Here is a 201,975-nt window from a genome sequence, read left to right as displayed (position 1 = left end):
CCCACGGGCGGGCAGCTGGACCCCGGACTATTTTCTGCAGCGGAAGTTGCCGGGGTGGGTGCGTGAGGGAGCGGTGGTTGCCAGTGCCGGGTCGCCCCTCCGGAGGGGCGGGCGGCGGGCGCGGGGCTCGCCCGGCTCGGTCTCGGCCCATCCGGCCCCGCTCAGGTGCGACGCCTCGGCGGGGACTGCGCGAACTTCCTGCCTGGGCACGCTGCGAGCGCCTGCCGGGGCTGCGCCGCTTCGGGAAGCGAGCAGCGAGCGGGCAGCGCCGGCCGCTCCAGCCCGGCCGCTGCCCGGCGCTCCGTCGTGCCGGGAAGGAGCCCGCGAAGCGGTCGCGCCGTGCCCTGCCCGCCCCGAGTGGCGGCGGGCCCTCCTCTTCCTCCGGCCGTGCCGGTGCCCGCGGGCTGCCCGGGCCATGGGGCGCACAGGGTGAGTGCCGGGCGCGGCCGCCGCCTCCCCGCGCTCGCCCGGCCCGCCGTGACTCTGTCCCTTTGCCTCCCGCAGGGCGCTGCTGCTGCTGCTCCTCTGGCTGGGCGCGGAGCTGGCGAGTGCGGTAAGTGCGTGCAGGTCCCGGCCGCAGCAGTGCTCGCTGGAGGTGAACGTGCCTGGTCGAACCTGTCGGGGTTTGGGCATCCTTCGGCCAGAAAAAGGACTCATCCCCGCCCCCTTCTAAAAGATGCCCTTCTAAAAGATTTTTTTTTTTTTTTAATTGCCACACACCTTTACTCCGGAGTTCCTTTGCGCCTTTCATCTGCTCTACTTTGACTAAAATACACTGGGTGGAAGAACTTCTGTATTCGGTGTAACAGCTTTCAGTGTCTGATGCCGTGATCAGTGTCTCTCTTTGCAGCTGACTGCCTTTAGTTCTTTTTTAGCATCTTCTCAAACCTTGCTGTAAAAGCGGACTCTCTGAGTCCTTGTTCACAAGGGATCTAATACAGAACACGTCATAATTTAGTAAAAGAGATGGGAGAAATTAAAGGATTAAGCTTTTAAGTGTTGTATCAAGAGTCATGAGTATGGATTAGTTGATGTGTTTTAAATTCTAAGTTGGTACACAGAAATAATGACTTTATGATCTGACAACTTTATGATGTGAACATGGATTTTCTCTTACTGTTTCTAATTAATGTTTAAACAGAGTAGTAAGGGACTACAGATTTTTGAAATGTTCACAATTTTCTTTTTTGGTGTTGCAATAGATTTTCGGCAACTGGAATCTGCAATTGTTAACCCCCTTAACTAGTGAATAAATCTGTAGCCTAAATTAAGTGTCCAACTGATGTACAGTCAGCAGTTCAAAAACACCTCTTTGTTATATTGTAATGTAAATTAAGATTGGACAATAATGTTTGTGGCAAATACAATGCTTAATTAATGTTTGTATAATATGTTTTAAGCATGTGTATTTTGATTTAACTTCAGATTTCTAAAACCAGTTGAAACATGGATTCTTGACTTGTTAGCCAATGCTTTTCTACTGCTTTTGCTACTCTTGATTAAAATTTTAAGGATCTATAACCTTTCTGTGCAACTGAGAAGAAATCTTTTGAAAAGGCTTTAATAGCAGAGGGGTTTATACTTTTTATAAATAGGAAAGGCTTGATTATATTTTGCATTTTTCATAATCAATTGCACTAGTAGAATTTCATCATCCTGATCAGGTGGTCGTTACAAGCTCTAATCTTCTCAAAGATTAAAAGATTAGAAAGTTTTATTCAACAAAACCAAGAACTGTTCTACTAAAAGTTCTTACTGCAGTGGAATCTAGGTAGAAATGACTAATAAAACAAGTAGTACTTTAAAGGCAAATGTTGAAATTATTTTGAGACAAATGTGCTACATTTTGCAAACATTTATATAAATTTATGCGCTATGGCAGTGAAATTATTGCTGATTGATGCAGATGTAGCTAATGGCAGATTTTCAGTTCTTTGCTCCATTTTTGCTCCATACCTGTTGGAAAACATCTCTTAAGTAGTCAGATTCCTGTTAGTTCTTTAACATCTTTCACTGCCCATAAAAGGACTCTTGTCAATTAAGTCAATCACAATAATTAAAATTAATAGCTACATGATATTTCTAAGTCTTCCTGAGAGTTTTCTTCAGGGTTAGAAAACAATTAAAATCTTAGTTGCTGTGTAATCAGTCTAAATATATGAAGAACAATCAGAAATAGGTTCATAAAATAGTTAGCACTTTATATGCCTAAGCAGATAATGGATTTAATGATTTCTATTAAAATGCTGTCAAACATGGCCAGCAGGAAAGAGTAAAACTATTTTTGTCAACTTCAGATACAGCAGTAGGTTAACTGACTTTCTGGTATCACTGATTTAAAAACATGTCCAAACACCTTCCAGCATGAAGTAAGCTGTCAAGAAAAAGTACTGGTGATTGAACTTGCACTAAACAGAGCTTTTTTTAGGAAGACTAGGATCTCTGAATCTCTTCTTAATAAATCTGTGGTGTATACTTTGAAGTGCTGGAGCATAGTGAAGTATAATGTCAATAAAATGAGGTTAAAGCTTTAGGTTAAGGAGTAACAACTTCTAGAAAACAATTCACAGAGAGTGCCAACTTGTTGCTGAAGATGGTGTAATTTATAACTTTGTTGATATTTTTTTCTTTTAAATAATCTCATTTCAATAACGTACCTGTTGTAAAAGAAATGTCACTAAAATGTTGTTCCAAGTTCTTGAGCACTCTTCAGGAATGGTGCTGTGGACATGACCATGCAGTGGCTGGCCCATCAGGCCAGCATCCTCTATCAAAGCTGGCTTTGATTCGCAGGTCTCTGTAAGAACAAGATTTTAATGTCTATCTGAATTAATATCTCAGTTAATAATTATTTTTCTTGGGTATAAATTATGATCTATTTTGAATGGCAGTACAAAATTAGTCTTGTAAGATAATCTCTGATTTCTTGAAGCAAATGTTGAAAACATGGATGACTTGATGTTACACATGGGGTTACTTGTCAGACAGATTGTTACCCTGCAGACCAGTTGCTAGGAGTGACCTAAGTTTCCCCCTAACAGCTTTCACCCTGGAGTCCATCAAAAAACTATGCTTCATTCATGGTTTCAGTCTTTTATTATCAATAATTTTCATTAATAATGAACCAGGAGCATCAGTGCAAGATGCTGTGCAAACACAAAGCAACAACATAGTGCTATCTTTGAGACATTTATTGCACTAAGACAAGTGACAAAAGCTTGTGCAAAGGTAGGGGAAATAACACAAAGTATTGGAACAGTGCAAGAGGCAGGGATTTGCCTTGGCTAATCCCTGTCCTCCCCTGAGGCTTTTACAGGCTACAGTGCAAAGCAGAGTTTTTAGGAGAGGGACTTTTAAAAGCATAATCAGAGTTTTGCTGATGTTTCTGGGCTGTCACAAATGTGAGGTGGAGCACGTGCTGAAAATGTCACTAAACCAAAAGACAGCCTCTTGTAATGAGATTTGAGATTCATGTTCCTTCACAAAGCTCTCAGCTGAGCTGCAGTCCTCTGCAGTCATTCTGTGCCCCCTTGACAGCATACCTGGCATACAGGTGAGATGGTAACTCCTCATTTATCCACTTTCTGATGTTGAGGTAGTTGAGCATACCTGGAATACATTCTAGTTTTGATGAGCTAGCCCAAATAACTACTTTTAGGACTTACTGTGGGGACTTATTGTCCGACAAGTTCTGTTGGGACAACTGATCTTTCAGGTGGAGTTTAGTAAGGTTTCTTCTGTGAGTGGACTTCATGTTGCAATTCTTTCAAACCTGAGTGGGCTTTTTTGTTGTTTTGTGGTCTTTTTGTTTGGGTTTGTTTCTTTCTTTCTGTTTTTTTAGCTAATAAATGTGCAGATTAACTACACTCACTTCCTTTTCCTAGCACTTGGTATCTTGTTCAGCAGAACATCTTCAGTATCCAAGTAAGGCAAACAAAAACTGTGTGCTAAAACCAGTTCTGGGAAGTCTGCTCTATTTTGAGTAAATGAAGCTCTGCTAGTTTATGACAAGCTAGCCCAAGTGATCTTATTTATCTATGTCTTAATATATCCCAGGTTTTCTGTGTGTTTTCTATTGTTTTTATATCTATGATACCAATGCTTCATAGTGTCTTTTCCTTTAATATGTGCTGGACCAGCTTAATTGAGCTCAACTCCTTGTTTTTAATGGCCAAAAATAAATTTTGTTCCAGAGCCTCTGACAGAGGAGAAAAATTAGCTGTTTAATTATGGATATTTCAAACCCCAGTTACAGCTTTTACTGTAACTTTCCAATTCAGTTTCTGCAAATATGATGTTATCCATTAAGAGGTTTTTATAAGGTTTTGACCTTTCCTTTGCCATTTTAATCAGTACTTATAAGTATGCAACCCTTCTGTAACTTGACTTTTACAGCTGTATTTTTATGTAGCCATAAATTTTATTGGGAAAAAACTAGTATCTGCAGTAAAGTTACTTTTATAAGGAAGGAGTCTACAGAAATACAAAATAATATAAATCTCAGGATTTATTTACCAGACAAAGCAGCCTCTAATCTGTAAGAATGCATGGCTGTGGAGACACTTGTTGTTGAAGATTCATGTACTGCATTGAGAATGGTCCTTCTACAAAGGGCAAGTTTGAATAACAATAGGTCTATGGTAAAATAATAAGAATTACATTCTGGTTCTGTAGCAAAATAAGGAGAATTACTAAAAAAAGAAACTGATTTTTGGTGAAAGGGCCGATTTTCTAGCTCTTGCTAAGACATTGCATTTTAGGGGAAATTTTATTTAAAGCTGAATATACTTTCCCACTTGAAAAAATAATTGCTTATTTGCTGAATATTTTCTATGTGCTGAAGACACTTGAGCAAGTGGCATTTTATTTGACACTCAGATGCTGTGTCAGGTTACAGCAGCTATTAAATGAGTAATGCATGGAACTGCATTCTGAAGAGCTTTTGTGATATCATTATCCTTTTAAGGCTGTGCCTGCTTTTTGTATAGGTGTGAGAGGCACTGTGACCTGAAGAAGCATTTTATTTCCTCTTGTGGACAATCATTGGCACCAGCCACTGTCTTCCCTTGACTTAAGAACTGCTATTGTTATGCTGGTGTCCCTAAAGGAGGCAGAGCATTTCATGCTGGGGCTTTTCCCCTCTTTGTCCATCTTTGCTGTAGAGAATCTCTGTATGAGTAGGGTTTGGTAATGCCTGTATCTCAGCTTAAATGTTATAATGATGACTAAGTACTAAAAAGAAGAGTTTTTTAAAGCTTTCATTGATAGATTATTTTCAAGCTCTCTAAAAATCAAATCTCAAAATAAGGACTATTATTGTGGAATAAAAATAAAACGAAAGCTTCTCAGTTGTTAACTGTGAAAGGGATTGCTCTAGCAAGGTCAGTCTGTGTTTCAAAAGGGATTAGAAGGAGGCTGAATTGCTTGTTAGAGGATACCTGAAAATGCAGTCTTGATACTGACTGCAGTGTTGACTATTGCTGGAGGAAGAACAGTGGGAAGGGAGATCAGGCACTGGCATTATGAACTTAATTTCTTTAGGTGGCTGGGGCTTTATTTTGATTTTTTTGTTCTTTTTTTCCCTAGATATCCACATAACCGAAAAAGGCTCTCACTCTCCTGGAAAAGCTGTAAACCCTGACTGAGCTTTAAATGCTTATTTCCATTTACATGTCTGAACAGAAAGAGCATTTAGAGTGGAATCATGCAGTTCTTGTTACCTGTACCCTGCAAAGAAGAAAATTTAGAGGTGTAGGCAATAAATCTGAAAATACATGGGAAAAGCAAATTTGTTCCTATGCTTTTTGCACAAGCTTCCTGCAGTTCATCTGCCTTGAGTTTTTCATATGACTTCCCCTTCCCTCATTGTACAATTTATATGGAAGTTGTGTTGCTGCAGTTTCCAGGAGTTGTGTTTTAACTACTTAAAAAAGTTGTTGACAATTATCTACTACTTATAATCAAATTCATATTTTCAGAATGGTTTCCTCTTCTCTCAAGTCTGAAGAAACACAAAGACGAAACATAAATACTGAGTCAAAATAATGGTTCCGTTGATCTGCTGGCTTCTTTGCCACATTTTTTAACAGTTCTTGCTGGTCAGAGGTGATTTTGTTGGCCTTCTGACACTGCTCATATCCAAATGGATGCAAAGCTCTAGACATCCCTCTGCTCTGTGCTTCCCTGCTTGTGGTTTCTGCAGAATTTTGATTAGCTTTGGTTGTGTCAACCTCTTGTCCCCACTAAACCAGCACCATTCAGTTTGCATGGTCTCTGCTCACTTGGTTACCTTAATACTGAGAGAACCACCTCTGTGAACCAAATTGGTCTGATTTGCTTCAGCCCACCGAGATGTCAATAGCTACTGTATTCTGAGTTTGCCTTATTCACTCACTGCTCTATTTTCTCCTATTTGGCTGGAATCTACTGTACTTTATACAGCCTCCAGCCCTTGCCTCAACGTGCTCATAAGCTCCTCTGCCTTTCTGTCTCTCCTTTGTGCTTTAATAGCCAGGGAGGCTGCCAGTATCACTGCTGTTAATCCTTTCTCTGATGCCTCACTCCCAGCAGCAGTGAGGACGTGTCAGTGCCTGTTACCCAGGAATCTGTTACCCAGGAATCTCTCTTGCACAAATCTCTTTGAGAGGTTTGCACCTAATGTTCGTTGCTTTCCCCACTGGTGTAGGGACAAACGATTCCATGCTTGACACAAGCATTTGGCAAGACCCCCCGTGTGATAACACAGGTCAGCTGGGTGCTGTAGCTGGACTTGTTGGGAGCTAGCTAGAAAAGGCAATTCATTTTTCTATTTCCATTGAAGGGGAAAGTGTTGCTGTTGCTACCTTGTTCCCAACCTGTTTCCTTAGCATGTTTTTTTTGGCTGGTAGATAGATCAAAACCTGCAGCTTTCTAGAGATTAGGATGAAGTGTTTGTACAGAGTAAGCTGAAAGCCAACTGCAGAAATTAATTCAGAGGGGTTGGTTTTGACCTAAAAATCAGAGGAGAGGAAAATGAAAGTGAAATTTAGCAAGAAATGGACTTATGAATGCTCCTGTGCTTCTTCAAATCTCTGCAAATTAAATGTCACCAACTCTTTTTTGCTGGCAGCATCACTTTAAAGCTCTGAATAAGTGACAAGTCAGTGCTTTGTCTTTTCCCAACTTTTAAAAGTTACTGCACGTGCTTTACCTGCTCACATTGTATTAGTGTTTTCAAATCAATTTCTTACATTCCTTATCCATTTGTTTGAATCATTGAAGTTATTTTTTTTATTAAGGTCATGCCCTCACAAGTAGTAAGGTATCTCTCTGTGGACATGAAATAATGCTTAGTTCTTAAAATAATTTTTAAACCAAAAAGGCTTCCTCAGAAAACTATAAAATTGTAAAAGAAATGAGGAAATTATTACTCTTAATACTTTAACTTAAAGTCTGTTTAGAATTTGTAAGATGGCAAGTGCTTTTTTCTAGAAATGAACATATAAATGCATATCATTACTGTAACAAAGTTAAATAGATTAACTGATACACTGAATAATGGCTTGATTTTCCCAAAGAGAAGCCAGGACCAAATTTTAAAGTTGTAATAGTTGTCCTTATATAAAACTTTTGCTGTGAGGTATTGTGCAGATACCACTTGTCCTGTAAAATAGATATTTTGAAAAAAAATTTTTTTAAGCAATTTGGAATTACTGCTACTACTGTAGTAGAAACACATCAAAACAATAGGAAGGTGAATCATTGTATTGTACTTGGATGATTAAAGCTATCCACAAAGCAGGGTGTAACTCAACTGGAAGAACATAGCCTGCAGGAGCAAAAAGCAAGCTTGGAAAATTAAGAATTTATAGTACTCTTCAGACATTTCCATAAAAGGAGCCTTTGGGCTTTCAGCTTCAGCTTTCTGAAGCTTTAGACTATTATCAAAGTGTGTGTGAGGGATTGAAGAATTGGAACAGTATTTGTAAAAATCAGTGTATCTCTGTAAATGCCTCTCCATGAAGTGCAGCATATAGGAAGTGTGCATTTGGCTGGAAGGTGAGGTTGGCAGGTCCTTATTGCACTGCACAGTTTATACAGCATTTTGCATAGAAAATGCTGAGCCTTTATTACCAGAAATTATATAAGTGTTCTCATGGGGTGACAGGTGATTTCTAGTAAGCCTGGGTGGCAGAAGTAAGGTGCTTTGTTCCTGGGGTGCTTTGGAAATGTGTATGTTTTTTGCTTTGCTAGGGAAATATGTGTGACACAAACACATTGTTTGATATTTAGCAGAAGTTTTCTGTCTGTTTTCATCAGAAATACAGTTTTTTAACAGCTGTCTCTTGTAAACTTTGTGATCATTTTTTACAAAGGAAGAGTAGTGAATTTTTAATATAATAAAATAGTTTTGGTTTAAACTGGAAACAGCCTATGAAATCTCTTTCTACATATGGTGCTTGGCTTTTTGTTGTGACTTGAAAAGGTGTATGATGTAAGAAAAATGTAGAGAAAATATGTTAATATGATGATGAAAAGAAGAAGCTTTCAAACCACTCCTATAACGAATGTGTTCATGTCACCAAAGTAAATGTCAGATCCTTAGCCTACTTTTACCACAAATAGTACAGAAAATTTCCTTGAATACCACAGAGGTTTTAAAGTTAAATGAGTTTGTGACCATAAACAGAATAGTTAATGGTCTCTTCAGTGTAGTGATTATATGGTTTGCTCTGTGGTACTTTTAACAGCCTTAATCTCTGTGAATGTATAATCTTGTTAGGATTAAACCAGAATCTGCCTAGATAATTAGAGTGAGTTTCAAACTGTGGTTTGACCTGTATCTCTCAGTGGAGCAATTTCCATGTGAATGTACTGGCCCTGGGGCGTGTGCAGTGTTGGGAGCCTTCAGCAGAGTCTCCGGGAGATGTGGAGCTCCCATTCCTCAAGTGTTCTGTGGAAAATCACACGGGAGGTTTTGCAGACACCTGGGATGGGACCAGCCGGGGCTGGGTCAGAACATCTTCTCATGTGGCACAGCACGTTTGCCATTGAAGGTAAAATGTGTTTGCAGACCCTCCGCTGTGCAGAGCTGCAGAGTAGGCTGAATCCTGAAACCAGCATTCCTGTTGAAGTTACAGCAACATTTAATGTGTTTTGACCCTCTCTAGGGTTCATTTATTAAATTCATTTCACACTGTTTCCTTATGCAATACAAAGAAACAAGTCGCAGCTTTTGCTTTAATCACTGATTGTTGCTGTTGCTGTGTTGTGTTTCACCCCTGAGTGATTTTCAGGTGTCCTTGCCCTGGGCCAGGCTGAGTACTGGTATTGCTGCCCTGGATCTGTGAAGAAGGCTTTGTCTCAAGTCATGCATCGAGTTTTGCTTCTTTGAAATGTTGCACCGTGTGCTTTGTATGCCCTAAGGCTCCTCTCTAAATGGGGACTTGTACAATCTGCCTTTGGAGATCTTGAAAGCTTGAACCTCTAACCAATAGGGCGCAAAACAGTAAAAAGTTAATTATGGCTACTTAAAGACTCACCAGTCAATTGCACTTTCTTCTGTGGGCAAGCATGAGACTGGGAAGTTTCCAAAGAATCTGATTGATTTTTATCTTCCAGGCTTGTGCTATCCAGCCAAGTTCTGCACATCTTTCAGAGAGGAGGGGCAAGGATTAAATCCAGCTACTGAGTCTTAACTACAGTCTGTCAGTAGTAGAGTAGAATTAATTAATATTTATATGAGATCTCTAGTGCTACTATAACTTTTCAACTCCATTTACTCCATTTTCAACTCCATTTACCAGGTATTTGGATAGAAGTAAAGAAAGACTATGAAAAAGCAACTTGAAGGTTTGTTTTTTTTTTTTTTTTTTTTTGGTTGTTCAGTTGAAATTTTTATTTTTTACTAAGTCACTGTCCACATTTGTAATTACTGTTTTTCAGTTTTCTCTGCACAGAAGACTGTCAGCCCGGGCATCTTTGTGCAGTAATATTGGCTACAGATGTTATTTGGATTATTTGACATTTTAAACTTACCAGAGATAAATTTCTCTCAAGTAGTTATATGTTCTCTATATATAATAATAAGTACTCTTTGTAAATAACCAGGCAAAATACTTCCAGTGTCTCTTTCATCAAGATGTGTTCTTATAATTTCCATTAAAGAAATTCCAGTGAGAAAGTTACTTGCCTCCCCTTCATTCTGGTGTAATGAACTCACTCAGAGGAGGGCAGAGGGGTACCAGGTTTCAGGCCTAAATTCCTTTGCCAGAGGAATGTGCAGTGAGACACAGGTACAGACTAGCTCCACGACATACTTGTTTAGAGGGGCCTTTCTGCAACCCAGCAGCTCACAGACCTCACATTTACAGCACTTCCTTATCTGCTTTTGTTTCAAAAAGTGAAAAGCAGGATTAGTCTTTGTGAAGAATGCAGTGAGTTTAATTTTCAAAGGGTGGATACTTTTCTAGATAGGCAGTGGAAGTGTTTTGTAAGACCCTTCAAGGCTGTGGGTGTGATTGTGAGAGAGGTGGAGGTGATTGACGAGCACTTACACTGCTCTCAGGTGTGCTCTGGCTCCTGTGTTCCACTGAGGTCACTGAGAATTTAGTCTGTGTCATTGGCAGCCTCTCTTTCTTTTGGAATTTTATTTAATGTCTGGCATGAGTAATCCTGATTTTCCTTATATATCGAATGTCAGTGGCATCTTCAACCTGCTGATTTAGATGTTACCTCACGCTGTGTCAAAGTAGCACCAGTGTCGACTTGTATCTCCAAAAAGTTGCACAGAAGCGCTGAACTGCTTCCATTTAGTTCATCATAAAACTACTATGGGAAAGGAATTCAAATTCTGTTTGGAACCAGATTATCTCTGTAAGATGAAACCACCACAATTCATTCAATTGCTTGACAGAGTTGTGAAATTTACTGTGCTTGCTCAGTTTATAACCAGTGCAGCCTCTGCTCTTGAGAAGCCTGAAATCTCTAATTCCTGTGTGATGATATCAAGAAACTGTAGCAGGATATTGACTTCTATCAGCTATTTTATTGCTAGTGCAGGAAGCTAGTACTTTTGTAGATAAAACATGAGGACTTGTTTGTGGCATAAAGAATCCTAGATTCTATTATCAAAATAGCTTAATGAATGCCTTTGTGTAACTTTCTTAAATGCTCCATACCATGTTTGTAGCTATCTGTAAAATAATCATACTGCTCCAGTGGTTTGTATGCCTGTTTGTCAAAAATTGAATGTGTTTTTCCTTTCTTTCAAGGCATTGTGCTGTGGAGAGCTGCTCTCAGAGGGGAAGGTATGCCTCAAGGCAGATAACTCTTGGTAACACTCAAATTTAGTGGGGAGTTGGATGAGCACTTACTTGTGTTTTCCTCAAGTTCCTAAGGTGGTTAAAGTATTTTTCTTTCTTGAGTTTCATAACTAATCTACTAGCTCTTCTAATATGTATGAATAGAGAATTATGATAATAATATACAAAATATATGGTTTGTAGAAACTGATCTGAATGCAGGTTTGAATTTTGGTTTTAATTTCACAAAACTGAAGACTACCTAAATCTTGTTCTTTTCTTTATGTGTATTCCACTCAGGTGCCATGAAGTTGGCTAGAAACTAGTATTACTTAAAAAATTAGACTGTACCAAACAAATAGCATCTGTATAAAGAAAAAGAATAAAGGTAGTATTACTTTATTTTGTTCAAATTATAAAGGCATAATGTAAATAAAAACATAAAGTATCATAGTATTTTGCACAGGGATACAGCTGATGCCACATTTTTTTCTTGAAGTATTATAACAGGGTTGGGTTTAAAAGCACCAAAGATTTACTGTCTTAACTCTACTAGCTTTAGAAAGCTCTTGTTTTAACAGCACATAGCTATTTTTTAAATATATAAATAATATATATATAATCTATATTTTTAATATATAAATAGCACATGCCACTTTTTAATATATAAAATAAAATATCATTTTCTATCCCTAAAGCTTATTTAAGGAAATGAGGAGAAAACAAAATTCTCTTTAAAGTATCAGGGTTTCTTCCACGGCTTTTAGGTCAGGTGCTTGCCTGTAGGGACCTGTCATGTAACATCTGGATGTTTGACTTAAGAACTGTTGAGGAAATCTGAAGAGGAAATCAGGAGATGGTTTTCCTGAGACTGGATTATCTCAGACCTGTCAACTGTGTGGTTTGCTGCATCTTTGTAGGAAGTAATTGGCACCTGGACCTGTTTGATTAGGATGTCTGACAAGCTGGAAGGAGATCTGTTTAGAAAGGTCAGAGTTGGACAGCAGGAAAGAAAAATATAAATCATACTTTATGGCCTGCAGGATCTGCTATTTTGATCATATTTGATGCACACTGGACACAGTTAAGTGTTCAGAACAAAGTTCAGTTTTTAAAAGACAGTAATTGCTTGAACATTTTCTAAATAATGTTTTTAATTGCTGTGTCTTTTGATGAGCTGGAGTGGGAGGAGAAAAGTTGTTAAATGGAGTGAGAAACTCCAGCAAAGAAGCCTGCCAGGTGTCAGGAATCCTGTTTGCTGTTGCCATTTGCTGGCAGAGGCTGTGCCTGGCCTGGAGTGGGTGCCGGTGTGAGCAGGGAGGATGGAGGGCAGCAGGTGCTGAGGGCTGCTCAGGAGGCCTCTGCTGTGTCCCTGCTGGCAGCTCAGTGTGGGATTTGGTGCAAACAGGGAATACTTCTGCAGCTGGGTGAAATACCAATAAGCTGGACAACTAATATCTTAAGACAAGATAATTTATCTAACTAATTAAATTGGGTAACATATTAATTCATTCTTTATTTCCCATTTGCACCACTCTGCAAGCCTGTGTGCTTTAAAAGAAATCAAATAAAGTATGTTCTTTCAGTTATTCTTTCCATGTTGTTTTTATCAAAGGTCTTAGCTGAAATTAATTCCGTGAAAAAAACTAATTTGAAACCTTTCCCAGGTCATGCATTTGGCAGAAATTTGATATAAATTAATTTAGTCTTGTTTGCAAAGTACCTGTGGCATATAAGCTGCCATTGTTAGGACACCTTGGCAAAATCTGAAATGAAATATTTTCTTTTGAACTCACTGCTCGTAGATAAATGAACACTCATGTAACCTTTTGTTTGGTTTTCTATAGAATTTAATTTACAAACTTTGCTGGATAATAACCTTTTGCCCTTATTAATGTATTCCGGACCACAAAGGAGTCTGCGGGGTGTCGGGGTGTACAATGTACAGCCCCTGCTCTGCAGTGTGAACTTGCTGTTTGTGTCTCATGGGGGGAGGTTAGGAACTTAATGTTTGGATCAGTTCACAGCTGAATTTTTAGCTCTGATACTATTTCTCCCACGGCAAGTGTAGGCCTTGTGCCTGTCACAGCAGGTTTGTCTGTGAGATGAATGTGGAAGTACAGATAGCTGTGAATTGTTTTTCTTGTGGTTAGAGGAAGGAAATCTAGTACTTATCAGAAGTCCAGAGCATGCAATCTTATTAAGGTTTTACTTTTCAAAAATACCCTTCAGATAATACTTATATCATCTTTGTTAAAAGTTTGAGAGATTTAAGTATCTCCATGTGCACATGGAATACTTTTTTCTCTGAAACTCACAACTTTGTGAAGCTATGAACTTTCTTGCACGTTTGTGTGGGTTTGTAATGCTCCCACCTGTGAACTCAGGTCACCACATCTGACCCTAGTGTGCTCTCATACATGAAAAATCAGAGTTGAAATACAATCCCTACTTCAAAAGATTTGCAACCTGCTAGATACGTGTGAACCCTAAAGAAATCCTGGGAAAATATTGCTCAGCAAGGGGCAGTCTCATCACACCAACTGTAGAATTGTGCTGCTGCTGTTTAAGAAACTGTGTACACACAGCTTCCTCTGGTATTCTGGTTAAGGATGGCAGCTTCTCTGTCTCTAAAAACCAGGAGAATACCTGAGCTAAATGCTTTTCATGGGTATAGTAGTGGAGTTTCAAGACTGATTTTAATTTAAAATCACTTAATGCAATGGGAAGGTGTTGGTAATCATCTGGCTGTGAAACGTCTTGGAAACAATTGTTGTTGCTCCCAAAGCTGTTCTTTCTCAGTCTTGTGGCAGGATGGTGAGCTCAGAGCACAGCTGTGCTTTATGCTGCTGCTGCTGTGTAAATAGGGACCATAAAAAAGGAACCTTTCTGCAACAGGATTTTATTGTTAAGCTGATTGTTGATGAGATAGCTCAGATCATAAATCTTTTGAGTCAATGATCAGCAATCCAGAAGAATCATTCTCTTCTTTTCAACAACAGAAACATCAGTCTTCTTGAAAAACATCAAATTATTTCATTTACTGAGGGAAAATCTGCCCCAGCCAGAAAAGACATCTCGGTTTTCACTCTGAGAACATTGCACACTCCTCTTACAAAGAGAGAAATTAATCAGGGTTGTAATCCTTGGGTCAGACTAACATTAGAGTATCCAAAGTTATTATACTTGATTCAAGTAAAAATCCATGTGGGTGTATGTTTATATACAGCTATTGCTTAGTTTTGACCTCCTGGGAATCTCAAAGAACAGTAACAGCAGGTGGAGAGAGTTTTTGGGGTAAATTTGACATCATATCCAGATTAGTTATTCAGTACCTCTCACTGACACTTTTGATCTCTAGAAGAAGGTTAAAGGAGAAGAGGATATTTAGCCAATCTAGTTTTGGAGCTAATTTATCCATTTAACCGAGGCATGACTTGGAGAATAACCATTAATAACCTGAGTCCTTTTATGACCAAAGGAGGATGGTAAGAGGGGTAATTTGGTGAGCACCAAGGTCAGATGACTGACTGACATAAGGAATGTCAGTGCTCACCTCTGACACAAAGATTGTTTCTTATAGTGTGCACACTTGTAAACTGGCATGTGAGTGTACATGAGAGATCTACATGAGGATGGGACATAGCACAGCTGGGCACCTATTCTTTCCTTCCAATGATACTCCAGCAGCTCTAAAGGACTTTATCCATGTAAACTATTTCTGTAGGTCCCACTGCAGGGTGGGCATCCTGTTCACATTCCATCACTTTGGAGAATGGGGGTTCAGGGTGGTTATGCTGGTAACAAAACCTAATATAGCCATTATCAGACGACAGATAAAACAGATGAAATAGGTGTTTTGTCATTGTGGAGTGCAGTGTATTCCTGCAGTATTAGTGGTTTGTTTTGCAGCCTATCAATAAACACTGCACAGCACCTTTGGGTGGCTAGAAGAATATATAATTTTCTCTGAAACAGTGAGGAATTTTCTAGGAAGGCTGAATAAACCTTTTTGTCTTGGAATACAACCAGGATTCAATGTCTAATAACTCCAGTATCTCTAGCTTCCTAATGGCCACCAGATGCTAGGACCTCTGGCTTTTATCACATCTGAAAGAAAGTCTAAGTCATCAGAGTCCCTGATAGCTCAGGATGGTCTGAGATATAAATGCTTCCTGCTAATTCCCAGCCCTGTCTGTTCTATCACTTATGTTTCTGGTGAAGCTTCTTATGACAACACAGTTGTGCTGAGATTGGGATTTTTGAGATGGGGTTAGGTGCAAAAGGTTGCAACTTTCCTATGAGATACACACATTCCTTCATGTCAAGGCAAAGGTTATGGTCACTATTGTCATAACAAAGTCAAAATACATCTAAACACATTTCTCTAAGATATTTTAACAATACTGGATCTCTCCCTCAAGAGCAACTTAGTGGTCAGTCTTTAAAATAAGGATTTGTGATCAGTCATGAATTCAGGACTAGTTTTTGAGCCAGAATTAATTAAAAATCAGCTTGCTGCTTATAATTTCAAGGAGGGATTTCATAACTAGTGAAGTTTTTTCTTTTGCCCTTCCCCCCCTCTTTTTTTTTATTTTCTAACCATTAAGGAAGCAATCAAATATTAGTTCATGTGCAAGAAATTAAGTATTTAATGAGACTTTCTTCAGAAGGCTTCCTTCTGGGATGTTTTACAAATCTCTGTATTTGTGGGCCTTGTAAGGAAAATATATAAACAAAAATGTTCCTTCTTCAGTCCAAGTGAAGGTGTCATGCTCTTGTGTCACAATATTCACCAACAGTTTGTGAAATTCTTCTCCTGGTTTGTAGTCAGTGAAGTATAACAAGGCTTTAATTATTACTAAATGCACGAATTTCCCTCACCTCTTAGGTTCAGTAGAGATTGTATTACATTACATGCTAACAAGAGGATAAAACCAATGCTGTTTGTGAATGGGAAAATATATAGTATTTCTTTAATGCAGTAATTTGACAGAATGAGAATCATATAGTATTGTTTTTGCTTTCTGTATTTCTTTAGCTATCTAGATACATGTAAAATACATAACCAGGCATGTTTCAGATAGATGAAATTATTTTATTGTATTATATTTATTAATGTGCCATCAACTACCATTGTTTTTAAACAAAACAGATATTTTCTTCTGAACTTTCTTTCTAGTATGTTGTGCAGCCAGAAGTTTAAGCCTTGCAGCCCCTGAAACTTTGGACACAAACTAGTGTTCAAAATGAAAATGAAGAGAAACCAGAGTTCCCTCACTGAACTTCCAAACAGCTGGTTCATGTTTTAAGCCACCACAATTACCTATAAATACAGAAACTTAGCATGTATCTTCCCAGTGAATAAGAAGGAACTTCCTTTTTTGACTACTATTTTGAAGGACCAGCTTAAGTTCCATAGGCTGTGCTGTGCATCTTTGTTAATGGAGCTTGGAGGGTTGCCAAAAGCAGTTTGTTGTCTCTCTACTTTTTAGTGGTGAATGGGACTAGAAAAAAAAGCTACTGATAGTGTGAGACAGTAATGAGTCTGTGAAGAGTCATCCTACCACCTGCTGCATGACAGGATATTGAACTCCAGCTCTTGCACAACATGAGTGCAGTGAATGGTTCATGTAAACTCACACCAAAGTGGAAAGAAGAACCTTTCAATCCTTTCCTCCTCTTTTGACAAACCCTAGGAAGTGTTTTCTGATCCTGCATCTCTAACTACTGGGCATCTTGATTCCTTTTTTAAAGAGCTATCGAAGTTCAGCGAGTTGCAAACTAGAGCAGCAAGGTTGGTAGCAGTCCTACTCAGAGGGGAAAATGGGGAGCAGCAGAGTCATATCTCTTAGGGAGATGCATCTGCTTATCCTAGAGGAAGAATGATAGAAGATAAACTTGACTGCAGATCTGAAGGTCAAAAGAAATCTGTGTCCTGAGGAATGCAGTGAAAACTGTGCAGCACATTTGGCAGCTGAGAGTAAGGTGGATGAACTTGGGAGTTAGGCTAACTAAAGAGATGCAATAGCTGTTTATGGGAATAGAAAGCTATTTTATTTATTTTTACTACAAGTGCCAATACAGTATTTCAGCAAGAACTTTAATCCTTAAAACCTTGCAAATGAGTTTCATATAACTCAGCATTTGTAGAAGAGTTGTGAGCAGATTGAATTTTTTTTTCTTTCCCAGCTCTTTTCCCTCCCTCCAGGAATCCAGCCTACATCTGCCCTTCCACTGAAAGCTTAAAACCTTTTTCCTTCTGTGTGACCTTTGCCCTCCCTTTTAAGCAAGTGCAGAAGCAGAGGTCAGAAGTCTTGTCCATCTCCTCCCAGCAGCAAGAGCTCTTCCTGAACACGGGAAAAATCCAATGAGAAAATCAGGATTCACATTCAGGCCAGTCCAGTATATGTTAAAACCTTGACACTTGGATTTTATCAAAATATTATTGCCAATATTGAGTTCTTTTTAGCCCTGTACAAATTTTTTTCTTAAAATTTAGGTGGGTACTTCTGCTCTTATTTTTGGAATCAAAGTACTAAAAACAGAGGGTGATTTAACACTTCCATTTTTAATAGGTCCATTAGGAAGACAGTACTCTTGCTGTCAAAATACAATTATTCACACAGCTCTTATATGTCTAATCTGACATGACAATGCCTTAGTGTAAGCTACCTTTGCACTCCAAGGAATCTGACAAGATCAAGACCTACACATTTCTTTTCCCAAACTATGTGCAATTCATTTTTCCTTTTTCGTATGAATTATTTATTTCCTTTTCATTCTAACCTTTAAAGAGGATTGTGAAAAATGGGAACTGCAGCTTTTGAAAATACCTCTGAATACAAAATGATTGACTCTGATACTTTAATATTCAGTTAGATTTTATGAATGCAGTTCAACAAATATAAGCCATAGGTTGGTGGTCAGGATTGTACAGAATAACCAAAGAAATGTACTTCCTCTAGGCAAAATTCTGTTTTAAGCCACATGAGAAATGAGTACATGTTTTAACATTCTAGCTATTAGGTACATGAAAAATTGAACATTCTTTGTGTTCTGGCTCTTGTTTTTTCTGTATGTACCATCCTAACAGTTTTTACTGAGCATGGAAGCAGGGAGGGGTGGTTTGCAGTGTCCAAGCTGTGAGGTGGCTCCCTCATGGTCTATTTTGGCATTTTGCTGACCTGTACTAATGCCAGACTCATACGTTCGCTATGTTATTTAGATCTGTTAAGAGATAAATTTGTCTCTGCTTGTAGTTACTAAATTTAAAGGGCCTTATGTATAGCAGCTCTGGGGAGTTACTCAGATAAATAATACTGAGAGATTGTTCGGCCTTGTGTAGATTTAAATGACCCATTACATCATGGTGGCATGTTTTGTAATGAGTAGATCTGTGGTCTTGTACGAAAAAAGTGACCATTCTTATTTGCTCTGTGCTGGCCAATGTCAGTACTGTAATGTAACAAGATATGTGAGGATACATGAAATACTTTTCTATATTCTGTTCTGAACATGTGAGTGTCAAACAACTCAAAACAAACATGAGGCTGATTAGGTAAATGAGCCACATGTGTTCTTGGTTGTGTTGACTTCAGAGTCCCTCCTTGGTGTCAATTGTGAACTTGGATCCAAGACTTCATGCAAATATATATATCTGTGTCAGAGACAGAAATAAGGAGGCCAGCTGAGCTGTGTCACCCTTGTCTTCCCTGACTCTCTTGACAACCTGAGTATTGGGAGGAACATATAATATTCAGACAATATTGTATCTTAGCCAGTAAGATTATAGAGCAAGTGTTTGGCCAGTAAGATTCTAGAGCTCTTCTAGTGCAATCAAAGTTAAATATGTATGTGGTGAGTAGCTCTAAATACAATGATTTATTACTGGCATTGATACTTGGTGTTGTTATTGACAAAATTTGCTCCCTTATATTTTATTTCATGTGTAAAGAAGAATGTTCAAGAAGAATGTTCAAAGGACCATGAATTCTTCTAGAATATCAGGGAAATGGGACCCTGTCTATACTACCTAGGCTAGCAATGTTTATGAGTGATTACAAGAGATACTATTTTCAGTTCAAAGGAACTGTATTTTAAAAGTTTCAAGGTTTCTTTTTTTTGTTGTTGTTTTTTGGGTTTTTTTTGGAGGGGGGGGGTTGTTGTTTTTTCATGTTAGAAAGGGCTAAAATCAGCACATTTCAACTGCTGGTATGCAACCTTTCTGTAATGGTCAAGGATACCTGAGCATTTCCATATTTTCTTGTGCTTCTACCTTCAACTACTTGATTTCTTCTGCTGCATTCAAGGTGGGTAGAAGTCACAGAACATCCAGTTATTCCCACTGTCCATTGAACTGAGTGGGGAGATGCTATGATTTAAGAGGCCCTGGAGTCTTCAGGTAAACAGTCTTCACTGTTTAAAATGTCAGTGTTTGTAAAGCTCTCCTGGAGCTGTCTTCTTTAAATATGCTGTTCAAATTCTAAACTGAAGAAACAAAGAGCAATTCTGACAGAATTCTGTTTACTTTGCTCTAACAATGACACCATATATTTGTGTAAAGACAGAAAATATATATGTACAAATGAAGGCAGAATTGGCCCAATCAAAATATGGGTGGGAGGAAAGTGAATAACCTTGTTCTGTGAATGAATATAAATTTTTGTAGTGTGGTCTCTTTAGATATGTTCTCAGATGTGTTCTCATTGTTTACATCTCATCAGTTCCTGTTTTCAAAAAGCACTATTTTGCTTCACATTGCTGATCTAAAAGAAGTCTTTGAAGATGGTCTACTGTAAGAGAAACAACCTTGAGTTGCAGTGCAAGTGCCAAGCTGGAATTAAAAAACATCAGAGTTTTGGTTGTGGGAGCTAGTAATTTTGCTAATGTCCCTCTGTATTTCACTCTGCAGCTGTCAATGGGAATAGTGATAAAGGTGATGAAAAGCTGTTGGCTAACACTGATGAAGTATATAGTATTTCCAGCATACTTTATGCTCTAAGTATTAGCAGATGCTGTGTATGAAAAAACATTTTGCCAGAAAAGTAAGTTTTAAACATTTAACTGTGCTTGACACTGTTGTTGTCCTTAATGATGTTGTCCTTATGCTGCATTTGCATGTTAATGTCATACTGGCAGCCTCTGATTTCTGCAATATCATTTCTGTAGCCATTCTGAAATAAACTATTATAAACAGCATTTGCAGAGGAGAGGAAAGGAATCCAGCTAAGATATTTGTGCAGTAGGTAGAGATTTTAATGCAGTCTAAGGATTTGGATAGTGCTAAAACTTATCTTCTACAAGATAAAACAGTACAGGATAATTGCAAAACCATGGAGAGATGTATTTCTGGTGATGCTTCAGCAAATCATATGACAGTGATGACAGTGCACTGAAATGTCAGACTAAGTCACAAAGAAAGACACCTGAGTTGGCTGTCACATGTTCTGTGTACCTTTATCCCAGCTGGAGCTGGACTGGGTCAGGTAGATCCTCTTAAAGTTGTAACCATTGAAATAAAGAGCTCCATCCTTTATGATACTGAGCTTCAATCATGGTGACTTCATTCACATGTTCTCATACAAACAAGGAGTAAAACTTCATTCAGTTTATTTTTAAAGTGCCAGCTGAACCTGGCAATTGAGCTGCTTTTCAATGCATCTCACTGTCCACTTGTCTAACCTGTGTTTTGTTAGTTTCTCTATGAGGATCTTGAGGCACTGTTGAGCACCTCACTAAGGTCAGGGTAAACAACAGCAACAGCTCCTCTCCTCTCTTCCATCAAGCCTGACATCTCATCCTAAAAGGCCACGAGGATAATCAGGCATAATTTTCTCTTTACAGATTGACTGTTTCTGATTACGTTCTTGTTCTCCATGTGTTTGGAATAGCTTTTCAGAAGAATTTATTCTATTGACTTTGCAGGGACTGAGAGGAGGCTGAGTGTCTTGTAGTTCCCCAGATCCTCCTACATACCTTTCTGGAAAGACAGGAGTGAGATTTGTATTCTTCCAGACCTTGGGAACATTTGGTCACTGTGACTTTTCAGATATAATCAAGAGTAGCCATGCAATGTCAGTTGGCTCCCTCAGTACCTATGGGCACACTTTTAAGGTTTTATGAACTTGTGTATGTCCAGTTTGTTTAAATGTCCTATATCCAGCAAGCTTGAGTCTTACAGACTGCAACCAGAATCTAAAAGACCCCAGATCCACAAGCAGGTTAAGATTCAGTAGAGTGCTAAAACATTGGCTTTGCAAATGTAGTTGCGAAATGAAGGAACTTTACTATTGTGATTTAGTTTATAAAAGGATATAATGTGACCTTCAAACATCTGCTTATAAAGAGAGGGTGTTAGGCAGGACTATAGGCCAGATCACTTTGTTCTTAAAATGACTTTTTTGGAACTTTCATTACAGGGACTGGCTGTTCCTTGCTTTGTGAGAGGCCCCTACAAAAGCGTACTGACATGTGAAATTCCTCTCTCATACTGCTGCCTCTCTGGGCTGCTGTCCTTCTGCCATATGGTCAGTCAGAAGGATTATTTGCTTATAGGTTTGACAATAACAGGAAAACTATTCAAATGGTGAAAGTTTACTAGTGCTGTACAAATGTGTTTAGTCTTGGCTTAGCTTCCAACAGCTGAGGCAAGGAAGTTTATCAATCTCAATGTAATTATTTACTGCCTTATAATGATGACTCTGATGGCCTAGTAAGCTAATGCATTAGTGGGAAATATGCTCCTCTAGCATATGTAGTCCTTATATTAAAATTCTGTGCAGGAAAGAGCAGCATAAGCAGTCCTGTTGTTCCAGTCTTGTAACAGCATCAGCAGTCCCTCCAGAGCACGGTTCAGTTTTGTGGGACTGGAGTGCATGGATGCAGTGGTTGCTGCCCTGGAGCTCCTTCCTTGGGATGTTTGTCCAATCATCTCATGTGTCACGTACACCCACTGCCCTCTTCCCTGCATGGCTTTTGGTATGGATTGAAATGAGGGAAGTCTCGCACAGTACTATTAGTACTACTACACAGTACTACTAGGAAAACAGGAACCCTGAATAGGGTCTAAACCTCCTGAAATTGAGAGCTGAGTAGCTGTGGCTCTTTCCTGTGCTTTGGCAGGAGATGACTGAGGAAATTCCAAATGTTGGGAAGCAGCAATGTCCTTGGTCATTAATAGGTAAAAAGAAAACATGGAACTGAGTATGTAAACTACTTCTTTCCAATAATAGACTGTATTTGTGGAGTTCACTCTTTAAAATCCATAGGTCCTCTCTTGGTCCTGGTAAACATGAAGTTACCCTCAAAATGACATTTAAATCTTGTTCATGGCTGGTTCACATAGTTTGTTCACATAGCTTTAAAATATGGGCTGTATGCAAAATGTTTTGGTAGTTTTATATCTATAATTTTGTATATATAGAGATATACAAACTCCAATTTCTGGTGCATGTATGAGGTGCTTTGTCTAAATACCAACTTAGATTTGGGCATACAGTACAAAATTCTCCCTTGAGACACAGGCATACTCAGTCACCAGATAAAATGGCATTTGAATTTGCTTGAGAAGGACATTTTGGTAACAAGCTCAATCTCACCTCTGCTGGAGTCTGTCAGAAGTTTCCATTGACCTCTCTGAATGCAGGATTTACAAGTACTTGCAAATCTTTAGTGAGGTCAGATTCTTTGCCTCTCATGCCAGTGCACCCAGCAAAGAAAAAGACTAATCCCATGAGGATCTGAGCCCATCAAAGTGAGAGAAGTAAATACATTTGAATACTTAAATTCAAACCTTGTATCCCCTATTTTCTATGAAGTGCAGTCTTACATTGCACTTAATCCTATCTAAGTGTGGGCTACCCCGTGTCCTGATTGTGGTTTCCTGCCTCCCTTTGGCTGGATCAGTTGGTTGTATGGTGAGGGAGGGATCAGTTTATTGTTCTGACAAAGAAGCACCCTCTGCTGTTCTGACCCTTCACAGACTCACAGTTTGCTGGCTCTGAAGAGGTGGGAATGGGGAACAACAAGACAGGGAGAGGAATCTCTGAGAGTGGAAATGAGACTCTGTAGTCTGGAGGAATTAATGTGAAACAAGGATGATTGTATGAGTAAGCCTTGCCAAATCAAACTCTAACTGGCCTATTCAGGTACCAAAAACATACTCCAACTATTATTGACTGAGCAGAGTGAAGGAACTAAGTCAGCTAGCATTGTGTCAGTGAAAACACTTGAATGTTGTCGCAGCAGATGTGTTTTGTCCCTTGTCCCTGTGTGTTTTAGGAGTAATGTAGCACCCATTTCTAGTTGTATCAGGTTGAGACTAGCCTGAGTGTATGTGCTGTTTTCTTGAAGAAAAGTTTAATAGCTGTTTAAACACTGTTCTAACTAATCTTCTAAAAACTGTTGCATCCTTTCAAATTTTTTTCACTGACCTTTGTTGCTTAAATTTCAGTTAGAGGAAGGAAGAATTATAGCAGTTCATATCGATGTAACTTGGTTGGAAAAGGTGGAAAAGATAGTTCAAGGTACATTTAGGATTTTTTTTTTTTAGATGATAATGACTTTCTAGTCACTTCGTGTCATGACAAATACATGATGATTTCAACAGTCATCAAGAGACTGTATCAATAATGGTCTCAAAGCACATGAGTAAGTTGCAGAAACTTTTAACTTCAAAGTGATGTACGAATGAAAGGGGCCTCTCAAACAACCATGCTTTTTCTGTTTAGTGCTATTGCAACCAGATTATGCTCTGTGTGTGTGTCGTAGGTGATAATGTGGCAAAAATACCCGGGGTTGTCTGGTGGAGGCTTTCAGGGACTGCAGGACTATGCAGCTCTTTCTCACTGTTGCTTTATATCCACTTCTGGAGTGGTGACTTTATATCCACCTCTGCAGTGACGGCATTGTGGTGTAGATGTTCTCAGAACTCGGGCCTGGAGAATTGCATTTTTTCTTGTGTGAGGCTTTTAAGCAGAAGGAAATAGTGCAAATCTATTTCAATAACTTTCTTACTCAGTTGTTTGTTACGAAAGTTTCTCTGTTCGTTGTGGTGAGTTCAGATGTCAGTCCTTTTGAGGAAGATAATCTACTTTGTTTTACCTGTTCAGGTTCCTAACATTAACTTGGGTAGAGGCCAATAGTACTGATACTTACCTGGAATTGTCCTGTGCATGTATTTGCCCTGCTGATATAGTCTGACTGCTGTATTGAATGGCTCTGCTCTGTACTCTGTTTCTGCATGTGTTAATAATGCTAGATACAAAGTGCTGTAATGATGCCTGCAGTACAAAGCATTCTCTCAGAAAACACTGATTTTCTTCACCAAAATGGCTTTTGTTTTGTTTGTAGGCCTATAACTATAACACTATTGAAATTTTCCTCACTAGATTTTAGACATTCATTTTTTCCCTGCTGTTCTATACAAAGAACAATCTCAGTAAGAGTGAAAACAAGGCTTTCAAGACATAGCTTTTTGAAAATTGGTTTGAAATGGTTTTGACATCTTCAAGAATTTGAACCAGAATTTGTGGCTACTTGTTTTGGGGATTTTTATCATTACCACTATAGTAAATAATATTTTCTAGAGCTTTTGTAGGTTTCTAGGATATTCGTGTCCTGCAAGCCCAGGAAGGTGATGTCTCTGCCTCTGCATTTACTGTCTCCTGAGCCTTCTATAGCTGAAGAAAAAAAACAGCTAGGGAAGAAAGGAGGGTGGGGAGTTTAACTAGAGTGTGTTCATTGGCAGAGCACACCTGGTCTGCTCAACATGTAGGAGAGGTAGAGCTGGTCTGTGATTATAACCCACAAGGTAATGGCCAGGTCCATCTGTAGGTGCATGGCTGTTGTAATCTTGCAGCCCTGGGAGTCACATCTGTTGAGAGCTGATGAGTAAATCATCTTGTAAAAAGCAAATTATTTAATCTGATGTTATCTAAATAATGCAGTCTTACTGGACAGTTCAAATTATAAATTCTTTCCACTCCTGCATTTTCAGAAATTCTGGGGAACATGAAACACTAAAGTTTAAGTTATCCCTGGAGCATATCTAAATTCTGTGTTGCTCCCTATTTTAACACTGCAAAGGGCCATGCAATGGGAGTCTTGAAATATTCTCCTAAATTGCAACACATGTAACTATAACTAAGCCTGTTCTGATGCTATGGCAGGGGTGGCTTTGGGAAATTCAGTGCAGGTCTGTAAGTTGTCTGTCTGTTCAGTTTATTTTTTCATGCTAAATTTGCTGTTTGTTTCCAAAATTCTCTCCAAATTTTCTTATTTAGGATATAATATTATCCTCTAGGACATTAGTTTTTTTTTTTCTGATGTAGGATCATAATTCTTCAGTGTGTCATGTTGTAGCTGTGTATCCCTGAGCAAAGCAACAGGGCTGCAAGGAGGTTGGCTTTCATTGTGATCTGCTCTACTGCTTTTTGGGGCAGGGTTGGTCAAGGGCAATTCAACAGAGTTTTGGTAATAGGCTCCAAAATCAAATGAACTTGTGCAAGGCAAATTTACAGCGTGCCTTTTCTCCTTAAGAAAAATCTCACTGGCAAACAATCTGAAAGGACCCAACATCTCAATAAGACATGGTCCCTCCCCTCTGCTCCCTGTCCTGAAAAGGCCCTTTGTTTCCAGATTTCAAGGTGGGCTCATTGACTTTCATGTTACCATGGAACCAGCGTGTCTTTCTTCCTGAATTATATTTGCTGGTAATCTCTACAGCTTTTTCAGCAAATTAACACAGGTGATTTGTGAGTGGACTTGGTTGGACTAAAGGCCAATGAAGAACCTATTTGAGTAACCAGATGAAGAAATACAAGGTGTAAAAATAAAGTTTTGGGGTAGGCCTTGGTTGAAAGAGGGAGGGCAGCTAAGCAGAAATGCTGTTAATTTCTAGTTTCTATTATGTGTAACACAAGAAGGCTGGTGTTGGTTTTGCACACTGGAAAACTTAAATACAAAGTAAAGGTCTGTTAAAATTTAGAATTTAAAATTGACAGCAGTACTTAGTATGGAGTTAGATGAAAAAGGAAGAGGTACTTTCATGGCAATTGATGGTCCACACAGTTAAAAGCTAGATAATTCTAATTTGTTCAGTAAAACCTATACATACATTTACTATTTTCTCTCAATACATATAAATCAGCTGTCTAATAATACAACTGTATTTGACAATTTAGATGGAATAGTTTTTCTCCCAAAAATTCTGATTCAGTGAATTTGAGGAATTTGATGAAATGGACAAATTCTGTTGACCTTCTGTACAGGAATTATAAACATTTTCATAAAATTAAGCCACTTTGATTCTAGTCCTGTTGTGGAAGTTTCATGCTTTGATATTCCATGGAAGATAGGATGATTTCCTAGAAGATACATTGTAGTTCAAACAGGAGTTAAATTGTGAGGTGGTACAAGATGATTACACAAAATCACAGAATGTTTGGTACTGGAAGGGACCTCAGGAGTTCCCCAGATCCAAGCCCCTGCTGCAGCAGGTTCACCCAGAGCTGGCTGCACAGAATCACCTTGTCCAGGTGGCTTTTGGACATCTCCAGAGAAGGAGACTCCACAACCTCTCTGTTCCAGTGCTCACCCTCACAACTGAAGAAGTTTTTCCTCCTATTCAGGGGGTGAAACTTTGTGTTTTGGTTTGTGCCCAGTGTCCCTTGTCCTGTGCTGGGCACCACTGAAGAGCGTCTGGTCCCACCTTAACACATTTGTTGTGTTGTCTCCAGCCTGACCCAGCTCCGTCAGCATTTCCTTCTATTGGACATGCTGCAGTTCCTCATCATCCTCTTCACAGCCTTCCACTGGACCTCCTCCAATAGCTCCTTGTGTTTCTTCATCTGTGGAGCCCAGAACTGGAGGTAGCACTCTAGATGTGGCCTCAGCAGTACAGAGTAGATCACAAATATGAACCTGACTTGAGCTGGGAGGTTCATTCTGGCTGAGGACAGGCTGAGCTGGTATAGCCAGCTTTGAGTCAGGGCTCACAGGTGCTTTCCTTGAGTTCAGACTGACCCACCCCACAGATTACACTCACAAGTCATTGTTCCACATTCCCAATTGATTGGGAAGAGAGAGATGGGCTGGCAGGGTTTGAAGTCAAGGTACCAGCACAAACCTATTGAACCAACCCGCTGGACAGAGTGGTAGCATCATTGCAAATGAGTCTGCTCAAGTCTGGCAGTCATTTCAGTGCTGGGAATGACAGGCTTGGCTTGTGAGGAGGGATGATGCAGGTGCATTTGGCATGGTAGAATAGTGATTTTTCATCAGTTAGACACATATTTTCTGTTGGTTCTGAGAGAGTCCTTGCTTTACGGAAGGTGCTGTAAACTCACTGAATCTCGGGGTGCTCAGCACTTGGTGGGGCAGGTCCCTGCTGGGCCCAGTGCCAATAAGAACAGTTCCTTTCTCTGCCTTGCATTTCCTTGTGAGTGATAGCACTTGGAAATATCTGACTCTGTTATTTTAAGAACATCTGTTGTTTCGTGTCACAAACCATGGTATTTTTCATCAGGAACCAGTGTAAAAGTTAGAATCCAGTTTACCAATTAAGGAAAAAATGGAGTAGTCTTTTCTTGATACAGTATAATTTGAAGTAAATACCATGCAAATGAAAGTACAATAGGACAGGCTGTTAAAAAAACACATAGGAGAAATTAATACCCAGTATAGAGAAGAATTGTTTGTTCTTACATTAGACTTTTTACTTATATTTGTCATGTTATTATTATGCATGTGGCCAAAAAAATAAAAAGAAACTGCTTAAGTTGGCAAAGTCCTTGAAAAAAGTTGTTTGAAATAGCGTGGGTGTTTTTTTCTCAGGAGGGACAGCTGTGCTTAGCTAGCATGTTGCTCAGTGAGACCGTAAATTTTAGCACTAATCTTCATTTCGGGAATTGTTGGGTTTGCTGTTCTGAGTGATAATGTTCAAGGTTGGATATTAAGTTACTAAGAATTTTTTAGTAGTGTGTTTTTACATTGCATGTACAGCAACTTTTAATCTCCTGGGTAGGCGCTGTATGTGTAGTGTAGGTCATCCCTTATCACACTATGCCTGACAGCTAAGAAATAAATGAACTCAAAACAAAATTTAGGACACTTTGAAAGCTTCAGATGAATTATTTGGTGGTATGGTTTCAACTGGGACAGTGTCCATTCTGAGCAGTAATTCCTTTTTTGTTTCCTGTTTTTTTTTTTTCTTGTTGTTTTTTGTTTGTTTGTTTGTTTTTTTTTAACTTATTTTCAATATGGTGGCTGCTGGTTCTTAAATGAAAAACCTGACCCTCTGAGTCCTCCATGTCTGAGCAATTCTAACTGCACAACAGTGGAGTCAATCCTGATGGACTGCTTGAGAGGATTTTTACAAACAGGTCATAAGATGTTGATTCTAGTGAAATTTTGTGAATTTTATCTCCACTCTATTGGTTTCTCTGTTTAGGAGACATTTGTCCATTATCTCTAGTGGGTTTCAGGGAAGACAGAGCAAGGTAATGCCTTAAGCAGAATGACTTTATTATTTTATAAACTAACTTCTGTAAACATAGTTGCTTGGACTTCCAGAATTAAATAACTGTTTATTTAATATTTTGTCCATTTTTTAATGTTAATTGGTTAAGACTTTATTTTGGCTGCTTTTACTTCCTGAGTTGCTTTCTGTCATCTCCCAGATGAGAAGTCCAGGCAGTATGGCTTATGACAGGGGTAAAAGGGGAGTAGAGGGTTAAAAATTTTAACAAGTCACCATTTCAAACAGTTGCTTGCGAAGGCACACACACCTATTGATAAAGATCTATGCCTTTGGCATGAAAGAGTTCTGAAGATTATATATATATATTGAGTAGGCATTTCAGTTCTAAATTGCATCAGACTCCACAATCTAATGTTGTAGATAGTTTTAGTCTTTCTGATGACAGATTTCCCTTTGCATGGTTTAATAAGGACTGAAAAAAAATATTTCTTCAAATTTCATGTCAGGTTCTGTGACAAACTGGACATCTGAATGTTGATGTTGAATATGCTCACTGTATGCCTTTTCTTATCTGTAAAACAATCTGAAAACAAAAGCCTTGTTTTCTGTCCCCCAACATATAAAATAATACATGAAACAAAAAATCTAAAAAAAAGTTTTACTTACATAGAGGAAAAAATTGAATTAAAATATTAAATTAATGTTTGCATTATTTTCCACTTGAGGAGTTGTGATAATGATGTTTCCAAATACATATTTTCAGTTTTTTTAGCTGTTGCTAAGAATAGTTTCATTTTGTCTCAGTTTTTCCTTCCCTTATCCAGTACTAGCAAACCGAGACATTTGGTTCTATGTTTTCTAATATATCATTCTAAAGCTCATACTCTGCTTAGTAGCCTAGAAACACACCTAATAAAATTAGGATATTTGTAAATAAAATTACACATTTTTTCTGCCAGTTCTATGTTTTGTCCTTTTTTGGTTTCCTGGGAGAAACGTTTGCAGCACACTTTGTCTCAGATTTAATCAGTACCTATTCCTCAGCAAACATGCTCTTAACCCTGTCAAAATACTGCATCAAACTATGCCTCCTCTGATCTGTTTAATCTAGATAAATGTTATAAAGGCTTTTTGTCTTTTCCCACTCCAGACAGGTAAGATTATCCATCATGGAGATTGTACATTTTGTCTTGGCAAAAGTTTGCAAGATCCACAGTTGATGAATAGACATCCGCTCGGCTCAGAAGTGTTACTTGAAATTTAATAGACATAACAATAAATTAAGTACATGGCTACACAATGGAACTACTTGAATTTCCTGTGACATTTTATATAGTTGTTTACCTCAATTTCTATTTTCTCACTTGTCCTTTATCATTGTCACTGGAAAGAGAAGTTATCACGATATGGCAGGGTCTTCTCCAACATTTAGAACACAGCCTTTTTTGGTTTCTCAAGTTGCTGTCTAACTTACATGTGGCTCAACCGTGTAGTGAGTGTGCAATGTGAGTGTGCAGTGTGCTTGCAAGGCTGACTGCAGGGGAATCCTTAAGCAAAACACTTGTGCCCTGCAGGGGAGGGCTTGACTGGCTGAATCACTACAAGGGGTTGTTTTACCATGAAAGGACAGCTTGCTTGAAAGCCTCAGTGAAATGAGAAGGGCAGCCCAGAAAACAAATCTGAACCAGCAGCTGTAAAAGTAAATACAACATCCTGTTGTGCATGTTATATGTTGTATCTATAGATAGAAGTGTGATTATTCTGTGGCAGTAAAGTCACAGGTTGATTTTACATCTTGGATTCATCATACAAACCAGAACCCTCAGAGTCCTGAGTGATCATTTAAAACTGTGGACTGTGGTGCTATGTTTGTTCTGCACATATGTCCAACCAGGTTCAGAAGAGATGCAGGAACCTCTTCCAGGGGCTATACCATTGCTGCTCTACAGAGCAGATGCAGAAAAGCACAGTTTGATTGTTTCTTTGTGAATGTTCCTCTGTCCACTTTTCGAATTTCCAGGGCCTAGGATGAGCTCCCCCCAGAACTGTTGTGTGAATGTGAAGTAAGAATGGGATTCCTGAGAATGTGCAGGACCTGCATCTCTCAAAGCAACCCAGACATACTCAGCTGGGGAATGGAGAGCAAACAGACTTGGCTGTAGCTGTTTATACAGGTTGGGCAGAATTTGGAAAGAGTGTTATTTCTGTTATCTAAAAGTCCTGAATTCCCAGCCTTATGTCCTCCAACCCCTTGTTATTCTTCTCTGCCTGATCTGAAACTGTTCTGTCTTCCTTGCACCCCTTCACCCCTACCATTTTTATCTGCATTTGGGATTGCTTGCCTTTGTTCACTTCCAACTGAGGGACAGGTGTTTTATTTGCTCCCATGGGTTTAAAAAAGAGACTTTCATTAGGAATACTGCTGGGGGTAAAACTTGAAAGGCCCGAAAGAATCTGTTGGTGTAAATGAATGTTGGGAAATAAGTGTTTTCTGTAGAAAACCTGCCTAGTCTCTGCCTGGCTTTTTTTTATTTTTCCTGTCAGCAGGCAGAGCCTGCAGGCTTTTGGGTTCATGTGCTGCTGTAACCCAAGCTCCTGGACCATGCCACAGAACTTGAAAGGTGTGCCCAGATCTGTTTCTCCAATGTCAAAAATATCCATTTTATTTAATCCTGTAAGGACTAATTTTTTCAGGTTTTCTTTTTTCCTAACCTTTGTTCTGTATGGAATGAAAAAAATGCATGAAATGTAGTATTTCCAGTAGATAAAATTTTTGCCCTCCCTGTCTCTTCCCAGAGATAGTTTGTTTGAAAAATACTTTGCAGGACCACCACTGTGTTTGTATAGAACAATAAGATAAATGTGTTTATAGATAAGCTGTGTTCAGAAACTTATGGTTATTTTCATCACTATGATAGGAGGGCTCATCTAAGTCACTTCACTCTCTACAACTATAGCTAGAAAAGGGAATTACTTTAGTAAATCCATGGTTTATTATGTAAGCCTGCTTGCATGATGATGTAGTATCTCAAATGCATACCCTTGGTTTTTTAACATAATTTACTTTTATGATACCTATTGCTTTGTAATTCTGATATTTTTATAGTGTTGGAAAATTCTTAATTGCCAATTGATTTATCTTCTGTTAGGGACTAAATGGGAAGTCTTTGGACTTCAAAGGGCATTTAGACTGCATTTGCTGCTTGGATGGGCCTTTTATGCAACTTTTCTTTTGCAGAGTTGTAGGGCTACAGACAAACAACATGTCTGAATTTTACTCTTATCACTTTTAATTTGTTTGCGTAATTGGAGTTGCACACAGATGTACATACAATTTTAAGGATATTCTAATAGTTTATTATTTTTCATTTTAATATAGAACTGATGTTCTGATTTATTACTGACATTTGTGCTAGCACAAGATGTTTGTAAATGGTACTGTTATCCTGGTGGTATTCTACATTTCTCATAGAGGATAAATGACCAATCCAGAGTGCAAAGTTGTTAACAGCCAAGAGTAGACAGTTGTATGCTCCTGGGACATGTTGAGACTTGATAAATCTCACTCCCTGAAGATAGAAATAGTACACTAGAAATAACCTAGAGGATAGAGGAATGGATCCAAAGATCCTTACTTTTTAAAAAAACAACATTTTTTTCTTAATTATGTTTACTACTATGGTGCCCAAACATTAGTTAACAACAAGGACCCATTGTGCAAGGACACAAACATAGTTGCAGACATCTTTTTCTCCTAAAGGAGAGCAATTTCTCTGTGATCCTACTCTTTGAAGTATTTTGTGGGTGGAGCACACAGTGCCTCCCTGGTTTCTTTTGTGATTTAATTAACCAAGAACACGCTATGTGCATGGTACTTTCCAAAGCTGGTGTAGTAAATCTTTCCTAGAGAACTTAAAACACAGTGGGATGTCTCACTGTGCTATTTGCAGTGGCTTTATTCTGTTCTTGCTTCAGTCAGTGACAAAACTTCCAGGGAAATTTGTGAGGATGTATCCACATACAAGCCAGCTCTTATTTTCAGGATCACAAAGTGCAAGGGAATAGAATCTCTACAGAGATAGAGGTTGAAGAGTTAATCATGTTGGTGCTATAACAGGTAGTCCTCTGACAGTTCCAGGAGATGACTGCATACGTTTTTATTTAGATACTCTATAATTATATAGACTTTCAGCTGTTTGGGCCTTTTGGCCCTTCTGTAACATGTAATGAAGATTGTCTATTTAAAAAATAGGATGAAAGCTTAGGTGAAAGCAAATGGGTTGCTGAATTGTTTCTGAGTTGTTTATCTGTGCCACCCCAAAAGGAAGGAGTGACCTTGGAGTAGATATTGTAAGTGAACTGGAAAAGATGAGTAAACTTTATACCTGTGGGCCATAATACTTTGCTAACTTTTGCTGCTCATGAGAGTGGTTCTTGGCAGATTCCACCATCTGCAGCTGACGTGTTCCATTGATTTTGGAAATTTAATTTGGGGTAAGTATATTAATAATCTGAACAGGCAAACACTGAGTGTGTAACCATCAGTTTGGGATACAGGCATAGCTAATTGTTTTTGTGTAAAGTAGACATGCCCAGCCCATCTGGGTATAAATTCCATTATTAATGACAAGCTCCGGCAGCAACAATCTCTTGCTACTGAAACATTTTTTAAAGTAAATTCAGTTCTTAGTCACTCATTTTCATTTTCAAAACTGGAGTCCTCTGGTAATTAAACATGGGACACCATAGTTTCTTAATGAGTGGCTTGATAATGTCACCAGCAATTTGAATACGAGGCACTCTGTGAGATTATTTAGTGCAGATTTGGAGTCCCAGCTGCAGTTAGAGGAGGGCTTGCTTTCCCTCCCCAAAATATGGACTTTGTAGAGTAAGAATTATTTGTCAGAATAATGTGCTGATTGAAGTTGTCCCAGCCATTTTTATCATTTACCATGTCATGGGATGGGGATGCAGGAGCTTTTCTATGTATGCATTCTGGAAATCCTAGAGGTGTAAAAGTGGCTATGGCTAATCAGGATTATTTCTGTCACTTTGCTGTGGAGAAAAGTTGCTGTCTAGGTTTTTTCAATGGTTGTGCAAATGTGCATACCTGGGCATTCAGTACTGAGGGCAACCTTTTCCTAATCGGACAAGGAAGGAATCCGGAATATTCTAAACATTTTATTTTGTCCTATGGGCTAATCAAGAGAAGCGTGTGCCACATTCGAGCTAAAAGCTATATAACATATTTATTTAAAATAAAAGTGTCAGATAAAAGAGGGATTTTCACACACTTCTCTCATGTGTTTGGAATAACACTACTTCTCTTATACTTACAGATCTATTTTCATCTTTCTTAAGGTGATTATTCCTTCTAAAGAAGGAATTGTGCTATTTGGATTTTCTTTCCCTGTCATGTTTAGAGTTATTTGTGGCAGGCTACTGTACTGCTTTGGCCTTTGTGGAAGGTGAGGCAAACCCAGGAGGAGCAAATGCATATCCTTATTTCTTTGCAGGATTTTTCTGTGCTCAGGGAGGTATCCTGAGGGTGTTTCTGAAGCCTTCTCTGAGCAAAGCCAGCATGTGCCCAAGTTCATCTCTGTTTAGCAGGGCATTCAGCAGTGTTCTTAGGTCTCAATGATATCAGAATTAAGCATGGAATTGTAGAATTGATTATTTTGGTGTTTTTTTCACTAAAGATACATTTAACAGGGTACAGCAGTGTACAGCCTTGTTTCTTTGAAGGTTATGTTTTCATTAGGGAAACAAAATAGTTGTTAATAAAGAAATTAATAGTAATGTGGATATGTATGCCATATGTGCACAAACAGAGCAGACCTGGGGAGATTTTGGTTATATATATATATATATATATATGGGGTTTTTTTTGTTTTTGTTTTTTTTTTTGCCACAAGTTGATTTACTTTGCTTAAGAGAGAATTTAATGGAAAAAAAAACTGGCATGAAAATAATTGAAACCAATGGTATTCCTTTGAGCAGAATTGGTGATGGCTTCAGTGACCTTGGTGGTTACACCAGTCCTTTGACAATACCTTGAAGGACGCAGTCAGAAGAGCAAAGGACTAGACTCAAGTGCAGCGAGGGTTGACTGGCTGGAACTCCCAGCTTGCAGCTTCCATCTGTGTTTTAGACAGTGTTTAATGCTCAGTCAGCTGAGCCTGCAGACCAAATTGTCCATGTGAAGAAATGCCTCTAAAGCCCCTTGGCTAAGAGGCTGTGCTCATGTGCAGTTCCTTGTGCTCATCCTGCTGTCACTGTCTCCCCAGCAGAAAGATCAAGCATCCTCTCCCAGCTGTCTCCCACACATAAGGCTGCATTGACCCCTAGTGTGTCTTCCCTGGAGAAAGCTGTTACAGAAGAAATATTTTTTCAGCTGACTCAAATCCAAAAGTTACAGAGAAGGAGTTTAGAAGGTAGCTTTGGTGTGGGAGGTCAGATGCAGCTCCTACCTTCACTTCTTAATCCACCAGCATTTTGCTGCAAGTATCACTAAAGGTATGGTACCAATATTTTCCTTGGGTTTTGCTATTTAACAGTCAGCTCTGAAGCTTTCATTTTGAAACGGTTTTTAACAGATGGCTTTGGTGGCATTTTACTTTTCAAAAATAAAATGCAAACAAAAAATTGCTATCGTATTTTCAAAGTATCTGGTCTGTGTTATGTACAAATTTGTAGGATGGATCACAGTGGACACATGCCAGCTTACCTTCTGATATGTACTTTTATGATAAAAAATACTGTGAGCATCCCTTTAACTTGAGGTGAAGGTCTTTCTTTAGTAATTTTGTTAGAACTCTTTGCACAGTGGAGGAGCCTGAGCCATTTTTGGGGCTGATGCCCTGAAGATGGAGCTGTTCAGAGCCAGATTCAAATCTGTTAACATGGAATAACCAGTATGTGATATTTCTGCTCCTGTTAGGAGACCAGTGATTTCCATGGGACTATAAGAAGAATTTGGTGCTAGTCAGGCTGAGAGAGGGGCTTAAAGCCTGACTTTATGTGTGGTATGTGAGTTAGTATTTAAATAGTCTCTTCCTTTTGTAGGTGTTTTTTACTCTCTAATTCTGTCGAGACTCAATGAAAAATGCTTTTTCAGGCTTTTCACAATTTCACATCAGATTTTAATGTAGCAGGTCATAGGAGAAATGTGCAGGTGTTGAAAGCAGAGACCTTGAGGACTGCTTCTAAAAATTTTTATTTCATGAGGTCAGTTGCTTTGGATTTTTTCCCATTTGTTTGACTTCCAGACATTTTTGGTGCCAAGGGCTGAAACTGGACTGGATGGGAAGGTGATGCTTTGACATGAACCACTTTAGGAGCAAAGGAAAAGTGGCAGTCACTGAATACTGTCTCATACTGTGACTGGCCACTCTGTCGTATAAATCTCTTGTCAAAATGGATTTCCATTTCAACAGAATTGTTAAATTCCTTGCCTTTGTAACTGGAAGGATGTTGCTTTCTGCTTAAAAACTTCAGTTCTGCAAATATTTATGGAAACTTACACACACTTGCTTTTTGTGCCAGATTGTCCTTCCTTTCCTTGGACTAGTTAGTACAGGACAAGCCAATGTTCTGTCCCTGACAGCCACCCCCTTTGCTGATTTATATATTCTTGCCAGAGATCTGTTTCCATCCCTTCTCAGTTACTGATGGCCATGTGAAGTACTGCTGAGCAGCAGTGGGGTATTGAGAACACTATTTCAATAAAATTTGTTGACCTTTCTGGCCTTTTCCTTTCTGATGAATGTATAGGGCCATTATGTCACTATCCAAGTCTTCATTCATTAATTTAGCTAAAAGCCACGAACACTCAAATGAGTGAGGTTATCACAACAGCTCATGAAGTGAACTGAGATCCTAGGTTTCACTAATTTTTTTGTAGTGAAATTTTGCAAGGGTGTCTGAATTTCTGGTACTGTGAACAAAATTTCCTTATTAGTCATCCATTATATGAAAATTATTTATTTGAAGATTCCAGAAGTTTTCATTATACTTCCTTTCTAGCTTTTGATTATGAAGTTTCTTGTTATGATTTTGTATTACTGTAATGGAGCAGTCCTTAACTTGATTTGGAAAGCTACTGCAGACAAGTGTTGGGGAAATAAAGTCATATCTCTTAAGTTATATCTCTTTATGCAAGTTAGAGATTCTTTTACTTTCTGTTTTATCATAATTTTTTTTTTCATCATCCTTTTTTCCTCTTTTATCATGAGTATGCTCTTTTTTCAGTGGACTTTACACACTCCAGTTTTGTGCACTACCATTCCTTAGAATCCATTCTTTACTAAAATTTTCCAATTAATTTGCCCATTTCCACCATTGCTACTTTAGATTTCTGATGATAAAGATGATGTTTTTAACCTTTCTGCAGTCCTTTCCCAAAACATGCTCTCAGCCCATTCCTCTGGCTTCATTTTCCTATCTGATTGAAGTTGCTGTCTTCAGATGAGATCTTTAAGCCTTCTGCAGATGATCCTTTGAAACAGAACAGGAGTTTTGATGCCAAATTGAGCCCCAGCTCTTGCATCTGAGCTGTGCCTCCTGGAGTTCTCCCACTAAAGTCTTTTTTTAGATGGTTTACTCCTACCTGATCCTACCTACAATTTTTGGATTTGCAGGCAGGTCCTTCCAGGTCATGTACTTTTATTCAGTTGCCTTGTATGTTGCTCTAGGGAAGCTGGAATGAACATTCTGGGACACCTCCTGTGGCATCACAGCTGTGAGGTCTCTTTACTCTTTGGCTCCAGTCCAGAACAAACTGAAGTCAATGGAAATATTGGAATGCCACTGCTTCTTCATGAATTAACTGTGCATAAATGCTTGGTACACCAGAAGCATGAGAGGAAAATTGTCCTTACAATGATTCTTGGTTTTGAATGCTTTTTAATAATAGTTTCTCACTTGTATCAAAACTTCTCAAATAGAGTGGGTTTTTTCTACATTGAAATCCTGGTAGTGATTCTTATGTAAGCCTGAAATAACTCATTTAAAATCAGGATGTCTGTTACTCAGTTGATATTACAGCTGTTTAAATCTCAGAGTATAGGTTTTAGTAACAGTGCTGCTATTTTGTTTTTTGTTTTCAAGATCTTGGTCTGCTTCCATGCGATGAAATGAAAGTGGTTTCATTAATTTCTCTTATATTGCTGGAGCTTACCAGGATAACTAATAACCTTTTTTTTTTTTTTCATTCTTAGTTCTTTTCAAGAGCATATTCATCAATGTGAAATTTAGAGCAGTAGGAAAAAAATAATCCCTTCCCTGAATACATGCACAGAACAAGTATGACAGGCTCATGTTTTCATGGTCAGGTTACCATCTGTAAATGTTTGAATGACCTTACATTCATATGTATGAATGGGAAAATGTACTAACCTTTTCAGAAGAGAATACTATTGTCTAGAATCTTATATGCAACCTTTAGAGTTGTGTTCACAAACATTATGCATGTGGCTGTTTACGATTTAAATAGTCACGGAGTGTCTGATGTCAGCTACTTCCCCTAAATAAAATACTCAGGACATGTACACCTGGTTTGGAGCCAACTGGCTTTGCTTTGCTTCCTTTCCAAATGCCTTCATTCATAAGTAAGCAACGTGACTCCTTGTGCTGTGAAAAAGAAACCTAGAAGTACGTGGTGAACACAATTTTACACAAAATAGGGACATACTTTCATTTTTTCACAAAGCTCAGTAAGAGTTTTATCCAGCTTCCTATAAATTAAAGAGAAATATTTCTTTTGACTTCAGTGGGATTTTGACTAGAACCATATTTACTACACTGCGTCAATGATGGGAGCAGCAGGAGCCTGAGGGACAGAAGGAATGATAAATTTTTGTCCAGTCCTCTGCCACTGGGAATGACCTGAGTGCCACCAGAGGCAGGGGATTAGTGCTTTGAGACAGTGGCTATTGCAAGGCAGTGACCTCTGGGGGTTACAGGGCTATGGTGAAAGGAAGCTTTGCCACTGCTCACTCCTGGGAGGCATCAATGGACAGAACCATGGGCCCCGAGGGCTTGTGAAAGTGACTCCTGGAACCAGGAATAAGCTGGAGAAAAAGTTGATTGGAAGTTTAAAACTCTGAAGAATTTAAGGTTGATAAGTTCTGGGAAAGCATAATCTGTCTACCTGGAGGCATAAAGCTGTGTGTGAAGAGTTTAAACATAAGGTTAAGTGTCAGGAATAGACATATGCATTGCTTAGCAGTGGGTCCAGATCTCCACTGTGAAATGTGCACATTAACATAGGAAAAGATGTATCTCGGTGGACTTCAATCTAAAAACAGGTTCAAAAGAAATTACCTGTCAGCAGGGTGTCCATTAAGATAGAGACCAGTTTTTGTGTACTGAGCCCTTGCTGTTGCACGTTGCAGACTCAAGTGACCATTCCTTGTCTGAGCAGAAAGCTTGGAGATGCTCTTACAGGCTATTCTAGAACCTCTAGATACAGTTTGTCTCCTCTTGGCTTTTGGGTAGTTTATAGGCTGGCTGGTAATTTTTGTTTTGTTAGCTATTTGGTGGTTTTTTACCTTTACTTCATTCTTTATTTTTCTGCTGCTGCCAGTTAGAATTGTCCGTGGTGCATTTCCCATGATGGTGCCTCTCTTGTGGTGCCTTTCTTCAGTTCCAGTTTTGTGTTAGATCCTACCATAGGATTTTAATGAGTAGTCCAAAAGCCCCATATCTAATGGTGCCTTATCTGAACAAAGCTGCCAAAATGTCTGCAAAGTAATTTCATAGGATTTTTAAAATATTTTTTAATACCTCTTAGAATTGCTTGAAGGTTGTTATGACTATTTACAGCAAGAGATAACACTCCTTTCTAGATAGGGAAGTATGGGAGATTGGATTTAAGCCTTTTTGTTAATATCTTTTCATTCTAAATCCAAGAATGTTTAATTTAGCAAAGCATTATAAACATCAGCATGCATAGAAGTTTTTATTTACCTTGAGCAGAACACTGATCAAGTGATGTCAAATTAGTTACTTCCTTTGAGAAAGCTGATTCAAAGAAGCTCAAAAATTGAAAAGCTTGTATGAATTGTCTTTCATTTTTCACGTTCCTCACTGTCAGGAAATTTTAAAGGCTTTAAAAATATTTCCTGTGAATGCTTTTAGTAAGGAAATTTTTGGCTCCAGTCTGAACTTGTTTTGGCATTTAGTTTGGTCACCTTCATATGAGAAGCTTAAATGCTTATTGCTTTCAGAATTTCAAAGCCTATGGACTGTACCTGAGCATGCTGGACAGTGAAAGCTTCCTTAGAGAGAGTGTTCATAGTGTGTGACAAAACTACATCACTGAAGGGGACCTTTTTTCCAGGACTGACAGTATTGTCAGTAGCACTGCAGGGCTTTGGGAAGCCCAATCCTTCAGACCTGTTCAGTGTGGAAGCAGGTCAAACTCTCTAAACTAAATTCATGTTGTTAACTTTCATGTGCTCTATTAGCTGGGAATTAAGTTTGTGATATAGAGACTTCTGATTGACATAAATATTATAATTATTCTTGAAACTAATGCCAGTGCAACAAATTTGGAATTTATTTTTAGTTTAAATCCAAATCCATGGTGGTTTCCTACACGCTTCCTTGCACATGTGTTCGTAGTTTAAAAAGCCATTTTCTCTCACCCAGTAGCTTTTGTTCTTGTGGTTTAGGGATGCAGCTTCTTGTTCTTAGAAACACGGAAGGGTCCCAAAATCAAATTTGTCTCGATAGTTTCCTATTGATGTGAAGACACTTGTTTATGCAGGATGGCTGAGGCACAAGTTGCAGTTACCAATCACGATCCTAGTCCAAGAGTGTACCGAGTGTCTCAAAAACATCATCTCGTTTTATGGGTTGAGAGCCCTAGGAAGCACTCTGCACCTTGCAGAAGAGCACCAACTTGTGTAAATTCACTTGTCCTCAAAGAATTTCTGGCCCAACTTTTTTTCTGTTTATTTGGTGATTCTGGAAAGGACCCAATTGTGGAAAAGTTAAAATGTAAGTACACTTTGCCAAATTACTTCTCAGCAAATTCACACAATAAAAGTAATGTAGGTGAAAAGTGTTGACAGACCAAATGTTTTAATTAAAGAAAATCTTCAGCTAACAAATAGTTATGAAATTCAATTTTTAATTTTTTTTCTTTTTTAGGGTGGAAAGAAGTCCTACAGTGGGCCATGTGGGGGCCGCAATTGCAGTGCTGGATGCAAATGTTTTCCAGAGAAGGGTGCACGAGTAAGTTTGTTTACACTAATATAACTTGTCCTTGCCTCTTATTAATCTTTTTAGAAATAAATTAATAAATAAACACCACGTTAATATGTGTAATTCTCAATCTAATGACCTCATGAAATGACAAATGATGAAGACCAGCTGCATTTCAAATGTCCCTGGCCATGATTTCAAAAGCTATTCTGAAGATTTACAAATGGCTGGCTTTGTAATGAGTCTTCAATAGAATCCTATTTCTTTATGGGATCTGAGCCCTAGTTTAAAAGAAGTCAGATGGTTTTTAAGTAGATTACAACAGTTAAAATTAGGAAAGTCAAAGTAGTGTGGGCTTTTAATACAGATTTTGCCCAGGCCTTACTTTAATAACTTCTGTTTATTTGTGGAAATGTTTTTGATTTGTGTATTTGGTTGTGGAGGAATAATAACTCAGAATGGATCTAAGCAATTCCCTTTGAGAAAGTTGTTTGTGTAGCTGAAGTCTCTCTCTCTCTAAAGTCTTTATTTGAAGAAGCCAAATGTTTAAGCAAGATTTCTGTAAAAATCTTTAATTTTGTTTGCTTTTATGAACAGAATATAACTTAATACAGCTGCTTATCTCCTGTCTTAGGGGAACGCAGTAATTGACTTCACTCTGCCTTCAATTGCAATGTTAATTTTTGTCCAGACACCATCTACTTAATGTTTTATCTTAAGCTCTAGAGCATTTTAACATGTATGAAAATGAATCTTGCAGATTTTGATTTTGGAGATGAAATGAGGAAAGAGCACACAGTAGGTACTTGAGGAATTTGAAAGGCTTAAAGAGAAGGGAAATTACAAGTTGTCCTGTTTAATTAATCAGCTGTACTTCCCAAAATCATATTGAAAACTCATCCTCTGAGCAAAACCAAAAGAAATCAAGTATTATTTAAACACTAGCAATCCTGATTTTGCCTGTCTATTTCAGCGATACTGTATGTGTACATGCAAGGCATTACTTTTTGGACTGAATTTAGAAAAATGTTGCTATTTAAAAACTATTGTTTTAAAAATTATGTTTTTTTCTAATTGCAGATAGAGTTGAGTGTGAATGCTTAATTGATAACTGGTGATGTGCTTGCTCTGAGAATATAAAAATTCTTTCAGTTCATCATGTGGCAGAGGAAAAGCATGTCTAAACAGATAAGTAGAAGAACTTTGCAAGGAAGTTCTCAATATATCTTAGAATATGAGCTAAAGTGAATTGCTCAATACCTTTTTTGATTAGATACAGTAAGGGACAGACCTAGTTTGGTTCTGGAACACAATATCCTGTAAATGCTTTGACCTTTAGACAGCAATGAGCATCATTCTTCTGTCTCTTTACATTCCTGGGGTCCAACTTGATTGTTTGAAGTGGCCACAATGCTGTTGACCTTGCAGTTTGAGCTCTTGGCATCTCTTTTGTTAAGATGTCACAAAGATTTTAGGCTGTTTTCATTGCTGACCTGAGAACTCATTTGGCTTTTAGCTTATTTCTTATGTGACCTGTGTGGGTAGGGCATTTTCAGTCCTTCAGACACATGTTCCATCCTGCTGAGACCTGTCCATGGAGTGAAGTGTCTGCTGCAAATGGTAATCTTTCCCTTTTACAACACTGCTTCCATCAAGTGTGCTGAGCCCTCCTGACACCTTCTTGGACATCAGCAGGCAGCTACTGGAGGCCTGCCATGCCTGGGGATGTGGAGGTGACTGGCTGAACTGGGGACGGTGTGATTATGTATCCTCCACACAGCTTGTTTCTTGCAGGACACTGTACAGCCTGAGGCTAATTCCTTGGCTTCCTGCCTAGCTGCTTCCCCACTGCTGCAAAGCCTGTAAGTTCAGAAACTGAGACAGGACTTCGTCAATGCCCTAAATCCATATTTTGTTTAAAAAACTCTTTCAGCTGTCAATTTTGCACAATTAACCAGATCAGAATAAAGCTAAGCTTTCTTTCTAAAAGGAAATAGCTTAAAAGCACAAGAAAAATGACAATAAGCTGACAGCTTAATGAAAATAATATAGACAATGTTCTTAAATGTCCTCCCTGAATGCCCTTTGGATCAGATCAATCTTTAAAAATTTTATTTAGGCAATAAAAGTGTCAAAACTGCTTCAGACTACTTGATCAGTGAAAGATATTTCTAGAAACAGGATGCAGTTGTGTGTAATCCACAGGTGCTCACGTTCTTGTTTTTGCTGTAGACTGCTGCTGTATGTGTAGGATATATTAAAATAACACCAAAAACCACAAAGAAAAGCCGACCAACCAAAAAAACCCACCCCAAAACTCAACAAACCAGTATAATCTCACTGACTGTAAGACTGACCTTGTTAGATTAATCTCTATGCAGTGAGTCAGCAATTTGTGGAATAATTGAGATTCTTTTCTGAAGGAAGGAGCTGCTTGTCTAGCAGCCCCTTAGGGAGCTCTCCTAGCAGTGTGGTAAGGCACATCTCCTAAAAGAGCAAAATTTCCCTTCTGTTGTCCAAATGCTTGGCTTACATTTGAAAAGCTGTAATGTTACCTTGTGCCAGTTTTAGGCTGTGCATTGAATCTTGATATGATCCAATTTATTGTGAAGCCTGCACAAGAAGAAATCTGTTACGGAAGCATTCTTCATCTTAGCCAGTGATTCAGAACTGGTTCCTTTATCTAATGATGAGTTAATGAAAAGCCTGTCTCTGCATAATTCAGTGGTCAAACTCCCGTCCATTGCAGCCATTTTCCCCTACTTATCAGTATTTATCTTGTAAAGATGTGTGAATAGCAATCCAGTGATTTGTGCAGAAGTCCAGTTCTTCATGAAGAAGTGTTGTCTTCACTGAAGGGTCCCAGCTAGGACCTTGTCTGGAGATTTTCTCTGAGGTCAAGTTAAGAGTTAAACTGAGTGCATGGCTCTTACTGCTGAAGTGCACAAGAAGATAGCTACACATGGTATGATAGTGTAACAGTAAATGTAATAGCAAGTGAAGCCCAGGAAATTGATTTTAAACCTAGGAGTTTTGGATCTGGTTGTTCCATTCCCCTAAACTGCATTGTTGGAACTTGTACTGATTTTGATATGAAAGCTAATGTAATGCTCTGCAAAGAAAATGCCAGGGAGCATCCCAGAGGTTACACAAGCCCCTGTCCAGCTGGAATCTCTAGGTGAATGTGTGGATCTTCTAAATCTCTGTGTCCCTCTGTTATCCAACTAAGGCAATTTGAAAGGGATTCTGCTGTGATAGTATTTGAATGAACCTTGCTACATAAAATTTTTTGGGATAGGAGAAAGTCTGAACACAAACTTACACTGAACCCCTTTTTGCATACAAGACTTACAGTCATCTTTAGGAACAACAACTGATGGGTAAAAAAAATGCTTTATATTAAATTATGGAGCACAAGAGGAAAGGTGAAAGAAAAGCAACCATATGAAATAAAAAGTTAAATGAGGAGGTGAATGTAAATTAAATTACTAGCCCCTATCCTAGTGCAAGGATGTGTTCATTTTCACTGCAGGTGAGTGATCTACAACTAGAAGATTCTTGGGACTGTCAGAAGAAATTGCTGTGTTGAAAAAAGTGTTTTTCATTTCATTGTCATTGCTCACTGTTTGTCCACAGTTTGTGGGCAGGGATAATGTTGATGAAAGTTTCATGCTGTATTGGTGGCTGTCTTGCTAAGAAATGCTCTGCAGATAAGTCAGCAGGGAACAGGAGGCGTTTTTCATACTTTCAGAGTATCAAGAAGCACTAAATAGTTGGCAGCCTGCACCATTTCATTTTGCAGCTCATTTTGCATTTGTTTATAATAATGTTGGCTTTTTTTGTTTTTATATAATGTCATCAACTTTCAAACACTCATGAAGATAAAGTAGCAGAGCCAGTCTTTGTTGCATGTATACCTTCCCCTGAAGCCTGTTCACTTATCTTGGAATTTATAACAATATTAGAGTTTGTTTTAAACTTCACTCAACATGTGTTGGAACTAATCTTTTGGATTTTTTCATTCTCCCCCACCAAAAAAGAAATTAAGGAAAAAAATTTTAAAAATTGTTTCCAAGACTTCACAAACTACTCAGGAGAGCCTGTGTCCCAGGCAGCTTTTACAGCTTACAGGGGTTGTAAATTGGGAAAACTTGATGTTGCTAATTATATATTTTTCCCTGTAATATGTAATCATGTCTATATATATAATGTGCTATTTAAAGTCCATTAAAATATTATTATATGATTGATTAGAAAACTATTAATGGCATGATAGAACCACTTTCCTGTCTTAAAAAATGTCTCCACAGAGACTGTTTCTAGCAACTGGTGTGGTTGGAAGGGGAAGTATCTGTGAAATGAGGCAGTTGGTTCTGGGGACATGGTGAACACTTTACACTGGATAAAGTCTGGTCCAATAAAGTAAAGGACTGCTGGAGTGCATCAGGTATGCCAGGGAACCCATCCCCTGACCTGGTCCCACTCAAACAAAATCCTCTTTGTCTACTTCCAAGACTACACCACAGGGTGAAACAAAACACTGTGAGTAGCTGGAATTGACTAAAATTGAGAGATTTGCTTAAAAATGTGGTTGCTATCTGAATTAAAGGTTGGTGTGCCCAGAGATACATGCAATTCCCCATGGTTTTTCTGAAGTTAAAATGATGACAGTAAATGTAGTGTAAATTATGTCTGGGCAATCAGTTTTTGATAGAATTACTGCAGATCAAGCAAGCAAGAAAAGATAGACAGATCCTCAACATCCATGCAGTGAACAGCATAACCTGAGGTCAGAACTTTGGGTGATTAATCTAATTGTTATCTAGCATAAACTAAAGTCGCATTGGCAAGAGATCTTAGATTAACTTTTGTCTGGAACTAATCCCCTCAACTTAATACTGGGTGTACAAAGTGTCTCTCTTGTGATAATTAGTTGAAGATTGGTTGATCTTTCTTTGCCATGAGATTGTAATAGTTATAAATTGTATTGTTAATAATGCTTGCTGATTTCTGCTTTGGCTGGTTAATCACTCTATTTGGAACAGTCAGAGATTTCCTGATGAAACACTATTTCTTTGAAAGTGTCGACTCAACAAAATGCAGAAGTGCTTTACACAAACATATTTGCTGGTGAAAAAATTCTTTAATGCTGTTGGTTCAAACTTCTCTGTGTTTCAATGTGGCTTCCTACACCCTGGCTTGACAAGCAGTGTGGGACATAGTGATGCCATTTGGATAACCATAGCCTGCAGGCTGACCAGTTAAAATCAAAACAGATTGTGGGATGCTGCCATTTATTTCAAACTGACAATGCCAAGATGTGAGCAGTGCTAAATGCACTAACCACGGATACAGGTAACAAGTAAAACTGGGATTGTTATCTAGTTATTTTTTGTAAAGATGGACTATATGTAAATAATGTCTAATTCTTGTTTCAATTCCCTTCTGGTTAAACATATAAAATGCCATCATTTGGTTTGGGAGGAGGATTATCTATAACATTGAGAAATGATGACCATCTGTTTGCTGTCATTAAGAAGTTCTGGAAATATTTTGGAAGAAAATGAGGTAATAGTTAAGTCAAACAAGTTACATGCCAGCTGCTTTTTTTAACAACTGCCAAGGTTTGTTTTTTTTTAAAGTAATTAAACAAACTTTGCCAAATGTAGCATTAAACAATTATTGTACATGTCGTCCTGACCGAACCTAAATACACTGAGCTTAGCTCTCTAATGAGAACCACGCCAAATACTAAAGCAGCATAAATAAAACCAAAGTCATTGCATTTGAAAGGGTTCCTTATGCAATGGCTGTCAAGACCAAACCTGCTCCTCTGTGCAGTCTTACATCACCTCTTTGGGAAGACTTCTCGAGGGGACAGGCCCCCATCTTATCCTGGAATTCAGCAACAGCTGTGTTGAAGGATGGTGACCAAAGAGGCTCTGGAAGCAAACCCTGTCTCTGTGATTTGGTTTGCAGCTTTGTCTGAGAGAATGTGTGTACTAAGGGAGGCTAAATATATTCTAGGAAATGTATCTTTCCACAGCTTTCAAAACTAGCCAGGATCCATGGCATTTCTGTGTCACCAGGGTGGGTGAGGTAACTGTGACCTGAAAGTGTTTTTCAGTCTGCCTGCAAGGGCAGCAGATTTTGTAATTGCAGTGGGGACCTTTGAAATCAACCAGAACATGGGTCTTCAAGCTGTGCTCCACAGAGCACTTCCAGATGGCTTAGAAAAACCCAGTGAAGATGTGTCACTGTTAAAGTAATTGTGCTTCATGTGAGCTTTAACCCAGGATTTCAAAGTCTTTACACTGTTTTGGAAGCAAATAGAGCATTTAAAAAGCTCCTTGTTTCATCCTACAATGCTGTGAGTTGTCTTAGTTTAAGGAGAAGTTGTGTAGTCTCACTATACCAAGTGAATGTCCTTTTTGTTTCTGTTTTTGAGCCTGAAAGTTTCTAGTTTTCCCAAACCGAGCTTTTCAGAGGTGAGGTGTTACTGACATGGGTGGGAGCTGAGATGACTCCTGAAAGTCGTGCTCAGCTGGTACAGTTGTGTGCCTCTGCCCTGTGCTGTGATAAATCCTCCTCATCTGAAGATCCTTGGTGGTTCTCTGCTCTGCTGCTGGTGTGAGCTGAGGGTGCAGGCACGTTGCCCTGGGAATGGGAGCTGTATCATTTCTTGTTTGTATGACTGCCATGGCTACCCTGGTACCCTGCAGGAGGAACGTGCTGTTCCCTTGAAGGCAGCACCATCACTCCCACTGATTTCATTGTAGGTGTGTAGACAGATGGGAAGACAGAGCCAGACTAGCCTTGTCTCTCCCTCTTTGGAGCCTTGCCACGACCGACCTTCTGTTCTAACTTTCTATCTGTGGCACTTTCTCCAAGACCAAAAGTGATGAGTTGTGCTGAGGATTTGCTCCATATGGACAAAACAGAGAGTTCAGAAATGGTTTCCTAGTACCGACCCCCTCGGCTTCCTAAGTACTGGAGAGTAAAAACATGTATCCAAATTCTTTCTTTGTAAAAATTGTTGTCTTTCTTGGCCGTAGAATGGAGACTTTGATGAGTCTGTGATGTTTTACTTGCCACGTAACTTCTTAGAATAGGACTAACACCAACCTTTCAATTTCTCTTGTGTATTCATTTATTCACTGTAGGAGAGGAATTATAATAAATATAAAATATATTAATAAAAGTAAATAGTAAATTAGTAAATATTCTTAAAATTGTATTTTTTCAGCCACTCCACATTGAAGTCAAAGAAAACTAAGAATTTCTGCAGGAAGATAAACTCTCTAGTGTCCTGTCCAGGACAAGAAAAACAAATGTTTTTGTGAGTCTTTGATCATATAATTGGCTGGTTGGGCTTTTGCCTAACAAAAGCTGCAGAATTTTGTGCAATTACTCCTGCAATGCTATTTCAGTTGAAGAGAGATTTTTAGTGCCCTCTTACATTTGAGAAATGGCACAAGAGGTTCCTCTCCAAGCATTTGATAAACAAGAAGGGGTAACTTATATTCTGCCTTGAAACCACCCAATGGGCATTTTCTTCCAGCACATTCTATATTACTCATGTACGGTACTCACCACCTAGAGTATGTCTTTTTGTCCAGGTTAAATTTTCTTAAATACCTAATTTTTTTCATGCCTCTTTCCTCTCACCCCACTCCAAAACTTGCTCATCTTCTAAGTGTGATTGGCTCAGAATATTCCTGGTACTGATTATTTTTTAAGCTTCTTAAAATGAGAAGAGGTGCCCTTTGCAGAAACAAAAGTCTTTTTTAAAGCATTTCCGCTGGCATCAAGTGAAAGGTGTGACAGCAATTTCCAGTGTGATTCCTTGAGTAAGTCAGCCTTGGAAACAGAAGGATCACAGAACCAATCTGTGAGCAAGGCCCAGTTTGAAGAGATTTGGCTGACAGTCAGGTTAGCCGGTTCATGAGCCAGGAAAAGAGCCAACAGCAGGGATTACTACAAAGCAAACTTAATTAGGCAACAGATAGGCAGGAAGTACGCCAGTCATGGAGCCTGCAGCCAGGGAGCACACAATGAAGATGGCTAAGCAGGCAAAACTCTGTTTGTAGTGCTAGGAGAGGCTAGAGTGCCAATTAGTTGGAAGTAAAACTCAATGCAGAGGTGTTTCAGGCTACCTGTTTTCTGGGAAATATGTGCAGTATTTTTGGTGCGAAGCGTAGCTTTTCCTGGTAGGAGATGGGAGAGTTTAGGGGACAGGAGAACAGATAGTTCATTGTCCATCAGTGATAGGCAAGGAAAATGGGGAGATGCTGTCTCCTTGTGAGTGAGGAATGTGTGTGTTTGCTGGTGTCCAGCAAAATGTTAGGGCTGACTTTCTGAACACTTGATGGTGAAGAAAATGAAAGACAAGTATAAAAGGGAATGATGCCACCTTTTTTAAAAACAAACAAAGCAACATCCAAATAACAGAACATAGTGGGAATAAGAGAAGAATTAATAACATGTAGGATACAGAGTGGTCTGGCTGAGAATCTAGGTAGAAGTATAAATTGTATAACTTTTCCCTTGACTTTGAGCAAAAATAGGAGGAATGCTCAGGTGTTTGCCAGTCTCCTCCTTTTAAGCTGTTGATTAGAGATATTTTAGCTGTTGCTGTCTAGGCAGTCATAAATCCATTGCTAGAACAAGCATTTTTTTTTGTGACTGTCCTGATTTGATGGTTGACATATTAGGGTTTCTCTTTGACATTCTGTCATTCTGTGGAACTGCCAAAATAGAAGACAAATTTGGAGGAAAGGTGCAAACGTAGTAGGAATGGGATATTGTGAATTGTACCAGGTATCTCACCCAACTACTACATCCAGGAAATAGAAACATTTTAGTAGTCTGAAAAGTAGCATAGATGCAAATGTCCTTGGTTGTAATGGGTGATTTTTGGAAGGGTTTTTTTGTGGGTCTTTTTAAAAAAACAGCAGAGTGTTGCCAAAGCTAATAAATAGAAAGTTAAAATAATTTCAGAATTTCTGGGTTTGAGCCATAATAAATACAGTAAAAATAATATGCATAATAAATACAAGTACAAAGAGTAGAAATTTTGAAGGATTATTAAGAAACATCTGGTTGTCCTTTTTTAAAGGTTGATGATAGTTCTTTTAAATGATCAAAGAAAGCTGTCTGTATAAAATGACTCAGCATGTGCTGAATTCTCAGTGTATGGTAAAGCAAGAATCTTTTACTACCTAGTGTTTAGCTCTAAGGGTGGTGCAATTCTGCACTAAATTTTGTTTTTCAAAGTTCTATAAAGCTGCTATCTCTTTAGACAGATCTCTCAGATTTGTGTTCTCATCCATGATTTTCTGCTGGAACAGTGTAGGAGAGCTTGTTCTGCTTTCTACCTGAGCTGTGTTCTGTTCACCTGCTCCTAAAGCTGGGATACATTTTAACACAGCGGCAAATTCCCCTGAACACCAAATTTCTTTTGCTTCTATCTCTGTTGCCAGATTTGACACCATCTGCCTACTCGTGTGTCTGGGTCCTATTTCCCATCAGGTTCTAAAAACAGAATAAAAATTTCTAAATGAAGGGAGGAAAAAAAGAGAAATGCAGGGTATTCTTGCCATAATTATTGCACTTAGGGAATAGATTCTGGTAGAAAGAGCTGTAAGCTCCTGGAGTGAGCACATGCAGAGCCTGTGCTCTGGAAGGCAAAATCACTACATACAGCAATTTCAGACTTTACCTCTGTGCTAGTGAATGTAGGTCATAGAATTAAAGGATTGTTTTGAGTCTCAACAACCTGTCCCCTGGTAGTTGCAAGATACATGAATAATCCTGTTCAGTAAAGTGGGATGGGTTTTCTTTTTTGTATAATATTTTATTCTTTATGACTTGAACTGCTAACTGCACTGGTGGTGGTTTGGATTGATGAACACTGCTATCCCTCTCAAAAGGGCAGAAACTGTAGCCTGAGCTCCTGGACAGATACCTGTGGGACCTGCCCAGCACCCTGGCTCCCACTGGTTTGGAGTGGTGAGGAATGCTTCACCTCAGCCCGTCCTGGGGGTCACCAGCAACCTCACTGGGAGCACTGGTTGATGTGCTCCCAGATGGACTGAGGACTGCTTACCCGGGCATCATTAATTATCTAGGAACAGCTGGAACGTAAATCAGGATGTTTTTATATGAGAAATATCGGTGATAAGTATTTTCTAGCAAAAATTTTAAACAAGTTTTGTTTCATCTTTGTGTGGCTTCATTTCCCTTGTAACTCAATGTTGGATGTTGTGAATACCCACATGATGTTGTCTCATTTCCTTTATTGTGATAACTAATGGCTGAGGATCCAGCTGAGATGAGGGAAATCCTGCAGTGCAGGGCAGTTACAAATATAAGTAGAAAAAAGCTGATGATCCAATGTGCTTTCACTGTGTAAATTACATTAGTTCTATATTTCTTCAAGTTTTAGTTAAGAAATTGCTGCTTACTCAACTATATTTTCAGGAAAGTAAGTGACTTCACACAAAATATTTTGATATTAAACTCTAAAAAGTTAGCTTTCTGTACTCCTTAATAAGAGACCCCTGAAAACAGTTAATCACTTCTTCTGGAATACATTTTCTCTCCACACTTAGGGACATAGCAGAAGAGGTTGTCTTGTTCTATTTTAATTAGGGCATATCTTCCTAAAAGGACAAAATGTTTTTGGAATATCCTTAGCTATGGAAATATAATCCAGCTTGTCTCACAGCAAATTTAAAATGAAGAAGGGAAGTCTGCATGCAAAATCAAGGCAGCAGGTGGTCATTCCCTGTGTAACTCCAGCTGTACTTCAGTTGTAAATCCAAAAGCATTACAAAACTAGCAATGGGACACCCAGTGATTCCTTGCAGGCTTGGATCTGTGTTTCTGGGACCTTAAAGGGAATTTTCCTGAGATGTAATGTTTTCTCTTGAAACAATAAATGACATAAATGTTATCTCCAGATTTTTTTCCAGAGCTGTGAAGTAATTAAACTTCACTTGTTTTTCTAACATCAGGACTAAAACCTGAACTAATCTAGTTTAATCATTCCTTTGTCTTTTATCAGCTGGAATGTGCATTAACTCCTGAGAACATTTGGGTGAAAAGAAGTTCTGCTTGCAGTGGCTGGATTTTGTACACTGGGTAACAAAAAGTAGTCAGAGTTTTCTTCAGATGCTGTATTCTGCATTATTTTTTCTTGCAGAATCACATGCCAGATGTTCCACATTTAGTTGTCTTTAGGTTTATTTCATCAGTATCTGCTGTAAGCAGGACATGAGCTCTGTCAAACTTTTGTTGTATTGTGTATCAGTATTATCAATTCTCCAGACTGAAGAGGAAAGCTGGGTTCCCTTGGTGTTATTGAGGGGTTTCCCCACATCTATGAGAAAACCAGGATTTTAATTTTCAAACCACTAAAGCAAATTGCTTTCAGTCTTCCCAGAATGACTGCTCAAACAACCATTTATGTGAATTTTTTGTGAAATTTTTGTTAAGGGTAGCAATTTCAAGGGAGGTACCTCCTGATGTATTTTTCTTCACATTTGTCTAGCAAAGTTGTGTGAATGCTCCCTATAGTGCTGCAGGATGCTATAGCTGGAGGAAGTGCATTACTTTAAACTGGAACTCCTCTGCAAAACTGAGACTTTATTCTGCAAATGATACTCAGCTGGGACCATGCTGAGTCAATGTCACATTCAGAGCTTCATCCTGCTTCACTCAGTTCCAGTGTTACCCTGGAGGAGGTTTCAGCTCTGTGACCTGGCTGCTAGAAACACACACAGGTTCCTAATGTTGAGTTTTTGATGAGATCAATTACTCTAAAGAGGTGAAAATTTTCTCTTCAGCACATGGACAAACAGGAATGGGCAGGAGGAAGGGAGGAACACTGGGATTTTTCATGTTTTACAGTATCACAGAGTGGTTTGCCCTGGAGAAAAAACAACCTGTGTGTCCCTCAGTGATATGGGAATTTAATGATCCTTCCATCTTGTGCAATAGTCTTCTTTGGAACCTCCAGATATGTGATTTTTTTCCAGACCTCCTCTTTAAGCAGCATGATGCTGCCATGTTTCCAGATTCTCACTTGCAGTGCCTCATGAGAACTATTTAACAGGGGTTTGAGATTTTTATTGTTATTTCATAAAATGTCTTATCAACTTGTGAGCAACTGTGGTGCTGGTTGTACCCATTTTAATGATGTTTGAATTTTTAGAAACATCATTCTTTTCTTCCATCTTACACTTTTCCAGTAGATATGTCTCTTGGCATAAGGGAAATTGAAGTGGGAGTGTGTTTCATTAAAAAAATAACATCCCTGTCAAATAAATCTGTACTTAATTAAATTTCCTGTGTTTTAACTGCACATAGGAACAGATAACTGTGACAAACAAAAATAAAGCATCTTTAGAAATACTGACTTACCTCTGATAAGAACCATCTGGCATATCCATATTCTTTTTTTTTAGCTTATACTTTACTAACAAGTCAGCATTTGGTTTACATTTCTTCCTTCTACTTTTGGCTTACCTAATAGATTAAAGATATGTGACTTGAACACATAAACCTAAAAACCCTATTTTAGGATTTTTTAAATCACTTTTTTCTTATGTACTGGAAAGCATATGGTACAACTAGCTTTTGCCTAGTAATTACCTGAACACAAACAAGTATTTGATAATTAGTAATTTTTAATATTGTAATTAAAACTAATTTGATAATTTCCCTATTTGATAATTGTTAAGAGACTGAAGAGAAAACGGTAAGTGGTTTTCACATTGTTAATAGCACAGCTGTGGTTATTACCTTGGTAGCCAGCTGTGTTAATTGGGATTGCTTTCAGTGCTTCAGACTGTGGCCATAAAAATCTTAGATGACCTGGCAAAATAACCTTGGAAAAACAGTTTCATGTTCCTGTGGCTGTTTCCACTTCCATGTATTGCTGGTCTCAGCTGTTTGTCCCAGGGCTGTTGGATTCTGCAGGGGCAGGGTCAGAGGCTCCCCGGGGCAGGAGTGTGTGACTGCACATCCGTGCTCAGGTCACCCAGCTCCCTTCACTTTGCATTTCCTGTCCTGCACAGCTGCCTCTCCTTCCACACTGCTTGTGCTGAGGAGCTGCAGGAGATGTTGAGTGCTGATTGACAATGTGGAGCTGTCCTTTCCAAGTTGCAGGGGAGCAAGTGTGGAGTTTTCCTTTAATGTGTACCCAAAGTTATCCAACACCTCCAGCTGCACAGGCACTGCACCTGCCTGCCTGGGTGCCAGCAAAGCACAGGGAGTCTGCTCTGTGCTCAAAATGCAATGTTGCTCTGTCTTGTAAGCCTGCTACTCAAAATGGCAGAGCACATGGATGGAGTTTAGCTCAGAGAAGAGCCTGCCACCCTGTTTGAGGATGGAAATTCTGTTAGTAAAAAAGGCAACTTCAGTTCCTGATAACTCTGTAACTTCTGTTTCTGGCCACATTAGAATCTAAGTTGAATCATAGGCACAGACAATGAAAATTGGCTTTTTGAATGGCAAGTGATCATGTTATTAAATGTAAGTTGATTCACTTCAACAAAGTGTTTAAATAATTTCTCATACATGTCTCATTATTTTATGTGTAGAAATGTTGGTCTGAAAATAGATGTGAAGTAAACTGTGAACAGAAGAGTTACGAGGCTTTTATGCTTTCATGGGATTTGTAGCTACTTTTCCATTCCCTCAACAGATCAGACATAGAAATAGCTCCTGTGAAGAAGCTGCCTCTCTTCAGTCTTTGATTAATTAGGGATTAATTAGCACTGGGGCCAGTGTGGTTTTAACATATTACTGGTTTGGGCATTTGAAAACTTTTATGCAAAAAAGCTCTGACAGAACAACTGTCTTTTGATCCTGTTTCATCATAAGGCCACACAAAAATTGTCTGATTTTACTGCAGAGGAATAGAGATGGGAGAGGAAATGTATGGCCACTCACCTTTCAGGGTCTTTTTCTGAAGGAGAGTAACACAGAAATTATAAGCTCCTTCTAAGACTAAATATTACATTTTTAATATCTCAAAATTTCTGGCTGCTCTTGGTCCCATCTGAATTGCCTCTAGCAAATACTTGTTGTGATTTCAGGCTGAGATTTTTTTGTGGGGATATATGAAACAGAACAGCATCTTCTGTTGAGATCTGCTATTGATTTTTAACTGGATTCATGTTCCTCTTTGCCAGTAGAAAGGAGAATGATGCAGAGGGAACTTCTCGAGGTGCTTCAGGAAAAGGCATCATCAGATGAGAGGAGGTTGTGAAATTGGGCCTTTTCCACATGCTCTCTGCAGAGTAAACCCTTCCTCTGTTCCTATACATTGCATTATTGGTGAAATGCATCAGGAAATGTTTATAGTCAAGGGAAGTTTGTAGTAACACTGTGTCATGAAACTAATCTGTTTGCATTCTAAAGAAGGAACAGTAAGTTAGCTGCATTTTGCTCCAGACTCAAGTGTCTTATTAAATATTTATACATGGATTAGACTGTTTACTTTCCATTTCATACTATAGTTGTATTGGGAAGATCCAGAACACCTGGGTTTTAGTGAAGTCTTAAGGAAAGTTTGCTTCAACTTTCCAAATTAAAGATTAAGAGCTCACTGAATTACTGAGTATATGCAGGAGAACTTTAAATCAAGAAATATCAGTTCTAGAAACATGTTTCTAAAATTGTGTATAACAGAATATTTGTGAATACCATATCTTGATTTCACTCTATTCTGCAGCATTTCTACACTTCTCAGAACAGTGTCAGAAATATCAAAGAAATACCAGTTTCTCCAGGTTTAGCTTTGCTGGAGGTCTGTTCTTTATATTAGTGAAAACCAGTTGCTAGGATTAAGAAGTCACTTGCCTGCCTTTGGTGATGCTGCTTTAGCATTGTGCAAAAAATGGTGAATTAATGGGATCCTGAATCACAGTATTTTGGGTATGCTGGTGATGTAAAATATCCTTTTTTTAAAGAGAGGCTGTAGATATATGCTTATCTTCCATATTTAGGTTTAACTACATGTTTGTAATTGATATCTAGAAGTAGATATGAAATTAGAACAGTTTTTCTAGGCAGAAATCAGAAAAGAATAGCCCAAACTTATTTTGCAGAGGATAATCCACGCTCTTCATGTGGAAATACTGATCCCCTGTGTATTTAACAATTGCCCTGGAAGAAATATTAAAAACTTTAATGTTCTTTAAACTAGAGAAGTGTAAGTGAAAAGCTTCACTTGTAGAATGAAAGCTAGAGCTAAACAAAGTTGAAAGCTTGTTATTTATGTGTAAGTCATCCAAGGCTGTGCATTTTATTGGAGAAACTGGGGAGCACTACCTTTAAGCCATCACCAGTGGTTTTTAGTGTTCTCTCTCATTAGGCTCAACACTGGGAACATTGGTGCTGTCCAACCATTTCACAAATCAGCAAGAACTTTTCTGACCAGCACTCAACTCCAGCAACTGTCTGCTCACTTCACCATGAGATGTGAACATAGAAGACCTTTAACTCTTTATCTTGAGTGAACTAGCCTGGGGTCTTGGTCAGCTTTGAATGTAAATGGCTTCTGAACAAATTTACACATTTCTAAGATCTAGTGCCCTTTGCCTGCTCCTAAATGTCACTGCATATCAGAAACTCCCTCCTAAACACAGCTAGCTATTCCAGTTACACACTTTGGAGGCCTTCCAAGAACCATAGCAAGTACTGCTTGTTAGAGCTGGTAGATTTTGCTAATTTTTGCTAAACATATAGGATTTAATCTCATTTCAGCTTACAGGAGCTAATATTTTAACCACTGTCTTACAAGTGTAAAGGAGCCTTATTCTGGCAAGATGAAGAAGTAATGAAATGTGACTATGACTAATAATGAACTTTACTTTCTTTCTGCTGATTCTGAGCTAATGCTTCCTATGTGTAAATTATTTTCCAAATATTTTGCACAAGTTTTGGAAGTAAATAAAACCTAAATTTCTAGGTATGTACTCTCATAATCTAGTTTGCCCCTGAGCTTGTTTGGATAGGATTTAAGAGTTTTATGTGCTGTGTAAAATTTGTGTTCCAGACTAGACAAAAAATATGTTTACAAATCATCTGCTTAGTTTAATTTTTAATGTTCTTTCCACAGGAGATACTGTTTGAGATACTATTTTGTTGATATATCAATGAAAAAATATTGATATAATTTCACATAACTTTTGTGCTGAAACCTAACCAGGAAAATTGTGGAAGAGATTTTGTTTCAATCAATTACTTTTTCTTTATTTATCACTTGATTACTTTTTCCTTGCATTGAACTTACAGTGCTACTAGAAATACTACACAGATTTCTTTCACCATCTAGAAAGAGAGTCAATTTATTCCTGTAAATTAGAAATATATCTGTCCTAAAACAGCTCTGTTAATGTGGGAGGTAAAAAGCTATTTCCGGTAGAATTGGAAGACACCATCCAACTGGATCATATTTTTAAAAGAGCATTTGTGCAAGGACTCTGGTTCCTTTGGTCTGGTGATTGTTTTCAATATTTACAGTACAGCAGGGCCTGGGGCCTCAGTTACACATCAGGATCAGTTGTACTTTGTATAAACAATAAAAAAGCCTTGCACCAAATAACTTTTCTTCTAAGCATTAGATGTCCTGATTTTTTAAGGAGAACACACAGCTGGGACAAAACCATGGAATGATCCCAAACCAGCTGGACATAAGGGCAGATCTGGATTTTCTTCCATCTGTGTTTAACTGTGGAGCATTTGGATTTAGTGCTCACTGATGACATAATAGGGACATTTAAAGATTCATTTCATGGATCCTCAATTTCATTAAAGTAAAACATCCCGAATATACACCCAAGTGAAGCTGAAGGCTAAGACACTCAATGAAGAAGAGCCTGAGAGTATTTTGGTACAGTGCGATTCAGGAGTTCAAGAAGCCTCTGCCCTGGAGCTGGGAGTGGAGCAGGCAGCAGCCAGCTGGCCATACCTGGCTGGGTTAAGGAGCCATAAAAGCACCACATGACTCTGTGGAATGTCCTACTTCTAATCAACACAGTGTGGATCAAGTTTTAGCATTCTTTTATTTAATTTAGAGAAAGATAGGTCACTAATTTAACCCTTATTGGATGACTGAATGTATGCACACCCCATAATTTAGATTGACTTACAGTCAGGGGTACAAAATATCTTCAAGATAGTGTTGTCTTTCTGAGTGCTGGCCTGCTAAATACAGGGAGGGATCTGATCTGTCTTACTTTCATGGAAGGTTGCTAGATTTGGAGATACCAAAAAAAAAGCCTTTGAAGCTGCTGGTACTTGGAAAAGTACTTGGTACACTTCACATATTGCCATAGTGGAGAAGAAAATAAAATAGTTGGTAGTCAATTGTTTCTTTGATAAATACAGTATGAGCTCTTAGCACTAGAAAGATGTAGTGATAGGAAAAAAATCTTTCTATCAAAATAAATAATGTCAATTTGATACCGGTAATCACAATATGAAGGAGTCACAGATTTCTTCCCCTCTTGCTGCTGCATCTAATATTGCAAAGACAAGGGAATTTTTTTTTTTTTAATTCTTTTATTTAGTCAGCAAAGACAGTTTCTGGATAGCTAAATTTCACTTCTCCAGGATAAAATAGTTATTATTCCAGTTGACCCATACGTGCTTTGACACTGCAGTGTTACTTGTGTCAGTGGAAAAATGTTGTTTCTAGAAAGCAAAGAGATGATGATACAGCTTTTGAGACTCAAGTAAAATCCTGGTGTTTAAGATGCAATTCCTGTGCTCAGGCATGTCCTCTGTGAGAGCTGGGACAATGAAAGTGGGCTCTGCAGCCTGCCTTTCCCATGGCCACGTGTGGAACTGCAGCTCAGCATTCCTGGGTCTGTTTCTTGGATTGACCATTTGGACCAGCAGTAAGATCAAGGAGGTGGCTACACATAATCAGCAACCAGCAGCAGTCTCTGATGCACATCCTCACTGCTTTCATGCTGGAAACAAGGACCCTACATGCAGGACTCTTTGTTGACTTTTGTGGGCTTCCCTTGTGTGTACTCTTCAGCCTGTGCCATAAACTGAAGGTGGACAGTATAGCTGTGCCTACTCTGTACTTCCTAACATTATCTCCTTTCATTTCTCAGATTCTTTTTCCTTCATTCTGCTTCTAACCCTTAACTATTCAGCCTTCCTCAGTGGCATGAGTCCTCTCAGGCTTTGGTTGGCAGACACTTGCAAAGCTGGCATTTCCAGTCAGTGGCAGGTCTAAGACAACATTTCTGCTGATGCTGATTCAGCCAAGCGAAGATTGGCTGTGCTGGCACGAGCAGTGGCAGTGGAGGAGTGATGCCTGTCTCTGACATCAGGGCTGTGCTTCACTGCAGCCACCATGTGTCTGTAGGGATGTCACTGAGAAGATACTGGAGTCTTTCTATATCTGAAACTCTGTAGAAGTGAATGTGTGTTCATTGAACCAGCTCACTGTTCTGCTGTTCTTGCTGGCTAAAGGGCTGTTATAAATGCCTGTGGGGATTATCGAGAGCTTAGCCTAGTGTGAGAAGGGTGGTATGCATGTGTGGGCTGAGGGCAGTTTGTTGCATGCTATGCAGCATGGTTTGAAGCTTTAAAAAAATATCCTATGGAAAAACATTGCTGCAGCTAGTTGTGGTTTAACTGAAATTGGAGTGAGTGCAGGAACAAGGGAAGTTCAAAGCCAGTTTGCAGCAGTGATCAAGAGAAGATTCTTTTTTTCTCTATTCTTTTAAAGTATGCTTTGCTTATTTTTCTCAAATGGCAGTGGGATGGTTGGTCCCTGGCTGATGGCTCTGGGGAAAGGCCTTACAGTAGTTTGTGTAGCTCAACAGTGGCTGTTCTGGCTGCAAAAGGAGCACTGGCAGCAACTTCCAAAGAGTCCTGCTGAGTCTGTGCAGACCAGATCCACTTCCAGTGCTTGTCATCCCAGGGTTTCTGGGGGGTTGCATTTTTTTATGAGCTGCGAGGAGGCTATTTGCAGATCTGAGACAGTTTTGGTTTCTCTAAAATGACATATCATCATGTTGGCATGTAGTAACACTACTCTTTGATGTAATAGGATGATGTTGAACTAAAACATCACTTTACTGTGGTGTACTGGTCCCCATTTGTTGTTTTTTTAGCAGAGTTTGCTGTCTGAAACAAATCCATAGAAGTGGCTATGCTGTTAACTTTGTGTCTTTCAAACCTTAGATATTCCCTGTCATTGACTGTGCTCCAAGTGAGTGCAAAATACATGAGAAATACAATAACACCTTTCAGAAAAATATGGCGACATCAACATAACTAATAAAACCTGGGAGATGTCAGTATTTGCTGTTAGAACAATATGTATGTAAAGAGGAGAAAAGTAAAAAATATTTTAGCACCTACTATTTCTTAAAAAGATAAAAAGGGAAATACCTTGTTTTTGTAAAACGTGGTGTCTCTCTACAGACTTTTCCTGATTTCCATCATTATACTGTCCTGGTAACTTCTGAAATACTAAACAGACATAGCCAAAGCTTGGAGTTGCCAGCCCTCCGTAAGCACATGGCCAGCTCTGTAAGCTACATTGGGGTAAAGACTACATTACTCTCCTCAGTCTCTTCTAGACATCAAGATTAAAGCCTGCTAAAGGCTTCTGTTTTTTCAAGTGGAAAGCAGTGGATAAAAAGCATTCAATAACCTTAAGGTGTTTAAATTCATGCTGTTACTTCAGACCTTTTTTCCTTAGTTTTATTTTTAATTCTTTTAGATGTGTAACTTTAAAGCATTCTGAAAACAATCAGAAACAATTGCAGCTTTGATTAGCAGCTAAATTAAAACAACTAATGAGCTAGTCTACCTCTCCCTTTGTCTTGTTGATATATTTGCTTAACTGCAGGATACAATCCTGACCCTTACACATTTCAGTTCTGCTGGGCACAGTGGAGGCCATTTTCTGGCTTGCCATCCATCAGAACAGGGAACACTTTCACCTTTTATTTTGAGGAGGAAGAAGCTGCTGAGCTGATATGGAAATGGCAGGCTGGTTATTGTCTGTGAAAAGCTGCTGAGACCTGTGTGCAGGACAGCCCCAGTCAGGCTATCCTGTCATCATACACAGATCGCTGATTATCACACACCAGTGTTTGTGATCTTCTGCAGTGCTGCTTCCTTCTGTCTCCCATCAAGGCCCAGTGAGCACAGACCGTGACAGGTAAAATCTTCTTCCAGACCTCAGATGCTCCCATACAAAGAGCCATGCTTAATCCCTGGCCTAGTGTGTAATTTAGTAATCTGCATGGTCATGAATTCCAGGGATATATGGGCAGGAAGCGCAGAGCAGTGTGGGTAGCAGAGCAGGCCTACAGAGTCATTTAAGTCTTTGTTGTATTGTGTAGTGAGGGATTTTGGGGACAATGAGACCTGTCTGTCAAAGATTAAGCAGACTGGAAGTGTGGTTTATACCAACAAATGAATGAAGCTTTTTGGAGTGTTAATACAGCCACGCAGTAAATGTCCAAGGACTTAAACATACAATTTATGTGATGACAAGCAACATTGGAATAGATCATTTATTCTATATACCTTAGCCAGTGGGAATTCAAGTAGGTGAAAAGTTCATTTCTGTCCTTACCTCGATCAATATACGACACTTATATAGGACAAGTGAAAAATCCTCTATTTTTTTCTCTCACAGACTGGTTTGAAGTTATTTTTACTAATTGCATTTTATTCTCTGACACTGCCCAGTAAACCAGCTGCTGACTGACTGGCGCTTATGTTATCAGGCACTGCAGTGAAATTTTGCCTGGACCCACTTTGCTTAAGCCCCTAGAGATAACTGGAATCTGGCCAAATGTTATGTTAGTAGATATGCAGACCTCTGCTACTCTCCACTCCTGCTTTGGCCCGTGTATTTCCAAGGAATGTATAGATGAGAATTCACAGACTCCATTTTTTCCTTTAAAGTGAATTGTTTACGTGTTTGCAAAGCTCCCCTTGGCTCTGCTGTGTAACAGATCTCTGGGAAGAGGTTTTGTTCTAAATCTGCTATCTTGAATAAGCATGATATGGCTCCCATCTGAGTTTTAAATCTTGACTAATATTATCTATTCCAACAGACACTGTTGGTTTTAGCAGAACCCTGTGCAAGGAAAGCTGCTCAGACCTTTCTGAAGTGCCAGGAACATGCTGGGAAGGCTATGGGAGGCAAAATGTAGGGGAAACTGCTTGCAGAGAATCTATTGTTTGCTGCTGACCCTGTACTGGCCAGATCTGTGCATGGCCTACTTTCCCCGCCTGCCTTTCTAACCAGAAGCATCCTTTGGGGCTGAATGACCTTAGTGGCTAATGAGAAGTTTTGCTGTGTTTCTCCCTTGTAAACAGAATGTTTAGCATGTAGAACATTGTCTGGTGACTAAAATGGATACTTTTTCTAAAAAATGTGTAGAGGGACTTTGTTATTGTTCATTTAGGTTTTTTTTTTCTTTTCCAAAAAAGAAGCTATTTTGTTCACTAGACTATTAATGTTATACATGAAATGGCAGTAAGTCTTAGAGGCAGTCATGCTGCATATATCACATGCCAGGCTCAGACTTGTTTTCAGAATTACATTGTACTCAGCACTAATTTGGTTGTAATAGCACAAACACTGAGTATCAAACAGGGGATGGGACATGGTAGTGCATCAATAAAAACAAAGCAAAAAAGACAAGATTGTTTTTCTGGAACATTGCTTAATTTGTGGCAATTCACATATACACATTTTCTGTGTAACAGTGAAATGCCATAGAATAATTAGATTAGAAAAATAATAGGACAATCCAGTGAGCGAAAAAAGCAGTCATAAGATTGTTGTCCAGAATTGGTTAGGCTGTGACTTGGATTGCTAGCTAAGACAGAGGAAAGGTCCACAGTTTAGATTTAGTTATCTCAGCATTTTACACACTTTTTCTCTCAGGAATTTGAGATAAATGGACAGAAACTCCTAGAAGCATAAATGCATACAGAATTTAAATCTGCTTTTAGAATAGCAATGTTATGCTTTGGATCCAAATCTCTATTGTTCATATTCTAATGATACAGTTTGCATTCTGCAGAAACAGAGAACACAATAACAATAATTGAAAAGTTATATTTAATTATGATATTATAACAACTGAAAAACCACAGCTATGTTTTATGCCAAATATTAAGTCTGTATTATTTTAGTTAATATTAAGTAATGTCTGCAAAAAATTCACCTTGATATTTAATTTATTGCAAAATGCAGTAAGACAAATGTCATTGATATGAGCAGCCACATTACTGGCTAGAATATCTGCAGATAGACAAGGAGTAGAAAGTAAAGATTGAGCACCTTTTATGCAGATTCAAAGACGAGCTGTTAAAGATTATTCTCTTAGTTGTTAATTTTGCAGCATGTAAACCAAGATAAGTTGTTCTGTTTTAGCTGGAATATCATGAGATGGTTGACAGCAACACAGGAAACTTCTGTAAGAAGTATGAAAAATAGGGAATTCCCTTCCCTTCCCTTCCCTTCCCTTCCCTTCCCTTCCCTTCCCTTCCCTTCCCTTCCCTTCCCTTCCCTTCCCTTCCCTTCCCTTCCCTTCCCTTCCCTTCCCTTCCCTTCCCTTCCCTTCCCTTCCCTTCCCTTCCCTTCCCTTCCCTTCCCTTCCCTTCCCTTCCCTTCCCTTCCCTTCCCTTCCCTTCCCTTCCCTTCCCTTCCCTTCCCTTCCCTTCTCTTCCCTTCCCTTCCCTTCCCTTCCCTTCCCTTCCCTTCTCCTCTTTGCCCACATCCCTGCTTGGTCTCTGAGGAAACACTAGCTTTTCATAGACGTTGCTTGCAAAGGGGAATTAGACATTTTTTTTAAAAGGGTTTGTTGTAAAGGAAAGAACTGGAGGGGAGCCCAAAGCAAATTAACAGATCTGGACACAGCAGACCCTGTGGAGGTTTGGAGTCTGCTCGGCTTCAGCATGTGGCTGAACCCTCCCTGCCTTTCTAGATACAATGTCCTTTTAATAGTCTTAACAGGCCTGACACTGGCAGGATTTCACTTGCTCAGTACACTACTTAATACAGCTAATTTTCTACTGACAACATTTTTTGCAACAATGAATCTTCTGTCACTCGAGTCCATGGGGAAGGCAGCTTGGAAATGCCAGCCAGAGGCAGGGGGAGCAAGTTCATTGTCACTGTTCACTTAAACAGTTCTACAGAAACAAACTCAGATTTTTTTGTTTGTTTGTTCTTTGGGGTGCTAGGGATAAGTGGATGGGAAAATAACACAATATTGCAAGTTTTTCTTTCCTTATGAGCCCATATCAGATCCCTGAATGTTGTTGTGTAGGGGGTATCTTAAGGAGAGGCAGAAGCTGTGATTTTGTGGGCAGCAGTCATGATGTGGCTGCCCACGAAGTTACAAAGATTCATCATGTGTTTTCCCCAGGAGACTTGTCAAATATCTATAATTTGTGTTGTATCTTCCTCAATAATGAGTTAAGTAAAAGCCCTTTACATTGTGAAGAATAACTTGCTCCATCTTCCCAAATGTGTGGGAGAGGCGCCACACACACACACATACATGTACTCCTGGCCACAGAGCCAGGGGACAGAGGGGATGTGACCCTCACTTGTCATTCCACCATCCCCTTTGTGGGACTGACTGCCAAGGAGCTGCCACTTGGTCATTCCCACTGCCCTGCTCTCACCAGAGGTGACCTGTGTGCATCCCGGTGAGGAAAATACTTTGCATGTGCTACTTTGTCTACTTTCCTGTGCAGCCACCAGGAGAATGGAAAGAAGTTCTAGAGAAACCCTGTGTGTTCTTCTGAAATAACTAATTCTTTTGTATTAAAATTCAGCTCAGGACTTATTCTGCTGTCAAGAGATGTACACAATGCTCCAATTCTCTTCCTTCAATTAAGGGCAGGAAAATGTTATGACAGCTGCTGTCCTATGTGAACAGGTCGGAGAACTGTAAAGGCTTTCTAAAACATTTTTTAGAGATTAGGCACTGAAGGCTTGAGGGAGAGAATATGAACTGAGGTTGCAAAAGACCATAAAATCTCATAAACCATTCAAACCTTTGGCTGTACTATGCTCTTTTGTTTAAAAAAAAAAAAAAAAAACTTAGTTCATAAGTAAATTGAAGTCAGTTAGACCTCACTGGCTTCAACATTTTTGTTAAGTTTTCATAATCAGGTATTTTAATATAGCCCCTATTTTTTGGAATGTTGATGGGTCTAATGTAGTGCCAGAGCTCCACGAGATGCAGCAGCAGTTCCTGCTTATGTTACCTCCTCCTTCATGTCTCATTTCCTCAGCTGCCTCTAATTCAGGCTTACCCATGTGCACGATTTCAGAATAGTACCTGTTGTCAGTCTCATGTGCTGTCTACACAAATTGTCTTCATTGGTGTATGAAGCTTGTATTGCTCTGCCAACTGAAAACACAAAAAGGCCCTAAAGATATCAGCCAAGGTAGCAAAAAGAGCTTTTGTTGTGGCAAATAGCAAAAATTTAATCTCAGATGACCAAATATCACCTGAGGCTCACAGCTGATTGGCTTAAACAAACAGTGGGTAAGCTGGGGATTCAGGGGTGATCACCTCTGCTCTGGTGATACTCTGCGATGCAGTTCATCAGGATCTAGTCTCTGCAAATCTTTTGTTCTGCTCGAAAAAGGGCATAATTTTGATTGATGATCATGAAAAAGGCAAGTAAATTTAATTCAAATATATAATGCAGCTCCTTAAAAGTAAGTCTTAACTCAGGATTTTCATACATTGGTTATTTGTTCAATTGAAATACAATGTAAGTCATCACTCTGCTTTGTAAATCCTGCTGCTTGCTCTTTATTAAAAAAAAATCCCTATAACTCAAAACCTTCTGTAGTGCCCATCACTGTGGGGTGTTGCCCGTGGCTCCCCTCCTCTCTGGGGCTCAGCACAGGAGCGCTGTGGCCTCAGGGGTGCTGCTCTCACACGGCTGTTACAGCCCACAAGGGCTTTCACAGGCTTTCATGTTATCTGTGCTCTCTGTGGCCTGGAACCTTCCCACAGGAGCTTATTTCTTATCTAACTTGGACATTTCACAACATCAAAGCAAAAAAGCAACCAAAGTTAAGTCATGCTTTTTGACTTTTGTACATTTTTCATTGTTGCTTCAGAAAGTCTTGAAGTATAAAATGGAATAATTACTCTGAGTTCATACAGAGTCAGTCCTGGCATTGTCCATGGTGGGGAAAAAGATGACAGTATGTGTTGTCTTTGTGTGTTTTAAATAGAAATAGCAAATATATGGAATTGATTGGATCAGGATGTTTCATGAAAGCTTTTAACTGGAAATCAAGCATTCTAAGGAACAAGCTTTTCATAGATTTAAATATCCAATTAAAAAATAAAGATAGTCTTAAAAATTGTCTAGAGCCCATATATAGTTCTGTTTTATAATGTGGTAAACTATCCATTGCAACTTTGTTACTGAAGTATGGGATTCATCAAACAATTTGTGGAATCAGATTTCAATAATTTTTAAAGCTAAAATATTTTTTAAGTTAAAAAATAGGGTGTAAAGCCATATATAATATATATATATACACACACACATACATAGATATACATGACAGACACAGTTTTTTATCACCTAGATTTTCTACTTGCAGTCATGTCTAGTCAGGCTTAATGGAAATAACAGAATTATTTTTTGAAAATGGATGTTATCACATGAATTTAAATTTAAAATTGTTATGGGATTCAGCCTGCAGTTGCTCATTATTACATTAAAAGATTGGTCCTGAGATGACCAGAGCAGCCTTGACAGTCAGCGGTGTGAGCATTCCAAAGGCTGCTTTGCATAAACAGAAAGCTTTTGAAACGCATTGTGATACTAAAGAATTTCACATGGTACATGAAAAAAATGTTGCTTTTGATAAAATAAAAAAAAATCACCCTAATATCCTTCCTTAAACAAAACAAAACAGAAGAAGACCCCAAACAATGGCATTTGTGGGAGGATGCTGAATGAAGTAGGATTGTTGCACAGGATTTTTTTCTGGTCCATTATTTCTGTGTGCACATACAGTTTGTTTGTATTCTTCTCATGCTGCATAGGTAAAAAGCTGTGTAGAGGAGCAATGAATTATATGACAGAAATAAAAGAGCCTTTTTCAACTTAAGACTTCCCCTAAGTTTTTAGAAGAAAAACTGAAGAATGATTTTTTTTAAAAGTACAAAGCATTTTTCAGTAGGAAGAATAATTACTTACTCTGGAATGTGAGCAGGGCACTGGATAACTGACCTGTAATTTAGGAAAATAGTGAAGGGGTTTTCATCAGTAATTATTATTATTACAGTAGAACTGCAGGGCCCCAGCTGAGAGCAGGACTCTGCTGTGCTACTTTCTGTCTCTCTAGCAAGAGAGAACCACTGCTGTGGGAATCTTGCTGTGAAGGCAGGGCAGACTGAAGAGGAAAAGGGAGGAAATGGAAGTGGGAAGTTGAAGAATGGCAAGGGAAGAAGTGGAGGTGGGAAGCTGAAGGATGCAAGGGAGGAAGTGGAGGTGGGAAGTTGAAGAATGGCAAGGGAAGAAGTGGAGGTGGGAAGCTGAAGGATGCAAGGGAGGAAGTGGAGGTGGGAAGTTGAAGAATGGCAAGGGAAGAAGTGGAGGTGGGAAGCTGAAGGATGCAAGGGAGGAAGTGGAGGTGGGAAGCTGAAGGATGGGCTAGGCCATGCTGCTTGCCATGGACACGGCTGCCTTGCACTGGTAAGTCACTGACAGAGCCCTCATCTGAGTTCAGGGCGATCCCTGCGTCAGCTTTTGTAACCTGGTGGCTCTCATCAGAGAGAATGTCCTTGGTTTAAATGGGAAATGCAATCTGTGTGTGTGAAAGAGCATCTTGAGGGACCAGGCCCTTGCACAGGCTGTCCTGTCCAACAAGAATCGGGTACATAGATCTTCCTTAAAAGTTTCAGCCTTAGAGGATGCAGTATATGAGAACGTGCATTTTTAGAGCCGGAATGTAATAATGAGTTAAAGGTTGGTTGTTTGGTTCATCTTTATATAATCAAACAAGCATAAGATGCTTCAAGCAACAAAGTATTTGCTCATGGAGTAAATATTTCACTAATAATATTTTGTGTCAATAAAACACCTTTTATGGGGCAAATAATGGGTGAAGGAATAGAGAATGTGAATAAGAACCTTTTACAAATTTTGGTCACTGAATTCTCATAGAGAAGAAACCATGTGTTAGTTTCAGAAGGCATGAGCATATTTAAATTTAGTTGCTCTTTTCATACACAGGACCTTAATTTTGCTTAGAAAATGAATAGTGCTTTTGCTGCTTGAAATATGGCAGCCTACAAATTTACTAACAAAAATAGGAATCATTTCTGCCCTTCCTGATCAGTAGTATTATCTGCTTAGTTACCAGAGCTGCTAGATTTGTTTTAGTGGGTTCCAGTGTTCTTTATGGTGATGAATCACTGAGTTGGCATTTGACAGTGACTTAGGCCAGTTGAATTGTTTCCCAAGTAAGTATGTATTTGCTTTTTTTTTGTCCCAGAAATAAGTAGGCTATCCAATGGTTCCATACCACTTCCATGTGTGTTCCTTTACACAGTGACAAATCAAATAGATTTATGCTTTATTCTCCAAGCTCACAGAGACAATGGGAAATAAAAGAATGTTTGGAATTTGCAATGCTATGTGTAGCAGCTCTGCTTCAGTGGGCGAAAATTTACGTGGGGTATTAGAGTTGGCAAAAGGGGTAGGGACAATAGAGAAACTGTGATGTGTTGGGTTGTGCAGCAGCAGAGGCCCCAACATTACCCATTGTTCAAGCCTTTCCTCATGACACCCTGGCACGCAGGTGAACTTAAAAGGGTATAAGGAAAAAGGTACATGGTGCAGAACCTTTTCCACCTTGAAAGACACTGCCATCAAATTACACTTTTGGGCTGTTTGGTTTTACTGCCTTCTGCAGTGTGGTGACTCAGAAGCAATGGGAGGTTCCTTTTCCAGGCATTTTTTGCTCTTGCTTACCACACATTGAGAATGGAAAGCTGAATGTCTGAGCCAGCTGTGTATTTGTAACGGTTTGCAATGGATATAACAGAGATGGACATGATTCATGCTGATCTTGTGACACAAACTTGGTCAGAATCCAAAATTAACTATGAAAATGCCCAGGTATATTAAAAAAAAAAAAGCTATTTTTACCAGTATCATATTCATTAGAGACAGGCATCTCATTTAGTGCTGCTGCATTGTAAAAGCCTAGTGCACAAATAAGTTTGAGAATGCAGGTCATAGATTTCACATATGAAATTCTAGTGGGCATTTGAGAGAACATTCACAAGTCACAGTAATTTCATTTGCTTTGTTATTGCTTAATATAATTAGTATTCTATAATTTTCCTCTTTTTAAAAACAATTGTCATACATCTTAAAAAAATTAAAATTATATTGCTTGCATTAAGTGCTAGTGTTGAACATTAAAGATGAATAATAGGGAGCTCTGTGATTCCTTGTAGTTTTTGTTTGATGTAATCCATATTTTATATTTCACCTTGTCCTCACTGCTAAGAGTTGTTTTATTGTTTTATCCTTTGGATAGTCTTTACTGGCTAAAGCCCAATAAAGACTAGGTAAGTGTTAGGTCAGACAGAAGTTCCATGTGGCATTGAGGTCTGTAAATTTACCTCATGGTAAAACCTGAGTCTTCTTAGTGCTGCTATCCTTGAATTGCTCCTACATGCCATTGTGTCTGCTCTTTATAATGCTTTAATCTTGGAACAGTTCATGGGAGTGCTGCTGAGTGACGAAAATACTGCTTTTTTAGCAATGAAGGCAAGTCCTTTGTTTCAGCATAGAAAACATGATTTCCATCCACACAGACTTCAAAAGAAACAGTGGGAATTCTTGAGAGCCTGATTATCATGGCATAATCACATTATCAGAGAGATTAGAAGCACTTTACTGTGTCCTTATGCTTTAGTGATACTCCAAGGCACTGGACAAAATCTTCAAGTGCAGTTAAAATCTTTCTTGTAGGGCACTAATGCAGGAGAGAGCTATTTAGCTGTGGGCCCTGAAATCACAGAGAACATATTTAATTCTTCTGTCCAAGAGCTGCTCATCCAAACACAAGCAGAAGGTGTAGTTGCTGGTCTTTACTCTCCAGTCTAGATCTATTTCTCAGAGCCACCTGCAGCAGAGCAAAACAAAAGCCTCCTAAAATGTTAATTCCCATCAGTTCCAGTCATTGTGAAACACTATCATTAACCAGGCAATCAAGCTAATGGAATACAGAAGTATTAGCAATTCAAACAAATGAAGAATTCACAGTGTGTTTTCTCTACAAACTTGGTGGGCTCTTGGATGCCATTTCTTTTGTGAGAGGTAAGTAAGACTGTAAGTGTAACAGTTTTAGGTTATGCTTCAGCACTGTTGTGCCTTGAGGTAAGCAGTCCACAACCCATGCTTTGTAAGTGAATAGTTGCCTGAAAGCCTCTGAATTGCTTATGATTATGGGAAATTCAGTCTCAGCTTTAACTTTTTTAAGTGAGAGCAGAGCATGTGATTTTTAACATGTTTTTTGTTGTGTTTGGTTGCCAAGGACAGCTGAAGATTTGGGGATTAATGTTCTGATTATATAGTTTCCAATATAAAGGATTCTATTGATAATTAGCCCAGAGTGAAGAAAGCTAAAAATAATCAACATAAAAGCCTTTTCAGATGCGAGTGTGTACCTCTGGAAGTGCACACTCTGGACAGTGTCTACACAGAAAAGGTATGAAATATCAAACACACACTTGACCTCAGTTAAAAGGCCAGGATGAAACAAACACAACAGAAAGAGTGATATGGGAGAATTGTTGCAGTTAAAAGAAAACTGCAACAACAGTGAAGAAAGATGCATGGAATATGGAAAAAAATATTTTAGCCTAAACAGGTACTAGAAATGATCCTGGAAAAAGAAATTTTAAAATCATGTACACTTTGTTTCACTTTGCTTGATTTTAAACATGTAACAATGCATTTTTAATTTAACAGTAAAAGTATTTTACCTGCCAAGCCGTGAGTCAGGGCTTTGTATGTCTCCAGCTGAGATTACTGAAACACTTGCAGCGGGGAGCTGCATTCCTTTTGCTGTTTTATGGAGTTAGGGAAGTAAAAAGGAAACACACTTCCATGGACATGAGAACTAAAATCAGGAGGAATTACGTGGTGGAATTATTAAGGTGTAAATTTTTTTAACTTCCTTCTCTATTCTATTTTACTATAAGTCCTAATCCTTATTTCTTATCTAACTTGGACATTTCACAACATCAAAACAAAAAAGCAACCAAAGTTGAAGTCATGCTTTTTGACTATTGTTCATTTTTCATTGTTGCTTCAGAAAGTCGTGAAGTATAAAATGGAATAATTACTCTGAGTTCATACGGAGTCAGTCCTGGCATTGTCCATGGTGGGGAAAAAGATGACAGTATGTGTTGTCTTTGTGTGTTTTAAATAGAAATAGCAAATATATGGAATTGATTGGATCAGGATGTTTCATGAAAGTTTTACCCCTTAACGCGGGCAACTTTGTGTAATCCACTGATTTTGCCGGTAGAAAGCATAGCCATGAAGTGCATTTTCTGCTGATACTGGGGGACCTTAGCGTGGTGTTTTTGGTGTCCCTGGGCACAGCCCAGCAGGGCGCTGACACCGGGCGGCTCCTCCCGGGGGCACCTCCGAGGGCAGCTCCGGAGGGCTCCTCCGGGCACCTCCCGAGGGGAGCATCTCCCCAGGGCTCCTCGGGGCACCTCCCGAGGGGAGCATCTCCCCAGGGCACCTCCCGAGGGGAGCATCTCCCCAGGGATCCTCGGGGCACCTCCCGAGGGGAGCATCTCCCGAGGGCTCCTCCGGGCACCTCCCGAGGGGAGCATCTCCCGAGGGCTCCTCCGAGCCTGGCTCCTCGGGGCACCTCCCGAGGGGAGCATCTCCCCAGGGCTCCTCCCAAGGGGAGCATCTCCCCAGGGCTCCTCAGGGCATCTCCCCAGGGCTCCTCAGGGCATCTCCCCAGGGCTCCTCAGGGCACCTCCCGAGGGCTCCTCAGGGCACCTCCCGAGGGGAGCATCTCCCGAGGGCTCCTCCGAGCCTGGCTCCTCGGGGCACCTCCCGAGGGGAGCATCTCCCCAGGGCTCCTCGGGGCACCTCCCGAGGGGAGCATCTCCCCAGGGCTCCTCGGGGCACCTCCCGGGGGGAGCATCTCCCCAGGGCTCCTCGGGGCACCTCCCGGGGGGAGCATCTCCCCAGGGCTCCTCGGGGCACCTCCCCAGGGCTCCTCCGGGCACCTCCCGAGGGGAGCATCTCCCCAGGGCTCCTCCGAGCCTGGCTCCTCGGGGCACCTCCCGGGGGGAGCATCTCCCCAGGGCTCCTCGGGGCACCTCCCGGGGGGAGCATCTCCCCAGGGCTCCTCCGGGCACCTCCCGAGGGGAGCATCTCCCCAGGGCTCCTCCGAGCCTGGCTCCTCGGGGCACCTCCCGGGGGGAGCATCTCCCCAGGGCTCCTCCGGGCACCTCCCGGGGGGAGCATCTCCCCAGGGCTCCTCCGGGCACCTCCCGGGGGGAGCATCTCCCCAGGGCTCCTCCCGGGGCTCCTCCCGGGCCGGGCAGGGCCGGCAGCGCCGGGCCGGGGGGCGGCGCCCTCTGGCGGCAGCGGCCGGCCGTGCCCCGCTGGCTCCGGGCCCGGGGTCCGTGCCCGCGGCGCTGCGGCGCCCGCAGAGCGGGGCAGCGGGGCGGTGAGCGGCTGGAGCACCGGCGTGGTCAGAAGCGCCTGGTGGAGCCGGGGTTGCTCAGCCTGCAGCAAAGGAGGCTCGGTGGGGACCCTAGGGCTTTCTGAAGGGAGGTGGTGGTGAGCCGCTTCTGGGCAAGCAGCGGTCGTGCAAGGGGAAGTGGCTTCAAGCTGTGCCCGAGGAGACTCGGGATGGGTATTTGTGGGAGTTCAGCACATCCCTCTGGCTGCCCTGGCTGTCTCCAGACCCAAGCAGGGGGCTCAGAGACCCTAGCATGAAGTCAAAAATATCTTTGGCTTCGATTTTAGCCCAGGGGAGAGGCTGCCAACTCTATATGAGGAATTACAAGCCAGAAGGGTTTGAGTAGCATCATAGGTGAATTGACACAGGGTGGAAAAGTAGAATTTTAGGGTTTTTTAGAATGTAATTTGGGGTACAAGATGGAGGAATCTGGGCGTGTCCTAGCCTTTTCTTCCTTCTTCTTGTCCTTCATGTCTTGCTGTGATGGTGACACTTTTCTATTGGTTTAGGATAGGGACACACTGTCCAACATAGATGTTAGATATTGGTGCATTGTTATAAACAGACAATACGTAACTTTTGATATAAAAGGTAGACACCTCCCAAGATGCCGGCCAGACTGCTATGGCTTCTGTACTAGGCAGACCTCAGCAGGTCAGAGAGAAAATATAGATAAGGAGAAATAAACAACCTTGAGAACTCAACTTCACATATTCCAGACCTCTTCTCTGGCTGCCAGGCTAGGGGAACAAGGACTTTCACACTGTTGGGGTCTCACCAACTGACCCTGACAGATATTAGGAAAAATGTCTTCACTGCAAAGCGTTAAGAAGTGGAACATAGTGGAGTCACCATGCCTGGAATTGTTCAAAAAATGGATGGATGTGGCACTTAGATATATGGTTTCCATGTGCATGGTGGTATTCAGTCAAAGGTTAGATTGATCTCAGAGTTTTCCAACCTCCAATCATCACCAGACAATTTAGGGAGGTGGCTGTCCTTCTCTACTCTGTGCTGGTGTTGCCCCATCTCGAGTCCTGTGTGGAGTTTTGGGCAGTCTTTGTCTAAGAATAGACAGGGAAAGCTTTAGGATGTCCTAACTACCCAGAGAGGTATCAAATTGCATTGAAAGTTGAGTTGGAAACAGTAATTACAAGGGAGTTTGTGGAGATGATGCATTGACTTGGTTTTAATGTATATTAGGGTCGACCAGGACCAATTGGGCTTCAAGGACCAATAGGAGCACCTGGATTTACTGGCCCAGAAGGTTTGCCTGGAGCAAAAGGTGAGAGAGGAGCAGTGGGCCCTCCTGGACCAGCTGGACAGAAAGGTGACAAGGTAGGCTCAGCAGTGACTTTTCTGTCCCTGCAATAGTTCTATGGCCTTGTGTATATTTTTGAGTGAATAAAGATAATCTTGGACTATGTCTAGGGATAAAAATACAATGGCATTTCAACAGTATCTTTAGAGAATTGTCAGCATTTATTTTTGAATGAGAATACAGATACTAAAGGTACTTAAGAGTGTAGCCATGCTGGTAGGTGAGCTACAGCCAAATGAGTTTTGCTGTTGCACGTAGTCTGTCACTTCACATGCCCAGGGATAGAGGCTATTATTCACACTTCTGTGCAGGGAGACATGGGGCTGGTTCCTATGTAGAAGATCCTGAGCTGGTGTCTAGAAAAGCAAAAAGAATGGGTACTAAATAAAATCTGCAGTTCAGTTTGGCAGGTACAAAATTATTTCTAAAAAAAAGAATACAATAAACTATGTCATAATAAATAGAGTAGCCCATAAGGTGTAGGTGTCAATGAATGCAATGTGCAAGATTGGAAACAATTTCTTTGCACTGAAAAAAAAAATCCAGTTACTCCAGAACTGTTTCTATTCCCTGAAATGATACATATGCAATACCAACATGCCATAAGATTCTCTCTCTTCATCTCTTGTGGGAAAATATATTTTACTTTTCCAAAGCAAGAACAAGTAAGGGAATTTTGCTTACACAGTCTGTTTTGCTACTATTCAGAGCAGAGCAACAAGGTATGGTAATTACTTGCAGCTTGGGCAGTCTGTAGCTAATGCAGTGGTCTGCATGTCTCTGGGGGTCCTATCCAACTGTAGACAACTGTACAAAAATATGTAAGTTTTGTTGAAACTCTTGGAAAGACAAGGGTTAAATGTAGTTTGTTTATTTTCCTGGCATCTTGTTTTTCCCAGATGTGCAGTAGGAGATTACATGTTTACATTAAATTGCCTGATTAAAACATTCCTGTAACACTTATTTGGCATCCAGTCAAGCTCAGATGCTCAGTTCCTGTCTTCACTGACCCCTGTGGTCAGAGGGAATCTGCCTGAGATAGTTTGCTCCTTTTGGTTTTGAAAGCAGAGGCCCAAGATTGAAAGTGTTGGAGTGGAAAATATCTCACAGGTAACTGAAATGTATAGACCAATGAAGAGAAATATAATGTGTTCCCTTTTTCTTCAGGGTCCAATGGGAGTTCCAGGATTCCAGGGTATCAACGGGATCCCAGTAAGTTTGCATATGTAGATATAAATCACCAGAATGGTAATTACAGCCAAAAGCACCTGATTAGATTTTCCTAGCACATGCATAGTGTATTTAGCATAGCAATTGCTTGCTTCTATCTGTAGGAAGATGGAAGTGTTTGTTAATCCACCTGATGATTCCATGCTGTTTTGTAAGACAATAGGAAGCTGATACATATCAGAAAATGAGCCTGAGTTACAAGGGGATTGTTTGCATGATTGATTAGCTATTCTTTCAGCACCACTGTTCCCTCAGCACTGCCTAAAAAACACTATTGCATAAAATCGAAGATTTGCAGAATTGAAAGGGACCTCAGGGAGTCAAACAGGCATGATCAGCTGTGCTTCAGGCCATTTTTAGCATGAGTTCCCTAAGCAGTTTTTAAAACCTTGTGATGATGTAGACTGACTTTTCTATTAGAAAAGCTTTGCTAATGCCTAACTTCAGTCTTTCTTTCTGCAGTTTAAAGCTCTTAGTTTTCACGTTACTGATCAGGGACACAGAGAGAACATTGTTCACTTTTGCTTTGTAGTAGCTTTCTTGTATGTGATAGCTGTTACCAGGTCTCCCTCAATCATCTTTTGCTATGACATGAATTAAAACACTGATGAGAGCTGAGGCTCTCCAGATAACCCTTAATTCTCTTCTAGGTTCTAGTCCTGGTTTAGGTCAGGTGACAGGTAGGTAACCACTTTCCCTGACCATCAGGAACTTTCTGTTTCTTTCATTCTTTAGAACTTTATATTCTAGAGACAGTTTATAAAAAATTATGTAGCTAGAGTTCTTGGACAGCTTTTTTTTGTTTGGTCTCTCCAGGGACTCTGACAGAGATATCTTGCTGTATCTCAGGGGAACTTTAGCTGGATCAGCTTTAGAAGTTGCCCCAATCTTCCTTACTCTTTCTACCCTGTTTGACTCATCCTGCTTCCTCCTTCTCTCCTCCTCTCCTTATTTTTATTTTCTTTATGACATTTTTCCATTCTGTGTGTCATTGTGCCTTCACACTATGCTCATACTCTTTCTCATCTTCCCTACTTTCTCAGATGCTGAAGAGCTCCAACAATTGAACTGTGTTTTCTTACTTCGTATCAAAAACTGTATAGTTATGATAGATTGGCTGAAAATGCACTGTTGGCCTCGTAAATGAGCTTGTTTGATTCCAGTTCCTTCCTGGCCCTTTTCCTTTAGTTCCCCTCTGCTCATCCTTGCCTGTTTTCTCTCCTGCTCTACTCCCTTGCTGCTATTTTTTTTTTGCTTTTACCACCAGCCAACTGTTGAGGTCTGAAGAGAACAAGCTGTTCCCATAATACTTAATTTAATTGAACACACTGTGGGAACGTGCTGTTCTCAGGGTGTTTTTTCAGATGAGGCTCTGGAGAAAGGGGATTCCCAGCAATGAGGGGAGGCAGAGATAGAGCAGCAGCCATTGCCAGGTAGTTGGCAGCTACAGGCATTCCAAGGAGAGAGAAGGGGAGGCAGATGAGAGGATTCAAAGCCTCCAGCATATGCAGATCTGTTCTGCTTTGCAACATTCTGCAAATGGGTTAATGGGAAAGAGGCAGATTTTGCTGGTCAGAGTAGCAAAGTGCTCATCACTGTGGCTCTCATGTGCCACAACTGCAGGGCAGAAAAAGGGGAAAGAGAAACTTGTTCATACTGTTTACATTATAACCACTAAGATAAATGCTTCCATTGTAGGGTGAAAATAGCAACCACCACTGCTTGAGTAAATATTTTCACTTTTGCCATTACATTTCAAGATAGGGAGTAACTTAGATTTTTTTGTGAAATGTGTACCAATATAGGCACTTTATATGGATGTGTGAAATGTGGAGCAAAGGAGAGAACATGTGTGTATGAGAAAGATGGGAGAAGTAAAAAGATATTGTGATCTCTGCACATCCAAATATAAAGAGATATTTTTTTGTAGTATGCAGGTATGTTAGTGTGGGCAGGTGTAGTTTAGTCATGGCCATGGGCAAAGCCATTATTCAGAGGGGAATCCCACTGCTGACCTTAAGGGAAGTGGTATTCCAGAGAGTTCCCCTGGGGAATGCTGGTGACAAGTAAATCATGTTGTTGCAGCTGGCCTGACTAATCCCTTTAACCTAGTAAATACAGCAGCTACATGTGTTTATTGCTAGACTTTCATGTCATGCTGTAGAAGCCCTAAAATCCTTAGTCCTACTTGGGAAGTTTTTTTTTTTTCCTATGGGACAAGATTCAAGGACACCTCTGGCAAAAGCTGGAACTGAAGCTGGGAGATGTATATAGCTTTTTGTTAACTGTCCAAGGGGTTCTAGAAGGAAATACTTTTATGATAAGTGAGCCCTTGTCTGTGCCATGAAAGCCAAAGCTATATGAAGAGGCAGTTTTGTGACCTTCCTAGAGTAAATGCAAGCACTTGCCAATGGCTGTAAAGGCCACTTGTCTTAGCAACCCATTGAACTGTTTATTCAATTAATTTTGTATTCATCCCTAATTGCATTTGTTTCTCTGCTTTTAATTATTTGTGGAACTCTCCTGTTGGGATTGCCTGTTCACTGTTTGATTTAGAAAAGAGGCCCCTTGGGATCACAGTGTCAGTGTACAAACAAGAGTCAGATCAAGAGGGTCCAGATAACCAGTTCAAATTTCCTTATCTGTCTCTCACACCAAATGCCTCCTTTTGTGGGTACAGAGAGCACAAGCATCTCTCCAGCCTGTGTTTTAACTCGGATCTGTAAACTAATCACCCTGACATGTATAAGTAAAGTCTGAAAGTCTTGTGCCTTAGTCAATTGAGGTGCTTGTGTTCAATTGGCACATCTGCCAAAAGAGGAATTAGAGGAGGTGAGAGCAATGAAACTATTAACCACCACTTTTTCAGGTCAAACCAGCTCTTTAAATCAGTATTTGAAACCCCTGAGAAAAAGGTTCTTTTAAGGCAGGACTTAGCAGCTCTCAAGGAAGTCAGTTGTGGGTATTCAATATCTCTTCAGATAAGGGTCTTAAAACAAATATTATGAACTCTGATTGCTGATTAGCTTTAAAGTAAGGAAATCCTGTGGGTTGTTTTCCTAAAGCAAAAGACACAGAATGTGTGTTTGTGCTTGTGTGTCAGTTCTGTGTCATGTTTTGGCACAGAACCACAGACACGGATGCCATGGGATTAAGTGACAGGGGCACAGATTTATTTAGCACACATAAGAAATCACTGTGATCAGCATATTTTATGTGCTCTCCCTGTAAGCCCTACTCACATTTTAAGAGCATACCAAAGTCCTTTGGGCCTCTTACAGGCTGTCTTGGTCTGAGAGTTAGGAGATCTCACCCAAAGCGTTTCCCAGGACGTGGCTCACCCAGCAGCTGCATGCCACGGGCTGGCTCTTGGCCAGCAGGAAAGCTGGAGCAGCTTGGCTCCCTGTCATCTCACTCTGAGGGGCAGATGTTGGCCCTTTCAGCTTCACTAAACCTTGCAGCTGGTCACCTTGTGCTGTAACCAGATATGTGTGTGCTTGTCCCATATAGTTCCTGGTCATGTTTATGCTGTAAACAAAGTGAAAACCTGGCCTCTGACTCTGCAGTCACCTCCTGTCCTGTCAGAGATGTGATGCTCTTGACTATGACATCCTGCATGGATCAAATTAATTAAGTAATTTCTAAGAGAAAAATCTAAGTGGCAATAAATTGCTGCTTCAGCTTACTCCAGTTGCTTTACCAGGGCCTGGCAGGTCCCTGCTTGCACGCCACACATGATTATTTTGACAAGCAGACTAATCATCAGAGCAGCTGGTACTGTTAATGTAGTAGTCTCTGATGGTAATGCTTTAGAATGACTTCATTCCATTCCTTGTTAAATCTCAAATTTATACTTGTCTGGGTGAGCTGCCTTAATTGTGCAGTTGAGACACACCTGACATTGATTCAGTTTGTACTTTGTTGACTAACAGAAAACAGATCAGGTCCCTTTCGATTTTGTTGGCACAAATCTCAATGCAGTTGCCAAATGAGCTGGACCAAGCACTTCATCTGACTGGAAATCAACCCCATTAAGAAATAGAACAATTATTTCTCTGCTGTGTTTGTCTCCTACTCTGCCAGCACAGGGAGAGATACATATGAATAAGCAGCAGTGTGGAATAGCTGTGCTGGCAGCAGCTGAGGTCAGCTTAAGTAATTACATAAATATGGCCTAAGTTGTTCTGCATCGTTGAGAAAATCACCCTGCTACTGTGTGTCCCAAGCTTCCCATCTATAAAACTAGGTTATAGCATTCCAACATTTTTTTCAAGATATTTAAAGATTCTTAGATAAAAAGCTTTACATTACTGCAAAGTTCTCATTGAGTTTTGTCTCAGTATGTGCTATTGGCTTGGATTGGGAAGACCTTTAGTGTTGAAAATGTGTTTTATTTTAAGTATCAGGTATGAAGGATTGTTAATGTTCTGCTTTTTCTCCATTTTATCCATGTTTGTTTTTTTTTTTACTTTCCTAGTGTGAGTCATAACTTGCTTAGTGCCATATCTTAAGGACAAATCTTTGGGATAAAACAAAAGTACTTTTGGGATGAGTCAAGATCACCGTGTACTGAGCGGGGAGAGAACTGTCAAGTTACTGATACTATCTCAAAAAGTTTAATTTTTCTTCTTGCCTTAAAACAATCTTGTTGAGTGCCACAGGACTCACTTACAGCAAAAGCAGTACAGCATAAGGAGCTGCCTGGCACTTTGGCATTGTAACTGACAGTTCTGCCTTTCTGCCTTCTGCCCTCAAATACTCATGTGGCACTGAAGAAAAACTACCTGAAGTACCAGCCTTTGATCTCCTTTGGACTAGTACCATACTGAGTAAACTGCAGTCAAATTAAGAGAGCTCTACCAGGGCAAAACATGTGTGAAATCAGAATTAGGTTCAATTGTATTTTGATCTGCTTGATTAATAATTGGCCATTGCAAATGATTTCGAAAAAATGTTGTCAGTTTAATTGGATCTTTCTTCCAGTTGCTTTGCCTAAGGTCTTATGTTTAATATAACAAATAAAGCAGTTCTGCTTGAATGGCCTGATACTGGAGCTTTAACATCTGTTGATCTATTAAAGGAAAGAATCCACACTGGAGAGGAAGAGAAGTCACTGAAACTCCAAGCAGATTTGAATTATAAATGCTCAGTATTGTTGAATCTGCCTCTGCCCTTTCTTTCACATGAGCTGCTTCCATTCTTGGTGTCAGGTGCACCCTTGCATGCTGTTTGACACTGTTACATTCCAAATGGTTCACACTGCTGTGGGATGGTCCCTTTTGGGACCTACTCATGCACAAGTTATGTACTTCAGAAAACTATCCCTTGGACAAAAAGGTAATCAGATTAATGCAGCCAATGTTCTAGGATTTAATCTTTAGGGAGGATAAACAAAGCTAGCTGAAGAAGCTTGTTCTGTTGCACTCTGCCATACACTGAACTTGCTTGGGAGTTGTGCAATTATTTTTGTTTGTGTTGCCATTTGGAAGGAAGATATGAGTTTTCTGTGGACAACAGTATTACTAGCAAATAATGGATCCCATTGGTCATTCTCTCTCTTTCCCTTGACACAGGGTCACCCTGGGCAGTCTGGACCCAGAGGCCCCCCTGGCCTCGATGGCTGCAATGGCACCGCTGGGAGTCGTGGCATTTCTGGACCCGATGGGTTTCCTGGCCTACCTGGACTGCCTGTACGTCCCAGCTCAAATGTGGTCTTCTGTAGTCACTAAACCAGGACTTGCTTTTTGTGACATCGTTGGAGAAGCAACTGCCAAGTACTTAGGAAGACCCCAAAAAAACCCAAGTTTATTAGAATTGTTAGAACTCAATTTTCTTATCCACCTTGAGGATAGAATTAAGATCCTGTGGATAAAATCCCTTCCCTCACCTGCTGCCATCGCTGCTTTGGATGCAGTCCAGGATACGGGTGGCTGGCTGGGCTGCAAAATAACACTGGTAGCTTTTCGTCCACAGGTACCCCCAAGTCTTGTTCCAGGGCTGCTTTCAATCCAGTCATTGCCCAACCTGAATCCGTGGCTGGGATTGCCCCAACTCAGTTGCAGGGTCTTGCACTTGATGAGGTTTACGTGGGCCCATCCCTCAAGCCTGCCAAGGTCCCTCTAAATGGCATTGGTGTGTATATGAACAGGGGAGTTATACCATGTCAAACAGGTTCAAATAGAATCTAAGGTTGTCAAAGGCCTAAAATGAAAGGGAAATCTAATATAAACAGGAAAATACCAGAGAAAATATTTGCAGAACCTTGTTTTTCTAAAGCTGCAGGAAGTCTTTAGCTCTCATAATAGCACAGCTTCTCTGACAAAGCAGCAGTGGTATTTTTACAGTTAACTGGAGCCAGGAGTTTGCCTTGTTCATTATGCTAATTAGAGATTCTTTCCAAACTAAAGCAGTGTTTTTTCAAGAAATTTATTTTTTATTATTTTTTTAAAATCAGGGTCGTCCTGGCCCAAAAGGCCTTAAAGGAGAACCTGTTTTTGCTCAAGGCGGTCTTAAAGGAATGAAGGTAAGACTTGTCATCACACAGGAGAAAATGCAATACAAGAAACTCCTTGATGTCCCACAGGTTGCAGGGCTGATACTGCAAGTTCATGGTGTCAATCCTGGGTGTCTGAGTGCAGAGTTGTGCAAAAGGCCTTGTAAAACTTCATTAATAATAGCACAGAATACTCTCAGAACCTGGAATTGCTTGGTCTCTGAAGAGATCTTGTTCATCCCATATTGGGATGCTGAGACATTGCTCATCCTGTTACTGCTCAGTGCATGTTACAACTTCTACTGTGAGGTTCCAGCTGCCTCTCAGTTTCTTGTACTGGAAGGTACCAGAAATTTATCAGTCACATTCTTGGTTTCCATATATGCTTCGCTAAATATTGAAAATATTAAAAAATTCACTCTGTGAGATAAGGCCTCTCACACAGACTTTGCTGGTCAAAATTAGAAAACTTTCTAAAATTCTATCCACATTATGTACACTCATAAGTTTGTAAAAGTTAAATAGATCTTTATTAATTTACTTCTGTATTTATAGGAAATAAAAATAATTTCATATTATGATGATATGCTTTTGCATATTTTATAGCAATCATATTGTAAGAGTTTTTATGGTGTATTTTCAGTGGTTTTGTAATTAATATTTTTACTGCCACTTTATTTTCTCTTGTTACACATAAATAAAATGGTTCCAATTTTTCTAGAGATCTCCATTACTCAATTCAAATATAGAAGCAGAGATTTCAACATATTTCCCCATTTACACTTGATCTAATATAAACTAACAGCAAATATATCTATTTATACAAAGCTTGATGTTCCTTGTAGTTTGCTCCAATAATGTTGTATAATTTTTACATATGCATTTATGATTTTTAGGGTGAAAATGGTCTTCCTGGATTGGATGGAGTTCCTGTAAGTTGTTTAATATGGGGCATAATGATTTTAAACAATATTAAGTGGGTAGATTTTCAGGTATGGATTCTCAAGAACCCTTTTCAAATTAGTGAGAAGTGTATTTACATGTGTGATACCAGTAGCGTAAGCAAATCTAGATTTGTAAGGGTATGAGTAGAGAAAGTCCGATTTTTCCTATTGCCTATTTTGTTATTCCTTTTTCAAATCAAATTCCCTTCTACCACTGAACCCTGTAACTTTGATTTTCAAAGTACATCTAATAGTATGAGATAAATTGCTGTAATTTTTAAATTGACTTACTTAACATGGGGATATTACTTAATATTTCCTGAGACTCACTTTGGGTGGGGTTTGATGGGGTAAATTCTACACATCCTCTATTTGTCTTCTGTTCTTTTTATAGGGCCCAAAAGGTTTTCCAGGTCCAATAGGTCCTGCAGGCCCTATAGGATTACCAGGTTTGCAGGTAAGAGACCTCAGCTGTTGCACTTGTTCAAACTGTTGGCAGTTTTCCCTTCTCTTTCCCTTGTTTCGGTTTGTGTCATGACAATGTGCCAGGGTGCCTGTGCATCTGAAAACTCTGAGCACAGCTGACTTCCAGCACAGGCTGTTTGGTTTTGGGTCAGTTTGATCTGATCACAAGAGCAAAGGCTCCTCTCTGGGCATCCAGAGCAGCAAACAAGGGCTCCAGCAGAGCTCTGCAGTACTCTCTGCCAACACCAACACCTTGTTACACCGTTCTGAGCACTGCTTCATCCCAGGGCCAGGGGAATAGGCTGATCTCTGACAGCCTCTGATAGCTGATCTCTTGGAGCCCTTGTTGCCATGAGATGTGTTAGAGTTGCTTTTTAGAGATCCTACAAGAGAATTTCTATTGGGCAAAGGTAAAACCAAACTACATTTTTGTTGGGTTTAAGTTGGAGTTTTCTCTTAATTAACAACGTTGCCAAAGAGTTGTGCTATTAGAGATGTGAAGACTTGAAGAGCATGTGTGTTGCTTTTGCTTTGGAAGCAAGAAAGTTCAGGTACCACTGCAGATCCCAGCATTGCTTCAATTGTTTGCTCCTAATTAAGTCAAAAGGAATAAAATCTTGATCTTGTTTATATTTAGGGTCCAGTGGGTCCCCCTGGGCCACCAGGTCCCAAAGTAAGTAGCTACCTTTCCTGTTTTCTTTTTACACCTAATTTTTGGGGTTTAACAGTGCTGTGGGCTTAGATAATAAGGAGTGGTGTTGTTGCTGTTGTTTTATTATTCATTCATCCATGGTTTTTTTTCTCTCCTAGGGTAACATGGGATTAGGTTTTCAAGGAGAGAAAGGAGAAAAGGTAAGTGAAACTTGTTTTATTATGGAAAGAGCAGGAAATACTACTTCAGAGTTCCATCACAGCTTGGTCCTCTAGAAAGTGGCTAGATTCTAGCATTTTTTTAATTTTCCTTTTTCTCTTCTTCTCTTGGACGAACTGGCAGTTCAAATACTAAAGAATCTTGCTTCTTCCTTATTTGTTGTTACACTAAAAAGGATGGGAGCCTTTTCTGGGTGAAGAAGAAGGGGAAATCTCAAGTCAATGCAGTATTTTTGTGGTTATCAAGACCTGAGATCGTTAGACATCTTTTGAATCTCCACTTCTCAGTTTCTTTGCACCATCACCTTGTATTGAGTTATTCCAATGACTTCATTCTTCCTGGCTTTCATTACATTCTTCAAGTCAACTGGTGTGTAATTTATAGTCTCACTGTCCTACCTGGGTTCTTGCAGTCTGTGTCAGAATTTACACTGGCAAAATGGGGCTTCTGGTCTCAATCTGGGACTTGATTCTGCTGATGTTAAAATTGGTTCTCTGCCTTCCACAATTCCAATTGTTCCTTCTTTTTTTTCATATTGCTCCCCAAAGTTTTTCTGCAATGTTTTCATAATGGTTCAATAGCTCAATAGCTGAGCCTTTTTTTTTTTCCTTGTCATGTTTTATATCCACAAGGCTTTGGAAACTGATGCATTTTGTTCATCCTGATTTTCCATCTGATCTTTTGATTCCCATGATCAAAGTCCCATGCCAGCATTCAGGCACACAGATTTATATGCATGAGATATAACTGAAGTGGTTTTTCTTCTGATTTGTAGGCCATTTCCACAGAAAATCAAACATGGTCTGCTAAGTTAATATCTTCTTCTTTTGTCTACAGGGTGATGTGGGCCTGCCTGGGCCTCCAGGTCCCCCACCATCCACTGGAATACTGGAATTCATGGGATTTCCAAAGGGGAAGCAAGGAGAAAAGGTCTGTAAATTAAGTTTACAAACCCTCTCCTTCTCCATGCTCTTTCATTCAAGAATGAACAAAATTACTGAACAGTGAGAGCTGTTATGTTTCCAAATCAAAATAATTTTCTGTACCAGTTTATTCTGTCAAATGGTTATTGAATAAAAATATTCATAGCTCAGACCATTGTGGACCACTAGAGAATACACAACACTCAGAAGAAGAAATCTGGAAGCTATTTAAAGGTTTTTGTCATTAAATTAAAAAATAAGTGAACTGTAGTTTGTTTTTGTTAAACCTGTGAAATTGTGTCAGCTGAAGCAAAAAAATCAATTTAGAAAAATAAATGGAAGCTTTAGCTCTTTTGCCTTAGTGCACACTACTCTGAAATAATCAGATTTTTTCACCTTTGCATTGTTATTACTGAGATGTGAATTTAGGTCATCAGTGTTTTTATGAAAGCTGTGTGGTTTGAGTTAAAGATTGAGTTGAAGATTCTCTAGACACATGAAATTTAGGCATACTGAGTTAATCTGGGACAGGCTGGCTTAGGAGCCCAGTCTGAGCTTGCCTGAGCCCTTGTGTAAAGTTATGAGGGAGATTGTTGTACTTGGTCAATTTACATTAGTGTGAGGTGAGGCTCAGACAAACCCCATTCCTTTGGGCTCACTCTGGAGATTGTAAGCAGAGTTGTGAAAACATTGCTGTCTCATCATGTGCTGTTTGGCTGCTTTCATGAGGCACTGTGCATGTTGCAGTTTCCCAGCTGATGACATGACATGCCCTGGTTTGGCTTGTACAGCTGTGGACAGCAGAGCAGCAGTGCCCAGGCAGTGCCAGAGGAAGCAGCAGCTCTGTGCTGAGAGCCTCTGATGCAGCACATGGTGGCACAAACCCAGGGCACCCGCTGGCAAACAAAGGACAAAGCTTTGCTTTGGGTGTCAGGAGCACGGTGGGTGGACAGGGAAGTTCTTGCTTTCACAGGCACAGTGATTTATTGTGTTTGTCTCTTTCCCCTTGTCAGGGTGAGCCAGGGCCTCAAGGATTCCCTGGAGACCAAGGATTGCCTGGCATCCCGGTAAGGACAGAGGAGTGTTTTTAACACATGCCCAATAGGGGTTAGATGGTTCAGCAACCTCTGAATAGCTCACAAGGCCTCTACAGGAGTTTCTAGGCACCAGAGAATTTGGAAAATCTGATAAAAGTGTTCACAAGACTTTTTGAAGAGTTTAACTGTAATCTGATAGTTTTTTATCCTGTAGATACAAAGAATAAAATGCTGTCCTACTACAGACTTGCAAAGCTGCCCAGATTTCAGTACCTGCAGCCTGCTGTTAGCAGACTTGCTTGGAGCTCTACCTGTGGCATGGCCACTTGATGGCAGTGTTCCTTGTCCCACAGTTTTAAAATCCTAGTTTTTTCCCTTTTATTATATCTACACATATATTTTGTTATTTTACTTTAACACTGTAAAGCACATGCAGATCTTTCTTTCTATCCATATACACCCGGTTAAAATGGGCTGTTTAATATTAGTGCACATTGGCTCCGCATGGTGTTGCATCTTCTCTGTATGAATTAAGAAAAACAATTTACCCCTGAATTCCTGAGAGCTATGTCCCAGCTTAAAACATTTTGTAAACGGAGGTTGTTACAATAAGTTTAGGGAATAAATATTTTTGGGAACTTCTGACTAATAAGATAAATTGTTTGCCAGTTTCTTCTGTGTACAGATGTTCTTAGGAGAAATATGTGCAAGAAAAACCTGTACATGAAGCACAGTTTGTTATTAGCCTCTCTGGACGTGTTCCATCTTAGCTTTATGTATCACAAGAGACCCATTGAAGCTGGTGAAATAGAACATATGTACAAACTTAACCACAACCATAAGATATTTTAAAACTGAAGCCTGGAAATTGCTTAACTACTGTAACTCTTGCTGAAATTAAATCCTGGTGTTCTATCTCTGGATTTGATACTTGTTGCTGACTGGGAAAGCCACCAAACATTTCCATATGTTGAGTGTGAAAATGCTGTTTTTGTGTCAGTCATGGGCTTTGGAAATGGAAAAGCGTGCCCTGAGCATTCCCTTGAGCTGCTGCTGTTAAGAAATGAGAATTGAAAGAATTTCTCAATGTAAAATAGAATACAGAGTAGCATTGGCAGGCCTTTACTGCCTGTAACATGGGGTCACTTGCAGTTGCTACTGAAATATATGCCATGGTTTAAATGGATAGAAGTCTTGGGGAATAAGGCAGGTACTGTACTGCACATGCTGCCAAGTCTGATTGATAGGAGCTTTTCTTTCTGGGACAAAGTAGTCCCAGCAGAAACAATCAGCTCTCTTTGTCTTGCTATTGTACTGTTTTTATAAATAAATAGGTTTGTGTTCCCTTTACTTAGGGATGTGCTGTTCAATTCCAAACAGATCACAGAGATTTAATATTGATATTTTTCCTCAGGGCTTTGGAGGTATTGGAGAGAAAGGAGAAAAAGGTGTGCCTGGCTTACCAGGTGGCAGGGTAGGTAACTTCAACAGGTCTTTAAATGCCTTCTCAAACACATGAAGTGGGCCTTTCATCAACAGACTCATTCCCTGCAGTGATGTGCTCTTGTGCAACAGGAAGACCAAGATACTCTGTTCTGTGTGTGTGCAGAATAAACTGTCTGCTAGAAAGTCTTCACCACACTAAAATTTATTGGTTTTGTGATTACAAAGTAACACCTAAGTTCCTAGTAAGTTGAGACACCATGACTTCCTTAACTTGAACTGCCAATTAGAAAAACAGTGATTAAATAAGATAAGCCTGCTTTATCAGTTATTTTGTTAAATTCTTTACGTTGTTATTGTTAATAATTGAGAGATAAGAAAGGCAGTGGTAGCTTCTCCTTTTGAAAATTTTAACTTTTGATTCTCTGATGCTGAGATATTTGAAGCCTGATCAAGCTGAGATGGAGCCTCTAAAAGTTAATGTCTTTGCTGTTCTAGGGTCTTTTGGGACGGGATGGATCTGAAGGAATTCCAGGGAGAAAGGTGAAATTTCTTCTATTTTTTACTGTTCCTAAGAGTTACAGAAGCCCTTTAACTGCTTAAGATCTACTGACCTCCTCATATCGTAGCTTCAAGATCTCTGATGGATAAATATACCAGCCTTATTGAAATAGTTAGGCTAAGTAGAAAGTACAAATTCAGTAGATCCTGCATCTCCCAGTGTTACTTTGAATATTTTGATGTCAATAATTTTTTAGAAGGGAAAACAGTGGGGTCAAAATGTGTGGGACAAGGAAAAGAATGTTTCATTTTGCAAGCATTTCTACAGTTCTGTGAGAACTCCTAGGTCTTCTCCTGATTTGCACACCTTCAGCCTGCTCATGAGTTCTTACCATCTTCACAGCACAAGGAGGCCTGAAGTAGCTCTGATATTTTGTGAGTGCTGAGAAATCGATGCCATCATTTTTCTCTTTCTTTAATTCTTCTTCAAATGTTTGGTAGGACAAAGAATTTGGTTTGTGATTTGAGTCCAGGCTCTGCAGATATCTCAGCTGAAAAATAATGTCACTTACTGTCTCACTGTGTATCATCGTTCCCTTGTGGGATTTTGCAGGGCCATCCAGGTGTTCCAGGCTATCCAGGACTGGATGGAGCAGAAGGCATGAAGGTAACTTCTCACCAAATCATTGTTTTTTTAAAGGCATTTTATATGAATAAATAACTATCGTTGCTCCAATCAAACCTCCTGTTTTCCCCTATATCACTGTCGTTTTCAGATGTTTCAGTTCCTCATTCACTTTATTGTTAAGCACAAAAATGAGTAATTGCTGAGCCATGAATGCTTGGGTATTTTAATAACTTTTCAATGTTAATCATTGAACTTCATGACTTAGAATTGTAGGTGTATCCTTTCTGGTCTCCTTTATCCTTACACCAATGCCATATTTATTGCACAGCTGAGGCAGGATTAGGTGGAAGTAAGTCAATGGTAAGACAGTTGCCAAGGTTATCAGAAGTCTTGGATCACAGACCAACAAGTATGGACAAGCCTGAGAACATGTTCAATTTCTTGTATTAAATATAGGTGATGCATAGCAGACATTTTCTGGGTATCTTACAATTTGGGCAGTCAGACAGCTGGACACTGAATGGAAAATGATTAGGTAGTAGTTTGCTGTGGAAACACTGATCTGCCACCAAGATTGCAGACTTGTAAGATGCAAGTACTGAAGGGATGTTTTGTGCAGAGTACATGGAAGAGGTAGTATTAGATGTTTCTGTACAGAAAAGTATTACTGGAAGAAGCAGCCAAGTGTGCACTGCCTTGGCTCACTGCGTGGCGTTTATATGATAAATATGATGGCAATTTGGATAACAGTCAAATTTTCTGCTTGTGATTTCAAAGAGGATCTGATACTCTTTGAGAGTGTCAGTGAGAAGAAGGAACGACACTGCAGTTTGTCACAGCTTGCTTGTTCTACCTGGATGATTTTATGAAGGAATATGTTTTTCTGTAAGCTTCTATTATTGAAATTCAGTATTGCAAGGCAACAGATAGCTGCAGTGATGAAAGCTTTTAAAAATGAGATAGCTCATAGCAGCTTTCATTACAGGAGTGAACAGGTATTATCTACCTGATGCTAGTCAGGAACACTGGTTTCAGGTACACATTGTATACATGTCTGTGCTTCCTACAGAGGTAATTGGAGACCTTCAGAGGATAGCTGGTCAGTAGCAGCCATCTTATCTGAAGCAGCCATCAGTTTCATCAGACAGGAACGATGTAAGTCAGGACAGCAGATGATTATGAATAGCAGAACAAAGTGAATTCTTCAGCAAGACAGAGAATGATGGTTACTCAGTGAATGGCTGCAGATATTGGTACCATAATATACAGTCTGCTTCCTGGCAAGCAGCCTGCTCTCCATCACCCATCTGAGTGTGGTACGAATCTGTTTTCTTCACAGGGTGAATTAGGTGACATCGGTCCCCCAGGTCCACCTGTCATTATTGACAGGGAAGGTGTAGTCATTTCAGGTACACATTTTCATTTTGTTTTGGAACTCATAAAGCACTTTTTCTGATCCAACTTTCTTTCTCACTGTGTGTTAACACTTTCCCCACGTTATATATTGGGTCTATTCCATCCCTTGTTATTTTTTCTATATTTCTGTGTTGTTTGGCTACACATATATTTTGTTCTTTGTTTATACCTTAGAATTTAAAGAAAGGCATTAATTCCCACATTGCAGAATGATGTTTCTCAAGGCAGAATGAAATGTCTTGCCTGGGACAGACAGACTGTATATGAGCATGGGCGAGTGCTGTGTCTGCTGTGTAGACACACTTCAATCTGTCTTCATTGTACCAAGGAAAAATGGCTTCCTGGTGCTGCATGGTAAAGGGTGCTCTAAATGTCATTCTGCTGTTATTTGTTGTCCAATGAGGTAGGAATATTACTGAGAAAAGTGAGCTTAATTAATGCCACAGCTGACTGAGGCCTGCATGAGAACAGTCTCTGAAGCCATAAAGGTAAGGGGACATTGCATGGTCTCTCCTATTCTTTCTCCTTCATGTGTTGTCAAGTTTGAAACAACCTCTGTAACGGCTCAGGAGGAATTTTTCCCGATATTATTAACTTTGACTAACAGACTTCCTGCTCACAGCTTGGCAGCCTTTGCTATCTGAGAGATGAGTGGCCACTACAGTAATTGACTGAACAGTATTTCAGCAGAAATTCTGATGAGATTTTCTTCCTTGTTTTCCTCTTTCTCTGATAGGTGCCCCAGGTGACCCTGGCAGCCCAGGAATACCTGGTCCTCCAGGAGATGAAGGGATCATTGGTTTACCAGGCCTTCCAGGGGCTCCAGGGTTTCCAGGCCTGGAGAGAGGTAAAGCAGCTGCTCCCAGTGCTCTTGGCAGGCTGTTTGCTGGGAGTTTGTGGAGAAGTTTCTGGGTCGTGGCCTGGGGATGGTGAAGGTATTGGAGCAAGTCTTTCCCTGATCCTTCAGCTGGCTGCTTTTCAGGCTGCTGTCTGAGAAATAGGAGGCAGGGATGGCACATAGGGAAGCCAATTGTGTTGACTTGGGTGGGAGCAGAATTAGTGCCACAATTATTACAGACCAGGTAATTCTTCATGTGTGAATATTTGGTGTGGAAGTGTATGCAGGAGGCTGTGGTTTAATTTCCATTTTGAATGTGCTGGTTGGAAGAACTTTTCCTACCTTTTAAATTATAATAAATATTTTTGAAATCTTTTAATGACTTTTTATATTTGCAATAAAGAGCTAACAGATTGGCTTGATAAATCTACTGAGTGTTCAACCTATTTTTCCCGTCCAAGATCTCACTCAAAAGTTTTTGTTTCACTTGAATGTCATCTGGGAAATTCTAGCCTGCAATAATTCAGAGACTAGGAACTACACTACCAAGAAAATCAGAAAATAAACCCCCCTCAGTCTTACATAGTAAATTGTCTGATTGATCATAGGGACTTGAGTGCAGTGCTGTGAAGTTTTTTAGATCACCAAAGGAGTGTGTAAATGGGAGCCAGTTGGTCTCTCCAATTAGTACTTTTTCCTTGGTGTAAAATTATGTATTGTCCTGCCCTAACATGATTACAGTTCAAGGTACAAAGCTAATTATCTTAACATTAAAAATACTTCAGTGTGTTTGCTGCTAGAGAACTGTTCATTGTGTCATTGTTGTCTAGATGGAATGGGCCCTGGAGGGTCTCCAGGTATTCCAGGAGTGAAGGGTGAAGTGGGAGAACCAGGAAGAGCAACAATTGGAATACCAGGCCCTCCTGGCAGAGGTGGTTTACCAGGTCTGCCAGGGGCACCAGGATTGCCTGGTTCACCACGTATGTAGAATTTTTACATCTATTTTTGTATTACATTCAGAGTGAAATAGGGTAAATAATTATTTATATATTTAGTTCTTTGCCAGCAAGTATTATTCATCTGTAAATTGTACATGTTTGACTGACACCTCACTGTGATTGCAGCTCACAAACTTATATATATGAGTTGACACTCCTATAAAATAAGACAATAGACCTAATTATTGTTGAGCATGGTAGCTTGAGAGACTGAAGCACAAAGTTGTGTAGACACATTTTATGACACCAAGGACTTTGAAGGTCTAGGCTAGTTTCCTGTTGGCTTAGGTCAAGAATAGACCATGATCCTTATGAACACCTGAGGTAAATGTCTGTCTTGTAAGCTGGTAGTTTGGGTACCAGGAGTCAGATAGGATGTCTGAAGAGACATTTTCAGACCTAAGGAAATACCATTTTTACATGTTGATTTGCATGGATGTCTGGATTAAATTATTGGGCATAGTTTTGTTTTCCTCAGAAAGTGAGTTTTACAGGATCAGGGTTGAGTTTACAGAACTGTGTTTTACCATTCTGCCATAAGCTGGTTTTTTTTTTGAGAGCCAGCCCTTCAGAACAGGGGACACTCCAGTGATGGAGCCAGCCAGCATGGTCTGATAAAATGGTTTCCTATGGAGAAGAAATAAGAGTTCTCTCATCAATAACTGTTTGCTAGTCAAATCTGGCTCACTTTTCTGCAGAGTCTGTGAAGCTCCTGTGGCTGTGTTTAGCTGATGGCTGCAGTTTGTTTCCATGGAGCATCAGACGGTGCTGGTCAGCACTCCATCTTACTGTTGTCACAGAGGGGAAGGGTTTGCAGACAGTGTAGTTTTAGATTATGTTTGATCTCTTTCTGCTGCTGTTTCAGTTAACCTATGTTTCATTCCATTCAGCATATAAAGAGATGTAGACAACAATCCTGCAGACATGAACTGAGGGACAGGGAAAGTCCCCTTAACCCTTTTGCCCTTTAGTCTTTCCTGAGCTGCAGCCACTGAATGAAAGTCATTTACCATTCTTTACACTACGTGTCCACAGTTTGGTGAGTTCTTTGGTCAGCTGGTAAATCTGTGAAAAAGTGCAGTGGCAGAGTAGAGGAATGAAACTGTTAGATCCACAGTGAGAGAACTTTTACTTTTCTGTGTGAAGAGCTAGAAGCAAATGTGGCAGAGAGCTGCAGAACTACTGTGGGTGGTACCAACCAAGATCCATCTCCTTGTGTTATGTCCACAGTTGCAGTTTTGTCTGGTGCCAGTTGCATCACTGATTTTGTAAGTCAGTAATGGGCTGGGGATGAGCCTTCTCATGGCTTTTCCTTGCCTTCTTTCTGCATATAGGCCCTTCATTCTCCCCAGTGATAATCCTGAGTGGAAGGACGGGAGCCCCAGGGCAGCCTGGGCAAAGAGGGCTGCCAGGAGCTTTGGGTCCAAAAGGCTACAAAGGTAACTGACTCTTGTTTTGAGAGAGCTTTTCAGCTGTCATGGGGCTGAAGGATATTTACATGTGGTTAATATCCTAAGGGATGTCTTTATGACAAATCACAGGAGGAGTTGAAGGAGCCAACAGCCTTTGCAATTTAGACAGAGATGTGCCCAGCACTGTCAGTAAAATCCTATTTCTTCTTATTCTACTCAGGCAAATAAGCTGATCAACATATCATACACAGAAAATTACCTAAGTAAGTTATTCTTTAAAGCCATGAGACTTAGAAATAAAATCTTACTGCTTTTTGCAATAGACAAAAATGATGTAAATGATAGAAAAACTTAATTTTATTCTCCCCTGTACTAAAAATAGTGAGAATTTGAGTCTTAATGTGTGACAGAACCAGCATCAAAAGCCATGATGACACAGATATCACTGTGCTTGGTGATTGTTTGGGTCCATGACCAGTAACAATTCAGGGGGTCATTATAAGCTACTGTGAGGGGGAGTATGGATTTATTTTCTCTGATAACAATCTCTTAAAAAAGGAAAAGATCTCCCTAAAACTCCCCATCTGTTTAGGAAAGTTTAAACCTTTGGCAAGAGGTCTAGAAGTGCTGAGGTTCATGCCACACATGGTTATTTGGTGATGGCATTGCATGGAAATTAAACTGGAGAAAACCTGAGCTCCACTTGCTTGCCATTCACATTACCTGAGCAGAGGAGGCATAAAATCATGTCATATGAGAATGGCTTTGTCTTCATTGAATCAAATAGTGCTTTTTGAGCTCTTGCAACTGAAAAGAGTCTTTATCCAAATGAAACTCATCTTGGAGTGTTGACTATTTTCCAGGAGAGGCAGGTGATTGTGCTTGTGATGGAGGAGTTACAAGAGCTGGCCTAAAAGGCATCTCAGGCCCTCCAGGTCTGTCAGGAAGCCCTGGTGTACCTGGTGCCAAGGGCATTGGTGGAGACCCAGGCTCTGTGGGAGCACCAGGACTGCGTGGCCCTCCGGTAAGGCAGGAAGAGTTTGTCTTGGTTATTGTGAATTGTGGCCATGTCCAATTGCTGGTCTTGAATGTAATGAAAGAACACTTTTTATTTTCGCAATTGCTTCTATTTGTTTAGATTTAAAAAAACATAACCACTTAGAAACTGATCTGTGTAAAGAAACTGAAAGTAGAGATACTATCAGCTATAAAAATGGGAAAACAAATGGTTCTTAAATTCTGAGAATTGCACATTCATCAGTAAAGAGAAAAGCAGTAAGAGTTATTCATCCCAGGACTTTTTAGAAGTAGACATTCATGGATTAGACCTGGGGCTCTTCATAAGTGAGGGCTGGCTGGGGAAGCAGTTGTACATGTACATGGAGAGAAGATCTGAAAAATCAGTCAGGGAGATCTTTCCACATCGTTGCTCATAGCTATATAAACTGTGCACCACAGATGGAGTCTGCTTCCTAACTGCTGTATGCTAAATACATCAATGAAAGTTGAGCTCTGTTTTTTATCAAACAGTGACCATAACAAATAGGATTTCCCAAAGTGCTGAGCATTGCTCATTGCAAGTATTTGAAAATCATAGTCCATAAAGATACTAGCCATTTGTCTTCAGAGGATCTCTATCAGTGTCAGTAAGTGCAGCACACCAAGCAATAGTGAAGAAGTTTCATTACTTGGGTCTCATTATATCATGAGTAATGTAATGTTTCCAGATTACTGTCCCTATTACCAAGGTTTGGCTTGCCACTGTGGAGATGTAGTGACAGTAGAAACAGCTGAAAACAAACCAGCCTCTTTCTGCTCCCAAGTTAATGTATACAATAGGAAACCCTCTGGAGATTCTTTCTGATCATTGTGTCCTGTCCTCGTATGACATTTTTAAGAATCAAAGCCTTTTCTCTGCATGTTCCTTTTCTTTATCTATTGGTCTGTAGGCTTCAGCTGGTCAGCAAGGACCTCCAGGTCTTAAGGGAGAAAAAGGGGATCCATCCTATGCAACAGTCAAAGGTGCTCGTGGGGACCGTGGTGCGACAGCACCCAGAGGACCTTCAGGCATCCCAGGAGCTCCAGGCAGGGATGGACTTCCAGGCTTACCAGGCCCACCAGGCCCTCCAGTAAGTTCAGACAGCCAGGTCTGGCAGACTAGACCTGATTAGGCCTGTGGTAAATCTTCAAATACATAAAAAGCTCACAGTCCCTGAACACAAATTTGTCTTGGTCAGGATTAATAATTAGCATTCCTAATGCCTCTATTAAAAGATAAACTTCAGTGGACCATAATGCTGTTCTATGTTGAGTTTTAAAAGACAAAAGACATTATTCTGAGTGAAATCTTGAAATAAAAAATAACACCTTGAAATAAAAAAATCACAGCCAAATCTTATCAATTAAAGAGAAAGTAAATGTCTTTCAGAATCTGTAGTATTTGCATTTTGGCAAATACAACATTAAATATTCTGTGTAATAGTCACCAAGTTTTGCTACATTTTAAAATAAAGATGGATCATTTACAGTGGTTTTTATATATCTTTTCAGGCTCACCTGAACCTTGCACAGAACCAACCAAACTCCTACACACTTAAAAAAATTATAGTGGTGGATATTCTTTCTGCCTCCCTTTGACTTTCAACTGTAATTGTCTTTGCTGTGCACAGGGTGATGGTGGGCTGGGTTTCCCAGGTGAAAAAGGCCTGCCAGGATTACCTGGCTCCAAGGGCCATCGAGGAGAAACTGGTTCTCCTGGCATTGGATACCCAGGCCCTAGTGGAGTTCGTGGACCACCAGGTGACAGTGGAATGGATGGGTTTCCAGGACAAGCAGGCCTTCCAGGCCCTCCAGGTAGGTATTACTTTAAAAAAGGTAAAGTTGCAAGTCAAATGGTACTCAATTTACTGCTGTGCCTGTGGCCAAGCCGGAAGATTGCATTAGGCTAAAGACTGCTCTTTAAATTAATTGAAACTCATTTGTGAGCTCACCAGGCCTCACATAGCAGTCACAGATTTCTTATGTTCAGGAGGACACAGATAATAAGCAATAAATACTCAAGCAGTGCTGAAATACTAAGAGTATTAGATGGACCTACTCCCTGTTGTTGGAAAGCCATTTTATACCCAAGGGAGTTAGGAAGAGTGATGAAATGAGGTTTTTGAAAACACCTAAATCATTGTCCTAATAAAAATAGGAATTCACTGATATCTGAGGTGTCTGATTCAGTTTTCAGAGCTATTACTCTTATTGAAATAAGAGCCCCAGATTTTTTTAAAAGAAGAAATGCTAATACATTGTATGAATGACCAGGTGTGGATGAATAAGAGGTTGTCAAGACAATCAGGTAGGGAGTTTAGTTAAGACTTGTGCAACCAGCTCCGGGCTCTGTTTGCTTCCTGAGGTACTATAGTTTGGCTCAGTTGGTGTGTCATTATGTGCACCTAAAGCATACCATAATGACATGTGATAAAGTAAGTAAATATGGGTTTGATCATACTTCATATATGATGTTTTATGCTCATTCTCAAATTTAGTTACATGGAAATTCATGTCTAAACATTTATGGAAAATGTTTTCATTACAAAATGACTGCAGAAAGCTGGTCCCAGTGTCTTGATTCCATGTCAGCCATTTAAATATAACTTAAGGTAAACAGTATTTTTTCTTTGTCACTGCTGATTTTCAGTGTATGTTGCATGCTGTGTATACTTGGGCTTCTAGGTTTGCAATTCTGTCTGCGTCAAAAATCCAGAGCTACTAATGTATTTGCAGGCATAATATAGTGGCATAGATTTCTGGACTGATAAAGTGATGCTCTGAGCTCAAAACCCTTGGTGGTAAGACCACCACAGTGAGAAGAGTTGGCAGAGGAATCTCAGACCCAGAGGGAGGTGAGAGCAAGGCCAGGGCAGCACCAGGAGTTTGCCAGATGTGCTGGATGAGGATAGTACCTCACACCAGTGTCAGGTTGCCTTGTTGTTATGGGAGGAGATGTCCATTGTATTGATGTAGCATTAATGTCCCCCAGGGACAGTCTGCATAAGCTTTTTTTCCAATTCAAGTCACATGCTAAATGCTTTACTAATTCCTAGTTGTGAATGCTTATGCATTTGTTCATTAAATTTTCTCCTACAGAATCCACTAAATTAAAGTTGCATTGTGAGATAAGTAAAAATAAAATGCTCTGTGCACGATGTGAACTCCATTTATTCTGCAGAGCACATCAGAAGCCAGCTTATTATGAGTCCTACATGAATGCTTTGGGAACAATCAACAGTCCTTTGTGTAGGAGAGTATTTATAGTCAAAATATGTGGGAAAGGGAGTAAGTCATTAACCAGTTCAGTTTGCACCTCCATAGAGATATGTAAGGAAACTTGTGAGTGTACCTTTCCTCCCATACTAGGAAATAATTTGCATATATTAAAATATATAACATCCTTTGATGTAATAAATTTCATCTAATATTGAAGAAATGTGTGTGGGTATTAAAAGTAATAATTCCTTATTTTTAATCATTCCTTATTTTTCCAGATTGAAAGGCCTTATTGTGAAAATGAGGAAAAACATTTTAAGAGTCTGTGACTTTGTACTAGTTTGAAAGCAAACCAGTGAGAGATCCCAAGTCAGAACTACAACTTAATAAGAAAATTAAGATAAAGGCAATAACACAGTATCACTGGCTTAAACTGGCAGAGTCAGGGTACAACCTCAGTGTTTCTTTGTTGTAGGTATCACCTTGCCCTGCATAGTTCCTGGAGCATACGGGCCCCCAGGGACTCCCGGCTTTCCAGGACTGCCAGGTAGGGACACAAGGTGATGTAATGCACTGACTGACTGCCAAGCAGCACTTATTGACAAAGAAGATAATACCTCCCAATTAATCCTCCTCCAAGCAATACTTATTCCAGAGGGTTAGCTGGAAGAACAATGTCCTTTTTTTTCCCAAAGTGACAAGGCTTACATCCCATGGAGGATCATATTAACTGCACCATTTTTTAATCTTCATGTAGCCTTGAACACAAACCTCCTGCTTCTGTGTTTATGTAGCCCGTGAACAGCTACAGCTTTGAGACTTTATTTAGCTTAAATTGTGTATCCAGCACCAGCTTTGCAGAAAAGATTTGATCCTGTTTTCTTGTGCTGTGTTTTTGTCCTCTGCTATTTTTTTGTTGATATTATTAATTAATATATTTTTATCCATAGGTCCTAAAGGCAGCAAAGGCTTTTCTGGCATTCCAGGCCAACCTGGATTACATGGGTCTAAAGGACAGCCAGGATCTCCAGGAATAATAGGCTTGCAAGGGGAACCTGGTAAGAGGGAAGTTGCTGGAGTTATTTTTATTGTCTGATCAATGTGTACAATACTTTATTAAAAGAGTTATCTGACCTTCTTGGTCACTTCTGCCTCATACCTTCATAATGCTCCACTGAGTGTTCCACTGTGCTCCTTGCAAATGCAATCAAGTGATTGCAGCTTGGAAGAAAACAGGAAATATTCAGGATGTTTATCACCTGCCTGTCACACTGCATCACTACTGGGAGAAAAGAGAACAGTCAAGAGTTTGTTTCTCCAGAGACCATTGTTACATACTTTGTTCCGGGTTAGCCACAAATTTAGTGTAACACTTATTTTAAGCCCTGTGGTACTCTGGTGAAGGCACACTATACACAGTGCTTGGGCTCATTTTAGCCATAGGAATTTCTGATGGTTATGTAAAGAAAGACCAAGAGGAAAAGGTGATGAGGGTTGGGGGTTTTGTTTTACCTACCATCTAGCGAAATCAAGCTTGGAATGCTTCATATAGCTGCAACTACACACTTCTACAGTATTATTTTCCTGAAAAACAGAAGGTCCAAAAAACCTAAACCTTTCAACAATTTCATCTTTCTATCACCAATTATTGATTCTAATTCAGTACTGAAATATTTTGCCACTTCTCAACCAACTTTTTCTTTAATGGATTTTTTTTAATGTATTTTTTATTTGAGATGCTATTGGAAGAAGTATTCTGTCTGTCTGTTGAGTGACTCTTATGGATCTTCTCTTTAAGGCTTCCCTGGACCTCGAGGAGAACAAGGCTCACGAGGACTTCCAGGACTGGATGGAACAGATGGTTTACCTGGGAAAATGGGTCCTTCAGGCTTAGCTGGAATAAAAGGAGCTCTTGGAGATGTATTTGGTGCTGAGAGTGGAACTGTGGGAGAGCGTGGCCGACCTGGACTTCCAGGTGATAAAGGGCTTACAGGTGATATTGGATTTCCAGGACCAAAAGGTAAGCACTGGTATTGCTTGTATCTGGGAATATCAAACTGTTTTTCTTTCAAATAGCCTTCCTCTTTCCAATCACTTTAAGACAATGCAACTCCTCTGCTCATAGATGGTGGTTTGCTGGTTGTCTGTTAGAATCTAATGCAAATCAAAGGCTTTTATCAAAACTCACTTTTTAATTTAAAATATGAATTTTGCTTAATTTGTTCTCTAAACTCCTATCTCTGTTTCCAGGGCTGGATGGAAGACCAGGCCTCCTGGGTGTTAAAGGTGAACAGGGTCATCCAGGATATTCAGGTGTTCCTGGATTGCAAGGTCCTCCTGGCCCTGGGGGCCCTTTTGGCATTAAGGGAAAACCAGGACCCTTGGGGTCAGCTGGCCTTGCAGGAGCACCAGGTATGTGGTGTTTTCAAATGAAGACAAGAGGCTGAGCTGAGCTCTGTGGTGTTGAAGTGTGGGAGAAGTTTGGCATTTGCTTGAAGTGAGCCCCTACCCCTGGTTAGGTTAGGGGGAACAGTGCAGAATGTGAGCCTGTTGACTCTGCTGGGCAATTCCTGCTGGGAAACGTTACCCCAATACTGTAGGAAGTACAGCAGAAAGATGGAAGAAAACAACTTAAATGTCATGATGTTTTTAACATTTTTGCTCTTACATGTTGGCTGTATCATTGACTAATCTTCATTTCCCTTTTTCATGACAAGTCATTTCTATTGTGTGAGGTTGCTTGACATGTTATTTAGATTGAAAAGTTGTTGACTTTATCAGGATGAGCACTTGTCTTCCCTGTCTTTCTGTTTGCTGGGGCAGATGAGAGGTTTATTTTTCTTCACTTCAGAGGAAAAAAATCCTCACCACTTGAGTATAGTGATATCTGTAAAGCTGCAATGACTACAGTGTTTCATAACAGTATATGAAAGATTTGAGAATCAAGCAAAGAGAGACCTGGGAATTGGTAGATGATGGTCTGGGATGTAAAAGTGCTCTTCTGACATAGAATGACAGTGCTGAAGCACTGTGGTAACAAATGAATGAAAGCAGTAACATCACTTGACATGAAATTATAGAGTTTTGAATTTTTTAAAATTTTAATGTTAACATTCCTTCTGCCTCTCTATTGTTTCACATTTATGGTCTATATGCCATATTTGACTTTTCTTCAACTGTTTTTAAAAACCTCCCATTGCTAGGACGATAAACTCCAAATAACTAATTTTTTTTGCAGCTGTTGTCTCCCTGAATCATTAATTTTTTTAGCAGCCTGGTTCTTTCCGTTTACATATTTTGTCTGTTTTTTCCTTCACCATGTTTCTATTCCATTTGTCATCAACTCTCCATTTCTGATGTCACACTGTTTGGTAATGGGTTCTTCACATAGGCTGTCAAGGTGAGAAAATGCAGTGTAGCATAAAAGCTCATGGACTAACAACCCAGCTTTTAATGCTACAAGGATTGCATTGACCATAGGTGATACCCCTTATCATTGCTAATCAAAGTGGCAAAGAACCACTGTAATGAGAATGCTCAGACAGTAGCAAAGTCTCAAGCATATAAGAAAATCATTAATATGCAGGGATTTTGTGTGTGTGTGTTTTCTTTGTCTTCTTAAATAAGGCAGCTCTTTCATCTGCTTAAAAAACTGCTGGGCTGTAGCACGAAGCCCTGAGTGTAACAGACCTCAAATATTGACTGCTACTGCAGCAAATGTAATTTTTCAGAAGCCACCTGAGTTTTCCTTCTCCTCATTACTTTGGATCTGAGCATTCTGTTTTCAATGGTTTGAGCCTTTGTTTAAAATTGAAAATCATTACAAAGCTTCAGCTGGAAACATTTAGAGGCAAAATAGTGCATATGGTATTATTGGTTTTATGAGAGCTTGTTCCTGTAGTGAACAATTGGCTCTTGAGAAGTACAGCTCAACTACCAAGGTGAAAAAAAGAACTTACGAAAATAAGCCTGTCTAGCTGATTGATCTCTGGTTCACCCAGAGCATGGGGTAGGGAGCAGAAGCTGGCATTAATGATGCTCCCCATTCTGTCTTGGCTGCCTTGATGATGAAGGTAAGACTGTGCATTACAGGTCAGTGTCTGGTGGTCAAAATAAGGGGTTTCACTCTCGCCAGTTGTGTAGTGATGTAGGCAGTAACCCTCCTTGTAGGTATTTTATTATTAGATGACTAATGCTTTTGCAGTTCTAAGCTTTATGCCGTCTAGTAGGCTGCATGTGCCATAAGGTCCATTTGTCATTAAAAACAACGCTGTGTTTAAAGAGCTTGGGAAGCTGCCACAAACTGGCCTAGTTTTGTGCAATATCCTTGATTGAGTTCTTTCTTCTATTGATTCAGGACCTCCTGGAGTCAAAGGTGTGGCTGGGGATGTAGGACCACAAGGCCCTGCTGGTATGAAAGGCTTCCCAGGTCTTGATGGTGCTCCAGGATCTCCTGGGGAAAGAGGATTGCTAGGGCCACCTGGGAGTTTTGGTCAAGATGGACATCCAGGTTTCTCTGGGCCAAAAGGTAGGTGTTTCAGTCCCAGGGTGGGTGTGCAGTGTACCAGGACAGACTGATATTCCCTTTTTGATTCTCAACATTTCTCTGCAGGTGAGAAAGGATCTTCTGGCCTGCTTGGTTTCCCTGGCATGCCAGGACTTCCTGGTGTCCCTGGAGTGAATGGGTTTAAAGGAACTCCTGGCACAGCTGGAGGAAAAGGAAGTCCAGGAGTTGTGGGACTTCAAGGTCAAAAAGGTGAGAAACAGCTGAATGGCTTTTGCTGGCTGTGCAGCAGAGGGACTTAGGAGGCAATTCTGAGATGTCTGTGTCTGGTATTATTCTTCTAAATATTGTAATCTTCTATTTTCTCAATACTTTGCCCTGTTTACCAAAGAGTAGTAATGAATTTGCATCAAGAGACATGGAAGTTCTTTTTTTCTCTGCTACATTATTTTGCAAGAAGCTGTCATGACTTTTTATTTCTTCAGGTGACAGAGGTGATATAGGTCCACCTGGTCTTCCTGTTCTTGGGACTTCAGAACAGGCACTGCAAATCAAAGGAGACAAAGGAGATCCTGGATTAGCTGGACTTGGAGGATTCCCAGGACCTAGAGGTATTTCACAACATTGCAATTAGTTGCCAGTATCAGCTGTTATCAGTGGAGCATGGTCTGTCTTTTTGGCAGTGCCTGCAGTGCTACTGTTTTCTGTTCTACCATTCCCATTCTAGCAAGACTTGCATATGGCAGTTCTGAATTTTGAGAAAACAGTTTTCCTTTGGAGTTCTGTTCTGTAGATCTAATGCCATCCCTTCTTCCTCTTTAGGGGAGTTTAGGTTAACAGGTTGACTGACCCAAATGAGCTGGATGTCTGTATTAGTGAAAGAAATTCCACTCTTCTGTATTACCCAGGTGACAAAGGAATCTCAGGAAGCCGTGGACAGCCTGGTTTCCCTGGTCCAGTTGGGTCACCAAGCAAAGAGAGAGGTCTTCAAGGTGACCCAGGCTTCCCTGGTCCACCTGGACAACCTGGCCTGCCAGGGCAGAAGGGTGCACATGGTATCATGGGATTTCCAGGAATGCCAGGAGAGAGGGTAAATACCTTCTTAAGTGTCATCATTTCTCTGGGTGCTCTCTGGAAAACTCTGTGTTCTAATTTATACTCCTGTAGCACAGCAGCAGAACCTGGCAGAATTTTTCCTTACAAAACTTACAGATTAAATGGAATTATACATAGTATTTCTTCCTACACCTTTACGTTCTGTTATTCCATGTGACCCAAGCTTGGAATGGCAAGAATAAAAAGCAAAGATTAATTTTGGTTGGGTTGGTTTCTTTCAGGGTTCAGATGGCACCACAGGAATACTTGGATTCCCAGGACCTATTGGCCTTCCTGGTCCAAAGGGTAAAAAATCTTTCACAGAGTATATGGTCTTTCATTATATACAATCCAAATATTAATGACACAAAGGAATAAGCAGTGTTTTGGAAGTGTCCAGTGCTCTCCAGTGACTGGCTCTAGTACATATCCCCTTGTAAGAGGCTTCTTTCAGACAAAACCTATACCAAACCTAAATGCCTTATAGTCCTCTGAAAGTTTGGCCACAGCACTGTGTGAAGCCTGTTGGACAGTGCAAGAAGCACCCTTTTCTCTCATCTCCTTGTGTCAAAAGTGCAGGATGTTGTGCAATTACCTGTAAATGTCTATCTTATGCATTTGCATTAGTGGATCTGCATCCATTGATGGGTATAAGCATTGTCAGACTCAGGTGCATTATTTACTATTGTCTTTGTTTGCACCATGAATTTGAAATATAGCAAGGTTTATTTTCTTAAACAAGCCCTGTAAACTGATGTCCACAGGCAATGACAGGATGGCCTTTCCTTCCTTTTCCAGGTGAACAGGGAGAGTCTGTTGGTGTTCCTGGCATTGCTGGACCAAAAGGAGAGAGAGGAGACCCAGGATTTCCAGGTAAAGTAGGCCTTGGTTGGTCACTTCAAGAACACAAAATTCTAGAGACTAAACAGGTTGGCATTGCCAAATTTGGGTATTTTTGTAATGCTGAAAGTGAGATTTGAGGAGTATGCAATCCAGATGGGAACAAATCTGGATGATAATGAACACATCTGAGACCAGCCCAGTTCTAATGCTGGGTTCACTTCACTTCTTGAGGAGTGAACTTGCATTGGCATTGGCACCCTGGGAGTCCAGCCCAGAGCCCAGGCAATGGCTGAGCAAACACAAGTGCTGCAACCTCAGCATACCATGTTTCTCACCCTCTTCATGCCTTCCTCCAGTTTGACTTTATGTTTATATCCTTTTAGGAGAGAGAGGGAGAGAAGGACTCAAGGGTGAACCAGGCTATCCAGGAAACACTGGGGTGAATGGACCCAAAGGCAGCCCAGGAGATCTTGGCCAAGAAGGCCCAGCAGGTACTGGACTGAGCACCTAAGTTCTGCAGCTCATGTTGTGACTATGACAACCTCACCTTGATGCTTCCTTAGCCCTGTTTGGTCTGTCTCAGCTGAGGCTTAAACAAGAAGTTTGGCAAGAAAACGTGAATTTTCTTTGACAGTAGTGTAAAGTGTCACCTTGTCCTGCTGGTCAAATATGCTGAAGCCTGCAACACTGAAACCCAAAGGAATCCCATTAACAAATAGGGAAGATCTCAGTTAGATAAAAGCAGTAGCAGCTTCTTTACACCTTTACGTTTTTGTCTGTTCCCTCTCTAGAGCCAAACCTACCCAGACAAATTCCTACAAGTGTCTTTGGGTTGTGGGGTAATTAGCAGGTAGATTCCCAAATGTAAATCAAGATCGAAAGTTGAAGAACAGTGAAAGTTGTTACTGAAGTGTTTTATTTGCAAAACCAATTTAATTATCTATTTGTGTGTGAACTGTTCATGTGTTACTTAGTGGATGATGAAGAATGTCACTGCTATGATTAAAAAAAACTCCATCTAATAGTTTGATAAATGTGATGCTAATGGTGACATGAGAAGAGATTTGGATCTGATTTTGCTTTATTTAAATAGTAGTTTATTCACTCATCTTATGACTTAAGTGCAGGAACAGAAGCTCTAAGATGGAGCTTGAGCTGTTTCAGCCTGGTCATGATGTGTAGTACAGGAATATTTTTCTGCTTGCTTTTAGGAATCCCTGGAAATGCTGGGCTGAGAGGAGCCCCTGGCCCACCAGGACCCCCAGGACAGCCAGGATCTGTTGGATTCCCTGGAGCTCGTGGAACAGTGGGACCTAAAGGTAGATGTGCAATCTGCACATGGAAGGAGAATTTAGGTCAGAAAAGCAGTATTTTGGCCAAGTGTCTGGGGCAGGCAGTGTGACCGGCCAGCTGTGCATGGGAAAGAGCTCCCTCTTGGCAACCTTGTGCAGGCACCAGCTGCTAGGAATGAGCAGAGGAAGGGTTGGAAAGGGAGGGGCTTTCACTTGGTTTGAATCACTAATAGGTGTTCTGCAGAGGGCAGTGGGAAGAGTTTCTGTGAAGGGCCCTTGTGTGAAGGAAGCCTTTACAGCTCTATGTACTGTGCTCCCATGGGTCAGGTTTCTCTTATGTGTTGTATTCCCCATGAGCCATCTTATGCATTTCCACCTAACTAGATTGTTTGCCCATTTGCTCACTTATGTGTTCCCAATGTCTCCTCAGGCTTTCATGGATTTCCAGGTTTAAGTGGTCTGAATGGCTTGCCAGGCACAAAAGGGTCTCCTGGAACACCAGGTAAAGGAAACGTGTAGTAGAAGTGTGATAGCTAGGGAAATATATAACTGATCCACCATGAGAGCAATGTTTCCCACAAAATTCCCCTATTTCACCCAGTTCTGGCTTTAATTATGACCTGAAGAAGGACCTCAGGATACTGAAAGTGCATGAACTAATTCTTCTCCAATGCCAGTAAGAACAGGATGCAGCTTGTGGAGTTGAGGAGGCTTTTCTGGTGATGGTTCTCCTTGAATTCCTGAAGGATTGTGTCACTTCTGGAACACTAATGGAATGAAATAAAACTCTTTCTAATGGATGCTTGATTTGAGCAGGGCACACCAAATGCTTGCTTTGAATTGGACTTAGCAATGAAATGTTTCTGTACTGCTTTTCAGAACCCTCCATTATATGGAGCTCAAGGAAGGCATCAGTAAGATCAGAAGCTGATTTCTTTTATTCATTTCCAGATTCTGCTTTTAGGGAGCTTTTGCTGGATTTTTTCATATTTTGAATCATATAAAATGGAATGCAATTTTGTTTTGTGAACAGGGTTTTATTAAAGTAAAGAAGTGAAGAAAGACCTTACCAAAATGTCTTGTTTACAGTCATGTTGTAAAGTAACACCTAAAATTTGTGGCAGCTGTTTTATGCATAAAAATGGCTAGACTTCATGTGTACAACTCAAAAAATACCTGTGTTTTCTTTGTTTAAAACATTATCAGAAGGTAATGATTTGTAGCATATAGATCCCTCACAATTTTCCTGAGAGAGCTGCTTTTAGTGTATACTCTTTCCAGAGTGGCATTCTGAACACCTCCCTGCAGCTTTTCAGGGAGCCTCTGCCCTGCACCACATGTGCCTGTGTGCATTCTGCAGAAGTCTGTGCAAACTGTACTCCCTCCCTGTGCTGCAGCATGGAGCCCACAAGGTTATTTAAAGACCAGAAGCTTGAGTCTGGTGTGTCCTAGTGAGAGACTCAGCATACATCTGGCAGCAGATCCTGTCACAGGACTGCTGTGTTCCCATTCTTGTGCAAGAGCTTGTGGGGAGACCAGAACAGTCATATGCTTTTCTCTCAGCATCTCACAGATTGTTTAAATTCACTCTACACAACCAGAGTAACATGTGAGGCACCAAATCACCAATTCCAGCTGCTCTACTGAAAACAGCAGAGACAGTAATAAATGGCTAGTTTTTAAATCACCACTAGTTTTCTGCAATAATTTGACTGCTATTCAGCAATTTGAATGGGCTCTCTTATATTTGTTAACCATGTTTAATTAGGTCTGAGTGAAGCTGGACTGAAAGGACCTGCAGGCCTCCCAGGTACAAAGGGTGAAGAAGGCTCTCCAGGCTTGGGAAGAGGAGCTGCAGGATTCCCTGGACCAAAAGGCTCATCAGGAGACATGGGTAAATACTGATGTTCTGAAAGTAGGATGTATTGCAGCTGAGGTTAATGGGTTGCATAGTCAGCAGAACTACCAAAGACAATTCCTGAAACCTCAAAGGTGGCTAGAAGCTTAACAGGCAAATGTGAAATCTGTGATGTTGCTCTGTATTTTGAGAAACAGTTGGTTGCACAGTTCTGAAAGTATCTATAGCTCTTCTGAACAGCACAATATGTGTTGTTTCCCCTCCTGCAGCAAGATGTCTCTTTGTTCTCCTCAGTATAAATGCTCCCCAGCCACTGTTTCTGTCAATGTCTGTGAAGATCCATGAAGACCTTTGGTTGTCCCTCACTTTGTGTTTCTTATTCTAGGTCCCCCTGGTCCTATGGGCCTGCCTGGCCTGCCAGGAACACCTGGAGTTTCTCTTCCATCTGATATACGGGGCAGGCCTGGCGATGCTGGTGTTCCAGGCACTGAGGGGAGTTCAGGTGTGTGTGCTTTGGGAGCTTTGTCACGGTGGCACTGGTACCATTCAGCACCTCACAGCCTTGGAGAGGCTGAGACTCCAGTCTTTCCCCACACAGAAAGAAATGCTGGGGATAGCTCCAGAATTTCCCTTGCCCCAGAAATAGATTTTGCCAATTAACTCTGTTGTCTCTAGGTTTTCCAGGTCCTCCAGGACCACGGGGGACCCCTGGCCCAGCTTCTGACCAAGGTGACACAGGGACTCCAGGTTTCCCTGGTGTTCTTGGCTTGCGAGGCATTAAGGGCGACGTGGGACCCACTGGTCCAGTTGGGCTCCCTGGAGCATCTGGATTCAAAGGTAATCTTGCCTTGAAAGGATCTGGGGGTGGTTTGGCAGCTGTCATCCTGACAGTAGGAATAGTTGTTGGGTGGTTAGTGTGGCCTCCTCGTTCAGCTGAATTTGATGTCTCAATCTTTCCATTTGGCTCCTGCAGATTTTACCTGCTGACTCCAAAAGCAGCAAAGTGGGGCCAGCTCCAGGTTTTCTCAATGTGTCCCTAGTTATTTTTTTCCTCTTATCTTGTTGTTTTTTTTTTCTGAGTAGATGATGTCCACCTGCAACATTGCTGTGCTTGTTGACCCACTTGTGCTCTCTAGGCAAGGACTGGAGTTGCTGTTTCATCCCACCTGTCCTGTATGTTCAGAGGCATTAGTGTGGTGGATTTAGGTCTCAACAAGAGGCTAAGAGGATTGTAGGAGTTCAGAGATGTTGTTCTGGGCTGAGGCAGGGATCATGTTGATTTCTGTGGTCTCTAGAAAGGAGGCCAGAGGGCAGCTGCACACAGGGACTCCAGGAGCAAGGTTTGAGAGATGCCACACAACTCAAAAGCCAGGGCAGGATGGAGAACCACTGCCAGATGAGCAGCTGTCTGCTGTCTTTGTAGGCTGGCAGATCCCATCCCTCTGTGCTATACATAGAGATGGATTTCAAAGGGTAAAGATGTGTGCTCTCCAAACCCTGTCCCTGGGCTACCCAAGGAAGGGGAAGAGTACTTTCAATAAAGTACAGTCAGGTAGCAGTGGAAATTCTTGTCTTGAGGCTCTGCAGCCCTTGTGGAATGTGAAATTGGGCACAAACTGCCTTGAGGGCTGTGGTTCCCTCCATCTCAGAGGCCCTGTGCTCTTGCTGCAATCAGTGAGAGCCACAGCTGTGGGTCAGAATTAGTGCTTAGGCCCAGTCTTAACTGTGTGTCTTTGCAGGTGCAAGAGGTGAGCCTGGCCTAATGGGGATGCCAGGTAAAGATGGGCCTCCAGGGGATCCTGGTTATGCTGGGCTGAAAGGTGAAATGGGCCCTCGAGGTGAGTGCTGGAGGATTTAAAAAGCTGTTGTTTATAGTACCTGGTTTGGACTGGGGGTGACTTCAGAACTCCCTTGATGGGCTTGTTTGGGAGACTCTTGATTTCTTAGAGACTGAAATAAGTTAGAGCTTGACATACTTTTTACAATATACTCAGTGGTGATGTGCAAAGATTTCACATTTCTCTTCTTTGTGTCAGGATTCACATCAAATCTGTATGTTTTTTTGTGGGGTACTTATACATCCTTTGCCCCATGTGCAGGTCTCCCTGGCAGACCAGGGGCTCCAGGAATAACCCCACAGCCAGAAGAAGTCACAGCCCCTGCAGGATTACCTGGTCTGCCAGGAATTGATGGTGTTCCTGGCTTTGATGGAGATCCTGGATTCCATGGTCCAGCTGGAAAACCAGGTAAGAAGTACACTCAGATCACCAAAATGCTGTTCTTCTGGAAGAAAACCACTATCAAATGCATTAGGAATGTTTACAGGGTTTTTTAATTAAGGAAATAATTCCATCAAAATGCATGCAAATATTATATATCATGTGTGATACTCAGCTGCACCTCTTAATCCTTTTACAGACAAACAGATCAAGTGGAGTCTCTTTTGGAGGTGGCTATTTATAAGCACAGCTGGTGAAGAGTGAGCTCTTGGCATGGCTGCTGACATCTTATTTCCCTTCTGGAATATGATTGCAGGAGTCAAGGCAATAGTATGAGGAAATAATGATACTAATAATTGTATTTTATTTCAGGCCCAAAAGGTTTGCCAGGAAGATCTGGCTTGAAAGGACGTGATGGCTTACCTGGAGCCCCTGGGATACCTGGAGATCCAGGACTTTCAGGTGCCCCAGGACCACAGGGATTTGAAGGTAATTTTATGATTTGGGGAGCACAGATAAAAAAGAAGCAAACAGTAGAATTGTGTTTGCTTACAGCCTCTTCAGAGACTCTCCCCAACACCCAGTTACCTTAGGAAAACCAGGGGATGTCTGTGGTATTGTGTTTTGTACCTGTAATGAAGGAAATTAAATCTTCAGTGAGGAAAATTCTTTCACATGTCCTTGTTGATGTCACAGCTGGTGTTTCTGTAGGTGCAATTATAAACACCTTTTGGTTTTAATGTTTTGTGGATGTGGGAATGATCCTGAAGATCTAGAAGAGTTAAAAAGCATTCACAGTAACCATAGCTGTGAGGCTCGGACAGGAAAGGAAAGGCACAGTGAGAAAGAAGAGGAATATCATCAAGAAAAGTGCTATAGCAAAAATGAATGAATGAGGTTTTGGGTGGTGCTTTGATGTCCTCAGAACTACTGTACTGCGAGATGTACCTAACACTGGCACCAGAGTTGTTGGTCAAAGAAAGAGAACTAAAAGAGGAAGGGAGTGGGTGGGTGATGCTGTGAAATGACTGCTTTTGGAGCTGTTAGTAATTCATATAACAACCATTTAGCTTGGGCTCCTCGTTGTACAAGGCTGCCATAAGCAATGGCAGATGGGGTACAGAGCCAGCTGATGTGCACAGTGCAGTGGTGATTCTTCCTCTGTCTCCCAGGTGCTGCGGGGAAGCCGGGGCCCCTCGGTTTGCCGGGAATGCCCGGCCGGAGCGCGGCCGTTGGATACACTCTGGTGAAGCACAGTCAGTCAGAGCAGATCCCCCCGTGTCCCATAGGCATGAACAAGCTCTGGGATGGCTACAGCTTATTGTATGTGGAGGGGCAGGAGAAGGCACACAACCAGGATCTGGGTGAGTTGACAGAATTCTCTCAAGAATGAACTACACAGTTCAAAATTGCATTTAAAAAGCCATCCTGTGGCAGTGCAGAGGGCTGTAGTGGAGCTGGTGGCAGTTGGCTTGGGCAGATCTGCACTGGGAGAGGTCGCTTGTGTCGCTCGTGCCATCCCCACTGCTGAATGTTGGTGTGTAGGACTTGGAGTGTTTGGCAGGTGTTTGGTATGACTACTTCTCTCATTTTTCCAGGTTTTGCTGGCTCATGTTTGCCTCGCTTCAGCACCATGCCTTTTATTTACTGCAACATCAATGAAGTGTGCTACTATGCCAGCCGAAATGACAAGTCCTACTGGCTGTCCACTACTGCTCCCATCCCCATGATGCCCGTGGACAGTGTCCAGATCCCACAGTACATCAGCCGCTGCTCTGTGTGTGAGGCACCTTCCCAGGCTGTGGCTGTGCACAGCCAGGACATCACCATCCCACAGTGTCCCCTGGGCTGGCGCAGCCTCTGGATAGGATACTCCTTCCTTATGGTAAGGTTACTACTGCTAATGCAAAGGCAGCTTCAAACATTTCCATCTCTCCTCTCTAATGAGGTCACTGTCTCTTCTTGCCTCAGTGCATTTCTTCATCACCTGAGTTGCTGTAGCTCTGAGTTTGCTCTCTTTAGCATCTGCCCTGATCAGTTTTGGTGGTAACACTGCTGCCTAAGTTCTGTATCACCACGGATGTTTGTTCTGTAAACCTTTAAATGTGGAAACAGTAATTCAGCTACAGTATTGACATAATCCTCTTTTTCAGTGGAAAAAGTTTTCCATTGCATTCTCCTAGAAGCTTATTAGTGTAAGATTATTAGAAAAACATGATGTCAGCATTATTGTTTCCAAACTTTCCCAACTTTCAAGTGAAAAGCTGGTTTTTGATTATTCTAGGCCTGCATATTCAGCCTAAGTATGTTCCTTTCCTCTTTGCCTTCTAGCCCCGACTCAAGAGACAGATACACATAGCCAGGGTATAATTTTGGTTGCCTGTTTACCTCCTTCTGTTCCTTTGAGCTGACTCAACTTGCCATCTTTATTTCAGCACACTGCGGCAGGGGCGGAAGGTGGAGGCCAGTCCCTTGTCTCGCCTGGCTCCTGCCTGGAGGATTTCCGAGCTACTCCATTCATCGAGTGCAATGGTGCTCGGGGAACGTGCCACTACTTTGCCAACAAGTACAGCTTCTGGCTGACCACGGTGGAGCAGGAGCAGCAGTTTGTCAGTGCTCCTCCCTCAGAGACTCTGAAAGCGGGGCAGCTTCGGACTCGTGTCAGCCGCTGCCAGGTGTGCATGAAGAACTTGTAGTAACAAAAACACAGTTACGGGAACGGTCTTTGTTACCCCACATTAGACATCACTGACTGGAGAAGGGTAAATTCACAAACCTCTTTTGTGTGTGTTTGATGGGTGAATCAAGACAGCCAGAACTCTACAAAAATCAAGTTTCAAGTCCAGGAATTTGTGCACAGAGGAGGGAAAGACCAGTGTTCTGAAGCCATTTTTTAAATGAAACATGGTGCTATGTTTTTACTTTGAAGATTTTTTTCCCCTCCTTTTTGGCTACCTCAGAAAGTCTCAGTGAGTTCCTTACTCAGACTGAAGAGCAGCTGACACCTCGTACCACTCCTCTGTCCAAGGCACATCCACTCATCCAGAGACTTTGCCTGAGCTATGCTTAATTAGTGTCTTTGCAAACAGTATTTGGTCTAGTGTAAGGGAGTGGAGACTCATTCTCCTGTGAAACACAGAACTAGCTAAAATTTATCAGGATATGCTGGGTGACTCGGAAACACTATGCACTAATGGTTGATAATGGATTTTAGTAAAATTGAAAAATGAATTATTTGCTTTGCTTATTACACAGATGGAGCATTCTTTCCTCCAGTGACAGGCAACCAGTTCTAATCAAGCCTGCTATCCACAGCTGACCTTAATGCAATTTTTCATGTGAAGATAAATCCAAAACACCTCTACCATTTTTCATTGCTTTATATTGAAATATATTCCAGGTCTGTTGGCTTCAAGGTCTGTGCTTATCTCCTTGGAGCCACTGATATGCAGCCATACTTTATTAGCCAACATTTTATTACTATGAACATAAATTTCCTTTCCGAGGCAGCTTTGGCACACTTATTTTCAAGTTTATTATTCAAGCAGTGTGTGTTTGAAAAGTAGAGCCTTTACTAGATGGCATACAAGCTTATGTAGATACAGGAGTAAGCAGCTATGGGATGTACATTTTTTACTCCTGCAGTCACCATGTGTTGTATACTGCTTCCTCTGGGCTTTATTGCTGTAAGTTTAAAAAAATGTATCTCTACTGTATGCACTGTTAACTTTCCTTCAGGGCGTAATTAAAGAGAAGTGCCACTAATTGGATTTTCCTTGTATATTTTAGGGGATATCCATGACAAAAGGTATGGTTATACCTATAATTAATTCATTCAGTAGGACTAAACTTATTACCATTACCCTCTGGAGTGAAGTGTGTGAAATCCTTGTCTATTGACATTCCAGGACACTTCAAAGGAGTGCCTTGCAAATACACTGTCCCCTTTGCTTAAAAATCTTTAGGATAAATTTTTTCTGATTATTATTAATGCATGACTGAAACACTATTCTAAGCAGATGATAATCAGTAAAGATGAAAGTATTATTTGCATAACACATTATTATCTTCATAGATGGAGGTCAGAGCTCTCCAAGTCCTGGAGTTAAACCACACAGAGATGAACAGGGAAGTTGAGGAACAATGTAGTCTTTCATCTCACTTAGTCCTAATTGTGAAAGATCAGCAACTGCTTTGGGTGTATTTTGCAAGTATCTTTAAGGCATTTTACCACTCCTGAGCAGCAGTCCTTTCCTGCAGCATATCCAGTCTACTTCCTAGCTGTCCTGGCACAGACAGATAGTGTTGGATTTACATCCTGGGTTATACACATGCAACTTTAAAACACTTGTGTGCACAGAGCAAAGCTCAAGACATCTGAAAAATCATGCAGGTAATAACAAAGTACAGTGAAATTTTCAGCCACGGGGTTCCCATGGTGCTACAGTCTGGTTGGTTAGGTCTTTTATCTGCAGTGACTCAGCTTTATTTTTGAACATGACCATGCAAACACAATTCATTTATTCCCCAGGACCAGAGCTTTATGCATTTTAAGCACCACTGTCTTTAGAGAGCTGCTTCTCTCGAAGTAAACAGCTCCACTGCTGTCCCTGTCCGAGCTTCCATCCAGTTCCTGTCAGGTGCAGGGAACAGGAATTCCAGTCACCAGCTGCTCTGCCATCAGCCCCATTTCCATACAGCTGTTTACCCCCACCCAGAATCGTTCAAGAGCTCTGCAAGGCTCAGGCTCCTCTCTGAAGAGGCTAAGGGTGGCTTGGGGAATAAGCACCCGATACTCCACTGAGGGTATTTTATTTATTTTTTAAGCAGGTACTGCTCAAGTCTCAGCATTTCAGAGCAAGGGCTTATTTTAATTTTTTTTCTGTGGAGAGGAGAGGGCTGCAACTGATGTCATAAGCACAGTAACATCATATATTAATTAAGAAGAAACACTTTGTTTAAAATAAAACCTAAATCTGAGTAGCTAATCCATGGAGAGAGGAAGAAAATTGTATTTTTCCTACATGTTTAGTTTCCAAACCATGGAAGTGAGAGGAGATTGCATTCAAGCTTTCTCTGCATGGTCATTTATTACTGAAGATGAAAGTGTGCAATTCACGTCCATTACACTATGGTGACAAAGGGATCAGAATGGGGACTGTGATAGTAAAAAGGAACTGTAGAGTGAATTAAAAGATCTTTACTTTTATTCTGAGCTGGTTTTCTTATAGCTGCTACAGAGATACTCTTTCTAAAAAGAAACAAAACTGCACCGGCTCTTCTGATAAAACTGGAGAATTAAGGCACTTTTACCAAAACAGATTTCAGAAGGCAACAAGTCAAAACCCAACAATTAAGTAATCTGCATATGCCTATATATTAAGTTTTAAGATAACCTGGGTTATATTTAGTTCACACAAACAAATCAACAAAATATAGCAGCATACAACCTATGAAAAGCTAAAGAAATTTATTAGATGCACAGATAAAGTGCAGTAACAGAGATACTTGTGTAAATCTTTTTTAAAATAAATAAGGTACAGGTAAATGACCTTTGAGTCACTTTAGCTCCAAAAGAAAAGTCAGCCTAAGTTTTAATGATTGAACTTTAAGGTCAAGGTGAAATGTAACTATAACAGTGGTTGTGATCTGTATAAACTATTTGAGGCTCCTGTTCCTCTTGAGATCTCCCAGAAACAGGAAGGCTATTGCAAAATGGATACGTTAGACATAGTTCCTTTCACAGAAACATTTTTGTCATAAAGTGTGGTTGCTCAAATACATGTTAAAATATTTAACAAGGAAACAATTTTCTCCTGATCCAGTTGATCTTTTAAACAAGACAATGCATTTTTTTCTATGATGCAGCCAGCCCACAGGAAGGAACAGAAGTAGACATCCTCCTTAACTGAAGTCTCTTGCTTTAAGAACTGTTGCATTATGAGAGCAAGAAATATCCATTTTGTTATCCCTTTCTCCAAACATACAGCCCACTGACAGACTTATTTTTTGCCTTAATTTCAGAGGTCCATTTGTCTTCAAGAAAGACACACATTAAAAAGAGTTTCCCTTTCAGGGTCTTATGATAAAATCTTTCAGTGCCTTTCCATCTGGGGAAGCTCTTTGACAGAAGGAACTGTCCCTGTTGGAGTTTTGGATGATACCAGGTGTTTGTGCTCTGTTATCCATGATTTCAGGCACTTTTGGGCTAACATGGCTGTGTAATTTATGTCAATGCAATAATATTAGCTATATGTTCAATACTTAGAAGGGTCACCACAGTTTCCTTCATACACTCAGGATTTCAAATTCTTCTTCCAATTCAAATAGCTTGTCAGTAGATTCAATGAGTTCTGAAAAATAAATTAAACAACTTAGAATGTAAAGACATGCCTGATTTTGATTACTAAAAAAACCCTCAAACCACCACTCCCCCCAACCCTTCTGACATACTGCCTTTGAAATATTTTCAAAGATTTAAAAATATGTTGTACTAACACTTGTAAATTGGACACAGCATGTTTGGGTAACTGATACTCTTACAGAGTAAGGCATTTAATCATGCAGTGATTGCTTGATCCTCAGGAAAGGCCAGTTATTCCAGCTGTGCTGGATCTCCTGCTGCTGAGGAGCCCCACTCTGCTGCCCAGCAGCACAGCCAGTGGTCCCACACCTGCTCCTGTGGTTGTCACTTCTGGCTTGGTTGGAGGTATGAAAGGAGGCCAGTGGGGTGGGTGCTTCTGGACCAGCTCAAACATCCGCAGGCTCTGCTGCTTTAGAATCTCCTGAGGACAGAACACAGACCAAAAAACTGCCTGCTTAATTAAAAACATTTTTAATACTCTATATCTACCAAAGAACAGAGGCTGTAAATTCCTGTTAGGTCAGGTACCTGCCCTCATGAATCACTGCTTCACACATCTGCAGTACTGTCCTACTGCAGACACACCTGGAAGATGGATCTCTTAAACTCCTACAAGTTATCAGTGCATTATAATGAGTTTTTATATCCATACATCTGTAATTTTGTTTACAGATGGAGCAAACAGATACCAAGAACATACTTCTGCCTTTTAAAAGTAAATTACTTGCTTGGACCTCTCTTTGTTCAAGTTTTCTGTTGATCAATGGGAACAAAAGACAGATCTATCTACTTTTAAAAATCCAACAGATTTTGGAAGATAGGTTTTGATCAGGAGAAACAAGTTATTATTGAAACAAAATTTCACTGCTATCAGGTGAGCTCCATCATATCCTCTGTTTCAGTTATTTGCAAATGGCTTTCTGTAGCCTTTTATAAAATAAATGCTTTTAGTTGGTGGTACTTTATATTCACACTCCTGTTGCTTAATATTCCAACTGCTTGCTGTGTTTCTCAGTAAATTACTTGGGTATGAGCCACTAATGCAGTACTGCTAACACAGGATAAACTCATGCACTTGTTCTCCCAGTGCTGGGGCTCAGGGCTGCAAAATGCTGAACAAGCTCCATCAGCAGTGTCAGCTCTCCCTGATCATTAGTGCCACCTTCACCAGGGATCACTTGATTTGCAGGCCAGGAATTTCCATTAGCCAAAAAAAGGACAGTAACCATGATTTTGTATAGAGCAAAAAAATACAGTAGTATTACCTTTTGTACAAGACTACACCAGTTATCAAAATCACACTCTTCTTTGCAAAAGAAGCCCTAAGGAAAGAATACACATAGTAATATTAAATACAGTATGTCAATGAACAAAGATGCTGTGGTATCTATGTATGAGTTATATCTCAAGTGACAACCACCCATAACCCAACCAAAGGCATGAGGATCAGATTGAATTTCTTCAAATACTACAGTATTCTTGTGATCTATACTGGATGACTTCTACAAGTATTTTCACTTGAAGATTTGTTGATTAAATAAGCTCAGGTAAGTATCTTCTCGAGAGCAGCCAATGCACAGATGATAGTGATGGAAAAAAATAAAGAAACCTGATTCAGTGCCTTGCTTTGACTTTCTTGGAAAGTCACAGACTTGGAGAAGATCTGTGTTGCCCAGGAAAGAAAGTTCATTGGCTCCCCAGGATACAAACAGTTGAGCTAAAATTAATGTATCCTATGCAGTTCAACTACTATGTGTTGAATTTTAGATTGCAGAAGAGTGCCCTGTGATCTTGACTGTGATCAAGGAAACATGTTGCTGCCCTTACCAATGCAGAGAAGTATTGCTTTGAACAAAGTACACACATTTATTATTTTCTGACACCTACTAAAGCTACTGAAGGGTCCAAATTCATGATCTTCATTCTGTGTGGGGCTTGCTGGCAGTGGAAGCTCTTGTCATCAACTGTGCCATTTTCTTCTGAATCTACAAAACTCTGAGTGGTGTGAGGGTCCAAGTAGATCAGCTCATTGCCTGGAGGGGTAAAATCCATATGGTGATAACAAGCAAGAAGCAGTAATAAACACTTATACCATCCAGACTTGTAAAACATAAACTGGATCATCAGCACAGTGTGTATCTCAACTCTCTAGCTAGGGAGTCTTTAAGAGAACTGGAAAGCCAGGCACAACAGTATCCCACAGGGCATTTAGTGTAATTTTCCACTGTTAGCTTTTAGGGTAGATTTTTAATTTTTTTTTTCTACCTTTGTCACATACTTTCCTTTATCTACATGAAGTCCAGTACATTTTTTAAAAATCTCAACTGCAGTAATCCCTAACATGCCTCAGATCAAAGATACAGGATGACCACAAATCCAATCTGTAATCCCATTAGGCATTCACCCAGAAATTGAACAAATAAGTCTGACTAAAACAGCTCAGGTTTTACAAAAGAAAGAACAAAATATCCAAGAAGTTACAGATCAAACCAGGGTAAAATATGAAAGACTGAATTTAGGATCAACTATTGCATTAATTAATAATTACATGGAAGAAGGTTAAAGACATACTACTTTGAGAAAACACTGAAAAATATGAAACAATAATTTAAGAAAGCCAGGAAGCAAAAGAATAAAACAAGAAACTCTTCACTAGAAAGTATTAATGATTAGAAAAAATACAGTATTTAAGCAGCAGTGACATCTGACATTTGTTGAATGCTTTCTTAGTGTCTTGTTCTTGCGTATATCATTCCATATTTTTATATTAAGCTTTTCTGCTCTTTTTCTGTTCCTATAGGGATGGTCTCATACTGTTCCTGAAGTGTCTTCTTCTCCATTCTCAGGCTTGAAATGCTTACTACTGCCCCTCCCCAAAGAAAATCCTTTCTCTTTCAGTCATATGGATATTTGGAGTAAGTTTCTTTCTTCCTTACCTAAAAATCCTATAAAATAATAGGCATTATTGGGTTTCCCTCCTAATGCTCCCAAAGACTGTGGCATCTTAAAGCATTCCTAGGAGTCCAAAGAGAGAAAAATTAAATTGATTTGTTTATTGATATACCAGATACCTGAACTTTTTCACATACACAAACAAGTCACTGAAGAATCTCTTACTTTAAATGCATCAATATACACTGGATTGATGTGATTAATCCCTAGCCGGAGAGGGATAATGAGCAAGAGGGGTTTCCAGCCTGGGCACAGTCCTGCTGTGTTCTTGTTTTGGCCAAGAGCACTTCTGTGCACATGTGCACTGCTGTGGGCAACGCTGCTGCTCTGGGCAGGGGACCAGCACATCTTCTCTGGGGGAATGAAAAGAGACATCAGTGAATGCACAGAGGAACACAGAGCAGATCTTTCAATCATGAATTAAATTACTTTTCCAGACAACTTTACAGAGCTCCTGCTTTAAGACAAAAGGAGCAGGGCATGGAAATTCTGACTACTTAGTAGAAGTAATTCTGGCAGTCAGAGTATGTGCTGGCAACACATGGGACGTGGGAAAAATGAGGGGATGAATGTTTGACTGAAGTTACATTTACAACTCACAGTATTAATGCTGTCAAGCTTTGCCTGGGAGATGATATAGCAGAAAGGAAGCATTAGGAATTCTTCAGGGAGCTCTTCACTTCCAGTGATGTAGACATAAAATAAGCAGAAGTAGGGACTAAAGTAGAACCAGGCTGTGGCTAAATACCACTTGTAAACCCACCCTTCTTACAGCTGTAAGCTGCAAATGGGCCACATGTTTCTGAAAGATCTGCCCCTCATTTCCCTTTTGCCTGACAAAAGCAAATTTCTGGTAAACTCCATATTACAAGCAATTCTCTGTATTTATGCATACTGCAACTTCATTCCATTGCTGGAGTAAGAGTTAAGGTAGCACAGACCCAACTCCACCTTCTCATCACATGGTATGTGAGCTGATCACCAAAAATGCCTCACTGTTCTGTGCTAACTTTACTTTGGGAAATCCCAAAGCTGAGTATCCATTTCCTTTATTCCTTTTCTTGCCCTGGTAAGAAATAGGGATGGTGCCAATACGATTTTTCTCATATACATTCATGAGAGTGAATTCAAATCAAAAACTGTCACCAAGGAAATAATCACAGAATCATCAAATCATACAGACCAGAAAAGACCTTTAGCATCATCAAATCCAACCACTACCCTAATACTCCCAGAAGTAGTTTGTCCAAACAATTAAATTTGCCATGAGCTTGAGCTACTCTTTAATATCTGCTGAGACACTAAAGCATTCCTGTTTCACTTACTGATGTCTTCAATGACCACTGTATTGTCCATAGATACATAAACTGCTAATGAATTCCATTCATCAAATAAAGCAAGCTTCCTAGAAAACACAGAGGCAATAATTAATAAAAACTTACTAGGACCGTGAGGGTAGCTTTTAACTCAGAACAGTTAAATGGTTCTTGAATAAAAAAGTCATTTATTTGGAAAAAAATCTTTTTTTAAGTCTCCATGTAATAAAAAGATAGTTTTAATATATTTAGAAAAAATAATGAGTGGTTCCAGGAAAAGTACACACATTATACCATGTGAAAACTGTTTTGTCCTTTCGCCAAATGCAGGGATAGTAACAGCTCAACCACATAATTAGGCTTATTACTTTTTATTGCAATTAACAGATTCCGCTGTGGGATTCTGCCCATGGTGCCTAACATCATGTAGAGAAGAAAAAAATTCCTATGCCAGTTTTTCCACATTACTCTGTGCTTAAGAAGTTCCACTAAACTCAGTGGAATTATTTTAGGTTGTTAAAAGCCAGAACAGCTCAAGATTTTGGCAGCCAAAAGTTAGGAGGGTGGCATAATAGCACACAGTTTTCTGTCCACTTAGTGTGACATCCAGAACTCTGGGGAAGGGAGCTCTTAGGATGCACAGGCAGTGCTGGTTGTCTAAAATAAACCTGAAAAACTAATGTGAAGTCATGAAGAATTTGTAAGGGAAAGAAGCTAAAGGGGCAGAGCTAAAGCCAGGACATGCTTTAGCTCCTTTTTGTCTCCACAACATGTCTGTCCCAGGGCTGCAGCAAATGGCACCCAGAACCTGCAGTCCAGCCTCCACCTGAAATCTGGGACCTTTCCCTGTCCCTCACCAAAGTCAGCTCTGGTGAGGCTTCCAGACTAGGAGGAGCTTCCACGTTTCCTCAGCAGCCTCGGGCAGCACTGCACATTCTCCAGGCTCAGCAGCCCCGAGGGAGCCCTGCCATGACTTACTTCAGTACTTGAGCAACTGTGTTTGGTCCAAACCACTCTCCAATGGACTTCCCCTCTCCAACACCCATCTGCGCTGTTTTTGGAAGGGAAAACACACAGAGGAAAAGACCACAGAGAGGCTGGTCACAGTCTGTGTCACATAGCATGGCCTACTAATATCTTGACAAACACTCTAAAGCATGTGCAAGCTGTATTTTAGCAACAACAATTATCTTCTTAATTTATACTCTTTTCAAAACTTAATGACTGCTAGCTCCCTTAGAGGAAGTTCCTTAGCTGTAATGACAACTACAAATATGTCCTTACTCACAAATTACAGCAGTAAGTTTTATGACTATTTTAACACTGTCAACTCTGTTAGCCAAAACCTGCACACTTTATCAAGAGCTAGATTCTAGAATACAGATTTATTTAGGTCTTAATGAATAACATTTCTGAATTATTATGCTTTGTACTCACTTGCATACATTTTTATTTATGTATAAAATATATATATTGTCTTCATAATCACCTTTTAAAAATGTTTAATTAACTTACTTCAAATGAGAAAGTTTCAGTAGACAAAAGGAAGTTCATGTATGTTCTTACCCATTTGGTGGATGGAATAACAGCAATCTTTTCTATCCAGAAAGCACCGTAAGATTCTGTGATATTCTTCTGGTTGTTTTTTGTGTTTTTCCCATTGCCAATCTTTCAGGAAAAAAGTTATACATATTAAAAAAATAATGTTTTCATTGTACTGATCAGATTTCTAGATGGCAGAAAGCCATACAATGAAATCTTAAGAGATGATCCATCTCTAATATTTACATTTTATTCAGAGATCCTGGAAGTCACACCTTGTCATTTATTATCAAGCTGTCTTTTATCATCACATGCTATTGTGTGAAAATTGGGAAACTAAAATAACAATGCCAACTGCAAGTATATCCCGAGTGATCACTGCTGAGAATTGATAGCTATTGCTCTATGTGAGCTTCCAAGACTTTTAAAACTATCTGTTCTGTTTGCACTTTATTAGATTTGCAAGCATTTGTAGGATAGTAAGACTCATAAAGCAAAATCCGAACACAATGCTGGCCCCCTCCCAAAGCAAAATCCAAACCACAGCTTTGCCATGTGAGCCTCTGCTTCTAACATAAAGTAACCTCACATTTACTAACAGAAACATATACACAGGGCTGATGCCATTTAGATCCATAGTGCAAGTTCAAGGTCTTGTTTTTCTCAGGTACTATGTTTGTTTGCCTACTCTTTCAGTTATATCTTTGCACTACTGTTCTGTTTATTCAGTTATTAAAGTGGCAAATCCACACATCATGCTGCCATGGAAACCGTGACAAGAGTGCGAGGATCACAGACCCAGCCACAGCAAGCTAAGTGACAGAAGAGTGTCACACAGAGCAGACCTACGACACTCACCTGTGACCCTGGGATATGGGGTGTTAGTACAGGATTAAGCAGGCACTAGTAGGGTCTGCTGTGGGGTTTGGACTCAGGCTGATGATGGGTGAGTGGTTTGTGAAGTACTTTGTGTGCTGTCTATCACTGTCGCTGCTGACACTGTCACCCTGGGCTAGCATTTTGGTGGCTGTGTAATGTAAAAAGGGGAAGAACTCAGACCCCTGGTAACAAGTTTTCCCTTGGCTTCAATCTGGGTATTCCTCAAAAAGATTTATAAAATATCAACAGTGGGATTCCCTATTTGTCCTTCCTCTGTTTTTGTTTCTCTGCTTAAGGCTGACATGATTTTGCCCCATCAGACAAGAAGAGTTCACTAAAAACTTTATCAGGGCGTCACAGAGAGTTTCATTAATAAATTTAGATTTTATGCTCTTATGGAAAATGACAACAAAAATGAAACGGCCTCCAAATAACACAGAGGTCACCTCAGCAACAGTACTCACCTCTCCCTAAATGTCTGCAGATGAGTGCCTGGGCCAGCATCATCTGCCCACACCTCAGCATGCATCCCCAGCCCGCGTCAGACGAGGGACCGGTGCCTCCTGGGAACAGAGGTGCTCCGTCAGCACGGCTCTGCACGGAGCCCAGCTCTGAGAGAGCTCCCAGCCAAACCCCTGACAGCTGTCCCCTGCTTAATCCCAGACCATGGATATGATACTAAGCTGTCCCCAGCTTCACGGCACTGAGCCAGCCCCTTTCCCCCCACAGGGCTGCTGTCACTTCACTGCTTGCCCCACAAACATGAAGACCTGATTATATACAGGTACAAGCAAATACTGCTTTTAATAGCTTTAATCTTCTGTTTGCATACACAGTTAAGATTATGAGCAATACGTTCTAGTACTGTAAAAATAACTTTTCAGTCCCCAGCATCATCACTAATCCTGCTAATCCGTAACCAGGCAGCTGGAATGCTGCATACTCACCAATAGGTGAAAACTTTCTTCTATACGTGAACCAGAGACGAGCACTTATATCCAGCAATAACTTAGATTTGTCTGGAATAATTTTAAGAGGAAATAAATTATTAAAACAGAATTAAAACTGAAAAATTCAAATTATCCCTGTACAGTCAATACGCAGAGTACAAGGAAGGCTCCTATAGCTTTTACATAAAAGACCCTTAATACTTAAAACATTTTTTAGCAGTTTAAACACAGAGAGCTTTTGCAGACTGCTAATTAAAGTTAACTTATTACAGATGAAATAATTATTAGCCAATGAAATTTTATAAGGTGTTTGGAATGACTATGCCCAGCCTGAATAAAGCAACTCTGGAGAACTATGTCCTCAGGAAAGAACTGGTAAAGCAGGTTAAGAAGTTCTACGTGCAAATCAACATGGAATTATACATTACCTCCTAACCCAACAGAAAGTAATTTTAAGAAAATGGTAATAATGTCAAATTGAAGCCTCTTGTTTTTCTTGTTTGTTTAAACACATGCATTTACAGATTCTCCAAAGGCTCTGAAGAATGCTTAAGAACCCTATCTGCTGCATTTCCCCTTAGCTGTGGCTCAGACTGGCTGGCTTTTCCAAAGGATTCTCCAGCTGATCAAGGATCCATGCAGCATCCCCAGCTGTCCTGAACACCGTGCCTGCACTGGTGGCCACTGCCTTTGACATGTAACACAGGAGGATGGCCCTGTCTTCTCCCCAGGGAGCAAAACTCATTTCTGAAGTCTTATTTTTATATAAACACATTCCTCTGCTCTAACTCTCAGGTAATGTATTTATTTTCGCTAAAATGCAGTATGTGTCATAGACTAACTTATTATTGTTACTTGAAATATAATTCTAGTTGCAAATAACAGGCTGTGGACAGCATCCCTCATAGGAAAATGACATCAGTAATGCTGAACATTTCCCAAAAGTTATATATTCATTTCTGGGGCCCTGATGTTGGGAAGTGACAAGGCTCACGTCTGACAGACTCTGCTATGAATGTGATCATATTGCAGGAATTACAGTGGAAGCACACTGGCCTTGGCTCTGGTTTCTGTACAGGAGGAATTCCCCTGCTTACACCTGGTGTCTCACTGATGAAGAACAAACTGCCCTCATGAGACATTCAGGGAACATAAGGAAATCAGGAGCTGTTGCTGCATGTGAATCTACAAATAGTCTACAGATGTTACAGATAATTTAATTCTAAAGATACCTGTGTTTAGGTGGTGTTGCCTTCCTAAAATCCACACCGGCTCGTCGGTTTCTGGAAATTCTTCTAAGTAGTCTGACAAAATAGTGATCTGGTTTTCATACCTAGATAAAACTGAACAGGAATACACAAAATTCAAACTTCATTTTATCCCCTTGTTCTTTTATGCACAACTTGGAGCTCTCAAACTGAGCTAGTTTGTAGTAAGTCTTTGCAGTCTTTGGGGCTTCTGAGCGGTGCTGCCAGCTGCTTTTAATTGTCTCCCTTAAAAGCTGTTCTGACACTGAAATAGCCAATGCCTTGGTTTTTATTTAGTTCCTCAGTGAGAGAACACCAGGAATAACACCTTTAGAAGCAGTCTCACTGAAACCAGTGACAGAAGTTCAGGATGACTGCAGTGAGGATGAGATTTGATTCAAGATAATGATAAAAGGAAAAAAAAAAATCAGGCACCACAGCTTGATCTGAAACGTAGAAAAAATACAAATCAAAGTGATTATGACCTCATGCTTAATGGAAAGCATGTGAGAAGTGTTAGCAAGGCTGGGCTTTACTTTCCTAACTGGAGATTTGAAACACTTCAGAAAAAAAACAGATGTATTAATGTTATTATTCAACACCACATCTGTTTAGTGAAAAATAAATTATAATTAATACTACCAAAAGAACACAGTCTAACAATTTTCTAGATCATTAAAATTGTGCTTTTTGGAAGAGCGCAACAACCCTTCAAGTATAAAAAATTAATGTAAAATCATATATATTAAGTAATATTCAATTTTTTAAAAATATACATTCCAACAATCAAAAGGGAGCTGCACCACCCTCTGGCTGGAGCATGAGGCCACTGCCGAGCCCCGACGTCCCGCGTCCCCGCAGGCAGTGCTTAAACACCAGGACAGGCTCCTTAGGGCGGGCAGCTCAGCAAAACAACTTCTCGCACCGTGCTCTGCACCCTCCCACAGAAATGCCGTCGCTCACTGCACTCCGAGAGCAAACTGTCTGTTTTTTACTCCAAAGACTTAAGACACTCTCGACCCTCGAAATCCAACCGGAGGCACCTGCCGCCTTCGCAGCCCCCTCCGACCGCTCGTGCAGGTACGGCCAGGGCTCCTTTCCTCGCCGGGGTCTCCTTTCCCCTCCCGGCGCTCCCCCCGAGCTGCGGGCCAGGCAGCCCCGGCTCCGGCCGAGCCCCTCACGCCCGGCCCCGGCCGAGCCCCCAGCCCGGCCCGGGAGAGGCCGCGGGACCCCGAGCGCCGGGCGACCCCTCAGGGCGGACCGCGCCGCCCGCCGCGCCGGCCCCCGTCCCTCAGCCCGCGGGCGTCTCCCGCCGCCGGCGGCCCCGCTGCATGCCCGGAGCCCCGGCCTGGCCCCTCACGCCGCCCCGCCCGCCGTGCCCGCGCCCCTCACCGGCCTCCATCCTCCCGCTGTCACCATCCTCCTCCCCTTCGCCCCGACACGGAGGCACAACACGGCCGCGCCGCGGGGCGCCCTGGGAGCTGCAGTCCCGCCGCCGGCCGGGAGCGCACCGCCCCCATTCCGCAGCACTACAAACCCCAGCAGCCCCCGCGGCCCGAGCGGCGAGCGGAGCAGGCGGGCAGGCGCGATTGGCTGGACGGGGCGCCGGCGCTCTTCTGATTGGCGGCTGGCGGTGGGGGTCGCGCCCCGCGGGCGGGTGGCAGCATGGAGGGCGCGGTGTCGGACGTGGCCGTGTGTAACCTGGCGTTCGCGGGGCGCCTGGAGGAGCTGCGGGCGCTGCTGCTCCGCGACAGGGCCCAGGCCACGCGCTCCGACCAGGTCAGCCGGCGGCGGCCCCGGGCGGCTCCTGCCGGCTCCTGCCGGCTCCTGCGGGCCGCTGCCCGTCCTTGCCCCGCTCACCGCTTCCCTCCCGCAGGATCACCGCACGGCGCTGCACTGGGCCTGCTCGGCGGGACACACGGACGTCGCGGACCTCCTGCTCGGGCTCGGCGTGCCTGTGAACGACAAGGACGATGTGAGTGCCGCGGGTTCCCCGCTGCGGCCGAGGCTGCCGCCGTGCCCAGGTGCTGCCGGCCCGCTGCAGTCTGGTTCCAGCGCGGAGGGGCCCCGAGAGCGGCGGGGGCCGCTCCCGGGGCCGCTCCCGGGGCCGCTCACGCCGCTCCCGGGGCCGCTCCCGGGGCCGCTCCCGGGGCCGCTCACGCCGCTCCCGGGGCCGCTCCCGGGGCCGCTCCCGGGGCCGCTCCCGGGGCCGCTCCCGGGGCCGCTCCCGGGGCCGCTCCCGGGGCCGCTCCCGGGGCCGCTCCCGGGGCCGCTCACACCGCTCCCGGGGCCGCTCACGCCGCTCCCTTCTCGCCCTCCTGCCCCTTCTCCCGTGGGCCCAGCGCCGCGTCTGGCACTTGTGCAGATCCAGGCTGCTCTGGGAAGGCAGAGTGAAGTATTCCGCTTTTGCAAAAAGGCATGAAGAGGGGATTTGAGACCTGCTCGTTGTCCCGGAATTATAGGAGAGCTGTGCTTATGAAGGAAGGTGTAAAAACCAGGGGCGTTTTCACATTACCTTATCTCTCTGTGATCTCTCAGATGTGTTTTGCCAAATCATGAGGCACCCTGAAGGTTTCTCAAACTAGGGAAAGTATTAATAAAGCCAGTGCAGGTTCAGTGATTTCACAGCCTGCTCCTGTTCTAGAGGAAGAGTTGAAATATTTGTATCCAGTACAAAGCATCTCAAATGTCATCCATAGAGAAGGAAATGTCTCATGAGTGTAGAGAATAAGTTATAGAAAAAGTTGCAGAAACTTTTTAACACCCTTTTCTACTACTGCTGTTTGTCCTTAAAAAGGCACTAGTGTAAATTCTGCAGAGACAAAGTTCTGCAAAACACCATGCAGAACTGCATAGCAGAGGTGATTTCTGTCGTTTAACTGACAGCTTTTCCAGGTACTGCGTGCAGGCATGTAAGAAGACATGAGCCTTGTGTCTAGTGAAAATCAGTAATACTTTAGCTTTACACTTGTAAGAGTAAGAGTGTGTAGTTCAGGTTTGTCTGGGTTATGCATTATCATGTTTTCCTGCATGAAACTCATGGTTTGAATAATTTAATGGATTTCTTCTTGCCTCTGTAGGCTGGTTGGACTCCCCTGCACATTGCTGCTTCAGCAGGCCGTGATGAAATTGTGAAAGCCCTCATTGCTAAGGGTGCTCATGTAAATGCTGTCAATCAGAATGGCTGCACCCCCCTGCATTATGCAGCCTCCAAAAATAAGCAGGAGGTATGTTTACCTAAGCTACTGGAGCTGGTGGTGTTCTTGGAAGAAGGATTTAGGTCTGTTAAGCCCACAACCTCCTCCCCTGCTCCTTTCTCTTTCAACATACTCAGATTGCAGTCATGCTTTTGGAGAATGGAGCAAATCCAGATGCAACAGATCATTTTGAATCCACCCCGTTACACAGAGCGGCAGCCAAAGGAAACCTAAAAATGGTCCAGATCCTTGTGCAGCACAATGCCACTCTGGATATACGGGACTCTGAAGGGAATACTCCTCTGTAAGTAGTTTTTTATTTTTATTTTGCTCAATATAGCATAATCTCTGTGAAATGCAACTCCATTACTTCAATGTCTTTTTATATTTTTTTTGTTGCTGCAAAATACACTCTTGCTTAGCATCCCTATGCAATTGAGGAGTATTTGAGAAAGTCATACTTAGTATTTTGCCATAGTGGTCAGTACATGCATACTTTGTGTTACTGCATCCACTTAAAGAATGTAGAACACATTTTTTATTAATCTGGAATACATTTGTTGCTGCTACAGGGTAGAAAGTGAGCTAATGACATCAGAGCCAGAGGAAACTGCTCTTGCAGGCTGGTCTAATCTGTCCTGCCAAGCAAGAACTCATTTCAGAAGCTTTTCTTCACCTCTCTAAGGAAAATAAGTTGCAATTGAAGTACAATCAGCCCAGTGTTTATTGTTACCTTAGAGATCAATTTGAATCTGTAAGGGTTACAGATATTTTGAAGTTGGTGTCACAACCACAGTGGAATCCAGATTTTGCTGTGAATAAGATCAAGCAGTAAGTTTTAGCTGTACATAAACCCCAGTATGGCCCTGGAATGCACACAGTTCTTCCTAGGACACTGTGCCAAATGGAAAAAAGCATTTGCTGCATTTGCAGTAACTCATTATTTCGTAGCATCAGACAATTTATTTCTCACCTTCAATTTAATAGAGATTGCCATTTTCCATTCTCACCATGGATTATGTTCTCTTTAGCTTTGCTGACTGCATAGCCAAATCCTAACCCAAAGACCTGTCTTAACATTGCAAGGAGAGCAGCAGGAGGAATGTTCTTGAGTTGCTTAATGATGACAGAGGGACTGGACAGCAAGCTTTGGAATCTGTCTAGGTAGTTGGCTGCTTGTGGATTTGTTGTTCTCAGATGTATCTCCCCCCAACATTCACACTGTCATTTTGACATGGTGTAATTATTGCTCTTTAAAAGCTTGGACAGTTTAACGGTGCCTGTGGGTTTCTTGTTCTCCCTGCAGTCATTTAGCCTGCGATGAAGAGAGAGTGGAGGAGGCAAAGCTGCTGGTGTCTCATGGTGCAAGTATTCACATTGAGAATAAAGAAGAGCTGACCCCTCTGAAAGTGGCAAAGGGTGGCCTGGGAGCCATCCTTAAAAGAATGGTGGAAGGCTAGAGGGGGCTTCCCACTTGAGTCTCTCTCCTGTTGCACTTCTACTTAGGATTGCAAACTTCATATTTTGATAGCTCATCTAGGATATCATGTATGGTGTCAGCATGGTAATGAAATGTTGTTATTGAAGCTGTCCTTCAAGTGCATTGCCAAAACAAGTCTTTGTACTTCCTGTTAATTAAATAGTTCACTGATTTTAAAGTATTTTTCAATATCTTGCAGTTTTCTTTCAGTTTACAGTGTGATGTGTATAAGTGTGGTATTCCTTCTACTTCAGATCTCAGTTTAGAATTATTTCTTTCAAGAAACAGGACCAAAAATGTTTTAACCATTTAAAGCCAATTTTTATTTTCTTATAGAGTCTTTGTTTTTTCTCTTAGCCATTGTGATTTTTGTGTGAGGTTTTGTCTGTGTTTTGTGGCTACCGATTGTCTTTCTCCAGATGATTCTAAGCTACACTGTGTTTCTCTTCGTAGAATGCAGTTTGCTTAGTTACTTAGATAATTGTATCCAGTTTGCTACTTGTGGTGTATTAAGTGAAATCTGAGTGTTTAAACCTGTTCTATTACTGGTTGTTATCCTGTTTTTCCCTGAGTCTTTAAATACATGTATTTGATGAAGTGCACTGGACTGCTTGCAGAATGCAGGCCCAGTTTCAAGGTTCACTCTTCAAATACACTGTTTTATAGTGGATGGCTCTGAATACTCCTCTGGGATGTACTTCGACTTTAATATTTCCTTGTTCCTTTTGTAGGTTTCTTTTTCTGTTCTCTTTTACTCCCATATGCAGCACTGACAGTTGCAGATTACCATATTATTTTATAACAGAAGCCTGGTTTAAACTTTATTTACTCATAGGAAATCCTGATATTAAGTTATTACAAGGCAGAGCTAACAAGATAGAGCCTGAAAAGTGTCCTCCTGTCATTATGTTGTTAAAATAATTTTTGGCATCAGTGGATAGATTTCCCCTTGAATAAAGAATGAAATTCTGTGAAATAAAAAACTTTCCTAAACAACAGTCTTTGGTATTATAAAACTTTATTAAACTTACATATAAGAAAAACAGTATTTTCTAAATAGCTTGTATGTTTGGGATGTGAACAATAAGATGAAACCCTGCCATCCGTTACACAGTATGGAAAAGCAACATATTTGATCTTTAGCCTCAAGGATGTGGTGAAATGCAAGCTGGTAGTTTCTACAGTTTGACTTGTAGGGATTAAGGTAATGCAATTTATTTTGGTAAGCAAGACAGAAACTTAGAACCAAACAAATACCTTCACCAAGCACTTTAAATGTATCTTGGAACACAAAATGCAGGTTAAATTTCACTGAGGGGCCTCATTAAGAACAGGAGGGATAACTTGCCTGTGCAGTAAACTCTGGCCATGCAGACCTTGATTGAAGGAGGAACCTGACTGAGTAAATGTTTCTTGTATATTGCACAGGCATGGCTGAAAATTGGATTGGAGAGCAGCTGAAGCTAAGAGTTCTGTGTTCATTCTTGATCTTTGTATGGCAAAAAAACCCTGCTCTGTAGCTTTGTAAATCTCCTTCCTTACGAGATGGTGGCTTGAATGTTGGCTTAATTTCTGGTGTCCATGTTAATGATCCCTAATCCCTATGGGAAGATAAATGGGCCATGCAGCACAGAGTGTTGGAACATCTAAAGCTAAGTCTGAAAAATGTTTATGCATCCTGCATAGCTCTGCATGGCTTTAGAGCTACACAGTGTGGATCAGTACCTTTGCGCTTTGCCAAGGGTATCAGTGGGAAGCTGGGAATGGTGCCCCATCCTTCTTAATAAACGATAGATAAACACCAAAATGAGAACAAACATCTGCCAGAAGGCTTACAGAAAGCACCGCACTATGGTAAGAAACTCCAAATACATGTTATTTTCCTTATCTCCTTACTCTCAGCAGCCTGTTTTGCTTCTTATTTTGCCTTTTTACTACCATCTATGTCTCACTGGCGGTTAGAAGTATGAGAAGAATCATTAGTCAAGAATATGGTCAGTTGTTCCTTTCTTTTATATAAAAACTTAAACATGAGCAATTTCTACTTTTTGAACAAATATAAAACCCGTGGTGTTCTAGGAAGACTGTACTATCTATAGAAGTTAGTAACAACTTCACCAGCATATGCTCCTATCTTACTGTAGCAAGTTAGGTAAGGAATACCAGCAGATAAATGTGGGAAGTGAGATGAAGGAAAAATTAAAAGAAATATGACCACGTAATAGACTCCCCTCTTCAATCACAATAGTGCTGTTGCAGAGATGTGGAAGTTGGAAAGTCGTAGCAATAAGAACAAAGTGACAAGTTCACATACATGCAGGAAATGGCATTAGAAGAACTAATGCAGCTATAGCAGTTACATGAAAACATTAATCTTTTCCTATGAAGGGCAAGAGTAAAAGAATGCTTAGGAATGTCAGATAAATTATTTAAAATTATTGCTGCTGTCAGCCAAGCCTTTGGACCAATAATTGATTTGAATTATATTGTCAAGAAACACCTTCAGAAAGAAATAGTACCCAGAGAGCAGCAGGTAGTACTGAGTGTTCCCTTGCTATTTCTGAGTGTGCTTAATGTCATCATCCTGCAGGTCTACACAGATTGGCTGTCAATATCAGATATTTTCAGTAAGCTGCTTAACGTGGATGGCAGGATGTGAGTTAGGAATTTGGCCTGGCACAGTCAGTAAGAGCTGCCTGAGTTAAGGAGACTTCTGTGTGGATCCCAGTTTGAGATTTACCCTGGATATTTTGGGGAGAGGAGTCTGAGGATCCATTGCTATAACATGGCAGTCTTGGTATTAGCAAGGGTGTAACCCTCACAGACTGGCACAGTTTTTGGCTAAAACAGTATTAGAAGAATACCATTAATGCTCTTTTACTTTGGAATGAAGCTAAACATTTTGATGGGACACACCTATCAAGGAAAAATATTTGGAAGTCAGAAAACTGAGGAAAGTGCAATGAATATAGTTATACTTGAAGATCCAAAATAAATAATAATTCTTAAATATTGCCATATATTTTTCTTTGTTTTTTTAAACTCACTATTTTGATAAACATACTTAGAGCTGTAGAAGCTGAAGGTGAAAAATTTTGCGCAGAAATCTTAAAGATAAATGTTGCATATAACTAATGTTTATAGTCTAGGAACAGTCACTAAAGGATTTATGAATATTAGATCCTATGAAAGACTTAAGTGCCATAAGGCTTGAGATCCCTGAGCCAGATATGTTTTTCTGCAGTGCACGAGACTGAAACCAGTGTCTGCCTGTATCAGCAAGGGTGTGGGTCTGTATTTGCCTAAGACCCATGGTCCTTGAGCTTTTCTGAAAGTATTATATTTGTCTTCATGAAAAACTGACTTTGTGTAACCTTAGAAATGAGGCCCAGGGAGAAGGGTTGTCTAGTGACCCAGGTGTGTATGGTTCAATTCCCTTTTCTTCTTCCAAGGGGTGCTCTCTGCTCTACTGCTGGCTGTCAGTTTGCTTTGCACCACTTACCTTCCCTCTTGATGCTTTCCTGTCTAGAAGATAGATTGTTACACTGGGATAAGAGACCAGAAGAAAAGTAGCATGAGTTTATTGCTTTGTGGGTAGGACAAGCCTGGAAAGAGATTTAAATCATCTCAAACAGAGGAAGGAATCAAAACTGATGTGCTGCATAGAAAGCAGTATCACTGCTAAGTTTTGAAAGCAGCTATATCTGTGTGTCATGAGGAATGTGATGCTCTGCATACCTATTGGAACAAACCTTGCAAAGGATTTAAATCTCCAGCTCCTGTTGTGTAAAACAGTTATTTGTGTCTGAACTGGGTACGCAAATGCCAGTTCCATTAAACTGAAAACCAGAATTGCTGAAACAGACAACTCTGGAATGCTGGTGCCCTTGGGAGCTCTAAGCCAAGAAGGTCACGGTTAACAGAGTGTTTTCCATATCAGGGAGCAACAGGGTAAAATTTTCCAGGATTTTCTTTTTTAGCTTAGGTGGAATTCAGACACACAAGATTTCCTTGAATCAGGTCTTGACATCTGTTAAGATGTTAACAGATGTTTCAGCATTCTGATGGCATTAATGTAACTTCTTTTTACTTCTGACGTGCAAAATCAGTTCCTTGAAACGCTGCAATGTACTGGCCATGCTTACTCTTCTGGGTGCATAAAAAGCAGGTTGGCTAACACTGTTTCTGGACAAGGCTGCTGTGGTTCTGAACTAAGTGGACACAGCATTACTGGTAGTTGACTGGAAAGCTCTTATTTTGATAAATGCTTCAGCCCATTTCCTAATTAGTTTTGCAAAATAGGTTGATGTAGATTATCATCTCTTCTTATACTTACTTATACTCTTCTTAAATTTTTGTACAGTATAAAACTAGATAATAAAAGAAGTTTGGTTCACTTTAAAGGCCAAATCTTCTGCTCTTAACAAAGTGCCTGTGTAACAGACCCTTTTTGATTCACACCAGTGGGTGACAATAAAAATGCCTTGAATGCAAGTTTTAGTCATGCTTCTATGTTAATTCAATGACAACAATTTTTGTATAAAGGGGTCCAAAGGTGACAAAGAAAACTCTATTATAAATTCTAGGCTATTTCTTCTTTTTCTGCTTCTTGTTTCTCATCATTTTCAGGTGTTGCAGGAGCTGCTGTTTCATCAACATTTGGGTATTCATTTGTTGCATTGCTCGATGGAACTGTGGTCACAGGAATGTTTTCTTCATTGGGTACCTGAACATAGTCTGCATTGGATTGTTTCTGAACCATTTCTCTGCAGAAAGACAGGATTAGGATTGTGATCTCACATGCTGAAATCCCATGTACACTAGAGTATTTCAAAATAATGGATCTTTGTATTTGCTATCTGAACAGTAACCCCCATGTTACGATAATTGTTTCAAGATTGTGTGAAAAGGTTACAACACCATGGTACTGAGACAGAAAGAGTGACAGCTAGAAAGACATATGCATTGCTGGTTTAAACAATTCCATTAGAGTAAAATGGATTTTAGTATGTTTAAATGTTATGCCAAGAAAGTGGAAAGGGAAACTGAGTACTGGCAGCATCTGAGGAGTGATAGCAAAACTTGCTGCTTCATGTGAGCTTTCTGGGAAATTCCATGTAGATCTGAATTACATGAAAAATAGATTTCAGTCAGAAAAGAATTATGAAAAGACTAAAATCTGGAAAGGTAATATAAAATATATTTAGTATTTTAAAAAATATGGAAATATAGGAAAATATTTTATTAATAATTAATTTACTATTAATAATAATTAATTCATTTTATCTTATCAAAACGATAATAAACCAACTCCCACTACTGAGACACTTTCACATGGTAAAAAATATCAGATGCTAGTGGATTAATTCAATGCAGTCAGATTTATTAGGATCCAAGTACAAAACTAGGTGTTAATGCTACATCAGTTGAAAGCAGAAATCAGGTGCATGAGTGACTGATCACTGGTCTGGGTTAGCAGAATTCCATATTAGGAAGTCTTAAACCTGTGCTACAGGGAAGTCACAGGGTTTTTTTCTGACCTCAGCTATATGCAGTTATTTAGCATTTTACATCAATGGGCTGAATACAGTCTGTATAGTGCATGAGTTTATCCCTATTCTGAAGATTTGGCAATTTAAGGGAAAAATGGGCAACCAAAGCACAGAGAAGAAACCATCTCCAGGGCAGGATCAAAATGGACATTCTGGGCTCCATTCTGTTTTCTAAACCTTGTGTTTCCTGCAATCTGAGATGCCTGGGAGTTTCCCAAGTGTGTGTCCTGTAATTTCAGATAGCACTGACATGAGTCCTCTGTGTTTAAATATCAGTACACTTCCTGAGGTGACCCTTAGTTGCTCTTTCTTTTTTTACTTCCTCCACCTGCTTTTAACAGACCCCATTAACTTTAAATCTAAAGAGCTGTTTTTATAACTTGCCACTTTAGTTTGTATTGTTCAAAAACATTTACTTCACTGTTTCAGATACTGCCAAGTGGTAGCTGCCTGTTAAAATAGGGAAGAGGGCAATGGCACCTTCTGTTAAAAGAGCAACAGGTAAAAAGTCCCCCAAAAGCAGATGTTAACTCTGGAAGTTTCCTCAAAACTTGTGTTATGCATTTTGCTTTAGTTCTGGATTAGCAGCAGTGCTTTACAGAAATACTTGTCTTAAAATGAAGTAAACAGAAATTCTTACTGCATCTCATTATTTGGTGACTTCCTATTTTTTGCCTTCTTGGTTAAGACCCAGACGATAATGCAGATTATAGCAGCTGCCAGAATTGCCCCAATCAGTGCTCCAGCAACAATACCACCATCTGAATCTGCAAAGGAAAGAAAAAGATTTCTTGACTTTTAAAGAAGTAGTAATATAGCTAAATCCCATGGAAATTTAGTGCAGGAGCCTTTAGCAGAGAGAAGGGATTGGATTCAAAGAACTCTTTGCAGGAGGGTGGCAAAGAAGCTCCAGGAAAGTGAGAGCTCTGTGCTTAGGTGGTCTTTGCTGCCTCTTTCTCTCCCTATCCCAACAAACTGCCTGTTTATGCCAGGCTAAGGGAATCATTGGGCTGTAATACTGACAAGAGGGAAAAGCCTTTGCTTTTCAATCATTGCAAACACATCCTGAAATCCAGGTTGCCTTTAGTTTTGTCTTTCAGCTAGTGGTCACATCTACAGTGCCCCAGTCCTTGTACTACCACGTTTCACTGATGGTTGTAATTTCTGGGGAGGGGAGACCTCAGTGAGATTGTTGGTTGGAAGAAACTGTTCAGAACTCCTTGTCCGTCTGTTCTCAGTAAAGACTCTGCAGTCAGAACCAGATCCAGCTCCTGCCCTTTGCAGGAAATCAAGGTGGGGATGTTAAATCAGTTTTCTAGGTCATTTAAAGTCTAGGCAGGCTTGCATGAAAACTCCAGAACTCTCAAAATCCTGTTCTGTTCTTACTTGAAAAAAAAAAACCAAATCTAAGCTTCAAAATTGTTAAAGAATTTTCCTGCAAGCTGTGTATGTCCTCCATCGAAGATGTGATGGCATTAATGTATTTTACTTACATTTTGCTGTTAGGTCAAGCTCACAGGTGCTGTTCCCCAGGAGGTTGCTGGCTATGCACCGATAGTAGCCAGTTTCAAAGGTGGTGAGGTTGCCAATGTAAAGGATGCCAGAGTTTGGATCTGTGACAAGTGAGGAGCAGGTACACATTATTTGTATTCTGTAGAGGCAAACAGTTCTCTGTAGTGGCTAACACAGAGCTATTCAGATATTAGAAGAAGAGTTCACCAATTATTGATTTATTTGTGTGGGTTTTTTATATTCTTTAAAATAAAATATTTACCTTCCTTGAAAATTGCTCCAGTAAATTCTCTAGGCGTGTATTAGAAACCCCTACTCTGCCAACCAGTCTGGTTGATGTTTTACCCACACTGATACTATGGTTGTCTGTGTGATTCCACAAATGAAAATGTAACAGGTCCAGAAAATTTCTGGGAGGGAAGGATGTGCTATTACTTTAATGACAAATTGATTCAACTTAAATTCACTCAAAATTTCAAGGGAAGAGAGGTGTAAAGACATAAATATTTCTCTCATTTTAACAATTTAAAGACATCGACAGGACTTCAACTTTTTTTTTTTTAATATATATTAACATCCTGTGGTTTTGACAGCTGTCAGTTGTTCTGAATAAGTAAAAATATGATTCTGTGACATTGACTATTGAAGGAGGAGGATTGATTTTAATTAGCCTATGTGATACACAGCATTTGAAATGCTGGAATTTCAGATCCTGAGCATGGAATGTTAGTCCTGTAGTTACATACCAAGTTGTTCTGTCACAGGCCTGAGGGTGTTCCCATCGACTTTGTACCAGCGGTAGGTGGGGCGAGGCAATCCCTCTTCACAGTTGCATAGGAGGTAGATCAGATGGCCTTTTTCAGGGGTTCCTTCTACTTTGCAGAAAGGTTTTGATGGTTTGACTGTAAAATAAGAACAGACACAATCAGGAGTGCACACCTGGGCTGCAAACATCCACCTCAAGTTCTGGTACTGTGCTGCTCTGAGCAAAGACCTGAGTCCCATCTACAGGTTTCTATCTAAGAGCAGAGTCTCATTTATGGAACTGATCAAAGCCTCTCCAGTAAAAAACTGAGTAATAGTAAATATATGCACATGGCCTAGGATACAGTTTTATTATCTTCCATTTGCATATTAATTGTTAGGGAGGTGTTGAGACTACAACTATCAATTATTATTGTAATGGGCCACTCCCTATTCACCATACACCGTTCTGCCACATAGCAGCATCATTTTCTTTAGAGACATGGCAGGAGCTTTTCCACAGAGAGGGAGAGGATCAAGGCCCAATTCTTTCAGTATATTAACAGTTGTGAAGGAAATAAATCAAAACAGCTATAGTTCTGTTAAAAAAAGTATCTGTTTTTTATATAATGTCCTCATTTTGCAGAAAAGGGAAGATTCTGTCTTCACTTACACCACTGTTTTTCATTTCCTACCTCCAGATATGCTTTTGTGATTCTTTAGAGCCCTGTCAAGGGAAACCACCAGCAATGAACATAGCCTAAACCAACAACTTTTCCTGGTTTTCATGTAAAAAGTGAAATCTTTTACTCAACTGCTCCAAGATTTACTATTTATTTTGTGAATTTTAGATGATAATTATCAGTAGTACTTTGGTTTTTCAGGAAATCAGTTTACATATATCTTTTTCTTATCCCTAGAAGATAGGCAGGTGATGTTGGAATCACATTCCCATATGTCTGTGATTTGTCACTCTGATCAGGTATGAATTCTCATGATAAAAGGAATTATTATTATACAGAGTTAGTATAATCTTATTAAGAAATAAAATATCTCATTCCACTGCTTTTCATCCTTTCTGTTTTGTCTGTTCATGGCTGAACTATTGCTTTCTTCTACACAAAACAAACTTTGTACTACTTTCATCCAACAATACTAAGTTTCTAGAGGTTTTGGGAATTGATGCGAGTCAGAACTCTTGGGCTGTGCTGATGCCTCTCCCTAGATTTATGCAAGTCACCATGATCAACATTAGGTAAAATTAGGGAAATTTTGGACTGTGCTGGGCTGCATATAATAGTTTCAGTGAAAAGTTGTCGCTCCCAGCTAAAATGGTGTTTTATTTTAACCAAAACTAGTATCGCTTTTTTTTTCCAGTTTGAAAAATGGAGTGAGGTTGGGTAATTCCAGCCACCCTCATAGCTGCTTACATAAGGGAAGGTTTTGAGAGCACAAAGTGACTCTGAAGGGCAGTGGTGGGAGAGATTTGATGCAGCTCAGGCAGAGGCAGCTGTGGCGTGGAAGCAGGTCTGCTGTGCTGGAAGCTAGAGGGCAGCCAGGCTCTGCCTGCCTCCAGAGCCCTTGCAAGCACCGCAGCAGTGACTGACTCAGGGAGCTTCCTCTGCAGCCTGGTATTCCCTCTGGCCCTACACATGTTGAGCTGTGAATTCAGCGTTTCATAATATGGGATGAAAAAGACAATACAGCACTAGAGAGGGGAGGCACTTACCCAGCACATTGACAATCACAGATTTTTGACTCTGTCCAGCATCACCCTGGGGGCTGAAAACCTCACAAGTGTAGGAACCAGTGTCTGAGGGCTGCATGTTGGAGATTGTTATTGATGCATTCCCTGGACTTGTTGAAGCTGTTACCCTATTCTTAAATGCTCCATAGGAGTAAGACTGGCCTCCTGAATAATAATAGATCTGTGATAAAGAAACAATTGTTAGTTTAATAACAAAAGATCTTCTCGCTGCTTTGTTTGGTACTCAGAATATCTGATTAAAACCAAGCAATGTCACTCCCTTTCTTGCCTCCTCTCCCAAGAAAGCAGAAATGAAAACATAGTACATTTGAATACCTACTTCTAAAGGTTCTTAAAAGACAAGATTTTCAGAAATTGTATTTTTAATTGTGTAATTGGCAGTAGCTAAGTCTTTGTGGATACCCTAAGCTCAGACTGATGCAATTGCAAAAACAAAAGCGAGACCACTGACCATCATGACAATTTTGTGAAAAAATGCTAAGTCGTGCACAGTGAATAATGATATTAAGTGAAGCACTGATCATTTGGGATAGCATTAATAAGCGGCTCAGTAGAAGATTGTGACAAGGATGGACCCGTCATTGGAAGAAGTGGGTGGCTGCAGAGCTTTCCAAATACAGAATCTGGCAAACAGAGGACTGAAACAAATTCACAAGACAAAGGTCTAAGCAAACAAGGCACCTGATCTGTTGGCAGTAAATTTGAAAGCCATGAGGATGCAGTACAACAACAGAGCAGAGTCATCACACATGCAATTAGAGCAGCCATGCTGTTGTTTGTGTCATCAGTTTTGGAGGCAGTGTCATGGACTGTCTTGGTTTTTTGAATTTGTATCAGGGAGGAAGTGAAAAATACCTGCTGGCCTCGCTGCTTGGGGGATTCCTATTTGGGATCAAGAAGTTCTCCTTTTACTAAATAGTAAAAAAATGATTTGCCAAATGATAGGCATAGTAAGGATGAAAGTTTTTAAGGAATGCAGCATTTCCTCCCAAAAAAAAATTGCTGATTTATCATTGACTGATTTCATTGACTTCAGTAGTATCAATTGCTCTTAGCAGCATTGTGGAATAGAAGTGGCCTCATAAGCCCAAAATTGTTGTCTGCTGCTGGAAAGGAGAGGTAGAATTGTATTCACTGCAGAGCCTGGATGGCAGTCTGAGCCTTGAGCCCTGAGTCTGTTTAGGAGCTGCAGATTCTCATCTGCTCTGGGTAATATAGCAGTTCTCAAGGAATGCCTGCCCTCTGTCCACTCTAACTCTGCTCTGAAACCAAAATCTGAAAGAACAAAGATGTAGAAAACTATGATTCTTGAATTGTTTTTCTGAGGTGCTAATGACAGTGTTGTAGGAAAGTGACAGCATTTGGGTAGGCAATATGTTCCCCCAGCGTCTGCATACACACATTAGGCAAAGTGAGCAGTTCAGCACACTAGTCATTTCTCTAAACTGGTGAAAGGTGTCCATATAGAATTACAGGTTGTGACCCATGTAGATCTAACATTGTTCCTACTGGCAGTATTCCAGAATCATCAGCAAAGTTGAAGTAACAGCGTGTTTTTTAATGGAAATATTGGGAAAATGCTTGTAGGAAAGTTTCACAGACTCCTCTTCCCAGGCCATTCTCACTTGACTAGTATCAAAATTTCCTTTTGGTCAAAGTTCCCTGACTTTTAGGGATACAGCAGATCCCCAGGTGAGAAGTACAACTTGCTTTACTTTGCAGATCAACTGATTGCATTTTGAATTAAGAATATTAATTCTTAATTCTATTTATCCTCTCTGATATGGTGTTGACTGAAGTCTTTAAGGAATGTTATCTAAAAGCCTTTATTAGCTTAAAGCAAGGTACACTCCAAAACTGTCAGAACACAACTGGTTTATGCAAAGATATGGCTTTGAAATGAAGGTCAGAATCCAGCTTGCACAGCACCAGCAGCTCCAGGACTGCAGCTTGGCCCTATCTCAGGAGCAATTTTGCATACTCCTCAGCCAGACTTTATCTTTCCCTGCCCCAGGATTACAAACACCAGGTACAATTGATGCAGGGCTCTGAACACCAAAGCATTCCCAAGGTGTGGAACACTGCTGGTACAGTGGGGAAGCATAAGAGATACCAGGGTCAGCTTGATGACAGACCTGGTTAGAAAGTCAGCTGAAGCTGGATACTCCTTCCAGTTTCCATTGTGTGCATACACTACCATCGGTTTTAAAAGTGATTTTATGCTTTGCAAATGTCTAGAGCTGGAACTCTATTGCCAAACCAGAGTCTGGATGGACACACTGTATTCCCTGAGGAAAGAAAGTGTTCAAAATAGGGAGTTTGGTTTAAAAAAATCACTCATCAAAAAAGTTGTCTACCTGTAATTACAAAAACACACTGGCCACATTAGTCTCATTCTACATTTATCTGAGTGTGAGCAGTAGCAGACTAATATTTGTCACTGTTTCTTGCAAGAGTTTGAAGTTACAAGAACAGTGATTTCTGACTTCAGCCTCTTCTGAGGCTGATGTCCCTGGATAGCTCTCAGTAGTGATGGCCTGGATTTCCATCTCCTCTCCATCAACTACACTGTTGGAGCAGGGCAGTGAAAGGGGTTACATGAGCTCCTTACACTGAAGTTCTACAATGATTTAAATGAAGTTAAGTGTGTCTTGCTGCAGCAAGAGAAAAGTGGCAGGCTCATCATACCCTATTAAAGGCTTGGTTGTCGGAAAAAGGGGCTAAATTCTACTCAGTCTATGTGAGAGTAATTTGGGATTATGTGAGTAAAGAGTAGCAGAAGGGCTCCACTGAATGCTCATTTAGACACAGCCCATCTTCCTGGGAATAAGACTGGCACTGCACGTTGTAAATGTAGTCAGGACATGCCAGCAAACACTTTAGAGGAGCAAGTGCTCCTTGGTGTGTTTGATCTGGAGTCAGGGTGGATTACGTGCTCCAGTCCTCATACAATACACTGAAAAATGAATCCTATGTTCTCTCTTTCTGAGTCAGTGAATGTAGAGAAAATATTTTGTATACATTATTAAATCTGAGGCAGGTGCCAACACAGCAGAGACTCTTTCTTCTCTTCATAGAATCAGAGTCTTACTGGGTCATTTTTTGCCAGCCATGAATATAAAGGCAGTGAAACATTTACAGGCAATGTATTCAGTTCCTCTGCAGGCTCCTGCCTGCTCTCTGTTCTCTCCTGTTCCATGCTTATCTCCCTGGCTCTGGAGTTCATTGCCTGAAGGAAGGTGGTAAACACCAAAAAGGCTGACTAATGTTCTGATTAATTGCTGAGTGTATATCTTGTCCCAGAGGTATGATTGGATTGTGTACACAGGAAATTTCATTTAAGAGGAATATGTTTCAGTTAATTGGTTGTGAATTCATAGTCCATTTTAAACAATACATTCAAAATGGATATTTTAAACCCTGGTTCAAAGTGGGTTTATGCTGTCCTTGAAAAGCTGGTTTCTGGCTTTCAGAAAACTGATGCTTTGCAAAAGTGTTTGTTTCAATTCAAAAGTAAAAATATTGTTTCCTATTGAAGATATGGAAAACTTTTTGATTTTGGGCTACTGCCAGCTAATGTTTTCTCCTACGACACACATCATTGACTTTTCTTTGCATATTACCTAAAATGTGTGTATGGGAAAACTGTATATGTAGTCAATGGTAGACTTTTTCTGGAAACCTTTTTAATCTGGTGTGATAAATGTATTTAAAGTGCACCATCTTGAATGCAAAAAAATACAAAAGAAATCTGCTGTGCTCCCCTTCAGACAAAACCTTTTCATGTCCTCAAGCAAATCATGAGCAGCTCTAGTGAAGTTGATGATTTACCAGAGCAGAAACAAGATTGAGGGTGCATTAATGACTGTTACTCCTCCTTACCAGCTAGTTTGTTCAGGCAAGTCATTATATAATGGTGCCTTTTCACATTTCATGGAAGCAGCTCCCTGGGTGACTAATCAAACAACTGAGAGAAAAAGGAGTGGAGATTATCACTCCTAAAACTGTTTTCCCTAATAACTTCATAATCTGAGTCACTAGTTTCTGCTAAACAGCAAAGTTGCCCAAAGACATCTCTGACCTTAGAAAGGGCTGCAGTTTAGCTGGTTGTGGGCCAGGCAGTGCCTAGAGCTGCTGTCTCCAGCCATCCTTCCAGGCCTGAGGCTGTGCTGTGCTTACCCTTCATGTCCACAGGCAGTGTCTCCTGTGATGGTGGAGAATGAACTTGCCTGCAGAGGAAGCAGTCAGCAGAGCTGAGGCTGAGCTGAGGACTTCAAAGGCTGCCAGATGTTCAGCAATGTGAGGAACCCACCTAGAGGTTTTTGTTGTACAACTTCTGTAGAAAGATCTTCCTTAGGGTGTGAAGGGTATGTGTGAATAAGCAGGGAGGAAATGAGAAGAATCATGCCTCCCTCTGCTTCTCTTCTTCTTTTGACAGGACAAATATATACTAGAATTTGCGTAAATATGTGTCTTTCAGATGGCTTTGGATGGACTCCTTCATAATTTCCACGTCAATACTCCTCCCATCCGCATCTCCTGGAGTCACTGCACCACAATGCTGTACATGCCCAGTACTTATGGATATCAAAGTTATGAGATGCACTTGAAGAGGCATCACAAAGTGTCCTGCTTCATCTCCACAGAATCTCGACGTCCTGACTGGAGGACAGTTTCAGGACATGACCTCTTTTCCAATACCTGTCTTTCCTCCCCCAGCCTCTTCTCCCTTTCCCCCACCAGCACATGTAAAGCTCCAGGATCCTGTTGGATGACGTTTTTCTGATGGATTCAGTGTGTGACTCACAGTCTTTGCCTGGAGAGCTGGAAAGCTCCAGCATCCTGAGGGCCTTGTCACTGGTTGTCATTTTCTGTTTGACATTTCTCAAGCTACTAGAAAATGGAGGATATTAATGACTTTACTGGTTTGAGATTGTGATCTCTTTTTGAATTCTGAGGACAGACAGAATTTGTAAAATAACAAGGGGAAAAAATGTTCATCACTTCCTTAAGCATCTTACCATTTAATGAAAGAACAAATGCCACACAGAGTGTTAATGAAGGCCCAAAGCTCAGATTCTGAACTAAGAAAGCAAATGTTCACACATGTGTTGGTTTCTTTGACACATGTCGCATGACTGAGTCTGGGCCCAAATCCCTTATTTCATCCACAGCTTCTTTTCACACATTTTTGTCAAAACTCTGATCTGCCAGAAGGTAGCAGGGATATTATAGGGATATCCCTTACTGGGCTTTTTGCACTGGGAATTGAAGATATGAACAATGACAAGAAGTGTCTTGTCACAATAGTGCATTGGTAGAAGAAGAAAGGGAGGGAGTCAGAAGCCTTTAGAGGATTAATCATTCAGCAGCTTTAACTGATGCAAATATACTGAAGGAGCAGCTCTTTCATGTTCTCACAGTATCATTCCTGTGGCTGAACTATTAGTGAACAATTCCCATCAAGAACAAATGTGTTTTCCTAGTGCATTTGGTGTAACTGCTCTTCAGCAGTTATTATTAGATGTCAGTTTACATTGGCTGTACCCTGTACCTCCTGGTGAGTTAGGAACCCTGCTGCAGTCAGAGAGTTTGGGGTGGATTATGGCTGGAACGCTGAGCTGACAGCTGAGAGGAAGCTGGTTCAGCTCAGTGTCCTCAGTATCCATCGCATCTCAGAATAGTTTTATATTCTAGAAAGGAGATCCAGGATGATTTTTTTTTTTTTCTATGTAAATATGTAGCCCCAAGTTTGGGCTGTCCAGTCTTGCTCACATTCAGCCCAGAGGCTCCTTGTGGGTGCACACACCCTTCAGATACCCTTTGGGTAGAATATTCCTGAAGGTGCAAGTTCAGCCACCTAGAATTTCCCAACACAACAGCTACATCCCAAAATAATTTGACATAGAAAAATGCAATAAAAAATAGGGTGAGTTAAAAATTCTGGATAATGCATCAGATTTAACTTATTTCAGTCATGTGCTGGTTTTGAGATTTCAATACAGAATATGAAAACAGGTTTCACAGTAGCATAAATGTAGTAGAAGCTATTTTGCTCTGTTTCCCCCTTAAGATTATGGGGGTTGTTTTCTTACCTTGTATCTCCAGCTACATCTTCCCCGTGCATCTGTCACATACACCGTCTTTTGACAAAGACTGACTGACTTTTCATCCATACTCAGAATACCATGGCACGGGTAATGCTGTATTTGAGCAAAAATGTGCTGATCTGAGAGTTAAATGAGACTTTCAATGTTCCCCCAAAATTAAAGAGCCATTTCTCCACACAGCTCCCCACCTACCATCCATGCTGATCACGAGGGCAGAGTGCCTCATGTTCAGTGTTTTGTGCAGAAAGTATCTCAGGCCTTGTCAACCAGAGGATGAAACAAGCTTATTCCTAAGTGCTACCTAAAATTAGGCAAACTAAGATTAAAATCTAATGTCTGCTCCAAACACCCCAGTTGCAACCTGATTATTTTCTTCTTGTCTGCACTTCCCTTTGTGATAACCACAGGCAGTCCCCCATAGTCCCACTGACATCCAGAGTCACTCCAACAGCAGTGGCATGACAACAGCAGCTCCATTCCTCTGCTTCCCATGAAGCTGATCCTTACAGTGCCTGCTCTGTCATCTAAATTACTAGATTTTAGGACATAACATATAAAAAACAGAGGCCATAGGTAGCCCTTTACTTTACACTGCCACTTACAGTACAGGTTTTGCAGTGTTTTGAGATCCATAAGCTGAGGTGCAGTCCTGGCTGGAATGAAATCAATCATCTAAGTGCTAGATAAAACTCAGTTTTAAAAAAACAGCTCTAGGCAAAAAGAAATGCTTATGGATGAGAGAGGCCCTTTTCAAGAAGGTTTCCTGTACTGCCTCAGGAGGTGCTTCACACAGGCTCATCTTTCTCATGGGCTGGAATGGGCTGCTCTGCTCCCAGGCTGGTGTCCCCTGCAGCACTGACAGCCTCTGCAGCACAGGATCTCGGGTGTCTTATGGCTGAAAGTGTGTGAAGGTGTTCCCTGAACTGCTCAGACTACATGGAGGGGAATTTGTTCTTTCAGAAGCTAATATGGAATCTCCACACATACAGGGCTGGCTGGCCTCTGGCTCTCACCTGGGGTTGTGGTAGCAGATTTCTCTCTCAGGATTTTTCATAGAGGTGCACAGAGAGACAGAAAGAGAAAACAATTTCTATTTCTGCTCTTTGTTTTTCTCATGTGGATTGTGTTTGGAGAATTGTTTACCTGGAGTGAGTGCTTGATTGGATTCTGGTGAGGATTGTTTGAGCCTGTGGCCAATCCAACCCACCTGGGTCTGAACTCTCAAGAGGGTCATGAGTTGTGTTAGAGTTAGAACAAGTAGGTTTGTAGTTTTTGGTATCTTCCTTTACATAGTATATGAATGTATTTTAGCATAATTACAATAAAGAAATAATTCAGCCTTCTGAATTGAGTCAGATATCCTCATCTCTTCCCATCGGGTTTGCTTGCATTTACAACATGGGGTAGCCCAGTGGCCACGGCTGTGCCTTGCTTTGTGTTGGGACTACTGACAATCTGAATTTGGGGTGTCAGGGTGGAAGGAGTTGACACAGCTGTGCTCAGATCACTCTGCTTGCCTCTTTCTCTCCTTGTCCCCTGACCAATGTGCCACGAGCTTGCTTTTTTTGGAGAAGATTTTCATAAGAAGTCTATCAATAATTCTGTTTTGCCTAAAAGTAACAGGCCTCCATGACCTTTACTCATATAATGAATTCAAAATTTCAATCAAGAATGCTGCCCTGGGCACATCTTGGTTAGCCAGGTAGTGTCCCTGATCATTTCATTGACTTTAGCTGTGGGTGGCCTGGGCTGGAGGCTCCAGGTGTGGCTCAGGTTAGGTTCAGGAGTTGTATTTAGCTTTGCAAGGCTGCAGCCTAGCCTTGTGAAGAGTCAACAGAGGCTTCAGCTCTCAAACATTTACTTAGGTGCTTTGCACTGGGGCCAGCTGAGTGACTCAGAGCACGAAATGAAGCACAGATGTAGGTCTTAGCAGGAGCTGAGACTTCACCTGATGAACCAGGCCAGGCTGTGGTGTACCCTGGGTGAGCAGAGTAGTGTTAGCCTCAGTTTGTCGAGATGTAAAATAGACATCACTCAGTTGTGGAAAGTTCTCAAGATCCTTGCCTGGGAGTTTTTATTTAAAACTAAAATTCAGCATTAAAGGGCACATTGCTAAGGGCTAAATGGCAAAAATAAAAAGTTAAAAATATGTATGACATCCTAATTTCCATGATTTTATACTTACATTATTAAGTTCAAGTGAGGGGAAATTACTTCTACTAGAGAAACTTCTAGGAAAAGAGCAGAGTTAGGCTCAATTAGAAAAAAAAGTTTATATTCACCCACTAAAAGCTGTGCTGTCTTCAAAAGAGTGCTGTGAACACCTGGCTCTGTTTGCTTGCTCCCTTTTCACTGTGAGCAGCCTGGCTGTGGTGTCTCCTCCTTGCCCAGGGTGTAAGTGCCATGGTCGGGGCTGTGGCAGCCCCAGGGAGGGTGGCCAAGGCAGGACAGGGCAGGAAAACACCACAACAAGCAGAAAAAATGAAAACCAACCTCACAAGACTGTGCTGGGAGGCAGATCTGCATCAGTAGCAGGCTGCAAAGTAATGAAAGAACAGCCTGCCTTTGGGGCAAGGTAAAATCTGCTGCTGAATACTCACAATACATTAAATTTACACTGGAACTAGTCCTGATCCTGGCCTTACTGATTTCACTCCAGCCAGGACTGTACCTCAGCTTATGGATCTCAAAACACTGCAAAATCTGTACTGTAAGTGGCAGTGTAAAGTAAAGGGTTACCCTGGCCTCTGCTTTTTATATATTATGTCCTAAAATCTAGTAATTTAACCTTCCCATTCCTTAATGCTTAAAGCCAAAAGCTTCTTAATGGTATAAATTTGTCTTAATTATATATAATATTTATAAATGTATATAATGTTTATAGCTTGTTCTGTTACTTGTTGCCATTGTGGAGAGAAAGGGCCATGTTATCAATTGTTTAAATAAACAATATTTATTAAAATCAATATTTTTTTCCACACATATTTGTTATAGAGAATATCTCCTCTGCTTAATCTTATTATTTTGAGTATAGTGCCCATGTGAATAACATGGTCATTGAGACATCTAGCATTCAGTAAGATGTCAGTATTATTTTAAAATTTATTAAGTTGTCAGGATGACTTTAAAATTTAGTAGATAGAAGAATATATATTTTATGTAATTTTTTACAAAACTTCTAAGTCTCCTGTCTTCAAAATATTTGGCCGAATTTTCTAATATTTAAATATGGAATTTGAAAATGCTATCCAATTAGTTGCTGAAAAAATGGCAAATTTTTAGTAGAGCCAGAATTTTCAACAAAATTTTCAGGGCAAATATATGCTATTTGTAAGGAAGTGTTTGGTAATTTGTTATGGATCTGTTAGAAGAATCTAAGTATCTCATAAAATTAAATAATTTTATTCCAGTTAAAATTCAAGCTATTGTTCTGGTATTCAGTAAGATATGGTGCCAGTCTTTCCAATATAGTTGGGTTTGTCATCTTACCAGCATATTAAATATATTTTTGAATTCATATTAGTATTGTTTTACCTAAACAATGAAAGCCAAAGCTGGCAACCTCCTCCGTTTTCATGCATTTGTTCCCTACTTGGAACAAAATGTGAAACTTAATTCAGCAATGTGCCAAGCCACCAGGGCAGAGCCAGGTTTGTAGAGAGATTATCTTTTTGTTTAAACTTGTGGGAGAAAAACATGTGGGCTTTCAGGCTCCCAATCCTTTCTGAAATGCAGAAGAGTCATCAGCAATAGAAATACCAGCCTCATTCAGAGGGAGGGTGAAAATCCAACTTTATGTTCAGCTGTGTTGTGTGATTTCTTAAATCATATTTTCCACAAGCAATCACAAGCCTTTCTTCCCAGTGTTTGCATTAACACCATTGATTTTATTGTGAATAGGTTCAAAACAGTAAGGAATTGCCAGGTGGTGGTAAAAGGGTACAGGGTCAAGTAATACAAGACTGAATTAAAACATTGCTGGAAGCATTTTAAAAAGAGCAGTGCCCCAGTCCTGCACCCTCCAGGGACAGCAGCAGGTTCCAGGGAGCAAAGGGAACCCTCTGAGCCCCCCAGCCCAGGAGAACTGGAGCTGCAGGGAGAGGAGATCCTGCCTTGGTGTTCAAGGAGAAGGGGATTAGCACTAACCATGGCCTTTCCAGACTGAACTGACTTTATGTAATGAAAATGCAAATCACCCATCACAAATGCAGCCATTGCAAATGTGTGAATTTGCTGTAAAATTACTTTCAGATGGGGGAATCCAGCTGCAATTTTCCCCAGCAGTGTTTCTCATGGACCTTATAGGCACAGCTTTCCCTGTGCTTGTGCTGAGAGCTGCAGAAGCCAGGAGGGAGCACTGGAGGGATTGAGCCATTACGTTTCCCTGACATCTGGTAGTTTGGCATGGGTTAGGTCTTGTTGAGTGTATTCTGAACTACCCACAGTATTTTATGATTGTAATTTTCAGGGGATATTTTTCTTATAATTAGACACAGTTTACAAATGGTTTTCCCTTCCTGTATCTCTTGAAACTGTGTGATTCTCCCTCTAAAATAGTTATAACTGCAATCTAGTTATTTCTCTTGATTGTGACCAGAAAAATGTATGGCATTTAATGTGTTACAATATGGAAAATCTGATGCAAGTAGAACAGAAAGACTCTAACCAAACATAGAGAAGATGAGCTTCATCCTGTTAGTGCTGTACTTCCCATCTGAACAAGCAATTATAATTTAAGATGTAACATACTGGATCAAAATTATAATATATTGTACTAGATACAACTTAGGAAACCTGTAGCTACCACCCTTTCAGGAATAATTCTTCATTTAATAAATGAGTTTTAACTTGAGGAAAGCAAACAATGAGTAACAACTAGTCAACTACATGATCAGGCGAGGTGTGCCTACATCAGTCTGGCATTCAGCTGGAGTCAGAATTTGGGATGGGCCCAGAGTTTGTACTTGGCATTGGTACAGGCTTTATCTGTGGCTGTGATATACTGCAGGTGAGTTAGCAGTTCTGTCTTAGGTTAAATTGCCATTTCTTACATTTTGGCCACTGCTGTTCAATGCCAAATAATTTACAACCTGCACATGCTACAAATTACAGGTTAATTCTACCGTAATTTATAGACCAAATGGAAGGTGCACCTGTATCAGCAATGGCAAGCCTCCTACTGAAATATTATTAGGAAATAATAATGAACAGGACAAAAATATCCTGATTGTGGACTGTGACACTCCTCCAAGTCAAATCTCTACATCAACTCTCAGCTGGAACACCAGGCAGGAGGGTTGAACTTCCAGAAAAGAAATGTTGGCAAAAGGATAAAAACAACGGGAAATTATTGTCCCACAAGCACAAGCCTGACACCAGGACACAGAAAAGGAATCTCAGTCATCTTTAAGGATTCAGCAACACTTCTAATTAGGATTTCTTTTTATAAAGGAATGTGTTACTGACAGCTCACCACCTGCCAGGACCAAGCTGATGGGAGCTATGTGTTATGCTGGGAATGAAATTCATGGATTCATTTCCCCACCAAAACATGAAACTAAGAGTTCTTGAAGTTTGGGCAGTAATGTGAGTACATATAGATAGATATACACCCCATCTCTGACCCCTTGCAGGCAAACCAGGCTGCTCTGCAAGGTCTTTACAGCCACATGAGAGGCTCAGGCTTAGACCAAGTCTGGTATTGGTGTCCTTCCCAATCCCATCCATGCTGACACTCCAGTCTACAACACAGTCTCATTTCCCCCAGAGTAGGAGATTGTTTGGCTCTGAAGCCTTTTGGGGTCTTGGGAAGGGCAGGGACCATTTGCTCTTGACCTGTATTTGTTCTGTTTCCACGGTGACAGCCATAGGATGCCGGGAAATATCAATACAAGTTTGCTGTGGCAAATTTCCTGCTATGACAACTTTCTGCAGAGTGCTGCCAACACTTGCTGCTCACTTTGTGCTCAGAGTCCACTGATAGGCACAGCACCTTTTACTGAGCTGCCAAAAGGCAACTGCAGTGCCTGAGTCAAGGAGCTCTCATTTGACCCTTAAATGGGGAACAACACATTGTCATAAGCAAGGGCGTCTCACCAGGAAAGCAGCTTTCACAATGGCAGGAAATATCTGCCAGACAAGAGAAAAGGGAGCTGGTCCAGGAGCTGCAGCCCTTGTGTGATTTTTAGACACCTGGTCTTTGCTTCACACTTCCTGTGTGACAGAGCAAGTTGTTTGAGCACATGAATCACTTTTGTACTTTCTCATCAGTTTGTGAACACATTCAGGCATGTCAGTGGGAATTAGGAGCCTAGATAATTTGTTCATCTGCCCCTAAATGTCACCACACCCCAGTCCTTAATCTCTAGGGTAGGAACCCCAACATTTCCTGGTCTGTAGTAAGGATAACCCCATGAAACATAACAAGACTCTTTGAGGACTTAAAGATATCTCAAATACAATTTCCAAGTAATAATAAATAAATGTCTTACGGTATGCAGCTGGCTCTCTTTGGCACTGTAAAAACTCCACTGAATAAAGAAATTTTCCAGGGGCCCATTACTGGTGTATGTGCAGAGGAGGGTTGCATTTGCACCTGTGGTGACATTCACTGTCTTCTCAGGGACGGTCACCACGACCCCGCTGGTGTGGCCTGTGGGCAGCAAATGTGGAGAGGAGAGGAGAGATCAGCTGGGGCTGGCCCTGGGAGCCCTGCAGGAATTAACTCACTGGGTTATTGAAGAAACTGTAGGACGTGTCTGGCTGTTCTCCTTTTCAGTACAGATTCCCTTTGGCTTTGTGTGGAAATTTCAGAGATAACAAGCTGGAACTGGGTAAAAGCTAGAAAGCAAATAAATCCCCCAGAATACTGGTGCCCTTACAACAAATAATATTCTTAAAAAGCAGAGTTCCTAAACCCATACTTGTTCTTATTGGCTGATACTCATCTTCTTACTAAGAGTCTGTGGTAAAACTCAACCTTTCTTCTGCACTCACAGTGCTCTCCTGTGCTTGCACTCTCAGTCACAGCTATGTCTACTCCTCTCTTACATCTTTCTTGTCCTTTTTGGTTTTTTTTTTTTTTTTTTGCAGTTATTTTGCTAGAATTCTGATCTCCTTCACTGTAGAGCATCATCACCTACAGTATTCTCACTTCACACACCCTTATGTTCTGACTGGGACTCTGTGGCACTGTTGGATCCCTCAGGCTGGCCCAGCAGCTTTTCTCTGCTTCTTTGCTAATTACTTTGTTTTGTTTAGGTTTCTAAGTTTTTGCCTCCAGAAGCTGGTGTGGTTTGGTTTTTTTGGGGTTTTTTGGAGGGGTTTTTTTGTGGGGGTTTTTTTTTTGGTTTTTTTTTTTTTTTTTTTTTTGGTTTGGTTTTGGTTTTGGTTTTTTTTTTCTCCAATGCCATTACATTGGAAAAATCAAACAAAACTCTTTGGAAGTGCTTTCACTGTGTGGGTTGCAGGGAGCTCTTTGGTATCTCCAGCAGCCCTTTCTGTTGTGCTCAGAGCAGAAAGGGAGCAAACACAACATGTGAGCCCTTCCCAAGACTCTGATCAGTCTTGACTACACAATCACAGTAATTAAAGGAATCAAGCACCACCTTACAGTATTTATCTGCTTCTATCTTCTGCGAATTAGCCATGATGACACATTACAGCAAAGATAGAGCTGTCAGAAAAATAGGTCTGAATTTCAGGGTTTTGGTAGGTCACTGAATCCAGTTTGGAAGTTAATGTCTAACGATTCTGACTGAGAATGTTTTTCTTTTGAATGGGATGGAAAACATTAAACATTTTGGAGCTTTCTCTGCAAAATAGGCAAGGTAAGAATTTAATGTTATAATCATTTTCATATGGGTTTACTGCATATATTAATGATTGAGACGAAGATGTATTTTTCTCAATGCAGGATCTATGCATCTTATGTTGGTGTGCTGCTTTTGAGAGTTAAGCAGAATCTGCAGTAATACTAAAGAGCATTTTGCTGAAATTAACAGCTCTGTGTGAGAAAACATTGTTTATAGAAAGAAACTATCTATTTTGTCTTTTTAAACTATGTAAATACTGTAAATTCATGAGTTAATACAGTATGCCAACCTTTCTGAACTGTTTTCCTTGTTTGATGGCTTTAACAGTAAAATCTCACTGCAAGGAGGAAAGGAATAATATATTTCCATATTGATGGTAGCTAGGATGAAAATTAATGGGTTTAAACTACAAGAAGTTTTATATTATATGTGAAGACATACAATATAGTGTCACAGGAATGGCTGGAGACTGACCTAAATGTGTCAAACCTGCCTTGGGGAAAGAGGGGATCCCAGGAATTGCTGCCTGTTCTGCTTGTCTTGTGAGTTCACAGCAGCTTAGTCCTTACTGAGATCTGATAGAAAAGCTGTGCCATATTCTTTTAGGTATCTCAGTTCACTGTTCTCAGCTTTAAGAATTAGTGTTGGCCAGAGGATGATTATTTCCTGGCACAGTTGATGTGTATTTATTTTCTGCTCTTTGCAGGATTAAAGGTACTCTCTTTCAACACAATGTTATTCTGCTGAAAACATCCATTTTCCAGTCATCTGCTCTGCATATTTACTTTATCATTCTCTGGTTTTAGAGTCAGGAGTACCACAGAGTTTGACTGTTAAAAGCCTTTCCAGAAGAAATTAATTTTAGCAAAAAATACTCCACAAAGCATTCTATTTTCCATAAAACTATATTTTGAAGAAATACATTTAATTGAAATAATCCTTACTCAAGTAAAAAGGCTGTTTAAACCAATGCTAATTGCAACATGGATCTTTTGACTGAGAGCAGAGTGAACTGGCCCTACAGAGCCTGTTTCCTCACCATGAATGTTAATGGCAGTTTCACTTTTCATTTATGGCTTCCAACCCCTAATCCCCTTTCCTACATACAGGCCTTTTGGTTTAAATTTTTGAAAGTGCACAAATAAGAAATAACACAGTGAAAACAGCTTGTGTGAACAGGACCATAACTTGTTAAAAATGGCTGATCCACTTCTTTACTCATCAATATCATAGTGAGGCTGTTTCCTTCCCACAGAGAAAGTCATTGCAGTGAATGAGGAATCTGCCACTCTCACTGAAGTCCTTTGCAGTTTTTAACACTCATTAAATAAATCCAAGTTTGCTGATCTTTTCTGAGCCACAACAGAAACCCCCAGTCAGTAGTGCCCTCCAACATGGGCACATTGCTAGTCTTAAATCCAGAACTTTCGAATTAGATGATATTGCTTTGAAAAGTATATATGGTACCACTTCTGAACTACTTTTCATATCTAAGGTAAAAATCTGTTGAGGGTATATGTGTGTGAGAGTTAGAACACTGAAGCTCCAGGAGAAGTTACTTAAAATATTTCTATAGCACCCAAATCAGATCATTCCATCTGGAAAAGATGTGGAAACAAGCTTTCATTTTCTGTAGTGGATACAGGGGCTGTTTATCTCCATGAAGCATTAAAATGATTGCTTCCGTATACATTAAAAGTAAAGCTTAGCACAATGAAATGCCCTTGAAATATGAATAATACATAGTTTTTACTATACCGTAAAATTCCTGGATTCACAAAATATTATGTCCTCAATTAAAATATTCTTTGCATGCTTAAAGTTAAGCATATATTTTGGTGGTAAGCAAAATTTTTTGGAGGTTGAGGGACTGAGGCATCATTTTCCAGCCCTATTATCAAGGGGAGACAAAGGCAAATATGGAAAAACCTGACCTTGAAACACTTGAAAGACCTGAACACTCCATACTTCTGTGCATGGCAGGAAGAGGTTCTTTGCCTCTTCCTGACATCAGAGCAAAGCATTAACCTACCAAAGCCAAAATTCTGTTCTTGAGCAAAAAGCTCAAAACCAGGCTGGGGTCAGTTTGTGGATTTCCAGAGGATGGTTTGGCAGTATAGCCATAATTTTTATCCCATCCTGAAATAGTTAATCTCAAAAGTTCTCCTGGTTTGCTAGTCAGGTTCACCTGCTCTCTTACTTCCACAGGCTCCTTTCTTCCAGTGCTATTTTGATCAGTTTTTTATTCTTACCTGCGAGGATGGCTAGAATTGGAAATATCCTCAGCATTGTTGCACACACCTCCTTGATGCTGGGAGAGAAAAGAGACCAGATGCCGCTTCTGGCTTCGACTGAAACTGAACTGGTTTATTTTTTGAAGTCGGTTTTTTGTTTTCCTTATCAGCTGTGTATCAACACGTCAGTGAGCTGTTTCATTCTCCTTTATCTCGTGTGTGCCTTTCTCCGGCTAGTGGTGTGACTGTTCACTTCAAACCTTTCTGTGGGGTCTGAGCAACCAAGGGTTTTGTTAATAATAAACCTTTGAATCAGAGAAGCCCAAATTCTCCCACTTTTGCCAGGCCCTGCAGTATTTGCCTAAGTACTTCCACTGAGTACAAGAAAAGTATTTGTGGAGCTATTTAGCAGTCAACCTGATTACTAGTGCTGGGGTCAGGCCTAATATGAATAATCTTTATTTCCTGTTAATTCTGTAATTTCCTTTTAGAAATGGGCATGTGTAGATAATGCATTGTCAGTATATTTTCAATTCAAAACATGCATCTTATACATTTTGTTCAGCTTCCTGCAGGAGCCAGATTTGTTTTTTGTGCTCCATGTTGTTTGACTGAGGCTGATTCAGAGCCCTGAGCTGCAATGGGAGTGGCTGGCTCTGGTACACAGCCAGGGGAATGAGTGCCTGAAGACAGAGCAGAGGGCAGCATTGCCTTGTTGTACATGCGTTCCTGCACCTGGGACACAGGTAACATGGCCAGGGAATTTTTCTGTGCTTGTTGAAAACATGGGACTAATTCATGCCTGATGATCCCATGGGAAGCCCTTTTGGAAGGTGGGGTTCAGTATCTGGCCATGGGAGGCTGGAGGAGAAAGGTATGGCCAGGCTCTCCCTCATCTCTCATGTGATATGGTAGCAGATTCTCCAGCAAAGAAGTCGGGTTGCTGGTTGCATCAGTTACTACTGGGATCAGGTTTATTTTATTCTGCCAGATATTTCTGGGCATGGCAGATGCCTGAATAATCTCTGGGCAGATGGCAGGGTTTGGTGATATTTTTATATGAGCTATCTCCAAAAGTTTTGGAGATGTCTTCGCCTTGGTTCTGACTGTCAGCACTTCACTCAGCATTCCCACAGAGTGGGCAGTGCCTGTCTCTAAAATATAGAAAGGGCAAGTCTTGGAACTGTTAAATGTCTTGTCCAAGAATCACAGGGGACCCAGAGTCCGAAAAGGAATATATACATTGAAAGACTGAAATTAAAATTCAGATTTCTTCCAAAAGTTGAAAATAATTTAGATTCACCTTCACTGAGGAAGAGTGGAAGGATCACAAGCACTCATGGGAAGTTCTCACTGGCTTTCCCCAAAGCCTAAAATGGGAGCTGCTGCTGATTTCTAGTAATTTAACCATAGATGACTGCAAATGATCTGAACATGAGACAACCTACAGACATTTCAGTGATTGCCTGTGGCAGCTCCATAATACCCAGGAGTCTGACTGGTGGCTCACAGAGCCCTGATCCTTTGCATAAGACAGCAATTTTCAAGAAGATGCAAAAAACCACTGCCACTCTGCTGAGTAAGTCAGCACCTGCATGATCCTGTGTTTCTACCACATTATCTGTGTGTCCTCTAATTCCCTCTCATCTATTAACACCAAAGTCCTTTCCCTAGCATTTAAAGCTCCCTCAGCTAATATGTATTTTTGCTTTGTTACATTCACTTTTTGCCAATTTAAAAAAATGACAGAACTACATTCCTGGAGGGTGAAATGCTCAGTTTGACCAGAGAACAGGAGCCAAGAACACAAATTCTGCATCAACATGTGGCCCTTTAATCTTGAGATGATGGGCTGAGATTACCAGTTACAGAGTGTGGGTATAGCTCATAGCAAAAGATTACAGCCATTACCCAGTTTCACAGAGGATTCTGAACAGCAGGAGTGTTTATGTTTGACTATTCCCCACCTGGGGCTCATTCCACCCAAACCAGAGGTTCCCCAGCACTATTCCTGCAGGGCCTCCAGGGTCACTCTCCTGGGAAGGTAATAGATGGCACCTGTCAGCTGCTGGCTTTGCTTCTAGCCCATTGCTCCTGGAGAACAGCACTGCCTGTTCAGGGGAGCTGAACACAGAAAACAAAATCTGCTTTGGTTGGTGTTTTAAATTACAATGGGAAAAAGAACCTCTTACAGTGCTCAGCTAAGAGGAGAGAACAGTCCAGAGTACAGCAGTCACTTTGGGTGGAGAAAAGACTCCTATCTTGAGATAAAATGGAAGGGGCCACTACCAGGAGCTGTGTGTTAAGACTTTGTGAGTCAAGCCTGTGTACACTGAAATGTATTCAGAAATGTTCCCTTCCAAGCAGCTCCCATGTATTCACTCTCTAAACAGAAGTGTCAGTCATTAAAAAATGAAGCTCAGAGGCAAACCCCAAGCAAGGCAGCATTATCCAAACAAAGCACTGCCAGGATATTTAGGAGTTGCTTCTGTTGGCCTGAAACCTAATTTAAAAACTTCCTGTTGAATTCCATGTTTTGCTTGACAAAGCTCAGCAATGTTCCAACTGCTGTCTTCTGAAATAAGCTAAATCTGTAATTGTGTGACGACACTAAACCCAGTCTAACCCAGTGATTTATAAAGCTCTCTAGTTCAATATCACAGCTGATGGCTGAGGATGAAGAGAAGTGTGAAATTAAAAATTCCAACAAGTGCAGTGAAAGAGTTGCTTTAAGCCTCTAAATCCATCATTAGGTTGATTTTCAAATGCACAGTACAGTTTGCTTGCTTATTGCACAGCCTTGTTTATGGTTTAAAAAATATTTATAAGCTTTTGTGGAGTGTTTGCAGCCTAAAAGCTAATTAATGAACTCACTGTTATTTTTCATTTGTAGAAAGTGAAAGTCTGTAAGGTAACAAAAATATACACCCTTCTGAGGAGAGCACATGGCTTGTCACTTCAAAGTAACTTGGTCAGAAATATACCTAACCCTCTGTATTCAGTCCCCAGAATGAGCACAGTTTATTATCAAAAAGCACAATTCCGTTTCCTTGTAAAGGGTATAGAATGGTCTTTATTTTTATATTGTCCCTTTTCTCATTTCAGAAAGAAGATCTATTTTCCTTTTAGCCATTCAAAAGCCAGAGCTTCCTAAAGCAAAATCCTTGTTCAAAAAACTTTCCTCTTTCTAGTGGGAAAAAAAGGAAAATCAAGCACTGAAGTGAGATGAAGCACCCACCCACTGCTCGTGTCCTGCCTTGGAGGATGCTCCCAGTGCCTCTGCCTGCCTGTGCACTGCTCTGGCCTCCACGGGCAGGGAGGGTGGGGAGGAGATCCAGCCTCTCCAACAGACACAGGCCATGGAGGAAGTTTTCTTATCCTGTATTGCTTTGGGAAACTGAAGCCTGCTGCAGTCAAAATGATTTGTTTGTGTGCAACACCTTGCAATAGAACGATGACATTTGTACCCACAGCAGTGTGTAGTCACTGAGTTCCATGTGAAATTAAGGTCACTGTAAGCATCTGGACACATTTGTGGATCTGGCTCAGGCTTTTTGTGTTGACAGGATCACTCCTCTGATCTTCCCTACCTTCTGACCCGAGGAAAAAATGAAAAGCAGAGAAACAGCTGCTCATGATGCTGCCCCAGACCTCCTGGGGATGCTGGTGGAGCATCCACATACTCTGGGGTTAGGCTGCCTTGGACTGTGCGGGGCCAGGATGATGGGAGTGCTGGAGGGAGTTTTGTTGCAGAGGCAGGGCATGGTTCTGCAGCTCTTGTGGTGTTATTATACAAAATAAATTTAAACACCTGGTGTGCAGGGCAGCTGAGCTCCACGAGTGCCCTGATGGATGCAGGATGAAGAATGACTTTCTAATATAAAGTGCCACCATCAGAGAATCCATTTCTGCTCTGTGGCCAAGTGTCAAAGCCAAAGCAAGCTCTCCCCTGCGTGGTAAATCACAGTAAAATTATTCTGCCTTTGTACCATCGCTGTTCCCTTGGATTTTCATTGACTGTATAATCTTTTCCCTGCATATCATTAACACTCCTTATATCTTTTTTCTTTTGACCTTTCTTTTTGTCACATAGTTTCACAATTACAGCTAATCAAATAAGAACAAACAAAAACAAAACAACAAGCAAACAAAGGCAACAACAAAAAAGGAAAATAAGGAAAATTCACACAGAGGATCTGGGGATTAAACTGTCTATCAACCTTATCAGGGGGAAAGGTCTTTTTTCTAATCATTATTTGCATTTTCCTAGATTAACAATTTTTGAAACTATTAAGTGGTTTTGTTCCTTTGGTTTGGCAGCATTTGTTGTCCTTGTCTAAAATGAACAATGCTTTCAGCTTAAAAGCGCATGGAACTGCATAATTTATCTGGTGGCTGCTTGCCTTAACAGGTATGATAATGTAATTTTAGGATTACTCTGCCCTGTTAAAACCTGGCATAAAATTAATGCAACTGGGCTGAACTCTAGGCTTTCCATCTGCTCCTACTGTCTCTGAATTGGAGGGTTCAGGTGCATTGATATTAAAAAGATGTGTTTGTGCTTTCAAACACAACAGTTCATGCTGTCAAATGACTACAAGGTGATCTCATTCTTTATTTTTTAAAAATAGCCTGTTTTTAAATTCTCACTGTTTCAAGGAAATTCTTGGACTCAGTGCTGACCTCAGCTGCTCCCTACTCCATATATTGCTACAAATCTCTTTGCTTTTGGCACACTCCACGTTAGGAGAGAGACTAAAGCAGCCTCTATGTCTGAGCATTGCTATGCCTGCCTGAGTTTGACCTGGCTGTGAATCCCTTTCATTTTAATTCACATAACTGGCCCCTGGAGGGAACTGAGAAGCTGTTTCTGCATCCAGGCTCTGCAACTCAGCTGCCCTCTGAAGGAGCCTGAATTTAGTGGGACTGTGTGGCCTTTTTCTCAGGGAGGCAGAATAATATTTGTATATGCCATTAGTTATTCATTAATGGTTGTACAGCTGGTTTTGCCCCAGCTGCCCTTCTCCCAGCAGAAATGCCATGGGGTCCCAGGTGGCAGCTGGAGCCTGGCTCTGCCTGCTGGCAGCCAGACTGCTTTGGCACTGGCTCCTGGAGGTGGCGTATGATGGGGAATTTTCTTTGGGAAACTCTGGGTTCCCAGAAGGTGGGCAGTGCATTGGAAGTGCTGCAGCATGGTGAGGTGAGCAAGGGAACATGACGTGAACCAAGAGCAGCTACTTCCTTGGTGCCTGGTTTCGTGAGACTTTTCCTTCTGATTCCCAGGAGCTTCCCAGGAGAAGGTTAGTTGTTTACTTGGTTTTAATTCCCAGGAAGAATGATAAAATGCTTCCTTCCCTGCTTTGCTAATAATCTCATTAGACTTGTCTTAATTATTTTCATTACACTATGGCAACACGATGATGTGATGAAGTTGTGGCAGCAGAGGATCAGCAATCCTAAATACAAAACAGTGTAGGAGACCAAGAGATAAACCTGAGTACTTGTTTTGTCCTGCCCCTGACTTGCTGGTGACAGGCAACCAAAGTTATTCATCAATTGATTGGGACTCAGATCCTGTAGCCCCACTGCCTTGTTGAACGCTGCTGTTCAAATTCTTTGGAAGCACTTGTCATCCTTCAGTGATCAAGTGGGCACTGAGTTTGCAAAGTGTAGGGAACTGATGGAAAATGAAACTGTCGGCAGCCTGTACATCGTGGGAGCAGTTGGGAAAGCAATAGCTCAGATGATTTCAGCTGAAGTCATCTGAAAAACATATGAATCTTAATAGTGTGTAGGGTGTAACCTTTGAAAAACAACTGTCTAATCCTGTTGTACACGGCAATTTGATTCAGACGAGCTACTGAAAGCCGGGGGGCGGCCCAGCCCGGCGCAGTTACATCCCTGCCGCGCCTTCCCCGGGGCACCAGGGGTCCGCAGCTGGGCAGACCCGTGCGGTGCTGGAGCCCAGCCGGCGGCGGCGGCACACTGCGCGCAGCCCGGCTCCGTGTCCTGCGCACCCGCGTGTGCCCGTGGGCCCGGCCCGTGTCACGGCCGTGCCCGTGCCAGCCAGGCGGTGCTGGGGAGCCCCGGGCGGTGCTGGGGAGCCCCGGGCGGTGCTGGGGACACCCGGGCGGTGCTGGGGAGCCCCGGGCGGTGCTGGGGACACCCGGGCGGTGTTGGGGAGCCCCGGGCGGTGCTGTGGAGCCCCGGGCGGTGTTGGGGAGCCCCGGGCGGTGCTGGGGAGCCCCGGGAGGTGCTGTGGACACCCGGGCGGTGCTGGGGAGCCCCGGGCGGTGCTGTGGAGCCCCGGGCGGTGCTGGGGACACCCGGGCGGTGTTGGGGAGCCCCGGGCGGTGCTGGGGACACCCGGGCGGTGCTGGGGAGCCCCGGGCGGTGCTGGGGACACCCGGGCGGTGCTGGGGACACCCGGGCGGTGCCTCTCTATGAGCCCCGTGCCAGCGGCACCCCCGTGCTGCAGCAGCCTCCCCTCGCCGCCCCGGCTCCTCCTGCCTCTGCCCCCGCAGAACATCCCACTCCTGCATCCATCTCGGTCTATAAACGACCCTGTAACTCCCCACTCTCACAAATGAAAGGCAAAAAGCCACAGGCTTGTTCAGCGTTTCCCAAAGAATGAAATGGCTTTGTAAAATTATCAGAAATGCAGTTGGGATTTTTCTATGCTCTTTTCCTTCCCCAGCACTGAGTACTGATTCTGTGCCAGAGATGATGTAAAACTCTTACTGGGTGGCCTTTTCTATAATGTTCAATAAGTGATATGTTCTTGGAGCCTGTAAGAAATGCTAAAAAGCTTCCAATTCTATAGGCAGACAGACCTCAGAAAGAAAGAACAGCTTAAAACCCAGTTCAGGAACTTATCTATCAGCACTACTGATGTGACTGTTATTTACTTATCATCAGCTTTTCATTTTGCCCCTTTTCATTTGGCAAGTTAATGTCACCTGTCCAGCTGGGACCGTTCTGGTTGGCACCCGTCACGGTCCCTGCCTGTGCATAGCTAGAAAATGCTGGTTTTGTTCACTGTGATTTTGGGAGCCAGGTCACACCCCAAATGACAACTGACCTGCAGCAGATAGATTAGAGTGGTTGTACCTTCTAGCAGTAATTACATGTAATTAGAGTGTCTTCCTGGGACAGGAAGCCCCTGACCTTCCACAGGATCGTTTGCAGCCTTGATTTGAGTCCCGTGGTGTCAGTGAGATTCCTGCAGCACTGGAACCATCCACGAGCACAGAGCTGTGGGAGCAGGGCTGAGCCTGGCCAAGAGGATGGCACCCCTGAGCCTATTGCTGCAGAAAGTTGCTGTTTGGCCTCTGTGTTTCATCATTAAAATATGTCATAGATGGGAGATACTGACCTAAGGTGTACCAGGACTGTCAAATTTATCATGACCCATGCAATAGTTAATGGTTTCCCTTACCTTTCTACCTCTGGGCATGGTGGTGGTGAATAATGACATGAAAGGTCCATTTTATTTGCTCTTTCATTAAGGAAAGGCTGCTTCTATCCTGTGGATTGCAAGGAAAAAATATATTAAAATAGTTCCAAGTATATACTTCAAGAGCAAAAATCAGAGAACAAATAAATGGCTTACATAATTTTTATTTTTTAAAAAACTGCAACCCTATTGAAGCACACAGTGACCTTGAATACATCATCATTATAAAAGATTAAAAAGTAATGGCAGTTTTTTGAAGTTTGGACTTTCAAGCCAAATAGGGCAATGACTCTTTCTGATATTTCTACTTCAACACTGTATTATTATTATTATTATTATTATTATTATTATTATTATTAATAATAATAATAATAATAATAATAATAATAATAATAATAAAGGAGTTGACAGTTGCTAAGTTCTAGAAATAAGCTTGTTTGAACAATATAATCTCTTGCAGTTCAAATGCCATTCATAGGATGCTTGCATTTTTTGCAAGTCTTATCTGTTTTAGGATATACACTGAATAAATAGATAATCAAATGGTGTGGGAGTTCAATACAGGGGCTGGCTCTTGACAATTAAAAAGGACTTTTTTTTGTTGTCATTGAGCACAAATCCATGTGACAGTTTTTAAATACCTTTTATGTGTTATCCCCCAAGTAGCAGCTTAATTTGTACTTCCAAAAACCATCAGCAAATCTTTCCTGTTTCCTTAGAAAATTCTATTTTTGTGATCTTATTCCTGTAAGCCACACTCATCTTGTTCAGTAGTCCCTCAGGTCAAATACAGCAAAAGCAATACTTCCTCTAAGTAAACATCAACATAATGCAGTTAGGCATCTTTTTTCATGTTTTAATAATATAAAAGTCCAGCAGAGTCCTGGTTTATTCCATGCATGTTAAGCCTATTTTGATAGCCTTGTGTGCTGCTTGTGTTGGAGCAGAGCATGAGTTCATCTTGCTAAACAGCATTTCTGCTTAGATTTCCTATTTTACATGACAGATCCATGAACAAACCCAGCCTCTGCTTACCCTAGGGGTTGGAGGGTGGGTTGGAAAGGCCTGGCTCTCCAGGATGCTGGGACCCTGCTGGTACAAGCTTTCTCATATGCAATGCAACAGGCTGTGCAGTGCTGGTGGTGAAACAGCAGCTGTGGGGAAGGCTGTGCCACTGTAGGTAATTTTATCCTTCACGTTTATTCACTGGAGTTTGCTCAGTAATCTAACTGCAGATATTCTCATTAAGCAGAGAAAAATCTGCTCCTCTTTTTGTATCTTGCAAAGAGCTTTGCCTCTGTTATCTTTCCTTGTAGCAGCAGTGTAGTCTTAGGACATCCTGTCAGAACCAAAGAGAAATACATTTCTTAAATGTGATTTGGACTGTAAGAGGGGCAGCAAAGTCACTAATATTTCAATAAAACATCTATATGAGAGAAGATTTATTGTTTGCTTGCTTTAAAGGAATGCCAGGATGTGTTCCCAACAGGAGAGATGAATTATTTTCTCTTATGACACAGGGCAATTTTAAAGCCAGTTAGCTGCAAACATGTATTTCTCAGGGCTTCCTGCTGACAAGAAGGGAGCACGCAGGGCAGGAATGGAACAGTGTGTGAAGGGATATCAGGCAGTGTCACTTAATCATCAACAGAACATTTTGGTCTGAAAATGGTAAAGCTTTGTTCATTATCTCTCTTTGCTAAGTTACTTTCTGCTCCATGTTGCAAGCTGGATTACTGCATTTATTGGAAGTCAGAGAACAGATTTCTCAGGATGCTTTTTGCCATGTATCTAGCCTCACTCCTCAGTTCAGCACAGCAAACCTGGAGTGACAGTGGCGGTATGAGTAACTACATGATATTTCCTGTTCTTTGCTGGTTTCACTCTGGCCAGGAATAAATGCATTGCAGCAATACAAAAACAACCCATGTTGGTTTATCTCATGCATGTGAAAACTCTCCCATTTCCTTTTTGAACACTGATTAGTACCAGTCTTGAGATATGGCTGGAGGTCTCAGGCCTGTAGGTCTGATTTCCCAAAAGATTTTGCTTTTCTACAGGTACCTGTGTTTCTCTTTTCTGCAGGGAACCCTCACCTTTAGTAACCATCTCTTGTCACTACAGAGAGGAGTCTGGACCTGGTGCAGGCTCAAGCCCCTCGTGTTGCTTGAGCCATGGGTGGCTGTGTGCACTTTGCCATCCCACTCTGTCACTGCTAGCTGGGATGAACGTGACCCTAGAAAAACTGTTGCCTTTGCTGTAAGCAATTAGTAACATCTTTCCCATGACTTGGGCTACATGGTTTCTAAGTCTCTCAGAAAGCTCCCTGAAACATGAGCCAATTTCTCTTTTAAAACTCTTATTACATTAAAACGAAAAAATCATTTTGCACTGCTGAGCAAGATGGTATCGAAAATAGAGTTCTTGCTGCCAACCAATAGGGATTTATACCTTACAGCAGAAAGGACACAGAGCCTCACTTTTTGATTAGAACAGCTCAGCTTTTCATCAGTAGAAATTGAGGTTCGCACTGCCAAATAAAATAAGGCCAGCTTCTTAGCTGGTTTAAACTGGATCACCTCCATGTAGTGTCACTTGACCTGTACTGAATTTTACTTGCTGAATTTTTGCTGTTACATGGCTTTTCATCTCTAACATACAGCAGGATTGCAAAGGATTTGTCTAAAGAAATATGTTGCTATTCTGCTCCTATCCAGTCCTAGATACCCAGTTCCTGCAGATAGAAGTAGGACCCTGCTCATACACACAGTTATTGGGGTTTTTTTCCTCCTTTGGAGTCTGTATTTATGGTGTGCTAGTGGAGCATTTGTCCTAGCAGAGTGGGGATTTTATCTGTTTCTTTATTCTGGCAAGCTGTAAACCAAAATTTTAACACCCAGTAAACAAAACTGAGAAGCAGTTTGTTCTCAGTAAAATATTTTTGTGATACAACAGTGGGAAGTAAAAATGGCATCTCCAAAGCACCATGTGTGGGAATCTGAGAGGGGGAATTGTGGGAGTCCTTAAAATCAGAGGGTTTTGGGAAAGCTGCAAAAGGCAGGCCTCAGAGACAGCAGAACTGGGGTTAGAGCTAATCAGCAGACATAAGATTTGTCAGCAGAAAAATTATACAAGAAGTAGAAAAGTAAGGACAAATAAAACAACAGTCTGTGTATTAACACCTGGCTAGAATAACTCCCTAAGTTACAGAAGAGTATATCTAGCAAGATATTAGGAAATTCTAAGCTTAATAATGAAGCTCTGTGCATTGTATCTTAAGACTTACAAGCAGGTATTGTATTTGAAATAAGCAAGCATTATTTTAATCAAAGGTAGGTGGGCTTATAGTGGTTGGATAGAAGTACTGTCAATATGCTTTTCCTTTGTGTGATTGGTCAAGAAGCTTTTAAAGTAAGTTGTAACATTAAGTTATTTGTCTGCTGCCTGGGATATGAGCTGCTGACATGTTCCCATTGTCATAACCATATAATGAGACTGATGCTGGAGAATAAAACAGCTCGAGACACGTTCCTCAGCAGCCCCGTCCCATTTGTGATTTGTACATGGAGCCCCAGCCAGCAATACCATGTTCTTCCCTTGGTGCTTGCTGTAATTTTAGCACTGCAGTCATGTAGCTGGGGAGGAAATTTTGGGGTTGCAAACATTTGAGTGAAAACCCCCAATGAAATAGTTGTTGGCGATTTTGTCATACTTCCACATTTAGTTTCTCTAGAGGAGGCCGAATTGTGAAGAAATGCTGAGAGCATTAATCACACTCATATATACTTTTCAGCTGTCTTTTGGCAGCCTTTTGAAAGTTGCAGCTAAAAATACTGAAAACACTTTAGGCTTAATGGGATTTGAGTTGAGAAAAATGACAGCATAGAAAGAAAATCCTTAGAACAATGGGTTGTGCTATGGCTGTACTTGCAGAGGTCCCAACTTAGGTGAAATAACAAAAGGATTGTTCATCTGAACTAGAGGTGCACCTCATCTAAAGGGGAGTCCTACATTGTACTCTGAAGAGTCGTGTGGGTTTTGAGGGACTTGTCACTGTGATGGGAATGTGAATGGACAAACCTTTTGGTGGTGGGTTTACCTTGGCTGAATGCCAGGTGCTCACCAAGCTGCTCTATCACTGCCTTCCTCAGCAGGACAAGATGGGATGGAGGAAAATAAGATAGTAAAAAAACATGGGTCAAGAAACAGGCAGTTTAATAAAGCAAAGGATGCACATGGAAGTAAAGGAAAACAAAACACTTATTCTCTACTTCCCATCAGCAGGCACTGTCCAGCCACTTTGCAGGAAGCAGGGCTTCAGTACACAGAGCAGTTGCTTTGGAAAATAAAAGTCATAATAACGAATGACATAGGGGCAGACAGCAACCAGCATGTCTCAGACTCAGAAGACCTCCTCATGCTTTAAGCTTAATAGCCCACGTCTTAGACTGGAATCAGCAGTTCATTTTAGGATATGGACTATGAAAGCCTAAATAGAAATCAGCAAGTAAATCAATTTTTTTTCCCATCTCTGCCTACTATTTTACGTTATTTCTGCCAAATTGTTCTTCTGAGGATATTAAAAGACTGAAACATGAGAAAAGCATGGGAGGCACAGGCTGTGGTAATAAAATGTATTTCTTCACTGATTTTACAGGCTGTTGTAAAGTCCCCATGTGACTGTATTTACTCACTCCCAAGTCACGTTTTTCTCTAGCATTGAGCAGGAGTGGCCAGAAATAAACCCTACACTAAGCTCTTGTTCCTGCCTCCACTTGGTGCAGAAGCATTGACTGTTCAACAGCCGGAAATTCAAACTCTTAGTGATGTCAAAGTGCGACTGGTTGTGCTTCAGCTTTTTGTGCTGTAGGAGATGACAGCTGGGGGAGCTGCCGTGGCTGCGGCGGGTGGGCCAGCAGGGACAGCCAGCGTGCCTGGGCGCTGCATCCTTTCAGGGATGCGCTGCATCCTTTCAGGGATGCGCTGCTTTTCTCCCAGCGTGGCACTGGCTCTTTGTAAACTACCCCTGGGGAGTAAGCGAGGCGGACACATTCCCTAGGTCTCTTGGGGCCTCCTGATTTTTTTCCTTCAAGATTTATCTAATGTGTCCATTACTGTGTCTTGGGAGCAGCGCCCTGGTGCGAGGGAGCCGCGGAGGCACTGAGGGGGCAGCGTCACAGGTCTGAATTGAGTTACCGCGGTAAACAGCAGGGAGTAGGAATCGCAATAAATTGAAATTGCTGGAAATATACCTTCAAATCCCAGTTTGGAACTTAAATTTTTGCTGTTTTGGGTTGGAACAGAGCTTGGGTGGGTTCACTTGGTTACGTGCCTGAGCTGGACACTGGAATAACGCTCGTTCCCCAGCAGCCCTCCTCCCTCCGTCCTGTCCCCAGGCACAGACCGAGAGGAGAGGATCAGGTTTTGTTTCAGAAGGAGGCAGCTTTGCCGTGTTGAAGGGAAGATGGGGCGGCTGCTCCGCCTGCCCCGAGCCCTGGGGGTGCCTTCCTGCCTACGCCCCTCCGAACACCTAAGAACTTATGTCTGCTCTTCTAACACCTTACACCTCTCCCAACGCCTTGCCTTTCCACGGCGGGTCCTGTCCTGACTGAGACAAGGGTGGCACTAATTACTTTGTCTTAATATACAATAACAGTATTCGCAGGACTGAAAGGATCCCCAGCGCAGGCTGCCTCCAACCCCACCGTTCCCCTCGCAGGTCCCGCTGACCCCCGCCCCTGCTTCTTCCCGGGTTTCCGTCTGGAAAACGTTTATCCCACCGGGATAGATAGCCCCGATTCGGGATGGATAGCCCCTCCCCGGCATAGATAGCCCAGCCCCAGGATGAATAGCCCGGCCCCGGGATGGAAAGCCCCGCCCCGGCACGGATAGCCCGGCCCCGGGATGGCTCGTCCGGCTCCGGGATGTGCAGCCCCGCTCCCGCCCCGCGCCGCCGAGGGCAGGTAAGGGCTGCGGGGCTGCGCCGTGCCGGGCACAGCCCCGGTGTGCGGGGGGCGGGAGCGCAGCCCCGGGCCGGGCTCGGTGCGAGCGCTCCGTGTCCGTGCCCATGTCTGTGTCCGTGTGCCGTGTCCGTGTCCGGGTCCGTGTCCGTGTGCCGGGTCCGGCCGCCGCCGGGACACACCGGTGCCAGCCGAGCCCCGCTCGCCGGCCGGGCGGCGCTGGGAGCGGGCGGAGGTGCCGCTGCCCCGCTGCCCCCGCCCCGGGCCAGCCGTGCCGCGGGTCCCCAGGGGGCTCGGGGACTTCCCTTCCAGGCAGGGGCTGGGCACGGGTGGCCCGGCAGCGGGTGGGAGTGTGGGGTGGAGCTGCACGGAGCAGCTGCCGGGCAGGACACGGGGACAGCTCGGTGCCCGCGGCGGGGGCGGCAGTGCGGGCGGGGACGCGGCTTTCAGTGCCCGTGTGCTCCGCTCGGGTCAGGACGGCGCCTGGCGCAGCGTCCGGCGCGGCCGAGCGCACGGAGCCGGCCGTGACTTTCCCGGCCCTGCAGGAACGGCTCGGGGCTGGTTCCGCCGACCGGGATGCCGGGGCCCTGCCTTGACATGGGGCATCGTTCCCGTGGGTCTGGCCGAGACTTTGGGCTGTTCAAATCAAAGCGTATCTTATCTTGCATTGATGAATTGCGTTATCAAAGCCTTTTGCAATTAGTCACAGAGTGGCTTTTGTCCCATCTATTAAAATTAAGTTTGTTAGGCAGCTGCTGGTTTTCAGAGGAGAGATCATAGAACCAGAATAGTTTGGGTCTGAAGATCATCTTATTCCAGCCCCCTGCCATGAGCAGGTACACCTTACTCTAGATCAAGTTGTTCAAGCCCCATCCAACCTGGCCTTGGACACTTCCAGGGATGGGGCATCCACAACTTTCCCTGTAGAGAAAATCTGTCATAAAAAACTTCAAAAAAAGGAAAGTCCTAGAAAATAAAGTGTACTTTTGATGATTTATAGTGTACTTTTTGTTATTACTTCCTCACTTTGTATTCTAAATTACTTGTAAAAACATGGAATGTTATGTGTCACTTCCCTGTAACTTCTGCTGTTTTGTCTGTATTCTCCTAGTCTCCCCTGTCAGTCCTGGTTTTATTTACTTCCGTGTTCATGCTTCATTGTTGTAAATGTTTGACATGGCAATAAAACTAGCATTTATTAATTTCTGCTCCCTTTGCAGCCATCTCTCCAGTGTGATCAGTGCTGGTGTTTAAGCCATGGTAACCCATGGCCTATGACCTGTTCGGTTCTTACGTCTTTTCTTGGATTGCTTTGGCACTGAGTCATTTTCACATAAAATAGTTTGCAGTGGAGCATATTCTCTCCAGTGATGCTATAGACCATTCTAGGCCCCTGCATCTCTGTCCCCCGGGCAGCCCACAGGGCATGGTCAGGCAGTGGGGATCTACTGACCTGTCCCTGTGAAACTTCTGTGAGGCTGTCAGCAGGCAGGAGTTAATTGGTTCTGAGGGCTGAGCCCATTTCCCTTACCTCCCTCCCTGTTCCACTCTGGCAGAATATCTGAGAAACTGCACGTGGTGACCCAAGTTTCTGCTCTCCTGCACAATCCTGTAATTGAAGTCTAAACTTGTTTTATTCCTCCTGAACTCATAAATTATATCCCTTTAATGGGCCTCCATCCCTGGGAAAGAGGCAGCCCTTGCCACAGTATGGCACAACGTGGGACAAAGTGTTCATTGTACATGAGGCTCACTTTGATTGCATTTAAATCAATATTGTTATCTGCACCCAGAGATGTCGCAGGGGAGTGTCTGTGTTGGGGTGGGGGGAGAAAAACAAAGCAATGATAAATGTTTGCAACAAAGTTGAAAGGAGTACAAGGCTGTCCTGGGGTGTAAACAGATGTCAGAGCCTGAGAAAAATAAGGGCTTGTTAGTGACACTTGATTCAAAACCAAGTTACATTTTTTTTTGCAAGTTAAACGTAATGGTGCAGTTCATCCTGGGGAGCCAAACCAGATGGGATTAGAAGCTCACCCAGGGAGGATGCTGCTGGGAACTGCTCTGGGTGGCTGCTTGGCTGAGCCTCAATGGCTGGAGGGGCTTCTGCCCAAGCTGTTCCCTTCTTGCAGACCTGCAGCTCCCAGGGCTGACACCACAAAGCAGAGTCACCAGCGTGGAGTGTCCCTGGGCAGGCATCTTACCCTCTGCAGCATAATGTGCATTTTACACAACAGCATCATCATACAGGTGTGCCTGGGCAGAATTAGAGTCGTCACTGCTCATGTAAAAGCTCCCAGTCTTATTCAGCTTAAGCACCTACGAATAAAACTACATTGTTCAACAGTTAAGATGACCTTGTTATTTTTATCCAGAAAGTCTGTTTTCTCCACCTTCCTTCAAGACTTGCTAAGTATTCATGGAGCTGCACAGATGGAAGAAACACCTTGTCTGTGCAGGAAGTGGTACCAGATGATCATCTGATACTGATTTTATTTTTAGTGATTTAATTAAATCAGTGCAATCTGTGTTTGGACTTCTCACTCAAGTTTGTCTAAACTTTTATGTTAAGCTGAACTAAATGACAGGCCATGTCCACATGCAGATTTGTGCTAGTTTAAGCACATCTATTTATAGCTGTGCTTGTAGCTAATTTACCTACTGCAACTTTGTCCAGTAGAGAGAACCTACTATGAGAACTGTGGTTTTGTGCTGAAATTAGTGTAGCATCTGGTTCACTTTTAATCTCCTTGTGAATTGAGACTACCCATTAGCCTCCTCGTGGCTGTGGGTGTTGGATGTCACCTTTCACTGGACAGACTTACACCTTTCACTTACCTCTAATCATTGCAGGGGACAGACAGTGGGAGCAGACGCCTTCTTTTAAGTCATGAGTGCTGCAGGGCCTCCTGTCTCACTCAGGTCATCCTGCTCCTAGAGCACATCCATAGCTGGAGCAGCTGAAATAATGACTGAGTCTGTGTTTGCATTGAAAAGTTGCATTATTTCTGGATTTCTGGAAGGAAAGTGGCCAGTTAAAAAACTATTCCCATGTATGAATTTGTTTTCTCATGGAACAAGCAGGGGATGTGGCAGATTCAGGAATGGGCTCACTCCCCCTGGAGTTTCCTTTCACTGTAGGTCATGGTGACAAAGTAAAACAGCTTTAGTTAAAATTTTAGTGTAGTGCATTTCTGCACTAGAACTAGGCCCAGCACAGATCAGTCTAGGCCTCAGCTCATGTTTGGGAATTAGAAGAGAAAAAGGCATGGGTCCCAGATCAGACATGGCCCTTGGGCATCATTTTTCTCCCCTTCCATCATGGGTGGGGTGACCCCAGCCTCTGGATGTAGATGCTCTTTGTTTTGGCATCAATAACTAGAAACTACAGGTCAGGCAATTACTTCCTAAGAGTGTTTCTAAAACTCCTTTTCCTGGATGTTGGAGGGAATTATACCTGCCAGATATCTCAAATGATGTGATGCACCCTGCTGTTTTACAGTTAACTCAAAACAGGAATGAAGGTATTTCAGAATCATCCAGGCGTAGCTGAGGCTTAAAAATAATCAGTGACCAGAAGGAAGGATCCCTCAGAATGTGAAGTTTCCTAAACAAACAGCACAGTTTTCCCTTGGGATTTATCACCATGCCTCATGCCATTGAGCTCAGCAGGCATAGGAGTACAAAGGAATTGGACCCTGCATATTTTTAACTTCACCATGTCACAAAATGAGGTGGTTTTAGCATTGTGTTTTTTTTAAAATAAAATATCTTCCGATTTGGAGGGCTCCTGACCAGGGTAGGTGTGGCAAGCTCACAACTATTGGGGCATAACAATCAGGGTCAGGAAAGCAATTTAAGACATGTCACCACTGCAGGCAAACATGGAGAAATTATGTTTGGAACAAAGCACAGTTGAGGTCAGCAAATATTTTTCTGGGTCAAAAATAATAGACAGAAGTTCTCATGGGTGGTTGCTTTTTTCTTTATTTTCCACTTCTGCAGTTTCTTTGTTTGAACTCAGCCAAAACTTACCTTCCACCTCCCATTTTTTTATACTGAAAATACCTGAGTTCTGAGGATGAGTGAGTGACAAAGGAGGACAGCAAAGTGATTAATCTAATTAATTGCAGTGTCCTAGCTTTAGGCTGTTAACTTCTCAGTTTTAGATACCATACATTTCGTTGTCCTTACCTTTTCAAGTGTAACAGCTGAGAAGATGCTTTTAGGAGTACGCATCATAGCACCTTGCATCTAGAAACCCTGCTAGCAGGACAGCTGAGTTTTTAAACTCAGTTCTCCCTTGGCTGGGAGGGAAGCCTGGACACCAGGATGTTTCTCTGCTGGGAGTGTCAGTGTGGCAGAAGCGCAGCAGGATGTCCTTAACTGGCTCCCAGCTAAGCTCTGGGGGTGAAGGGTTGTTCCAAACTAATAAATAGGGAATGCAGATCCTTGTAGAACTTGTTTTCTTGAGGACATAAGAGCAGATTTCGAGCAAACCTCAGCACAAGCCACCGTCCCACCCCAAAGCCAAGTGCATGTAGTGAGGTGTGAGAGGCTTCCCCCTCTCCTCCACCAAGGCTCTTGGGATGGAATGTCTGTGCTGGGAGTGAATGGAGGCAGAGTGGGTCTGGCAGGTGACAGGAGCAAAATCTCTGAGGTCCTGGCTTCCTCTCTGGAGATCCAGCCATCCCTGTTCACTGGGTTATTGGGGAATTTCTTGGTGTCCCAGGTGGCTGTGCTTGTTTGTTTGTGTTGTGGCAATCTACAGAAATACAATGAACTACATCCTGCAAGCTCTGCAAATAGATCCCACCTATGAAATAAACAGAACTCTCAAATATTTAGACTATAGCATTGCATTATCAGTTTATTACCAATTAAAGAGCTTGCTGATCTTAAGGAGTCTGAGTCAGTCTTCTCCTCTGATGGGTGTTTTTATTTTGGCAATGTTGGTTCTAGGAAATAATGATTAAGACTGAGAAGCTCAGTCTTTTGTTTATCCTAGGTGGTAACCAAAGGATGGTTCATTTAACTAAAAATGGCTAAAAGGAAGTAAATTGTGTGTAATGCAAATTCCACCCATGCAGTTTCTTGTTAGAAGGAGATGAGTAGAGTTCAGTGGAGATAATTATTCATGTGGTGGTTACATTACATTGCGTAGAAATATAGAGGGGAGGAAAAATCGTTATGCATTCCTAACTGAGGCTTCTGTAATGTTCTGGGTCTGGGATGTTCTCTGGAAGCCAAGGCTGAGTGCAAATAGGCAGAATTCACCCATTTCCTCAGCTATGCATTCCCCATGTGCAGTGAATAGGGGAGTTTGATCTTTTTTTTTTGGCTTAGCATTGTATTGTTGTTCTAAAATATCTTCAGCTGGCTGTTCTTGAGGGGCTGGGCTAGAGACCTGCTTGTTCTGATAAATTCCTGCAATTCCTCTGTGCCATCTCAGGGCCATTCTTGGACATCCTTCACTAAAGCTGCCTAAGGGGAGGGGAAGGGAGGGGATTTTAATAAAAGAGCAGAGATTCTCCATCATGCTGGACATTATTGGCAAGTGTGATGTGAAGCAATGACTTGATCTGACAGAAACCACCCAGGGCTGTGCTCAGAATGAACTGAGCTGTAGTTTTTTGTTCTGGGATGCACACTGGAGTGGAGAGCCATCTCTAGGGTCAGAGTTGCTTTCTTCTAGCTGCCCCTGGGGCCGGCCAAAGCTGTCCTCAGTGGGGGTCACCAGCAGCACGAGCTGCTCATTGTTCTGTCTGAGGTGGGAATGGCACTGTCATCTACAGCCCTCACTGAACAGAGAAAAATATGTGTAAAGTCTGTGAGTAGTTGAACTTGAGCAATTATGGATCTGGCCTTGCCAGAATTTGGCCTTGACATTTCCTGTGTGATGGTAACAGATGTGTTTAGATGTGGACTGCTCTGGGGACCACAGTTGCCTGCTGTGTTTGAAGTTATTCTTTATCTTATCAGCTGTCTCTCATCTGAAGGCCATTTGTATACAACTTAACTGCTTAGGAGGGTTTTGAGTAGGAGCTGTAGGTCTTTTTCTCTCATTTCTCTGCGACAAGGCAGACAAAATATCATTGCAGTCAGTGCAGTGACAGCATTTTTAGTGGAATAGCTTTTCAGAAAGCAATTAAATATTCTTGTAGTTCACAGCTGCTCTTAGGCAGCTGAAGAGTAGACAGTTCAGAGCTGCAAGTGGTTTATTGCAAATTAGGAGAAAATAATGCACCGTGGAAGAGCTGTCATGATGCTGTGGAGTTTCACAACAACTCAACAAAAGGCAGGTATTTTATATATTAATTTCATTACAGTGAGAGGGGAGATGTGAGCACAGAGAAAGAGTAACAGGGTTAGTGGTGTGAGTGTGGCCACAGGAAGAATAGGCTGGGTAGGGTTGTCTGCTCTTCAGCCATGTGCCTTCTCCCTGGGACAGCCCTTGGCTACTTTAGGAGCACTGTGCTACTTCCCAGCAATTTCATTCTTTAAGAGCAGTATTTGTAAGCTTGTGCAATACCTTTCCCATCTGCATTTTTGCACCTTGAGGGCTTGTCTGTGTTGAAATGGGAGCACTTGGATCAGCTGAGCTGCCACAGGCTGAAGCGGGACTCACACCTGGCCCCTGCAGCTGCCCCACCACTCGCAGCCTCCCCGGCTGGGGCTGCCCTGTGCCTTGGTGACCATGGCCAGCCAGCTCTGGGCACAAACACAGGGCACACACGGGGGTCACAGCCCCCTCCAAACTGTCCAGGCAGGGACAGACAGCCCAGCCCCACAGACAGGAGATTTTAATGCTGGTTTTCAGCCCAACCCTCACAAAGAGGTCATCCTACAGTTTGCTTTTTATTTTTTTCTCTGCTGGCAAAGGACATCCATTAAATATTATAGTATTATGACAACGAGCATTATAATGGCTGTCAGTGTTTTGCCTGATAATAAAAATAAAATAATAGTAAAATAGAGATAAAATAATCATGGCAATGCCTCTGCATATTTCACAATCAGCAATCAGCAATCAGATGGGAGGAAGAGTGGGGCTGGACTTTCCAACCTGAAACAGAGAGGGGCACATGGCTGATCATGGACTCTCTAGGTATGGCAGTTTTGGCACTAAATCTTTCTGGTGCTGTTAACTACAGCACATACTTGGAACTGCAGTATGACTGTGGATGCCAGGACCACATCCATAATTCTTAATACAATGCTTCTCTTGGTTTTGACCTGCCCTACAAGGGCTGTCTTGACTAATGAGGGTACTGGGAAGTGTCCACACATTGTAAAACAAAAGAAGGTTATTTCCTTACACTGTGAGATGATGTATGATGAAGAGGTATGGACAACAGCCTTTTCTGCTAGCTGCTGTTTTCACTGGGCTATGGATAGTCTTGTGAGATCACTATTATCTGTTCCAGGTTTTGTTGTGCTTTGTGTTAGGAGGTTTTCATATCTATATTACATGGACCTATGTGCAGCTGCAGGTCTAAAGGGTGAGGTGGGTCTGGATGATCCTCTGCTCACCTAGGTGATGGAATGGGGTCTTGACTACCAATTTGTCAGGTTACAGTACCTAAATTCCTCCTCTCCCTTTACATGCCACTCAGTGTCTAGTCAATGAAATCTGCTTGGCCCGTGGTGTATATTACTAACATGTGCACGTCCCAATGCTGAGGAAGATGTGCAGAATTTTGAAGGAAAGGTGCATGCTGAGAAATCAGAACAAAGATTGGAGTGCCCTGCAGATGGCCTACAAATGATTTTTGTCTGTAGGTAGATGTCAGCAAGGGCACTGAGCTGTACTGGGTATCTGAGCAGCTCACACTTGAGTTAGTTATGCAGAGAATTATCATAGTTCTGTTTCGAGTTCAGTTAAACCTCCCAGAAATAAAAGGAAAATGCAGCCCCTTCAGCATCTGCCTTTCTGAAAGCGGATGTTTCACACCTGCCAGGCCAAACAAGCTTTTAATTTTTATCTGATCAAACTATTTGAAAGAGAGTTACTTTAAAGAACCCAAACAGCTTCTGGAACAACATTCTTCTCTACTACTTTTATTAGTAACCTTCTTAGCTTTTCTGCAGGTGATCAGAACTCTCCTCTGTCTGGGGGCTTGGCAGAGCCATGTGCTGTGCCCTGTGGGAAGGCTGGCATTGCCTGTGTCCCTCCTGGCTGCAGGGCTGCAGCTGGCCATGGCTTACACCAGCTCTCCTGGCACTGCAGAACACAGTCCCACAGGTGAATATCCCGAGGGCTGCAGCTGTTAACCTTTTCCTTCTAATGCAGCTATTTTGGTAAGAAAAAAACATTTTCACAGGAAAGAAAAAATAAGGCTCTTTACAAAGAAGTAGCCTTTATTTTTAATTGATTGCCGTACTGATGAATAAATATGAGTCTTCTCTGAAAATATTTTCTGAAGTAGTTTCAGCCCACATGTCATGGGGTTTGTTAAAAATAAATAAAAGTTCTTGAGAGGCAAATACTGTGATCTGTCCCTAGATAACTTTTCAAAAATAAAATCTGTCCTAGAAAATTCTGTGAATGTCTTTGTAGAAGTAGGATTGTGCCTGAGAGCCAGAGAAGAGTAAATGCAACTAAGCATGGAAGAGCCATGGAAAGCTGGATGAAATGTAGGTTTAAACAGTAGACATTCACCAGGGCTTTTTTATTATTGTTTCTGTTTAAACTATTTAGAGTGGTATGGATAGTTTCTCACATGATAAAGGCTATATTTGTAGTGTGACAAGTACAGCCATTCTTGCCTTAAAGAAATAGGAAATGTTGTTTCCTTTCCTCCAGCATTTTTTCACAAAAAAAAAAAAAAAGGAAGAGTTTTTATTACAATGCCATTCCTTTTATTAGCTTTGTCCTGCAGTGTTCTGTGGTATTTATTTGTAAACATTATGGTCAGATGCCTGTTCTTTCTTTTACCATGTTGTTACACCATTACAAAAAGCACAAACATTTCTGAGTTCATCATCTGTAAAATAAGGTAAGTCCGTGAAATGATGTCAAATGAGCCAAGTTCAGCTGAAGCACGGGTTCTCAGCTTTGGATGGGTCACTTGATGAAAGGTGCACCATCTAGACTGTCCAAAGAAGTGACAAAAATTATGAAAATGCCAGCTTTGAGGGATCTCAAGGAGCTGTGGTTAGTTTAACAGGGAGGCTGAGGTGTCAAGCCCAGTGAGGATGGCTGCAAAGGAATAATTCCTGTGCCAGCAAGGATGGGGTGACACCTATCAGGTGTCAATCAGGTAGCAATAGGAAGAAGTTTCTTGCTGACAGCAAAGCACTGAAATAGGTGGCCTGAAAGGGCTAAGGTGGTATCCTCAAAGGCATAGATTAGAGGCTAAAGGGGATACAAGCTTTGAGGTTAGGGAATGGGCCTGATGACCTTCAGATCATGTTTGCCATGAAAGATGGGATTTATTAATTTTAAATGCTCTGACTCCCAAGGCTGTGGTTTTGGAAGAAATAGCAAAGCATCATGAAAGCTACAAACACTTGAAAGGTTTGGAAACAGTAGAAGAATTGAGTGAGGCAGAAACTGCCTCCATGGACAGGAGCAGAACTTTTCCTCCCTCAGAAGTGGGTCTTACAGCCCTCAAGTTGGCCAGGAGAGAGGAGAAGGAATAAAGTGGCAAGGCAGTGCTTGTTTTACCTTTCCGCCACGCCCTGCAGCCTCTGGCCATTTTCACTGTCTTTTGAAACACAAAGTGATCTGCACCAGTAGTGTTTGAATAGCAAATATCAGTGCAGCATAAAGCAAAGGGCACACATATTAGAAAATGAGCAGCCCCTGGTATTTCACAGCATAATATGCACCAGAAATGCTTGCAGGTTGCTGTTCTCCCATCTTCCGATTGCTTTACAAAAGTTGGCTGGCTATCCTTGGTCTTATTAGGGCATAAAGAAATGAGGAAAAGAAGAATGGAGATAAAAAACAAGCAATTTGGTAATATATATGCTTATTTTGTATGTAGCATGCTGAGTCAACTGTTTATCTGTTAGTAGGAAAGGGCTAAAATAAAACATTGTCTTGGTTAGGTTAATACCACGTGAGGAGCTGCAGGACAGGGAGGAAAGTAGGACAGCCTGTTTTGGAACTTGTGCTGGAGAGCAAACAAAAACCCCCAAGGTAAACATTCACTTAGCATATGTCACGCTTATCATAAAAGGCATGTGGGTGCTGTTTCTTTGCAGGGATGCCGGAGCTGCCCGAGCCGATGCCCGTGAGCAGAGCGCACGCCGGCGGTGCCGTGGCTGAGGGGAGCGTCCCGGCCTGCTGAGGCGGCCCCGGGCCTGCTGCCTCCGGGGCTGGCGCTGGCACCTGCTGCAGCTGTGCCTGGAGAGGGGCAAAGGAGCCTGACTTCGCTGAGAGAGTTTTCCTGGCAGGGGAGGGCATGCAGGGCACAGAACCGTGCCAAAGAGCCTGGGAGTGCAGGTGCGAGTTCCCTCCAGCCGTGCCGTGGTGAATCGTGTCTCTGCAGCCGCGCCTTGCTCAGCGCCAGGGCTCTGAGGGCTGCCCATGGCGCCTGGGCTGCAGTAGTGCCTGCTCTGTCTCCGCTTGAGCCATCTGGAGAGCTGAAGAACACAGCAGGGAAGATGTTGGACTTGAGCTTCCTGACCGAGGAGGAGTATGAAAAGCTGATGAAGGTTCTGCAGAGAGATGCAGAGCTGAAGAAGAAGGATGGGGATCGCATCAGGTGAGAGAGTGTGTGACAGCAGGATGTGAGCTTCCCTTGGGGAATACTTTGTGAGTGTGTGAACAAGGAGAGGTGCAGCTTGCAGCAGTGCTGTCCCTTTTGCTCAGATCCTCATAGGTCTTTTCATTGTACCTGGTCTTTCTCAGCCATCCCTCTGTTGCTGCTGTCCTCTCCTTGCAGGAGGGGACTTTCCTTTTGAGTTTATTCTCAGCCCTCAGAGATGCCAAGGGCAGTCACCCCTTTCCTGTTCAGTGGGGGAAGACGCTGATTTCTTGGTGGCAGGGGAATAGCTGTTACCTTGTTTTATGCACCTGGTAGCACAGAAAGGCCACAGTGTGTTTTAAAATGGGATTTTACGTTCCCTTCTCTGTTTTGTGTTGCCTCATTGCTTTTTGAGGTGGGTGTCATACAGAGTGGGGTGATTAGAGGCTACATGATCTGCCAGAGGTTTGCAGGGAGCTGTTCCAGAGCCAGGGATTCTGGATCAGTTCAGCTCCTCTGCCACTGGCCATCCTGGAGCTCAGGTCTGGTTTATCAGGATTGCTTGTTGCTGCTGTTGCTTTTTAAATGCCAGCCATTAGACCATGTGGGCTGACAGTGTGCAGCAGGCTCAGGGAGCTGGCACTGAATTCTCCATGGCAAGAAATTAGTAACTCACTGGGGGTGGATGGCACTGTGCCAGTTTACCCCAACTAAGGATGCAAGTCTTCAATTTGCTATTGAGCCAAAAAAAAAGAGTAAGGCCCTACAGAAAGGATGCTCAAGGCTTGAAGAGGGAGCAGGAAGCTTTGTTGCAGGCTCCTGTGTGCCCTGACCTCTGCTTGGGGGTGGGAGCTGGGGAAACAACTGTAAGCCAGAAGCCTGGACTTAGGGTGTACGTGTCTGCATGCTCTTCTTACCTCTCCTCTGAATTGAAACAATCTCAAAATGGTTTGTTTTTTATTTCTTTTGGGGTTTGTTTGTTTGTTTCTGAAATGGAGTAAATTTTTCCTCTGAAATGGAGGTTTGGTAAAAAGAGTGTTTGGATTATTTTCGTTTTGTTTCACTTCTATTTGAAAGCTGTTGCACAGGAGGCTTTGATCTGGAGTGAATTAGGTCCTGCCCAGAGCCCCTTGCTGTCAATTTAGCTACCTGTGGTAAGACATGTTTAGTTTCAACACAACCTGCCTGCTGGGCAAAAGGAAGTCAATGGCATTTCCTTGATCTGCTGTCAGCAAGGTTAAAATAACTATTTCCTCTGGCCCAGCACCTTGAGAGGCAGTGAATGGAGGCAGTGCTGTCCTTGTCTAGATGGCAGCTTCTCTTGAGTCCCCAGCAGGGCCTGCAGAGGCTTGAGCCCAGTTATCCCTGGTCCCTCCCAGCCTTTAGGCAGCCAGATGTGACCCTTCAAGGCTCCTGGGTTATCTGGGGGCTTTCCCCTTTTGCTGCTGAGAACTGGGCTGAGGAGGGAGCTTCCTCTGGCCTCCCAGGTTTCAGAGGAGCCCTGAACTCTGGTGAGCTGTGCCAGCTAAAAGCAGCTAATTCAGCAAGCATGGTGAGGAGAATTAGAGTATGGGCTGGCAACAGAGCACTGACAGGTTTAGGTGCCAAAAATCAGCCCTGGGTGTGCCCAAGTGAGGTATAGTTGGAGAAGCCATGCTTAGGAGGGAGAGCTAACCATGCAAGTGCCAGAATAGGCATGGCAGGGGAGCAGGGAGAGGAGCAGTGTCCAGGGAGAATGCTGCAGGGACAGGGTTGCTTCCCTAAATATCATTATTTGTTTCTGTGGTTTGAAGCAAATTTGGTCCAAAAGGTTTTGCCATAAATAGATTAATAAACAAATAAAATAGAGAAGTGCAAGACAGACAAACAACCCCACCCCTTCCTTAACCCTCAGGGCAGCCAAGCAGGTGGACAAATCTCCTTGCCAGGTGAATGATTTGGATTTGTGAAATTTGGAAGAGGTGAAAGCCTGTGTTTACAAGCTGCTGTTACCATTTCAGATAAAGAGTAAATCAGCTGCTGTTTTAATGCTGCTTTGGCACTTGTGATTGCAGAGAATAATCTCTGGATCCTTTGGACATTTTGCAAAGGTAGCTCAGGGGAAGCCGAATGCTGAAGATCTGCTTGGTGTGTAATGCTTGCACTGCCTTTCAGAAGGATCCAAGGCTCCATCACAGATGAAAAGAAGAAGAAGTTTGTGACAGGTGAATGGTTTTCAGAAGTGAAGGCAAAACGGTTCCAGGAGGACTTGGCAGGGCCAGATCTACTTCGAGCATCAATCAGAAGGAAAAAGGGCAAACTAGAAAGTAAGTATGTTAGTATGCATCTTAAGAAAACAAATTGAAAAAAGTTGGTCCAGGATGGGAGTCTCCCTGTACTGGCAGTCTGTTGAGAACCAGAAAACATCTCTTGTTATCAAAATCAGGGCCGAAAGAAATAATTAGTGTGGCAGAGAACCAAGGCAAAAGCCACGTGCAGTGAATGCCTTCTCCCCACTTCAGCTTTTTTTTTTTTTTTTTTTTCTTTTTTTTCCCCAAATTTCTGTTTACTAGAGGTCATTGGTGTCATATCTTACCACAGAAATAAAAAGAGAAGGGGATGATGTAGGACAGTTTCTGTTCTGGCATCAAGTTGACATATGTGGGTCAAACACATCCCTCTGCCCAGGTTCCTGGAGTGGTCTGACAAGAGCTGCTCTCACAGCCCTCTGGAGTGGTGAGGTCAGTCACATTTCTGCAAAGCGAGAGGATGCCTCTCTCCTCCTGGTATGCATTTGCCCACTTCAGAGGGTCCATGCATCACTTCTTGCATGGAAATAATTCCAAGGCAAAATGTGCTTTTCAAAGTAGAAAGGGCTTTGTGGCCATGTGTGTGCCCAGGCTGTGTGCCATATGTGCTAATGGGAAGCAGATGTGTTGTTTGACATGCAGATAAACTTTCATGGAGCTGTGTAAAACAGATCAAAGCAGATTTGTCAGCTCAGGGCAAGAGATCAGCCCTGTGTGAAACAAGCAGGACCATGCCTAGAGTCCAAGTGTAGCTAGCCTGGAGCTGGAACTTTGTGCTGAGCACCTGTGCAAAGCAGAGCTGGGGATGATTCACATCGTCCCCAACATGAGGACAGGCCAGCAGCCCAGTGTCGCAAGTGTCACTCCTGGATGGTTTGCAGGGTGGGCTGTCACAGATCCTCAGCCAAGGCTGCTGCCCTGGGGAAGCCTTGGCCCCGACAGGCAGCTCTAAGCAAAGCCTGCCACTGTCTCTAACAAGGGCCCCATGGCTGGGCTCTGATCTTTTGCAGTAAAGGCTACAGCCCCTGGCAGAGGGGCATCTGTCCAGCACTCAAATGTCATCTCCAGCAGTTCAGTTCAGCCATCATTCCTGGGCCCAGCTTCCCCTTCTGCCAGGGGGGCAGCAGTATAGATCACTCCTTTGTTTGGTGACACTTTTTGGCCAGGATGTATCTGTAGTAGGAATTGCCTGGATTTAGGGTACCCCTCCTTGCTCCATGTTACTTAGATACATTCTGAAAGCTAAATGCTGACTAGGGACTTCACTGAGAGCCTCGTTTTATTTTTGCTCTTTACCTACTCCTGACAGCTCTCATAACTTAGCACAAATTCATTGGAACCTCTCATGCAGAACTGGCCCATCATATTTCATATGAAGTTGCTTTTATCCTTGGTATTATAAATTCATGATATCATTAGATTTACTATTCTATCATGCCTCCAGAATGCTAAAACATATAAGACGTTTTCCACCTTGTCAGAGGTGTCTGGCTTTTCTGCAGAGCATGTTCTCTTTTTTGAGGATGTGCATTTGTGCTTGCACCCTCTTGGCATGGAGGGGCAGAGCTTCTGCAGCCTTTCTGCCAGCACCCAGCTCAGGCAAATGCTCTGCAGCCCAGCCACCAGCCTGCAGTGAATAGGATTGTCTGCCCTTTGCCTTGCTCCCTTAACTCTGCCCACTTCAGGAAAGCAGAATTTGAAGTATTCCTGATTTTATATTTAACTTTTAGGGCTGATGTGTACATATCAGATGATGTCTCAGGTCACATATAAAATAATCTCCTTACTAATGCAGCAATATTATGCAAGAGTCATTGCACGTGCATTACTTGACTAATGCTGTTTTAAGAAGGAAGAAGCAAATGTAATTAAATATAGTTATGTCTAGATTTAGCCTTTATTCCTTTTTCAACTTTCTTTTTTCCTTCCCTTTTTCCTCTGCTTGTATCTCAGACTTATTTTGATAAAGCACAGGTATAACATATGACTTTATTCCTTCCTCTTACTTTTTCCACTGCCATTTTACATCACTGGTTGTGCATCAAGATTTTGCAGCTAATATATTCACCTTAGATGAGATAAGAGCCTTTGCTTGCCGTATTGACAACTTTTTTCCTTCCCCTGGAAAGATCAGTCATGAAGGCATGACTTCAAGGTGATGAAGGGGTACGTGTTCATTTAGTCAAATCTGTATTCATAGCTCCTGATTTGAGTCTCTAGACTTAGCTCTGTGTTAGGGAGTGAAATGAGAAAATTCCTACATGGAAAAGCCCCACTGAGATAATTGCTGGCATTCCCTTTGCAAGGTAAGTGGGCTGAGGAGGAGTGGAAATTTATGCTTGCAAAGGAGAATTCCCAGTGATCTTTTCTGGAGGAGGGTTTTAGCCTTCATAAGGGAGGGTTATGGGGATCCCTAAGGGTTTTCACAGTTTTCACAGGTATTGATTGTAGTAGAAAACACTAGTCATGGGCAGTAATACAAATCTATAAGACAGATAGATACCCTATATTTAAACTGCAGCCTGCAGAGCAGCACAGATGGATGAATTTGATGATAGCTTCTCCTTGCACTTATCTGCAATTCTTGAGGGCTAAAAATCACCTATGTGAGAGACCATTTTATCCACCTGCTGTGGCAAATGAGCCCTGATGCACAGTTAGTTATGAATGTCCCAGGCACTAAGAGTCTTTGTTTTAGAGTGGTAGGAAATGAGCAAAAGTGTTAAAGCAGGGCTGCCTGTCAATTTTATACAGATGTATAAAAATACATGTATGGGCAAATTAACCTGGTCAGGCCACTCCTGATTTCTGTTGGAATTTGCTTCTTCTATTGTCTCATCCTAAACTTAGAAAAGGCATATTGCTTGTCTTGATGGATTATTATAATGTACTAAACTGTGGTGATAGGAGCCAGGTGTAGCTGTGGCACTGGCTGAGCCATTTTTCAGGGCAGGGATTTGGATGGGTGGAAGTGAATGAAGGCTTCCTGTTGCCTCTGCCAGCCAGGAATGAGGAGCTCTGTCTGAGGGGGAAGTGTCAGTGAAGAGCAAGTCCAACACAGAGCCTTTGCAAGAGGGATGAGAAATGAAGGCAGTCTTTGGTTGTTGAGGTCTTTTCAACCATGACAGGCAAAGGGAAAGCGTGGGAGCTCTGTGTTTGGGCCCTTCACTTCCAGCACAGCTCCCTGCTGGCACCTCCCTCCCCCAGGTCTGAGACAGAAGAGGAGGATGTGGCTCACTGTATCAATAAACCTCCTCAGTTTGCCCTGCTGTGCCCACACGTGCTATGGCCAGCACGTGCCACCAACCATGCCTCAGGCTTTGTCTCCTAAAACAATGTTCAGTGATGCTTTGTGCACACCAGTGTTGACATGGGCAAAACAGTCCCTCTCTCAAAAGCATGCTCTCTAAAACTGCCTCATTCCTACACAACCAGACTCTTATTTTTCAGCAGGAGCATCTCCCCAACTTCCCACTGCTGTGGAAACCACGGGCCCCCCCAGCTGCCACCCCGTGTGTGCCAGATGTGCAGTCCTCATGCACACAGCTCTGAGCAGTGCCTGCTCTGTTCCTGCTCCTCAGGGCCAGGTGCTGGGTGAGCAGGCACGGGGGAGTGAATCTTTGGGTATTCCTGTGACTTGGAGGCTGACTGTGCTAATGCTGGATGGCACCACACAGGCAGTGTTGAGTCTTGAGTTTTCTCATCATAGGACTGGCCTGCTCTTGGCCCTCATGTGGTTTTCCAAACAAATAACAAGCAAGACTATACTGTTTAATATTATTTCTGAATCCTCTGAACTTCTTTTTATATTAAATTGTTTAATGAAATATATCCTAAAATGGTTTGGCAGTTCTTGTAACAGGTAGATTTTCTCTTTAAAATAGACCTAGCTGCATTAATAAAATGTGCAGATCTCTGTTTGAGATTTTAATCCTTTTGGTTTTGCAGTAGCAGTAAAACTCATTTGCTAACAAAATATCTAATGCAGCGTTATACCATGCAATCTGCTGTAAAAGTTACCATCCTCTATTGTTTTTAATTTGGGGTCTAGGGAGCTCACAAGATATAGCTGGGCCTTGTGCCAATAAAAATAACAGGGATCTCCTCATTAGCTGTATTGGCCTCCTCCTTTGTTTGCCAAGATCGGGTGACTTGAGTCAAAACAGGAAATGGCTGAATTTAAATCCTGGAACAGATTAACTTTATTGACAGTCAGTGGCAGTGTCCTGTGGAGCTTTCCAGTGATGTGACAGCTCCTGGCACAAGTCGGGCATTGGGCAGCTTTGTCCTCTTGGACCTGTGAGGTCTGGAAGTGCCTTTGCTGCCCTGGGACCTCTCATCCTTGGGGAGATAGGGCAGAACCCCTGAAAGCCCTCTCCTCTTAAACCCCCAGGGATTGTGCTGGTGGGACTCTTTTTCATTGGGCAAAGCATTTTCTTGCCCCAAAGAAAACACACCAAACCCGACAAGTTGAATGAAATGTCATTTCTCAGTTGTCTCTCTTATATTCCAGATGAGGACAACAAGCATATCCAGACGAGTCTGGAAAGCAAAGCTGCCCCAAGTCCTGCCTGTCCTGAGGACATTGCTGATGCAGGAGAGGGAAGGTAACACTGCTGCATGTGCAATGCTCAGGCTGCTGCTCTTACTTCTAATGAAAATTGAATGCTAGCCATTAAACCCTGGTCTCTGAGTTGCCAAGACTGTATAAGTAATAAGTTCTATAGGATATTTTTTAAGTCCTTCCTCTAGGAATTGTCAGAATATCAATCTGCCCCTAATAATCAAGTGCTAATGTGCTTATCCCACAAAGGTCTTTTCCTGCATGATTTGATAAGGGATCAGTAAAATGGAAGCTGTCTCTAATGTCAGGATGTGCTGGTTAGTTTTTCAAAGTAATTATGGTTTTATTTGTTTAATTTTTGCTATGAAGCAACACTAACAAAATGAACAGTTTGAGGAAACTGCCCATTTCCTGCTGTGGTGCCAGCCTCTGTGTCCAGTGCTCAGCACTCTCCATCAAGGCTTGGTAGGTTTTCACGTTGTGCTGACTGAGAAGAAGCATCTATTAAAAGCACTCCAATGAGCAAGTCAGTGACCTCACTCAATATCCGCGGACTATGGAGAAGCGTTTAAAATATTCACATATTCATGTATTGTTGTTCCCATCTCATTTGCCTTTTTTTGTCAGCAGAATGGGGAATCATTCTCCACAGGTGACAGTTGCTCCAGTTTAATATTAAATATGGGCCTTGACAACACTTGGAAACCTCTTGCAGCTGATTAGTGGGTGTTGTTTAATGAAGGCTCCAAAGGCAACAGGCCCTAGGTACTCCTGCTGTGCTGGCACAACACCCAGTGTTTTTTTTTGCAGGGGTTGATTAAATCCTGAAAAGCTAGCTTTGTTTTTCTCATTCAGTATAAAGCAAGGTGTGGCCTGTTCCTTCCTGGGCCATAGCATGGAAATGTCTCTCCCTTCTGCACGGCCCTTGGGCTCTTCTGGCACTTCCCAGAAGGGGAAAGTCTGAATAAACCTAGTAGTTGACACACATTGTTTTTATTGAGCAAGTTCTGCATCTGAGCAGAGCTGAGGTGATGTTGAAGACTGCCTGAGCACCCAAACAGGCACATCATTACCACAGATCTCCTTGTTCAGGCATTTCTCCTCTCCCACAGATCCAGTACACCTACTCTTGAAACCACAGAGCAGAAAATTGTGCCAAAACTGAAGCCAAGACTGACTGTCCAGTTGTCTGCATCATACAAGGTAGTACAGGCACAGCCTCTGCACCTTTGTTGCTTCTTGGAGCTTCACAAAATCTATCCCTACTGACGGGGGCTCCACAGTCTGCCTGCCCTGGTGTCTCTGCTCAAATAAAATACATTCTTTCCAGTCTTGCCAGTATTTATACACTAATAAGATTTGTTTTCTGTTCAGAGATCCAGCATACATGATGTCTCTTCCTCAGAGAGTGATACTGGAACAAGTCCATTTGTGACTGCAACAAACAGCTTTCATTTGTCTAAAAAAGGTAAGTTTTTGTTCAGTGAGCTGTTGGTGCTTTTGTTACTCAACATCAAACACCAAGAGACAAGATGCTTTTCAATGTGTGTACAAATAAATAACAAGGAGTACCTTGGCATATAAGAATGGGCTGCCAATGCTTTGTGGATTACAGGCAGGGCAGCAGGGACCAAGGCAGAAAGCAATCTGATGACTGAAACTTCTCTGGGCTCTCAGTACATATTGAACTGAGTGCTTGGCTCTCAGCTCTTTAATCCAGAAGAGGATTTACCCTCTCTTTCCAGCATTGACTGTATAATGTAGTTTTAGAACATAGCAAATAGCCAGTAGGGAAGCTGTCAAATTGAAAGGAAACCTGCAAACAAATCCACAACTCACAACAACAGTTTAGAACTCAGTGGATTTTTTCTGTGCCCTGTTGCAGGGAGAAGGACTGGGGTTTTCAGGGCCTTCTTCAGGTGGGAGAGATCTTTCTAGAGTCTGACTATGGAAAAGAACTAGGAATATATTGATGATTTCTGAAAATTCCCTGTCTTCTCATTGAGAAAATGCAGCCCAGACCTTCTTTGGAGATTGGATGTGATGCAGTGGGACAGGCTCTGAGCATTTGTTGTTGTTGTAGGTCATGGAGTGTCTCCATTGCCCACCAAGGTTTCAGAGGATGCTGTGCCTCAGCCCAGCACTGCAGCTGGAGGAGAAGCTGCTGATGGGGCCGCTGGCACCAGAGAGGGGCCAAAACCTCCACGTGAAGAAATGTACGCTCCCAGCAAAATACCAGTTAAGAAGAAACCAAGCAGAAGCCTCCCCAGATCTGAGCAGGTTGTGAACCACGTGGGGCCAGCAGAAAACAGCCTGGCAAAGAAAGAGCCGCTGGCAAGCCCCAGACCACTGCCCGCAGCAGGGGAGAGCAGCTGGGCTGGTAAGCAAGGAGTGAACTACACCATCTCGTCCATGGGTAACAAGGAGGAGGATATCGGCCTCGACCGTGAGCACTTCAGGAGCTTGAAGGACTTTTGGGAGAAGGGAGCAGAGCCAGGCCGGGCCGAGGCGGACGCTCGGCAGTCCGGGCTGTGCCGCTCACTCTCCCTGCAGTCTGGGCCAGGCCAGGATACTGGAGAAAAGCCTGGTACCTTCACCAAAACCAGGACCCCCTCTAAAAGGACAATAACGTTGTCTTCTAGTGAGGAGGAGCCAAGCTGTGGCACTCCTGCAAGGAAGGGCTCAGTTTCCGTCGCTCCCAGATCCACGTGTGCCAAGAGCAAAGGGGGCCTGGCTACAAGAAATGACTTGCTGAGTGAAAGCAATGGGAAGCTGCTGATGCCAGAGGAAGAGAAGGTGGTGCAGCACTGCTCCAAGAAATCCAGACTGCCTGTGCGGGCACCTTCCATCCAACTGGAGTCGCCCACCAAGGATGTGTCTGGCAGCTCGCTGGGGCCGGGGACACCCGTGGAGGAGCACAAGCCCACAGGGAGGTCCCTGGCCAGCAGCGTGCAGATCCTAATCGAGCCTGTGCCCACAGATGGTGAAAGTGATGATGAGAAAGAGGAAAGATCTGGTCTGGGCACTCAAGACAACATGGAAATAAATGGAGAGCTACCTGAGGAAAAAATGTGCAAGTCTTCAGACCAGCCAGCACCTGGTGAACTGTCTGGAGAGAGAGAAGCTGTTCAGGGAACAGACTCAGCTGTTTACTCAGGTACTGAGGGCTGTGAGTGCACCCTGTGAAATCCAAATAGAGAGCCATCCCTAGGCTGGTTTTCTTCCCTAATCCTTCTGCATTTTGCACATTTTCTTCATCTTCCCATTTATCCTATATTGCAATTTGTGCAGAGTTAGCTTGTGTAGAATGTGTTTTACAAACAGCTCTGGAAGCAAATCTTGTGTAGCCTAGTGCGAGTGCAGAGGGGACTGTGCCATGGTCCCTTGCTTTCCTCCCCACTCCCAGCCCCTATGCCTTACCTGCAAGCACCTCACCTTGGGACAGCTCTCCACTGCCTCCAGCACATCACAGGAACTCACTTTATTTCACTCACTGGCAAGATTTTCTTCAAATGTAGGACTGGAAGAATTATTTGTGATAGTAGAGATAAGCCTAACACAAATAGAAGAAATAAAATGTGAAGCAAAGTGTTTAATAAATACACTGGCTCTTAGAGTACCTTGATATAGCCAATGGTTGTCAGTGCCTAAATGACATTTTGTGTCTTTTTGGAATGCACAAGTGGACTTTGATATCAAACTTTAAGCAAAGTGGACTGAATTAGGAGTCTGATCTTCCTGGGTTCTGATACCGTGTTCTCAACCATGATGGTGTCAATAGCATCACCATTTTAGCAGCCTCTTCCTCTGGGTTTGATGGAATCTTGTAGTGACTATTACTATGAGAAAACATTATTGTTATTTGCAACTCACATTACATTTGGACTCTGATTACCCACAGCTCTGCTCTCTTCCAAGCAAAGACCTACAAAGAGAGAGCATCTTCCCTTCTTTTTCCAATTTTTCTGTCCTCATGTACCTGGGTAAGACCTGTTTGAAAGGATTTTCCACAGACTCATCTGCTTTTTATTTTTTAATTGTGTCATTTCTTGGCTTATTTCCTACCTCATATAACATTCCAATGAAAATCCTGAGTTGCATATCAGGTCATGGCAAATATTTTCTTTATGGAATATTGTGGGTTGTAAAAGACATGTAAGAGCATTAAGTCCAACCATTTATAGACTAGATCATACTAGTATTTCTCAGGGTTTTTTCTTTATTAATTTGTTTGTTTTAGGATGATACTAGCAGATGGCTCTGTTTCTCTGAAATCTCTTCCTGAGAGTTGGTCTGTCTTGGAGACTGGGTTAATCCAGTATTTACATTTCCTGACACAGTGTGAAGAAGTTCTCTCACGGCATCATCAGAGCACCTGGATGACTGGGAAGGAGCTCTGGCAATGTAACTGCAGTGTGCTCTAGACAGAGGCACCAAGGGAGGCACACACACACACACACACACAGGGTTGTTGATGCACTGCCCATTTGTGTTTATTTATTTACCATGTTGATTTGGCTTTTTGTGTATTCCAGAGGAAGATGGTGATCATTCTCCTGCTGCTCAGGCACTGGCCCAAGCAAATAGCATTAATCTTGCAAAGAGCATGGTGAACATTTACACAACCACGGAGAGTGAGTAACATCTTTCTTTCTTCTTTTTGGTTTACATTTGCTGAAGGTAATATATTATGCCAGTTTTCATCACCATGCTTCTGTGCTAGGAAAATGACATATTGTTTCATCATCAAATTAGAGAGTTTATACTACCTCAAATTAAATTCAGAGCCAGGAAATTACAGCTAGATTGATGGTTTATTACTTCAGCAAAAACACAAGGGCTTGAAAGGGTTGGCAAGAAGCTCATGCTCGTCTCTCCTGTTCCTGCACGAGGCTGTGGGATCTGCTGGCAGCCTGTGGATTGATCTGAGGTGCCAGACCTGGTGTCAGTCTGTGGTGCCACAGACTCCTCCTGCTCATGAGGCCTCTCCCCTCACCCAGAGCAGAGCCCGTGGCTGGACTGATGTCCCCAGCTGCCAGCTAGGACACGTTTTGTGGTGACAGTCTCTGAGAAACCCAGAGAAGCTGAGGAGAAGTCAACCAAGGAAGCAGCAGCCTGCCTGAAGAAGCCCAAGAAAGCTGCAGCCATGGAAAGCACCTGAGGGAAGGCAGCAGCAGCCTCTGTGCCCAAGAAAGCCAATGACAATCCCCAGGGGTGACACCTGGAAAACCCAAAAAGAGAGCTAAGAGCTTGCCTCAAAGGGAAGTGGCAAGGCCAAAGCTGCCAGGACTGAAATGAGGAATGTGGGAAGGCAATGCCCAAGGAAAGGTAAAGGTAAAGCCACTTAGAGGCTTTGACGGAGCCAGTTTAAGTCCAAGGCTGGTTATGGGAGGGAGGCAGCTTGCTGGCAAGTCTCACTGCACAGCCCTGTGGCTGTGCCCACCCCAGGTGGCACCTAGTGCCAAGCACTGCCCCATCATGTGGTGCCTGACACGTCACAGGGCATGTTGGCTCAAAGCTCCAGGCTGCACGTTGCTGTCCAGGGACGTGATCTCCACCAAAGCAACCAAGAGTGCAGCTTCCCCTGATCTAGAGCCCCAAACCTCATCCCTGGAAACCCTCCTGTAACAGAGAGACAGTTTCATGTTTGCAGTATAGCAAATGGTCTGTGGATACTATTATTTATTCAAGGTTGGAAATAAAAATAGTAAATACCAAATAAATGGTAAGTCAAGAATCTCTTGGGCATTTTGAGGACCAAAGAATGTATCATCACACCTAAAATGCCAAACAAGTGTGCATATGAACATGCATGTTCATGTACATAAGTCTTTCCAAAACAAATTATTCTGGGATGGAGAAAGTCATCTTCAAGAGAGTTACAGGAGAAGATAAAGATACAAAAAAAAAAAGTTTTCATCAGACATTTAAACAGTACAGTAACCATCTTTCTATTTATAGGAAACTTTCTAACCTTTTTCTTTTAGATAATTTGGCTATTGTCCACCTCTGTGTCTAACAGAGTATTTGAGAGGTGTATGCAATGGTGAAATTGTGGGTATAAATATTTTAGTGCTCTTTCCTACAGGGCACTGTGCTATGAGATAAAAATGTGAACATGATTGGTTTCTTTGACAAGGAGGCAGATTTGGGTGGTTTTAGTGTGAGTTCAGTCTACACAAAAGTGGCAACATCCACGTCCTTGTGCCGATAAAGGAATTAGATGAGCCACTAGAGGGAGTTCCACACTCCCACACAGGGAATGAAAACGCGCTGAAAACAGCTCCAGGATATTATTTAGCAGTTTTTGTCTTGGGGAGGATCAGCTTCAAAGACAGGTGACACAGAGCAAGTAGGTAGTACTCCAGTGCCTTTCACAAGCTTTTCGTCCTTCCTTGTGCCATTTAACTAAAGTATGACAATTTCTTGATTCTGACAAACTATCTTGATGCCTTTTCTTTGTACCTGCAGCATACAATAAACCACATTTGATTACACATCAATTTCTTGAACCTGAAAGAGTCAAAGAACTGAGCAGATCCTCTCCTCTCCTGTTGTCTGAGGTGGGTTGATGCCAGAAATGGCTGAAATTGTGTTCACAGCATCCCCCGGAATGGCAGTTGGTGTCATGAAAATGTTTCTCATGGAGACCAACAGGTCTTGCTTTAGAGCATGCCTTGGTTATTTAATGAATAAATGAGAAGCACCTTAAAAAAAGTCCCCCAGTAGCCCAGAGCAGCTGTTCCACCCTGGAGGATGTTGCCCTGTGTGTCAAACCACGCTGTTGTGTGCCCTTTCCCAGAGCCCAGGCGGGGCGTGCAGCTCTGTTTGGAGGCAGTTCATGATGACGTTCAGTGCTGCTTGGAGGGGATGCCCTGGGGAGGCTCCCTGCACTCTCCTCTGCTCTCCTAACCTGATCTCTGCTTCATGGGACTCTGCTGAGCAATTCCTTTTTCTCTCTAGTGTTGCAAAGTGCTCGTTTGGCACAGCTTAAAGATGCTTCTTATTTTCTGAGCAGACGGAATCGGACACGGCCTCGGAAGTCAGCTTCCAGCTGAACAGGCACAAGAAGACGCCCAGCACCGGCAGCCACTCGTCTGACATGGCTTCAGTCTCCTCGGTAGGTTCCGAGTGCGGCAGCTGCTGGACAGGGATGATGGGGCCACTGGCACCAGAGGGGGCCCAAAACCTGGCCAGGGCTCCTGGACAGGGCTGATGGGGCCACTGGCACCAGAGGGTGTCCAAAACCTGGCTAGGGCTCCTAGCCAGGGCTCCCGGACAGGGCTCCTGGACAGGGCTGATGGGGCCACTGGCACCAGAGGGGGCCCAAAACCTGGCCAGGGCTCCTAGCCAGGGCTCCCGGACAGTCGCTGCAGTGATGCTGCATTTCAGCTGCTGCTATGGTGTGGCCTCCAGAGCAGCCTGTTGGTTTCTGCAGGGTACGTTCTTAAAGGAACAGGGGTCATTAATTACTTGCTCAGGTTAAATCCAGGTGCCACCTCAAAATAGCGACATACTGAGTCATCGCTGGTCAAATTCTCCACAAGCGACAGCCACTACTGCCAGGTGTGGATGCTCCTGGTGGTGCAGAAGGTGGGGGAGGGGTTTCTAGGTGGGAAAGTGAGGCACACAGCTATTAAGAGACATGTTTGTGGTTCAGGACTGCTGATGGGTACCCTCTGCAAGCTCATCCTTTATCAGCAGAAAAGAGGGAACTCAGAGTTGGACAGCAAAAGCATGTTTTGAAGCTTCAGCCTCTAAGGAAAGCTGAAAAAGCTGGATGTGTTTAGTTGAGTGTTCCTTAGAGACAGTATTTGGGGAGAGATCTGCTTAAAAGTGCTTGTATTTGCTGCGTTACTGTTACAGATTTCTCCAAGGAGTATATTTGAGATTTACCGAATATATGTGAAGCAAAGCTGGTAGCGAGAGGTCATGAATGTAGATAAATATATTAAAAACCTGGGGGCACATGAGTTCTTCTCCTAATTTGGAGCATCTGGAAGCTGAAAATGAGTCCAGGTCATGCAAGTGTTCTTGAAAATCTCATTCAGGATTCTCTGCTGGGGTGAGTTTCACCATCCTGATGGGATGGTAAATGCAGCTCCAAGGACTGACTAGAGAAGTTTAGCAAGTTTTTGGAGGTTATAATAAAATCCAAAACCAAAGTAAGTAGGGAAAGACAGAGAAGAATTGGTTAATTACTAGGAAGGTTTTTGATAAATGTGCATGACAGTACACAGAGAAGTGCCAAGAGGGTTAATGATTTGCTTTGTAAACAGCTTTTATGATATCCTGTCAGGAATCATGAGTTATTGGTGCAAGAGAAAATTATCTCAGCTTTCTGTAGCTGAGCTTTCTTGTGCTTCATGACTTTCTATCAGTGAAAGACAAAGACCTGAAAAAAGAAGCCCAAGTTGTCTGGGCAAATTGCATTTTTTTCTGGGAAAGGAAATAACTCCTGGGTGCCTAGGTCCAGATTTGTATCTGGAGAAACCTCATGTTCCTGTGCCTTTGGGGCAAGCACAGGCTGTCTCTGGTGGGGCAGTGGCTCTTCAGAACAGGTTTGTATCTGTTTTGTGCTGCTCCCTGCACATTGTGAGTAAGCAACAAGATAGGAATAGTTCTTTTTACATTTCTAGTCTGATAGGATTCTTATTAGTCTGTTTCGTAAATGGATTGACAATTGTGTGACTATATCTACCTGAAAGAACAAGTTCTTATAATATAGTTCAAGTTCTCTCAGTATCTTTCTTTCTTAGTTATTTGTTCTGTAAGCATAGGGAAGAGACATGTGTGGTCCCTCCAGGAGTATCTGACTCCATTTCCCAAACTTTTGGGATTCAGGAGTGAAAACACTTCTGGTATTTCTTAAGCATTCAATGCTTCTAAGTCCTGGTCTAAGATAGCAGATGCTTGTGAGACCCTTACAGGGATTCTCCACCCCTGGCTTGCTTCAGAACAGCCACAGCTGTGAACCATATCTATGTCAAGAACACCACACTGCACCAGGGCAGAGTTTTTCTCTGGGAATGCGTTTCTCAGACTATCATCTGTGTCCAGAACTGTCAGACTGTGCCTGTTTCAGTGGCACTGACCTTGCTCTTCCCCCTGGCAGGTGAGTGGCAGTGTGCTCAGTGTCTACAGTGGTGATTTTGGGAGTGTGGATGCCCAAGGAACTGTGGAATTTGCTCTAGACTATGATGAGAAGAACCGGGAGTTCCAGGTTCACGTGGCCCAGTGCAAGGACTTGGCTGTAGTGGATGAGAAGAAAGGCAGATCTGACCCGTGAGTAATCTTTTAGTGCCTTGACACTTCTACATTCCTGAATTCTGTGTTCTGGAGGACTTTTATTTTCTTTAAATGTAATGGTTCCTTCCGTCCTTCCTTCCTGCCAGCTTATTGGAGAGCTTAGCAATGTGGGACAATATCCAACTGCAGTTTGTTTTCTAGGTATGTTAAAACTTACCTGCTCCCAGACAAAGCTAGGATGGGTAAGAGGAAAACATCAGTGAAGAAGAGGACAGTGAACCCCATTTACAATGAGGTGTTACGGGTAAGAACAAACACACACTCTGAAAACCTCTGTTGTAGTAGGCACCTCTGTCAGGCAGGTCTGGAAAGATCCTGCCTTCTTGGCCAGGTTCTTTGCCTGCCTCCTGCCAGCACCACACTGCTCTTCTCTGGGATTTGAGAGGCCTGGGATGTTCAGGGTTCCTCTGCACCCCTCTGTGTGGCACCCAAGATTTCTCTGCCAAGACCACACAGATCTTTGGATGCAATAGGGTCCTGCAGTCAGAGCAAGGGCTGTTTGTCATCCCCCTTCCCTGGCATGCAGTCACAAGGCACAGGACTGGTAAGAAAGGTCTGCATTATGTGATCATACTCATCAAAGCATAGAGGATTATTTAACAATGCCCAGGCCTGTGTTAATAATTCTTGAAAGAATATTGGTTTTGCCCTGTGATGAATGGAATGCCAGGTTTCCCTGTACTCAGCAGAAAAGCTTTGTCAGGGTAGTAGTATTGCTACAGGACAAAAAAAGAGATGTTCAGACTGAAGCCAGTCCATTGGTAGTGCATGTGTGGGGTAGGTTTGAGTGTCTCAGAACTTATTCAAGCTTTTGAGTAATTTATTTCTGTTTGTGAAAGAAGCAGAAGAAAAATTTGAGCAACCTGACTTTTCTTTCTTCCTTTAGTATAAAATAGAGAAAATGGTATTGCTGATCCAAAAATTAAATCTCTCTGTTTGGCACAATGATCCACTGGGACGTAACAGTTTTTTGGGAGAGATTGAAATAGACTTGGCCAGCTGGGACTGGAGCAACAGGAAACTCAACTGGTACCCGCTGAAGCCCCGGGTAAGTGTGTCTCAGCTGCAGTCCTGCTTTCTAGCCCAGCCCTGAAGCCTTGAGGGTGGCAGTAGTCCTTCCTGACTCCTCTGAGGTCTTTGGGTGGAGCAGAACAACGTGAACTGTGGTTGGGAAAAACCCCTGGACACCTTAGTGCAGTTCAGTGCTCAGAACAATGGCCTTCTCAGGTCTGTTTTGGTGACTGATCTGTAGGGACGCTTTCATAAATGCAACCTGACACTAATCACAGCAACTTTGACGTGACTTTGCCATTCTCTCCACTCACATGAATACCATCCCTTAAAAACAGCAGAGTAGTAGGTGAAGGAGCTGATGTACCTTGAGAAGTAAATATTCAAGTGCCACTGTTCGTAAAGCCTGTACAGCTTCCTGCATGCTTCTGGATTCACAGGTCTGATATGAAGTGCCTTTTAAGCAAATAGAAGACATTTATCTTTCAGAACAAAGATGCTTAATTATATCCAGCTGGGCATGTCTGGAAGGATAACTTTGTACTCTGAATCCTCAGGCTTTTGCTTCTGAGAGACTGAGTTTGAGAACAAACCCACAGAGAAATGACCTGCCCTAAGAGTGGGCTGCTCCAGCCATGGAAAATCAGTTTGTCCATTTGTGCTTTTCCACTGAAGTCAAAAGCTGTTTGCCTTACTGTGTTTCCACAATCCTCCATTTAGTCAGTCATAACCCTTTCCATTTCAGAGCCTCTCTGCTGTTAATGGTGTGGATCATCGAGGAGTGATGAGTTTGTCCATTAAGTACGTCCCTCCTGGAAGCCTGGGTAGGTGTGGTTCATGCATTAAGGGCTACTGCAAGTGCAAACACACAGCTTGCAATGCCTCATCTGCTTGGGGGCTGCTTAAAGAGGAATCTCATCAGAGCAAGATCTTCGAGATCAGCACAAAAGCAGTGTTTGACAGCACTGACTGCAGCCTATTTCCACATCTGGATTTACTGGGAAAGTATTGGGGAGAGAGGAAGGGCTGAACAACCTCCAGTGTAAGAGCATGTGGGCACTGTAGGGTGCTGTGATGTGGTAGGAGCAGCACAGAACCCATGTTACTGTGGGGCAGGCACAAGGTTGCTTTGGCTCAGCAGTTCCATCTCTTTTCCTGTCTGATAACAGCACTGGCAGGTGGTGTCAGGAGCCTCTGCAGCTGCAGCAGTGATGGAGCTGGCTGCAGCGCTGAGATCCCCAGGGAGGAGCAGTGAGCACACAGGAACCGTGTGGGTCCCTGGAGAGGAGCCCTGTCATTCTGGGAGCTGTGGCTCCAGCTGGCATGACAGCTTTTCTCTTCTCATAAACGGCAGGGCCCAAGAATCCTCCCTCTGGCGAAGTTCACATTTGGGTCAAAGACGTCAAGGACCTGCTGCAGCTGCGTCCATCCGGAGTTGACTCCTTTGTGAAGTGGTGAGTGCCTGGGCACGGTGCTGCTCCTGCTCTGGGTCCCACAGAGGGCTGTGTTTCCTGCTCTGTTCTCAGGCTCACCAAGCTGTGCCTCCATACTGGAAAGCCTTTGTGTTGCACTGGGAGAATTGTAGGGGAGGATTGCTCTTGTTACTCACCTGTGGCCAAAGCAGGAAAGTCCTTGCCGTGATAAAGTTCTTGGTCAATGTTCAGTGCTTCATGCTGTGTGTTTTCTCCTCCCAAAGCTATGTGCTTCCAGACACCAGTAAGAAGAGCTACCAAAAGACCCGTGTCATAAAGAGAGACACAAACCCTGTTTTCAATCACACCATTGTGTATGATGGCTTCCATACGGAGGATCTGAAGGATGCCTGTGTTGAACTGACTGTGTGGGATCATGAAAAACTTACCAACCATTTCCTTGGAGGAATCAGGCTGGGCCTTGGGACAGGTCAGTATTTTCCTTTACTGAGCTACAAGGTAAAGTGGGAAGTTGCAGAGTATTTTCCTGTTGGAGAGAAACCAGGGATGGGCTGTCACAGTAACTGGTACTGTCATTGTGTCTTGGATGGAGGGGCCCTGGTATCATGGTAATAACTCTCTGTTCCCACATTTTCTGCCAACATCAAATCTGAGGTCTGGCAGAACTCAAAGAGAGTTTTCCTGCATGACAAACCTCCCAGGGAAGAGCACTCCGGGATGGACTGGAATGTCACAGGACAGCACCACCTGGTGACTGTCCATCCTTGAGGTGCTCTCTTGAGAGATCTCACAATATTACAATCAAGGCTAGGTGTTCCCTAGGGGATAAAGCTCATGGTAGCTGGAAAGTCTGCCTTGCAGGTGCACTGTAGCTGTTGGATTTGCCTGTATATTCTCTGTTTTCCACCTCTAATGTCACCAGCTCTCCAGAGGGAAGGCACAAGAAGAATAAGACATATAAAATACCAAACGTAAGGTTAGCTGTGATCTAAATTTAGACTTCTCTCTCAATGACAAATAATTGGCACCTAAAAATTTGGTTGAATTGGAATGGATGTACACAGTTTTCTACTATGGTATATTTGATTTCTGTAGAAATTAAACAAGAGAATTTTGATGAATACTCCACCTTGTCCACAGAAAATCTTTTAAGGAGAAGACCAAACCTTTAAGACCTTTATTGCTGTTCAAAAAGATGCAGAAAAGGCTTGAGCCCAATATTGCTTTCCTTGTCAGGTTATGTTTAGGGTTCTTGCATTTTGTGGCTGTTGCAGTGACTTCATTCTGAACTCTGGTGTAGAATGGGCATTTGCAAGAACACAGGAGGTGCTCAGGGTGCAGCTTGTTGAGGGGGAGTCAGCAGCTTTTATGTTATGACATTGCCTGCAGCAGTTGCACCCCACTGAGTATTTTTTGCATGGAGTGGGAACTCTGTGTAGCTCCCAAAGTTTCTTGTTCTTTTCAGGTTTGAGCTATGGCATCTCTGTGGACTGGATGGACTCCACACAGGAGGAGGTGGCCTTTTGGCAGGAGATGATGTTGGCTGCCAATGAGTGGATTGAAGGATTGCTGCCACTGCGCTCACTGGCAGGGAGGAAAAAGCTGAAATAACCCATTGTTGGTGCCACAGTGTGTTCATTAGAAGAACTGGGAAACTTCCTGAACCTGGGAGAAAGAAACCATCCATAGGGCTGCAAGTGTCAGGGTAATGAGGAAATTAATGGGCATCACCTTGGAGGTGTTAATGTTCAGTACTAATCCACTCACCAAGGACATGGAAGATGCCAAACTTGATGCCATACACGATTTTAACCGAGAAGAAACTTAATTTGCCTTTTTATTTAATCATTTATGTACTCAGTATATTTGAATTCCATTAAGCTCTGGGAATATTGGCAGAAGGAAAAGGAGATATGGATACTTTTTTATTATTATTATTTCTTGTGCCATTTTTCTTCCATGCAGAGATGTAGTTGTACTGAAGCAGCAGCATGGTATTATTCATACTCCCTGCAAGGGGTTCACTTTGTACTTGGTGTACAATTGCTCCAAATCACCAGCACAGTTTGAGAATGGGAGCTTTGCATTTGTCACTGGTGATAACACCTCTTTAATGTGAGGAAAATTGAGTTCCAAAGTGCATCTAAAGAAAGAGAGGATTATTTGCAGCAGAAAATGAAGAAACCTGAGGAGGATGACAATGAGAAATTTGATATATTAATTTCTTTCTGCTTTAATCTGAAAGAGTGCAGGGATGCTCTTAGAGATAGTGGGATTTTGCAAGCAGGGACTGTTTTCCTGGCTTTCCCACAGGCTTCCTCTGAGACTTCAGGGAAGTCTCTTTGTGAAAAGAGAGTTTGAGTGCAATATAAACTAAAATGTTTGCCCAAATGTAAAATATGGTTATACTGCTAATGGGCCTCATCACACCTTTGCAATGCCTTGCGTGCAAAACATTTCAATGTGAGCTAATGAGGTAGGAGTCAGTGTCACATTAGCCTGGCATCAGGGTCAGGGAGGAAAGGTCACAACCACACTGGAACACAGGAGATCCTGGGAGGGAGCTGGTGGGAGAGGTAAGTGGGAAGTGGGTGAATGTGCAGGGAGTGCAGAGCTGCAGGTTCCTGGGGGTCTCCTGCACCTGCATCCCCTGCTGCCCTTCTCCTCTCACCTGATGCCTGTTAGTGAGTTGTCAGTGGCTGGAATTTCCCTTTTGCCAGTAGCTTGCAAAAAATCTTTGCCATCTAGCATATGGACTGTGGTGGAGTGGTGTTGTGAATACATTTTGAATTGTAGTTTTGTAATTTCTATTTTGGATGTACATATTGTGATTAAATAGAATGTTTTCCTTTAGTCATCAGTTGGTCATCTTGTACCTATTTTTATCATGCTCTAAATAACAAAAAAGCAAGAAAAAGAGGTGTTAAATTTTGCTATGTCAAAATGAAGAATTTTTGCCAAAAGGCAAATGAAATGTCATGAAGAAATAATTTTTATAACTATCCCACTTTAGATTTTGGCTCTCTGATAATTTTGATATTCTTCTTTAATGTACTGGTTTTATTTAACTCAAGCCTACTGTGAATTTTCAGTTAGCAAAGATGGTTGTAAATAAATTAATGGAAAACTGTAAACCTAGAGCAAGCAACAAGACTTTTTCTTTAAATGGAAACATTTGGGATATAATCAGCTTTCATGGGAAAAAATAAAGAATTAAAGTAGTTTTGCAGTTGGAAAAAGACAATAATTGGAAATGCACCAAATGCAGTAATAAAAGCACTAGGAAAGAGTCCATAAAGATCATAATTAAGCAGTGACTGTCTAATGAAGGAGCTGATACATCTGTAACATCAGCCCAAAAATACTTTGTAGGGACTCCAGCCTGACATGTTTTGTTTACCAAGACTTGGTCATTTATTACCTTTGTGGGATAACATCACAATACTGGGCCGAAGCCAAGAATTAAAAAAAAATATTATCCTTACCTCAGGTGCTGAAGATGTGACTATTTATACACGTGTAACTGACCTGCTGTGAGGAGCCCTGGTGGCAGAAGTGGGTGGCTGAGGTGGAACTGATGTACACACATCAGTGGGGTGGTGGTGGCTTGTTGCAGTGAAGTTGCCCATGGTTCTGCTGCTTTCCTCCTGGGTGCTTCCCTATCCTCAGGGACAGGGATGTTCCTGGGCCAGACTTTCTGCTGTGGCTGGAGAAAGGGTTGGTAGTACCAGGGGCTCTGTCTCAGGTCTCCTCCTGGTGGATTCACTGATTCCTCTCCATCATGACACCGGAATTACTCCAGCTCCTCCTCCTCGTGCAGCATTGGTGCATGGCAATGTTGCCTAAAGTGCTGGTTGCATCAATGGAGCTGGAAATGGTTTTGTTGGTGTTTCAGAAAATTAATAGATTTTTCATTGGTGGTGCCAGGAAGGGGAGAAAAGGGGGTCAGTGGGCCAGTTCATCCCAGCAGAGTTACTTTTATGAACTTGGCATGGGACTTTGTGAGACTATTTTTGTATTCAGATTCCATTGAGGATTTTTTTTTTCTAATCTTTTGCTGGCTTGTTTATTTAAATTAAGTCCTGATTAACTTAAGAAGCTTTCTTTGGCATTTAATAGTTTATCAGAGTAAAAGATTACACTGCCAAGCCACACACACTTTTGTCACACAGCTGATTTTCTATGCTCTCTGTTTCACTTACTGCACAGAAAGCACTTTGTCATAAAATGACT

At 41.7% G+C, this 201,975-nt stretch overlaps 5 protein-coding genes across 8 annotated transcripts; 3 read left to right on the top strand and 2 right to left on the bottom strand.

Moving 5' to 3' along the window:
- The first annotated feature begins 394 nt into the window (after nt 1–394).
- Nucleotides 395–113,128, top strand: COL4A6 (collagen type IV alpha 6 chain). The gene is made up of 45 exons (XM_077786549.1): nt 395–429; nt 505–553; nt 40,921–41,004; nt 73,979–74,113; nt 75,264–75,308; nt 80,900–81,016; nt 81,781–81,849; nt 82,716–82,751; nt 83,158–83,220; nt 83,866–83,901; nt 84,039–84,080; nt 84,937–85,029; nt 86,036–86,089; nt 87,474–87,533; nt 88,001–88,045; nt 88,617–88,670; nt 89,971–90,040; nt 90,784–90,894; nt 91,716–91,865; nt 93,218–93,322; nt 94,159–94,319; nt 95,245–95,424; nt 95,965–96,148; nt 98,028–98,099; nt 98,503–98,610; nt 99,351–99,572; nt 99,803–99,964; nt 101,910–102,080; nt 102,165–102,308; nt 102,542–102,667; nt 102,965–103,146; nt 103,394–103,457; nt 103,950–104,024; nt 104,378–104,485; nt 105,206–105,313; nt 105,717–105,788; nt 107,055–107,180; nt 107,530–107,646; nt 107,820–107,981; nt 108,884–108,982; nt 109,244–109,390; nt 109,736–109,852; nt 110,536–110,727; nt 110,962–111,248; nt 111,799–113,128. The coding sequence occupies exons 1-45, from the start codon at nt 416–418 to the stop codon at nt 112,057–112,059; spliced, it is 5,079 nt and encodes a 1,692-aa protein (XP_077642675.1). The 5' UTR covers nt 395–415; the 3' UTR covers nt 112,060–113,128.
- A 1,085-nt stretch (nt 113,129–114,213) lies between these two features.
- ATG4A (autophagy related 4A cysteine peptidase) lies at nt 114,214–126,076 on the bottom strand. The gene is made up of 13 exons (XM_021547889.2): nt 126,006–126,076; nt 124,599–124,709; nt 123,364–123,435; nt 122,881–122,979; nt 121,562–121,663; nt 120,974–121,046; nt 120,005–120,084; nt 118,845–119,032; nt 118,664–118,742; nt 117,615–117,760; nt 116,993–117,049; nt 116,037–116,148; nt 114,214–115,716 (listed from the first exon to the last, which is right to left on the bottom strand). The coding sequence occupies exons 1-13, from the start codon at nt 126,013–126,015 to the stop codon at nt 115,652–115,654; spliced, it is 1,194 nt and encodes a 397-aa protein (XP_021403564.1). The 5' UTR covers nt 126,016–126,076; the 3' UTR covers nt 114,214–115,651.
- A 161-nt stretch (nt 126,077–126,237) lies between these two features.
- PSMD10 (proteasome 26S subunit, non-ATPase 10) lies at nt 126,238–130,288 on the top strand. Of its 3 annotated transcripts, none has more exons than XR_002467060.2 (6): nt 126,238–126,392; nt 126,490–126,588; nt 127,694–127,840; nt 127,948–128,114; nt 128,842–128,974; nt 129,117–129,150. XR_002467060.2 is itself a non-coding variant. In XM_021547885.3 (6 exons), the coding sequence occupies exons 1-6, from the start codon at nt 126,279–126,281 to the stop codon at nt 129,268–129,270; spliced, it is 759 nt and encodes a 252-aa protein (XP_021403560.1). In that variant the 5' UTR covers nt 126,238–126,278; the 3' UTR covers nt 129,271–130,288. The 3 variants fall into 3 exon arrangements, 2 of the variants coding, with proteins under 2 accessions (XP_021403560.1, XP_021403562.1); XM_021547885.3 differs by having other exon boundaries at nt 128,897–128,974; nt 129,117–130,288; XM_021547887.3 differs by lacking the exon at nt 128,842–128,974 and having other exon boundaries at nt 129,117–130,288.
- A 3,584-nt stretch (nt 130,289–133,872) lies between these two features.
- On the bottom strand, nt 133,873–152,625 carry VSIG1 (V-set and immunoglobulin domain containing 1). The gene is made up of 8 exons (XM_031504768.2): nt 152,589–152,625; nt 151,468–151,628; nt 144,962–145,069; nt 138,828–139,026; nt 137,101–137,256; nt 136,336–136,455; nt 135,483–135,609; nt 133,873–134,056 (listed from the first exon to the last, which is right to left on the bottom strand). Exons 1-8 carry the CDS (start codon nt 152,623–152,625, stop codon nt 133,873–133,875), a joined length of 1,092 nt encoding a protein of 363 aa, XP_031360628.2.
- A 15,738-nt stretch (nt 152,626–168,363) lies between these two features.
- LOC110480104 (synaptotagmin-like protein 2) lies at nt 168,364–200,880 on the top strand. Of its 2 annotated transcripts, XM_021547812.3 has the most exons (17): nt 168,364–168,443; nt 178,653–179,155; nt 181,292–181,443; nt 185,939–186,032; nt 187,102–187,192; nt 187,364–187,457; nt 188,073–189,146; nt 190,525–190,623; nt 192,461–192,552; nt 193,008–193,109; nt 195,105–195,274; nt 195,440–195,542; nt 196,185–196,346; nt 197,055–197,133; nt 197,664–197,763; nt 198,006–198,211; nt 199,208–200,880. In XM_021547812.3, the coding sequence occupies exons 2-17, from the start codon at nt 179,055–179,057 to the stop codon at nt 199,351–199,353; spliced, it is 2,865 nt and encodes a 954-aa protein (XP_021403487.2). In that variant the 5' UTR covers nt 168,364–168,443; nt 178,653–179,054; the 3' UTR covers nt 199,354–200,880. The 2 variants fall into 2 exon arrangements, with proteins under 2 accessions (XP_021403487.2, XP_021403490.2); XM_021547815.2 differs by lacking the exons at nt 168,364–168,443; nt 185,939–186,032 and having other exon boundaries at nt 179,045–179,155.
- The last annotated feature ends 1,095 nt before the right edge of the window (nt 200,881–201,975 follow it).

Source organism: Lonchura striata, chromosome 14 (assembly GCF_046129695.1).
Source record: "Lonchura striata isolate bLonStr1 chromosome 14, bLonStr1.mat, whole genome shotgun sequence".
In the NCBI taxonomy this organism is placed as follows: domain Eukaryota; kingdom Metazoa; phylum Chordata; class Aves; order Passeriformes; family Estrildidae; genus Lonchura; species Lonchura striata.
Note: the sequence above shows the minus strand (reverse complement) of the source record. Positions and strands in the feature narration are given on the sequence as shown.

Excerpts from the sequence above, each read along its gene's own strand:
- COL4A6 (XM_077786549.1), top strand. Across the intron at positions 85,030-86,035 it reads AGGGGAAGCAAGGAGAAAAG|GGTGAGCCAGGGCCTCAAGG; the intron begins GTCTGTAAATTA and ends TCCCCTTGTCAG. Across the intron at positions 102,309-102,541 it reads GGGACTTCAAGGTCAAAAAG|GTGACAGAGGTGATATAGGT; the intron begins GTGAGAAACAGC and ends TTATTTCTTCAG.
- ATG4A (XM_021547889.2), bottom strand. Across the intron at positions 122,980-123,363 it reads AAGAAAGTTTTCACCTATTG|GAGGCACCGGTCCCTCGTCT; the intron begins GTGAGTATGCAG and ends CTCTGTTCCCAG. Across the intron at positions 119,033-120,004 it reads AGTGGTCATTGAAGACATCA|AGAAGATGTGCTGGTCCCCT; the intron begins GTAAGTGAAACA and ends TCATTCCCCCAG.
- PSMD10 (XM_021547885.3), top strand. The coding sequence starts at position 126,279 with ATGGAGGGCGCGGTGTCGGACGTGGCCGTGTGTAACCTGGCGTTCGCG. Across the intron at positions 126,589-127,693 it reads CTGTGAACGACAAGGACGAT|GCTGGTTGGACTCCCCTGCA; the intron begins GTGAGTGCCGCG and ends TTGCCTCTGTAG. Across the intron at positions 128,975-129,116 it reads AAGCTTTGGAATCTGTCTAG|TCATTTAGCCTGCGATGAAG; the intron begins GTAGTTGGCTGC and ends TTCTCCCTGCAG.
- VSIG1 (XM_031504768.2), bottom strand. The coding sequence starts at position 152,625 with ATGGCTAATTCGCAGAAGATAGAAGCAGATAAATACT. Across the intron at positions 145,070-151,467 it reads AAGAGAGCCAGCTGCATACC|CATTACCCGTGCCATGGTAT; the intron begins GTAAGACATTTA and ends GCTCAAATACAG. Across the intron at positions 134,057-135,482 it reads TCACCAAATAATGAGATGCA|AGAAATGGTTCAGAAACAAT; the intron begins GTAAGAATTTCT and ends GTCTTTCTGCAG.
- LOC110480104 (XM_021547812.3), top strand. The coding sequence starts at position 179,055 with ATGTTGGACTTGAGCTTCCTGACCGAGGAGGAGTATGAAAAGCTGATG. Across the intron at positions 179,156-181,291 it reads AAGGATGGGGATCGCATCAG|AAGGATCCAAGGCTCCATCA; the intron begins GTGAGAGAGTGT and ends ACTGCCTTTCAG. Across the intron at positions 181,444-185,938 it reads GAAAAAGGGCAAACTAGAAA|ATGAGGACAACAAGCATATC; the intron begins GTAAGTATGTTA and ends CTTATATTCCAG.